Source organism: Natrix helvetica (genome assembly GCF_964273705.1).
Source record: "Natrix helvetica genome assembly, chromosome: 2".
In the NCBI taxonomy this organism is placed as follows: Eukaryota; Metazoa; Chordata; class Lepidosauria; order Squamata; family Natricidae; genus Natrix; species Natrix helvetica.
In genome coordinates, this window is record NC_138552.1 from 24,367,845 (window position 1) to 24,656,202 (window position 288,358).

General features: G+C 39.7%; 1 protein-coding gene across 1 annotated transcript; it reads right to left on the bottom strand.

Annotated features, from left to right (window-relative positions):
• Positions 1 to 7,404: 7,404 nt before the first annotated feature.
• Positions 7,405 to 195,371, bottom strand: HCN1 (hyperpolarization activated cyclic nucleotide gated potassium channel 1). The gene is made up of 8 exons (XM_081944075.1): positions 194,894 to 195,371; positions 149,066 to 149,489; positions 71,406 to 71,567; positions 54,480 to 54,698; positions 32,405 to 32,551; positions 22,876 to 23,116; positions 13,180 to 13,344; positions 7,405 to 11,164 (listed from the first exon to the last, which is right to left on the bottom strand). Exons 1-8 carry the CDS (start codon positions 195,274 to 195,276, stop codon positions 10,293 to 10,295), a joined length of 2,613 nt encoding a protein of 870 aa, XP_081800201.1. The 5' UTR covers positions 195,277 to 195,371; the 3' UTR covers positions 7,405 to 10,292.
• Between the last annotated feature and the right edge of the window lie 92,987 nt (positions 195,372 to 288,358).

Here is a 288,358-nt window from a genome sequence, read left to right on the forward strand (position 1 = left end):
ACCCCCAACAATCTGGGTCCTCATTTTGCCAACTTCGGATGGATGGAAGGCTGAGTCAACCTTGAGCCCGTGAAACTTGAGCTGTCAAACTGCCGGCAGCCAGCAGAATTAGCTGAAGTACTGCATTCTAACCACTACACCACTGCAGCTGTTACCTTCCCTTTGAAGTGGTACCTATTAATCTACTCACATTTGCGTGCTTTGGAACGTCTATGCTGGCAAAGAAACAGAAAAGGAACAGATGTTCAGCACGTTGCACAGTGCTTGGTCTCGAACACAGGCTGTCAAGCTTTGCAGCTGACAAGGTCAGCGTCTTTCACCCCTGAGCCATCACACCCCAAATACCTTACATGAATACAAGATAAAATATTGCCAGGTAGATCTGCTTCTTCAATGTCAGGCACCGGACATAGGGATTTCCTCTCAGGGAAATCTTCTCATATGTTATTTTTCAGAGAGAATGACAACTAGAGTTTCACGATAGGCAATGCTGGGAGGTAGACAAGCTGTCAGATTAGGTTAGCCCTGACCCTACCTGATCTTTTGGAGGCACCTCCCTGTTTTCCTAGGCAAGGATGTCAGGAGGTTATTTGAGTCCTTGAAGGGCTGGTTGATTGATTTCCTTGGTTGACATTTTATGCTTTTTTTTTTCTTTTTCTTTTTAATTAGTTCATTTGGTTTTTCTTTTGCATTGCTGTTTTAAACTCTGTTAGCCACCCAGTGCCATATTTTCAAGAAGGCAGACTTATAAAGCAGCTTAAATAAACAATAAACCTCTTTATTGCAAATTTCACTTTACCTCACAAATGATTGATAGCATCCTACAGCTTTAGCTGACTATTGCTGTAGTGATGTAAAACTTGTTTCGCTACTAAAATACCTGCACCAGGATAGTTGGATAAAGTGCTCACTAAAAAGGAAATGGTCAGACATAATTTGAGAGAAGTGCAACTGGGGTATCTGTACCTACAATCCAGGTAGTTCTTTTGACTATCAATCCTCATCTTTCAGAACCATAGAAGCTGTTACTAGGAGAAGCTTACCGTGATGCACAAGCCTGAATCAACCTGTGAAAATCCAATCCTAAAGACTGAAATCTATCAATATTGTATATTTTATTACACATAGATCAGTTTTTAAAATCTCTTTCACTCATATGTGTACCTAAAATTTCCTTTTCATTTATTTTCTGTATATTCCTAAACTGTGTTATTTGTCTCTGAAGATTAATATAATTAAAATTTCATATTCATACATTTCAGCACGCTTCACTTCTACTAAAAATAAAGATATAAAGAACTACCACTTCTTATATTCTTCTTTAAGGTGATATCATCTATATACATAACTAATCTTGGCCTGATTATGATTTTGCCACAGAGTTTAGAAATCAGCTTTGCTCAATAAAGTATCTAAAATGCAGAGAGTAATTGTAGGAAACAGAAAATTAGATAATTTTTCTGTAAGAAGATAGGAATAACCTATTTTTTTTCCAAGATGAACATTTACTTCAATATTAGAAATAACTTGCTTTTCCTAATAAATGAAATGCAGTATTTTAAAAATGTTTAAATGGAGATGGGGTGCAGTTATGTCTCAAAAGTCTAAAATGGAAATTTCTGCAAATGGGAAAATGTAGTCGATTTGAAAATATCCCTTCCAAATTTTGCTTGTTTTATATTTATATAGGTGGATTGTGATACCATCTTCATGGTAATACATATTGCTTTCTTAAGAGATTAGTCTAGTTTGTACATGATGGAAATAAAAAACAGAAGTTTATTATAACAGGCATAAAATGAAAATGTGTCTGACCAAAATGGAGAACAATATTTTTTTCAATACTTTTCATAGCTGAAATTGCTTTCTGGATTTACACAACCTATTGAATTATAAATTTAAAATCTCAATAGGCTGGCTTTACACGACACACATTGCCACAAAAAAATTAAATAAATAAATGTATCGAGCTTAAAAATAAGCAAGCTTAACATACTGTAAAAATATGTTAATTGACCTGGTTAAGTTTAGAGTGCAATCCAGGGGTGGGTTCCTGCCAGTTCTAACCACTTCTATAGAAGAGGTTCCACAACCTCTTCGTTTGGAACCGGTTCCAGTTCCCTCCCCCCACCTGTCCGCACAACGCTTGTCCTGCCCACTGCTCACTGATTGGCTGGCTCACCAATCGCCCCACCCACCTCTAAGAGTCTTATCTAAACCTTAAAGTCTTAAAGCTGTCAAGTTTGAACATCCCTGGGGTTTTTTTCTAAAGGGTTAGGGGTGCAGGGGTCTTGTTACTTGACAGCTTTAAGACTTGAGTGCTTCAAATGCCAGAGTTTCTGAGCCAACATTTTGGTTGCTAAGCAAGAGCATTATTAAGTGAGTTTCACCACATTTTACAAGTTGGCCACGCCCACCCAGGCACATGGCCAGCAAGCCACTCCCACTTGGTCACATGGCTGGCAAGTCACTCCCACCCGGTCACATGGCCGGCAAGCCACTCCCACAAAACAGGCCATACCTACAGAAGAGGTTCTAAAAAAATTTGAAACCCACCACTGGTGCAAACTCACCATTTGAAGCAACGTGAAGTTTGTGTCATAGAGACATTTTTAAAAATATTTCAAATGAATTAGGTTTGGTATTAATGCGTTTCAAATTATGAATTGAAGAACTAACCTCCTCTGAAAGAATTACACAAAAATATTGTATGTTCTCTATAATAATTAATCTAATAATTAAGTTTCATCAATAATTGACCTATAAATTTCTTTTAAAAGTTAGACATTTTCTCCTTATCACAATAGAGGAAACCTTTGTGAAATTTACATGGCATGAGTTAGGAAATGAAAATGGAAGTACATTTTGATGAATTGTGGTGTGCTGTGTTCTACCTTCTGTTTTGTAACAAAAGATCATCTGATTTCCAAAAATGCTGCTAACAGCTTAATGAGTTCACCAACTCACCAATAAGCCGGAGAATAAATGCCAACTGAGCAAAAGGAGAAAAAAAAGAAAGGCTATTTTCCCCCTTACTTATCTACCTATTTTGGGAGTTCTTTGATCCCCAGAGATCATGGGCTATTTCTGTTTCTAGCTTTGCAAGTGTGGCTTTTTGAAAAGCTCACCATTTATGTGATACATAGATCATCCAGGTTGTGGAGTCCCAAATGTGTCTTATTTTAAGTACTAAAATATATTTGCAGCATTGCAGTTTATTATTGCTGAGTGGCCTTAGAGCATCAAAGGCAAAAGTTCAATGAGACTTATTAAACTATTGTATAATTTAGTTCTGACATTGTTTTATTTCATTATTTTTTTAAAATTATGGTAATACTTAATGGGGAAATTCTGGGAGTCGGGAGTCCACATATTTTAAAGTTGCTGAGTCGCTGGTCTACAGCCCTTGTGGAGGGATCTGGATTGAGAGGAGAGAATCAATAACTTTTTTTCTTGTTTTCAGCTACTGAAACCTCTGATGGATCATAGTTTCATTTGGTTCCTCCTTTTCTGTGAAGCTAATCTTTGCTTTCTAAAAAGCTGTGCAAAACATTGGAAAGGACCTCATGTTCAGGCATGAGAGGAACATTGTCAAGGATAAACACATTTTGCCTACCCTTTTTCCCTTGTCGCGCGATGAAGGCTTTGAAATTCATAAAAAGGATATTCAAATATGTAAGCATACAATTCTCATATATATGTTATATTTTCCCCCTAAATAGTTTGTATATATTTTCAGTACGTCCTTAAACATACAGTAAAAAATCTGTCAACTTGTAAAACGTTGTCATGACTATTTTCAAGTTGGCATGAAAATGGGAGGGAGAATTCCATGCATACCTTCAACCAGAGTCGGATCTCATATTTCTACAGCCAGCGTGTGGGGTGCAAAGTTCACAGCTTGCTGCAGCACCTTGTTGGTGGATATGATTTATAACACAGACTGAGGGGAGGAAAGACACAGGGGTAAGATGTGGAGACCGTTGACCGGAAATCAGTTTCGGCTCCACAGAAGAACATGCCAAAATGTTGATCCTAATAAATGACTGGATTTCTTTTGAACTTTGGTTTGAGGCTCGTAAATTAATTAGGTCATCTTTTGGAAACTTCACACAATCCTTGGTTCATTTTCCCCACGTAGCTTGCAGTACAATGAGAGGTATTCAAAAGTAATTTTAAAAAGCTATTTGAAATATATACTTGGGTTAAACCTGTGCCTTTTCCCTACCAGGTATTAATGTTTGGGCATAAGGAGAAGCTGTTATTCTCTATATTTTCCACTTCGCTTGTTTAAACACAAGAATCAAAGCCTTATCCTTTTTAATGTGGGTTTTGTGGGTGCACATAACAAAGAGATGGGGCTTTGATGACATGGTCATGGTGACCATCTTGATTTTTTAAAATCCCTTGCAGATGTTCCTCAAATAATTCCTCTGTAAAGGTGATATCCTTACCTACATGCATAGGTTCCCATCAGTCTGTTTCCCTCTCAGGATAAATGCATGCTGTATCAGTGCAGAAAAGGAAATAGTAAGCAATATGAAATTAATGTCATAGAAAATACTGGATAGCAATACCATTCGATATTCTTCTCCATAACTTTGTACCTTTACAAAGCATGCATGATCCTATCACTAGTATACAGTATACATTACTGTATACAAAAGTATACATTAATGTTAGTTTTATAAATTTATCATATTTTCTTGATATTCTTATTCCTTGAATCTCTCTTTTATTTATTTTGCCTCAACCATAAAATAGACTTTTATTTTATAAGAATAAAAGGCTTTCAAAAAGAGACTGGAGAAACATTTATCTGAAATGGTATAGGGTCTCCTATTTGACCTTGACTAGAAGACCCCTAGGGTCCCTTTCAACTCTATTATTCTAAGTATTTCTTTAAATGAGGCGCCCACATTTGCATTAATTCCACAACATTCATTAGCAGCCATTCATTTTCTTCTTGTTTTATTGCTCATACTTCCTAAATAATTTATTTCCAATGACATTCTATGTACTTTGATGTTTCTTTTAACATATCCCACTTCCATATAATAAAGTGTACAGAAGCGCCTCTTAAACACAGCCATTTCCACTTTTTTTTCAGTAAACACTGATTCCTTATCAAAGGCCAGAAACTACCGTATTTTTCAGAGTATAAGATGCACTGGAGCATAAGAGGCACCAAGGTTTTGAAGAGGCAAATTAAAAAAAAGGTTTTTGCACTCTGCAAACCTCCCAAAAATGGCCTGTTTTTTTGTGAAAATGGGCCTGTTTTTTCCCCCAAAAAAGGCATGAATAGCCTTTAGGGGGCTTGCAGAGTGCTCCTTGGGGGGGGGGGGGCGGGGGCCCTGATCAAAAAGTGGCCCATTTTTTTGCAAAAATGGTCCTGTTTTTCATTAAAAAAGGAGGCATGGATAGCCTTTAGGAAGCTTATAGAGTGCTTCTGGGGGTTGTGGGGTAAAATTGAGCTCATTTCTGCCCTCCCCAGCCCCCAGGAGCTCTCTAAAAGCTTCCTACAAGCTAAGCACTGCCATTTTTGCAAAAATGCTGGCATTCAGTGTATAAGACGCACCCAGATTTTCAGCCTCTTTTTTGAGGGAAAAAGGTGCGTCTTATACTCCAAAAAATATGGGTATGTATTACACTATAATATTTTTTTTTTCTTTGGTAAGCATTCCATCCTGGATAACCAAGTCTCTCTACAAACATTCCATCAACTAGCTCAAGTTTTTTGCCCTTTATATATAACTTAAACTACGCTGTTCTAATAGTGGTCCCTGTGGATTGTGTACTTGGCTTATTTCAAAATTAAGAAGATGGCAGACAAAATATCATCATGACAATTCTGCCCCATTTGAATTTATGCATTAGGAAGCACATATTTAAGGCCAGTCAAAATTGGGTTGAACTAGCTTCCTACTTCTGAATTTTAAAAAGGATCATTATTGTGTTGAACTAGCTTCTAACTTAGCATCTATTTATTTATTTTATTTTATTTCTTGGATTTCTAAACCGCCCCCTCTCCCAAAAAGGGACTCGGGGCGGTGTACAGTCAAATGCAGATAAAAATACAATAATATAAAACAGTTAAATACATTTGGATGGAGGAGATAAGGCTGTACAAGAAATAAATATACTATAAAAACCCTAAAAACATCCCCAATTAAAATACCCAAACCCAATTAAGATATATCCCCGGGAGGTAAAACTAAGAGAGTGCCAGGCCAGCTGATTGAAATAGGTGAGTCTTTAATTTTTGATGGAAGGAACGGAGGTCGGTGGTAGTTCGAATATCAGGGGGGAGGTCATTCCAGAGGGTTGGGCCCATCACAGAGAAGGACCTACTCCTAGGTGTCGCCCGCTGGCATTGCCTAGCGGACGGCACCAGAAGGAGTCCCTCCCTGTGTGAGCGGATAGGTCGCAGGGACGTGTGTGGTAGGATGCGATCCTGCAGATAACTAGGTCCTATGCCATGGAGCGCTTTAAAGATGGTAATCATCTAAAAGAATTATGTTTTTTCTAATACCAGTTGAGCCACTATCCACATTTCGAATGCGCTGTCACATAAACCGGTTATTTAAAAAAACCTGGAGAGCCAAATTTGTAGCATATTATTCGTGGATTAAGGAGGTGTGCTTAATTCTGGCTTAATCAACCACATAATAAAATAAAATAACCTAAATTTCTAAATATTCCATTGAGAAACTGTGGAAGGACACTTCTACACAGCATAAAAATACTGGAAATCTATTGACACACAGTAGATGGTTTCAATAAAAACTGGAAGGTTGGTAAGAAGGACCAGAATACCTATCTCACAAAGTTCTTGTTTGTTCTTCTCAAAACAAACAATTTGTAACAAATTTATTGAATACTTATTTTGCCTGTCAAAGCTTATGGCATGTTTTTCAATACTTAAGACTTTCTTTGCTCAGAGATATCATTGTTTCAGAATGGAAATGCTAAATCCTCTGATTTCCACCTTGTTAGTCTCTCATAACAGTACCCTCTTTTTAATGAAGCTTATCTGAATAGATAATTATGAAATGTTAATGTTAATTACCACATCTTTGTGGTTTTTTTCATCTTTCTTGCATGTGGAGATGAGACAAGCATTTTTTTCCACTTATGCATACAAGCATGAGTTACATTTTAATCAAAGCTACCAATCTATTTCTTGGATGAAATTCAAGAAATGAACCTCGGTTTATCCGATTAAAATAATCAAATATCATGTACTTCCAATAGGAAAGGATGGATCAAGGCAGAACATTCAGTCACGTGGCATTTGGATCAGAAAATGTCCAGTTTCACAGGAAAATAATATGCTACATTGGGATAAAAACATTACAAATGAAATAAAATATTCACATTTTATTGTTTTATATTTTTGTTAAATTTACTAATAACCATATATATATTTATTTATATATATATTTATGGCTTTGAGCAAAGACAAAAGAAAAAAATAACTTATCCCTGATTGTGCAATTATTGTAAGAATCAGTTTGATGTATTGATTTTTTTTTTCAGCAGCAACATAATCCAACATTATTGTAAATACATTTCAACCTATACAGATGTAAGGTTCCATATTTCAGGGCTTATTTATATTCAGAGAAAAATAGGTCAATTCTCAAAATAGCAATGCATAGTCTTTATATTACAGAAATGAGTGGATTGTTTTGTATACATATATGTGTATATATATATGTATAAATACACACACACACACATTCTTATATACATAATTTCAGTTTTATACCCTGTAACATTTTAATTAACTTACAAATCTTAGATTTTGCCCATTCTATTAGAAAGTCATTAAAAGTTTTTTTTTTAATGGTATTACTGAAAGATTGTGTATGTTAAGTTTTTGTATAGTACATAAAATAAAATAAACATATGTATAAAAATAGTTCACTACCAACTCCATTATACTCCTATCAAATGTAAACCTTGAACAATTTTAAAGACCAGGATAAGATCATCATTGTTTGGATAAAATTTGTCATCAGTATTAATATATAGTCAGGGATTTGGTGTACTAAAAATAAATGGATTTGCTGTTTACCTAGAATACTTTAAATATTATATCCCTTACATGGGATTCATCACCATTCTATTTTAACTGTCGGCAGCATCATATTCATGGAATAAATGACCACATTTACTTAATTTGGGGTTGGGAAGTGGAATTCATTAAAATAATATGTACTTTTCACTAATAATCATGCCTAATTCACATCCCCTTTTACAATAACATTGGAGGGAAAAAATGTTAACAGGCAGCAGTTTGTTCTGGGTTTCAGCTGCAGGACAGAATCCAAAGTAGGGAAGAAGTGGCTTAAAAAAACAATGAACTACTGTATCATGAGATCCCACCTCAAAAGATACTCTATTGAAGACATTGCATATTAAAGTAGTGCTACATTGTGGATTAGAGAAAATCAGTACATTGCTAGAAAGGGTCTAGGATAATCTATGGTTTATATATTACCAATAGCTACATAACCATTCTCCTGCTTCAATAGCTGTTCCCATGAATGCCTTCAAATTGGCTTCAGTTGACTTGTATGTCTCTCTCAACCTTTGAGATTCCTTGGAAGTTACTAGTTCTGACTATGGGAAAGAGTAAATTTTGACTACAGGAGTGTCAAAAGGAAAAAAAACAACCAACCCAAATTACAATTTCAATCCAATGACTAAGGGAAAATGTCATATAGATATGTTCCATGATGACAACATGCCCTTAAGAGCACTGGCAACATAGTAGGCCATGAATGAATGACCCTAAATCAGTACATTAAGCATTTGAAAAATATTCCTTTAGGAGGTATCTGAAGTCATAAGATGACATGACAAAGCAATTGAAAGAAAAGATTTACAAAAAATCCATATTCAATTACGATCTCCCTTTCTTTTGTGTAGACATTAGAAGTCAAAAAGAAAGAAAGAAATATCATTTCTATTTTCAATGCTACCTGGTGTAATAGAGTATGTTATTGTCCAAATTATTACACTATACACTGGAATGTGTGCTTTCCTAACAAACAGGATGCTATAATATACTTCTTTAAAAAAAAGATTGCTACAATCAACTATAGAGTTACAGTGAGGACACAGTACACATATGAAAGACTAACTGAAGCATTGTTAAAACAATTCATTCAATCAATTGAAATAAAATACTTCTAATCTTTAACTCTAGATTCAAAATCAGCATAAAAGGAAATGAATTGTAAAAACCGTACATTCACATTTATCAATATTCCTTTTCTCCACTTCTTCTAATATTGCTAACTGAATCTTTTAGTTGCTTTGAGGGCACAGGGTATTTCTGGTTCATCTCTTGGTTATTTTTCTGTCTCCCGCTTTCCCCATCAATTATGTCCAAGCATGCATGGAATATTTCTTACAGTGTCCAGGACAAAGAAGAAAAATATAATAGCGTTGCTGAAATACACATAGCAGGATCAAACATACAAATCTGCATAAAAACACTGCATGTAAAAGTAGCATTTTAGAATGCAAGCCATTGCATTACAATTATATTGTATTTTATATCTTGTAAAAAATTTAAATGTTTACATTTTGGCATGAGTAGCTGAAACTAAATTTCTAAACAAATACTTTGCAATGATACAACACACAGGAGTTATTTTTTTTTTTGTTATTATTACTTGGGTCTAAAAAGTTATTTACAACAAGATGAGTGAGTCTTCACTATTTACTGTTCTTATTACTTTTTATAGACAGTAAAAATTTCATTGACCCTTCAATCTAAGCCTTAACATAAAAGCACCCAAAAAATAATCTGGATGTCTAAAATAGGAATTACAACTCAATTATAGTTGACTACGAAAGGTTAAAAATCACTGTTTTAGAGGCGCTATTCCAAGCTAGCATGTATTCTTAGAAAGCTGTTCTTATTTTCTGGCTTAGTTCCTGGAATTCATAATACTGTCATTTCTTTAAAAATATAGATTCAAATCAGGAAACTTTATATTTTTAACTAAGTTAAAAATAAATATTACAACTGTTTTTAGACTCTGAATTGTTTATAAGAAACAAAGACAAGAGACGCCATTTGGATTTCTCTCTCTCTTCTTCCCCTTCTGACTGTCTGTCTTTACATTGTACATTCAATTTTGTGGGTTAAGTTTGTCTACAATTTTCTTTTTCTTTTGTAGACCGCTGGGAACTATGCAAAATTAAGTTCTAACAAGTGTCCTCGAATAACTTCAGTCTGTTTCAATGCTTCTGCTTCATTCAGTCCACATGAATCATAGGTTTGAAGCAAACCGTGGTTTATCTCCCTCTAGTTCAGGATTTAAGACTGTGGAAGTATCTTTTTGTGGTCCAGCTGTAGATGGCATCGGTCCTCGTGTTGGTGGAATTGCTCCTGAAGACATCTGTCGGAAGAGGGACACTCTCTGGGGGACTGTGCCTTTACTGCCACCCTGGATTCCTGTGCTTTGAAGAGCAGACACTGGCTGTGGAATGGAAGCTAAAGATTCTCCCACTGTTGGATGTGGTCTTGTAATTATGGTAGAGACCTCATGGGGCAAAGAAGGCTGTGAGGCTGACAGGGGCCGTACTTCTCTTGTCAGGCTAGCATTGTGAAGAGTTTGTGTACTCTTATGGATGTCGCTCCTCTGTGACCCACCGGGCATTTGCTGTAGCTGCTGTGGTTGCTGCAGCTGCTGCAGTTGTTGCAGCTGCTGTGGTGGTTGCAGCTGCTGCTGTTGTAGCAGTGACAACTGTGAAGCAGTAGGAGTTGCATACTGAAAAGTTCGGCCAGCTAAAGGACTCTGTACTGAAGGACTACAGACCGCAGAAGGGTAGGAGCATGGTGAGAAAACTACACCCTGTTGAGGTGTTTGTGTGCTCGGTGTTGATGAATTCAAGCTTCCATGGGAGAGATTTGTCACAGCATAGACAGGTGTTGTCTGTGTCCTCATTTGCATTGATGAAGTGGTAGCTGAAGGGCTTGAATTCAAAGCAGGTGTCTGCGAATAATTTGCTGTCCCAACAGTCTGTACCATCTCTCGGTCATACTTCACGATCTGTTTCAAAATTTCACTCTCCTGATTGTTGAAAACGCCAGTATTGAGGTCTTTTTGGAATTTCTGGAGTAGAATTGAATTCTTCTTTCCTTTAGGGAAAGAGTGAGATTGACATAACACACCATGCAAGTTAGCAATTTAGCATAGGAATACATTTCTGCTTCTCTATCTCTAAAATGCATCTTTGCATCATGGTAATGATCATTTGTAATGGTTATAAGAACAAAAGAGAAGCAATAATTCAGTTCTAGCTCTATTCTCCATATAAAGTTAATAGCTTTCATTTTCAAGAACACATAATGAAAAGTCCTCCTGGCTTGAAAAAGGTTCACCCAGGATCCTGTTTCCCACACTGGCCACCAATGTAACTCAACAAAGCATAGCATCTAGCCATGTATGCTGTTCTACTTATGGATCCAACAGTGTTCAGTGACAAAAGAGTTTTTATTTAGCTATCAAGACTAGAAGCAAAATTTGTCCATCCCTTTGTCTTCTCTTTAGCTTCAATTAATTCAACTTGTTTGTTTTTTAAAATTTACTTAAATGTATTAGCCACCCAACTCCATGGATATTTTAAGGGGAAGAAGTCATAGCTGTGGGGAAAACATCACATCCATAAGAATATTTTAATTGTATCATGGAATGACCTTGCTCTAAGTCAGGGGTGTCCAAACTTGGGAACTTTAAGTTTGGACACCCCTGCTCTAAGTCATAAGAGCTACATACACATTTTTTTGTATGTGGACGATGTTGCTTTGTGTGCAATATGCAGAAAAATACTGCAAATACCCTCAGGGATAATTTGATTGCACTCAATGAACTTTAAGTAGACTCTTGCATAATTGACTAATAAAGACCAATGTGAAGAAATACTTGGAAATTTTGCATTTGTATTTTATTTATTTAGAAAATTTATATTGCTGCCTATTCACATATTGTGTGTGCATGCTTGCTTGTTTGTTAGTTAGTATCCAATATACTCTACAAGCCAATAATGGCATGTTACCAAAAGGCATATAAATGGAATAACTAGATTTTATAGGCTTTTTTTGTCAAGCTATCCTAATTTCTCAAATGCTGAACAGGTTAAGTAGGTTATGAATGTATGTGCCCATTCAACATGTTTCTTGAAAGCAGCTATTCAACACTGGTAATGAATGACCAACAGATTTAGAGGAGTAATCTGTCTAAATGTATGTGAATAATATGAAAATAGAACATATTATGTAACACCTAACTATAATTTTGCTAGTATTAAGTGTTAGAGGACTGTGTTATATATTTAATCCACTGCCCAAAAATAAATGTCCCACTTCAGTAATAACTGAATGGTTTCTTGAAACTAATATTTTCTGCAAAGCCGCAAGCATAACAATTGAATCTAATTTCATATACTTATATGAATTAGTGGCAATCCCTAACCTTGAAATAATTAAATAAGGACTACTGCTCTGTAATAGCACAGAGCTGGAAATATTTAGAAAGGATACATTTATGTAAACTTGGTCAACTGGTTTGATAAGGGATGATGAAATGAAGACTTGAAACTATGTACTAGTTCCTGCCTGTTTTGTTGGGATTCCATTTTGTATGGACATAGGAAAGTTTAACTTTATTAGGGATTGGAACAGGAATTTGTATATATGCTTCCTCATAAGGTAGATAAATATACATATTTCCTTATCTGAATTGGCCCTGAGTAATACTTGGATAAAAGACCATTAAGAATTCTAGAACCATAACTTAGACTGAGAAATCAGAAAAAGTGTCAAGACAACAATGGGAAATCTCTTCTCCTCTAGGATCAAGAAAATGGTATGAATGTCCTCATATAATCACCAGGAGTTGAGTTTCATTAATGGGCATCCTTACCTTTCTCTCCCCCATCCATACCTTAATCTACATAGACATGATGTCCAAAAGAACGCAACGACATTATGATGATGATGGTAGTGATGGTTATAATAATAATATTAATAATAATCATCTCAGATATAGTTATTTATACCCAATCATTCAAACAAATCAAAATGGAAAATTAAGGCCTATTAAGTTACTTGAACTTAAAGAGAAAAAAGAGCTTCATGAAAAATTGAATACTTACCTATCCTGTCTAATCTGTCAATGGCCACTGTTTCAAACGCTCGCCTCATCATTGGATATTCTTCCAAAACTTCATTGAAGTTGTCCACAGAGAGAGAATATAGGCGGCAATATGTGTCTGCTCTCACGCTAGCAGTGCGACGGCCCTTAGTCAAAAGGCAGATCTCTGCAAGAGGTAAAAAGGACATACAGGAAGGAAGGCAGAGGAAATATGTCAGAACAAATTCAAATCCAGTTTAAAAAAAATATTTTCCAGTGTACTCAGTGTCAGTCCAGGATTCCTGGGAGTGTTGGGATTAAAACTTGGACGATAGAAGGAAATGAGCAAACCTCTTCAACATTTTTTAAAGTTCCAGATAATGCATTCCAGAGCAAGAACTCAGGGATATTCTTGTGCCATAAGAATAAAAGAATTGTTCAATCTTTGAGAGAGAGAAAAATTCAGGCACTTTTAAAGAAATGTGCTTAGCTAATACCCAACAGTTTTTTCATCAAACCTTAATTTGAGATGTGATGTAAGAAAGGAAAATGATAAAGCATGTTTCTAGTAAGTGGAAAGATTGCAGAGATGTTCTGGAAACTGGATTACCAAAATTCAGAAATTGCATCACTCTCTTACTATAAAGTTTAGAGTCTCTCAAGGTTTTTTTTTTAAATTCTTACAGCAGAATATAGCTCTGTGATCCCTTTAAGAGAGTCAGCCTTTATAGAAGCCTATTTTAGGACCTTCAATAACCAGACATACAAACCAATAATAAGGGGATGAACATTGGCATGATTTTACTGTATAACTTCTTTCCCCCCCCTTGAAACTCAACTAAAAGATAAAAAGATATAGCTACATTCTGTTTATAATTATGCATCAATAGCATTCATATCTAGAGATTTCCATAATTACTTGGTCTTTCTGAAAAATTACTCCCTTTATGATGTTTTTAAAGGAAGGCTAATTATCGTTGTAATGAGAGCCACCAATCTAAAGTCACTCCAGAAATACTAAAACACTGTAAGCCAAGCTTCACAAAATAGACTTAGGAGATAAAGTTAAATAGAACAGGCTTGATTGGTGCCTCTCTTAAAATAGATGGAAATTATGAGATGTAGCATTTGGAAAGCAAATAATCATGTGCAGTCATTAAACTATTCATGTGTGAGAAGATTCAATAAGAAGGCTTACATATCTGCAGTCTTCTATAGTAATACACAAATGAAAATTTTCTGAAGTGAGAATCCAGGAAACATACAGGCTTTGTCCAAGTAAATTATTCAACACCCAGAAAAATTCAAATGCTAGAACACTTCACAGAATTGTATGATTTGATATGAACAATTTCTCACCATGCAAAATACTTACCTCCTCAACGGCTAACAGTACAAATTCCACTGCCCGAGAAGCAGCTTCAGTTAATCTAAAAGCTCTTCAGATACGAATGCTCAATACAAAATCTAGCAAAATTTTGGATACATCTTCTTTCAGTTAAAATAAGTTTTAAAAAAGTGCCCCAGGACCATCATCAGCATACAATCTGGTATGCAAAATTTTAACAGAATAGGGCATTTTGGACTTGGGGCCAGAGATCATGACTTAATTTGGAATATATTGGTCACTGTAATCCAGTACTATCTCCTCTGTCTGTTAAAATTTTTTTGAGTTAGTGAGCTTGATTTCAGATTATTCATCTGAAATAAATTTTTCAATAAAAATGGTTGATATGCAACTTTATTTTCTTTAACTTTCAATTAATACAACTGGATAGTGAACTGCAATTATTTTCCAAGCTCATGAAGAGAGAAAAGGATACCATATTTTACTTCACAGCTGTTTCCTAAAGATCAAGATGTTTGTGTGCTTTCCTGATGTAGGTAATTTAAGTGAAATGATGAAACCATCTCATATCAGATGAAAAATTAGATTCATTTATTTAAAATCATCTGTATTCGGTTTAAGCAGATTTCAAAATCCATGCTGCCACAAAATACATTCATACAGCTGAGGCCAGAAATAGACACTGTGGTTCCCAGAAATATCCCTTTAGTGTCCACCAGACTCAATGTTTTTTCGGAGTTCTTAAAATTTATAAACAGGAACCGAGCATGTTGCAAAGTTAAGAATTAGGTTTGGGTGTTCAATTTACAGGAATGAATATCATAGGCTTGCAAAAATCCCATCTGAATGGTAAAGAATCTTTTTGGATAGGTAGAGTTTTTTTGGTAAATAAGTATCTTTTGACTGGCCCTGCTCACGATGGCAATTATTTTTTGCAACTAACCAAAACTCACCTAGCAACCATTTTGTAAAATGCCCCCAACTTGCTCTCAGAATTCCAATGTATTCCTAGGAGGCAGTCTAGTCTGCAAATGAGTCAATGAAAAACTGTACAAAAGAGATGGTTTGCACCCATCCAAGAAAGGGACTGAGTTACTTGGCATTAAATTCACAGATTTTCTAGATAAACATTTAAACTGAACAGCGGGGACAGAGAATTAATTGATACAGAACATTTCTGTCCCCAGCAATCTAAAATTCATAGGGTTATCAGTGCATGTAACACAGACGTTTTATGGGTAAGATTATCACTCCCGCTCTCAAGCAAAACCAAGCATTTAATAGTGAGTGCCATACCATGTGCATGAATCATACAAGTGGCAAGAAAATAGGGGCAGTCAGGCATAACACAGGTTATGTAGACAGTAAACACAGGGTCAATCAAAATGGACTCAAATGTCTATACACCAATGCACAGAATATGAGGAATAAACAGGGCGAATTAGAAATTCAAGTAAAATTGGGCAGATACGATATTGTTGCCATTACCGAAACTTGGTGGAGTGAAACTGACAAATGGAACATACAGCTAGAAGGATTTAAATTATTTAAAAGAAATAGACCAAATAAAAGAGGAGGTGGAGTTGCACTATATATAAGAAATAATTACCTCTCTACAGAAATAGAGCACAACAATGATGAGAATTATCTTGAATGCATTTGGGTCAAGATTAAAGGTTGGGGGGGAAATGACATTGCCCTAGGTCTATACTACAGACCACCCAACCAAGCAGAGGAAGTAGATGAACTTTTTGCTAGTCAGCTAACTAAGATATGTAGGAAGCACACCACAATAGTAGTGGGGGATTTTAACTACCCTGACATCAACTGGGAAACAAACTCTGCACCAAGTGGAAGATCCAACAGGTTCCTAACAAACCTAGCAGACAACTTTGTTTCCCAAAAAGTAGAGAAGGGAACAAGGGGATCAGCCATATTAGACTTAATTCTCACTAACAGAGAGGAAATGATAGAAGGTGTTGAAGCCACAGGAACTCTGGGGGCAAGTGACCATGCAATATTGGAATTCAACATTATGCAAACACAAGTAGTAGGACAAAGTGAAACTAGAGTCTTGGACTTTAAGAGTGCTAATTTCAATAAACTTAGAGAGAGCTTGGGAAAAATTCCATGGATGAGAATCCTCAAGGGTAAAACAACTCAAGAAGCTTGGAAAATTTTGAAAAATGAGATTACAAAAGCCCAGTCTAGCACAATACCAATGAAGAAGAAAAATAACAGCTCCCAAAAGAAACCAGCATGGCTGCATAAAGAACTCTCTGACAAATTGAAAGACAAAAAATATAAGTACAAAAAGTGGAAAGGGGGGGGACATAACTAAGGCAGAATATCAGCAAATAGCCCGAGCATGTAAAGATGAAGTGAGGAAAGCTAAGGCTCACAATGAAGAAAAGCTTGCCACAAAAGTAAAAAATAACAAAAAAAAAACTTCTTCCAACATGTTAAAAACAAGAAAAGAGTTAAGGAAACAATTAGTCCATTGCTGGGAGAAAGTGGCAAGAATGTGACAAGCAACAGGGAGAAAGCAGAACTATTTAACTCATGTTTTGCATCTGTCTTTACACAAAGGGATAAAACAGTCCAACCTATCAAAAACAGCACCACAAAAATCAGATTAGGAACACAAGTTGAAATAGGGAAGAAAATGGTAAGTGAGCACCTGTCGACCCTAGACGAATGCAAATCACCAGGACCGGATGGATTACACCCCAGGGTTCTGAAGGAACTGGCAGACGAGATCTCAGAATCACTGAACTATATCTTTCAGAGATCCTGGAGCACTGGGGAACTACCAGAGGACTGGAAAAGACCTGATGTGGTTCCCATCTTCAAAAAAGGGGAAAAAAACAGATCCAGGAAACTACAGACCTATCAGCCTGACCTCAATACCAGGAAAGATTCTGGAAAATATAATCAAGCAATGAATTAGCGTACACCTAGAAGCAAACAAAGCAATAGCCAAAAGCCAACATGGGTTTGTCAAAAACAGATCATGCCAGACTAATCTTATTGCATTCTTTGACAAAGTGACAAAATAAGTGGACCAGAGGAATGCCATCGATATAGTTTACTTCAGTAAGGCATTTGATAAGGTAGGTCATAACCTACTACTAGATAAAGTAGAAGAATGTGAGTTGGACAACATCACCACCAGATGGATTTGTAACTGGCTAACCAACCGCACTCAACGTGTAGTCCTCAATGGAACTGCATCTACATGAAGGGAGGTATGCAGTGGAGTACCCCAAGTCTCTGTTTTAGGCCCAGTACTCTTCAACATCTTCATCAATGATTTGGACGAGGGAATAAATGGGGAACTCATCAAATTTGCAGATGACACCAAGCTGGCAGGAATAGCCAACACTCCAGAAGATAGGCTAAAGATACAGAAGGATCTTGACAAACTTGAACATTGGGCACTATCTAATAAAATGAAATTCAATGATGAAAAGAGTAAGGTTCTACATTTAGGCAACAAAAGCGAAATGCACAGGTACAGTATAGGTGGTACCTTGCTCAACAGTAGTAACTGTGAAAGGGATCTTGGAGTCCTAGTGGACATCCATTTAAATATGAGCCAGCAGTGTGCAGCAGCTGCCAAAAAAGCCAACACAGTTCTAGCCTGTATCAACAGAGGGATAGAATCAAGATCACGTGAAGTGTTAATACCACTTTATAATGCCTTGGTAAGGCCACACTTGGAATACTGCATTCAGTTCTGGTCGCCACGATGTAGAAAAGATGTGGGGACTCTAGAAAGAATGCAGAGAAGAGCAACAAAGAGGATTAGGGGACTGGAGACTAAAACATATGAAGAACGGTTACAGGAACTGGGTATGTCTAATTTAATAGAAAGAAGGAGTAGGGGAGACCTTATAGCAGTGTTCCAATATCTCAGGGGTTGCCACAAAGAAGAGGGAGTCAAACTATTCTCCAAGGCACCTGAGCAATGGGTGGAGGCACAAGGCACAAGAAGCAATGGGTGGAAGCTAGTCAAGGAGAGAAGCAACTTAGAACTGAGGAGAAACTTCCTGACAGAACAATTAATCAGTGGAACAGCTTGCCTCCAGAAGTTGTGAATGCCCCAACACTGGAAGTGTTTAAGAAGATGTTGGATAGCCATTTGTCTGAAATGGTATAGGGTTTCCTGCCTAGGCAGTGGGTTGAACTAGAAGACATCAAAGGTCCCTTCCAACTCTACTATTGTATTGTATTGTATAAAGCATCTAGATCAGGGGTGTCCAAACTTGGGAACTTTAAGACTTGTGGACTTCAACTCCCAGAATTCCCCAGCCAGCATGGCTGGCTGGGGAATTCTGGGAGTTGAAGTCCACAAGTCTTAAAGTTCCCAAGTTTGGACATCCCTGATCTAGTGCTTTTTCAACTGAGATAATGCTAAGGAAATCAAAGGAGAAAGGAGCTAAAAGAATAATTAGAGGGTAAGGCAGTGGTGGTATTCAGCAGGTTCTGACCAGCTCTGGAGAACCGGTAATGGAAATTTTGATTGGTTTGGAGAACCAGTAAATACCACTTCTGACTGGCCCCGCCCCCATCTATTTTCTGCCTCCCGAGTCCCAGCTGATCCGGAGGGAAGGGCGGATTTTGCAGTAACCTTCCCCTGGAGGGAAAGGAGATTTTACAGTATCCTTCCCCTGCCATGCCCACCAAGCTATGCCACGCTCACAAAGCCAGGCCCACAGAACTGGTAGTAAAAAATTTTGAATCCCACCACTGGTGTAAGGATAATGTAAGGAGCCATTACACTAAAAATTGCTTTACATTCTAAGGTGCCTATATCATTTTTAGATGAGATTGGAAATATCAGGGTCAGATTCTAAACAAATCCTAAATTTGTTATAATTTAATTGACTGTATCTTTAAGTTGAATACATCTTTGATATGATTATTCCCCATGAACTTAATAATTTCCCCTTTTGACGGATAAAAATCACAAGTTGTAGCATTTTTGCTGCTTATTGTGCTTCCGCAATATAAGGTAATAAAATGATAAGTTGTCCTTGGCACCAGAAGTCTTACCTGCTAAATAATTGCACATCATATCAACCCCAAAACTGTTTTGAGATTGGTTCCACTCTATGTAAGCATACTTAATTGAATTTGCTCCACAAAGTGGAGTAAAATTTCACATACTAATCTGATCCAGGTATGAGAATTCTTCCTTCATTCCCAATTCCTGTTGCTTTTCTAAGATGAAATTTAAAAAAATGTTCACTCTTGGAGCAACATAATGCCTAGCTGGCAATGCAACACTGATCCAATTGTTGCCAGATAATTGTCCACATAAAACTACACCTCACGATGTAATTAGTTATCATGCAATGTCACATCAATGTTTTGTTAAAAATGGAAAATAAATGCTCGGTGAAGAAACATGAAGTCAATTCAAGGCAATGATCTGCCAAACCTTCTGAGCCTTGGCACATTTGTATTTCCCTGATCTACTGATAACTGGCAGCAAGCCTCCAAAGTTATAAAATTTCATTTCTCCACTTTGAATGGGAAATGGAAGTTGAAATAATTTTAGGAACAAGTAGCAACATTCTAAGTGTACCCCTTTTGCCTCCAATTAAATGTTTAACTTTTCATTGCTTTAAAAGCCTAATCTCATATATTTTTAAAGTAAGATAGCTAGCTGGACTTGATTTCTCTTTAATTATGTTTCTAAAATAAATGGCAGGTAATCAGTACAAATTCTAAAGGAGTATTCTAAATTACAAACTAATAAGCCTTTAAAAATATTGAATAACTGCTTGACCATTGGATACATATCACATGTTTTTATTACAGTTCTGGACAAAAAATGTCTACTCTCCATCATTCCATTTTTGTAGAAAGTTAATGAAGCTAGATTGTAGCTTCTACAGGAAGCATCATACTTGGATACTTTTTCAGTCAGATTTCAGGTTCCATTTTTGAATGGAGATTACATTGATTGCAACTGATGACTTCTAGGAGACCTGGGATTGGAGTACTGTGAGTATCCTTGTTCCCCTTGATTTCTTGAAGTCTTTCTATACCAACAATCATGCTATTCTTTATTGCCTGATTGTAGAGATTGGGAATGGAGAATAGAGTATTCTGGTGGTTCTGTGGCTGGTTCCAGGCAGTTTTGACAGAAGGGAAGAGAATAAAACCAAATCCCCTGGTTAGTGAGTTGTCAAAGTGTTTAATCACTTTCCTTCTATCAACTTAAGAGTAGAAACTACTCAATCATCTAAACTTCCATGTGTAACATTTGTTATTTTAAAATATTAGAAAAAATCCTTGTGAAAAGTTAATAACATACTGTCACTTTACTGCTTTTTATTTTATTTACTTTTTTGATTAAGCACCTTATCAAATGAATTGTGGTTGTGATTAATATTTTTGATCATTACTTCTAATGACTTGTTGCCTAGGGTAACACATGAAATCAGACTGATTTCACATGCTATTATGCTTGTTTACTTACATTTTAATAGCCCAAAGTACTGCAGATTGAATCAGGTCTAACTGAGAAGTTTAGAGTAAATTGATTTGGAAGTTTGGACTGAGTCAAACGAATCTTCTGAACTGATTAAAATGTTGGAAACAAACTGGATCCATTTCTCAAATCAATCTGACTGCTCAAATTATGCATGATACATACATGCCCCCTTCAGCTATTCTCTTCTTGGTCGGAAAAAATACACAGATGTCTCTGTGTATGTGTGAGAGATAATGAACAGACAGAAAAACAGCTCTATTTCCTCTTTAAACCCCCATCCTTCAAGGATGTTTTCTGCTGTAAAAAATTGGCCAGGTGACTGCATGTCCTATACCTGTAAATGAAACAGCAGGACATGTCATAGAAGAATTGCAGGCTGTATTGGAAGCAGACTGTATTCTGTGTTTGTGAAAATAGAACCGATTGCTTGTTTGCCTATAAAAATATCTATATTATAGAGTCCCAAATTAACGTGCTTAAAATTACAGATCTTTTAGTTAATAAACACAAGAGGATACCCTCAAATGCAAATATCAGGAATTCAAACTAGCAGGAATTAACTAGCTCTGATAAAGTATAAACATGAGAGGAATCAATATGCGCTTCCATGGTGTTATTATCACCATTTTCCTTGTACAAGTCCCCATTACTGTAATCTACTCTATTCCTGAAGGTCCTATAACTTCTCAGAGATATTGAACATCTACGGGAGAAATGGAATTGCAGTTTCTTGTTTCACTAAGTGAAGCAATTGTTAGTGAAATGACTCACTTGAATTCTGTTTGACAAGCAAAAATATTGCATCATCCACTTTGAAAGATTCAGTGAGTTGCTGTTAAATTACTTTATAGTTGGAGGAGAAGTATGCTCAGTCTTGTATCATATCCAGGGTTAAATTAGGCAGTTGGATATAAGGAAATATGGCTGTGGAAGTACAGATTCCTCTGCAGTGCATAACATAATGTTGAAAACCATGAAGAAATATGTAGCCATTACGGGCTGAATTCAACAGAGGTAACCATGCCATTTTATATGGATATTCTCAGTCATCCAGTCATGGTTGTCCCAAAGTTTCTTTTTAAGAGGCAACTGGACTTTCTGGTTTTTCTTTGAAGACGTTTCGCTTCTCATTCACGAAGCTTCTTCAGCTCTGGCTGGATGGTGGGGAATGGAAGGATTTATACTCCTTGCAGACAGCCGGTCATTTGCATTCTCTAAGCAAGTCATTAAGGCCACCTGATAGATACAGATAAAACTCCAGGTGGCCTTAATGAATGCAAATGACCAGCTGTCTCCAAGGAGTATAAATCCTTCCATTCCCCACCATCCAGCCAGACCTGAAGAAGCTTCTTGGATAAGAAACAAAACGTCTTCAAAGAAAAAAACAGAAAGTCCAATTGCCTCTTGAAGAAGCATCTTTGGGACAACCATGTCAGCTAAAAAAATATTGTATACACATGTAGGTCTGCATCCATATGCTTTTTAATGGCATTAGTTATATGTTCAGCTATGAGTTTTCAACTGATGGGAAATCAAAGAATATACATGCTTAGATTACTGGCTCTAGGAAAGCAACTGAATAGGAGTCAAGACAACATGGGACATGAATGGGGGCTGGGTGACAGATTATGATATATTCCTGGTCATCAAAACAGTATATCAAAGACTCCCAGAAAAACTGCTTAGGATATTTTTTTAATTACTGTATGCTGCTATCACTGGGCTCTGTAGTAAAAGAAAAAGAAATAATGCCAAATAGACATCTCATAGCATCTTCATAGCCTTTGTAAAGCAATTCATATTCAATAAACCTACATTCAGTCTCTGCATCTTTACCAACCCAAAACTTCCATTGTACTCACCTCCAAAGTAGGAGCCATCAGTCAACTTCATCTCTTTACTGGATTTAGTGATAACACCAGCGACCCCATGTTGAATGAAATACATCTTCTTCCCCACAGCCCCTTCTCGGATAATGTAATCTCCAGGTTGAAACACTTCAAAGCGCAACTTGCTTAGCATGGCTGTTACAAAATTCGGGTCAGCATTGGCGAACAGAGGCATGGTGGCAACAAGTTTACGACAGTTAAAGTTGACAATCTCCTAAAATGGAAAAAAAAATATTTGGTCTGACAAAGGCTTCTTGGTAGAATCTAGGGAAGGTAGAAATGAAATATCACCCTACTCATGGATGTGGATGACCTTGGGGAAAATGGGGAAGACAATTGCCTTAGAAACTCTTAGCATTTTTATTTGGTAACAAGCAATATGTATTTAAGTTATAGATCAATGTTATTTATTTAATGGGAATATTTATTGAAATACTAATTCTAAATAGAAGTAAAAGAAATAGTACTTAAATATACTTGTCACGTGCCAAATTTTTACCTCAGTAACAGCTCCAAGATCATGATCACTCTCAGAAGACCTGTACTCAGATATGGGTTGCTAATTTTTTTTATTACCAATTTGGATGCACTCCGCACACACGCAATGCTTCTGCGCATGCACAGAAGTGTCTGGGCAAGTGGGCGGAGCCTCCCACCACTGCTACCACCAGTTTGGCCGATCTGGCCCGAACCAGCAGCAACCCATCTCTGCCTGTACTTACCACTGTTCTTAAAGCATTCTCTCCCCCCCCCCAAGCTATATATTCTGGTGGGAGGGGGACACATATAACATCAAGAGGCTTCAAAAAATATTCAGGTGAAGCATAAATGAATCTGGCTAATTTACATGCCAACAATTTTACGTGGATTTCATGGAGAATCACTTTTCTTCTTTAATTATTTGAATTTTTCTTTTAAAAAAGATGATTAAAAAATGATCTCCATGAGAAATAGACTCCAGAGTCATAGCCAAAAATGGTCTGAATTTTAAAGAAAAGTCTCAATCACTCCTGCAATGAATATATTTCACTCTTCTCGATTTGAAAGCCCTTAAGCAATTGAGAGCAACATACTGGGAATTTATCCCTTCAAGTGTGTGGCTCAGATAATAATATGAAGAAGAACTGAGCAAACATTGGACCTGGTAGGGAGGTTTATGGAGAACCTTAGGAAGTTGCTGTCCAAAGCACTGATACTATCTGAAGATTGTGTGCACTTAGCAGTTCTTGGTCAAACAGACAGATGTTCTATCCAAATCAAAGCACTGATACTACCTGAAGATTGTGTGGACTTTGCAGTTCATGGTCAAACAGACAGGTGTTCTATCCAAATAGACTCTTAAAAAACAACAATAGCCCAGTGGTTAGCAGACAATGTGCCTACTTAGAGGCATTAGACTAACTTCTCCAGCTTGTGCTGTGGATATCATGAATTTCAATTCTCAGAATTCCAAGCCAGCAGGGTGTTTAAGTTCTGAGAATTGAAAGTAAGAAAGCTGAAATATACACTTGTTAAAACAACCTGTTAAAATTGCACAACAGTAAGGGATTTGAGGGAAAAACTTCAATTCAATGGCTCCCAAACTTGTTTAGAAAAACTACATTTCAAAATTCCACCCCATTGATATGCTGTTGTATTGTAAGGGCCCACATAAAATGTTTGTCTTTTGTAGAAACCTCTTTTTTTTTTGCAAAGGTTTGAGAGCACAGTGGTTATATCCCAAATACCAATTATGTTCTCTGAAAATGAAGTGTCTCAATGTTCTATATTCTACAAGGAGACATGATCTGTATCTATTTTCAGCCAACCTCTTCTCACACTACTGTCTAAAAATAGATCAGTGCTGAACTTTAAATAATAGCTCGGAAAGGGTATTAACCTCTTTCTCAGAAGTTAGCTTTTACCGTAGTGCACAGTTCTCAGGGTTGCAATCTGCACTCTAGGTCTGCCTGCTGAATTCCGCTTTTAAATATTAACAGAATTATAATTTGCGTTGGATTGATCTAATTTGCATATGCAGTCTGGAGCAGGAAGTAAATGTCAACACAATGCACAGGTATCGTTTGCAATGCAAAATATTATGCTACATGTTAAACCTACCCAGGAAAATATTTTGCAGAGAATGTTAACACCTGTTTCCTGTTTCTCTCCAGGGCAGGATACTGAATTATGGGCTTATTTTGCATCAAGGCAAATTCTTTTTTTAACATTAAGAAAAAAATAACAAATACAAGTAGTGCAGATGCTTTGAGAGAAGACTAAATGAATAAGTTAGGCAAGTGATAGTCCTCTTCACTGAATATGAATGAAGTGCCGAGGTGGCACAGTGGTTAGAGTGCAGTACTACAGGCTATGTGAGCTGACTGCTAGCTGCAGTTTGGCAGTTCAAATCTCACTGACTCAAGACTGACTCATTCTTCCATCCTTCCAAGGTGGGTACAATGAGGACCCAGATTGTTGGGGGCAAGATGCTTACTCTGTAAACTGCTTAGAGCACTAAAAAGCACTATGAAGCGGTATATAAGTCTAAGTGCTATTGCTATATGTTGAGGTTCTGGTAAAATACCAGTTGCAGGGGAGGGCTACCCATCTCAGAGAGTAAAGACACATTCCAGCTTAGAGTCCATGTGTGGAAGGAAATGTCAGAGATCTAATTCTTAGGTCTCCATTTCCCAAAAGAAGACAGTTAGTCTGGGGGGATTCTTGTAAGATAGGCAATCAACAATAAAATATCTGTTTGGGCCTGTTCATGTGAGGCTCAGATTGCTTGTGCCTGACAAAGTATACCTTTGTTAGAGTGCTAAATCTAATTGATAGATGGACTCAAGTTCCCAAATCTTCGTTTCAGTGCTGTTTTTTTAAAGGCCCTGCTAGATCAAATGTAACCTTTTGCCTGTCCATGCCTTCATATCAGCATTACTCCATGCAGTTTTCCTGTCAAGAGCTTCAGAAGTGGTTTGATCTCACCCTCTTTACTAGGTTGGGGAGAGAATGAGTAGCCCTGGGTGTCTAAGGTGGGACTCGAATTCAGAGTCTTCTGGTTTCTAGCCTGGTACTTTAACCACTACACCAAACTGCCTCTTTCAGATGTAATTAGTCCAGTCCCATTTCTTAAACTAATTAGTCTGGATGTTACATGAAGACTAATTCCTTAGTCGACTGTTAAGAAAAAAAAATCAAAGGACCATAAGGAAGATGCAAAAGACATGCAAAGGACCCTAAGGAGGATTCATAGGTCAACAGCTTTGCCCAAAGAAACCTAAACTGAGGTAAACTACCTTTGAACATTGTTATTTGAAAACATGAATAATGTTTCCAACATTTCTAGTTAAAAATAGATAGCACAAAATGTTGTAACAAATATTCGGACAGGCTAATTGTAAATTTCATATTAAAATAATCCTGGGAGTCTTTCTACCTTATTTTCCTGGACAAAGCTTAAGCTTTTTTCTTTTAAAGGAGATAAAGCATAGCCTTTGTGTAAGTTTCAAGGGTGGGGATTGGCATTCCTTGAACAAGGAGAATTGCAGAATTGAGGCCATTCGTGTCTTCAAATCCAACATTCTGTTCAGTGCAAGAATCCAAATTGAAGTATTACTGAAAGATGGCTATCTAGCTTCCATTGGAACACTTACAATGAAGGGAAGACCACGACTTATCTGAGCATTTGATTCCACTGTCAACTTCTCTTATTATTAGGAAGTTTCTTCTAGCATTCAATTGGAATCTTATCTTCCTCTAGCTGAAATCTATTATTCCAAGACCTGCCCTCCAGGCTGAAATATCGGGTCTTGATATATATCTTTTACATGAGATCTTTCAGGCATTTGAAAAGCATCAGTTATCTTTTTAAAAAAAACCTAAACTTAACCAGTTGCTTCAAATTCTTTGGTTCATTTTTTAATCTCATCTTTATTATTTTTATAAAGAACTCAAGGCAGTGACCATACCTAATAATCCTTCCTCCTCCTATTTCCCTACAACAACAATCCTATGTGGTGAGTTGGGCTGAAGGTGTGTGACTGGCCCAAGGTCATCCATGCTTAAGGTGGTATTAGAACTTACAGTCTCCTGATTTCTAGCCTGGTGCCTAACCAACTGGCTCTCTTAATTAAACTGTGCTTAATTACTACTTCAATCCTTTCTTGTCCTTCGATTGTTGATTTAATTTTACAAAAGTCTTTGGTGTTATTGCATTTTTTTTCTTTTAAAGTTGTTTTAATGAATACCATCTACCACCCATCTACCACCTGATTAAGAAGCAGCTGTGCTCATGTTGTAATTTTTACCTGTTTTTATATCAGACAAATACTAGATTACATGTTTTATTCAGTTATCATTTCACACTTCACTGCAGCATGAAGCAAAACTGAGTAAAGTTTTGCGCTTAGATATTTTCAGAGATTTCACAAAGGAAAACAGCATTTATTTTTATTCTTTCTTAAATCTTGAACAATATCTAAGACATCTTCTTGTTTTTTTCAAAATCAACAACATTGTCCCTTTGCCCCTTTTAAATGTAATAATAGCCAATCTAACACCAAGACAGCTGAAAACAAGTGATTAACTGGACAATCGTCACAGGGTGCCTGAAACTCAAGCTGTGGAGGCCTTGCCCTTTCTAAAGCAGGTCCTTTTCAAAGAACTCTTTTGCAATAGCTCCGGAACTCAGATCAATATATTTCTGCTCCACACATGATTCTTTAAACATAGGAGAGGGAGGGGAGGGCATACAATGGTGAATAATGAAAAGGTCAATGTTTCTTACAAGACAATTTTTGCTAATGTGCAATTTAAGATTTGCATTGCGATGGCTCAGTGGTTGCTGAGCTTGTCAGCTGGAAATTTGACAGCCCGGGTTCAACACCTGAGTACTGTGCAATGGGGTAAGTTTCTACTACTTGCTCCTCTCTGCCCACCTAGCAGTTCAAAAGCACGCAAATGCGAGTAGGTAAATAGGTACCTTTTGAGTGGGAAGGTAACAGTGTTCCATGTGCCTCAGTGTATAGTCATGCTGTCCACATGACCATAGAGATGTCTTCCGACAATGCTGGCCCCCTCAGCTAAGAAACAGGTGAGCACCTACAGTCAGACATGACTGGACAAGGGAAATCTTTACCTTTCTTGGTCATGTTAGAAAGGAATGCTGGATTTCCCTTTTTAATTTGTCTGGAAGACCTCAGTAAAATGGGCTCAGAAATGGTACATCTGTGATTAAAACTACACTATACCACACACCAGCACAGGCTCTACTTTTGTTTGTATTCCCTTATCTGCATTTTAAGTCCTAACTGAATGAGTGGTGCAATTCAGCCGGTCCTATCCGGTTTGGGCGAACCGGTAGCAGTGGCGGTGGGAGACTCTGCAAACCTACCCGGAGGTCATCATGTCCCATTTTTGATGCTCTGTGCATTTCAAACTGGTAGCATCAATTGGTAAGTTGATTTCATCCCTGAACTGAATGGCATTTTTGTGTAAATTGCTTATAATTAGAATTGCTTAGATAATTAGATACTTGCTTAGATAATTGATAGCTGAGGAACATTTGAGAAATCATGCAGATTCATTTAAAAGATGTCCATCCCTGCAGAACTAGCTTTTTCCAGCAGTGTCTTAGCTAATAGGAGTTGTGATGGCAGAACAAAAGATCTGCTTGATTGAGTTGGTTTGTATGGTTCTGAGATCGCTAAGATATCTAATGTTTCATGTATATGATTGAAATAATTAATACAATAATGTATTGTGTGTTTAATAACTTCTGATACTTTACCATGTTTAAAATTTTATTTTTAATCTATTTTTTTGTTATGGCATTATTTTGTGTGGTTGAGGATTCTGCTCAAAGACCTCCTCCTCCTCCTCTTATATACCTCCTCTTTTGCATCTTGGCAGCCTGGTGGAGGGGAGGGGACAGGGCAGTGGTGGGTTTCAATTTTTTTTAGAAGCTCTTCTGTAGGTGTGGCCTGCTTTGTGGCAGTGGCTTGCTGGCCATGTGACTGGGTGGGAGTGGCTTGACAGCCATGTGACTGGGTGGGCGTGGCCAACTTGTAAAATGTGGTGAAACTCACTTAACAACGCTCTTGCTTAGCCACCAAAATGTTGGCTCAGAAACTCTGGCATTTGAAGCACGCAAGTCTTAAACCTGTCAAGTTACAAGACCCTTGCACCCCTAACCCTTTAGAAAAAAACCCCAGGGGTGTTCAAACTTGACAGATTTAAGACTTGTGGATTTCAATTCCCAGAATTCCTCCTCTCACTCTTCATCTTGATGATGTGCGGACGGGCAGGGGGAGGGAGCTGGAACCGGTTCTACACAGCACTGTAGATTTATGGAACCTCTTCTATAGAAGAGGTTAGAACTGGCAGGAACCCACCCTGGGTCAGGGGTACTGGCCACATGAGTGGCGGGCTAGTGTGTATGTGCATGTGCACACAGCTCAACTTGTGCAAGTTGTGCTGCTTGTGCAATGCATCAGGGGTGGGTTCTGGCTTCTTCTACTGCCGGTTCACCCAGGGGCACACTTGATGCAAACTGTGCGCACATGCGCAGTAGGTAAAAATGCTCCTGTGCATGGCCAAAAGCAAAAAACAAGATGGCACCACCAATAGAACCAGTTCGTGGGCGTGGCCAGCCGAGTTACTACCTACTCAGCTGAACCAAACCGGTAGGAACCCACCTCTGATGTGCATGCATGTCAGCCCACCTCTTCTCACGCAAATTGAGGTGTGCACATATGTGTGTACACCAGCCCGCCACTCATGCAACCTGGTTGGAAAAAGGCCATGGCCCGATACTAGGCCATAGGTCAGGGGCGGGGGATTCCTATACTATGCAACTCCCAGAAAATCTAAGGTGCTTCCTAGAGTATTAAGCAAGCAAATTCAACTATCAGTACTAGCTCCATCAAAAATATTTCCAATGGTTAGTTTTCTTTTTCTTTTCTCCCAATACTTTTTAATTTTACAAAAGACATAAATTGCAATGACATCTCCACTGAATGAAATATCTGATGAAGTCCAACTGAATGAATTTACTGAGTATACACATTTAGATCACTTGAAAACACTATTAACGAAAGAGTTGCAGTGACCAACTATAATTAATGGTGCATGATAATATCCACTCTTTTGCTAATATTTCCAGCTGCCCCCTTTTTGTGCAAAGCATTTCATCATTTTCATGTTTGTTTGTTTTTTAATGTTTTCTTCAGTGACTGTTAGCTCAGTGGCATTTTTCTAAGTGCAACTCTCATTAATTGAATTGCCCGCCCTCATCTGCAAGGGAAATAAAATTCATTATCTGATGAATAGAAAACAGAGTTTGAAAAGGTTAAAAACTGTGGAAGTTGTAACATTTGTCATACTTTTATTAGAACTTTAAAATTAATGAGCATGGCATTTCAATAATGCTAATAGAAAATTATTCTTGCGAACCAAAACGTAATTTCCTTAGCATTCAAGACAAGTGAGAAAAACTGAACTTGTCCAAGTTGCACAGTCCATCAGTTCTTAGATGAGTTAAGGTGGCCTAGTTTCACTTTATACTCTGTACTTAATGATTTCACAGGCTACTGCTTAGGTGACTGCGAGTCTAAATACAAAGGCAGAACCTCTTTTTATGAGAAGCACGCTTCCCATCCTATATTATGAAGCTGAGCCTTTAAGGTGCTTTCTACCATGTTACCTAGAAAGAAGATGACAAGGTTGAAATTGCCTGGATTGCTATAGATTTTCTTCTTGGACACTAGAGCTACACTAATGATTTTCCAATTCAGTGGCTTAACATATCATTTTATTGACCATAGCAATCTTCCTACAGAAGAAGCACCAAATTCATCTCACACTTGCCAGTTCACAGCTAGGCTAAGTAGGTGATGTTGCTGGATTTAATACCTGCTGAATATTTTAAAAAGGACGTGGTGGCTCAGTGGCTAAGATGCTGAACTTGTCGATCAGAAAGGTAGGCAGTTCGACGGTTTGAATCCTTAGTGCCTGTAACGGAGTGAGCTCCCATTACTTGTCCCAGCTTCTGCCAACCTAGCAGTTCGAAAGCATGTAAAAATGCAAGTAGAAAAAATAGGAACCACCTTTGGGGGGAAGGTAACAGCGTTCCTGTGCCTTTGGCGTTTAGTCATGCCAGCTGCATGACCACTGAGACGTCTTCGGAGAGCGCTGGCTCTTTGGCTTTGAAACAGAGATGAGCACCGTTTCCTAGATTCGGGAATGACTAGCACATATTTTAAAAGAACTATTTCTCCATTGATGGTGGTGGCCGATAGAAATATGCTCACTCCAGCAATTGATGTGGATGACTAACGTACGTTAAAATGATCAGGGCCAATAAAGTAGCTCCCGTAAATGGTTTATTCTGTCCTGCTGGCTTTTGCTTATGAAGGAACTGACAAAAAGTCTCTACCAACAATACCAGAACCATCCCAATGATGGTCTTCTTTACCGATCTCCAGCCAGGGCCAGATTTAGATGAAAAGAGGCCCTAGGCTATTCCACTTATGGGGCCCTTTCACCTCCCATTTTTAAGTTTGTAAATTACATGAGAGATAATAAAATACATCATTACTGTGATATATATCAATATATTAAATGAAACATGTTGTAATTGTTACTAACCTTTATAAAAAATGTGGCACGGATAATAAATAAAAATAAAAGGCCCCTCTTGATCTTGAGGCCCTAGGCTGAAGCCTAGTTAGCCTATAGGAAAATCCGGCCCTGTCTCCAGCAAATAATACTGGAGTGCAATTTGAATGGTACTCAGAGAGCTGTAATTTAAACACTTCTGTTATGGAGCTGCTTAAAATAAAATAAAACTAAGGCATAGAAGTGAGCTACTATGGTACTGTAATTAAGTCATCAGACTAGAAACCAAGCAACTATGATTCTGCTAGGTGGCCTTGGGCCAGTCACTCTTTCTCACTCCTAGCAAAACGACAGTGGCAAACTTTGTCCAGAAACTTTAGTAATTTGCCCAGGAAGTCATTGGGAGTCAAAAGCTGACTTGAAGACAAATGTGCATGCGTGTGCACACGCGCAAACACACACCCACGTATCATGGAGTTATCATCCCTGGTTATTTTAGAATCTGTTTAAATAAAAGGTCCAATTTTATCTGGAAATAAGAATTCATAGGAATGCAGTTCTAGCTCTATCTGCACACTCCAGGAGTCCAATATAAGATATTCCGCATGTCTTATATATCCACATCCAAGTTTATAAGTAGTTTGATAGAATAGTGGCACCAGGCTGTAAACCTAGGAGGATCCTTGAATTCTAGTTCTGCCTTAGGCACACAGCCAAGTGGATGGCATTAGAAAGAAGGCAGTGGTAATCTACTTCTAAAACTCTTGTCAAGAAACCTGCTCAAAGTCGCAAAACAAAAATAAAACAAAAACCTTAAGAAAAGATGAACTTTCTGAATTCTCTTAACAGTTCAAATTGAGAAAGAATGTTCTTTCCTATTACATCATCAGCACCATTTTCTTACCTCCCGAAGAGGGTCATTGAGTTCATTCAGAATGCTGTCTTCATCAAAGATCTTGCCTTGGTAACGGTGCTCATAATAATCATGGATTTTTTGACGCATATCTGCAGGTAGCTTGTGAAAGGACATGTACTGTTCGACTTGTTTGTACTAAAAGAAAAAAAATACAAATAATTACTGCAAATAGTATGAAGAACCATATATAATGCATTACTAATATTTTAAAATTATGGCTATTAAAAGAAAAATGAAAGCATAATAGCTTTAAAATTCAGAGTGCTTAGGGTTGTGAATGGAAATTATTTTTCCTAACACTCTGTGCCAGAAATATATTTATTTTGCTTTTATTACTTTCTAGTTTATGAAAGTTCAGCTCAATCATGACATTTTTCCAGCCATGGATTGAGGTTTATTTTTCTAATGAAAAATGTGATGATCGTTGTTTTCTTTATACATCAAACATATTTTTGATTGTCATGTTGATCCATGAGAAACAGCACTGTAATGTGGGGTTACTAAGCATATTTTTGAAAGGAGACATGTGGAAGACATGTAATAGCCTTAGTGGGTTAACTCAAGTTCCATGTTAATCTACCATTTTGTTTCTAATAGTGACTAACCAGATACCTCCAAGGTACTAGACAGTGGGAGATGTAGGCACAGTCTCCTCCACTTGTTGCAATTGGTGTTTGCAAGTCACACTGTTCCTACCATGGAGATGACATTCAATCAAGACATAATAAACTTGTCCTCCATGACTTTATCCAATCCTCTTTTAAAGCCATCCAATGGCTATCACTACCTCCTGTAGCAATGGATTGCATGTGTCAATTATGTGCTGTCTGAAGAAGGATGAATGGGATTCTTGCTGAATCAGAAGATCAGCTGAATGAAGAATGAATGCATTAAGTAGTTTCCTGCAGCTGCATTTTTTTGCAGCAGAAAATTGTTAGTGGAAAACAAGCTATCTAGAGGCATAGTAGCACCAGGACTTGAATTTCAGATGGCTGATTCATAGGAAGATAAGAATCCTTATCTTTCTTCTCAGACAATTTTTATTACATCTAATCAAATTTCATCTTGCAATAAATGGCTAAAAGCAACAGCAATCTTTTAATACTTTCCATAAAGGCTTGGGAAACTTATTTCATTCACTTGTTATACTATATAGCTGATTTTTTTCATATTTATAATTATTGACAATATCATTGTTAAATGACAACTACCACGAGGGAGCAACAATAAACATACTCCTGTGCTTCATCATGTTATTCTTGCCATAATCATATTATTCTTGCCAGACTGGATTAATTTCATTCCTCTCCTCAACTGAGCACCAAATTCCACCACATTTACAGAACTATTTACCAGCAATTTTTGGTTTAAGGTATCTTGCTAAGACAATTTTAAAGAACCTGGGAACATCTGGGATTTACTCCCCCCTGAACTCAGTGCCAGAGTCAAATGTAGCTTCACAAAGTTTGAACCAACCAGAATGAACAAAATTGCTTCCTGCAAAGGCTCACATCCATTTGCTCCTCTTTTATGTCTTATGGGAGGGGCCAATCATCTCCCAGCCTTACTCCTGAGTCGCCCTTTTTGTCTTAATTGTTATTGCCTTCTGGAAGCTCTGCGCATGTGCACAGTGGGAACAGGCTCACACGGTTCTTCTGCTTCACTGATGTGAAACTCTGGAGGCTCTGGAGGCAGCACATAACTACCAGATGGCCCTAGTGCCCTCTCTGCCTCCGATGCAGAGCCCTCATCTGAGCCTTCCCCAGATTCCAGGATTACCCCATGTTCCTCTCCAGCTTCCTCACTGTCTAACTCTGCTGCCAGCTCTGCCGGCCGCTAGCGGACCACAACAATATGGGTCATTAATATGTGTTGACTGGGGGGCAGAGGTCGACCCCGAGGCCACTCTCTTGTGGGGTGCCGCAGGGGTCGGTCCTCTCGCCCCTTTTGTTCAACGCATATGTGAAGCCGCTGGGTGAGATCATCCGTGGTTTTGGGGTTGAGTACCATCTGTACGCTGATGATACTCAGTTGTACATCTCAACCCCAAGCCACCCCAACGAGGCTGTCGAAGTGATGTCCCGGTGTTTGGAAGCCATCGGGGTCTGGATGGGGGACAACAGACTCAAACTCAACCCCTCCAAGACTGAGTGGCTGTGGCTACCGGCACCTCGGTTCAGCCAGCTGATTCCATCACTGGCCATAGGGGGCGAACAATTGCCCCCTGTGGAACGGGCGTGCAATTTGGGCGTCCTCCTAGATGCCTGGCTGTCAATGCATGACCATGTGGCAGCAGTGGCAAGGGGGGCGTTCCACCAGGTTCGCCTGGTGCGCCAATTGCGCCCCCTTCTGGACCGTGATGCCCTACGCACAGTCACTCATGCACTGGTGACGTCTCGCCTGGACTACTGTAACGCTCTCTACATGGGGCTTCCCTTGGGACACGCCCGAAGACTGCAGCTAGTCCAGAACGCAGCCACGCGGGTAGTCATGGGGAGTACTAGGTACTCCCACATAACACCTCTCCTGCGCGAGCTGCACTGGCTGCCTGTAGTCTTTCGGGTGCGTTTCAAGGTTCTGATCACCATCTTTAAAGCGCTCCATGGCATAGGGCCTAGTTACCTGCGGGATCGCATCCTCCCTCATACATCCCTGCGGCCAATTCGCTCTCACAGGGAGGGCCTTCTCCTGGTGCCGTCCACGAGGCAATGCCAACGGGCGACACCGAGGAGTAGGGCCTTCTCTGTGATGGGCCCAACCCTCTGGAATGACCTCCCCCCCGACATTAGAACCACTACTGACCTCCGCTCCTTCCGACAGAAACTGAAGACACACCTGTTCCGACTGGCTGGTCTGGCATAATTTATAACGTCTACCTCCTGGCATACACATTCTTACTGGTTTTTAGAGGGATAGTGTTTTAAATTCAACCTGATATGACATTGGGATTTTAAACTTTTGTATCGATTTATTTATTTAGCTGTACAGTTTGGCATATTTTATCCTCCTCTCATACACGTATTTATGTAGTTATTACTATGTTTTAATTTGTTGTATTTTGATACGGACTGTACACCGCCCCGAGTCCCTTTCGGGAGAGGGGGCGGTATATAAACGCTAATAATAAATAAATAAATAAATTAAGCAGGAAATAGAGAAAGTTTCAAGTAAGAAGAGGGGGTGATGCCACGCAAAGGGTGAAGTAGTTCCTTTGAGGTCTAGTGCAGGCTCTATGTCCATTGGGATAGTGGGTGCTCAGTGTAGTGTGAACTTAGAAAAGCTAGTGAATGAGGGCATGGGGTACATGTAACCATAGAAAGGCCTGTGTGTGTATGTGTGCAGTTGCAGAAATTGTGGAAAAGAGGGTACAGGGTATGTGTGATATGAGGGAGACCAGGGAAGAGAGCACAGAATGTGTCTGTGTATCTGATTGAAGGGAGGCCATAAAAAGAGGGTGTGGGGAGGAGTGAGTAAAGTGGAGGGGAAGAGGGAGGAGTTCAAGTGAATGAACAAAGGCTGTGGGACTGTGGGGATGGAGACATATTCCTGAAATTGTGATTTTCCGTGCCAATTTTCCATTGACTTTGCTTGGGGGTAGGGAAGTTGCAATTGGTGATTGTCTGATTGTGGAGAACAGCTACTGGCTGCATGTGTCAGCTGGTTGCTAGGCACCCAAATTTTGTTCATGTGACCGCAGGAGTGCTGCAAGAGCTGGAACTTTCCTTCACTTTGCACTGTCATAACTTCTACTGATCACTGAATTTGTAACTATACGAATGCAGAATACACATTCCACTTTCAAACTAAGATTTCCTGAACCTGATCAATCATTCAATCATTGACTCACTGAGTCACTGACTTACTCATTCATTCATTCATTTGTCCAGTCCACTTGGTAGGTCCCCTACTAATTTTACACGTGTATGTGTAGAATGTATGATACACACATTTATACCCATATACTCTTTTTTTTTAAAAAAAAAATCAGTCTGATACCACAAATTCCTCGTAAGGTTATGTCACTAAATAAGAACTGTCAGCCAGACGTATCCTAAGATTATCAATATACCTCTGTGATAATATTCTTTTCCTATGCAGACATTACACACACACACAAACACACACACACACACAACAATTTTGGAAACTTTCAATTTTTCCAATTAAGGAATTATTTCTAGAGATGTTTTTCCTTACAGTTAATACCCACCAAAATCAATGGTGCAGGTGACCTTGTCAACCAGTTATGTCAATCCTGCTCATACCTCTGGAAATGAAACAGTAATCAGAGGGAATTAAATATATCATCCCACTTTGGAAAATTAGGGATCAATCTTTAATGTCAAGCCAGCCTCACATCCCAGAAAAGTAAGTGGAAAAATGAAGACCTTATTTTTTAGAAGACCTTTTAAACGATTATTGTTTTTAAATTGGGGTAGACCCCATGCTGCGCTAGTTAAATACAATTTGGCTTGGAGTTATATAAGTTGGAGGCTGTTGAGTTACTTGTCTTAAGTCTTGATCTCTACCTTAAAAGAAGGATAGGCAGAGGAATATTTGAAAATAAATATTGCAGTGAAATCCTTTAAATTATGCAACGAAAAGTAGACAGGGGTTAATACCCTGCAAGGAATATATTATCCCTCCTAAAAAGATTCAAATTCTAAAAACCTTAATGCTTTCCAGTTCTAACCTGTGGGCAGGGTTTTCTAATTGACTCTAAAATCTCAAAGGGTCTTGAACTGAAGGATTTGCCCAGAAATCTCAGTCTGTAAAGTCAAATTGAATCATGCCAGTTCTGAATCTTGAATTTCCAATTCAAATTGATTCAGGGCTGATTAGCACAAGGCTACTTTTATGGTCCACCTATAGCTAACTGGATCATGAAAGCAGTGACTTTCTCTTTTTGTTGTCTCTGCAACTTATATGCACATTGGCTTTTTGTTGTATTACTTTCACTTTCTTTAATGTCATGTATGCTGCCCTGGGATCCTTTCTGGAGAAGAAGCTGCTAATACAATCTAAAATACATATATACAAACCTTATGTGGAAATTCCATTTAAGTATCGGTCACTGAGTTTATCCTTAAGTCACTGACGGTCAATGAAGAGTCAAATGTAGACCATGGCCTGGATGAGGTAGATTAATTAACTCTTCCCCATTCCCCAGCCCCACCCCCACCCAAAATGTTTGAGTTTGCTATCCACAATGGGGAAAAAAACACCCATTAGCTGGGGGAGGAGGCTTTCTTTGCACTGTAAATGGCAACTGTAAGTATTTTTATTGTGGCAAAATTAATTAATTTTGAGTGAATTTTCCACTCTGCAAAAGTTGGAATTGGAGGAGATAAAAGACATTAAAAACTTTGGCAAATTTTATTTCTACTTAGAAACCATTATTGGATCTTTTTGCAAGAAACTGAAAAAACAAAACAAAAAGAGGACTTATGGATTTGATGATTACTGTAGTATTATATGGCATTATCAATATAATGTAGACAAATAGAATAAAGTCTGAGCCTTCTTATATCCATATCAGTACCAAAGAAAGTTGGAAGTCATTTTTTTCTATTTTCTTTATGAATAGATAGAATAGAAAATTCCAATTTTCTCTTCTTTATCTTTTCTCCACTTTTACTTTCATTCCCTTCTGAGCCTTTTTAAAAAAATCTATTTGTTTATTTAGCTTTTACAATACAATACAATAATAATACAATACAATAGCAGAGTTGTAAGGGACCTTGGAGGTCTTCTAGTCCAACCCCCTGCCTAGGCAGGAAACCCTATACTGTTTCAGACAAATGGCTATCCCACATCTTCTTAAAGACTTCCAGTGTTGGGGCATTCACAACTTCTGGAGGCAAGCTGTTCCACTGATTAATTGTTCTAACTGTCAGGAAATTTCTCCTCAGTTCTAAGTTGCTTCTTTCCTTGATTAGTTTCCACCCATTGCTTCTTGTTCTACCCTCAGGTGCCTTGGAAAATAGTTTGACTCCCTCTTCTTTGGGGCAACCTCTGAGATATTGGAACACTGCTATCATGTCTACCCTAGTCCTTCTTTTCATTAAAATAGACATATCCAGTTCCTGTAACCGTTCTTCATATGTTTTAGCCTCCAGTCCCTTAATCATCTTTGTTGTTGTTCTCTGCACTCTTTCTAGATTCTCCACATCTTTTCTACATTGTGGTGACCAAAATTGGTTGGAGTATTCCAAGTGTGGCTTTACCAAGGCATTATAAAGTGGTATTAACACTTCACGTGATCTTGATTCTATCCCTCTGTTTATGCAGCCTAAAATAGTGTTGGCTTTTTTGGCAGCTGCTGCACACTACTGGCTAATTTAAATGGTTGTCCACTAGGACTCCGAGATCCCTTTCACAGTTACTACTGTTGAGCAAGGTACCACCTATACTGTACCTGTGCGTTTCATTTTTGTTGCCTAAATGTAGAACCTTACTCTTTTCATCATTGAATTTCATTTCATTAGATAGTGCCCAATGTTCAAGTTTGTCAAGATCCTTCTTTACCTAAAGCTATCTTCTAGGGTGTTGGATATAAATGTTTCCATAAGTACTACATATCTACAAAAAAATCTACCTTCCTTCTTCCCCTGCCATGGTTCTTAATGCATATTTGAAGCCAAACAAACTGGGAACACAACTCTTCAATGGTTACCAGGAAGATGGAAAAATGGGGAAACTGAATTGCCTCAGTGGTGCAATGGTTAGAGTGCAGTACTGTACTTTTGCTGCCTGCCAGCTGCCTGCAGTTTGGCAGTTCAAATCTCACCAGGCTCAAGGTTGACTCAGCCTTCCATCCTTCTGAGGTTGGTAAAATGAGGACCCAGATTATTGAGGGTAATATGCTGCCTCTGTAAACCTCTTAAAGAGAGCTTTAATGCACGGTAAAGCGGTATATAAGTCCTATATAAGTGCTATTGCTAAGCCTAAGTGCTAATTTTGCTATTGTTAAATTAACAAAAATAAAAACCCCATAGAAGCATCATTGGGTTATGAAGGAATGACAAATTTACCAAGAAATCTTTTTTTGTGCTGCCTGAAAAAAAAAATGAATTCCATAAACACGAGAGGGCCATCTGCTGAGTCATCATTAATAAGACTTATTTTTGAAAGGGATTATAGGTTGTTATGGGGGAAGGTCACTGTTTAGTCTTCAATACCAGATGTTATAAAAGAGATGGATTTACGGTGAGAGTATTGTGACTAATATTGCCCTAATAACTGGAGACAGAGCCGGCTGATCTTGATTTGTCCATAGGAGCCATGCTTGGAAAGACAGATTCAGAGAGCTAAGCCCAGTTGCTCTGCAGAATGCATTAGAGATATTACAAAGATTATGTAATGGATACTGACATAAGGGAAGTCATAAGACACCTAACAGCCAGTCTTTGCATCATAATGTTTCCATTACAAAAACACACATCTCTTGAAGAGCCCCCAGTCTATAGAAGTAGAGAACAAGATAGTAATTGATCTGTTTAAAACATGCAAAGATTTAGTAGCAGCAGATGGCTGGAGAGGTCTGGTAATTATTTTGGGTTAGAAAAACGTTAAAAACAACAACCCAAATCCACCTCAATATGGGTCAGAAAGAAAGGGAAAGGGAGTAAGATTGACAGCTCCTGAAACTGCAGCCTAGGATTAGTTAGATGAAATTTTACAGCTATTTTTCAAAAACAGCCATGCGTAGCCTAATCTCTATATAAAAGGTCCACCTTCTTGAGGTGGGGATAATAAAGCAATCAGTGTATCACAGACTTGATTTTCCCGAATGAATTCTAAGTATTTCTTGCAGTAAATCAACTTGGCAAACCCATCTATAAGCATTGTAGATGATTGAAATGTACAGAAATTAACCAATATTTTCAAAAAGTAAAATAATCTGGGATTTTAATTTAATTTAAAAAGTTTTAAAATTATGCTAAAATCTAGTCACAACCTACAATTCAGTTTAAATATTAAAACTACTACACATATTAGTCTAAGTATTCTATTATTCTAAATGACTTTCAACCTCATCCTGCATCTAAAAAACCCTCATCTGCATCTTGCAATATTCAATTTATGTGAAGTCAGCAATAAAATGAATATTGCTTGACATAATTTCTTGATTTAAAACTCATTCCTTCCCTCCCCCCCAAAAAATATAGATTTTCAGAATGAAATTACTCACATTTATAACTCTTTCCAGAAAAAAATGATAATGAGGTTTGATGTTGTTTTTGCAACTTCATTTGGCCTTTCTTAGCTCCTGTTACTCTATTTCTGGACTAACCTGGTAATTCTACTCAACCAGTATTGAATATGAGCACAATGCTCTGCAGCTGGAACTGAATACCTGAATGCATAACTGAGGACAAGCAAAGGCAATAAAACTATCATTTTCATCTAGAGAATAGGTGTAGACATCCAGATAAACAGAAACTTTATTTTGGCCACTGACCAGTAAAAGTACATTGAATCAGACGAATAACACCAAACCATCTCCTAGTAACAAGACCTATTGTCAGCGTTCCAAATATCATGCAGAATTAAATCAGAGTCCAAGGCAGAGCTATCCTTAAAGTTCCAATTTAATAAGACAGACATGTTGGCAACCAACTGTGGAATCCCAAATCTGAAAAACTTCCTGGGATTCCACCCAGTTGAAAGTTCATGATCTTATTCCCACACCCATAAATCCATCACATGGTCCAATCTTCTTCGGCCACGCTGGCATCTCTACCCAGCTGGTTGTGGTCAGGTGCAGAGGTGCAGAGACAAAAGATGACCTTGGGCTTCTAGAAAGGAATGACAACAACACATTCCACAACTCTACTCCTTTCTATTCCCCCCCCCCAACTACTACACTAATGAAACAGCACAGTGAAATAATAGAAAGTGTGGTAGGCCAAAAATCCTAAAAGGAACATAATTACAGGGCTGACACCTATTGGCAATCTTTTGTTGGTAAAGCTTACACATTCTATAACAAAATTTTGCTACTTTTAGAGAAATATATTCATCTCGATTATTTAGCAGGTAGTGCAAATAAAAATTATAGGGTGTTGAGAAAATTTGAATAATAGTGGGGTAATTAACTGATGGTGAATCACCCTACTGGCAATTCAGAAGAACATGAGTTGTTGATTCTATGGTACTCCTAGCATAGGGGGAAGGGGTTATTTTTTAACGTATGGCACCTGTTGGCCAGGGATAACTAAGGTGACTGTCTGCCTCTGTGAAAGGATTTTTTGGGGGGGAGATGTTATCTTTACTTGAATGCTGGTAGGCAATTGGGGGAGGCTCCTTTCTTGTCCCTACATGGTTTATTTGCTCACGGGAATTGAGCTGCTGACCTCAGTGGTACACAGGCTCAATGTCTTACCACATGAGCCATTTTCCTATGGGTTTTCCTAGGTTTCCCTTCCAGGATAACTTTCTGGAGAGTAGACAATGGTTCAGAAAAAAAGAGGCTTTGTTGGAGGGGGGAATCTCTCCTATTCCCTATTGTCTTTTTGATATTAACAGCTAAAACCCTTGTTGTCAGACTTGGAAGCCATCTTTTACCATTGGGACTTCAGGCTTGCCACATTTTCTACTGTGGGAAAATGGGAGGGGATTATACAGTGTGTGGGCGATATATAATCAAAATAACCTTCTTTCTCAGAAAGTCAAGGTCATCTGACCCCGCAGCTGTGATGAGATGAATGGGAGTCATCTCCTGTGTTGGATGGTGCCTGATTGGATCATGTGATGGACATGTGGATGCTGGGCAGGGACCTGAGCTTTCTTTTGCGTGGGGAAAACCTGGAAACTTTCAGATTCGGGTTTTCCCAGATGTGCCAATATGACATGGAACTAATAAAATGGAACTTTGAGGAAACTCAAGCCTCGGAGCCTTCATTTGTTAGGGGTGTTACTGGGAGCCCTGACACTTGTGGCTCTCAAAATTATCATCATTAATGTAAGGTGAGCCAATCTTTATTCCTTTGAAGTAAATGAAGTTACACTCCTTGAATAGAAGAAAAAAGATAATAAAGGGGAAAACAGCTTTATAGGAAGAGAGTAAGACTCTACATTTTCTTCAGAAGATTCACTCAGACATAATTGATTTCTCAGTCACTGAATTGTAAAGGAAAACTGTGAAAAACTTATGTATATTGATTATTGAAATGTAACTTTTCATTACCAAGCGTCAGTTAAATGACATTACGAAGAGTAATTAATGGGGAAGAAATAGACTAGACATGACAGGAAGAAGATCGTGTACAGACTTAAACATAATAATTGCATTTCTTTTCTAATGCAATGAAAGTAAGACGATCCAAGAATCTTCGACAAAAGGAAGCATTTATTATTAACTTGTCGCTTTCAAATGCACAACCTTTCTGATAGAGAAAAGACTAAGTGAAGTGAAAAAAAACAACCCAGCAACATGCTGCTCTGTGTAATTGGTTTACAAACCAGCCAGTTAAATTTCTGCCACAAAGAACTTTGAGCTGCTTCAAAACCTTTAGAATTAGTAAAAGCAAAGGTTTGCTCTGCTAGGGTCCAGTTAGAAAGGACTATAAAGTCTATCAAAGTCAGCTAATCATTTGAAGGCCATATAAATACCTGTAAAGTAAAGGTAAAAGTTTCCCTTGCACATATGTACTAGTCGTTCAGGGGGCGGTGCTCATCTCCATTTCAAAGCCAAAGAGCCAGCACTGTCCGAAGATGTCTCCATAGTCATGTGGCCAACATGACTAAATGCCAAAGGCACACAGAATGCTGTTACCTTCCCACCAAAGGTGATTCCTATTTTGCTACTTGCATTTTTACATGCTTTCGAACTGTTAGGTTGACAGGCGCTGGGACAAGTAACGGGAGCTCACTCTGTCATGTGGCGCTAGGGACTCAAACTGCCGAAGTACTGACCTTTCTGATCGACAAGCTCAGCATCTTAACCACTGAGCCATCATGTCCCTTAAATACACGTAAGGTGATTTATTTTATGTTTTGCCTTTGTTCTTTCTGTGAAACAGAAGGTTAGATGCTTTCATTTCTATGTTTGATTAAATACAGTTAATAATTATGAATTAGTCAATTCAGTGTCCAAATCTGTATATTTAATTCTGCGTTGGCTTATTTGTGAAATTTTGGTTCACAAAATCAGTTTATTTTATAACCCGTATTAAAATTAAATTAAGAAGACTGAAACATAAATGTGTTAAATACATGAATGGTAAATATTAAAGAAATTATGGCTTACTGGATTTGTTGAAACCAGTTTAGCCATCATTTTATTATCCCTTGACTGTACACTAAGAATACATGTCTGTTTATCTGTGTCTTTCTCTCCGTGCCTTCGTCCTTTCAAAGAAGATACTTTCTCTTCCAGAAGCTCTGACTCTCTTCTATAATCACACATGTGCACCATATTAAGTATTAAGTGCTCCTCTCATCTTGTCACTTTCTCCTACTTATTAATGAGGCACCCTCCTTACAATTGGATATTTTACATAGGAACTGCCTGCAGTAATTTATCAAAACTAAGCTGACACAAAGAACTCATTTGCCTTTCACTTTCTCACCTTCCTTGTGTTTTCTTCTTGCATCCCATGTAATTAGAAAGTATTGTGCAGAAGTCCCTAAATAATGGATTGCTTCCTACTATCTTTGCTACTGTATGTGGTAATGTCAGCTAGCTTTGCAAATCCCATCTGGGAGATTCCACTCAAAAGTTCTTCTGTCTTTTTCAGGGTTTTACATTTGTCCTAATTCTGAACTGCTAATCAGTTCTAGGTACATCCACTAAATAATTGCTTTTATGCAAAATTCAAACCAAAGCTCTCAGAAACAGAGTAGGGGTCTAACACTATTAAAGATGTGGGAGACATGATAGCAGTGTTCCAATATCTCAGGGGTTGCCACAAAGAAGAGGGAGTCAAACTATTTTCCAAGGCACCTGAGGGTAGAACAAGAAGCAATGGGTGGAAACTAATCAAGGAGAAAAGCAACTTAGAACTGTGGAGAAATTTCCTGACAGTTAGAACAATTAATCAGTGGAACAGCTTGCCTCCAGAAGTTGTGAATGCCCCAACACTGGAAGTCTTTAAGAAGTTGTTGGATAGCCATTTGTCTGGAATGGTATAGGGTTTCCTGCCTAGGCAGGGGGTTGAACTAGAAGACCTCCAGGGTCCCTTCCAACTCTGGTATTGTATTTTATTGTATTGTATTGTATTGTATTGTATTGTATTGTATTGTATTGTATTGTATTGTATTGTATTGTATTGTAAGGGAAAAGATATGAGACATTATCTGCCAATAAAATTAATGGGACTGAAAGCAGCTTAAAAATCCGCAACTTTTGCTGGACAGTGCTCAACCTGGGCATGGCAATATTCTAAACAGCTTACCTAACATAGTCTTATATTATAAGAGTCACTGCAGGGAATAGTGAGGTCTATTTAGGGAGGAGATCCAAAAGCAGTGACTAAATTTGGGGTGCTTTCATCTCTGTTTTTAACATGTGCCGTGGAGAAATAAAATTATTAGAAAAATATGTGAAATCATTAAAACTACTCAGAGGGAGGGTGGGAGAATGAGAGAGAATATAAAGGTGAATAACTAAAGCTGGCACTTTCTTAGAATTCACTTCAGTGAATTAAGTCATAGAAAGAAGCTTGTCAAGCAAGCTCACCCAAGAAGAGAGGAAAGCTGGACTCAATGTTGCCATGAAATTTGGCATCAGACCCCAGGGAGGATATGTCTTCATATGTCTTTCTTTTTCAAATCAACCTGTTGGAAATTCCCATGGCAATTTTGTTGTTTTCTTTTCTAATTGCTATTTCACTGTTGCCGGTCTCCTTCTATCTTGCCTGGAAAATCTTGCACTTTCAAATGTTGAATGTGAAAGAAGCGTTCCGTTTTGATTTTTTAAAAAGTGTTGTCTCTTTTCCTTACATTTTTAAGAGCCACACTTTGGAAACACTTGAGTAACATCTACAGATCTGGAAAAGCAGAAATAAACCAATCGGCCTCTCCCAGGAATAAGTTCCTGAAGAGCCAACCCCCACTTTTTAGGCGGGAAAAATACTTCAACTGAATAACCCCAAAATTTAAAAAAGCATTAGCATTAGCACATTTCCGTGTCCTATCAAGAGCTGTACTTGAGAGCAAATACAAACATATTATTTGTATTATTATATTATATTATATATTATATTATATATTATAATATAATATTATATAATATTATTATTTCACAAAGCTATGTCTTTGTGAAGCGACCACTGAATCCATAACCTGGTACATTGTGCCTTCTAATATGATTCATTCTTTCATTCTTTCATTCTTTCATTCTTTCGTTCTTTCGTTCTTTCGTTCTTTCGTTCTTTCTTATTTTATTTTATTTAGTTTGCCAAACATGTATGAGAAAGCAAGTATAAGTATGAATATAACTTATAAACATATAAGTATAAGCAGGTATAAGTATATACATAAGAAATGAGTAAAAATAAATGGGAGCAGTAGGATATTAATGGCATTAATTATTAATATAGGATTAATATTAATAGGATAATAGTGAATTTGGTGAAGCATCACAAACATTTTGCTCAATTTTTATATATGGTCACTTATTAGATCAGTATGATTTTATTTCTTCGAATGTAGCTACTTTTTGTTATACTGCCTGTAAAACACATCCTGACTTATTTTATATTTATTTATTTTGAAAAGTAACCTTTTAATTATTTTGTTAGCTCACATTGTTATGGACAGTGAGCATAATAAGGATTATTATAACTACATGGACCAAGCTCATCTTCACATTAATCAAGTTTAACAAACCTTGGATTTATAGTTTTGTTTTTTTAATTTTATGTTGAATTTGATTTTCACAAAATGAATGAAAGTTCTACTTAGGTGGAAAAAAAAAAGAACTGCGTTAGCATTTCAGATTTGATTTTCAAAAAAAAAATACTTTGGAATACATGGGTATGTGATAGTGATGGGTTTCGGGCCCAGCGTCGCCCACATGGACACGAGCGGCCCGCACATGCGTCGTATCTGCTTGCGATGCTTCCAGAAGCCTCCACGATGCTCCTGATGCTTAGCTGAGCATTGCGCAGGTGTTGTATGTGCCATGCGCGTGCGGGGAAGCACCAAAGGCTTAAAGGACAGGTAAAGAGCTCAGGCAGGCTCCCGTACACCCATACCACTGGTATGTGAATATAGCATTGGTCTACAGTCTTCAAAGCAGCTGCACATGACAATATTCAATATTTCACAGTATTATGAACACTGGTGCTATGTGAAATTTGCTTCACAATTTCTTCCAAAAAATTTCATTGACAAAAATTTTTATGCGATTGCCTTTCTGGCACCATGCTTGACAATTTCTTCCAATTTTTTGTTAATAGCATTTCAGAGTTTACATATTGTTAGAGGTAGCACTGCCAACTATGTTTTCCTAGTCTGGTGGAGAAAAAAAAGCATGGGGGGAATTCCTTCCTGATGCTTTGGGAACCCTGTGAAGCTCTGGAGCAAGGAAGGGTGTCAAACTCAAAGCATCACATTTTCATCCCATGATGTATCGCAACTTCCCCCCCCTTCGCTAAAATGGGGGTGGGCATAGTCAGCATGTGATGCATCCAACCCGTGGGCCATGAGTTTGACAGCCCTGCTCTAGAGTAGTGTTTCCCAACCATGGCAATTTTAGCTGTATGCGCATGTGCAGTACAATAAAAATTGTTCTGTGCATGTGCAGAAGCAAAAAAGCAAAATGGTGGTGCCTATGGCGCCGCCCAGAGAACCATTTTGGGGGCGGGGCAAGTCTGGTCATTGCCAGTTCCAGTGACCCAGGCCACCAAACCACTACTCCAAACTGGTAGGAACCCACCACTGGGCCGCACCCATGTCTAAGACACTTTCCTATTTTCCTCACAACCACCACCTTGTGAGTTGAGTTGGACTGAGAAAGAGTAAATGGCCCAGAGTTACTCAGCTGGCTTTTGTAGCTAAGCCAGGATTGGAACTCATGGACTCCAGCTTTCTGACTTTGGTGCCTTAACCATTAGACCAAACTTGCTCACTTTTATTATTATTATATATACTTTATTCATTAAACATGAAACTCAGCCAACTGAACATTCAAAAATGCATTACAAATACCAATGACTGGTGTTAATGGTTGATACGGGTTGCTGCCAGCGTCCTAGGTATCAACCAAGTACCTTCTTAAAATATAAGATGTCCCGAGTAGCCCAGTTTTTTGCAGTTCCGCTGATGTTATTGCAGGAAGCTGCAATTTGTTGATGTATCTTGTAAAATTCTTGGACATGGTGCCAAGTGCCCTGATGACAATGGGTATCACTGTTACATTATTATTATTATTATTATTATTATTATTATTATTATTATTATTATTATTATTATTATTATTATTATTATACAATACGATTGTATCACAGCGGCCAGTTGTTTCGACGGATTTGGCATTGATTACTAGTCGGGCCCCACCCAGGGGTCTAGGACGTCGTAACATATTTTCGTAATATATGTGCAGATCCAAGTAGTGCAGCTTTTTGCATTTGACTGATGGTGATTTTGTCAAGTTTTAACTGTTTTAAATGTAATTCCAGTGCTTTTGGAATAGCACCCAGTGTGCCAATTACCACTGGAATTACCACTGCTGGTTTGTGCCATAATCGTTGGATTTCGAATTATTATTATTATTATTATTATTATTATTATTATTATTATTATTATTATTATTACGACTACGACTACGACTACGACTACGACTACTACTACAACAACTTTATGAGTTTCATTTGGATTTCAGCTACCCAGATGCTAGAATTGAGCAAAATATACAGTATCTGTGGGCTTGTGTATAAGTGTGTGTGTATGTAAATAAAATAAATACAAAATAAAAATCTAAATAAATTATAGAAGGAAGTTCTCTTTCAATTGAAATTGACTGAGAAATGATGAAAACCAGTTTTTTTTTTTTTAAAAAAAGGTCTATTTAAATGCTTGCTAATTATTCCGTGCCCCGCTCAAATTAGATATTTATATCAGGAAGTAACAGTAGGAAAATTCAGCTGTTACTATTCCCCTGCTTTTACCTGAAATATAAATTAAAATGTTAGAATGTTAACTAGCATAATAAGGTATTGACATATGTGAAACATCAAACGTCAATTAGTTTTTGCATCTAGAATCTGTATAATGAGCCAGGATACCAGGAACCAGAAGATAAAATTTGTAGATTAAAATTTCCACAAAACATCTTACCTATTGATTTTATTTTGCTTTGAAAGTGTCCATGAGCTTACCATGCATTTTTCTGTAGAAAACTATGAGAAAATTAATTTATAATGTAAGCAGACAGGGTATTTGAGTCTAAGAAAGAACAGTTTGCTCAGGCCTCTATATTCATGGTACTAAAGATCAGATTCCAATAGGATTTAATTTAACTGAAAACCACAATTCAACATTGCACAAAGAGCCACATTGCTTTAGAGATTTTATATTAATTTGCAGAAAATTTCTATTCAGGAAAATGCTAATCTTTCTCTTTGCGTACCTAGAAATCCATATTACTATAGCTATCAACTGTGTTTGAGACTACAACTCCCATAATTCCCTTCCAGTGTAGGTGATGGGTCTGCTGGCCCTAAGAAAGGTAACAAGCTGAAGACTGTAAAAGTAAAAACAGCTTGCATAAAAGGGCATTTTGATAGTTGATAAAATATAGATTTTGCACTCAAATAATTCCAGACACAATACTGTTGTCTATTATAAAGATTAATAGCATCCATGCTTGACTAGTGTAATGCATTCTATGTATTACTTTCTGACTGATCTTGAATTTCAATTAGCACAGACATCAGCATTAGGTAGTCTAAGAAAGAACCAGAAAAGACCATATAGGCCTTCTCTTAGCTGCTGCTTTTTTCTCTGGATAAAGCACAAAGTATTGACTTTGAAGTCCTAAATGGTATGACTACAGGCTACTTCAAACTTTTTCTTCATGGCTACCCCTGCCCATCCTCCCAAGTCCAATCTCCAAGGTTCACTGAGGTCATCTAAGGAGGTTCAGCAGTAGGGGCTTGTCTCCGGTGAGATCTCGGGGGTCAAGCTTTCCCTGTAGCTGTCCCAATTTTTAAAAGGCAATCTTAGCTGAATTAAAAAGGCTGACCTCATTCTTGGTTTTTCCAAAAAGTCTTCAAAACGCATCTTTTGGAACTGTTCTTTTTAACTTGTGAAGATTTTAATTCTTTTAATATTCTTCATTTAATTTGGCTTAATGTTTTTTTTTTGTAAGATGGCTGTAAATGACTGATACAACAAAACACAAACAGTTCAAGTGAGTAAGCAACTAAATAAATAAGCAATGAAAAAGAACCCACAACTTCCATTACAGTAATAATTATTTCATTATTTCAACTATTTCAATCAATTTGTCATTCAGTTGGTAAGTTGTGCCTGATTCTTCGTGACCCTATAAATCACCGCAACCAGGTCCCCCTCTCTTCCCCTGTCTCCTGAAATTTGCCCCCCAAAACAGCAGTTTTCATTTGGAGTGGGAGCAGAGGTGGTATTCAGCTGGTTTGGACTGGTTCAGGTGAACCGGTAGGGAAAATTTTGAGTAGTTCAGAGAACTGGCAAATACCACCCTTGGTTGGCCCCACCCTACTGCCCCGTTATTTCCTGTCCATATTCCCTTGGTTTTTAGCTCAGCTGATTCACGTGGCAGAATGGATTGCCGTATCTCAGCTGAGCTAAAACAAACAACTCAGCTCACAAGTGCTGACCCCGAGGGTGGTCTTTGAGTGATGCGCGCGAACGCAAAGCATGCCCTCATAGAACCTGTAGGAAAACATCTGGAATCCCATCACTGAGTGGGAGCGAGTAATCTTATCTAGGACAGTGCTTTGGGGAAGTTCCTCTCCTTGAATGATGTGGTCCAATTTTGATTCTTTGCCGGGCTACTATTTAACAAACTACAAAGCAAAATAACACATTTTCAATTCAAATCTGCTTAAAGAAAGCAATGCTTTCTACAGCAGAAGTGTTTTTATGAATAATTACAGGAAATGTTTTTTTTTTTAAAAAATGGCACGATTATGAAAACTGTGAACAACAATATAAATAGTTGATGCCGATGCTATTTTCTGTCACACAAAATCTGTTTTTCTATAGTTGGCAAGGTATTCAAAAGATGTAAAATGATGTTCATTCATGGAATAGAGAAATAAATAAGTACCAATCTTGTTATTTAACTTATTTTTTTAAAATGACAATTGAACTGTGGATTAATACATTATTTCATGCTTCCTGATCTGCGAGTTCTCAAAATTGGCCATATTTCTCTTCTCGTTTTCTTTGCCTTTTCAATCTAGCTATTGTCTAGTTAAATAGACAGTTATTGGCTATTATTTTGTTAAGAATGCTCCTAGGCCTAGGTTGGCCACAGAAACATTATTGGAAATGTTGTGTTAGAGACAGATATTTTGCTTGTAGCCATGTTTCCATTTGTTAATTATTAACTAAAATAATCTTTGTAATGTTAAAGGCCAGTGGAGGAGCTCATGGCAGACACTGAGAGGAACAAGTTCTATTACAATCCCTGAGTACTCAATTTGTATGTTGAATTTATAAGCTGTTTCAATTGTTGCTAATTCTTAGGAGCATACATAATTGAAACAATGCATAAGAACAAATAAGAAAAGAATCAAATACTTACAACAACCGAAATAAATCATAACTATACTACACACCCATAACTAGTTATAATTTATTAGCTAAGGAACAATAACAGTCCATTAATGATAAACATATCACCACTTAAAGAAGAAACAACTTTATAAAATATCCACCTCCAGTGCCTTTTGGGATTGATGGGTTTAATAGTCCTTTGCCTATCTAGAGGGACCACATGGATCTTGGAGGAATACTATTCCAGAGAAAGGAAGTACAGGAAGCAAAGCAACTAAAAAAACTCATGGATATCATTGATGGAGTTCTCCTAACTCTTCAGATTTAAATATGCAATTAAACCTGAACACCTGTTGTATGGTAGAAAACCAAGTTTGGGAAAAAAAGAATTTGATATACAATACAATACAATACAATACAATACAATACAATACAATACAATACAATACAATACAATACAATAGCAGAGTCTAGAGTCTAGTCCAACACTCTACCTAGGCAGGAAACCCTATACCGTTTCAGGCAAATGGCTATCCAACATCTTCTTAAAGACTTCCAGTGTTGGGGCATTCACAACTTCTGGAGGCAAGCTGTTCCACTGATTAATTGTTCTAACTGTCAGGAAATTTCTCCTCAGTTCTAAGTTGCTTCTCTCCTTGATTAGTTTCCACCCATTGCTTCCTGTTCTACCCTCAGGTGCCTTGGAGAATAGCTTGACTCCCTATTCTTTGGGGCCACCCCTGAGATATTGCAACACTGCTATCATGTCTCCCATAGTCCTTCTTTTCATTAAACTAGACACACCCAGTTCCTGCAACCGTTCTTCATATGTTTTAGTCTCCAGTCCCCTAATCATCTTTGTTGCTTTTCTCTGCACTCTTTCTAGAATCTCCACATCTTTTCTACATCGTGGTGACTAAAACTGAATGCAGTATTCCAAGTGTGGCCTTACCAAGGCATTATAAAGTGGTATTAACACTTCATGTGATCTTGATTCCCTCTGTTGATGCAGGCTAGAACTGTGTTGGCTTTTTTGGCAGCTGCTGCACACTGCTGAATCATATTTAAATGGTTGTCTACTAGGACTCCAAGATCCCTCTCACAGATACTATTGTTAGCAAGGTAACACCTATACTGTACCTGTGCATTTCGTTTTTCTTGCCTAAATGTGGAACCTTACTCTTTTCACAAATGAATTTCATTTTATTAGATAGTGCCCAATGTTCAAGTTTGTCAAGATCCTTCTATATCTTAAGCCTATCTTCTGGAGTGTTGGATATAAATGTTTCCATAAGCACTACCTATCTACAAGAAAATCTACCTTCCTTCTTCTCCTGCCATGGTTCTTAATGCATATTTGAAGCCAAACAAACTGGCAACACAACTCTTCAATGGTTACCAGGAAGATGGAATATAGCTATTACAGGCTGGAGAAATAGATAACAAGAACCAATTTCTCCTCTTTCTTAATTTTCTTAGGCAGAAAAAGTACAGGCTCATATGATACGAGAGTTTGTGGTTCTTCTAACTGTAAAACTACTTTAAGCTGGAAAGAGATTGTAATTGGTATGCTTAACATGCATAGCTAATATCCTAGTATAATTTTTCCAAGTAGGAGCATACTTCAGAATCTCATAGCTCAAAACAGAGTAGAACATTATGTCTCTTAAATATGCAATTTTGAAGCGATATTTGGAATAACTGCTAGCACAGAAAGGTTGATTTCTTGGAAATGTGGTTCAAATTATAACATGGGTGAAAAATACAAGTTAATCTCCTGAATGGCTCCATAAGTCTATTAAGATAGCTTTTAAAAAAAAGATATTTTCCCCAAGCATATTGTTCAATGGAAAGTTTGCAACACAGCAGGAAAACATGATGAAATCCAGAATTTATTTTATTTATACTACTACTTTCATGCATAGGCTCAATAATTAAAGCTTTAACACACTGTGTGTGTGTGTGTGTGTGTGTGTGTGTGTGTGTGTGTAATAAAACTGTATAATGCTATTTGAGTTAGAACGTTTCATTTTAAAATTATTTCATTTAATGACATAATTCATTTCATATGCTATTCCTTTACTGAGGAACTTTGGGAGATGAAGAAGACACATTTCAAACATCATTAGAAGAAGACCAAGGCCTTTGTGAATGGTTTAGTGTATGGTGGGATTCAAATAATTTAACAACCGGTTCTCTGCCCTAGTGACCAGCTGGATAGGTGGGGCTCAGTGGTCATGTGACTGGGTGGGTGTGGCTAACTCAACATCACTCACGTGAATGGGCGTTTCGCCTTAGCTGTTACAATGTAATAATGATTAACCGAAGAGGCAGTTTCTGTAAGTAGGGCAATAAAGATTAGGCTAAAAACAACACCAGAATGTTTCCTTCCTGCCTTCCTTACAGGATTAGCCCTGTAAAGTGGAAAAACAAACAAACTGAGATTTCTTCCAACAACCTGTTCTCCAAACTGCTAATACTGAGAAAGCTAATAACCTGTTCTCCCGAATAGGTGTGAACTGGCTGAATCCCACCACTGATGTTAGTGGTGGGTTCACCATCTTGTTCTTTTCTTATCCTATTTATTTTTGTTGGTTTTATGTTTCCTGAACTATGTTGTATTTTTTTCTACTTGTCATGTTATGAACTACCTAGTGTCATTCTAAAGACATCTCCTAAATCAATTAAATTGAATTCATGTATTAACTTGTATATTTGTACAATATATTTAGAATATCCTTTCATTTACTGATTCTTCAAACACAGGAAAAGGTAGATTGAGTGCTTATGTTGGGCACTTATTAACTTTACCCAACAAATCTTGAGAAACTAATCTCAAGTGAATTTGGGGGAAATTTGAAATTGCCAGGAATTTTTGAAATGTGCAGGACTTGGTTTGCGAGTCCTTAAATAGATCAGTGGATTAGCTGAAGAACAATCTAACTCTTACATTCTAGAAATGATATCCTGCAGATAGTACACCAATTTGCTGATGCTAAAATATGGAGAGGGGAATGTTAGGAAATGGCATCTGTTGGGCACAACTATCATGTTGAAGTTTAATACAAAATTATTATGTCTTTCAGATTGCATTATTTCAAATTCAAAGTGAAGTTTAGTGCTCAGTTGAGGAAGGCAAAAAAAAAATCTGAAAAAGAATTCTTTTTTCCCCATTTTCAGTTGTATCATTTGATGGATGTCTGTATTTATCAGCAGTCTTCACTACTTCAAACAGCCACTTTTTAGTCAACTTGTCCCAACAGAATCCACGAGGCCAGTTCTCTTTTCAATGACAAGCACCGAAACTAACAAGATTTGAAACTAAAAGAGTACCATTGCTAAAAATTACCTTCTCTTGATACTGACGTCGGGATGAATCCAAAGACTGAATCAGGGCTGTGGCATGTCCAACAAACATTGCGTAACAGGTGGCCCCCACAATCATGCTCAGCATGGTTATCCAGAGATCTGACATGCTCACAGGGGCTCTGGCTCCATATCCAATGCAAAGCATATGGCTCATAGCTTTGAAGAGTGCATAGGAATACTGCTTCCCCCAGGAATTATTCTGTAAAAGAGGAAGGGAAGGGTGAACAGAGAGAAATGCTTGAGAACACAGAACGAAGGAAACTAGATTTAGGAGGAGAACAGCCTTCTTATCCAGAAAAAGCACCCCTGTATTACAACCTTCATAAATAAATAAAGATCTTGGAGAAGTAGGTTGAGATTCATAGAATCACAAATCAGGCATTTACACACCATGAACTTTCCTCTTTCAAAAGGATGGCAAGCAAGTATTCAAGGGTCTCAGAATTTATAATGCATTTTCATATACGAAAGATAAATGCTACATACAGTATGTATTACAAAAGTAGTATATGTTTATTTGCTCACACACAGAGACATGGGTGTATGTGCTATCCATGTATGTGTGTATGTTTATGTATGTATATGTATATATGTGTGTAAATACATAAACACAGAAATGCACATGCACACTAATGTATTAAACTTTTTAGATAGAGTTGACTATGCCATTAGAACAACTGCCTGTATCTTCCTCTCCTCCCGCCCCTTCAGGTAATATGTAGCAAATGTTGATAGCACAACACCTGTTTGGTACAGAACTCATAAAATTATAGGAATACATCCTGCTTTGGGATTCTAATTTGATGGACGCAATACAAGTTATTCTGAATTCTTTCACGGGACACAAATATCTATGAAGTAAAATTAGATAGCCTAACTTTATCGAATCCGAGATAATTTATCTACTTGAATTATCATAGTTTTCCTTGAAATGTTCACTTTGGTGAAGACAAGAAACATAAAATAAAATGCTTGAAAGGGAATCCTGAAATCTCAAATGCTCAGATAGTGCTCTCCTTCATGCATCTTTTTCTACCAGTTGTATTTCATATCCTTTAATTCCAATGTGGTTAATTCTTGGGGGGGACGGACCTCTATCCAGACTCTTCATTTAAATATGTCATATCACAAATGTATTTTGTTGGGGGAGGGTTGATGGGGGTGTGATAGGCAACTCTGTTTCATTCCCAACCTTGTGGCATTTTGAAGTCCGCCCTATACCTCTAAAATCCTCCATATCTTCTATGGATTGTTGCAGAGGCTAAACAACAGTTCAGCAATGGATATAGAAATCTATGCATTTAATTGAAATAGTTTGAAAGGTTTTTTTTCATACTGGGAGCAATGCAGTGGTGGATTCAGCCAGTTTGCACCTATTTGAGAGAACCGGTTGTTAACTTTCTAAGCAGTTCGGAGAACTAGTCATTGGAAGAAATCTTATTTTGTTTTTTTTCCACTTTGCAGGGCTAATCCCGTAAGGAAGGCAGGAAGGAAACATTCTGGTGTTGTTTCTAGCTTAATCTTTATTGCCTTGCTTACAGAAACTGCCTCTCCAGTTAACCCTTATTACATTGTAACAGTTAAGGTGAATCGCCCATTGACCTGAGTGACATTGAGTTGGCCACGCCCACCCAGTCACATGACCACCAAGCCACGCCTACCCAGCTGGTCATTAGGGCAGAGAATCAATTGTTAAATTATTTGAAGCCCACCAGTGGAGCAATGACATTGGTTGAATACATAGAAACAGATATTTTCTTGCTATTTTCCTTTCTTCTTAACCCCTCAGGATCAATCATGAGAATTTAAAGGCCCAGTATAATTGTTCATTCTAGTTACTGAAATCAGCAAAGTATAAACTAGAAATACATATTTCCAGTTGCTTAATGCCTCTTTCAATAATAGTTCACAAAGAAATAATTGGGTTTTTTTAAAATAGAAAATGAGATCATTATAACCAAATTTATTTTTGTTTGCATGGGTTCAAACATGAACATAAGACCTCAGCATGAAAAATATTCAGTATTGGGATGCATGCAATATATTATGTCTATTTTCATAACCAGGATTATAGGACATTTTTCTTAGTATTAATAACTTTTAAAGGCTTCTGAAACATTGATAAATTTAGAAAACACTTTCTGTTACTCAAAATCCTACTCTTTTCTCCTCAAAGGGAAAAAAAACAATACACTATAAATGCCATAAAGAAGGCATTTAATTTCTTACTTTACAGTTATCACTGCCTTCAGATTAGTAGCAATCCATTTTAACTGAATTAAACAGAGAAACATTAATTCAAGGAGGGAAATAAACTATTAAAGACAGTAATTGTGACAAATACCAGAGCTGTTTATCCGAGGATTGATTATATAATCAAGCCTGAGGGTACCAGAAAATCTTCACATTTGTAAAAAAGCAGTGATTACTGATTATTTGCAATTAATCTACCAAGTCTAAGCCTTAATTTAGAAGTCTTCTTCAGCAAACTCTATTTAAATACAGCTCTGTTCCATGTTTAAAGGTCTGTTGTACTCTTCTTAATCAGGAAGAGGTTTCCTTCTAAATATTGGCCTCATGCAGCTAAGGAATAACCAAGGAAACAATCCTACTTTTGCTGGGAAATCATCTGTGGAAACATAAGATGTCCACTGCTAGCAGAGAAAAGCATTATATCTTATTTCACAATAACTTATACTGATATTCATGAGAGTCTGTACTACTGTTGAAGTTCAGCAGTTGTAAACTCCAAAACTGAGCCCATTCGTTCTTCAAAAACTGGGCTGAAATAATGACAGCTGTGGGATCAGTACTGTTACTATTCTTCCTTTGAATCCAGTGGGAGAAAAAAGAATGATGGGATTGTGCCCAGTTTTTGCTAAGTCAGCGAGCCTGCAGGCCAAGAACACAACTCTTCCATTATCCTACAGACTCTGCCATCATCACTACAACATGCAGGTTTGAAAATAAGGTTTAGATTTATTTTTTATTTTTTTTAACAAAATTTTTTATTGGTTTTTCAACATTTATAGGGAAAAGGGTAAATGGACAGGTATATAAATTATGGCAGTTGCAAAGTGTGACAGGCGCCCCTCTCTCCATACTCATAGTATACATTTATATATAATGCATTGGTATATAATTGATTACAATCAGCATATTAGTTCTGTTACTAAATTCAATCAGATTAGACATTACAATATAAAATCCAGATATAATTCCATTATCACTTTCGGTCAGTTTATAATAATATGATTTTCTTGTTTATTTTTGTGATCTGAGTCTTCTTGCTATTGCCCCATCTCCCTCCACTGGCAGAGCTCTGGCCCCTCCCGTGTCCTGCGTGTCCGCTGTAGTGTCTCGTGTTTTTTCTAGGAGTGTTCTGTTTTTTTCCATAAAGGCCTGCGCCTCTATGGGTGAATTGATTCTAATTCTTGTCTCCTCCCAGAATATCAGCATACCTTCAGGCATCAACCATCTAAACCACACCCCTTTCTGGTATAATTTATTCGCTAATTGCAAATAATTCTTCCTTTTTTCTCTAATCTTCTTAGGGATCTGCTTCAGAATGGTTATCTCCATATCATGGTATGTCAATGCTTGCCCCCTTTGTACACCCAGAATTTCATCTCTTGTGCTTTTTCTAAGAAATTTAATGTGAACCTCCCTGGGTACATTGTGAGTTCTAGCATAAGCTGAGTTCACTCTATAAACCAGGTCTATATCCCACCCCATCTGTTGTTTTTCTTTATGTGTGTAATCAGCCAGGATGTTTATCATGATGTCCCTTATGTTTTCCCCATCTTCTTCTATAACATTTTGAAATCTAAGGTAATAGGACATTCTCTCAAATTCTATTTTCATCTGTTGGATGTCAAGATCTTTGTTCCCTTTCTGCGCAGCTTCTACCCCCCCCCCCTCACCTCCTCCACCCCCCCTTCCACAAGATTCAGTCTTTATGAGTTCTTATATATTTGGGCTTGATTTTCTTTAATTTCATCTTTCATTTCCCTTAGCTGTTTCTTGATTTCCTCCTGGCCCTGTAAAATTTGTTGAAGCATTTGTTGAAAGTCCATCTCTGTAGTCTTATGTTGCATCAGTTCTATTATCTTTGACTGTGTGGCTGGACTGGATGTTGCGGATGTTGGAGCAGAAGTGGCAAAGCCAGGTTTTCCAGGAGGGGGTCTTTTGGATGCCATCCTTTATAACGTTAGAAGTTCAGTCCAAATATGAAGTAAACAGTTAGAAAAGAAGGGTAGCCAGGTGAATCTGGGAGCAGAAGAACCAGGCAGAAGAGAGTCTCTCCAATAAGTCTGGAAATAGATAGAAAATTTCCCCTAGAAGGTTTAAAAAATACCAATCCACAAGAGATTCCTCTGGGAGACACGGAGACAAAGACCGGAAGCCTGAATTTTAAAGGTGGAGTCAGGTTTCAGAGTTCATAAAGACAACGGAAGTGTGCCATCTTGCCCTGCCAGTTTTGGGCACAGAGGCATAACAAAGTTTTAAAAAGTTCCAAAAGTCCTCAAATCATTGTAATATGTAGGATTAAATTGAAAAGAAAATCATCTCAGCCTGAGTGAGGCTTCATTTGTTGGCTCTCCCCCCTCCTCCTTCCCCGGGGGCTGAGAGCAAAATTGTTCCTCGCCGCTTGTCCAAGGGGGGGGGGGAAACCCCCTCCCTCCAGCCGCACCTCCAAAATGCTCCGAAAGTTATTTTAAAGTTTTAAAAGGCTGAGTAAATCTTCATGCAGAATAAGGGATGAAGGGAGAAGCAACCTCACCGCACTGCAGCTGCTTCCTTCAATTGTTGCATTCTCCAGTCGGCTTATAGCGAGGCGCGAGGCGTAGGAATGCGAAGCGCCCTCCGAGCTTGCTCCCCGGTGCCTTGGGCGCGCGCGAGACCTCCCGCCGGCTGCCGCCGCTGCAGGAGTCCTCCGCGATGCCGCCCCTCCGGCAGGACCCCTCTGCGGGGTGTCCTGTGCCCCCCAAGGAGTGGGGAAGCCCACCGGGGAGCCGGAGCGGGCAAAGAGCTGCCCGTCGCCGCAGCCAGCGGAACCGGAAACCTAGATTTATTTTTTTGTCTGCTATATCCTACTGGCTCTTCTGTCAGTTCACTTCAATAGATCTTACTATAACAAAGTTCGGTTAATTCGAGGCCTCAACAAATACACGAATCTTGATTCAGATATTGTTTTATATGCCTGGTTTAGAGAAGGTGTGGATAATCAGGATTAACCATGATCAAGTTAGTGTCAATCCTGGAGCCATCTTGGAACATCTTCAGGGTTGCCACAGTGAGGCTGTATAGAACTGTGGGAAAGGGAGGGGAGAGTAGAGATAGCTGGGAAAATATGTAGCCAAAATAATATTCTTTCTCCTGAGAGCCAAGGACGCTCTCATCAGCACGTGGCGGGGGTGTGGATGGGAGTCATCTGGGTCTGGGACTGGGACCTGATTGGGGCATATGATGGTTGTGTGTAGTGGGGGGGAAGAACTTTAGATTTTGATTTGGGTGGGGAAAACCCAGAGAGCTCCAGAGTCTGGTTTTCACCAGCTGTGGCAATATGACATGCCTAATAAATCTATACTTTGAGGAAACCTCTGGCCTTGGAGTTTTGATTTCATCCGGGCTGTTACTTGGAACCTTGAGAGTTAGATTCTTTCTTCTTAAAAAAAAAAGGGGGGGGGAATCTACACATGTACATGTACTGTGTAGTACATAAAAACATGATAACAGTATCTGTTATGTTGTTGTTGTTAGTTGCGAAATCATGACTGACCCATCATGACCCCATGGACAATGTTTCTCCAGGCCTTCCTGTCCTCTATACCATTCCCACAGTCCATTTAAGCTCATGCCGACTGCTTCGGTGATTCCATCCAGCCACCTCATTCTCTGTCGTTCCGTCCTTCTTTTGCCCTCAGTCTTTCCCAGCTTTAGGCTCTTCTCCAGTGAGTCCTTCCTTCTCATTAGGTGGCCAAAATATTTGACTTTCATCTTCAGGATCTGGCCTTCTAAAGAGCAGTCAGGGTTGATCTCCTCTAGGACTGACCAGTTTGATCGCCTTGCAGTCCAAGGGACTCACGGGAGTCTTCTCCAGCACCACAGTTCAAAGCCCTCGATTCTTTAGCACTCAGCCTTGTTGTTTTGTTATAAAACAGTGTTATAACTTGAGTTGGGTGGGGTTACTCCTAGGGAAGCCTCCTGTTGTTAAGCAGATCAGTTCTATTGCCACATGGTCGCTTTATTCATTACCACCATTCATCCATACTTTGACATTCAAAGGCAAATTGATTTTCAAGGTTGAAGGCTGTTGCCTAACTGAAGCTATCCTTTCTTTCCTTCCGCTCTTTGTTACAGCTGGATAGCTCCAGCTGCTACAATCTGGTAGCAAAGATCTGCAGAATTGCTATTGCTTCAAAGCAGATGCTTCTGCTAGGCTGAAAAGTGAAAGCAGATTTATAGCGGTTTCTTGGGATATTTTGAGCCTAAATACTTAATACTTAAACCTAATACTAAATACTGTTCATTTGTTGTACACTGGTATTTTCACTGGGAAACTCATGCTATTTGCAGCATTCATGAACAAAATGATCTTTTACAGGGTTAGCTCAAAACAACCAAAAACTAGCTGTAAGGGGATGGAAAGTTATTTGTGGCTCTGGTATTTCAAACACTACATAATTATTTACAGCGTCAAGCTGTAAAAATATCTATTTCTAATTATCATATTTAATTCATGTATTAAGTTATATGATCATAAACATAATTTTCCCCTGTTTTTCTCAAGAATTAAGTACGCACTTAAGCATAAAAACTTGCTTGGTCATTCTGAGCCAGTCATTCTCTTTCAACCCAACCTATTCACGTGGTTGTTATTGTGATGAAATTGGAGGGGAAAAGAGTATGTTTGCTGCCTTGAGCTATTTATAAAAATAATAAAGGCAATATAAAAATTAATTTGTTGATTAGTTAATTAATTAATACTGGCAAATAAAAAGCGGACACGTCAATATTCTGGATTTTTTTCTACTTTACAATCTAGACTACAATCCTGGTGATTTCCCATGTAAGTACTAATCAGGTTGGAGCCTTCGTAACTTTTTTATCATTTTTATTTTCATACTAACCCAAAGTTATTAGATATATCTACCTAGCTAGACATTAATTAAAACAAACAAAAAACCAAATAAATCAGCATAAAAACACAATGTAAGGAAAATAACATATTCTCAAAATGATTAAAAGGATGAACAACATCCTTTGCATAACATTAATTTTATAGAATGTAAAATTTAAATTTCAGACCCCTAAGAGTTTATTCCAATAAGATTTGAACTTTAAATATCAAAGTTTGAACTAGTGGATCAAATAATCATATTGATGTTGTCAAATAATTCTAATGAAGCTACTCAGAAAGACATAAATTAAACACAAGAGTAGGTACATTATACATGCTTTGATCTTATACTCATTTTACTGTTTAAGTGTTAAGGGAGAAGAGAGGAAAAGAAGATCAAGAGAAGAAGAAAAGGAAGAAACATCTATGCAGCTGGATTTGATCTAAAGATTGTCTGATTCAACAACCAATGTCATAAGGAAAATTAGATCCCAATGGGAAACTTGTGTGGAAGACATTAAGAGTATAAACCTCTCTTGCTATTATTATATTAATAAGTGTTCCACAATGAAATGGGAAATATATAATGTGAAGCTACCATGGCCAATAGCCACTGATAGAATATATTTTACTGATTTGTCTAATCCTCATCAAAAGATATTTGTGTGAATAAATATTTCTCATCCATCATCTTGTCTATTTACTTTCATTAGCTCTAGTAACATGAAAGGGGGGAGAGATAAGCTGCACATAACTGCATAAAAGCATTTTAATGCTCTTAGAAATATACTATGAAGAAAAGCAACAGTAAAAGGCCTAAATGTGTGGCTATGTATACAAAAACATATCCTCTTTTTCTTGAATTTATAGTCAAAAGAGATAATAACTATGATGATTAAAGTACCAGTAAAATAAAGGCACCAAAAAGAAACGGATCATTAATTAAATCTGCAGAACAGGTTTTACATTTCTGTTCATAGCTACATCAAAATAAGAGCCCAACTTAATTTAGTGGTGCTTTCTTCTCACTAAAGTCATTCAACTTATGACATAGTGATCAATCTTCTTCTTCTTCTTCTTCTTCTTCTTCTTCTTCTTCTTCTTCTTCTTCTTCTTCCTTCTCCTCCTCTCACTCTCCCTCCCTCCCTCCTATATATCTATCATCTATCTGTCTATCTGTCTGTCTGTCTGTCTGTCTGTCTGTCTGTCTATCTATCTATCTATCTATCTATCTATCTATCTATCTATCTATCTATCTATCTATCTATCATCTATCTATCTATCTATCATCATCTATCATCATCTATCTATCTATCTATCTATCTATCTATCTATCTATCACCTATCTATCTATCATCTATCCATCCATCCATCCATTGTCTGTCTGTCTGTCTGTCTGTCTGTCTATCTGTCTATCTGTCTATCTGTCTATCTGTCTATCTGTCTATCTGTCTATCTGTCTATCTGTCTATCTGTCTATCTGTCCATCTATCTATCAATCAATCAATCAATCAATCAATCTATGGCAGGATAACTCTGGACGATTGGAGCAATTTCAACCAAACTTGGTACATACATGACTTACTCTTGGAAACAAATACTGTGGGGGTAAGACATCCCTAACACCCTTTGGGATGTGTGTTCTGTTAAGATATAGCCTGTTGTGGCTTCTACCATACTGCCATAAAATGGCTTCTACTGTACAGCACAGTGGAGTTGCCATGGTAATGGCTTTACAGTACCTCACAAGGGATCTCCCTCTGGTAAGGGATAAAATTTAATATTAGAAATTACATTATTTTTGAGGATAGATGTATGGATTAGGATAAATAAATACCCGGGCAATGCTGGGTTATCAGACAGTGGAATATAAAACAAGAGCAAAGCCCACTCCCTACTAGCACTGATGTTACCTACTTTGGGTAATGAAACATTTCAAGAAAACAACCAAGCTCAGAGAATAGAAAGGACTCCTCATTTCAATCCCGAGTTACAAATATTCTCCTTTATCAGTAGTGACCTTCAACAAAAGATCTTTGTCAGCTGAAATGCATCTTTTCATTATAATTAGAAATGCACACTATCCTTACAAAAGTATTACCACTTTACCTGTTACTATGAGCTAGAACTTTCATTAAAAATAATCACAGTCTTCAGCCTCTCCTTGATATCTTGTCTTTTTCTCTGGCTTCCTCTATGCTGTTTTGTCTTGGGAATTCTGTTGCCTACAACAAACTCTATCGAAGTCACTGCCAAAATTAATTTTTAATGAAAAGAAACTGTATTCAGTCAGTTTAATTAATTCAGTTTTTGACATGACGTTATTCAAGTTTTGTCTTGTTCTTTTCCATTTTTAGAAGTATTGGCCCAGTGACATATCCATCAAAACCTTAGCTAGCTCCTCTCTAAAATTAGACTGTTTGGCTTAGTACTTTCCTTCTCTTACACCTTTCAATTCGACTCCTTACAATTCTGTTTTAGCACATGACATCAGGCTCAATTCCTATCACAGCCAATGGGTCAACACTTTGTCGATAAAAACAACAACAACCAGATACTATACTTGCAGTAAAACACTAGGAAGTAGGAGAAAAAAGAACAATGCAAATGTTAGGTGATGAAGTCTACTTTATGGAATCTTAGGATGTTGTTAGGACTTCCAGAAAACTCCAGTTCAGTTTTTACAACATGTGGAGAATCAATAAAAATTTCTTTGCTTAAGACCTGTCTGCCTTACTAGGTAGCCCAGACCAGAAACATGGCCAGATAAGCTAATTCTACTTTATTGTAAAGCTATCTTAAGAAAATCCTGCAAGTCTGAAAGCACAATTCTCATGCTGTCACCTTCACAGTGTTAATGGTTCAAGCCCCCACGCCCCTCCGCCATGGCAAACCCCTGCCGGGGTTTGACACACAGCTCAATAATGTAAGGAGTGTTCTTCCTGCGTCACTTGCTCTCCCCGCTATGCAGCTCTAGACTATGATCCCTCTTATCTGATTATTGGTTAGGAAGCATCTCTTCACCTTTTCTACCAAGGTTATTCCCACATACCACTACAGAATACAGATGCAACTAGCATGTCCAATCACCTTGCCAACAAAAGTGCGTATAGTCAAGGCTATACTTTTCCCAGTTGCAACGTATGGCTGTGAAAGTTGGACTATAAGAAAGGCCAAGCACCAAAGAATTGAGGCCTTTGAACTATGGTGCGGATAAGACTCCTGTGAGTCCCTTGGACTGCAAGGTGATCAAACTGGTCAGTCCTAGAGAAGATCAACCCTGACTGCTCTTTAGAAGGCCAGATCCTGAAGATGAAACTCAAACACTTTGGCCACCTAATGAGAAGGAAAGATACACTGGAGAAGAGCCTAATGCTGAGGAAGATTGAGGGTAAAAGAAGAACGGGATGACAGAGAATGAGGTGGCTGGATGGAGTCACCGAAGCAGTCAGCATGAGCTTAAATGTTCTCCAGAGGATGATAGAGGACAGGAAGGCCTGGAAGAACGCTGTCCATGGGGTCGCAATGGGTTGGACATGGCTGCAACTAACAACAAGAAGAATGTCCAAAACCTAAAGATGACTGGAGCTATTGTTCAATAATATCTGGACGGTTTGATTTTTCAGATTTCCTTACAAAAGAATGTTTTCCCTTCTGTTCAATTAGAGACTGTCTGGACAAGTCCCTGCAATTTCCTTGGCAAAGTTTTTCAGATGCAGTTTCCTCCTTCCTACAGCTTGCCTCCTTCCCACTGTCTGCTTCCTACAACGGAGAGACAGTGACTGGCTCAAGGTCCCCATTCTAGCTTTATGTCCAAGATAGAACTCACAGCCTCCCAATTTCACAAAAGAACTACTTCCATCAATATCATCAAAAGACTCAGTGTTAGAACATTTGGTAACTCCCACCCATATTGGAATATTGGTAACAACGGTAATTTTGTTTATTTCATTTTCCCATTCTTAAGGTAACTTTGAAAATTTTATCTATAGATGTTATTAATAGTTATTATTTTATCTATCAATGGTTTGTTTTTAAACTGCTTTCTTAGGACTAAGGTATTGTTAACAAAAGAAAAACAATTTTATGTGAATACAGAGAATATATAAAGCAATTCCCCAGTTATTGCATGCAGCCCAATGTGTTCTGAAATAGAACTGCAACTGATTTGATGAAAAGAATGAATTATTCAAAAGGACTAGTCCAAAATTATCAAGCTCAAATGCAGCTGCATTTTTTTAACATTTTCCTGATTCATTCTACTTTCATTTTATACCTTACTTTGGAAGAGAAAACAAGTTAACATCCACAAAGAGGGCACTCCACTCAGGCCAATTGTCAGCAGCATCAATCACCTACAACATTGCAAGACATTTAACCACTCTGGTCAGCAAGCAATACCATCCATCTCATCATTATTTTTCAAAAGGCAACAGGACTTTCTTAATTTTCTTCATGAAAACATTTTGCTTCTCATCCAAAAGCTTTCCCAATTCTGACTGAATGGTGGGGAGTAGAAGGATTTATTTATTCATTTTTTCAAGAAATAACCAAGAAAGTATAGATGCCTTTTGAAAGCATCTTTGGAACAACCCTGACCTTGGATGATTGAGAATTTTCATAGACAAAACAAGTTAAAGTTTCATAAATTTGAAACCTATTTTAGTATTTCAAATACAGTAGAAGAGAACTCTTACAAAACATGGGGCATCTTGTGTTGATGTGCTAAAGTGCAGTGTCATGGATCTATCTGACAGAAAATCCTCTTTGAACCCTTAGATCTCATAACTGGGTCAAATTTATATTAGATTTATAGAACTGACTATACATATCTATAAATGTATAGAGTCATGGTGGCACAGTGGTAAGAATGAAGTATTGCAGGTTAAGTCTGCTCACTGTCAGGAGTTGAGTTCTGACTCGCTCAAAGTTGACTCATCCTTCCATCCTTCCAAGGTCAGTAAAATGAGGACCCATATTATCTGGGACAATATGCTGACTGTAAACCCCTCAGAGAGAGATATGAAGCAGTATATAAGTCTAAGTGCTATTGCTCTTAGGTCTGCAGTTTATAAAGACAACTCTTCCAATTACTATGAATGGACAGAAACCTTAGAAAGGGGTAAGAAATGGAAATGTTGTCCTTTCTTTCTACTCTCCAGGACTCTGGTTAGTTTGGTTTTTCTTATGTCAGAGGATTATCGCAAATTGCTCTGCTATTATTGATCTTTTAAGAGCATTTAATGTTATGCTAGCAGTGAATATAATATTAGAAAAATACCACATTAAGATAAAAGTTCACTAATATTAAAAGAGGATTGGACAGTTGATGAGATTTAGTGACATATGCTCAATTCTACATATCCAAAGCTTTCAGAGTGAAGAGCTAATTGCAAATGATTGAAATAAACAAGCAAATAAATATAAAGTTCTCTTCTGGATCTTATATGTATATATGGGCCTCAGTGATGCAGTGGTTAGAGTGCAGTACTGCAGGCTACTTATGCTGCCTTCCGGCTTCCTGCAATTTGGCAGTTCAAATCTCACCAGGCTCAAGGTTGACTCAGCCTTCCATCCTTCTGAGGTTGGTAAAATGAAGACCCAGATTGTTGGGGGCAATAAGCTGACTCTGTAAACCGCTTAGAGAGGGTTGTAAAGCACTGTGAAGTGTTATATAAGTATAAGTGCTATTGCTACATATTTTTATGGAAGTAAAAATTATTTCAGTTCCTTCTATTTTGTCCTAATTACTAACAGTATTTTCATCTTAGGGGAATACTATGGCTTTCCTTAAAATATAGCTGCCAGATCTTTACACTATCTTTGAATACTTTTAACATTTTCTAAGGCAAACGCAAACCGTCATAGTCAAAATATTCATTCATTCAACAATGAGTTCAGTACAGCAGTGCAAAATACAGCAGTGCAAAATTGGTCATGGTTAAAACAAGCCAAGTCTTGAAAACTATTTCATCAAAATACAGAACTGTGAAACTGAAAAGAAATGTATGTCATTTTAATATGCCAGTTATAGAGAAGGACTGAAGAAATGCTAAATGGAATCACAAAGTCCCAGTGGAGATGTCTGTCTGCTTGCTTTTCTGACTTGCAGATTTTATGTGGAAATAAATCCCAGTAGTTTCTTTGGAACTCCCTCCTATACAACCACGCATAGAGTTACTCTATGTAACGTAGGCAACTAATTCTCCCTGAGTTTCAAAGGTGATTGCGCTGGGATTGCTTTTCGCTGTCTTTTATGAAACTCTCTACATGACACAATACAAAATCTTTCTTTCACTCTGGCTAGCTCATTTGGGAGTGCTTTTGTTCCTTTCATTCAACACCTGGCTTACAAAATTCTGTAGAAAATGTGCATTTTTAGTTTCCTGCATAAGTGCTGGGGAAGAGAGCTATAAAAAAGCTGAATGCCAAGAGTATGGGGATGATCAAGGCACACCACTCAGCAACTTGGTGACCTATTTTTTTTTTTATTAGGGTAATTACATTTTTGAAGTCACCATTTTGTTTGAAAAGCTATACTTGCAGGATGTCAGCAAATGGACAGCTGATCAGCTAAGAGGTTTCTGAATGTCTTCAAAAATTGGCAAAAACATGTAAGAGACTCTGACCACAGTAGTCAAAAATCAAAACTAAGAAAAAGAGAAAGGGGAGTGATACAAGTAAGTCAAAGAAAATATAGCTGGCTAGGAAGAGAATATTTACGTCAAATAAAAATAACTCAGAATTGATAAATAGAATAATGACATGGAAGAGCTGAAGCAATAATAACAATTATAGTGGTGCAGTAACAATAGTGATAATAACAGTAATAAGGAAAACAAAAGTAGTACCAAAAGCACCTTGGGACAAGTCACAAAGCAACTAGAGCACCACTTGAATACCATCGGCATTAACAAAATCACCATCAGTCAATTACAAAAGGCAGCTGTACTTAGGTCAGCTTACCTCCTCTGATGATACCTTTAACATCATCAAACATCCACAACTGCTTATCCCAGGACCTTGGGAAGGATACCATAGATGGACAAACATGCCAAATCCAGTGTGACATCATGGAATAAGTTAAAAGTTGTTAAATTTTTTGAAAGCAGTGTTTAATGTAACCCAAGAGTTCAGTGGGGTCCAGTTTTAGAGTCTATCAATTTCTGGGGTCATCAGTGGCAAAAAGTAGGTCAGTGGCTTAGGTGACTAGGCAACACAGCTTTAGATTCCTAACTAGAGCACATTCTGCAATTTTGGTTCAAGGCCATGCTTCGGTTCAGTTGTAAATGTGCTGTTGTGAACATAAAATGATATCATAATGTAACAATAATGATGAAAACTGCAATATTAATATGATTGCTTTAATTATATGGTAGAATCTCCAACTAGAGTTGGGGGAAGATGTATAGTGAGGGATGAACTTTCTGTACAGCAGAAAGCAGCACAAGCCTTATCTTCCCCAGAGCCCCTGAAGGCTTATCTGAAAATGAAGTCAGTCTGGCGAGAGTCTTGCAAATAGGCATTGTTTCAAAAAAGTAACTATGATTAACTCTGTGTATGGGCCAGCTTCTCCTTGCCTGACAATCAATTAGCTACTGTTTGGTAGAAGAGAAAGCTGTTCCAAACAGGAAGCGCATTCTTAAAATGTCAAACAACGCTTTGAATTATCTCCTTGAGTTTCTGTCTTGTTGTTTTGCTTAGTGTCCTGCAAGGTGGTGGTGGTGGGGAAATCTGAAGCAATTTTCTGGCAATTTATGCAAGAGAGTTTGCTTCTTAAATTTCTTTCAAAAATGGAGAGAATCTTTATGATTTTCTCACATGTGGATGGAGTATGGCGTTCTCGCACTTGCTTATGTTATGAATGAGAGAACAAGAGAGAATTTGAATGTTATGAATGAGAGAGAGAATGAACAGCCTGTCTTTTGTTGTCCAATCATCTTTCCAGTAATCTGCAACTTTGCTTCCCATGCCTCATTTCAAAGTAAGACACAATGAATATCTCTTATATAGTTTTTTTTTTTCAAATTGGGAAGTATGGCTGCTAGAAAAAGTTAAAAACGATGGAAAGACGCATAAACAAAAACAGTTGCAGTAATACTGTCCATCATTTCAACAATAAAATAAAAAATACCAAGGTTAAAAAAATCTAAAGCACTCTGAGAATGAGAGCCTCTTTCAGCTAAAAAAAAATACATGAATGTTTGTTTAAGATTTCAGCATACCTTTTGTTTTGCCTCAATATATTGACCTCTAATTCTTTGATCCCAATGCTTTTCCTTCATATTTCCTAGTTCTGCTTATCCCTTATCCCTAGTTATGAATTCCCTTTGGACTGATGAGGAATCTGGACTGATTACTGAAAATCATGGAATCATTACGCTTAATTTTCTAACTCCATGGAATACCATGTACAGCTGGTATCAAGTTTGTAATTGGAAAATAATTGGCTGCACAATCTATTCCAGAAGTACCATATTGATTCTTCATCTTAACTGCACAACATAGAAGAGACTACATGGAAAAGTAATAGTGGAAAAGCATCTCTGCATTTAGTTGCAGTGTTTCAACTTTTGTAGATATATTCCAAGAGTAATTGAAATAATCATATTGTATATCTATGGTATATTTAAAGCCATGGGCATTTCTTTAGAATGTCAAACAATGTCAGTGATTAAAAAGTTAAGAAGTTACTTTTGGGGGTGAGAATATGATTAAGAAACTACCTAAGTTATACTAAGCCAGTTAATTGCAAGTCTAGTTCTCCTTAATTTTAATTTTGTTGAATGTGTGCTGGTAGACAATATTCGGTTCTTTTCCAATCTTTTCCTTAACCTTTGATTTTTTTAAAATCCAACTGCCTATTTTATCCATCAGTTGCTTTTGACTGTGAAGAACCATTTCTTTCCAAAAAAATAAGTAGCAAATTACTCTGTTTATTTTTATACCTTTTTTTGTTTTTTAATACTTTTTAAAGTTATTACAAAATGACATTTTATATTGGAGAAAAAAATGGGTTTTAATGAAGAAAGTTGAAAGGTTTTCAACTATGGAAGAAGGGGCTTTTCATTTAAATGGGAAATTATGTTTTCTGTACTACGGTTCTTCTACAGTACTTTCCCCCTTTGCTCAATATGTTCAGTAGATAGTCTGACTTGTTCTTCAACAGTATGTTATTAGAATGAGTGTCATGTTGTTCTAAATGTGATGATGCTGGTAGCTTATAGAGACTATTAGGGAGTTATCTTCATAGTGTAAGAACAATAATCCTAACTAAATTGATGGTTAATTTTCCAGCAAGTTTTTAATGTTTACCATCTTCAGAAAATGAATGGTTTGGTACCACATCCAGCAAATACCCAATATTGTCTTTGAAGATCATATTTAATGAATATGAACATATTCATTATACACTGAATACACTGAACATATTCTAGCCATAGATGCACAAATGGTGGCATGCAATTCACTAGCATCTTTTTTATGGTTCCTAGAGCCTGACTTTACACTGTGAGAATTGAGACATATAGAGCAACATTTTTTCCTTCTACCTTGGAAATATCTAAAAACCCCTCCCTGAAATAAACAAATTCTTGAATCAATAAAATTATGTGTTCTTGTTCTAATCCTTCAATATATTTTCACATTCCACTCTGCGGCAGATTTGAAACTCAGCAATTGACAGTATTTCCACAGCTAAAGACAATAAGTTCTTAACTTCCTTCCTTTCACAAGCTTAAAAGAACGTCCTTAAAAACACAATGAAAAATGAACAATACTTACAACCATACCATTTAGGGACACCCAGCAATCTTCTGGGAAATCTTGAAGCAATGGGACCAGGAACTGAAGGCAACCGTCCCAATGGCAAAGAAGCAACATCATTCCAATGAGATTGAAGATTCTCACCACAGCACTGGCTAGATCATAAGTCATGTGGAAAATCTGCAGGTAAAATTACAGACAATATGAGATCATCAAAACCAAGATTTTACCATTGAGTTATGCCTCATTAAGGAAAATGAACAGTAAACTGAACTGTTCAAATCCTATAAAGTAATGCCATCAAGATTACGTTCTGGAAATAAAATCCTTAGAAACTGAGCAGAACTGAGAATAAAAGACAATCATTTTGTAAAGGCAATAGAGGACTGCGCAATTCATCCGTTTTGTTTTTATGAGTTTATCCTAGCATATAGCAGTCTGCAGCTACATTAAATTAACATATAACTTCAAACAAATGTCAGTAAATAACCATTAAACCATGATTGCTTTTCTTTTTTCTTCACTTGACTCACTTTTTAGTTTTACATTTTTAAAATTAAAGACAGGCTGATAATTTATAATATGGATTTCTTCATGATTTGTTGAATGATTACAATCCCATCACCCTGAAGTAGTTGAAGCGTGCCCTGGGTTACACTAAATACAAAAGTATTAGAAGGAAAACTCTAAATTCAAATAGTAACAATGTCTTTTATCACAATGAAATATAATGACTACAGCTCCTTTCCTAATTTATGAGGAATTTTTTTTTGCAGGCATTATTGATTACGAGAATGTTATTTTACCGGAATGATGTGATCAAGATTTGTTTGATCAGCATTATCAGAATGTATGTTTTCCCGGTGATGTCGCTGTGTGAAATGTAGATGGTCAAATAATGCTAGGTATATTGGATACAACAATGCTGTTGTATTCTATGATGGAATATCAAATCGATGTTAATGGTGTTTATTTAAAAGTGTTACTCAAATTATTCATTTCAAAGAACACTTTAACCAATATCACTGTAATATGGAGAGCTGAAAAGTTCACATCCCTTACCTATCCTTCAAACAAATGTAACCACCCATTTTAATAGCTAAGGGAAAAAAGCAAAGTTATTGGAGAACAATAATCTGTAATGTATAAAGTAATAATGTAGTTTCTCATTCAATGAGAGAAAAAATATGAGTCTTAAACATAGTAAGAAAGAAAAAGGAGAAGAAGAGAGAGTGATTGCCCCAAGTTGCTGTAAATTTAAAAATAGTGTGGAAGAGCCGTTTAGAAGGAACTTGGAGAATCAGTTATAACCCCTTAGGGTCAAAGCATAAGAAAGAAACTCAAGTATATGACTTTGTTAATATAAGGAGGTTCAGAGAGAGTCATGCTTTCAAGCTTTTGTTATAATACCTATTACAATAATAGGGTATACCATTCCTAGTTTTCCTGTAGACATAAGACATGAATGAATTGCTGCCTTTGCCACCCTCAATTTCATAAATTATTATTAGCATTCTAAGAATTCTACATTACCACTACAATTTTCATCAGTTTGAAAAAAAATTTAAATGACTTTCAAAGAAGGAGAATTTTAGTGAAATGATCATGTGTATTCTTAGACATAAAATGAGATAGCAATAGCACTTAGACTTATATACCGCTTTACAGTGCTTTATAGCCTTCTCTAAGCACAGTGCCAGCACACTGAGGAGTGGAAATTAGTGTCCTGTCTATTACTGAACACAGGTAATCCTTGCTTACCATGATTATTCAAGGTTATGATGGCACTGAAAAATGGCATTTACGACTGGTCCTTGAAGTTATGGTTGTGATTTCAATCTGGGTATCTGGCAACTGGCTCACACAACAGTTGAAGGGATCCATAGACATGTGATCATCTTTTGCAACCTTTCCTGCCAGCTTCCCACAAGCAAAGGCAATAGGGAAGCCATCTGAGAAGGTTGTACTTTGCTCTGCTAAGTGGCTTGCAACTGGCCCTACCTGGGCCTACTTTTCTGGGCCACGTGCCACACTAACCTGCCCAGCAACAGCCATCCTTGGTGCTTGCACCATGCCTTACCTGGCTGCCGGTCTACTTGTAAGCTACCTGGGATTCTTACTTACTGACTCGATGATCCTTACCAAACAATGGCAATAAAGAGTGCTAGAATTGCCGTTGCTAAGCAATCTGATTATGTGACAATGTACTTTATGATCACATTGTTTATGGAAATTCTGGTCCCAATAGCTGAAGACCTGTAATTTTCTCATTAGGTGACTGCAGCCTTCCTAACTTACAACATTTCAATGTAAAATGTAGCAAAATTCAAAAGAAATTACTAATCACCCTGACAATAATATAAAAATATAGATTTGTTGTAGGGGAAAATTTTGTCATAATTATAAACGATCACCTACAAACATTAATGCTATTCTTAAATGAAATATAATACAGTTTGAGCAAAACTGATCTTTTCAAAGTTTTGACATTTCTGACTATTCAGAATTTGACATTTCCAAAGTTTAGTTTAATTTTTTAAAAAGTAGCCTAGAGAAGTTAACAATGTACAACTGCTTTTATATTGCCTATAATTATTTAGGGGATTTGGAGAAAATGCAGTATTTAATGGTAAGGAGGAAGCAATCTAGCAGTCTTGAGAAAAATTAAACATTTATGTAGATTTTTCTTGATTACCTACTACTTTAACATACCATTAACTTAGCTGGAGTGACTACAGATATTCTAAACTGGCTGGGTAACTTTGATTATTCTCTCTTAGTCAAGCCCTCTCTTCTTGTTGTGGAGAAGAAAATAGAAGGAAGTAGTATTTGGCATGCTTATCATCTTGAGTTATCTATAAAATTACTAAAGGTGACATAAAAAATAAATTTGTTGATGTGACGGTTGAATGATAAAATGTATAAACCTGACTTAATAATTTGTTAAAAACTGAACCTTTTTAAAATTAAGCCTTTAAGAACTGAATCTGTCATCTATCTACAGACACATAGTTATTTTCTGGAATATGAAATATTTTTCCTTTAAAATTACAGAACTGATATATTTTTTTGCTTGGAAAACGGTACAAAATACAACAAAAAGGACTTTTTAAAAAAACTGTGCTTCATTCCCATGAGTAAATATGTAAAGTTGCAATTTATACTTCAACTTTGATGTTGATGATGATATGGATGGAAAACGTCACTAAATTATAAAACACTTTTGAAATTTGCAGAGTTGAAATGAGAAATTTGTTTTAGTGTGTTTGAAAGAATAAAATAACTTGTTGTGCTACTTGAACCCTTGAGATGTACAGTACATTATCCTGTCACCCCTGCAAATTCTGAATGGTGGCTCCTTAAAATATAGAGGGTACAGGTAGAAGAAGCTGTATGTATGTAACACTGATATAAGCTTTGAGATAATGTTAAATATAAATCTTACCTCAGTTTATAATCTCTGTCATAACCCTTTAAACTGAAACTTTAAAATAATTCTACAAATATTAGAAGCCGTAAAGCTGCCAATATGCTTCCGTGCACAGTTACCTCTTTTCCTAGCTGTTTGTCGCCTTAAGGGAAAATCAAGCCTTCGTAAATTTTCCTAGAGACTATTCTTATTCCTACAGGCGATGACTCATTCATGTACAAACCAACAAATTACTCCAACCAAGGAATCACATCCACATTTACGAGCAAATATGAGACACATGCTTGGGGTCACAAATTCCTTACAAAACCAAACTAGCTACACCATCTAAATTCTTTTTCTAAAGTTCACAAATCTTTTACTACCCAACAGCTATATGTTAATGAACGTTGTAAACTAATGTTAGGCCCCTGGGCTGATCCGACATTTCAGATGTGTAGGGTTTTTTTTCTCTCTTGGGGCCTTCAGAAGCTAGTAAGAGGTAGCCTTGTATGGCATTATCAATATCACAAGTTTTCAAATAAGGGTATCTCAAAAGCACCGCTGTTCTCAAAGAAATCTTGAGGAAAGAAAGATTCTGCTCACTGACAGTCCACTGACAGCAAAATGTGTATGATGTTCCCTGCCAATGGGTAAGATAAATGGATTTAATCCTAGTAAAAATGATGAAAACAATGTCAGGGATGAGAGGGATATTAACTCTTTCTGCATCCCAAATTTCTGTGGTTGAATTTGGTATTTGTATTTATTAGTTTGTCAAACGTGTACAAAATAGCAGATATAAATATAAACATGGATATAAATGAAAGAAATGAATGCAAATAGATGGGGACAGTAGGACAGGGACGGTAGGCACGCTGGTGCACTTATGCACACCCCCTTTATGGACCTCTTAAGAGTGGGGTAAGGTCCATGGTAGATAGTTTAAGGTTGAAGTTGTGGGGGTTAGAGGATGTAACAATAGGGTCAGTAGAGCATTCCAGGAGTTGACCACTCTGTTGCTGAAGTCATCGTTTCTGCAATCGAGTTTGGAGCGATTTACCTTGAGTTTATGTCAATTGTTTGCCCATGTATTATTGAGGTTGAAGCTGAAGAAGTTGTTGACAGGTAAGGTGTTGTAACAGACAATTTTGTGTACTACACTTAGATCATACCGCAAGGTACATACTTTGCTACAAAGTGAGTAGTTATCCTCTTGTCACTCTCCAAATAACTAGGTCCTGCTAATGTAAAACCTCTGCATTATGAACCTTTTTTAATGTGTATCTGATTTTTAAAAAATTGAATACTTCCAGCATTAGGGTACATCCCCCCCCTCCATAGACACATTACAAAAATAGGGCACATTTTGCTTTTATATTCACTTCTGTTACTTTCTAATGCATCCTATGACACATGGATATGAACTGGAGTAACAAATGCTGTAAAACACAGTGCAGATGTAACTGCATGCCCAGCTGTATTGAGCTTGTTTGTGCAGTTTTATGCATCATCTATCGTTGAATACTGAACTGAGTTTGGAACACCGATTGGAGATGTGGATAGCATGTGTCAATGCACAGATGTTTGTGGCAATATCAAGAAAAGGGACCCAAGGAGGAACAGAAACCAAAGAAACTGAAGCCAGCTGCAAATAATTACAGTACATCACCTATTCCAAATGTATTGCAAAAATTGTTTTTGTTGGGATTGGAATCCCGAGCAGGGTGAATTAGAGAATTGGCAAGGAGGAACAGAGAGAAACAACTCTAACTTCCAATAACTAAGGACCAAACTGAACATAATTAAATCCAAACATTTTAATGCCAATAGAAAGGATAGGTTAAGTTATGAATAGGAATAGAATTCATGTCACCAATACATCTTTTAAAATATTACTGTTACTTGGATGAGATTGTAGATGTCAAACTATTATTAAAAGCAAGACATATTGTACCTAAGATCTAAAAGGGTATTTTAAAGCAACTGATATAAGGCAATAAGAAACAAAAGAAGATGGAAAGAAATTGAATAAATAAAGCTGAGCATATGTGACAGCCTTCTCAGCAAAGGAAAAGGACAGCTGCCAGATTGTTATTCATTATTAAAGTAACCTATCAATGGAGACGTTGTGGCCAAAATTGCTGAAATCTACTCTCTATTTTTGGTAACTTAAGAGTAATATAACTGGTCCAATCATAAATCTGTCTCATACGCTGCATGTATTTAAAAATTGGGCCACATATTCAGACTTTATAAATTATTCTAGAATCAACTGTGATGAAGAGCTGTAAGGGAATGTTTCAAATAAATTGATTCAGCAACATGGATTAAGTGAGCTATAACTTCAGCTTGAATTAATGAGTTGTCATTCCTCAATACAGATTTGTCATCAGTACCCAAACACAGAGATACTCGAAGTATAAAATATGATTCTCTGGGGACTGAAGCAAAGTGGAGGTGTGAGATCCTTGCTTCCACTATGCATGAATAAAAGTGGCTTTCACTATGCTGTTGGTGCTGGACTAGACTGGACTGGATTGAACCAAGTCTCTTCTTCAGTAACCTCTGTGTTTAACCTGTAACAGCCCCAACCTGTTCTTGAGCACCATCCAAGATATCTCAAGGTACACTTCCCTAGTTTTGCTTTCTTCCTACTCCAAGGGTGGCTGTTCTTGAGCTTCTTTTTAGGAGGCATTAAGGCTTTTTGCTTTTTACTTCTTGCAGGAAGAGAATGTATCATACTGGAAAATCAGCAATGGTCTCCAGCTGGGAATCTTTTTGGAGCACATTCCATTCTTGTTGGCCTCTTTCAACTTGGTTGTTGTCAAAGTATAGAAGCATCCTTTCCTTGGCAACTGCATCTCAGTTAGGTGCATCCATCAATTTGCTTGCTTTCTCTAGGATAGACTGTGCCTATTTATAGAGAGGATCACACAATTCATTTATTTATGATGTGTGAGAGATATGCATTATGTGAAGAGGCCATAACATCACAAAGTTTGAGAATCTTTGCCCTAACATCTGGATTAAAATCATTCTCAATATCATGTTTAATAGTATTGATCATTACTAGAGAATGTATTTAGGAAAACTTATTAAATGTATCTCTTATGTAATTTATATATTGAATTAATGCAGTATCTAATTATGTACTTAATGCTTTACAATTAAGTTAATTTAGCAAGAACCAACATTTGTTAATTGTTAAGACAGTTTTAAGCATAGCCTTGGCATAGCAGATTTACTATTCACAATTAAGATAAGCAAATGTAGTGTTTCTATTTACCTATAAATGGAAGTGTGCTGATAATATACTTTCTTGTAGAAAATAGTGCTTCCTGGTATTGCAATCTTCCTCATTTCCACTTTAAAATGTAGAACCTTTTTACATCTTACTAGCTGGATACCCATGCTTCGCTACGAAACTATGTGATTGGGCTTGATAATCAATGAGTAGTTATGATCGGGCCGGATACATTGAAACGTAAAGCTTGAAAATTAATGTAGAATATGTAACTTCTTAGCATCAGAGCATAAATGAACCACATCAGCTCACCTCATTTGTTGTTGGTCCGTGTCCTATTATATTTCTTACATAACTTAATCAACTGACTTTTATATATGACTTTCAGCATATCGTCCTTTTTTCACTATGGCAGCCAAAGAAAGAATATATTTTTTTAAATAAATAAAATAATAAAGAAACCTAGAACTCAGCCTCAGCTCCTATGATTTTCTGGACAATGTTCATGTCATTTTCTTGGAGCAAAACAGAATGGTTTGCTCTTTCCTTAATTCATCTTCTTCTTTTTTTAAACCACCCAGTCAAAGCTACCATTCTGGAATTGTAATGGTTTGTGCGAATAACCTTGGAAGACCAGGCAAAGAATTGCTGTCCAAGGGAATGGTCAGATAAAAAGAAGCACAACCTACATATGCCACATAGTAGACAGAATAAGAATGGACACTCCCTAAATCATGGGGTGTAAAGATGACAGTAGAAAAATTGTACTTTCAGATTTGCAAGATTCTGATTATGTATCTTTCCAATAAAGTAGGATTAGCTCATTTGGCCATGTTTCGTGTCTGATCTATGGGATAAGTCTGACAGGAATTCTCAAGTGCTATCCAAGTCTGATCCTGCTTAGTTACTGGCCCAAACTAAATCACTTTCTTATGAAAAGAGTTAAAATTCGGCTAAAGGCAAAGACTAAAATATATCTAAAAGCTTATCTTATTTTTCAAAGTCCCTCCCCCACAAAAAAGTAAATATATCTCTGAAGGACTTTTCTTATACATAGCCTTAGAAAAACATGGCATAGACATCACTGTCACTCAGTTTTTCTCCTAAACTTTGTGGTTATAATGAGTCATTATGAGTCTTGGCTTTGTCTCCAAGATCCTGGTGAGAAGACAACAAAATACAGAATACCATCCATTTTTATAACTCTTGCAACCTATCCATTTCTTTCATTGCACTTGATGGGAAAATACAGATGGCTCAGGAATCATGGTTTTAATGACTCCTGCTCTGCTGGTGTCCTTCAAATGCAATGTTCTTTATCAATTTTTCTAAGTGAGAGAGCCAGATTGGATCAGAAACCTGAGATTTGGCTTCATTCCTTGTCTGTTTTTATGTAAGCTACAAACCCATCATAACAACAAAGAAAATATTTCCTCTGAAACTCAACAAATTTGCTTTTCTCAAATCTATACACTATTACAGCAAGGTAATTTCAGGCCAATTTTTGCACCCCAGTATGCTGATCAAATGTCTTCTTGAGATGACTAATTCTCAGAAGCATTATGTTTTCTCTCTCTCTCTCTCTCTCTCTCTCTCTCTCTCTCTCTCTCTCTCTCTCTCTCTCTCTCTCTCTCCCTCCCTCCCTCCCTCCCTCCCTCCCTCCCTCCCTCCCCTCCTCTCTTTCTCCCTTTCTTTCATTTCACCCCAGGGTGGCTTTGGGAATGGGAATGAAAATCTGAAACTCAGCGCTCTTTGCTCTTTGAGTAATTTTGGAGCATTTTCTTTAAAAAAAAAATTGCACCCCAAAATTATCCTTCTGTGATTCCCACCCTTCCTCTCCCAAGGAAGAAATAGGCTGAAAAACTAGACCCTAACCTTTCCGGGATGTCACCTAAAAACCTTTGGCTGTGGGTGCAAGCGTTGCAGCCCACAAGTCAAGAAAAGTTCTCCATTCCTGCTAAACACAAAAAGTGGAGAAGTCGTAGTCCTAAATGTCTGTAAGAGGAAAGTGAGTTGGAATAAATTTAAATTGCAAAAATGAAAGAACTAAAGAGTAAAAGAACTAAAGAGATTTGCTCAGCCCTAGGCGAGAGTGATTATTACATCTCATATAGTGCAAGTTGCGGCCCCATTTGCCAGAACACATAAAAAACTAATGAGGAAAGCTTTTGAGCGTTGCCAATCAATCCAGCTTCTATGATAGAGAGGCATAACTATTGTTGATAGTGGCACTCTCGGCAAAAAAAGATCAATATCAAACTGTTCGCTTGATTCAATGCCTGCGGAAAATAAATGGAGCTTTCTTATTGATGTCAGTATAGTTAAAGTATGTGGTCCCAATGCCCTACATAGTTTGTAACACTTAGTAGTGCTCAAAATGAAAGCTCTGTCTGAGACAGAACATGTGAAAAGGCTGCTGAGTGTAATTTTTTTTTTTGGTTACGCCTGGAAGGCAGCGTTACTTAATGAAGTCCTAGTGCATAGTTAATTCTCAGTGTATTTGAGGACAGTAATAGTTCAGCATAAAGTAAAAATAGATATGTATTTAGCTTTTAAAATGTGGGGCATTTTGTTATGCATATACAAAGCCTGAAATTCAAATAAACTAACCTAGGGTGGTGGCCAGGAAGCAGAAACACCAGTGATTTAATAGCATATTTAATATATTTTGACATGTTTAATTTATTATTAAAATTGATTTTGACACCTAGGAAGTCTGGTTCAAGTTTGGATATATCCTTCTTTCCACCCCTCTCTCTCTCTCTCCATCCATCCATCCATCCATCCATCCATCCATCCATCCATCCATCCATCCCTCTATCCAATTCTTAAATGACTTTCCAGAAAGATAGTTAATATGGATTTAATTAAAATGCAAAAGGTAAAGGTAAAGGTTCCCCTCACCTATATGTGCTGGTTGTTCTCGGTTCTAGGTGGCGGTGCTCATCTCCATTTCAAAGCCGAAGAGCCAGCACTGTCCAAAGACGTCTCCATGGTCATGTGGCCGGCATGACTAAATGCTGAAGGTGCACGGAACACTGTTACCTTCCCACCAAAGGTGGTCCCTATTTTTCTACTTGCATTTTTTTACATGATTTCGAACTGCTAGGTTGGCAAAAGCTGGGACAAGTAATGGAAGCTCACTCCGTTATATAGCGCTAGGGATTCGAACTGCTGAACTGCCGACCCTTCTGATCAACAAGCTCAGCATATTAGCCACTGAGCCACCACGTCCCTGCAAATGCAATAAGCAAGGACAAATCCTAAACTTCCTCAGGAAATTCTTCTCCATTTTCCTACCTTTGCTAATCACTAATTCAATAGTCCAAACTCACCTATTCATTAAAGGATTGCTTATATAAAAGCAGAGATGGCCTCAACTCTTTCAGCCTTTTGTAAGGCACGGAAGACCTGGCTGTCAAATTTTCAGTCCAGGAGTTAGATCTGCTGTTGTTGTGCTTTGTTTCTTCTATGGCTTGGATTATTTTTCATCCTTGGGCTCCAATAGGTTTTTTAAAGGTTTTTTGGGGGGGAGGTGGGGAAGAGGTTGTATATGTTTATAATCCTTCTACTGCATGCTTTCTAAAATTACTCATATACAATACAATTACAATAGCAGAGTTTGAAGGGACCTTGGAGGTCTTCTAGTCCAACCCCCTGCTTAGGCAGGAAACCCTATACCATTTCAGGCAAATGGCTATCCAACATCTTCTTAAAGACTTCCAGTGTTGGAGCATTCACAACTTCTGGAGGCAAGCTGTTCCACTGATTAATTGTTCTCACTGTCAGGAAATTTCTCCTCAGTTCTAAGTTGCTTCTCTCCTTGATTAGCTTCACCCATTGCTTCTTGTCCTGCCCTCAGGTGCCTTGGAGAATAGTTTGACTCCCTCTTCTTTGTGGCAACCCCTGAGGTATTGGAACACTGCTATCATGTCTCCCCTAATCCTTCTTTTCATTAAACTAGACATACCCAGTTCCCATTCATATGATATGAATAGCAATATAAATCATATAAACAAATGTTTGTGCAGTCATGTCAGTTTTTGTGGTATCTGTCTGTCTGTCCATAGAACAATAAAGCAGAGTTTTATTTCTTATGATGGAAATTTCAAGATTGGAAGCAGTCACCAAAAAGACTTTCTTGATTTATTAGCAAATAAAATTCTATTGGTAGAATCAAGAAAAGAACCTCTCATAGCAATTTGCAAACCAGGCAGCTTGTAGAGGAGAATATCATACCAAATATAATTTTCTAGCTCTTGAATTTCTCACAGAACTTGACTAGTTTCTTTATAAAAGTTTGAGATATAGAATATATAGTCTGCTGCAAAAACTAATTGGCAAAAGTGAGGTGAAAAGTGCTTAAAAAAAGAAGTTTACCTCAGCACATATACCCAATCTTTTGATTACAATTCTCAATCTATAATGTTACTTCCAGCCTCCTCAGCAAAATGTTTTGCTCTTCTCTTTCTTTAAAAGGAAGATGCAAGGCTCACATAAATTATCCATGAAAGGAGGAAGCAGATGGCTACACAAAAAAGCAATGTGTTTACCCAAATTATGTTGCTTTGGGGACTGGTGTTACTGCTGTTCTGCTTCTGTCCATCATGATTGGGTTTAGCCACTTTTTCTGATGGTCTCATTAACATAATCCAATGACTTTCTAAGTTTTCCCTTTCTTTCAAATACACTCCTGGATTTGTTCTGCAATTTGATCTTCATTCATTTTGTTTCTATAACCAAACTGCACTGGTTGATCATTTTTCTATTCGGTCTACATTCTTTCAGCACCCATCCATTCTTGACTTCATCTCTTTTTTAATATATGTTGTTCATAGGTCACTTATTTATAACTGCATATGACTTATTTTTGTGTTTCTCTTGATATACTCAAGCCTCAGTTCCCTAAAATGAAGTAAACAGATGCATGTTCTTATACATACTGATTTTATGCAACAGATCACATACTGCTCGCTAAAATTCCCCCATGATTTACATGTCTGAAGAATTTCTTGATCCATTTCTCTTCATTAACAGAAATTCTAATTAAGTATTTACTGTTCACATATATAAAACTTGCAGCTGTTCACTTTCCCAGTTTGACACAGAACTACGTTAGATTTTGGAATATTAATTTTCAGATGCATGCTCCCTGTTTCAATCATACAGTCCGTCATACAAGCTGTGCAGACTCACTTGTAGGGGAGATGAGCAGCATACACATTTAATAAATAAAATAAATAAAAATGAATCTAACATTGCTGAAAATAATTTCATCCAATAATAATAATAATAATAATAATAATAATAATAATAATAATAATAATAATAACAACAATAACAATAACAATAATAATAATAATAATATTTAATGCTTCTAGACCGCCCCCTCTCCCGCAAAGGACTCGGGGCGGTGTACAGTTCATACAAAATATAACAGGATACAATAAAATTAAATTAAATATGTACAGTTGACAATTGACATGGAGGAGGTTAAAATGTAGTTAAAAGAACTGTACAAAGCAGATATAAAATAAATTCAAACCCCTAAAAACAAATACAGTAAATTAAAAAGCCCCTAAAATAACCAGATATAATACATTTGCCAGGAGGGACAGTTGAATTATGCCAGGCCTGCTAATCGGAACAGGTGGGTCTTCAGTTTTTGCCGGAAGGAGCGGAGGTCAGAAGTGGTTCTAATGTCGGGGGGGAGGTCATTCCAGAGGGTTGGGCCCATCACAGAGAAGGCCCTACTCCTCGGTGTCGCCCGCTGGCATTGCCTAGTGGACGGCACCAGGAGAAGTCCCTCCCTGTGTGAGCGTATTGGCCGCAGGGATGTATGTGGGAGGATGCGATCCCGCAAGTAACTAGGTCCCGTGCCATGGAGCGCTTTAAAGATGGTAATCAGCACCTTGAAACGCACCCGGAAAACCACAGGCAGCCAGTGCAGCTCGCGCAGGAGAGGTGTTACGTGGGAGTACCTCGTACTCCCCATCACAGCCCGCGCGGCTGCGTTCTGAACTAACTGCAGTCTCCGGGCGCGTCCCAAGGGCAGCCCCATGTAGAGAGCGTTGCAGTAATCCAGGCGGGACGTCACCAGCACATGAGTGACCGTGCGTAGGGCATCCCGGTCCAGTAGGGGGCGCAATTGGCGCACCAGGCGAACCTGGTGGAACGCCCCCCTTGCCACGGCTGCCACATGGTCATCCATTGACAGCCGGGCATCAAGGAGGACGCCCAAATTGCACGCCCGTTCCACAGGGGGCAATTGTTCGCCCCCTATGGCCAGCGATGGGATCAGCTGGCTGAACCGAGGTGCCGGTAGCCACAGCCACTCAGTCTTGGAGGGGTTGAGTTTAAGTCTGTTGTCCCCCATCCAGACCCCGACGGCCTCCAAACACCGGGACATCACTTCGACAGCCTCGTTGGGGTGGTTTGGAGTTGAAATATACAGCTGAGTATCATCAGCGTAGAGGTGATACTCAACCCCAAAACCACGGATGATCTCACCCAGCGGCTTCACATATGTGTTGAACAGGAGAGGCGAGAGGACCGACCCCTGTGGCACTCCACAAGTGAGTGACCTCGGGGTCGACCTCTGTCCCCCTGTCAACACACATTGCCTCCGGTCGGAGAGGTAGGAGCCAAACCACCGCAAAACGGTACCTCCGACTCCTATCCCCTCCAACCGGCGCAATAGGATACCATGGTCGATGGTATCAAAAGCCGCCGAGAGGTCTAATAGGACCAGGATAGAGGAACAATCTCTATCTCTGGCCCTCCAGAGATCATCAACCAACGCGACCAAGGCTGTCTCTGTGCTGTGCCCGGGTCGGAAGCCGGACTGGCATGAGTCTAGATACTCGGATTCGTCAAGGTGTCGTGGAAACTGCTGCGCCACCACATTCTCTACAACCTTCGCTAGAAACGGAAGGTTGGAGACTGGACGATAATTAGCTAGCTCCATTGGGTCGAGTGAAGGCCTCTTAAGCAAGGGCCTCACCACCGCCTCTTTCAAGGCGGTTGGTAAGGATCCCTCACCCAATGAGGCATTCACCAGGCCCAGAAGCCAGCCTCGGGTCACCTCCCAAGATGCCAGTACCAACCAGGAGGGACACGGGTCCATTAAACATGTGGTGGGTTGCAGCCGTCCACGCAGCCTATCTAAATCCTCGGGGGCAACAGAATCAAACTCCTCCCAGGATGGTCTCACAAGGCTCGCTGTTGGTGGCCCGTCTGGTCCACTGAGTGGGGCCCATCCAATAAAACACCATTCTTTACACAGAAAATTATACATATATTTATAACAAAAACAAACACACTGTTAACATTACAAATCTTCTTTAAACATTTAGTAATTTTTTTAACTAATGTGGCATCACACATTATTGTTTTACTCCCAGCTCAGTATGGAATGCTTAAGTATTCTGTATTTTGTCAGTATGCCTTAATTTTTCATCTACCATTTTAATGCATAAACAATCAGCCTTCAGCTTTTGCTCACACATGAGTGAAACATCCCATAATTCAAGCTTTTTATACAATTTCTTAAGACCTATAGATGTAAAATGGTACATTTCTATTTTTTTCAATTCCTCAATGATCTGCTGAAGAGCAAAAATTTGACCTGCAAATTCCATGCCCATAATAAAGTTGCACTCCATTGCACTTCCCAAATTTTGCTCATTGTTACTTCAGTAACATTTCAGTTAAAGTTCTGGGGGGAAAAATGATCCCATGTATACTTAACAAACCAATTTCTCTATAGTGTTTGCATTCATTCTTGCTGCCCTTCCCTTTGCATATAGTAACATCAATAGCAATTCTTTCAGTCTTTATGCACAGAATCAGATATCACATGCACAATCTTTTTACACATTAAACAAGTTACACAAACATTTCATAAGCATAATCCATAATATAACCCCTTTCCAGTTATACATGCCTGCTATCAACAATGTTTATAGGAATTAGTGCAATGTTGATAGCATGTATGACTTCCATTTTATTCATTTATTTATGCACTAATTCTTATAAAAAATTGTTTTCATTGCATTATCCACATATTGCTATCATTCTCACAGAAATCTCTGAAATGTGTTTTCCTGAATGCCTTTCCTTAATTTCCATCCTATATTATTTCACCACTTTTATTCTTAATTCCATTCACCCTAGTGAAGTTCCTTGATGGACTCTTTATTCCATTAACTTTTTTAAAAGTTTCATCAAAATTGCTCAAAATTCTCTTTGACTTTTTCAATTTTCAAAATTCATTTCACAGTTTCCTCAGAATTCTGATTTTTCCTGGAGCATAACATACAACTACAACAGATGCTATGGTTTCTTTCTTTCATATGCATCAAAAGCTTTCTAGCTTCAGCCCAATCACAAGGAAACTATGAATTCTACTTCCACTTTAGGCATGAAAACTGGCTGGGTAACTTTGGGCCAGTCACCAGGAGACTGTGAATTCTAGTTCCTCCTTAGGCAAGAAAGCTAGCTGGGTGACTTCAGCCCAATCACAAGGAAACTATGAGTTCTAGTTCCACCTTAGGCGTGAAAACTGGCTGGGTAACTTTGGGCAGTCACCAGGAGATGGTGAGTTCTAGCTTAAATTCATATTTTTTCATGCAGTTTAGTTATCTCATTGAGCTTTTTCACTCCATGTATTCATTAAATTCACCTTACAAAATCAAGGTATTCACATTGCTCTCTATTATTCTTCTCTTTTCTCTATTTCACAGATGCACAACATGCCTATTTTTATTTTTTTCATTTCATTCATGCTCTTCACCATTTCTCTTATTATGACTCATATGCCCTATTTTTATTTTTATTTTTGCTATTACTGAATAAATTTGCCTAAAGAAACACTAAATAAAATCATTATTCATGTTAAAGAAGCCAAAAGAATATATGATAATGCCATCTCATTGGGAAAGTGTTATGGGTGTGATGGAAATATAACATAAACATGGGAAGACATTCAAGCTAGCATGCTGTTGTAATTAACCTCACATACTAGAAAGAGAGATCTGATTCATAAATTCACAATTTACATTATTTTTTAAAAGACAAATATTATTTTATTTGTATGTTTTATCTGCTGATTACATTAGCTAGATTTTTAATCTCCTTCTGTATACACATTCATAGCAAAGTAGATCTTCTGATGGTTCAATTGTATTTGCTCTTATTTTTAAAGAAATATATTTTCTCGAAGTACTTTCCCATTTAATACAGAATACTTATTTCTAAGAAAACAAACGTGGATTTTAGGATTTGTTGTTATTGTGGATCATAATTTGGTGGATTCTCTGTGCAAATCAGGTTTTGCTATCTAAAGGGGAGTATTAAGTATCAAGTCAAGATGGATGTCTAATCCATCGTCGCTTGGTTGAGTTGGGTGGCTATAGAAATTGAATAAATAAATAATCAGATTTGTTGGTAAAAGTCTGTAGAGATTCTCAGTCATCCAAGTCATGTTCTCCCAAAGGTTATTTTTTTTTCTGGAGGCAACTGGACTCTCTTGCTTTTCTTTGAAGATGTTTTGCTTCTCATCCAAGAAGCTTCTTCAGCTCTGACAGGATAGCAGGGAATAGAAAGACAGCTGCTCATTTGCATCATTTTAGAGAGTCTTTAAAAACTTGGAGGTTTATCTGTGTCCTTAGGGTCACATCAGGTCATGGTTGTACCAAAGGTGAAGCACTACTCAGGTGATCCTGAGGACACAAATAAACCTCCAAGTGGTTCAATGACCCTCTAAAAGGATGCAAATGACCAGCTGTCTGCAAGGAATATAAATCCTTCCATTCCCCACTATCCTGTCAGAGCTGAAGAAGCTTCTTGGATAAGAAGCGAAACATCTTCAAAAGAAAAAACAAGAAAATCCAGTTTCCTCCAGAAAAAAAGCATCTTTAAGACAGATTTGTTGGTACTTTTGAAAGTCTATCCTCCCTGGTAATAACTAAAAGCAAGAAAATCTGAATAGCATAGTAGTTCATCTGTTGTAATTAGACAAGCAAAAACCATGTTCAAGTTCCCCATTCAACCACTGGATGATTTTGTGCCAATCATTTTCTCTTGCCTTACTAGCTTACAAAATTATTAAGAAGAATCTCACAAATGCCACTTTGAGATTTAGCAAAAAAAGTGGAATATAAATGGAATAAATAACTAACCAATTTAGGAAAGGTTGCTTTGATTTTTTTTTTTTTTGTATGTGTGTGGTGACACATCCCTTTCTATAGATCCATAAATATTAAAAAAATATTAAAAATAAGAACAACTTTTGACTGACTATAACTAAGTAACAATATTAGATAGTTCAACCAATGTATTAAAAATTGACAGCACAGAGATGTGCACTGTCATATTTCATACATATGCACGGAATAATCAAATCTGGAATACTCTATACAATCTGCCTCATAAAAATATGTTTCATATCAGGGGATAATTTGTCAGTAAAACAAAATGGCAGTCCTTTTCAGTTTTTATCAGGTGAGCACAAAATAGTCCTCCAGACAATATACTGGATGAGATACCCTTAGTGTAAACCAGCAGAGATTTCATTTTCCTATGCAAGGTTTTTCCTAAGCTGTCACATGCCGTAACTTTTCATGGTGGAAAGGCCTGGAGAAATATTTCGAAGGTGACCTTAAGTGAAGGTACATTCACCTAGGAAGAGTCTATCTTCTAGTGATATATTGTACTTAAACAGTCCTATATCCTGCTCTTAAAAGAATTGTATTTTGATAGTTTTCATGTGAAAGGGAATTTATATGATTTTGCATTTTGAACTGACACACAGAAGAAACTCAGTTATTCTGTGAAATTTACAGTTTTTGTAAATATTTAGCTCCTTGATTAAAGTAACATAATCTTCACAAATGTACATATATTTGTGAAAACAATGTACAAGAAGATATTTGTTTATATTTTAATACTAAGAAAACCTGAATGCAGGAGGTAAATTTAGCAACAATTCTCTTTAAAAAAAGAGGTCTGGGGCAATATGAAGAAAAAATAAAGATTTGTAGAAATTTAAAAAGTGTACAGAATGCTATTCATGGAAAAAGATGAAGTATGAGAAAGCCATACTGATAAGACTTTTTTATTCTAATTTACAGGAATATAATCAGTAAATGCCCATTAATGATTCTTTTTCAGTCTCACATCCTTCACATGTATTGAACTATGATCCGCAGAACTATTATTTACATTTGTTTTGAATCCCGGGATTCAGCATCTTTGGTGCACCAATTTTCAGAAGTCAAAAGTAGATATTTGTCACTGATCATCCTCCATAGTCCTGTTTCAAAAGGTATACTCCGATAAGAAAGTCCAAATATCAAGGCCTGCAGGGTAATCTAATAAAAATACATTGTGAATGTAGAAACAGAAAAAAGAGGACGAACAATAAACTGTATGACAGTGAAGTTCAAGTCTAAGCTTGGCTCTTGTGTAAAGCATTGCCAAAGCCGAAGATGAAGGCATGGCTTGAGAGAAGTCTTGCCATTCTTGGTTAATTGCTAAGTCTGAATGATAGTATTGTGTAGTGGGCTTCAGCAGGCAAGAACCAGACCAGCATAGCTACAACAGCTTTTATTGACTCAAAAATGGAACTAAGGAACTGCAGGCAAATGCCCGTGATTTATACTCTATGATTAACCAATCATAGAACTAAAAAAAGCCCGCCCAAATATAAATGTTTTACATTTCCATCCAAAACAGTTGGGGTCATCTAAAGGTTAGTTTCACTTTAGCACAGTTAACAGTTAGGGTCATCTAAAGTTTATTTTCACTTCAAGACAGTTAACAGTTAGGGTCATCTAAAGGTTAGTTTCACTTTAGCACAGTTAACAGTTAGGGTCATCTAAAGGTTAGTTTCACTTCAGGACAGTTAACAGTTAGGGTCATCTAAAGGTTAGTTTCACTTCAGCACAGTTAACAGTTAGGGTTATCTAAAGGTTAGTTTCACTTTAGCACAATTAACACAACTATATGCATTCAATACATAACAGATAGCACTAAAATTACACCATTTCTTATACGTCTTAAAATGGCTCCAATTTAAAGCAATTATGTTTAAAGTTTAAAAAGAACATAGCGAACAAAAGAGAATTAGTGTTAGTTTATCTTTAAATCAGTTATTCATAAATAACCAATCTATTGTTTGTTTGTTTGTTTGTTTATCAAACTTGTAGAGTTGCTCATTTCACAAAAAAGTTATCCTGGGCTTTTATAAAAGTAGAACTGAATTATTGCCCCTGCGAATCAAAGCTAATTTGGGCTATTTTTATATTTTTGAATAGGTAACTTTAAGAAGGCTAAATAATACATTCAAAGTAATTCAAATCCGATCTGCTAATTTATATGATAAAACTGTGCACATAATTCTGTTGTCTTTAGGTTATTTTCCTTATTGAACTTTTTGTTCATTTTTATTCTGGTATAACAATACAAAAAAAACCGATACTAAAAAATTATTCATTTTTAGCACTTAATCCATTTGTATTACTTTGGGAGCTAATAACATACATTCTGTTTGGGTATATTTTTTGTCATCAGCTTAAGACACACTATTTAACAATATTAGCACTTTTTTTAAAAAAAGAAAATGGGTATAGAATCCTTTATTAAAGGCAAATTTGTTCATGGCATTATTTTATATTTCATTTTTCAAATAATGTTGGTAAAGCATTTTAGCTATCATAGCCAGCCATTTATTAAGAATCAAATCAGCTTTTAATATATTTTCCTTATGTGTAGATTGTTAATACTATATTTTTTTAAAATGCAGCTATTAATTTTAACATGCATTCACATTCAAACTGATGGGTCTTGCAAATAATACATACAGTATCTGGGTATCAGAAGAAGCTCCAACCAAATTTTCATAGAAGAATTGCTGTGAAAGCAATAGGTTGACAGCAGTGGGATTCAATTTTTTTTACCACTGGTTCTGGGGGTGTGGCTTGGTGGGCGTGGCAGGGGAAGGATACTGTAAAATCTCTATTCTCTCCCCACTCCAGGGGAAGGTTACTGCAAAATCCCCATTTCCTCCTGATCAGCTGGGACTCGGGAGGCAGAGAATAGATGGGGGCAGGGCCAGTCAGAGTGGTATTTACCGGTTCTCTGAACTACTCAAAATTTCTGCTACTGGTTCTCCAGAACTCGTTCCAACCTGCTGAATACCATCTCTGGTTGACAGCTATGGAAGAATTTAACAAAACTGGATTATTCATATTCAGACCCAGTCATGAGATGGAAACTGAACTGGTAGCTTCATTGGGGTCTGGATATAGAGAGTGCTTCCTCGCCCCCTGAATATTTTAGACTTACGAGCAGCTTTTGATACCATTAACCCAGTGGTAGGTTTCAAATTTTTTAGAACCTCTTCTGTAGGTGTGGCCTGCTTTGTGGGAGTGGCTTGCTGGCCGTGTGACTGGGTGGGAGTGGCTTGCCAGCCATGTGACTGAGTGGGAGTGGCTTGGCAGGCATGGCACTGGGTGGGCATGGCCAACTTGTAAAATGTGGTGAAACTCATTTAACAACGCTCTTGCTTAGCAACGAAAATGTTGGCTCAGAAACTCTGGCATTTGAAGCACTTAAGTCTTAAAGCTGTCAAGTTACAAGACTCTTGCACCCCTAACCCTTTAGAAAAAACCGAGGGATGTTCAAACTTGACAGCTTTAAGACTTTAAGGTTTAGATAGGACCCTTAGAGGCAGGTGGGGCGATTGGTGAGCCAGCCAATCAGTGAGCGGCAGGCGGGGCAAGCGTGGTGCGGACAGGCAGGGGAGGGAGCTGGAACCGGTTCTAAACGGCACGGTAGATTTGTGGAACCTCTTCTATAGAACAGGTTAGAACTGGCAGAAACCCATCCCTGTATTAACCATACTTCTGACACTGTATCAAAAGCAGAAGGACAGCTAAGATTATACTGGATTGATAACATTTGGGACCTGTTATCATTGATATCAAGCATAGGAATACATGTTATCTTCCATTTATATGGCAAGTATGAACCACAAGTTTAGCACTTTGTATAATATCATCTAACACATCTCTTACATAACACAGAAAAAGAGAAAGACCTGTGTTGTGTTCTATTTGGGAGTTCAAAGGTAGAAGCTTAGCAGAGATCCAAACTAGAAATAAGGAGGAAGCTATTAAATAGTGAAACAGCATGTCTTCTGAGACCATGCATGATTCTTTACCGGAGATCCAGGATACTATAAGGATTTTTGAAATGGACAATGGATTAGTTTAGATGACCTTCAAGGTCTGTTCCAAATCTATGAATCTAGTCCTTTTTTTAAAAAAAGGACAATGCCTTTTTTTGTGTTTGTCTCCACATTGTCTCTGTCTTTTTTAATAGTTTGGGTGACTATGTTTAAAAAGTATATCTGCCTTCGCTAACTGAGATGATAGGTAGGTAGGTAGGTAGGTAGGTAGGTAGGTAGGTAGGTAGGTAGGTAGGTAGGTAGATAGATAGATAGATAGATAGATAGATAGATAGATAGATAGATAGATAGATAGATAGATATGAGAGAGAGAGAGACAGACAGACAGACAGACAGACAGATGTAGATAGGGACAGGCAGGCAGGCAAGCAGGGAAGCAGAAGGTTGTACAGTTAAGGAGATACTATTGCATTTAAATACCTAAATACCTGTAATTTGTAATCTTAACCAAGAATCTGGTTTTGTGCCCAGGAGCATCCAATGTGTGTGGAGGGGTGTGGGTTAGAGTGCTGCAAGTAATATTGCAGGATTGAAATACAAGCATAGCCTTTTCTTTGTGCTTTGCAACTTTGTATACATGCCCCAAAGTAGTGGAATTTACCTAGACAATGCCTTAGTCATTCAAATGAAAGCTGTGAAAGCTGGTGGGCATCACTGAATGACTCTGTCGGTGTAGATTTACATGAGCCTAAATATTTTAACATTCCAGTGAAAACGGAGGTGGGAAATTCATTGTTAAGGGACAGCATCTCTCCAGGACTATATGTTTGTGAGCTTTAAGAGCATGTTGCTACTGAAAGCAGCAGAACTGGACTCGTCAGTCATCTCGTTTTAAAATGTTTTTTTAAAGAAAGATAAAACAAGTACCCAGCCTATTAGAGAGTTCTATTCCTTTTTAAAGTAAAAATAATAATAATGCATACAATTGGAATTTATGGGCTTCTGCTGAATTTCACTGATTTATTGATAGTGTTAAAATTCTCAATGACTCCACAGGGAACAAAATGGAGCTGGGATAAAAGAAAAAAAGCAGTAAGTTAAAGAAAAGGAAAAGTCATGGAACCTAATGCTTTATGTAACATATAATGCTATATTCCTATTTGTTTGTTGTACTTCATCTCCATTTACATGGCCAACTCCATAAGCCAGACAAAAATAATAACAAATTGCAATAATGAAGTAAAAAGAATATTAAAAATACAATACAAAATTATGATTCTAATTCACCAGGGAACATAGTAACATTATTAGACAAATAAACACCATATTATAAGAAGAAACATTACATTACCAAGGTCCTCAATTTTTTTAAAAACAGCTAGAATTTACAGTTTCTCCAAATGTCAATGGATTGGGACCATTCAAATTCTTGACTGAATTCTATTTCATACAGGGAACAGCAGTTGCAAATATCATCTCACATAAACTCTGTTGATGACATTCCTTGAGAAAAAAGATATGGAAGAAACCCAGCCTTCCAGATCCAGCTCGATAGGCAGAAACAATTAGGAGTAGGCTACCACAAAGATAGCCAATTCCTGAGCACCTCATTCAACAGCCAACTAGTAACTAGTGATGCTCTTGTAGTGAATAACATGAAAAAACTAAGATTTGCCTCTAAGTACTGGAGCCTCAACAGTCTGGATCAGATATAGCTTCCAAATAGTCTTCAAGGAAGCTCTGGGTAGAGTGCATTACAACGGTCCAAACAGGGGGTGATTAAGGGGACTGTGACCATGACTGTGAGGCAGTGAGGGTTCCAGATCCCATTGCAACCAGTATGGTGCAACAGGGCTGGGCGTCCACCACGTGCACGCACACAGCATGCACACAGGGCTCACATGCATACGTACCACCCACGATGTTCTGCAACAGCTGCATAATACTCCAGCTGCTCGGCGGAGTGTTGCGCTGGCACCGTACGCTCCGTGCGCATGCGCGTTAAGCTTCTATCAGCTCAAATACAGGTAAGGAGGGCAGGTGGGTGGGTGGGCCCTCCAGAGCACTGTACCAGAACGGTACCTGGTGCTCCCAGCAGGCACCGGTATGCCCATACCGGGGCGTACCGGTCATGTCCCACCACTGCTGTGAGGTGAACCCCCCATTCCAAGAGGAATCAGAACTGGTGCACCATGTTATGTCCCTTCAACCCAAACAGTAAGGTGCTCCTGCAGCAGGAATTGGAAGTTCAGGATAACTCCTAGATTATAAATCAGCACCATATGGGGAACTGAGACCCCATTCAGATCTAAGTATCAAATCTTCTTAGAATCAGAAGATTCTATCAGATCCTATACAGCAGAGGTGGTATTCAGCAGGTTCTGACCTGCTCTGGAGAACGGGTAGTGGAAATTTTGAGTAGTTCAGAGAACCGGTAAATATCACCTCTGACTGGCTCCACCCCCATCTATTCTCTGCCCCCCGACTCCCAGCTGATCGGGAGGGAATGGGGATTTTGCAGTAACCTTCTCCTGGAGTGAGGAGGGAATGGAGATTTTACAATATCCTTCCCCAGCCACGCCCACATCAAGCCATGGCCACCATGTCACACACACAGAACCAGTAGCAAAAAAATTTGAATCCCACCACTGATATACAGGAACCTACTTCTGGCTTTGAAAAGGGGTAGGAGAAGTGAAACAGTTGCTCAGCTCTGTGGGGAAAGTGGAGAGTGTGATAACTGAACTCTGAAGAGAGTTGTATATCTAGAAAGATGCTGTGAAGGGTTTGAATATTAAGAGTCTATTAACATATCCTAAAGCAATAAGGAGCAATTTCTGGACTACCCATGGTCTCTCTTTCCTAACCTTAAAACGCATCCTAATCCAAAGCACCCTCCATCTAAGCCTGTTGTGGTGATGACTAAGCTTATTCAGCAGCTTCATGTACATATTAAATAGTCAAGGAGAGACGGCTGAGTCCTGTGGCACTGTATGATAGTGAAGCCTCTGGCAGTCTCTCTTCCTCCCACCAATATTTATAGTATATCCAGTAGCATCAAATGTACTGCACAGTGCTTGAGTGTTATCCTGGTCATATTTTTTGCTCAGTACAAGAATATAACTCTATTTTTAGTCATAAAGAGATAAAAACTGAAATTATCAGGGATATTTTGGGATATATAATTGGTGCCACTGCAATTTCATTTTTTACCTAATTTTTATTTAAAAGGCTGTAGCTACATACATCAATCTTTCCCTCCACCATTAAGAGGGTTATTTCATAGCTATTTTTTGGCAGAAAATGGAACATGCCTGAGCTAAATAGTAAGATATTTTCTGAGTCTCTAATCTTCACAATAAGTGTAATATCAACCTTGATTTCACTGAATATTTATCAAAGCATTTGCATATTTGGGTTTGGAGGATTTTGGGGGTTGGGTTGTTTTTTTTTTTTTTTTTGGTAATTGTGAATTTAGACTAGCTACTTGCTTGGAAAAAGTTATTGTTCTTCTTTTCTCAAATGCTTGAGTTTCTCCAGTGGGTGGTGTTAGATCGGGTAATGGAAAGGCACACTCAGGCTAAAGGCAATAACAGCTATTTATTGTAACAGAACAAGTATATAAAATCCAGAAGGTTCAGTCTGAAAGCAGCCCTTTTATAGGGAGCTGTCAGACCCTTCGACCAATGAGATTAAACCTCTGTTCTCGCCAGAACAGAGGAGCTTTGTGGAAACCATTATAACAATTGCTAGTATCTAACAGGTGGTCTCCCAGCTACATAAGAGATATCAACACTAAAATCATTTTCTATAAAGCTGAGGAGAAAGAGCAACCAAGCTGTGATGGTGCAGTGGTTAGAATGCAATACTAACCAGCTAACACTGCCCACTGCTAGGAGTTCGATCTTAATTGGCTTGAGATTGATTCAGCCTTCCATCCTTCCAAGGTCAGTAAAATGAGGATCCAGATTGTTGGGAGCAATATGCTGACTCTTTTAAACTGCTAAGAGAGGGCAGTAAAGCACTATGAAGCTGTATATAAATCTAAGTGCTATTGCTAATGCTAATCTGCATTTTAATGACCTTACATAAGCAATAAGGCATTTGGCTTGCAAAACTCTGTCTCCCTTGGCAGATTTCTGTCACTGTTTCTGCCTCTTAAAAGAAGCTGATTTTTTTAAAATAATAATAATATTCCTCGTTCATTAAATGCAATATCAGACTTATTTTGATTGTCTAGAATTGCCACTTAACTTTTTGTCGATCTGCATGTAAAGTAGAGCACATCCAGACCCTTCAAATAAACATTAGACCTCTCGGCGGCTTTTGATACCATCGACCATGGTATCCTATTGCGCCGGTTGGAGGGGATAGGAGTCGGAGGTACCGTTCTGCGGTGGTTCGGCTCCTACCTCTCCGACCGGAAGCAATGTGTGTTGACAGGGGGACAGAGGTCGACCCCGAGGCCACTCACTTGTGGAGTGCCACAGGGGTCGGTCCTCTCGCCTCTCCTGTTCAACACATATGTGAAGCCGCTGGGTGAGATCATCCGTGGTTTTGGGGTTGAGTGTCACTTCTACGCTGATGATACCCAGCTGTATATTTCAACCCCAAACCACCCCAACGAGGCTGTCGAAGTGATGTCCCGGTGTTTGGAAGCCGTCGGGGTCTGGATGGGGGACAACAGACTTAAACTCAACCCCTCCAAGACTGAGTGGCTGTGGCTACCGGCACCTCGGTTCAGCCAGCTGATTCCATCGCTGGCCATAGGGGGCGAACAATTGCCCCCTGTGGAACGGGCGCGCAATTTGGGTGTCCTCCTTGATGCCCGGCTGTCAATGGATGACCATGTGGCAGCCGTGGCGAGGGGGGCGTTCCACCAGGTTCGCCTGGTGCGCCAATTGCGCCCCCTACTGGACCGGGATGCCCTACACACGGTCACTCACGCGTTGGTGACGTCCCGCCTGGATTACTGCAACGCTCTCTACATGGGGCTGCCCTTGGGACGCGCCCGGAGACTGCAGTTAGTTCAGAACGCAGCCGCGCGGGCTGTGATGGGGAGTACAAGGTACTCCCACGTAACACCTCTCCTGCGCGAGCTGCACTGGCTACCTGTGGTTTTTCGGGTGCGTTTCAAGGTGCTGATTACCATCTTTAAAGCGCTCCATGGCACGGGACCTAGTTACTTGCGGGATCGCATCCTCCCACATACATCCCTGCGGCCAATTCGCTCACACAGAGAGGGACTTCTCATGGTGCCGTCCACTAGGCAATGCCAACGGGCGACACCAAGGAGTAGGGCCTTCTCTGTGATGGGCCCAACCCTCTGGAATGACCTCCCCCCCGACATTAGAACCACTACTGACCTCCGCTCCTTCCGGCAAAAATTGAAGACTCACCTGTTCCGATTAGCAGGCCTGGCATAATTACAACTGTCCCTCCTGGCAAATGTATTAACTGGTTATTTTAGGGGTATTGTTTTTAACTTATTGTGTGTGTTTTAGGGGTTCAAAATCCTATATTTATATATATTGCTTTGTACAGTTCTTTTAATTCCATTTTTAACCTCCTCCATTCCAACTGTACATATTCAATTTTTACTGTATTTTGATATATTTTGCATGGACTGTACACCGCCCCGAGTCCCTTTTGGGAGAGGGGGCGGTCTAGAAGCATGAATAATAAATAAATAAATAAATTACGTTTGGAAGAGTTAGAAGATCTCTGACAGTGCTAGCTAATGTAGACTCCTTCCACACCCATTATAATATTTATGAGTGTAGCAATTCTTGCTTTTCTAAGTGCTGGAAAGTATAAAAGGTTGTAATGTTTGCATTAACAGTACTACTTCACCACTTTTCTCTCCATCCCCTCTTTCTTCAGTTATATTTGTATTGTTTTTCTTATTTTTATTTCGTACTTTTATTAAAGATTAATAGCTAACTAACAAAAACATTACCTTACTGGCATATAGTTTCCCATGCCCTTTAAACCTGATGAAAGAGACAGAGAGGAGAAGAAATAAACTGAAGGTCTGAAAACTGATATTAGAGGAACCAATATTTACAATTCACCAAGGATCCTTGCCCAATCCCTTGGTGATGTCTTCTCCATAACAGTAGAAATCTTACAACTTTACAGGGTTTTTTTGACAGATAACCACTGCATAGGAGGTCAGACATCATGCAACCCTAAAAGTTAATACTTTGCTTCCTAGTAATACTTTTCTTGACTTGCAGAAAGCGAAGCTGCCAGGGTCAAACAACATTTGTGGGTAAGCTTCCAAGAGCTGGCAGTTATATGAGCCAAAAGAGCTTTACAGGCTAGTGGATATAGTGGTCCAATTTTCAGTTTGAGGGAAAACAGTTGAGAGAGTTTCTGAGTAAAAGTTTACCAAAACCTCACAACATTGCCCTAGGGAAGGGTTTCACAGTTTTAAGATTGCATATAGTCTTAGAAGTGCAATCTACAGCCTTCAAAAGTTGTCATGAGATCGCAAATGTTGTTACAGAAGAAAATGGTTAAATCCATCGAGGGTTATTGATTGCAAATCTTGTCACAATCTACTTCTTGCTAAAATAGAAAAATGTGGGACAGACGGCATTGCCACTCGAAGGATTTGTAATTGCTGACCAACGGCATTCAGTATGAAGTTATCAATGGAAGTACATCTTCATGGAGGGAAGCATGCAGTGGGGCACTTCAAGCTTCTATCTTAAGCATTCAATATCTTCATAAATGATTTAGATGAGGAATAGAAGTGGAACTCATTAAATTTGCAGAGAACATCAAACTGGGGGGAATGGCCAACACTTTAGAAGATAGGCTCAAGATCCAGAAGTATCTAGACAGACTCTAACCAACAAAATGCAACACAATGATGAGAAAAGTAAGCTCTTACATTTAGGCAAGAAAAACCAAATGCACAGGTATAGAATAAGTAGTACCTTGCTCAACAGCAAAAACTGAGAGAAGTCCTAGTGAGCAAGCACTTAAATATGAGCCAACAGGGTGCAGCAACTGCCAAAAAAGCTGATGCAGTCCTAAGTTGCATCAACACAGTATCAATGATACATGAAGTGTTAGCGTCAGTTGAACTGCCTTGGTAAGATCATGCTTGGAATGCTTGGACCAAAACTGGAATGTATCCAATTTTGGTCACTATGATACAAAAAAAAATATTGAGACTATAGAATGGAGAGAAGGGCAACAAAGATGATTAGTGGGCTTGAGGTCAAAACAGATGATGAATGGATGCAGGAGCTGTATGTCCAGTCTAGTGAAGAAGGCTAGGGGTGACAAAATAGCAATCTTCCAATATTTGAGAGACTGTCACAGAGAAGAAGGCATCAACCTATTCTCCAAAGGACTTGAGGGTAGGTCAAGAATGAATGCATAGAAACTTATCAAAGAGAGATCCAACCTAGACCTAAGGAGTAATTTCCCTAAACTGAAAATGTTGCACTCTAACATTTTCACTTGATAGCTACTTTATCCTGAAATTCATATCCTGTGATTTTGGCATCCAATCCAGAAACCATTCAAAGGAGAAATGTTGGTCAAGTGGTTAAAATACCAGCAATGGTGGGTTCCGGATCCCATTCCAACTGGTATGGTTGGAACAGGCCCGGAGGCGTCCACAGGGATGTGCGCAGTGCATGCAGCGTGTGCATGCATCTTACTGTCCAGTGATGCCTACAACGAGCCTCCGTGATGCTCCAGCTGCTCAGTGAAGCATTGCGCAGGTGCTGTATGTGCCGTGCACATGCACGGAAACACCAAAGACTTTAAAGACAGGTAAGGAATGAGGGTGGGCGGGCGGGCCCTCTGGAGCACCGTACCGGAATGGTACCAGTGCTCCGAGCAGGCTCCGGTACTGGGGCGTACCGCCAGCAACCCACCACTGGATACCAGGCTAGAAACTAGGTAGCTGTAAATTCCAGTCCTGCTTTAAGCATGAGAGTCAGTTGAATAAATTGGGGCTAGCCGCACTTTCCTCCCAAATAACTTCACAGGGTTGTTGTGGTGTGGAAAATAGGAGGAAGAAAAAGTATTAGGAATATTCAGCACCTTGAGTAATTTAAAAAATAATAATGACAGTGTGGGAAGTGTACCCCAGGGGGACAGTGCCAGGACCGCATAGCACCAAAAGCTTCAGAAAACAGTGCCAAGAGACTCAAGCCAGCCCCTTTTAAGAAAACCAAGAAGCACCAGCTGGGAAAAAAACACAAAGCAGCCCTGCTAATAGAGGTAGCAAAAAAAAAACTTAAGTAGAACCATTAAAATAAGGGGAATCAGAATAAAAATAAGTCACCTGGAACTCCCCTTTTCCTCTTTCCTGGCAGAATTAACCCCCAGGATCGGAAAGACAAAGCCCAGGAACATGATTAAACCATAATGGGCAAGAAGACAGAATTCAGAGCAATCACCTTAACTAAAGGCACATACAAAATCTCATCAAATCACACCAACTTCAAAGGGAAGATGGGTATAATAATCCATACACTTATCAGGCCACCTTGCTTGCAACCCAGGAACACTTGAGCTGTGTCACTACTCTTCTTGCTTTCCTGAATTAAAGGATTCCTTTTCTGGCAGCTGCTTCCATGTCTATTTCTTCTAAGCATTGGTGACTGCTTCCCAGCTGGGAATGAACCAGGGAAATTTCTTCCAACAACAGGATAAAAAATAAATAAAAATCATAACATTTTAAAAAGTAGTATTTTATTTTATGACTTGTCTTTATATATCCAGCATGGTTGTATGGGATTCCATACCAATAGGTTTAATAGATGGCTAATGGAATTCCCTACAACCAATTTGTTTAATAGACACCTCTTTTTAAAAAACTTAAGATTTCTGAGATAGTATTAATTTTATACCATGAATAGCATAATGTGCAAAGCCTACTTCAATTAAGTATCTTTCTAAAAACAACAGGCTGACAGCAATTTTCTCATTTCACAGAAAATGTCAGCATTTACTGAAATGCCATGATTTGCATACTGCTTTGTTAAATGCCACATATATGCTTGGAGCTTGTAGGTCTCCCTTAGGTAGCCTATGTTCAAAATGTTTATTATCCTTGCAAGAAATGCTTTATCAAAAAGACAATATCGCAGGAGGCAGTTACATGCAGGAACATTTAAGAAACCATAAGTGAAATCTACACGAATGAAGGCAAATATACATGTCCCAGGATAATGTTGTAGGATCCAATCAAAGTCAGTCACTGGGATTGGAATTTTAGTTTTCCAAACTTTTGGACTTGTTCTGGAGCCCATCCTCTGGGAACTTTTTTCTCTCCAGAAATGTGGAAACGTTCGGGAGAGACAGAAGTTCCCTAAGAATGAGCTTTAGAATGAGTTCAAAAACATAGAAGACCCAAAACTCTGGTCCAGGTGATAGATTCAGATTGGATCCTGAAAATCTACATTATTACAAGCTATTACAAAGTCACTGCTTGGCTTCCTTGCGTAGGAAGTTAAAATTCATCCCACTACTAGAAAATGAAATATTTTATGAAATATGAAAAAGGCAGAATATTTCCCCTAAAAAGAGAAGTAGAAACTCTGCCCTCCACCTTTGTCAATGGGCCATTAAGGCCTGAGCCAGAGAAACATGTTTTTGGGCAGGAAACAGATTCACTCTTAATAGCTCCCCCCCCCAGCTTTGTCAATGGGCCATTAAGGCCTGAGCCAGCCTATTCTACATAACCAAGATCTACCCCATCTCACTGCACTTCAGTGCACCACCCACCAAGTTTCAACCAAACCTAGCACACAACCTACAAAGTTAGCTATAACCTCTGACAGCAACCAATCAGAATACATTTCTTACACAGGAACAGGAAATAGAGGTGGGGCCCTAGAGAGGGCATAAAACCAGGGACTCTCAGCATCTCTGCCTTTTTTCTGCTCAGGAACTCAGACCATGTTATTCTGCTCAGGAGCTCAAGCCATGTAATCATGTCCACCATTAAACCATCTTTCCAAGCAGCCTCCATGTTTCCAGTGTCTTTTTCCCCACTTGGAACTGAACCCAGAAGTACATTTCTTCCAACACTTGGTTGAAGACCATTCTTCATGTAGTAAATTACAACTTTCAGAATTCACAATGATGGAATTCTTACAGATTTATGAGTTCTACAAGTTATAACCCACTATATTGAATAGTGCCAGTTTTGAGAAGGCTAAAGCAGGTCAGTAAGTTATCTTTATTATCCTATGTCAAGTAAAATCTTACTTCAGGGCCACTATAAATCATTCAAGCATTCAATAGGATCATTTTTCTTTCAAAGTGAAATCTCCCAAGCCATCCTTTCCAAATTGTCTTTAGTTTCAAAAGCTCTAGTCAACACAGATATGGTGCAGTCTTAAAAATAAGTCGTATATAAAAAAATAATAATTTGGCTGAATGAAACTAATAACACACATTTATTTGCATTCTTCTAAATGCATGATTTCAGGGGGGAAATCAGCATGCAGTAAAATTAATATATTAGCTACTTGACTGAGAAGCGTATGATCTCTAGCTCTGTCAATATAAACTTGTGAAATAGAGTTGATTAATTTTCTGCACAAAAGAATATTTCTGTGACTTTCTAATATTAAGCAATGTGTATAATATCTTCATAGAATGTATTCAAAAACATTTCACGAATCTGATATGAAAAAAACAAAAACTGCCAACTAAATTCCTGCCTATCAAATGAGAAAAAGAAAAGGTAGAAATCAGAAGACGAGTCTCTACTTTGCAACAAGAAGACTCTTAATTAATCTCTGGAATCATCAAACAGGTTTTGGAAGCATTTTTCTGTGAAATCCTGGAGCATCGTATCCAGAATACTATTCAATCTAGATTAGCATGAGAAAACTCAGGTCTTTAAAATGTTTTAGCAGACAATGCCAAACAGCTTCAACATCTGAATCAAAACTTTGCTTTAGGGAGCATTTGGTAAAAAAAAATAAAAGCTCCACTAGATATTAAAACAAGAAAGAAATCCTATGGGCATTAAGAAATCAGTTTAGCAGTATTATTTATACTATGTGACACTGTTTTTTTCTCTGTATACTCCTTCCTGTTGAAGGAGTAAAAACAAATACGTGGATCAAGATCTTCAAAATATCAAGACCTCTGAACTCAAACTGGCTTCAGTAATAGCTTGCTTAGGCATTTGTAGATGCTGGCTCATGAGTTGCCTTAATCAGCACTTAGATTTTTAAATGGGAACTAGGAAGTAACAAACAACAAAAGATGTATCGGCTGTGCTAACCGTATTCTTACTATTAGCAGAAAATATAACCCATGTTATCAAAAATAAGATGATTGGCATTTGACATCATTACTTGTCAGCATTTATTATACAACTATGTAATGGTTGTTTGTAGCCTCCTTGAGTGGGCAGACTCTTGTATTCTATTCCCAGCCTTGTTCAGATAGATTTGGCTCAAACACATCATGCAGTCTCCACTTACAAATTGGGTCATGGATAATTTTCCCCTGCAAAGTACATTTCCAACCACAAAAAGGTTTGTAGACATCCCATTTTTATTTTCTCAAAGTGCTTAAAGTGAGACTGATGTACATTGAATGTGCATTTAATGCTCAATGATTTAGCCTGCAATCCTTATCAAAGTATTTTAAATATGAAAGCATAAACCAAGTAGAAAATGGTTGTATAGAATGCTAGCAAAAAAGGACATAAATGTCCCAAAATTTTGGGAAATGTCCCAAACAAGCACACCAGCTTTGGAGTTTTGCATGCTCCCTGAGCTTGGTTGTTGGTTAGAATAGAATAGAATAACAGAGTTGGGAGGGACCTTGGAGGTCTTCTAGTCTAACCCCCTTCTTAGGCAGGAAACCCTACACCACTACAGACAAATGGTTATCCAACATCTTCTTAAAAACTTCCAGTGTTGGAGTATTCACAACTTCTGGAAGCAAGTTGTTCCACTGATTAATTGTTCTGTCAGGAAATTTCTCCTTAGTTCTAAGTTGCTTTTCTCCCTGATTTGTTTCCACCCATTGCTTCCTGTCCTACCCTCAAGTGCTTTGGAAAATAGCTTGACTCCCTCTTCTTTGTGGAAGCCTCTGAGTTATTGGAACACTGCTATCATGTCTCCCCTAGTCCTTCTTTCATTAAACTAGACATACCCAGTTCCTGCAACCGTTCTTCATATGTTTTAGCCTCCAGGTCCCTAATCATCTTTGTTGCTCTTCTCTGTACTCTTTCTAGAGTCTCATCTTCTTTTTTACATTGTAGTGACCAAAACTGGATGCAGCATTCCAAGTGTGGCCTTACCAAGTGGTATTAACACTTCACATGATCTTGATTCTATCCCTCTGTTTACGCAGCCTAGAACTGTGTTGGCTTTTTTGGCACCTGTAGCACACTGCTGGTTCATATTTAAGTGATTGTCCACTAGGACTCTAAGATCACTCTCACTGTTACTACTACTGTGTAAGTTACCACCTATACTGTGGTATTATAACATCTATAATACCCCAGACCTAACAATTGTTGATAAGAAAAACAAAATAGTCTGAATAGTGAACATGGCAGAACCTGCAGACTTTTCATTCCTTCAAGTTTGCAAGTCAACAACCGAGCTCAAAGAGCATCAAGCAATCCACAGTTCAACCCTGAGCTACAGTTTGTATATTATTTTCTGTTGGTTCAGGAGCAACTTATCTCCATGAAAACTATTCAGGGAAAGCTGAATAAATAGTAAATATTATATTGATGGGTTCAACACCAAATTATGTTCTGTGCTGAAGGCAAAATTGTTTTGCTTTTACCTATCTTGCATTCTTTTTTTTTCCTAATTTAGTTTTATAAATGAACGGTGACAACATAGAAACCAAAGTAAAGGAGATTTAAATGGATTTTTCATCAATTATTAGAAAGGACATAATTCTTCATCTTCTCCCCACTATTCTCGGTCCTTCTGCCATGATGGTGCCTTAATAATTGCATAGGGCTTTTATGTATTTCTAGCATCGCAGAGTTTGATCCAATTTTGGAACCGAGTGAAAAGATGTTTTTTCTGACTTGGTTGACATTTTTAGCAGTGGCTTGCAGCATTAAACTTTAATAGGGTTTAAATGTTGGTCTACAGCTTTCTTTTTTAAAGCTTACATTCCATTTTTTCATTTGTGAACAGATGTTTGTGACCTAAATTAAAGTTCTGTTCCAACTTCCTCTTAATCTTTCACAATTTCCTTCTGTCAACAGCTTGGATGGATGCTTAACTTCAGTTGACCTAGAACTGCAGAATATTACAGCTTTACCAGTATATATATATATTTTACTAACACCATGTAAAGTACTGGAATTAGTTTAAAACAGAAGGCAACTGCATGGGCGAATCTCATATATTATTCTGCATTATTTGAAAGATATCACAGAATAGCTTGGCAGCCTAACTGAAGATCTTCTTCCTGTTAAGTTATATTCCACTTTTAGGTAATATTGTCCTCTGTGAAGTAAATGAAAATGTGACATATGTTAACAAGAGGAAAGGCGTGAGCCATTTTCTACATAGGTTTAAAGAGGTAATTAAACTGTGAGTTTTCAATTTTCAAATTTTCATATCACAAATGACTGCAGCAAAACAGAAAGAGGGAGGGAAACTTTATATCCATCTACCCATACTCTCAAATTTTCCAGTTCAGTTTTTCTGTTGATTATAGCAATTAAGGTGCTGTGATGGCCACTGTAATTGACAATACACTAGGGTTATATTTGTATGACGGTTATTTAAATTATAAAACAATTATGAAACAACTATATATTTGGTTTCAAATCTTTGTAAGCTCCAATTTGCAAAAATCAACTGTCCCAATTTTGCAACTTCTGCAGTGAAATATTATCAGCCTTACTGGATACATCAGACTCGACACATGACCAGATAAATTAATTCTACTTTTTAAAAAAGCAACATTAACAGCATCTTGCACGTCTGAACATACAATTCTCCCACCATCACCTTTATAGCCTGAGAACTTGGGGATGGTCCCTAGTAAGCTTTTTGTTTTACCTAGTATGCAGCTATGGTTCAACGTTGACTCAGCCTTCCATCCTTCCAAGATGGGTAAAATGAGGACCCAGATTGTTGGGGCAATATGCTGACTCTGTAAGCTGCTGAGAGAGGGCTGTAAAAGCACTATGAAGCGATCTATAAGTCTTAAGTGCTATTGCTATTGTTGTGTTGTCTTTTATCTTACCAGGCAGCATCTCTGCCTGACTCCCAAAATCTTTCCCAGGTACCATTACAAGGATTTACTAAATAGCAACAACATTGAAGGAAAAGGACAGATTCATAAACTACTGTAAATGTCTGCTTTGCATATTTTGCTATCATTCTTATTTCTCAGAATTACGTCCTTTCTCTTAGCTCAGGGTTGGGGACTTTCAGGTCCTCCAGAACTTACTGAAATGCAGTTTTCAACATTTCAACAAGAGTCACGGTGGGACAGGGGCTAGAATGCAGTATTGCAGGCAAAGCCTGCCCACAGCCAGCAGTTCAATCCTTACCAACTGAACATTGGCTCAGCCTTCTGAGGTGGGTAAAATGAGGACCCAGATTGTTGGGGACAATATGCTGACTCTGTAAGCCACTTAGAGGATTGCAAAGCACTAGGAAGCAATATTTAAAAGCACTATTGCTATTTGTTAAGGAAGACTCATAGAAATCAGAAGACCAAGCTAACTGCTACTTCCAAAGAGCATTATGGTCACTTTCACTTATACCAGGTATAAAGACTGCTTTCACCTATATGAATTGACCCTCTAATATATTACTTCCAGGAAAGGTTTTGGAATGTAGCTCATTTTCATGAGAAAAGGGAATGGAAGCCAGGACAAATTCACCCATTAGACTGATGGAATAACCTCCCTTTGTGATTCACCTGCATTATCTCTCTTTACATTCTGGAAACTGCAAAAACTCTTCTTTAGAACTTTTTGTGATTAGTTACTTTTACTCATTTTTAATTTTAAATTGTGTGCAGTTACATTGGAAAAGTGAGGGATAGGCAAATATTAACATGATGATTCTAAGTCAACAATTGTTACCTCAGTTGCAGGTAGCCATTCCAAACATCACTTGTCCTAAATTAATGTTTTCACATTAAACACCCATTTAGTGCTAATGTAGCCAGTGAACAAAATGCTTCATTCAACTCTTTGAAACTCAGCTTGTTTGTCAGCTACCATCATATTTCTGATCACAGACTCTATGTCACCTTAATTTAAGACTAGTAACATCAGTAAAGAAATATCAACTCTATTGCACCCAATAATTCAATAATTCAGAAGCTTTGTTCATATGACATAAATATGACATTTTATTTGCTGTATATTACACAAATCCTGTCCAAATGGTTAATTTATGAGTATTGTGCAAACCCCCAAATCGGCTTCAATGAGTAAACTGTGATTTACTTTAACACGAATAAATTGGTTGTATATAAACAGAAATGGTATTTGAGCATGGAAGAAATATAAATCAATAGAGTCCCCATGACAAAGGCAAAATAGGGCTGTGAATGTTCATTCTGGCTGCTTTAAAATAAAATAAAAATTGAGGTAGAGTTATGAAAACTATCGAAAAAGATTAGATCAGAGGAGGCCTCAAAGCTGTGATTTTATAAATTCATTTTATATGTCAGGCAAATCATGGACTCATAATTTTTGGGCTTCTCCCTTTTGGGATTTCCAAACTAGTTTACTGAAAAAGGCTGCACTGAGAGTCCGTGAGAAAAGAAACTGCACCCAATCTTCTGTACAGTATTGCTCAGAAAAGAGTTTTAGTGTTAACACTAGGAAGGCAAGGGGGTATAAAGAATAATGTATCTAGAATGTATCTGTATAATAATCTAGAATGAATCTATATAATAATCTAGAATGAATCTGGATTCTGTAAGGAAGAATAAAGTGTTTACATTCAAGAGGCTGCAGCTTCCTTGGATTCTTATCCTTCAAATTAGATGCCCAGTGAAAATATTGTGGGCTTTATCACTGGCCTTTTTCTGATTGGCAAAGAGTCAATAGCAGTATAGACCCTTTGGTATGATAGGACAATGTCTCATATAATATTATTATTATAGATAATAGAATAGAACAGTAGAAGCTGTAGCAAACACTTCCAATAATCAAAACCAGCATCAAGAGAAATATGAAAGAAATTCTTAATGACCCTGACACTCAGAGAAAAAAAGCACAATCTTCTCACCTAAGAAGAAACTTCTTTTTAAAAAATTAGGTACATTTGGTCACAGGACTATTGTCATCATTTGCAAAGAAGATTCCAATCTTGAAACGTTTGTTGCAAGCATACATCTTTGAGAAAAAGGGAAATCTGGGGCTTAGAATTTCACTGAAATATTGGAAGCATATAATCATATATGCTGACATATATGAAAAAAGCAATGGGTTATTAACCAAGCCCAACCTTTGCCCTCAGAAGTCCTTAGTATCTATGATAAAGCAAGGAGAATGAACCCCATCTGAGATCTTGGGAGATCTAACGGCAGTCAGTGTTGACAGTACTGGCTTTAATAGACCAGCCACTTGGCTCAGAGAAGGTAGCTTCCTACGTTTGTGTATCAGGCAATCCAATGACTTCACTTGGCTGAGCTGGGATTCAAGCCAGATGTGTCCAGGCGTATTAGCTGCAATATATCACTAGCACTCATTTTAGGATAGATAGGGAAGGATGAGGGACTTTCCACTACTACATATCCCAAGTTGAATAAAGCTGGGGCATTTAGGAAGCAGAATACATATCAAGATACAGTTACTGTAGAAACTTTAATGCATTTTCTTGATAGATGCTTTAAAAATCCATTTTAATGCCTTCCTATTATTCCAGTTGTTTGATGTGCAAATCTTACAGCACTACCGCTTAAGCACCTCAGAACTGAAGAAGTTTCTTGGATGAGAAACAAAATATCTTCAAGGAAAAACAAAGTCCAGTTGCCTTTTGAAAAAGGCCTTTTGTCTAAGAGATTGCTAATTTGAGTTTACTGCTTTTTGACTTTCTTTGTAGGTGTACATACACAAAACCCATGCTTGTTGACTGTTAGCTGATAAGATGCAGTTAGAAAGGCATTGCCTACCCTTTCAATTAGTCTCTTGTAAAGAGATCTCCTTTCTATTATAGTTACTTTATCTATCCTCTTCACTAATCCTAGCGATACCACTCTTAGGAATCCTCATATATACACAGAGCACTTCACTTTCCAAAACCAATGAGTTTAGAATCCAAGTAAAAATACGGTTTGAGAAGAAATGTAATACAAATTTCAGATGTGTCTCATAACTGCTGTGTAGCACAAATTAGGTACAGAATTCTACCTTTTTTAGGGTTCAGAAAAATGGTTGTCTCATGGGCTAGGAATGCAAAAAATACATCAAGAAAATGCATCCTAAAACACTCAAAGCTGCGGAGAACGTGCATTTTTGCAATGTACAAATGTATACAATAATGATTGCACAATTTGTTGTTGTAATGTAGAATTATATCATCAGAGCAAACTGTTTAAAATGCAAAACAATATAAAACACAATCTGTTGAATCAAACTGCTGTGTGTCATATGCATATTTGTTGGTTTTACTGTATTTTGTCTGCTTTGATGAACTCAAGACTATTAACAATAGAATAACATTTGAGCCTGCACAGAAAGTCATCAACACGACAACTGATTCAAGATCTGTGTTGCAAAAAAAGGACAGCACAGAAACTGCCCCTAGACACACCTAGACACATCATCTTATTTTAGAATATGCATTTCTCTAACCAATTATCCTGGAAGCAAATACAACAATATCTAATTGACAAATTAATCAGCCTTCCTCATCATAGCATCCTTTCAGGTATATTAACCTTACAGCTTACATCATCTGTGACCAGTAACACTTGAGATTCTGAAGTTCTGTTGTAAAACAACTGGATAATGACATTGAGTAATTTATTTATATCCGACTGTTCTAACTGGAGGGTCCCAAGAGGAATGTATTGTAATACAAAACTGAGAAATTTTAATACACTAAAAAGAAAACAAAATGTGATTGATATATTTTGGGATTCAGAAAGCAGAAATTAAATTCTGATTAAACAAAAAGGCTATTTTTGCATTCAATGCCTTATTAGGAATAAATAAACTTTAAAAATCCAGAAAGAAAGAAATATTTTGCATTGTTTTCTATCTTCTAGGCTGCCTTTGGAATTTTTCAGAGAGAGAAGGAGAAGGAGGAGAAGGAAAAGGAAAAAGGGAGAGAGAATTTTATTTTTAAAAAGTCATTTATTTAGTTATGGATAGCTAAGGCATGAATCTTCTCTATTACTGGTCTGCAGTCTCCCTGGCTTTTCACATTTCCAAAGGAAGGCCTCACAAGAGTATTCCTCACATTGAGCTTTTCCAGATCTCCTGCCCTTGAGCATTTGCTATGAGAATTCTCCTTTCTTTGAATAAATCATTCACCCTATGAATGATAGGGTCTCCCAACTAAAGAATTTCAAAATGGTACCATTTTTTCCCATCCCAGATCAAAACAACATTCTTATTTCTCGTAAGGAAAAAAAGCAAGACAATCTGAAAGCTCCTATGCTTTTGAATAAAACTCAAGCTAATCTGATAATTCTATTTAACATAAAAATGTTTGAAGGACTCTGGCATGTACATCAGTTGCAAAAATATGTATCTGTCAGGCCTGCAGAGGTTCCTTTATGAATCTTTGGCCTGCCACACTTTCTTATAATTTCCTATGTGTTTCATTAGTGTAGTAGTTGGGAGGGGGGATAGAAAGGAGTAGAATGTGGAATGTATTGTTTTGATTCTTCCTAGAAGCTCAAGGTCATCTTTTGTCTCCGCACCTCAACACTTGACCGGAAGCAGAGGGGTGTAGATGCCAACTGGAAGATGACGATTGGAACATGTGATGAATTATGGGGTGTGGGGATAGATATGAACTTTCAACTGGGTGAACCCACAGGATGTACATTAGAGTTGAAATTTCATAGCATAATGCCAACATGCCTGTATTATTAAATTGGAACTTTAAGGATGATTCTGTTCTGGACTCTGATTTACTTTTGCATGGTATTTGGAATGCTGACACTATCTTCATTGTGCTGCAATCTTCTCACTGTCTCTCACACTCACAACTAATAGATACAGAACCCTGCAAGGATCATCAAAGACCCAGTGCAATGTTGAGGTTTGTGGTCTTCAACTATATTTGCTTAATGTGTTATACTGACAAAGAGAAGATGATCCTTACATTGCAGGAAATTGAAGGATAGCCAGCAAGCAAAAGATGCCAGTTTACAAATCCTCAGATTTATATCAATTGATGATAATAGGATCAGAAAAGGGGGGGAGAGGGAGGGAAGGTGAAAGAAAAGAAGAGAAAGAACTACTGGCAGATCTTGCTGACAAAGGTACATGGTTCATGATTAATTGATGATTTATTTTAAATGTATGGCAGGGAGCTCTCACTCTTTTCTTTTTTAGTTATTTGTTTTATGCGTGTGAATGATCTGATTGCCACATTGCTTTAAGCTCAGTCATGCTTTGGTGGATTAAGCCACAACTGATTGCTTTTGCTCATCATGTTAAACTGTAAGCCATGTTTTGTAAAATACAATGAATAGATGGTTTCATAGGCTATATTAAATCTAAATCAAATTCAATGTATGGACTCATGACCTTTCAAGGTGATGGCCAGCACTGTGCAATTTTGTGCAATGGAGCTCCAAATTCAAGAGACAAGATGTGACTTAAAAGCCCATAACCTTTTCCTTGATTCACCTGTGGAGGGCAGTTGTTTAAACTCAGAAAGTTTCTGGCTTTTGGTTATGCTGAAACAAGGGGTACTGCTGCCTTGTGGTATTCCCCACATGGGCCACATATGTGCCACCTCAACCTCTGAGTCATGTTTCACTTTTCTGATCTAAATCTCCTGACAGCCCTAATATGTATGTATGGCACTTGGTATGCCTCAAATATGCGAGCATTTGGGGCATACCAGGTGCCTTGACAAAACATCTAATCATTCCCCTGGCTCAGCTGATAAGGGAGGAGAGCTTGTGACTTAGAGGTTATTATAACTGCCTAACATGTAAAATAGCCCAAGTTCAAATCCCAGTAAGGGTATGACTAGCTGATGAGAGCTAAATAGCTTGAAATAGATCTATACTAGTCTCTCTTCAATTATTTATCAACAAAAGACAGTTTATGTATATAACGTAAATGTCTAAAATTTGGTTGAATTGGCTATCTTTGAAAATGTTATGATGTAGCATAATGTAATAATATCCTAATGTCTTTTAAATTTGGGCACCACCTAATGGTGCGATTGATGCTATAGCACCATAATTTCCATATTCTTGACACCCAAATTAAAAACTCAAAACAGGCATGTATCTTCAGAACAAACGAAGCATTGTCTCAACAGCCATATTAGATTTGGCATGGCATAATTCCAAATAGGTAGGACCAAATTTCATTCCGCTAAATTATAGGATGATTGTGTCCCATCCAGGAGTTCTGCACATAACTTTCAGGTCACATTTTTGGCACTCAGGTTCTGAATAGAAATATTTTTACTCTGTATGTGTGTTTGTGTTTGTGCAAGAGAGAAACATCCGAAGTCCAAATATCCAGCTGTATAAATAGCTGTGCAAAATTATATGCTGGAAATCATTCAAATTTTTACAGAGAAACAAACACAAAAGGTTTAAGAGATATCACACTATCACAAGGGATTTTGTGTTTGCATGTTAGCCATGATATCCATGGAGTCTTCTTGGCAAGGTTTTTTGGAAGTGTTTGTTGCCTTGCGTCCTTCCTAGGGCTGAAAGTGTGACTGGGCCCCAGCTGGCTTCAAGCCTAAAACAAGAAAAGGTTCGCAATCTCCTGATTTCTAACTGGAGATTTTTTTAATCCCTACACCAAAATTCGCCTCACAAACAATCCTATCAGCTGCAAAATACAAATTACTCTGACTCCACTTCATTTGAAACTAATGACAACCAATCATATTTAGTAAAGTATCATTGTGTTCTCTGGTTTTTTTTAAAGTCATCTAATGATCGCTGACAATTTAGCAAACCTGAACACAAAGTCACGATAGGGACACTTGCTTGGACAGAGGAAGGAATTCTAAGGTGACTGCTTTGAAAATGCTAATGTTAAATTATTGAAGTTGGGCTTTTGTGTTTTTTTTTCCAAGATAGCATCTCAATTAGACATCTCAAATTGCTAATGTCTTTTTTGTTGCAGATAAAAATGAAACATGGAAGCCAGCCAGCGTCTGCAAGCATGAAAAGGTGGCCGTACCGGATATAGCTGACAATAAACATGGTTTGCTAAAGCATTCTGTTTGGCAAGTAAACTCTGTTCTTAATTAAACAGAGTGAAAGACACCATTAACGACAAAAATATTGTTGTTGTTGTTGTTGTTGGAAGGAAAATAGAATATTTAAATTGCTTTGTATATGCAGCAACTATTTTATATCACAGACATTAAGGAGGAACTGGCCACAGTGAGCAAGTAAATGTAAAACTACAGAAAGTTCTAATTAAGTGTCTCCTTACACAACAGCATCATGCAAACCGGTCTTGAAAACAGTATAGCCTTAATGCAGCTCTTTGATTGTAGGAGATGCAAAGTTCAAATCTCCAAATGAGGCTGGAGGAAAAATAAAAGTTTGCTATGATGCACAACCAATGCCCCTAAAGTTGCTTGTAACCCTTCAAAGGATTGATGGTGTTAGGGATGTAACCCTAGGCTTGGCTTGGCAATGTATATAAGCTATGATTACTTTACTGTTACTTTAAATGTTAGAGAGATGTAATTGGCTTGTTACCTCAAGCAGCCATAAGAGGCAGCCAGAATGGCTGTTAGCTCTCTCTGTGTTTTGTTAGATGCTGATGGTGGATACTGTGTGATACTGCTCGTGAGTTACTGAGTCTTGCTACTGTTAGTTACTTTGTGCGTTAGACTGACTATATTGATAACTGATTGACTGAACCGTGTATGACTTGGACTGTAAACTGAACTCTGAATACTTCTATATTTCTACATAGTAAACTACTATATTTTTATACTATTCAGTGTCTCTGTATGCTGGTTTGTGCGTGTTATTCCATATCACTCTCATTACGCTTCTCTGCATACTCGCTCTCCTAACGGGGAGCTTAATTACTTAATAGATGGAACCAGAGATGAGTTGTTCCTTGTTTGGCCCAGATCTGGCGAACTGATATTAGTGGCAACAGGAGGCTCCCATCTGCCCAGACACTTCTGTGCATACGCAGAAGTGTTGCACGTGCACACGCAGAAGTGTTGCACGTGCACACACAAGCAAGCCGGTAGTAAAAAAAATGGAAACCCACCACTGGATGGAACCTAGGAAACGCTTCAAAAATGAACACTGAACTGTCATTGTTCATTGTAAAAGGCTATTAAACAGAGCATGGGCAAACTAGTGCAAGGAAAAATAGTTATGGGTTCATAGCAAATTAAATTATTTATTTTCTTCCAATATACTCTTTTTTTTGTCATGATTACTGTAGTAGTGATGTCCTATTATAGCACACGAGCCCATGGCAAAGTAAAGCCCAGCACTAAGCGTTATGTACACCTGTATACAAAAAGGATATAGAATATCAGGGGCTTGCAAGATGATATCCCAATTCCCATAATCCCTGTCACTGGGCCATGCTAGACAAGAGAGATGGAACTGCAGTTCAAATTATCTGAGTCACCATAATGTAATGTTTCCAATGTTTCATTTGTTCTCCTACTAATCAATATGTCTATTGGTTCCAGCAAATCCGAGTCTCAAGTGACACTTTTCAGCACTCACTGACAATTAATTACCCAAGTGAGGCAGCAAATTTAACAGGATGACTAAGCTATAAAGACATCATTCTTCTCTCTTTCTCCGTCTCACTTCTTTTCTTACGGCATCATGAACTGAGATGCTCATGTGTTCTATAATTGAGAAAAATGGCAACTGACACATTCTAAAAAGCACAGCCAATGAAAGCTATCATCTTTTCCCACAATGCATTGCAACACCTCAATATCCAGGCAATTGGGAGAAAATATTGGATGTTCATTTGCAGCAGCTAAAACAGGTTCTGCTTTGGCTCTTATAAATAATAAGTATGAAAGCAGAATCAATAAGACAGTTGCCATACACCATTAAGTCTCCAATATTATGGCCTCACAACTATGCTACATCTTCTATTTTTCAGCAGAAAATTATGAAATAGTTTCCGTCCTCCTGCAGATATGGGGCCTACTCTCATGCCATTATGGAAGCAAAGGAGAATATTCTACTTCTGGAGGAACTTTGGGGTTTTACTAAATTAACCAAGTTTATAATTTGTAAAGTGTTTTTAAAAAAATCTATTTTAATGATTTCATTCTCATTTTTAATATGCAAATTTTATAACCTACCTAAACTCCGGCCCATTTAAGGCATCCAGATAAATTTTATATCAAGCAATTTCAAAGTTTCATCTCAGTTATAACTATTTTATTTACTTCAGTATTCACTTCAATGATAGAGATATTGCTAATAAAATATAAATCAAAGCATCTGAGATATAGATTTCAAGTTATACAATTCAAAGACTGAAATGTAAAGTTACATTCAGTTCTACAGTGAATATATCTTCTGCTCTGGCCAGGATTTTGTTGTTACTTATTTTTTAAGTAGCACGTAAGTTATTTTTAATCTCCAATGTATGTTGATTTAGGCTAATGAAGATTACCTAGAGAACCAAACGCAAAACTGTATAAACTGTTTTACATGCATTAAAAGTGAAATATTGTAGCCTATAGGTTTTTATAGGTTATTCTATCTTCAAATGTTGTAAGCATTGTCTGTTAGGGTATTTTTTAAAACAAATACCCTAACAGACAATGCTTACAACATAAATGATGTTTAAAAGACAAGCGACCAATTTAATGCTCAGAACATATTGACAGTTTGGACATAATGCAAGAAACACAGTTTTGAAGTAGCAATTTAATGTATAACCCCAATGCAGAAAGAGCTTTAAGTCCCATGAAATGCTGGACCTGAAAAATGTCCAATAAAAACCTATGAGATAAATCATTTTTACCCAGCAGCTGCTGATATTTTAATGCCACCCATCATTTAATGCAGTATGTTTAAATTTCTAAAGCTTCTCCTTCCTTGGAAGGTTAATTACTCTAATGTGCTTATCCAGTTATCTTAACCACATGGTTAATATTGCTTCAAAAATAGAGGAGATTAAACAAATCCCTTTACTTATCGTATAAAAATAGTGATAGTGCATTTTCATAAATATGTGTTTAATAGATTTTATACTGAAAACTAAAGGCAAAGTATTTGAAATAGGGAAGAAAATGGTAAGTGAGCACCTGTCTACCCTAGACGAGTTCAAATCACCAGGACCGGATGGATTACACCCCAGGGTTCTGAAGGAACTAGCAGATGAGATCTCAGAACCACTGAATTATATCTTTCAGAGATCCTGGAACACCGGGGAACTACCAGAGGACTGGAAAAGAGCTGATGTGGTTCCCATCTTCAAAAAAGGGAAAAAATTAGATCCAGGAAACTACAGACCTATCAGCCTAACCTCAATACCAGGAAAGATTCTGGAAAAAATAATCAAGCAACGAATTTGCGAACACCTAGAAGCAAACAAAGTAATAGCCAAAAGCCAACATGGATTTGTCAAAAACAGATCATGCCAGACTAATCTTATTGCATTCTTTGATAATGTGACAAAATTAGTGGACCAGAGGAATGCCGTTGATATAGTTTACTTGGACTTCAGTAAGGCTTTTGATAAGGTAGACCATAACCTACTACTAGATAAAGTAGAAGAATGTAGGTTAGACAGCATCACCACCAGATGGATTCGTAACTGACTGGCTGACCAACCGCACTCAACGTGTAGTTCTCAATGGAACTGCATCTACATGGAGGGAAGTATGCAGTGGAGTACCCCAAGGCTCTGTTTTAGGCCCAGTACTCTTCAACATCTTCATCAATGATTTGGATGAGGGAATAAATGGGGAACTCATCAAATTTGCAGATGATACCAAGCTGGCAGGAATAGCCAACACTCCAGAAGATAGGCTTAAGATACAGAAGGATCTTGACAAACTTGAACATTGGGCACTATCTAATAAAATGAAATTCAATGGTGAAAAGAGTAAGGTTCTACATTTAGGCAACAAAAATGGAATGCACAGGTACAGTATAGGTGATACCTTGCTCAGTAGTAGTAACTGTGAAAGGGATCTTGGAGTCCTAGTGGACAACCATTTAAATATGAGCCAGCAGTGTGCAGCAGCTGCCAAAAAAGCCAACACAGTTCTAGGCTGCATCAACAGAGGGATAGAATCAAGATCACGTGAAGTGTTAATACCACTTTATAATGCCTTGGTAAGGCCACACTTGGAATACTGCATTCAGTTCTGGTCACCACGATGTAAAAAAGATGTGGAGATTCTAGAAAGAGTGCAGAGAAGAGCAACAAAGATGATTAGGGGATTGGAGACTAAAACATATGAAGAACGGTTGCAGGAACTGGGTATGTTTAGCTTAAGAGAAAGAAGGACTAGGGGAGACATTATAGCATTGTTCCAATATCTCAGAGGTTGCCACAAAGAAGAGGGAGTCAAACTATTCTCCAAAGCACCTGAAGGTAGAACAAGAAGCAATGGGTGGAAACTAATCAAGGAGAGAAGCAACTTAGAACTGAGGAGAAATTTCCTGACAGTGAGAACAATTAATCAGTGGAACAGCTTGCCTCCAGAAGTTGTGAATGCCCCAACACTGGAAGTCTTTAAGAAGATGTTGGATAGCTATTTGTCTGAAACGGTATAGGGTTTCCTGCCTAGGCAGGGGGTTGGACTAGAAGACCTCCAAGGTCCCTTCCAACTCTACTATTGTATTGTATTATTGTATTATTATTTACAAATTGTTCTATTATACCACCAGAGGAATGTTCAGTGGAAAATTAAAAACATCTCCCTGGTTTGCAATTACAAATACTAACGTTTTCAATTCTGACAATAATACCAAAGAATTGCAAATGGATTCAAAGTTACCAAATGCTTCCTTGTCATTTATAGCATTTGTCATTACTAACAGACGAACTAGGGAGCATTTCCAAGAAGCTATAAAATCTTCATATATATATATATATATATATATATATATATATATATATATATATATATATCTATCTATCTATCTATCTATCTATCTATCTATATATATATATATATATATATATATATATATATATAATATATATATATATATAGTGCTCTCTCTCTCTCTCTCTCTCTCTCTCTCTCTCTCTCTCTCTCTCTCTCTCTCTCTCTCTCTCTCTCTCTCTCTCTCTGTGTATGTGTGTGTGTGTTCTAGCATAACTCTGGAGCAACCTGAGCAATTTCAACCAAACTTGGTACACAGATAACTTACTCTCTGGAAACAAATACTGTGGGGAGTAAGACACCCCAAATACCCATCGGGGTGTGTGTTCTGTTGTGTGTTCTGCTAAGATACAGTCTGTTGTGCCTTAAAATGGCTTCTACTGTACTGTTGTAAAATGGCTTCTACTGTACAGTGCAGTGGAGTTGCCATGGTAATGGCTTCACAATATTCCACAAGGGGGTTGCCTCTGGTAAGGGGAAAATCCAACATTAGAAATTATATTTGGTCTGGGATTATTTTTGAGGAAAAATATATGGATTAAGATAAATAAATATGCCAGGGAACCCCCCCCCCAAGGAGAACCCCCCAAAAAGAGGAAACCCCCCCCAAATTTGAAGTACTGAAGATACAGAAAATCAAATCCTAAGGTATTCCCTGGGAAACATATTACATAAACCTGGGAGTAGAAAAGGCTGTCTCCCACTTTCAGATAGTCAAATGTCTACCAATGGTGGCATTTTTAAAAGAGTCTCTTCTGATGATCAAAGTTCTTAGAGAGATTCAAAGTCGAGGAAGGTTTATACGTAAATATAAATATATAAACCATTCATATATAAACCATTTTAAGGCACAACAGGTTGTATCTTAACAGAACACACCCAAGGGGTGTTAGAGGCATCTTACCCCCACAGTATTTGTTTCTAGAGAGTGAGTCATCTGTGTACCAGGTTTGGTTGAAATTGTTCCAGAGTTATGCTGGAACATACACACACACACAGCACCATTTATTGATAGATGATAGATAGATAGATAGATAGATAGATAGATAGATAGATAGATAGATAGATAGATAGATTAATAGATAGATAGATAGATAGATAGATAGATAGATAGATAGATAGATAGATAGATAGATTAATAGATAGATAGATAGATAGATAGATAGATAGATAGATAGATAGATAGATTAATAGATAGCTAGATAGCTAGCTAGCTAGATAGATGATAGATAGATTAATAGATAGATTAATAGATAGATTAATAGCTAGCTAGCTAGCTAGCTAGATAGATAGATAGATAGATAGATAGATAGATAGATAGATAGATTAATAGATAGATTAATAGATAGATAGATGATAGATAGATAGATAGATAGATAGATAGATAGATAGATAGATAGATAGATAGATAGATGATAGATAGATAGATAAAATGTTATAAGGAAAAAATACATTCATAATCACAAATCCATCCACCCAATGATCGGTGCGAAAATGTTTCTTGAAAGAGAAACATATGCAAATAGACAAGACAGTTGGCTTCCATTCTTCTCCTCTCCCTACCTCTTTCAAATTATTTTGATTTGTAGCAAACAATAAAATGCAGGCTGGCAAGGTTTACTGGCAAGGCAATTTCAATCCTGGGATTTGTTTTGTTATAACAACTTGAACATATAAACCTTACGTATTATTGCATTGAGACATAATAAGACCGCTAAAGGAATATTTCAATAAATAGGAATTGTTAACTCTGACAAATTAGTGTCCCATTACAGTATTTCAGAGCATCTGTGACTTAGACTGGATGCAAATCTTGACTGATTTATAATAATATTGCAAACTGTCTAGAGTCACTTAGGTGAGGGTGGGCAGTATATATATATATATATTTGTTTTCGTAGATTTTCACGGGTGTAGGTATGCTGGTTTTGTTGTATTCGGGTCTTTTCCCGTGTAACAAAACCAGTATATATATATATACTGGTTTTGTTGTATTTGTATGTATGTATGTATATCTGCTGGTCTTGTTGTATTTGGGTCTTTTCCTGTGTAAGATTACATGGGTAAAGACCTGAAAACAACAAGACCAGCATACCTACACCTGTGAAAATCTACAAAAACATATATATATATATATATATATATATATATATATATATATATATATATATATATATATATATATATATATATATATATATATATATATATATATATATATATATATATATATATATATATATATATATATATATATATATGTTGAAGATGGCAGGTGAGATCCTGCCGAAACGTTGCAAAGACAATCTCAATCTTACACGGGAAAAGACCCGAATACACCAAAACCAGCATATCTACACCCGTGAAAATCTACGAAAACAAATATATAGATAGATAGATAGATAGATAGATAGATAGATAGATAGATAGATAGATAGATAGATCAATCTCCAAAACTGAACACTTCAACAAGAGAATAATTATGGAAGCTATCGAAATAGAGAAACACCCCTACAATATGAATAAACGTGATGATACCTCCCACCTACCAGACATCTGGAAGCCAGCCCTAGTCATCAAACGAGCCCCATCCACCACCCAGGCCGTTACAACACAAAACAATAACGGACCCACAGCCAGCACCAATCAGCACCAATCCACCAATCATGATACATCCACACAGACAATCAATCCACTTACTGAAACAAAGCCAGCACTCCACACATACACACCAAGATTTGTAGAAAGACGGCAGCTCCGACCACGCTTTAAGCCGAAAACATCAGCCTGAAGATGGCGAATGGGACCTCGCCGAAACATTGCCAAGACAATCTCAATCTTACACGGGAAAAGACCCGAATACAAGACCGGCGTATGTATGTATGTATGTATGTATGTATGTATGTATGTATGTATGTATGTATATGTATATGTATACGTATACGTTTGTGTGTGTGTGTATGTATACATATACATACATATATATATGTAATATATTTTTATTACAGTTATTTGTAAACTAGCTTTCTTGAAGTTGACACCCTCCTGATATCCTGGGATAGAAACTCTCAGTGTAACCACTCAATATAGCTTTGCTGATATAGTAGGAAAAATATCTGATGGGGGTTCTTTAAAACAGAAAACCTGGACATGTGAGGGCAGTATTTTTCAACCCGAATAATTTTAAGATGCTTGGATTTAATCTTCTGTCATGTTGGCTGGGATACTCTGGTTGTTGAAGACCACATATTTTCAAACTGCCCAGATTGAGAAGAACTGCATTAGAGCAAAGTATACATTGATTACTGAGAGGCTGGAAGGAAAGACAGTCCTCAAGAGGGAAGGCATTACATCTGTCTTTATAGACTCCTGTAAATTAGGATATAGAAGCAAGACTGGATATAACATCATGCACCAAGTGAGCCCTTTAGGGGATAACCATGAGCTAATGAACTCTCCCACTCCCAAAGAAATCTCCTTCACGTAAGATCTGTTGTTGTTGTTGTTAGTTGCAAAGTCATATCCGACTCATCATGACCCCATGGACAATGTTCCTCCAGGCCCTCCTTTCCTCTACCATCCTCTGGAGTCCATTTAAGCTCACGCCTATTGCTTCAGTGACTCCATCCATCCACCTCATTCTCTGTCATCCCTTCTTCTTTTGCCCTCAATCTTTCCCAGCATTAGGCTCTTCTCCAGTGAGTCCTTCCTTCTCATCAAGTGGCCAAAGTATTTGAGTTTCATCTTCAGAATCTGGCCTTCAAATTGGGTTAGGGAGGATTTTGGTACATCATACCAAATATTCTACTTTGAATTCAGATTTTGGATGTTCATTTGCCTAACATGGATAGTTTGGATATTTTCTTGAGATTTGCAATTTCTAATTGAAACTGCTTGTATGCTCTAAAACAGCGATGGCGAACGTTTTTTGGCTCGCATGCCATAAGTGGGGGGAGCGCAGGGCGGTAGTGTGTGGGTGTGCCAAACCCATAATGCAATGAGCGACCCCCCCAGTGTGCATGCGCGCACTACAAGCATGACCCCCCATTTTTTGCATGCTTTTTTTTGCCCTCCCCAGGCTCCAGAGGCTTTATAGGAGCCTGGGGAGGGCGAAAACAGCCTCCCTCCCCGGAAGCCCTCCAGAGGCTTGAGGGACCTTCAGGACATTTCCCTGAAGACTCCGGAGCAGTCAAAAAGAACCTCCGAGCAAACCGGAAGTGACTTCCGGTTTGCTTGGAGGGTCATTTTGAGCGCTCCGAAGGCTTGAGGGACCTTCAGGACACTTCCCTGAAGCCTCCAGAGCAGTCAAAACGACCCTCCGAGCAAACCAGAAGTCCGTTCCCAAACTTCCGGTTTGCCCGTAGGGGTGGTTTTTTGTGCTCTGGAGGCTTCAGGGAAGCTCATGAAGCCTCTGAAGGGCCTCCGGGGGGGGGGCTCTTTTCGCCTTCCCCAGGCTCCTATAAAGGCTCTGGAGCCTGGGGAGGGCGAAAAAAGGTTTTTAAAAAGGGTGAACTCAGCTGGCCAGCGCGCACATGCGTGCTGGCCAGCTGACAGGGCAGCGCCTTGCGTGCCCTGACAAATGGATCTGCGTGCCACCTGTGGCACACATGCCATAGGTTCGCCATCACTGCTCTAAAAGGTTAAGTGAGATAAATCAGACTATATATAGTAAGCTTCAAAAGAATGCTTTACTTCATGATGGACATAAAAAAACAGGCAGAGCTTTGATTGCACTATTATTGCTGCCATCTTAATGTTTTTGACTACTCCCCAGTTGAGATGCCAGCACAAATCAATTTGCACTTTCTATTTAACTCAAAGCAGCCTGTATCTCTATATTCAACAAAATCCTTTTGTTTACCTGCCTTATAGGTTACACAATTTGTTTAGTACTTCCTGGAGATATTTAGAGGGTTTTCAAGTGCTAAACTTCCCTGAATTTATGTGCTTTCAGAGGTCTTAGACAACAATATTTATCCAGATATAAACCATAAAAAAATGTGCTTTTCATTTTGGAATGTTGATGTGGCAATATTTTATTTCATAATTTTCCTTTGATATTTTCTTATGTTTGAAAGGTATTAAATGCATTATGATAATACCATATTCTCTGTCAAACTGTAAAAAAATATATGTCAAAATGCTATATAAACCCAGGAATTCCTGAGGTAAATTCACATAAGTAAATTATAGTTTAGAATATTTCTGCGGTGTCTTTTTTACAACATTCCTCTCATTTTCTAGAGGTTTGTCATCTAAGAATCAAACCCTCATTTCACAGTCCTTTCTGAACCAGTAATAAGGAACAAATATATTTTCTAAAATATTTATCTGTGTTTCATTCATTTTCATGACCAAATGTGTTTTTTCTGTATATTAGTTCCCTAATGTTTTGATCCAAATTAAACTGTGCAGATGGTGTTTATTTTGTCATAAAATGTGTAAAATATTTTTAATAATTGTGGAAACTAAACAGGGATTCAATAATACATTTTTAAACACAGAAATCTGAACAAAAATATGAATAGATAATCCTTTTTACATATGAATTATAACACTTTATCAAGGATTTCAAAATGTAATGATGGGGGAAAAAATAAAACAAAGACTCATCCTCTTCATTTACTGCCATCAATCTGGTATAAAACAAGGCTTTTGTTCTTCATTTTTCTTGTTACTATCATGATCCTGCTTGGTGTTTACAATTTTATTTCCCCACAGGCACATATTTCTGCCTGCTTGGGAAAACAGCCAGTATATCACTTCATATTTGTTGAAAAAGAAACGGGTTAGTTTGTTGTTGATTTCATTCTCAGGAAAAAGGGAGATGGCCAGTTAAGAAATATGAAATATAATAAATAAATAAATAAATAAATAAATAAATAAATAAATAAATAAATAAATAAATAAATAAATAAATGAATGAATGAATGAATGAATGAATAAATAAATAAATAAATAAATACAATAAATACAATAAATACAATAAATAAATAAGGAAGGAAGGAAGGAAGGAAGGAAGGAAGGAAGGAAGGAAGGAAGGAAGGTTAGTAGCAAAAGCAAAATTAGAAATTTTAAATGTATCCCTAGGCTAAAGGGAATGTATTTTAGTTTTGAAATAAGAGAGAGAGAGAGAGAGAGAGAGAGAGAGAGAGAGAGAGAGAGAGAGAGAGAGAGAGAGAGGAAGGAAGGAAGGAAGGAAGGAAGGAAGGAAGGAAGGAAGGAAGGAAGGTAGGTTAGTAGCAAAAGCAAAATTAGAAATTTTAAATGTATCCATAGGCTAAAGGGAATGTATTTTAGTTTTGAAATAAGAAAGAGAAAGAGAGAGAGAGAGAAAGAAGGAAGGAAGGAAGGAAGGAAGGAAGGAAGGAAGGAAGGAAGGAAGGAAGGAAGGAAGGTTAGTAGCAAAAGCAAAATTAGAAATTTTAAATGTATCCATAGGCTAAAGGGAATGTATTTTAGTTTTGAAATAAGAAAGAGAAAGAGAGAGAGAGAGAGAGAGAGAGAGAGAGGGAGGGAGGGAGGGAGGGAAGGAAGGAAGGAAGGAAGGAAGGAAGGAAGGAAGGAAGGAAGGAAGGAAGGAAGGAAGGAAGGTTAGTAGCAAAAGCAAAATTAGAAATTTTAAATGTATCCATAGGCTAAAGGGAATGTATTTTAGTTTTGAAATAAGAAAGAGAAAGAGAGAAAGAGAGAAAGAAAGAAAGAAAGAAGGAAGGAAGGAAGGAAGGAAGGAAGGAAGGAAGGAAAGAAAGAAAGAAAGAAAGAAAGAAAGAAAGAAAGAAAGAAAGAAAAAGAGTCCTTTGGAATAGATAAACATGCTAACAGGAAATGTCTTTTGTTCTGTGGTAGCCTCATTCCTCTTTACACACAAACTCTTCAATGGCTGGGACACCATCAGGACTAGAAAAGGCTCTGAAATCCATTTTTTCCAATCTTGGGTAGACACTATTGAGTCAATGAGTGAGTAGCTTACCAAGTTTCAGAGGCATGTAAAATCTAAAAGGCTTGAGATTAAGAATTCAAATAGGTGGCAATTTTATGTTTATTTTTCAGTGGATTTTTCATAAACAGTCACTTGCCAAGAACTGATATTGGTTCCTTTAATTATATGAGTCAGTGTGCAAATTCAAACATATTCTCTGTTATTTGTCTTTAATTAAATGTTATGGGAAGAAAAAGAATAAAAATAAATCAACCTTATTTTACTTTATTTTATATTCAGCTGTATCAGTTTCATAGGAAGTTAGTATACTAAAGATGAATAAACTAAAGATTGATATTTTTAATTAGTAAATTCCATGCTCATTATAATTGTATGACACCAGCTAGAAATTAACAGTGTAATGAAATATAGTAAGCATATTAGGAATATTATCCAATAGTATACTTTCAAATGTCTAAATCTAATTACCATCAATGATATCAACATTTGTTTTTTGATCAATCAAACAATATTTGTGACTTTTAAACATGCCCAATGGATGTACATGTATGAGTATATCAACAGCAGCCTATATTTTAAAAAGGAAGAAAAAAGAAAAAAAACAGCAGCAAAGATGTCAAATGGCAAGTATAAGGAAAGTACAAGAATATATTAATATGTAGATTTAAGAGAATTATGGAATAAATCAACAGACTATTCTCTGGACTATGAATGTCATTAAGTCAGATGATGACTTGCAAATTACAAATGGCATCTTTTGGAAAAGTAATTACATCTTTCCACAAGTCTGTGCACAGCATTAGATTAATATTTTCTTTCATCAACTCTTGATACTTGTTTGTAATTTTATATCAAAAGTAAAAATGGTGGAAAAAATTGTAGCCTGGAGACCAGGTTTCAGCTTTCCATTTCAGTGTCACTCTCTTAAAGGCCTATTTTTTTCAGAACAAGGAAGGGTCAAGGAACATGTGCATTTGCATAAACAAGAGAAGGTCTTTGTAAAAGTAATATTTACTTTTCTTTTTCACCCAGCAGATCAATACAGAATGATAGCCACAGCCTTTTTTTTAAAAAAAGATGATGTTCTGAATTCTATTTAAATGGTTTTAAAATCTGTTTTGTTTTAAATAGATTAACTGTTTCCTAAAATGTGCTAATAACTGACTTTGATTAGATATCAATTCTATTAGGACACATGATTTACAATGAATTATTTGCTTTTCCAAGTTTCTATCCTGGATATATGGCTTTTTCCATATACTTTTAGATAACAAATCTCAAAATAATCCATTGAAAAGTGACCTGTGTGATCAAAGACAAGGTAAGGACAGTGGAACAATGTTAATTTAAAGATTAAACCTACATTTTTACTACAGGCAACTCAGGAATATTTTCCATCTATAAATTATCCTTAAAACATATTCCTGAAAAGACAGTTACTACATGCTTTTTAAGACCTGAAAGCTCCTGGCCTAAATACCACTGTTAGATGGAGATTTAATTGGCTGAATGATCACATCTAGAGGATATTCATAAATTGCTCCACATCAGCTTAGAAAATAACATGGCGTAGAGTGCCATAGAATTTTGTCCTGGGCCCTTTGATATTCAGCTTTTTCACTAATAATCTGAATGTAAGGCCTCAGAGGAAGATTATGAGATGTACAGATGACACCGAATAAGAAGGAATAGCTAGAGAGGAGAGGATTCAGAAAGATCTACACAGACTTGAAAAGTGGGCCACAATGAACAACATGTAATTTGATGGTGTAAAACCTGGCACAAATGAGAGAGAGAGAGGGGGGGGGAGGGAGGGAGGGAGAGAGAGAGAGAGAGAGACAGAGAGAGAGAGACAGAGAGAGAGAGACAGAGACAGAGACAGAGACCTGGCTTGAGTGTATGCTTTGGGTTTTAGTACTGTAGATGATAAATTGAGTATAAGGCAAGTGTGATGCTGCTATTAGAAAGGCAAATGCTTTTTTTAAGTACTGGGCCAAGATAAAGATATGGTTGGAAAGGATGATAAAACAATGTATTGAGTTAAAACCAGAAAGGGATATTACCTGAAACCTATAATAAAGAAAACACATATTTAATTATTCACATATTAACTGCAGCTAGAATTGTATTTGCACAATATTGGAAATATGAAGAGATTCCTACTGAAGAGAAGGTGATTAGGAAAATATTAGAATGTGCAGAAATGAATAGACTAGCATTGGTAATTAAGGAGAAAGAGCAATCTGATTATTATATGATATGGGAAGTGTTTTATCAATGGTTAGAGAATAAAAAGGGAAATTGGAAATGTAAGAAGAAGATAAAAAGAAAAATAGAAAATGTATTAAGATAAGAATAAAATGATAATTGTTAGCATGAATATGATGAAAATAACCATAATCAATGTTATTATTGTATATATATTAAAAGATATTCTATAAAATATGTTAAGAAGAAAATGAGACTTACAAGATTTAATGCATTATAATTTATGGAAGAATGCTGCACAGATATTTGTGCCCAGATGACACACTGCTTAAGGAAAGATGGAATGTATGTATTTTAAAATTGAAAAAAATAAAAAAATAAAAAGCTTTTATAAAAAATGAAAAGAAAGGCAAATGCTTTTGGGGTACATTAGCAGAAGTGTATAATGCAGACCACAGAAATAATCTTCCTAATTGCTCTGCCCTATTGCGATCTCTTTTGGAACACCGTGTTCTGTTCTAGGCATAATCTTTCAAAAGAATAGTGACAAATGAGTGAGTTCAAAGTGAGTTGCTGAGAGAGTGAAAAAAAACTGGAAACCAAGTCCTATGGGAAATGATTAAAGGAACTAGGTATGGTTAGCCTACATTAGGAAAAAACTGGAGAGCTATTGTATCAGTCTTAAGATACAGTCTCTAATTGTTGTCATACAGGTGAAACTCGAAAAATTAGAATATCGTGCAAAAGTTCATTTATTTCAGTAATGCAACTTAAAAGGTGAAACTAATATATGAGCTAGACTCATTACATGCAAAGCAAGATAGTTCAAGCCGTGATTTGTCATAATTGTGATGATTATGGCTTACAGCTCATGAAAACCCCAAATCCACAATCTCAGAAAATTAGAATATTGTGAAAAGGTGCAATATTCTAGGCTCAAAGTGTCCCACTCTAATCAGCTAATTAAGCCATAGCACCTGCAAAGGGTTCCTGAGCCTTTAAATGGTCTCTCAGTCTGGTTCAGTAGGAATCACAATCATGGGAAAGACTGCTGACCTGACAGTTGTGCAGAAAACCATCATTGACATGCTCCATAAGGAGGGAAAGCCTCAAAAGGTAATTGCAAAAGAAGTTGGATGTTCCCAAAGTGCTGTATCAAAGCACATTAATAGAAAGTTATGTGGAAGGGAAAAGTGTGGAAGAAAAAGGTGCACAAGCAGCAGGGATGACCGCAGCCTGGAAAGGATTGTCAGGAAAAGGCCATTCAAAAGTGTTCGGGACTTTCACAAGGAGTGGACTGAGGCTGCAGTCAGTGCATCAAGAGCCACAACACAGAGACGGATCCTGGACAGGGGCTTCAAATGTCGTATTCCTCTTCTCAAGCCGCTCCTGAACAACAAACAACATCAGAAGTGTCTTACCTGGGCTAAAGAAAAACAGACCTGGTCTGTTGCTCAGTGGTCCAAAGTCCTCTTTTCTAATGAGAGCAATTTTTGCATGTCATTTGGAAACTAAGGACCCGGAGTATAGAGGAAGAATGGAGAGGCACACACTGCAAGATGCTTGAAGTCCAGTGTGAAGTTTCCACAGTCTGTGTTGATTTGGGGAGCCATGTCATCTGCTGGTGTTGGTCCACTGTGCTTCATTAAATCCAGGGTCAATCCAGCCGCCTACCAGGAGATTTTGGAGCACTTCATGCTTCCTTCCACAGACGAGCTTTATGGGGATGCTGACTTCATTTTCCAGCAGGACTTGGCACCTGCCCATACTGCCAAAAGCACCAAAACCTGGTTCAATGACCGTAGGATTACTGTGCTTGATTGGCCAGCAAACTCACCTGACCTAAACCCCATAGAGAATCTATGGGGCATTGCCAAGAGAAAGATGAGAGACATGAGACCGAATAATGCAGAAGAGCTGAAGGCCGCTATTGAAGCATCCTGGTCTTCCATAACACCTCAGCAGTGCCACAGGCTGATAGCTTCCATGCCACGCCGCATTGAGGCAGTAATTGCTGCAAAAGGGACCCAAGCCAAGTACTGAGTACATATGCATGCTTATACTTTTCAGAGGTCCAATATTGTTCTATGTACAATCCTTGTTTTATTGATTGCATGTAATATTCTAATTTTCTGAGATGGTGGATTTGGGGTTTTCATGAGTTGTAAGCCATAATCATCACAATTATGACAAATCACACTTGAACTATCTTGCTTTGCATGTAATGAGTCTATCTCATATATTAGTTTCACCTTTTAAGTTGCATTGCTGAAATAAATGAACTTTTGCACGATATTCTAATTTTTCGAGTTTCACCTGTATACAATAGCTTTCTCTTGCCCTAGAAAAGATTCTATGCATCCTAAAGTTCTGAGGTTGAGACACACTGGTTTCAACTATATAGAAAGAGTTTTCAGGTTACATATTAGGAGAAATTTCTGGCTGATGAGAGCTGTCAATTGGTTGTACAGACTGGCTCATGACATAGTACGTACCTTCTAAACCACGGGTGTCAAATTTGCGTCATCATGGCATCATCATGTGATGTATCCGAACTTTTTCCCCTTCACTAAACCCGGCGTGGGCATGGGCAGCATGTGACGCATCTGGCCCATGGGCCAGGAGTTTGACAACCCTGTTCTTAACCAAGGCCAGATAGCCATCCATGCAAAAGGCTTTATCATAACCTGCATTGAACAGGTGGTTAAACTAGATGAGTTCTACAGCATTTTCAGTTTTATAATTCTGGCAATATTAACTTGTGAAATTCATCCAAAGTAACATTTTTTTTAAAAATGTAACATCTACTTTTTCTTACTGTTCTGTTTTATTTTATAGTAGGTTCCCTCCATTTTCTAAAGAAACTATGGGGCAATGAATCAGATCAGTGGTGGGATTCAAAATTTTTTGCTACCAGTTCTGTGGGTGTGGCTTTTTGGGCGTGGCATGGCTTTGTGGGTGTGGCTTTGTGGGCATGGCAAGGGAAGGATACTGCAAAATCCCCCATTCCCTCCCCACCCCACTAACCTGCTTTCCAGCTCTGTTCTCCTGTTCAGAGCAACAAAAGAAAATCAGTTGGGAGACTGGGAGGCAGTGGCGGCGGGGCCAGCCTATTTGCCGGTTCTCCGAACTACTCAAAATTTACGCTACCGGTTCTCCAGAACCTGTCAGAACTGGCTGAATACCATCTCTGAATCAGATGCAGAGGGAGGGACTGGCCCAAGGTCATCCAGCTGGCTTTATTCCAAAGCTGGAACAGAAGTACCAGTTGCCTGGTTTCTACCCTGATACCTACACCAAACGGATTCTCTTATGGAACCACCATCAGCCTTTCCTCTTTCATTGCTGTTTCCCAAGACTCTTCTTCTCATTATGCCTATAATTAGTGATAATATCTGGTCAAGATCCAATTTCATGTAATGGTTAAGGCAACAGGCCAGAAGTCAGGAGACTATGAGTTCTAGTCCCTCCTTTGGCACAAAGCCAGCTGGATGACCTTGGGCCAGTCTCTCTCTCTCTCTGTGTCCTAAAAAAGAGGCAGTGGAAAATCATTTCTGAAACCTTAGCAAGAAAACTGCAAGGACCTGTCCAGGCAGTTTCCAAGACTGAAAGAGGCAAAAAAAAGTGCCATTTGGTTTTTGAAGTGAGAACACCATTAAGAATCACATGCAGGGACTACAACCTGAAAGCTCTAACAGCTTAATTATTCTTGAAATGCCTTATTACAGAGAGGCTGTGCTCACCAAATTTAGCATGTGCAGAACAAGTGATTCTTCAAGTTATTATTTGGGTTTTTTTCCCTACTTCAGATAAAAATCTGAGATGATTCAGCAAATTGTTTTAATAGCTGCAGGAAGAGTTATTAAAAACCAGTTATTAAAAATGCTCTCTGTCTACTCCAATCAATGTCAGTAGGAAATTGAATTTGTCTATTTAAATCAGTTTCGCAGGAAATTTCATTCAAAGACAAGAGAACAGTGTATGCTATGGCAGAATTATAAAATAGGTAAAAGTCTTAGGTAATCTTGTCTATCCTCTGTTTGATGTGGAAAATCCAGAATCTCTAAAAAGGTCTCAATATCCACTGAGGGATTGCCCATTGCCTGATGAGTTAAATGTTTCTACTCTTCCATAAATTTCCATCCCATGAGAATAGCCTGTGCATTTAGAGATACCTGCCTAATTTCATGCAGTGCTCATTTTATTCTCAGAAGCCCTTTGGGTACAAGGAGGTCAAACCTCTGCCTGAAATGTTATGTCTGTCCCCAATAGGAGCAAAGAACAGAACATATCAAGAAGAGATAAAAAGAGAAAGGAGATGCCAGGATAAGAAAAAAAGAAAAGGGTTTCCAGAAAAAAAAAAGAATGAGAGTCGCAGTTTCTTTCTCAGATGTAGTATGTCCACCATAGATATCAGTGTGTCCCAGAGATGGTATTTAGCAGGTTCTGACTGGTTCTGGAGAACTGGTAGCGGGAATTTTGAGTAGTTTGGAGAACCGGTAAATATCACCTCTGACTAGACCCGCCCCCATCTATTCTCTGCCTCCCAAGTCCCAGCTGATGGGGAGGGAATAGAGATTTTGCACTATCCTTCCCTTGCCAAGTTCACCAAGCCATGCCCACCAAGCCATACCACGCCTGCCAAGTCGCAGTCACAGAACCGGTAAGTAAAATTTTTTGAATCCAACCACTGGTGTGTCCTATAACTAAGTACTCTGGAAAAAAATTCTTTTCCCAGAGTTCTAATCCTAACTTTGAGCAATACTGCCATCCCTTGTCCTTTTGCTACTTTCAGCAAAATATTCCCATGTTGTGTGGCAAAAGAATTAATTAATTATAAATAATTAAAATGTCTCATTCTTGAATAGCCATTTCATCTCTATACTATAGTCACTTAAACAGTTATAAATGTAGTAGTATACTGTTTAAAAAAAGGTTGAATAAATGACTGTTTCCCTTATTCATGGCATGATATCTGCCAAAGCAGTTCTTTGGAAGGATTCTTTTTAAATGCTTGCCCTCGAATAAATTATCCTTTTCCTAATTTACAATCCATCATTTAGGAAACAAATGGGGGCAACCAGTTGTAAGAACAGAAGAAGTCTTATGTATTTCCTTAAGTGGAATTAAAGAGGATCTTTGGGTGTGAGGTTTTCAATCCCCAAATTTACTTAAAGCAGAGAAAATGAATGTTCTGCAAAAGAAAAAGAAAAACTCAGACACATTGCTTTTGCCCCCTTTCAATCAAAGCTCAGTTTGATAAGGAACATGATTTTGACTTTCCCCCCAAAAAAACAGGTGGGATCTTTCACTTCCATTATTTATGAGGTGTTTTGAGGGGCATAAATGAGCATCTTTCATTATATTATCATCTTTCTAAGCCTCCTTGACTTTTCATACTTTAATTAAACTGCAATGGTAAATATTTTTGGAACAACAAATTAGATTAAAAACTCCTTTGAGTTGGGCTGAATTCCAGATTATTTCATGAACATGAAGGTGAAGGTTCCCCTAGCACATGTGTGCTAGTCGTTCCCAACTCTAGCGGGTGGTGCTCATCTCCATTTCAAAACCGAAGAGCCATCGCTGTCAGTAGCTGGGACAAATAACGGGAGCTCACTCCGTTACACGGCACTAGGGATGAACATAGCCATGCATTTTTCCTGGAACTGACGAATAAGGAGTCTTTTTTCTGATAGTCCTTCCTTCCTTCCTTTCCATCCATCCATCACTCATTCACTCATTCTTTTTCTTTAAATGAAACCACTTGTAATTGAATTTTGATATTTAATTATCTGGCCAAAAGGGCAAAACAGAAAAGAACAAAATCCTCTCAGGTTTTTGATAGTACCGTAAGTTCTGTAGGTGATTCCGTACAAGTATTTCTTCTCAGATTCATTACTATATTCTATTTTATCAAATAAATTAAGGCAAAATTGTTGTTCCTAATGTTAAAAGGAGAAACTTCCTGACAGTTAGAACAATTAATCAGTGGAACGGCTTGCCTCCAGAAGTTGTGAATGCCCCAACACTGGAAGTCTTTAAGAAGATGTTGGATAGCCATTTGTCTGAAATGGTATAGGGTTTTCTGCCTAGGCAGGGGGTTGGACTAGAAGACCTCCAAGGTCCCTTCCAACTCTGCTATTATATTGTATTAAAATAAGACTTAATTCAAAATTAAAAAGAGGTCATAAATCATTTGTGTTTTTAATCCATGCATATATTTTATATCAGTTAAAATTAATCATTAAATGAAAGAACATTTTTGGCCTTGAATGCTAAAGGAGGCACACTGAACTTCAAATAGACATGAAAGACTTTTGCCTTGGAAAGCAACACTGGTCAGTGTTGACAATGCAGGCAGTTGGTTGATGCTATGATTTAACAGGCCGTCCTTTGGTCAATTGAAAAGTTCATCATAAACTGTGATAGCATCAATCTTCTAAATAATCTAACCAAGAATTTTGTTTTTGTTTGTGCAGCAACATATCATAGTTGCAAGGCCCTAGGCATTTAGGTAACTCCAGGACTGCATTCTCTATCCAGAATTGTTCTAACTGACAAGATAATTTCAAGACAAACACAATGCTGGAACTATAGCCAGGAGCCAGTGTTTTCTATTGCAGCAATGATCTCCTGAAACACTTGAAACTCCCCCCTTGACATCAGACTCACTCACTTCCCTGTCAACATTGAGGGATCCATTAAAATAGAGATTTTCCATAAGGCTTTTTCTAATGTATGAATATCATCCGAACATTTTTGTTGTTGTTTCAAACTTTGAAAAACATTTGAGTCTAAAATATACTGTAGAAATTTAAATGCAGAGTCTCAGCCCAGTTATTCTGGGTGGTATTTGTTCCTCATCCCTGAGTTATACAATATATATATTTGTTATAAACTGCAGTGATTTAGTTACTGAAATTAGTAGATGCAGGATAGGGCGACTGGCAAACCAACAGATTGATTTAAGGTAGCATTCAAGGCCATTCCACATTCAGCATTTGTGTTGAATCTGTTCACACAAAGTCATCCTCCTTAGGCAGCTAAGCTGATTATCTTTCAGCTTGGCTGCATGCAGTTTAATTTTAAACATTTGAAACACAAATTTGTGTCTTGCGATTTGTGCTGGTAAAGCCACATGGACCTTGGGGGCAGGTCTTTTTCCCATCGCAAGAACTTTTGCATCACCCAGATGAACTTTGAGGTCTCTAGTACGTTTAATAGCAAATGTGTTAGACATCTCAGCTAAATTGTTCTAATGAGCATTATAATCCCCATACAAAAACAACAAAAGCTAACAAACATGATTTCCCAATTTTTATATAGCATCCACTTACTTATTCCACTATGCAGCCTTTGGGCTCCAAACCATTGCTCTCTCTCTTTCTCCACAAACATATTCACAGTGACTACATATTGCAATCTATTACCATGATTGCCATTTCTGGAAAAAGTACCTATCTGGGGGTGGGGGTGGGGGGAAGGTTATGCCATCATTACAACTTTTATGGTGTCTTCACCATCAAAAAACATTTGCATCATGCAAACAACTGAATTTATTTTGTTGCAAAATATACAGAAACACTTAGCCAGCTTCAAAATAGTTTGGAGAGGCTGGAGAAATGAAACAATGTTGTGTAAAATGTCTTCACCATTAAGAAATAGTCATCTTTCTTGCTATTGGAGTCTTGTTCCTTGAAGACATTGCCCTATTTTATCAAGATGATTCAAATTCCTTCTTGGCTTGCCTCTACTAATAACCCTCTTAATGACTGTCCTCTTCTCAGTTAAACACACCAATAGCAATTGTCTTTGGGTGAACAAGAATGAAGGAAAACTTCTGCCTTGGCTGAAATGTGTAGCAAATGGAAGCAAATGAAGGTAACAAAATATTTTATTTTGAAGGTAACTAAATAATAATATAATATAATATAATATAATATAATATAATATAATATAATATAATATAATATAATATAATATAATATAATATAATATAATATAATATAATATAATATAATTAATATAATATAATATAATATAATATAATATAATATAATATAATATAATATAATATAATATAATATAATATAATATAATATAATATAATATAATATAATATAATTAACATAACATAACATAACATAACATAACAATGTAATATAATATAATATAATATAATATAATATAATATAATATAATATAATATAATATAATATAATATAATATAATATAATATAATATAATATAATATAATATAATATAATATAATATAATATAATATAATATAATATAATAATATGGAACCCAATGAAACAAAGTTTGCAAGCAATAACTTTATTTATTTTTGACCACTTTTGCCTTTCAGATTAAAGACTTTGTGCTGTTCAAAATACTTCTAATTACTGGGCCAAAGAGAAAAAGGTTGGAAAACTCCAAATTATATTCTGATTGTATAATTGGACTTTGTGCAAAACAGATGACTGGAGACTGGTGACTCAGTACACCCCATACAAAAATTAATTTTATTAACATATAAAAAGGGGAAGTTATATGATAGACACGTTTGATTTAGTCTCCCACAATTTTTGGTTTATTTATCTCACAGACTAACCTGCAAGTTTATGAATTACATGACAGAAATATATCTGAGGCCAATTATATAGTATTATAGAGTCTGCAAGATAAGAAAGAAACAATTGATAGGAGTGATGCTAAGCAGACCTTTCCCCAAATGGCTGCTAGCTCTATTTCTGTGTCATCCATCTTATTGGACATTGTAGCAACTGATCCTGAAGTCTCCTACACTAAATGCACATATAACTATTATAGTGTCAGTTAAGTCATTTAAATGTTTGAAGTTCAGCATACTTCTATTCAGAAAGCATTTAATACTGTATCTTTTCTGTATCTCATTCTAAGGAATCTCCAATTAGTGATGGACGGATATGGATCTAACTGACCTAACTGATATGGACCTAACTGAGGTTCAGAACAATTAGACCAGGTTGCATTCAAGTTTATCACTAGTTGGTTCCTGGATCCCGTTTGACTCTGAATGCCCATGTAAATGTTTCTGAAACTGAAGCTGATGCACCAAATATAAATGTTCCTGAAAAATGCTACTTTGGTCATACTAGTATATATTCCAATTACATGAAATGAATATACATTTTAATGACGAGTGTCTGGAAACTATAATGTTAGCAATGCTCCAATATCTCAGGGGCTGCCACAAAGAAGAGGGAGTCAAACTATTATCCAAAACACCTGAGGGTAGGACATGAAGCAATTAGTGGAAACTAATCAAGGAGAGAAGCAACGTAGATCTTAGGAGAAATTTCCTGACAGTTAGAACAATTAATCAAGTTTTTAAGAAGATAGCCATTTGTCTGAAGTGGTGAGGGGTTTCCTGCCTAAGCAGGGGGTTGGACTAGAAGATCTCCAAGGTCCCTTCCAACTCTATTCTATTCTATAATGAGTTCTAAGTGCATTGGACAGGGAAAAGCGGTGGACAGCATGTACTGTCTTGTTAATCTGTTTACATGGTAAGGGAAAATGGGGCTTTCTCCTGTCTGTCTTTTCAGAGTTCATGTGGCCAAGTTCTGAAGTGAGTCAACACTGACATGAATGTGCACTAGATCAGATTAAAAACTTTACTTGGATTCAAACAAATATACACATATTCTACCTGAATGTGTGGAGTCTAGAGAAAAGAATGCTGTGTGCATAGCCTACATTCTCAACTGTTTTAGCACTGACTATTTTAAGTGCCAATTTGAAACTGATTGTTTAAGAAGCTGCATTGGAGCCTAATGTGAAATTTGGTGTCTTGTTCATCACTATAAAGCCCTGAAATGCTTATAACCAGAATCTGAAGAACTTCTAACATACCCAATAGTGCATTGGCTAGGACGATGAAGGAAGGTCTTTTGTGGGGCTGGCTGAGCCCCCCCCCCCCCTTGTTCACCTTATTGGCCTTCCAGAACTTAGCAAAAAAAAGAAGAAGAAACATTTTTCAAAATGACTTGGATGGCTATTTTCATTTTTAAAAACACATACCTACTACTATTAATGTTTGTGATGATATATTGTGCTACATTTAAACAAGTGTTTCAACACTTCAAAGATTTCTAGAATTATTTCAAATGTTAATGCATAGTTTTATTATTACTGGCTTTCAGCTTAAACTTGTTTTATTTCCAGGAGACATAAGAACATAATAAATGAATTGAGTCACTTCTATGAATGGCAACTTGCAAAGCAGACTCAAAAAGGGCAATCTATAGCTTTTGAGCCACATACAATATTTTGGTTACAAAATGTACAGTCCATTTCCTGGCCAGCAAGAAATTGACTTAAATTACCATAGTTAAAGAATAACTTATTTTAAACATGTCCAAGTCTCATTTTTAAAGCATTGATCATGCATACCTTATTCACATATTTCTGGGGGAAAGGACAAGATTTCTGCATATTACATAAATGGAAAGAAAGGAACCTATCTTAAATCAGGAATAAACAATCAGGTGCATCTGTAAGCATCAACATTTCCACGGTCACCTCCCTAGGCAATTTTCAGGTTCTCTGTCCACCTAATTTTTTTAAAAAACACGTTTTTATTTTAAAAATTAAACAAGAAGCTTGCATATTGCAAAGCAGAGTCAGCAATCCACACATAGGTGTTCTGAGAAACAAAAAATGGAAATTCTATTGTTTACTAGCCTATATACTTGCTAAGACAACCAGCAACATAAGGAAAGATAGAGAACAGATGCTGACTGTTGTGTACCGAGCCGGTCCACCAGTAGGTGGCGCTGTGTAGACCTTATTCCATTGGCTCATACATCCGGCGGGAGAATCCTGGTTACCCTATTGGTTCCCCGACTGACGGCGTTTGTATAAATTGCTGTCAGCCGGGGATTGTGTATCTTGGTTTTAGTCAGTTACTGTTGCTTTTAAATAAAGATTAACGTCCAGCAGCCTTCTTGTATCTCTTTGCCTTGGAACACAAAACTGGCGACGAAGGTGAGCGAACCTGAACCTCAAACCACAAGAGCCATGGCTAATACAGCTTTCTTCGCTTCATTCCGCATTGAGGCCGAATCCTGGGAGGCGTTTATAGAACGGTTTGAATGTTTTCTTCAAGCCCATGACCTGCTGAATCTCTCGTCTGAACGTAAGAGGGGTATTTTTTTGAATTACTGTGGCCCAGAAATGTTTGCCATGGCAAGGGCACTATCTGCCCCCACCCCTGTTCATACCATGCCATGGGAGCTCCTCATGGTAAAACTTAAAACGCACTATGAGCCAGCGCCCTCACGTTTCGCCAGGCGCCAAGATTTCTGCCACTGCGTTCAACGAGATGGACAATCTATTAGTCAGTATGTAGCTGCGCTTAGAGCTGCCGCTATCACTTGTGAATTCGCCGACCTAGACGAAGCGCTCCTCGAGCAATTCATCTATGGTTTAAAGGATGTTAATCTCCACCGGCGCATTCTCTCCCGCTCGGACCTTACGTTGAACAATGCTGTTGATGAGGCTCGCGCTTACGAAATGGCAGGTCAATCCACCCCGGACCAGAGGCATCTTCCCCCAGCTACTTCCTCAGTCACCAACCAGCTTGTCGCCTCTAACTCCTTTCAAACTGACTTAGACTTGGCGATTGACCGCCTGCAATCTTTGAGCCATAAAGATGCACGGAATTGCCTCAGCTGCGGCAGCCGCCATTTGCGCTCAGCCTGCCGTTTCCGCACTGCTGTGTGCCGAAAGTGCGGTAAACGGGGCCACTTAGCAAATGTTTGCCGTTCTACCGTTCCTGATTTCCGTCCTGCTACGGTGCCTTCTACCTACCGGCCAGCCCCGCCGCCTCTCCCTGCCAGGTGCCAAAATTTTCTCTCCCTGGGTGACATCGACGACTCCTGTCCGGAATGGGTCGTCGACGCTTCCTCCTCCTCCCAGGGAGAATGTGGTAAGATCCATCTCTCGCTTCAGATCGAAGGCAGTCCGTGCTCCATGGAGCTGGACACTGGATCTGCCCATTCTATCATGTCCTGGACCTCTTCTCTTCTGCCCAACTTCCGAATACGTGACCTAACTCCTGCCTGCTGCCGTCTTCGAGACTACCAGGGCAACCCAATTCCGCTGCTGGGTTGTGCGACGCCTACTGTTACCTATGGTTCTTTCAATGGGCATCTGCCACTACTAATTGTAAAAAAAAACCTGGCTTCTCTACTAGGGATGGACTGGTTCCATGCTCTGGGTCTATTTGTTTCGGGGATTCACTCCACCCAGTGTTCTTCTTCCCCTGGGGATGACCTTTCTTTCCTTCTTTCTGAATTTTCTGATGTTTTCTCTCCTTCTCTGGGCTGCTATACGGGCTCTCCTATCTCCCTCAACCTTGATCCTACTGTTGCTCCTTTCCGTCTCAAAGCCCGACGTCTGCCCTTTGCCTTAAGGGCAAAGGTAGACGCTGAAATTGATAAGCTTCTCGCCCAGGGGGTGCTTCAACCTGTGGACTTCTCCTCTTGGGAGACTCCTATAGTAGTTCCCTTGAAGTCCGACGGATCCGTAAGGATCTGCACGGACTTTAAGTCGACTGTCAACAAGGCCCTTCAAACCCATCCCTATCCTGTTCCAGTTGTGCAACATGTCTTGCACACACTCGGCCAAGGCAAGATTTTTGCTAAATTGGACCTTGCGCAAGCGTATCAGCAGCTCCCTGTTGACGACGCCACGGCGCTTGCGCAAACAATCGTGACCCACCGCGGCGCTTTTAAATGCAAAAGGCTCCAGTTTGGTATTAGTGTCGCCCCTGGTATATTTCAAAGTCTCATGGAGCGATTGCTCCATGGCATCCCAGGCGTCACTCCCTACTTTGACGATGTCCTGATGGCTGCCCGAGATCGATCGGGACTCGCCAAAGTCCTTCACGTCGTACTGCAGCGTTTCCGTGAGGCTGGATTCCGCCTTAAGCCCTCTAAGTGCCAGCTGGCCGTTCCCTCCGTAGAATTTTTAGGTTTCCTCATTGATCGGCATGGCGTACGTCCCTCCCCCTCTAAAATAGAAGCCATTCTTTCCGCCCCCACTCCATCAAATAAGGTTGAGTTACAGGCCTTCCTTGGCCTCCTCAATTTATATTCCTCTTTTATCCCTCATAAAGCGTCTCTAGCAGAGCCTCTCCATAGGCTTTTAGACAGCTCTGCCGCCTGGACATGGACTAGCCGCGAAGCGCAGGCACTCGCGGCTGTTAAGGAGTCCCTCACGCGTCTACCTGTCCTGGCACAATACAATCAGTCTCTTCCTCTGCTTCTTGCTTGCGACGCCTCCCCCTTCGGCGTCGGGGCTGTCCTGAGCCACGTTTACTCTGATGGCTCGGAAGCCCCTATTGCCTTTTATTCCCGCACTTTGTCCAAGCCTGAGCGTAATTATAGCCAGCTGGACAAAGAGGCACTGGCTGCCGTTGCGGGGGTAAAACGTTTTCACCATTACCTCTATGGCCGTCCCTTTTCCCTCCTTACAGACCATAAGCCGCTGTTAGGCATCCTCGCTGGGGATCGCCCTACGCCACCCATCCTCTCCCCTCGCATGTTGCGCTGGGCGGAATTTCTGTCCGCTTACAATTACTCCCTCATCTATAAGCCCGGCCGTCACATGGGCCACGCGGACGCTCTTAGCCGCTGCCCGCTTCCTTTGCCTCTTTCCGACCCCGCTCCCATTGAGTCCATCTGCCTCCTGGACGACCTCCACTTGCCTATTACCGCCTCTGACATTGCCCTGTCTTCTCTCTCCGATTCTACCATCTCTGCTGTCCTTAACTACGTTCGCAGAGGATGGCCTCCCTCCTCTGTCGAAACTCGTTTTCTTCCCTTTTACCGACGCCGCACTGAGCTTTCTGCGCTCCAGGGTTGCCTCCTGTGGGGCCACCGTGTGGTCATCCCTGACCGGTTGTGCCGGTCTGTGCTTGCCCGTCTTCATGAAGGGCATCCAGGCATAGTCCGGATGAAGTCCCTGGGTAGGGGGTATGTCTGGTGGCCCTCCACGGACACGGACATTACGGCTTGGGTACAACGTTGCACCCCATGCCAACAGGTCCGTCCCGCCCCTCCCTCCACCCCCGCTCGCGAGTGGGAACATCCTAGGGCTTCGTGGAGCCGCCTCCATATAGATTTCATGGGCCCCCTCGCGGGCACCTCTTTCCTCCTTGTTATTGATGCCTGGTCTAAGTGGGTGGAACTTTTTCCTATGCCCTCTACTACATCTGCGGCCACTATTCGCATCCTTAATTCGCTGTTCAACACTCATGGATTGCCAGACATCATTGTCTCTGACAATGGCCCCCAGTTCTCTTCCCAGGAATTCCAGCAATTCCTTGCTGGTTTGGGCATTCGCCATGCCCCAGTCGCTCCCTTTCACCCTGCGGGGAATGGCCTGGCTGAACGCGCTGTGCATTCTGCCAAGGAATCGCTTGCCCGCATGGCTAATCTTCCTTTATCCTCCCGGATTACCACCTTCCTGCGATCCCAGCATTCCACCCCGTGCCCCTCACAGGCAAAAGTCCTGCTGAACTCCTCTTGGGCAGAAAAATCTGGACTACCCTGGACCGTCTACACCCCCTGTATTCCTCTTCCCCCCTTCCTACCTCTCCCCCTCCTAGGGCTTTTCTGGTGGGTGAGAGGGTTTTTGCATGGAACTTCGCGGGTGATCCGAAGTGGGTACCCAGAAGTATTGCGGACATAACAGGGCCCTGCTCTTACAGGGTCCTACTCGGCGATAGACGAATGTGGCGGTGCCACATAGATCAGCTGCGGCAGCGAACTGACGATGGGTCTCCGGATAGACCACCAACTCCGAGTAGACCAGGCCCTAGCAATGCCGCCTGCTTGTCCAACGATAACAACGCAGCTAGCTCCTAACCCGTTTCCCCCACCACGTTTAGATCCGTAGACTTATCTTGTAACGTTGGTGCACCTCCCAGGGTGGGGCCTCTGGAACAGCTCTGCCTGCCCTCCGGACCGAGCCATCCTTCTACGTCGACCACAGCCACTCCTTCCCTGCGAAGATCTCTGCGCGTGCGCCAGCGTCCCGGGTATTTACGGGACTACATCTGCGCAAACCAGGGGAAAGGGGTGTTGTGTACCGAGCCGGTCCACCAGTAGGTGGCGCTGCGTAGACCTTCTTCCATTGGCCCATACATCCGGCGGGAGAATCCTGGTTACCCTATTGGTTCCCCGACTGACGGCGTTTGTATAAATTGCTGTCAGCCGGGGATTGTGTATCTCGGTTTTAGTCAGTTACTGTTGCTTTTAAATAAAGATTAACGTCCAGCAGCCTTCTTGTATCTCTTTGCCTTGGAACACAAAACTGACATCCACAGAGAATGAGCATTTTATTTCCTAAAGACTATCACTTTGTGCTCCTAAATTTCTAACACCGAAAAAGGTTATCCATTCCTATACTAAAGCAATCCTGTGCTTACTAAACTGACCAGGTCAATTTGGGACACCTAACAGCTGTATCAGCAACATCTTGTGCCTTAGCCGTATTTGCTTTCTTGCTGTTCCCTTCTCTTTGTACATATTTGATACACAATAATTGGGACACAATTAGCAAAAGTACCTCCCATTCCATGCAATAAAGTTTATCTTTAAATGATATTGATTTATTAATCTAGAAATGTACTCATTTTGTATCCCTCCATTTTGCTTCCTGCCTAATGTAAATGGCCTCTGAAAGGAAATGCTGTGCTGAAATGAACTGATACATAAAAAATGGGGTCACCAAGGAAAGGACATTCAGTTGTGCTTACTGCACCATGCATTTCTTTATAGGGAAAACATTTAGGTTTATGAGCCACAGGAGATCATCTTTTCACCTTAATTTACCTCCCAGATCAATATGTGAATGTCTTGATTAAAGAGCAGATGGTTCACAGAAAAAAAATGCTGCTGTTTTAAAAGAAATATTCATGCCCCATGCATGACATTACTCTTTAACTCCCCTGGGCGTCAATAATTCATCTCCTCTGTTTATTTTACCTACATCAAATTCAAATCCACCATCAAAGATATTTGCATTCTTTCTGCTTACACAGCATCACAGTCAAATGAAAGAATGACTGTGCATTCTTTGTCTTATCCATTCCTGCTACATCTCAACAACTTTTCTTCTCTAAAGCATTCTCTAAATATATCTCGCAGTGTATGCCTTCAGCTGCCACCACAAAGGCCTTGTTTCCCCAGTGCAGGAAAATTCAGAATTGTTATAACTTTGGTATTCCATCTCTGTCTTGTCTTGACTTATAATGACATCCTTCAAGCTTTGAAGAGATCTCTTGATGGGACAAGGCATTTTTCCACCTGGGAAACTGGACCACCTGCAGATTCTTTCTCTTTCTGACTGCAAGGAAATCTACAATAGATAAAGTTACTGAGAACAAAGAGATGGCAGCCATATTCACTCCCAAGTTCTTAAGTATTGCTCCTATTGAAACAATTGCAGCTCAGTGACGAAATACACATTGCTATGAATTTAGCAATTTTTCAGTGGAGAAAAAAGACATATTTAGCTCTAACCAGCCAATCAGTTCATTGTATTAGATACAATGACAACAGTCTAGTCTAGAATACTTCCAAAAATGTTGATCTACTAATCAACATTTACTAATGTTGATTACAACAAATCTACTAATTTGGGATCCATTTTGTAACCCTATATATGCAATATACATTTTAAAAATCATTACTAGAATATTACTAGAGTTTCTTTTTAGCCAGCTTGTTTAACAAAACAAGGTCAAATTGTAGTTAATAAAATGTGAAATCCAGAAAATGCATATGTGACATTGTCAATTATCCCTCCTATAATACCGCTGTTTTCTTTAGGGATATATGATCCCTTAGCAGCAATCAGGACCAGAGGACAAAGAAGATTTTAGGATCAAACCAAAGAGAAGGTTACATAGGGACACTTGAGCAAAATTCTACTAAGATAGGATGCCCTCTTGTCACCTTTATGTCCGCCTACACTCCTTCTAGAATGCTAGAAGCTACAAAGAACATTGATTGGATGTTGTTGACATCATTTTCCTCATCGTATACGGATGTCTTATTTTCATTATTTGAAGCTCAAACATTTAGATCACTTTTGCCCACAAGGTGCATACTTTAAGCCAGCTGATGTTCCTCAGCATCACTCAATATTCAACAAAGGAAAACAGTGTGCTTATTTTGTGAACATAGAGTTAAACTTTAAAAGGAAGCCAGGTGTGCAACCTGCTTCAACAGAATCTCTGGAGGCAAGACTATGGCATTATCAAAGCATGCCACTACAAAATACCAAATGCTAAGAATGTCAGCTTTCCACATATATTACCCACAGGTGAGATATTCTGTTCCACCATCAAATAGATACTCTTAGAAAATATGCCAGGGTTGGGATAAAATATAGATGTGACATCAAGTCATTGAGAACAAATATCCCCAAACATATATTTTTGGAGTATAAGACGCACCTTTTTCCCTTAAAAAGAGGTTGAAAATCTGGGTGCATCTTATACACTGAATACAACATTTTGCTCAATTTTGCCCCCCCCCAGCCCCCACGAGCACTCTCTAAACCTCCTAAAGGCTGCTCCTTTTTTGACAAAAAAGGGGCCCGTTTTCACAAAAAATGGGCCTTTTTTGCTTGATTTTGGGGGCCCCCAGGAGCACTCTACAAGCCCCCAAAAGGCTATTCATGCCCTTTGGGGGGGGGAAACGGGCCAGTTTTTGTGAGAAAGGGGTTGTTTTTGGGAGGTCTGCAGAGTGCAAAAACTTTTTTTTAATTTTCCTCTTCAAAATCTTGGTGCGTCTTATACTCTGATGCCTCTTATACTCTGAAAAAAATGGTATATGCCATCCCTCTTGCACCGCAATTATTCTGGTTTTGAGAATATAGAATTTTTAAATTTATATTTGGTTTTATTTTGAAAATATAAGTAATCTTTGAGAATCTAGAGGATTTTTTCCCCTTAAACAGACAGAGAGGGAAGGAAGGAAAGAGGAGAGGAAGAACATCCACCTGTAACAATTTGGGATTTATATTTTGTTATAGCTCTTAGCTATAGTGTTAAAAATAAAATGCCATTTATTTCATTTATTTCAACAGCTCAGAGGAAGTAAAACCCTAACTTTAATCTATTTAGAATCCCTCTGGAACACTAATGTGATACTGTATCATTTTTTTTCTTATTTTTTATCTGTGTTTCATACTAAACAGGGTTATTTCTAAGACCTTGTTATCGTAAAACATAAAACAGTAATAATAAATACTGTTCAGTTGTAAAAGGGCAATACCATTTTACTGAATCAGAGCACTGATCTTTTACATTTTATAATCCTGTGGAGTTCCCTTCTGCTTTGTAATTCATTTCCAATTAATTCCAGGATTTTAGAAATAGAAAGACTTGCTATAATATGAAGCAGCATGGTCAGTGTCCTTCCAACATCTGGAAATGCTTCCAGAATAGAACCGGTGGTTTAGTAAAACAGGCAATTCTCTGAAGAGTTTGAAACAATTTAGCAGCACTTTGGCTTATAGATGAAGATTATTTTAAATATTTATTTTGTTTTATTTATTTTATTATTTGTTTTGTTTTGTTTATTATTTTATTTATTTTATTTTATTATTTATTGTATTTATTTATTTATTGTATTTATTTATTTATTGTATTTATTTATTTATTTTATCTATTTTATTTATTTTATTTTATTTATTGTATTTATTTATTTATTGTATTTATTTATTTATTTATTTATTTTATTTATTTTATCTATTTTATTTATTTTATTTATTTTATTTATTTTATTTATTTTATCTATTTTATCTATTTTATCTATTTATTTATTTTATTTATTTTATTTATTTTATTTTATTTATTTATTTTATTTATTTTATTTATTTTATTTATTTTATTTATTTTATTTATTTTATTTTATTTATTTTATTTATTTTATTTATTTTATTTATTTTATTTATTTTATTTATTTTATTTATTTTATTTATTTTATTTATTTTATTTATTTTATTTATTTTATTTAGTATTTTATTTTATTAGATTTTATCACCGCTTTCTGATATTAAAAAACTAAAAGTGACCAGACTTGAGTCGTTTAATATGCAAATTTACAATTTTTGCCATTGTGAAATGGCATCAGCAAGTACTGTGGTCCACTTGGCAAAAGAAAGCTCATGACTGTATTGATTGGAAACATGCAGAAGAGGCCTTCATCCTGCAATGGATATACAATGGCCAGAATGATGAATTTGCCATAGAAATTAAGAGGTTATGAAGTATTTGGATGTAAATAAAGGAAGCAGAACTGTACTTCCTGACTTTACCAAGACTTCTCATGAGCACTGTAATTCTTTTCTCCCATCATTTTATTCTGATGAGGGAGAAAAATCTCTGATGGGTATGTTTGGGTGGGGGAATTGTGGTGGATTAAAATGTGAGGGAGAATTTGTGTCACTTTAGGAGAGCTGTCTTGTGCAAAGGGGTACATTTCTGCTTATGCAAGGTAGCTTTGAAAATTAAATTTAAATAATGTATAGTTAATAACAGGATAAAAATCACTGAGACAGAATGCAGGCAGCCCCGGAGAAATGGAATAACCATATTAATTCTCATTCCCCACCCTCCATTCTGAAAATAAAATGTGGGTACTGAATTATTTAGGCTAGAGTTATGAAGGTGTGGGGGAATCAAGTCTAATTAATAGCCCTTTGGTTGTATGAGGGAGTTGAAGAGAGCACCTGCAGTCCTTTCTGCTCTTTTGCTCAACTGTTTCTCTTGGCATGTTTGTCAAGCTTTATTTATGTTCCATACAGCAAGACAATAAATTATCTTACACTTTGTATTCTTCCCAAAATGAGCTGTAGAAGTACTCCCAAGCAACTGTACAACAGCATCAAGGATCAAGTGCAGGGGTAGGCTGCTGTGGGTTCGCAGGGGTTCAGGAGACCCTCTAGCTAAGATTCTGTGCAGTTTGGAGAACCCCCAAATCCCATTCCTGGCTTCACCCCAACCTTCCCAGGAGTCCCCATTCAGCCCTTTTTGGATGCAGGTAGGTGCAGGGTGCGCGTGGAGGCTCGGGGAAGGCAAAAAGCAGGCCTACCAGAAGTTCCAGAAGGACGTGCAGAGCCTGGGGAGGCCATTTTTGTCATCCCGGAGGCCTGAGGGAAACCTCCGGAGCCCAGGGAGGGCAAAAAGGCCCCACCTGTCATAGTTCAGAGGCTGACTAGGCCATCCCCATTATGGCCGCGCCCACCCAGCAACCGGACAGAGAGCCCCTTGCTAAAAAATTTCAAGCCCACCCCTGGTCAAACGGAACCAGTAAGACAACAGTGCACTACTGTATTTCACATCTTTCCAAATCCTATTTCCTAATGTTAAAATGACACCATGACTCATCCCCTCATTGAATTTTTAAAAAAAAAAATATCAAGAAGATGAGTTTGAAAATAGCTGTTCGGCTGTATTTTCTACTGACTTTTGGTTGCTACTGCAATAAAAACAAGATAAAGTACAGTTCATTATTGATTATGAAAAAGTTGAAGCCATTATATACAAAACAGTAAGGACATTTAAAATTACTAGCATTACAAACAAGTCAGTACAAAAAATGGGATGATGCTATCATTACAAATAAGCTCTGAAGTACTATATTATTATAGAGCTGTATGAATGCACAGCTGGTCAAACTAATGAAGTTATTGTGTTGATTTATCCTCTGTAAGAGCTGGTTTCAAGATCCACACAGAAAGCTCATTTGCATGTCCCACTACTATGAAATCACTTTTGGGGGGAAAATACGACAGATTTGGGTGCTTCTAAAACTCCTTTTTGAGATCAGGCTAAGCCATCTTTTCATTGACAAGCAAGGATGTTTTTATTAATAGTTTCTGGTGTAGAAACTGACGTATGGATTTTAATCTTCTTAGTGCTTTTATTTATTTAATCTAGCAAATGCTGTTAGGCATTAAATTAATTTGAAATAGAACACGTTTAAACTTCAGTTATAATGTCTTCTAATTATATTGTTATTATTTTGCCTGTATTTTATTCTAAGGTTGCTTAAGGTTTTTTTTTTTTAAATGAGAAGGCAGGTGATAAATGTAGCAAGCATCTCATTGTTAATTTTTCTAAACATTTTTTCTCACAGCATCAATATTATTATGCTGAACCTCTAACAATTTTTACAGTTTTCTGTAAAATAGCTCATAAACCATAATAGAAAGAACTAAACAATTGATAGAATGAAAAAAATAATTAACAAGGTGCAGTTCATGCCTAATATACCAAGAATTCTCACTTGTCTTAATGTAGTACCACTACTATCATTTTAAAGCAATGGAAGGCTGAATGAATATCTAGAAGAGAAACTTACCTCTTCCCACTGATGGATATATCTTATTAATCTTGAAAGTCGTAGCAAACGTAGCAGACTGAGGATTTTTGTGAACCTCACAATGCGAAGTGCTCTAGCTGTCTTATAGACTTCTGAGTCCATTCCTTTTTCTACAATAAGAAAGATATAATCCACTGGTATGGATGAGATGAAGTCAACCACAAACCAGCTCTTTAAATAATTCATCTTGATTACTTTGGGGTCTAGTATTATTTCAGAGCTATCCTCATTAACCGTGCCAGTTCTAAAGTTCATAATCAAGTCCAACAGAAACACAGTATCCGATGCTACGTTGAAAATAATCCATGGTGTGGTTGTCTGTTCTGTGAAGAATGTGATACCAACAGGTATTATTACAAGATTTCCAACCATCATGATAAGCATGATTAAGTCCCAGTAAAACCTAAGAGAAATAGAGAATGCAGTTGTTAATCAAAGCAACATGTAAATGGCCACTTATTCTCTTCTGTGCATATAGGTTTTGCAGACAGAGCTTTAACAAGAAGAAACTAGATTGGACTCAATATTTATTTCATGAAATATACAAAACAGAAATTGAAACCATCCCTTCACAATTATTCATGTGCCTATGATTGCAGGTCATATCTGCAAAATATCTCCCCCCCCCCCCAGGGGTTTGATGGTACATTTTTCTGAGAGTCAATTTTCATTGGTATCTTCAATAGAAATATTTCCTGTTCACCAAGAACTAACTTGAATAACATAAATTTGCTTGGAGCTAACCCTTTAAAATATCTTTTCATTGTAGTTACATGGAAAGCATTGATAATTGCAAGAAAAGACATTTCCACAAAAAAAAATCTGAATGCCTAAACTTCAGAAGCAAAATAAAAGCTTCAGATAGCAATCAGGAACATTAGCATTAAGATAATAAGCTATGAGAGAACCATTGCATTTTTAAGGTTTACCATTTTAAAAAAAAAAAACTTCCAGAAAAAAATGCAATTTAAAAGAACAGAAGAATAATGAGGATCTGCTCAGCTTTTTTCACAAAAAATATATATACTATGAGTGTCAACAAATGATTCACCTGGTTAATCAATCTGGTCTTAGAATTGAGCTGATTTAGATTTGGAATTTCACCAGAATTATAGTCCAAATCAAAGAGTTGGAGAAAGTGTCAAACCACTTCCATGTTATTGTCAAGAAAGTTGGATGGACTACTATCCATGGATCACTTGTAGGCAAGCTTGGCTCAAAAGAATAACAGTGTTCCTTAGACTTATATACTGCACTCTCTAAGAAGTTTACAGAATCAGTATATTGTCCCCAACAATCTGGGTGCTCATTTTATTGACCTCGGAAGGATAGAAGACTGAGTCAACTTTGAGTCAGTCAGAATTGAATTCCTAGCAGTGGGCAGAATCAGCCTGCAATACTGCATTCTAACCACTTGCCACAACAGGAATAAATATTCTCCCATTCACAAATAGCATATATCAAAGCAATTAGAGTCATATTCTATTTTTAAAAATTCTGCTACATAAATATATTCATGTATCTGGCTAAAGTAACTAAAGTTACAATCCTTTTCCCACTTACCTAATCAGCTTCTCTGAACTGCATGAAATGTATTATTGAGTACATGCCCTGGAAAAGGAATAAAGTTCTCTTTGCACTTTCTCTGAAGTACTGCTTATTTTTTGACCTTATTTTTGTATTAGTGTATAACAGTAGCCCTCCATTTCAAAAGGCCATGGAATAAACTTCTCTGTTGTTGAATTTTATTTTACAGGTGGTTTCTGAGTAGTTATGATTGAGATCCCTTACATCTCTTATTGCTGCCATATTGTGCAATGTTTGCAAAGGATGTAATTTTCTTCCTCAAGGAAGTAATATTTTCAAACAATTGTATTAATATTACAATACAAAAAGTAAAAAACTTTTACCTTAAAAAAACTGAAAAATATAAAAGGAAAAATGAGAAGCAGAAGAAAAAAGCCATAAAGAAATAAAAATGAAAATGAAAAAAACAAATAAGGACTGACTTTCCCTTCATCACTAGTACAAACAGTTTTAGTAAATTATCACCATCTCTACAATCATTACACTCTTCTTCCCATAACTCACTCTTAACTAAACCCTAAGGACTTATCATTCATTCCTAGTCAGCAAACATCTATTAAGGGCTATGAGAAATCACTACATAACTATTTTAACCTCGATCAGATAAGGCAATTCTGGATTCCCTCCCCACACTTTTAAAAAGTTTTAATCCCTTAAAATAATGATCTTGGACTTGATTTATTTATTTTTCTCACAATGTGTGTTGGCAGGGGAGCAGAGGTCGACCCTGAGGCCGCTCACTTGTGGGGTGCCGCAGGGGTCGGTCCTCTCGCCCCTCCTGTTCAACACATACATGAAGCCGCTGGGTGAGATCATCCGTGGTTTTGGGGTTGGATACCACCTGTACGCTGATGACACACAGCTGTACATCTCCACCCCAAACCACCCCAACGAGGCCGTCGAAATGATGTCCCGGTGCATGGAAGCCGTTCGGGTCTGGATGGGGGACAACAGACTCAGACTCAACCCCTCCAAGACGGAGTGGCTGTGGCTACCGGCGGCCCGGTTCAACCAGTGGACTCCATCGCTGGCCATAGGGGGCAAACAACTGCCCCCTGTGGAGCGGGCGCGCAATTTGGGCGTCCTCCTCGATGCCCGGCTGTCGATGGATGACCAAGTGGCAGCCATGGCGAGGGGGGCATTCCACCAGGTTCGCCTGGTGCGCCAATTGCGCCCCCTATTGGACCGGGATGCCCTACGCACAGTCACTCATGCGCTGGTGACGTCTCGCCTGGACTACTGCAACGCTCTCTACATGGGGCTCCCCTTGAGATGCACCCGAAGACTACAGCTAGTTCAGAATGCGGCCGCGTGGGCTATCATGGGGAGGACCAGGTACTCCCATATAACACCACTCCTGCGCGAGCTGCACTGGCTGCCTGTGGTTTTTCGGGTGAGTTTCAAGGTATTGGTTACCATCTTCAAAGCGCTTCATGGCATGGGACCTAGTTACCTGCGGGATCGCATCTCACCTCATACATCCCTGCGACCAATCCGCTCCCACAGGGAGGGACTCCTCTGGGTGCCGTCCACTAAGCAGTGTCAACGGGCGGCGCCCAGGAGTAGAGCCTTCTCTGTGATGGGCCCAACCCTCTGGAATGACCTCCCCCCCCCGATATTAGAATTGCTACCGACCTCCGCTCCTTCCGACAGAAACTTAAGACCCACCTGTTCCAATTAGCTGGCCTGGCTGATTTATAGTCCCACCTTCAACCTCCTGGCAAACACCTTATTTCGGGGTAATTTTTAAGGGTAATTTTAATTTATATTTGAATTTTAATCTATTGTACAGTGTATAACCTACCTCCTCTGTCTATTTATGTATATCTACCTATATTTTTGTATTTACATTGTTTTAATATGTCTGTACACCGCCCCGAGTCCTGTTTAGGAAAGGGTGCGGTCTATAAATTAAAGTTTATTTATTTATTATTTACTCTCCTCCCAGCAAATCTGTTTACAGTTCTCTTTTATAAATTCAGTAAGAATTTACTAAATCACTCTTATGAATTAATACTTGCATGTCCTTTTCAAATATCAAGAGTTTAATTAGTTTCATTTTTATATCCAGTGTGTTTGTGAAATAAAGGTAGATTCTCTAGCCTGATAAAGATATAATATAAACCCACCTTGCTACTTTAAAGGAATTCAAATCTCCAGAAACAGTTGGATTACAGCTAAACATTAGAAGAACCATCTGACTACAGTGGTACAAGTACCGCTAATTGCAATCTTTGAAAACTCTTACAATATGACAGCCCTGGTGGACTTCTGATGAGAAGGTTGAGGAAATAGTGAAGACAGGAGCATATGCAGTAGTAACAATAGTTTTGCTATATGTGATTCCAGCAGTCATGAAGCCACTCCACTCTGATTGAAGCAGATCCAGACCCCAGTGCATCTTGCCTGCATCTACTGACAGTATCTTTGACTCTGAATTCCAGCCACCAAGACCTAATCAAAGGCATTGATAAGGATTCTGTCAATGTTCCAACTGATGAACTCACCCAAAGCAAGCAGAGCTGAGACGATTCAATCTTTTAATGCAAAAGTTTATTGAGTACACCATTTTGGCACAGATGAGGGCAAAACCAGATCTGGCTAATTCCCATGCAAACCCACATACTCAAAATATAGGTTCTCCCTCTCCCTATGAGACCAGATCACATTATCCAATTGAGTCTCATTGTATTGCTATGAGAAAGTCTTTGGCTCTGGCAAAGTGTCACTCTGCTGAAGTGTCTTTGGTTCTCAAGGCTGTCTTCTTGATGTGTGGAGCCTATATTCTGTCTCCTCCTTCCATCCTCTCTCGTTCGTTGGCAAGCTGAGAAGTGATAATGGTTGCAACAGCAAAAGTGCACTTCGAAATTTGACAGATTCCACAACAGACAGCAGAATTCTGTAGATGATTGCCAAGAAGCAATCCAACAAGAAAACCCCAAAGTTGAAGAGTAAATTGTCACAGTTGTGTATTAGGTAGAGACTTAGTGCAGCTGATTTATTGGCCCCAGTCTCTGAGAACAAATCCTGTGAACAACTTTTGCAGCCTCAACTTTGATGTGTATATCCTGTTGTGCTCTGGATTCCACCTCCACATGTGTCCTGTCTTTTCCTTTGAGTTTGTAATTTGCTGATTGGATTCAGGGTTTCAACCTGTGCCAAGTCTGTGATTATGTTTACAGCTGTTATCTGATTCTGCTGACAAAAGGGGCCCTTTTCCTGTAAAGGTTCTCCCTGAGCTTTGCTTATCACTAGGCTATGGCAGGTATTCAGCTTGCCATCTCATGGGCTGGTGTCAGCACCAAAAGTAGAAAACTGATGAGGTACCAGCAAATTGAATAATAGTGACATAGGTCTCCTCTTCATAGCCTTCATATTCAAGATGCAGAAGAAAGAAAACCTGGGAGATAGATAGATAGATAGATAGATAGATAGATGGATGGATGGATGGATGGATGGATGGATGGATGGATGGATGGATGGAGGGGAGGGAGGAATTGAATACACATGTGTACACATGAGGCTACTAGAATGCTAATTGTCAAGCAACAGGTCTGTGAAAACTTAGAAAGGAATACTACTATTTACGAGGAGTTACACTGGATTTGTCCAGAACAAATTATGTAAAACATTTTTTTTACAATCAGAGACTAGTTTAACAGACCAGAGGTGCTATAGAAGTAATGCATTTAAATTTGACCACAGCTGGGACCACATTTTCCATTCTAAGCAAGTCAGTTGTTAATGAGTTGTCTCATAAAAAGCTTTTTTGTTGCTATTGGTAAGTGAATCACTGCAGTTCTTAATTGCATCACGCAGTCTTTAAACAAATCCAGTTTCCTCCATTGACTTTGCTTGTCAGAAGCCAGCTGCGGAGGTCACAAATAGCAATCATACAATCCCAGGATTATAGTTGCCAAATGCCTGAATTTTGATCAAATGACTATGGGGATGCTGCGACAGTTGTAAGTGCAAGGAATGGTCGTAAATTACTTTTTTCATTGTTGTTAAACTTCAAACAATTGTTAGAGGAATGATTAAGATGACCACTACCTGTTATATATAGCAGATGGTACTGAAGTTCAATGAATTTGCAATTGGTTGAATAACTGCACTCTGGAACTGATTCTTTAAAAACCTGAAGAGATGTGCTTCACACAATTCAGCATTTTTTAGACTGTTATTGGGTGATTGTCTATTCTGTACAGTGTGTCTGACCATTACAATTTAAAAAGGCATGATAAAGCTAAAGCAGTATCAGATTGTAAGAGAATCTAGAAACCAAGATTTATGAAAAGTGGTTCAAAGAGATGGGCATACATAGCTTGCAAAAAATATCAGACAATGACCGCAATCTATAGAGAACCTAACATTTTTTCACATATTAGAGTTTGGGGATCTGTTGTGCACTGAAACTGACAACCACTAAAATATTGTATTTAAAAGAAGGAGATTCAACCTAAACAAGAGGAGTACTTTTCTCATGACAGGAAATGTTAAGCACTGCAGCCATTTTCTTAAACCTGTTCCTCAGCAGCAAAAGCTTTTCAAGAGAGGGCTGGATGGCCATTTTTTAGTGATAGGTTTGTGGAATACTATATGAGCAAGGACTTGCGGTCAGGGGAGGCAGGGGAGGCAGAGCCTCACCGCTCTCATCATGAAAAGAAAAAAAAGGGAAAAGGGAAAAGGCGCCGGTGGTCCAATTCCCCGCCTTACTGAGTCAACATGAAGGGGACCGCGGAGTGTGCTCCGCCGGCTTGGGCTCCGCTGTCCCCTTCATGTTGACTCAGGAAGGCGGAATGGGACCACGTGTGCTGGAGGCTGAGGCTGCCTCAGCCTCCTGCACACGTGGTCCCATTCTCCGCCTTCCTGATGACGTCACCAGCCTCACCAGCCATAAACCTCACTGCACGTCACTGGATATGAGGCAGCTTGAAGGACTAGATAATTAATGAAGTTCCTTTCAACTCATACATTCTTAGTCTTTAATTCACTCCTTATAGTGACAAATTTACGCAGATTAAAAGACACTCCGTATGTCGTCTTACGTACTTCTTGCAAAATTGTTGATTTTCCCAGCGGACATGCAAACAAACACTTGGTTACGTTGGTGAAAAGTTTTGTATTTTTTAAATTGATGAAGTTTCAGTAGTTTTTCTGATGTAGAATACATGCAGAGTTACACAAACATATTCAGGTTCTGTTCTTTCTTCCTATCAATGATTGGCATATGGAATGACTTTGTCATCGTGCCACAGAATTACCTTATTATCCCATGTCATATTTGAAGGGTTAGGTGGCATTTTTCTCAGGCTTCCTGTCATAAGCTATTAAGGTGTTGACATTAAAACAGAAATTCCTGCTGTTAACCATGGACTTTATGGTAGACAGAAACAATTCATTCTTGGACAACTTCAAATAAGTGCAAGTCTCAGATATGGTACAATATTTGAGGAAGAATGGACAATGTATATCACATATATTGCACAAATAGGGAAAGTTTCTTATTTTGCAGTCAGAAATCTATTTTGATAGGTAGCATTCCCCCCCCCCCAATATACGGATAAATTAGATCCAGTATTTACTATAAATGTGATATGCAAGTGATTGCAAACCTTTTTCTTATGGCGTGCCAAAACTGTGTGCCACATGCGTGCCTAGTCAATCTCCCCAGCCAACAACCCCTCCCCGCACATGTATGCACAACCCTCAGGCTCTGGGGGCTTTCCTGAAGCCTGGGGAGGATGAAAATGGCCTCCCCCAGCATCCCGAAGGCCCTCTGGAAGCTGGAAACATGTCATTTCTGAACTTCGAGTTGGCCCGTTGGGGCCATTTTTCATCCTCCCCAGCCTCCAGAAGCTTTCCTGAAGCCTGGGGAGGGCGAAGACACCTCTGGAAGGGTGAAAAATCAGCTGGCCAGCGTGCACATGGACACCAGACCTGACACATGGTGTGCCACCAAATATGGCTCCTGTACCACCTGTGGCACGTGCCATAGGTTCACCATCACGGTGATATGTGGACATTTAGTTTTCATTATATATTATAGTGTCATTATATTTGCATAATCATGATTTGGCAGTATATCAATATCAGAACTACTGGAGATGATTCTCATCCTTAGAAAGCAGTGACGTGCAGTCAGGTGAGGCAAGTGAGGAACAGCCTCATCGCTCTCATCATGAAAAAAAAATGTAAAAGGAAAAAGCTGAGCTAGTTTCTGCCTCACCGTGATGACTCTGCTTAACTGTTAAAAAAAGCCTCTAAAGAAGCGCCCTCTACTATGAGGCAGGACACCTGCATGCCTCCTCTAGTCTGACTTTAGGCATTTTATGATCACTCGAGCAGAGTTAAGCAAGGGTTAAAAGCCTAAAAATTCCTGACGTAGGTGAGGCATGCAATTCTCCTGCCTCATAGTAGAGGGCGCTTTTTAGAGGCTTTTTTTAACAGTTAAGCAGAGTCATCCACAGAAGCCAGGCAAAGAGCCATGCTGTAGCACACACACTTTCCCCCAGCCTCTTTCTTTTGGAAGGCTCGGATTGGCTCCCCTCTGGCTTCTCTGCCTCTCCTCTCACTCCAGCCTGCCAGCAGGAGGTGAGTGGGTGGGCTTTACTGCATTCCAGGCATTTCCCACCCAGACAGCAGGCTGCATTTGCAATGGTGGAGGTGTTTGGGGAAGGCAGCAGGGGAATGGGGGGATGGCAGAGGAGCTGGTTTCAAGCCACTGGAAAAGATATCCAATCCAATATTTGAAACCTACCACTGTGTCAATGCCTCACCAGCTATAAACCTCACCGCACATCACTGTTAGAAAGCACGATGTAGATATACTAGCATGGGGATATAACGATGATATGTAAATCTGAGGTCATTGGTGGCTTGAGGGAATTCCCTCCGTTTCTTTTAACTTTTTAACATCTTCATTTTAACCTTGTCTTAGTTCTACTTTTCTTCTGTTTTTAACTATGTATAAGTATAATTTTTATTGTCATTGTACTTAAATACAACGAAATTGGTTTCTTATGTGTGTCTTAATTGTAAACCAGATACACTAATGTGAGATGAACTGTGTAGAAATTTGATAAATAAATAAACAAATAAATCATGATGTAAGGCCATGTTATTTTAGTTTAAATATTTTGTCCTGTTTTGTGTATTAAGATAAGTAAGACAATTAAAATAATCAGACTCAACAAATAAAACAAATCTTATGAAAATTATACATAAAGCATCAGAGATGCCAAACTGGTAAAATATTTGATTGTGTAAGGCAACAAACAATGGGCAGAAACAATGAAGCTTCTGCAACAAAATAAAATCCTTAAAATTTTAGAAGAATATTTCAACCAAGTGTTTATAGATGTGGTGTTAATAACAACAGGGTACCCACCAAAACTTTTTGGAGTTTACCAGTCATCCTTGTCATTTTATTATTATTGTTCCTCACATCGCCAGATATTCAGACTGAATATGGCATTTTTGTCCACTTATCAAGTCCTTCCCAAGGACCTGGGACAGTCAAATGTTGATGTTAAAGGTATCATCAGATGTTGGATTGTTTCTATGTAAAGCTGCCTTTTGCAATTGACTAATGGTGATTTTGTCAATGCTGATGGTATTCGAGTGGTACTCTAGTTGTCTTGGGATTGAACCCAAGGTGCTTATTACTGTTGGTACTATTTTTGCTTTCTTTTACCTCATTCTATTTCTGTTTCCAGGTCTTGGCATTTTATTGTGTTTCTCTTCTATTCTTCATTTTGCTGTTGCTGCTGTTGTTTTAATTTTTAATTTTTAAGTGAACAGAAAGCTGCAGAAGTAAAGCATTAGCCGCAAGCATAACCTGTAATCTGTTTGGATTCCACATTGACCCTAAAGACTTTTTAGAACTTAAATATGGTAGCGGTTTGTAGTTGAGAAAATGCCTACTGCCCTGATAAAAGATAATAGATATAGGGAACAACCTGAGAGTAAAAAATGTAGTTTGAAGTGACTTAAAATATCTCTATTGCATTTCTTTTAACCCACAAGCACAAATGATGAAAGACATCTATTTAAAATAATTGAAAGACATTATAAATTCCAAAATTTTAAAAATCGGAATTAGTAGTAATAGTTGTTGTGCTAGAACAGCAACTTAAGCTATTTTTTGAGAAAAGTATCCAGTCTTGTTCCCATGACATTAGAATGCTGTTTTTAGAAATATATAGCACAATTCTGTGCCACAATTCAAGTTATCTGAGCACATCACTTATCTTTCCAAATAATGGGAAGTAACTGTTCTACTTTATTCTGCACTATTCAAAGTCCAATTCAAGGACTGGGGTACACACTGTTGGATTCAGAGAAACTGGAACACATTCAGAGAACAGCAAGAATCAAGGGACTGGACATGACCTTTATCTCTAAAAGGAGAGGGTCCTTTGAGGATATGATAGTAACTCTTTAAATGTTTGAAGATGGCCAAGTTCTCTTTCCCATTATGTCAGAGAGCAGAACATGACTTAATGGTTCTCTGTTATAGAGAGATTCTGATGGAATATTTTGTATCAAATTCTAAGGACAGTTATGGACCATAATCAATAAATGTTCAGGTGTCTAAACTTATCTGTATTCTCATAAGCAACACTAACTTTAGGTGCTGGAAAAAGAGTTCCTACTTTTAAAAAAAACATTCAAGGACTTTTCAACATCAAGTAATTAATGCTGTCAAGTTCCCTGCAGAGTGAAATGTTACACAATTCCAAGGAGCATTATATTAATTCAGAAAAATGCATATTGCTGAACGATATGAATGCTTATGTGTATTTAAAATGCCAGTAGCAAAGTTTTCAGAACAGTTTCCTACAATAACCTTTTCCATCCTACCCGTAGTTCTCTCCAGGAGATGGGCTGGATGGGTTCCAAGTCCCATACTTCCAGTAAGCCTATCACTTACTAAGTATTTCAGAACCTGGCATTACACACATTTGAAAGTGATCAGATTGGAGAATTCCATCCTATAGTTTCCTTCCTTGCCCTCATCACGACTTTACCTTTCAAATCTGAAATATATTAATAAATCAATGTTTCCTTACCACACAAAAGGGAATCACACACTCATAATAAGGAATACCTGAACAATAATGGTAAGATATCCTATGGCAGTGGTGGCAAAAAAAAAATTCTTTGGGTACCAAGAGTGCGCACACACACACCGACAACCATAATCTAATGCCTCCCTGCAGGCCCTGACCCTGCGCATGAATGTGCAACTCCCTGTGCTGCTCCCGTGCATGCCCACGCAACCCATTTCAGTACTAGCAGGCCTCCCTGAAGCCTCCTGGGACCAAAAACTGGGCGTGGGGGGCGCTATACCCCCCACCCCCAATTTTGAGGCTAGCAGGCCTCCCTGAAGCCTCTTGGGATCAAAAACAGTGTGTGTGTCACATCCCCCACCCCCGCACATGTAAGCGCGACCCCCACCCCCGCGTAGAGACCTGAAAATCAGCTGGCCAGTGGGAGGCACATGCACATGTGCAGTGGAGCTGACCTGGGCAAAAGCTCACGTGCCCTCCAGGTGCCATCTGTGGCATGCGTGCCATAGGTTCGCCAGCGTGCCATATGTTCGCCAGCACAGCCCTACGGTCTGTGATATAGGTTTTTAAAAGCTGCTTATTTACCTTATGTCAGTAATGTCTTTCCATTATTATCATCACCATTTCATAAGATTTCAAATGAGGTGGGCATTCCATGAGATGTTTTGTCATTTAAAAATTATTTTATTATATTGTTTTATTTTTGGAATCTGTATCTTCAAAGATAATAGTAGTTTCCCCACCCCATCCCCAAATATAAATTCACTGTTCTGTAAGTATAGTGATTTATTTTTACAAATACTGAATTTAGGATATTTGTATGGTGAGGGTTGTAATGAGTTGCTTGGCTCCAAAAATGAACAACAAAGTAATTATCTCATTCTTAGTTATATCTCTGGTATAACTAATGACTATCCTACATTCTACAGGGCTCTAAAGATGCCTAAGTTGTAAAACAACTGGTGACTTATCAAAATCCATAGGCACTTATCAAAAGCTTATGGTGAAGTTGAGCAGGTTCACTCTTTTGGAAATACTGCACACTTTCAATCGTTCCTAATCTACATTCAGAGATTCCTTGGAACCGAAATGGTTATAATGAAGTGCCATGAGATTAGGTCAAGGCCTGTCACAGGAAAGTAAAGATTTATGAGGTGGCTAATTAAAAGGAATGGGTGTGGAGGATATTTGCATAAAGCTGCAAGATGATCTTATGAGCTCAAAACTCATAGGCCATCAAAAGAATACACTGCTTTTTCCCCCAATTGCTTAATAACACAGATCAGCAGAAATTTTATTTCCACATATATATGTTATATTTTATGGCAAACTCTCCTGAGGCAATTCATAATATATTTAAGACATTAAAATAAATCAACCTTTGTATCATTAAATCCCCAAGAAATCTGAAATATTAACATGTTTAGAATATTGTTGTACAATAGATTTTAAAAAACATAAAATATTACAAAAAGTAAATCAGCAACAAAGCAGTTTTAGCGTTTCTTGCTGTGAACCTGTAACAAAACATTAATGGACTATAACTGCATTACAAATATTTACTGTTTTCTTTTCTCCAGATTGAAAGTTTAAGATAAACAACAGCAGTTCTCTGGGAATCTGTTGAGTCAGAATTTCAGTATCACTCCCTACTGATCAAATTCATATTTGAGTGCATATGGCCTAGAACAACAATTTGAAAACATAAAGTTTTCACTCTAGAATTCTGTATGTTGCATTTTCCCTTGGCTGACAATTGGTTGTCTATTTAAGGAGTTAGAATAATTCTCATTCTATATCCTGTCTATACTGTGTAAAGATAGATATTTACTTACATTGAAATGATAACATGAAAAAATAAACATTTGGTATATTTTTCCATGTGGCCAAACACAAATCTTTTTTTTTTCTCTTTTGTGTAAGTGAATCATTGTGGACAATTTCTTCAAATTGGTTTAGGGAAAAATTACTCCTTCTGAATTCAACCTATGGGCAGAAATTATTTCAGAAGACTAGCAACAATTGTTTTCTTTACTTCTTCTGTATCTCTAGCATAAACCATAATAGTTTCCAAAGCATCTACAGATAGTCCTCGAGTTATAAACACTTATTCAGCAACTATCCAAAGTTACAATAGCACTGAACTAGAGAAATTTACAAGTAGTCCATGAAATTGTGTCCCTCACAGCATTCCCTTGGTCATGTGATTGCAATCCGGTATGCAAGCTTGCAATTAATAATAATAATAATAATAAATTTGGATTTATTAGCCGCTCCCTTTCCAAGTAGGACTCGGGGCGGCGTACAATGGAGCATATAACATAAAAAATATATAACAACACCAAACGTACATACATACACAACACACATACATACACGGAGGAGGAAGCAAATTACATCAATAGACAGTTAAAAATCTGCTTTAAAATACCCCAATTGTAAAAACCCAATAAAATTAATATTTAAGAACAATTTACAAAACAGTTTGGAGGAATGGGAAAATTACGATTGCGATTGAGCCAGGCCGGATAGTTGAAAGAGGTGGGTCTTCAGCTGTACACGGAAGGAGCGGAGATCGGAAATAATCCTGATGTCACGGGGGAGGTCATTCCATAGGGCTGGGCCCATCACAGAGAAGGCTCTGCTCCTGGGTGTCGCCCCCCGGCACTGTTTGGCGGACGGCACCCGGAGAAGTCCCTCTCTGTGTGAGCGAATTGGTCGTAGGGATGTGTGGGGCAGGATGCGATCCTGCATATAACTAGGCCCTGTGCCATGGAGCGCTTTAAAGATCATAATCAAGACCTTGAAACGCACTCGGTAGACCACAGGCAGCCAGTGCAGCTCGCGCAGGAGAGGTGTTACAGGGGAGTATCTAGTCCTCCCCATAATCACCCGCGCGGCCGCGTTCTGGACCAACTGTAGTCTCCGAGTGCATCTCAAGGGAAGCCCCATGTAGAGAGCATTGCAGTAATCCAGGCGAGACGTCACTAGCGCATGGGTGACTGTGCGTAGGGCATCCCGGTCCAATAAGGGGCGCAATTGGCGCATCAGGCGGACCTGATGGAACGCCCCCCTTGCCACGGCTGTTACATGGTTATCCATGGACAGCCGGGTATCCAGGAGGACGCCCAAATTGCGCACCTGTTCCATGGGGGCTAGTTGGACGCCCCCGATGGCCAGAGATGGAAGCACCTGGTTGAACCGGGAGGCCGGAAGCCACAGCCACTCCGTCTTGGAAGGGTTGAGTTTTAGTCGGTTGCCATCCATCCAGACCCGTACGGCCTCCAAACACCGGGACATCATTTCGACGGCCTCATTGGGGTGGTTCGGAGTGGAAATGTATAGCTGAGTATCATCAGCATACAGATGGTATCCCACTCCAAAACCACGGATGATCTCGCCCAGCGGTTTCATATATGTGTTGAACAGGAGAGGCGAGAGCACCGATCCCTGTGGCACTCCACATGTGAGTGACCTCCGGGTCGAACTCTGCTCCCCTGTCAACACACGTTGCGTCCGACCAGAGAGGTAGGAGCCAAACCACCGTAAAACGGTGCCTCTGACTCCCAGCCCCTCCAGCCGGTGCAACAGGATACCATGGTCGATGGTATCGAACGCCGCCGAGAGATCTAATAGGACCAGGATAGAGGAACAACCCCTATCTCTGGCCCTCCAGAGATCATCGACCAATGCGACCAAGGCCGTCTCCGTGCTGTGCCCGGGTCAGAAGCCGGACTGGCGCGGGTCTAGATAATCATTTTCCTCCAGGTGACGTGGGAACTGCTGTGCTACCACACTCTCTACAACCTTCGCTAAAAAAGGAAGGTTGGAGACTGGACGATAATTGACTAGGTCCGTTGGGTCCAGGGAAGGCTTCTTGAGCAGGGGCCTCACCACCGCCTCTTTCAAGGCGGCCGGTAGAGACCCCTCACCCAACGAGGCGTTCACCAGGCCCAGGAGCCAGTCGCGCGTAACCTCCCAGGATGCCAGTACAAGCCAGGAGGGACACGGGTCCAATAAACATGTGGTGGGTCGCAGACGTCCACGCAACCTGTCCAAATCCTCGATGGCAACCGAGTCAAACTCCTCCCAAAGCGGTCCCTCAAGACTCGCAACGGGCGTCTCTACTGAACCACTGAAAGGGGTCCATCCCATCCGGATTTGAGCGACTTTGTCCTGTAGATAATTCCCAAACTCCTCTGCTCTGCCCTGTAGAGGGGCTTCCCGTGGTCTCTCAAACAAGAGGGAACGGGTCACCCGAAACAGGGCGGCAGGGCGGTTATCTGCAGACGCAATAAGAGCGGCGCAATGTTGACGTTTGGCCGCTCTTAATGCCACAAGGTACGTCTTCAAATAGGCTCGTGCCTGTGCTCAGTCAAATTCGGAGCGGGAGGATCTCCAACGACTCTCTAGGCGTCTCTTGTGGCGTTTCATCACCCTTAGCTCCTCGGTGAACCAAGGTGCCAGGGTGGTTCTTCGCCGCAGGAGAGGCCGCAAAGGCGCCACCCGGTCTAGGGCCCCGGTAGCCGCACTATTCCAAGCGACTACCAGGTCCTCTACTCGGGGGCGGGTCAGGTCCACAGGAGGTGGCCCAAGTTCCGTCTGGAACCTATCCGGTTCCATCAGGCGCTTGGGGCGGAACCATCTAATACCTTCCAGTTCCGCCTCCTCGCGGCGGGGGGTAGCACCAGGGAAGTCCAGCCGGAGAAGTGAGTGATCCGACCATGACAGGGGAATAGTGTCTAGATCCCCTATTCCCAGATCACTCGTCCACTGGCCAGAGACAAAAACAAGGTCCAGGGTGTGGCCTCCCTCGTGAGTAGGGCCCTGAATTATGATGTTAAAGCAAACCATAGTGACATCATCACAATTTTTGACATTCCTACTGACAAAATACATTGGCAGGAAGCCAGAAATCCCTCCCAATCCCACTGCTTTTTAACCTGCCTACCCACTGCACCTCCTCTGTACCCACCCACAATCCAAAACACCTGCCTGTAGAATCCCACCCACCCCCCAATGTACCTACCCACACTCTGGAATGCATGTTCACACCCCCTCTCAGCCCCCTTATGCCCAATGTTCCTTAGAAATTAATTTCAGATCTTTCTGTATTTATGAACTCACCAGTCAATTGTATTTATGGTAATCTTACCAGACGTTTATTGCCTGGAAAATCCATTTTTAAAATTTATTTTTCTCCGTTTTGGTTGCTTGATTACTTGCTTGCACAGGGAGCATAACACAGTGCCTTGTTCAGTTCTAACAATATCAAATATAAAGATGATCAAATATTTCTCAATAAATGCAAATATTTTTCTATGAACGATGGTAGTAGAATCTGATTTGCTAAATTATTAAGCAGCATTCATATGCAAAAGAGTACCTGCTCCATTTTTACATCTTATTAAAGTCACCGTTTGTAATGTGATTTTTTTTTTTTGCTAGTTGGTAAGGAAGAACTAAAGAAAAGAGAATACAAATAGATCCGGTGCTTGGGCAATCACCAGATTAGCTGCAGATTTCAAATGCCCTTGTAGATTAATCTTATCCATGCTTATTTGGCAGTTTGAGTTGACTTGTCTAAATGTAATAGGATTTAATTTTTTACATAAGCATGTGGCCACTCAGTAACATTTTATAAACTAAACACTTTCAAAATATTGGTGTGGTTAGAACAAGCTTCCAATTATGCCTTTTGGGAATGGCAAGGTGTTTGTGTCTTTCATAAGATTGAAAGCTCTAAAAGCCAAGAGTCACTAAATTACTGCTATCCTGCTGTTCTAAGCTCTCCAGCCTTCTGAAATAAAACATAGAAGTTCTATGAACATTAAGTTCTACAAGACACCCCAAAGAATTCCCAGTAGATCAGAAACTTTTGTGAGAGTTTTCAACCATCTCTTCGGCTTCCTCCTAAATTCTGGTGAGCCTTCTGGTTTTCTTTTTTCAACCGCAGCATCTCAGAGCACCCGAGATAAACCTGGGAGGAAGTTTAGGGCACTCAGAGAAACTCTGTGAGCTGAGGGTGGAAGGGAATACAAAGGGAAAGACCTAGTTGGGCATAATGAACTATCAGAGGAACATGGCTGAGGAAGAACTGCCATAAGTCCTTAATCTGTTCCTTGAGTCCATTTCATAGCCAAGTATATTGTCTTTAATGAGTTCCCAAGGCCCAATCCATAGCCTCTTCAGGACTTATTCATCAGGTGCTTAAGGTGTGCTTCACTTGGAGACCAAAGTTAGTTTTTGAGTGCAGAACTTGAGTTTTATCCATGAGGAACTAACAAGAAAAAAGCATTTTCAAATGCAGTAGTTTTGAATGCATACCCCAGTCATCCTATCTACTTCCTACCTTGACACTGTCTCTTTGCATCTCACTAGTTGTGTGTCTCTAATGTTTGTTATCCCTCAGTATTTGCAAGAGGTCCACAGAGGAGAAACTGGTTGCCTTACCCTAAGTCCCTTAAGACTCACATCTTGAGTCTTCCATCTTCTCTTGAATACACAAACAAAATCCAATTTCCTGCCTGCCCCCAAGCTCTGACAAACATTTCCCTAGCCATTAAACAATCAAAGTCTTCTAAAGGGCAGCTAAGGAAGCTAAAAGCAGAGACAATAGAAATCTGGCAGGAGGCAGGAGCTTCTAATTTGCTTAGTAGCACAGGAGCGATTCCCAGAAGTCCTTCCCTCCCTCTTCACTTTCCAATTATATGCATGCATGTATGAGTCGTGAAGAGATATGCCAAGTTAAGATGGCATTCTCTGCACACCTATTAGGAGTAAGTCCTCCACAGCTGTGTGGGAATTAAAGAAATGTAGCTTCATTACACATGACCACGGTGTGAATACATGTACATGAGAAGTTTGCAAAAGCAGGTGGGGGATAAGGAAATGGGAGCTTTGTAGGAATAGAGGAAAGGTTACGTAAAGACATGTGCAGCACATTGCCATGATCTCAGTCGCTGGTTACCTCTTAACCTATGAGCTCACCTAATTAACAACAACAGGCACTACCAGGAACTATTAAGTTATGTGAAGCCTCTGCCCTGGGTGGGATGTTCTTAGAGACTGACAAGGAGAATAAGCCAATTATAATACTGTTGCTATATGGTCATTGCTTTGCTTGTAAAAACTGTATAAAAAGAATAAACCCTCCAAAGGGAGGAGGCATTTTGGAATGAGCCCTGTGATGTCTGGATTCTGAATCTATCAGAACTTAAGTAGATTCCACCAGGCATTCAAAGTAGAAAAAATCCATGCCATTAATTTTCCATTCCTAAGTGGAATTCTAAGTGACAAAAAATAATAATTCTCATGCATACTTTTCAGTCACACAATATTGAACTGTTAACACCCGGCCTAGATATGTATCCTTCTGTATATTTCATGCTATTTTTAGTTTATTGTTTATTATTCCCTTTATTTATTATGTTTCATTTTATTGCTAACTTTCCGTCACTTAGAATTTTCTTCTTGAATAGAGTTTCCAGATTTTTTAAAACAGGTTCTATAGCCTAAAAAAGTTTGAAATTCCCCAATTTGCTGAACAAATCTGAATTTTATCCTGACATTCTAAAGCAGGGGTGTCCAAACTTGGGAACTTTAAGACTTGTGGACTTCAACTCCCAGAATTCCCCAGCCAGCATGGCTGGCTGGGGAATTCTGGGAGTTGAAGTCCACAAGTCTTAAAGTTCCCAAGTTTGGACACCCCTGTTCTAAAGCAAGCTTATTTTGTTGTGGATCATTAGAGCTACACAGGTCTATTATTGTGTTCTTACTGGAAAGTTTAAAAAAGAGGGGTGGAGTTTTGGTCATATAGACACTGCTGCTATCTTGACTAGACATCCCTACTCTGAAGCAATGTTTTTTGTATTGTAAAATTTTTATTGGTTTTTTACAAATATTTTAGAGAAAAAGGTAAATAGGTATAGAAAATTTTGACAGCTACATCATGCGGGAGGTAGAAATCCCCCCGAATCTCACAACTTTAACAAAAAAAAAGAAAGAAAAAAAATCAAAATTTGAATAAACATTGGCAGCTTTTTGTTTTTACATTCAACCATCAATATATTCAATCGTCTTTTGTATCACTTCCAAGAGTTACATTATAACAACAATTGCAATATGTTTCAACTCATTTTTGTGATCTGAGTCTTCTAAGTGTTGCATCCTCCCCCCCTGTCTGCTGGCAGAGCCGCGGCCCCTCCCTCCTTCACATCTTGTGTCTGCTCTGAAGCAATGTTATGAAGTCAACATACTTATTGTTCCACCTAGTACAGCAGCCAGTTGCGGATTAAGGTTCACTGGTCCCCTAAGCACTGACAAATCTTGATGCCCCCCCTCCTTTGTACATACTGTACAAATATTCATTGAGGTTTTTTTTCTTTCTCAACGTTGTGGTGCCTCCTTTAGGCCTGGTGCCCTAAGCACGTGCTTACTCTGCTTAATGGTTAATGCACCACTGACAGCAGCCCCTGTGACTGACATGCTTGCTTGTAGTAAGACAGATCAGCCAATCAAGACAATTTGATCCTGCCTTTGCAAATCACTGAAGCTAAAATGATGTGTATGTATGCCAATACATAGAATCAATTCTTTGAGGAAAAGCTTTTCTCAGGTGAATTTATTTCCCAAAATATTTTTAAAAGTATAACTGAAAAGATGTTGCAATCTATGGACTGAAATGTTATTTTTTGTGTGCTTTTTGTACTTTGTGTATCTACATGTGTGTTTGTGTGTTTTACAAGTTAATGAAAACTGAAGTGGACTACTTATGAGTGAATGTGTATAGAAAACCCAGTTATTATTTTATATAGTATGACCTGGGCCTTCCCATTTAGGTTTATGATTATTCTACACAGCACAAAAGCACAGCAACTGTATTTTCTTAAGACATCTGTAGGTTTTAGTGCAAGGCATAAACTCACCCTCCCTATACTGTATAAAGCAGTGTTGGCTAACCTTTTTGGTGCGGAGTGTCCAAAGCGCGCGGGTGAACCCCCAAAATGGAATGTGAGCATCCCCACACATATGCCTCGCTGCATGCATCCCCCGCATTCACCCCATCCTCACGCATGCGCAGCAGAGACGAGCTGGTGGCAGGAGGCGCACGCGCATTTGCAGTAAGGCTGGGCTGGGGTGATGGCTCTGTGTGCCATGTGTGGCCATGCGTGCCATATGTTCGCCATCACGGTATAGAGGAATATTAATCTGGGACAGAACAGCCTTTAAAATGAATATAAAAACCAACAAGAAATGGAACATGTGTGTCTCTAGTTGACAAGAGTTTCATAAATACTACACAACAAATGCAGATAGAATGGTTACGGGGGGTGGGGTTGATCACAGTGAGGAACAGTGTCGTCCATAGACACAAAGGGGGATTCATCATCATAACAAAAGTCCTGTTCCTCCGAAATTATTAATTGAATTTATATGCTGACTATATGTTACTATTTAGTAATGGAATTTTCTGTAAATGTATACTTTGAGTATGGAGGGAGGGGGCACCTACCACACATTGCAACCGCCAAAATTTGTACCTTTCCATTACCTTTTTCCCTGTAAAATTTTAAAAAAACCAATAAAACTTTGTTTTTTTAAAAAAAAGTCCTGTTCCTTTTGTACACTCATTTGTCATTTTGATGCAAACAGGAAGATTCTCCAGTTGTCCCTGAAGGTGTTATACCACCCAGCAAGTCAATCAAACCACTACAGATTGGAAACCTATTAGAAGAGGTTAAGTTAAGCCCTGTAGCTCCCCAAGTGAACTCGCTTGCCTTGGCTATGAACTCAAACTATTACAAAGCATGACCTGATAGAAAACCTGGAGCCCAGTTTTATAAAGATCTGCTAGCCGCAGGACTTATAGGTGACAAGAGGTTAGAGCAGCTTTGTGCTAAAGCTCCAAATAATGCTTTACCCAGGAGACGTTATGCCTGAATTTTAAGTGCAAAGACTTTGAAGGTCTTATTTATAGCTTTGTTGGTGATTACAAGGTATATAGAAAAGGAAGGCCTTATTTTTAAAATCAGCCAAGGTCAGGTCAAATCATGGTTAAGTATTATTTGATAGATATTTCAAGCTAATTACAAGGACAGAACTAAACTGCCCTATTTATCTCAAATTCTTTAGAAAAATCATCCATCATGGATTTATCTATGTTCAGTTGTTTATAGGACATCAGAAGGGGTTTTCTTCAATAAAGTTGCTAAGTGTCATATTGATTTTAAAATGTTTGTTCATATGCAAAGTTGGGCAGGTGGCTCCTGTGACCTTGTATGAAAGCCATAGCTTATAGAGAGGAAATAGTTTTGGTCACCACGATGTAGAAAAGATGTGGAGACTCTAGAAAGAGTGCACAGAAGAGCAACAAAGATGATTAGGGGACTGGAGACTAAAACATACGAGGAATGGTTGCAGGAACTGGGTATGTCTATTTTAAGAGAAAGAAGGACTAAGGGAGAAATGATAGCAGTGTTCCAATATCTCAGGGGTTGCCACAAAGAAGAGGGAGTCAAACTATTTTCCAAGGCACCTGAGGGTAGAACAAGAAGCAATGGGAGGAAACTAATCAAGGAGAGAAGCAGCTTAGAACTGAGGAGAAACTTCCTGACAGTTAGAACAATTAATCAGTGGAACAGCTTGCCTCCAGAAGTTGTGAATGCCCCAACAGTGGAAGTCTTTAAGAAGATGTTGGATAGCCATTTGTCTGAAACAGTATAGGGTTTCCTGCCTAGGCAGGGGGTTGGACTAGAAGACCTCCAAGGTCCCTTTCAACTCTACTATTGTATTGTATTGTATTGTATTGTATTGTATTGTATTGTATTGTATTGTAAATGAATGATATTGTGTAGCATGCCTTCCACTTGGAACAAATGTTCTCTCTGATTCTTGAATGCCACGTAGACCCAATTGTGCAATTATTTATTCAGCAGTTCCGTGGCTGTTTCTTTACTTCAATACATAGAACACAACCTAAGGTGACAGTGAAAAGTCCTTCCAGTTGAGCAAGTTGCTCATGATTAGTTGCTCTTAAAACAAGCACTTGAGAAATTTAGGTCATTTTAGTCCCACCACTGTTTTTTCTATTTATGTTTGTCAAAAAAAAAAATAACTTTATGCCTTTAAAAAAATCTCCTTTTGGTCTCTGAACTAAAGCTCACTGCATTTTTAAACCATCTTGATTAATAATTTAATTGGTTAAATAAAAAGAAAAGTTAATTGAAAAGAAAAATCATTTCAATTTTTCTTTCTAAACTGCCATGCTTATGGCCCAGAAAAAACCCAACAAGAGCTCATAATCTAATAGAAAACATTTTATAGATAGCAATAAAAAATCTTTATTAACACTGAAATTAACAGAAGACTTAATGGGAAATTGTGCAGATGGGAATACACTGAATGCATTTATAGTATTTACTTACCACTTAAAGCTTAAGTATTCCCAAAATGCAGTTTTTCAATTGATTTATATTCTACAGCATATTAAGAAGTATTTATTTTCAGAAATCTTGATGAGTTTAATGGGTTTATTCTCAGGTAAGTTAGTATAAAATAACATCTTTAATTCTTTATCTGAATTGGTTAAGTAAATTATTGGGCTTTATTTTCACATTGGATTTTTTAAAATAATTAAAATAATCAGGATTGGGAGAAATAGCTATAGCTGGATTGGAATATTTTTTCAAGAAATACTACTTCTAAGTAAAGATGCTACTTCAAACCTTTATTTTAAGTCTCTTTTTAAACATTTTTTTTCTTCCTAGCATTTTCACACAAGTGGAAGGCCAGGTCTGTTTTTTTCAGATCAACTGAGTATTTATCCATTGGTTGTAATAGAAAGTGACTGAGTGACTTTTCACCAGAGCCTGATATTGTGAATTGAGAGACACTGGCCCAGAGTTACCCAGCCAGCTTTTCATGCCTAAGGCAGAACATCATCTTGCAATCTACTGGTTTCTAGCCTGCTGTATACATTTTTCAGTAATTTGGGTCTCAGATTCAAGTGGAGAGCCTTGTATTTAGCTATTTTTGTCAAGTACAAAAATGTTCTGACCTCCTTTTCTACTTTTGGAATATCATAGATTATCTATACTTAAAGCACCAGAAACATATGGTAACTATACCTCAAAGGCTTCCTCCTTCCCTTCCCTTCCCTTTCCTTCCTTTCCCTTCCTTTCTCCTTTCCTGCCTTCCGTCCACAACAGTCTTCAGACATGCAATTAGGCCTCAACCTTCTTAAGGTTCAGAACCTCAAATATTACCACAATTTTTTTTAAGAGGCCTTTGAACATTAGAAATGACTACGCATGGAGATCACTTCCGGTTTCCGAAGGCGACGGATGTTGGTCCGCGATTCGCTTCTCCAGTGGGCTCCTTTTAGGAGCACAGGCGGTCTTGGAGGGACTACCTGCCATAGGGCGGCTTGCTGGAACCCCCTGGATAGGCGGCAGCCATGGGGGGGTTCCAGTTTCGCATCAGGAGCCGGGGAGCATAGGGGGTGCATAGCAGCACCTCCGCTGAATGGATTCCGGAAGGAAAGAGTTAACTACATGCAGCGGCTGAAGTGCTGGAGGTAAGAAGTTTGCCCCAATCTCCTTAACTGCTTTTAATTGATGAGCAGCAGCTTTTTTGTAAGTTGTGGGTTCAATCTGTTTGAAGATTGGAGGGGGGTTGCTTTTTTCTTCTACCCCTCTCAGGCAAAGCGGCATTTGGACTATCTCTCAATCTCGGAATGGAGAGAGAGAGAGCAAAAAGTTGAATTAGCCACTTGAACTAACTATGTGAAAAGATTTATATAATAACTGCAAGAGCTGATTGCTGAGTTGTTTTGAAAGCTTTATGGAAGTTTTTGATGTTCCGCTCCTAATTCCAAGGGGGAGCTAAGATGGCCTGCTTCCGTCTTCTTCTTCACACTTATAAATGAAGTCTGCCTTTTGAAACTACTTTTGAAGAAAGTCTGGCTTTATATTATCCCACCTGAAGGACTTTTGGAGCCCCTCCTGTTACGTGGTCTTTCTGGATTTGGATTATTTGATTTCTTTTCTTTTTTTGAGTGACTTCTTGGCTTGGAACTGTGACAGAGGGTTAATTTTCACTTTTGGATTTTCCTGTCTTCTCAGACTCGTTCGACTGCGCGCTTCACAGATGCCATTTCTTTTGCAAAAGATTTATAATCTTTCTGAACTTAGACAATGGGGCCCAGAAAACCACCTACAGGCAAAGCAGCCTCGGCACCGACTTCTTCTACATCCAGTCCAACGATTCAACAGACAAAAATTTCATCATTTTCACAAGAAAGGACTGGAGAGAGTTCAAAAGATTTATCTGTTACTCAAATGTTTCAGGCTCTTATGCAGAGACAAAATGAGTTGAAAAAGGAAGTAGCAGATTTTAGAGAAGAGCTTAAAAGTGTGCAGCAACAAATAACAGAAAATAAACAGAGAATTGGTGTGCTGGAGGAGGGCGTAGTTGGGCTGGGGGAGGAGGTTAAGGTAGTCCAGAAAGAGAATATAGAATTGGAAAATTTCATGGCAAAGATAGAACTTGAAAGAATGTCCTTCTCAGATTCCAGAACCTACCAGAGACAGAAGATGAAGATCTTAAGGATATTATGAGTACAATTTTAGCAGAATATATTAAAAGAGATAAAGAACAGTTGTGGTAGGATATGGATCTGGTTTATAGGATTAATTCAGCATATGCCAAAACACATAATGTTCCAAGGGAAGTACATGTTAAATTTCTTAGGAAGACCACGAGGGATGAGATTCTAGGGGCTCAAAGGGGGGGGGGACCACTAAAATATAAAGATAAAGAAATTGCCATTCTTAAGCAAATTCCGAAAAAAAATAAGAGATAAGAGGAGGAAGTATTCCTCCTTATCAAAGAAATTATATAATAAAGGAATTTGGTTTAGATGGTTATTGCCAGAAGGAATGCTGATCTTCTGGGAGGGAAACAGAATTAGAATTAACACAGTTGTGGAGGCAGAGGCCTTCATTAAAAAACATAGTGCCCTCCTAGAGGATGGAAATATAAGTCAGAATAGCATCTTGAATCCTTAGCAAAGTGATTAAAATTCCCTGATTGACAGCTAGTAATTCTGTCAATGACTTGATAAGCAAGGCACATTTTATTCTTATAAGCACGTATCTAGAAAATCAACCCTCCATAGATAATTATTCTTCTGCTTCATTTTAATAGGAACACCTAAATCTACATCCTGTTTGTTAAGTTTTATTTATTTTTATCCACCTTTATTATTTTTACAAATAATTCAAGGTAGAAAACAGATCCAACACACCAGTGGTGGGTTCCAGATCCCCGTGCAATTGGTATGGTGCAATGGGGCCTGGCGGCCACCACATAAACACATGCACATGTGCATGCATACTCCGCGATGCTCCAGCTGCTCGGTGAAGCATCGTGCAGGTGCCATATGCTCCGTGCGCGGAAGCCCCAAAGAGCTCAAATACCGGTAAGGGGCATGGGCGTGCAGGTGGGCCCTCCAGAGCACTGTACCGGTACCCAGTGCTCCCAGCAGGCACCGGTACACCCTTACTGGGGCATACTGGTCGTAACCCACCATTGCAACACACCTTTTGTCAGGCCTGGGAGTCATTTTTTAATAAATTAGAGTTTTGAGGAACCTCTTGCCTCAGATTCTTATGTTTGTGGAAGATGCTATTTGGAACCCACACACCTTAATCTTCCTATTTTCCCCACAACAACAAAAGTCCAAAAGTCACCCAGATGGCTTTCATGGCTTTGACAGGACCTGAATTCAATCTCCAGACTTCTGACCTGGTGCCTTAATTACTAGATCAGGGATCAGTAACCCATGGCTCTGGAGTAGTATGTTCCTCTTTCATCCCTCTGCTGCCACTCCCTGTGTCACAAGCACAATGGTGGGTTGCAGGCGGTACGCCCCGGTACAGGCGTACAGGAGCCAGCCCAGAGCACAGGATACCATTCCAGTACGGTGCTCCAGAGGGCCCACCCGCCCGCTCGAGCTCCTTACCTGTGTTTTAAAGCTTTTGCACTGCCACGCACGTGCATGATACATACAGCACCGGGAGCAGCTGGAGTGTCGTGGAACATCATGGAGGCGCTAAGATGCATGTGCGAGCTGCGCGTGTGCTCACCCGCGCTGCATGCATCCATGAGGATGCCGTCAGCCCCGTTCCAACCGTACTGGTTGGAACGGGATTTGAAACCCACCACTGCACAAGCACCAATGTGCGACACCCGTCAGCACATGATTTCTTGAGCTTTTCGACCCCCAGTAGGCCAACCATGGATAAAGTCAAGAAAAGTAAAGTTTCAGAAGAAAACAGAACCTTTAAATCAAATATATATATGCTAGTTTTGTGGGCACTCAGGAAATAGTCAGGCACGGGAAGGATTTTGTGGCTCCCAATGTTTTCTTTTCTGTGGGAAACAGGTCCAAATGGCTCTTTGAGTGTTTAAGGCTGGCGACTCCTGTACTAGACCAAATTGGCTCTCAGACAAAAGTGTACAGAGGAAACATTTGGTTTGAAAGAAACACTAGGTCTTAACAGCAAATGGGAGACAGATAATTTCCCCCCTCCACTTATATTGATGTAATTGCCAATTGCAGCACTGGTTAACCATGCTAAGGATTCAAGATCCAAGTCTGAGCTCCCTGGATTTGCAGAATCAGTCCTTCTTTGTATTTGATGGCAGAACACTGGTGAATTCCAGGGCTCTACACTAAAATAGAAATTAGCACAATGGCAAACCATTTTCATACCATTGGTAAGAAAGCTCTGTGGATATGTCTATAGAATTACCAGAAATCCAGCTGAGTTCAAGGGCATCTTTACCAGTCCAAGAAAGACTGAAATTGGAATACTGTGCTAAATAATTGCAGGGAAGGAATTACAGCATCAGAATGGGTGGCATTATGGGAGATAAACCTATAAATAACTGAACAGTTGTGGTTATATGGTAGGAAACAAGGCACTTCAGGACTTCTGAGACTATACCATGGGTCATTTCATGTAACAACTAGCATGGTAGACACTTTAAGAGCAAAACATTCATTTACCAGCAGGTAAACTGGTGAAGCTGTTCCTGTCATTTTATTTAGCCTCAAGGTACAGATTTCCTTTGTATTTTTGTGTGAGGCAGGTGGTTTTAAATAAAGCACTTGGCTTCAGCAGTACACCATTTTTATTTTCTGAAAAGGAACATAGGGCCCATTTGTGTCTCAGCAGCATTTCAAGAAATAATGCTGCAGGTAAAGTAATGCTTTGCAATTTCAGTCATGATAGATGACGTCTGTATTGATGATTGTAATTTCGTAATCGTCCGTATTTTAAAAAATTGTCTATTTGTTTACTTTGCAGAAAACACAAGTTTTGCATTCATATTTTGCTAACAAACGTTCTATTGCCATCCATTCTCCACTTTGGCAACACAACATGAACCAAGTAGGCACTTTGTCTAATTTAATTCAGCAGCATTTAACATGTACATTTGGGTCAATTATTGCATCACTTTGTCTACATCGGATGAGGAGAGCATATCCTTCTCCTTCTATCTTCGCCACTTTTTACAGAGGCATGATTGAGAGTGTTTTAACAAACTGCATTACTGTTTGGTTTGGTGGCAGCAGTGCCTCAGATAGAAAGACCATACAGAGAGTGGTAAGGACAGCCAAGAAGATTATAGGAAGCTTGCTTCCTTATTCAGGATACTGCCTATAAGCACTATGTGCTCAGAGCTCAAAGCATTGTTAGAGACCCCACACACCCACTTCACAGTCTGTTTCTGTTGCTCCCCTCTGGGAGGAGGTTTCAAAGTATTTATAACATGAGTACCAGATTCTGCAACAGCTTTGTTTCCTGTGGCATCTGTCTGGTAAATTCATAGGGTTTGTTTTTCTCACCATATACCTATATACATCTGAACTAGACTGTGTTGGTTCTATGTCATATAATATATGGTTTGCCACAAAGAAGAGGGAGTCAAACTATTCTCCAAGGCACCTGAGGGTAGAACAAGAAGCAATGGGGAGATACTAATCAAGGAGAGAAGCAACTTAGAACTGAGGAGAAATTTCCTGACAGTTAGAACAATTAATCAGTGGAACAGCTTGCCTCCAGAAGTTGTGAATGCCCCAACACTGGAAGTCTTTAAAAAGATGTTGGATAGCCATCTGTCTGAAACGGTATAGGGTTTCCTGCCTAGGCAGGGGGTTGGACTAGAAGACCTCCAAGATCCCTTCCAACTCTACTATTGTATTATTGTATATGTGGGTATGTGCATAATTTTGTATTTATTTATTTATTTATTTATTTATTTATTCATTCATTCATTCATTCATTCATTCATTCATTCATTCTTTCATTCGTGTATTCATTCTACCATGGTTATGTAGTGTATATTAGTGGTGGTGACCCATTGAGAGTTTGAGATATTTCATTTCATTTTAATGTATGCCAATTAGTGTACATTGCAAGTGACAAAGTTTTATAAAGTTAAAGTTAAAAAAGTTAAAAGTACTGTGAGATAGTTTATTGACTGGTTGAGGTTTATGATAATATGCCTAGTCAATAAGATATTGAATAGATATAAATAGAAATAAATGATGTTTCCATTTCTTCATAAATGTTTCTTCACTATTGATACAGATTTTCATAGAATTAGGCAAACATTCAATTCATGTAATGCAATATTTCTATCAATGTAATCCCTATGAATTTCTGAATGAAACCTAAGTTGTTCAGAATCATCTGTCATTGTGTCTTGAAACTTGAAAATTAAAGTGCTTGAATGTTCACATATCCTTTTAATTCAAAAATCAATATCAATCAATTTCATTTGAAACTCTGAATTAAATTAACGTAGATTTTCCAATTGATTCATAAATTTGAATGGAAACTAGACTTATTCATATACCCTTACCTTATGCAGCCTTACTTCATGGAATCTGAGGGTCTCTTAATGCATTGCATGACATTAGCTGAGATCACTTGGATGGATAGACCTGAGATCACAGGGGAGAAATCTACATGCTGATCGCTTGACTACATATCCAAGAATAATGCCACAATAGCTTGATTATCCTATCCAAGAATAATGCCAGGAAAAAGTGTGGCTTCCTTTCAGTAATCTTGATCCTGCAACATTAACGGGCAATATGAATCATAGCTAATCCATAGAAGCTCACATTCAACTATAAGGCAAAGGTTCCTCCACACATGCATGTTTCCGGCTCTAGGGGGCGGTGCTCATCTCTGTTTCAAAGCCAAAGAGCCAGCACTGTCCAAAGATGTCTCTGTGGTCATGTGGCTGCATGACTAAACACCAAAGGTGCATGCACTTCTGTTACCTTCCCACCAAGGTGATCCCTATTTTTCTACTTGCATTTTTACATGCTTTCGAACTGCTAGTTTGGCAGAAGCTGGGACAAGTAATGGGAGCTCACTCCATTAAGCGGCACTAGGTGTTCGAACTACTGAACTGCTGACCTTCTGATTGACAAGCTCAGCATCTTAGGCACTGAGTCACCGCATCCCTCATTCAACTGTGGAAGTATCTAGAGCCAGAAAGGAATCCTTCCCTTTTTTCCCCCTCAGAAATCTGTCTTGTGATGCTTTTCTTTAAAGGGGGCAAAGCCCCACTGGCATCAAGTCATAATTCTAATCTATATAAATAAAAATGTAATGTTTGTTTGTTCAAAATCTCAAATCTCCGAACGTTCTTCACCGATTGCTTTGAAAGTTTGACACAACATTGCATTCAAATACATGCATGTTTTTATATACGTATATTATATAGATGTCACACCTGTGACAGGTAAAAACATGCTTTTCTCCCCTCTCCTCCCACCAGGCCTTTGCTGTCTGAGGTGGAGTGGCGCCTGCACCATCCATCGGCCGCCTCCCCCTGTCCAGCCCAGCAGAGCTCCAGAGGAGGCGGAGGCGGAGCATCTCCTCAGCCCGGCTGGCAATGCGCGCTCTCCACCCCCCCCTTCACAGCGAGCCAGCTACTGCCTCGCCAAGGCAGCTCTGACGGGGGGCAGTGGCAGCAGTGGCAGCCTGAGGTGCATTGGGGCTGGGGCGCCCACTGGGTGCCCCATGAGGTGGTGGCTGCAGCGGTGGCAGCATCTCTGGATGGGGCCGCAGCTGGCAGGGGTTGCCTTGCGTCCTTCCTCCTCCTCCTCATCCTGCTCCTCAGGGGACACTGGCCACCTCCTCTCGCTGCCGCCACTGAGGAACGCTGTGTCAGGGGCGGCCACCACCTTCTCCTCCTCTCCTCCTCAGCCCGGCTGGGCCAGCACCTGAGGGAGGTGTCCTTATCATTGGTGGCGGCGTCGGGCGTTCTGCCGGCCCCAATGCAGCTGCAGCCACAGCAGCCTGACGCAGCAGCGGAGGCGCGGGAGAGGAAGAAGATGGCGCAGCCCACGATGCTGCCTCGGCGGGCCGGTAGCAGCAGCAGCAGCACCGGCTTGGAGGACTTCCCACCCAACCTGCTGGCCCAGCCAACGCCACCTCCCCCGGCCTCTGATGCCGCCTCCATCTTGGTCTCCTCCTGCCCTCCTGGGGCATCTTCGCCACAGAGCCCGGCACTGCTCTTGCAGGGAGGAGGAAGCATCTGGGATGTTGAAGAAGAAGAGCGGCTTCCAGATCACCAGTATGACCCTTGCGTAGATCTCGGCCAGCCTCAGCTCCAACAACAACATCGCCGAAGACACGGAGAGCTACGACGACCTGGACAAGTCGCACACCGAGGACTTCTCCTCCAAGATCCTGGATGTCTTGCTCTCCCGGGCCACTGACTTGGGGGAGCCTGAGCGCAGCTCCTCCAAGGAGATGCTCAACAACTTCCACGAGGCCGACAGCCCCGATGCTGTCTCCCCCAACCAGCCTCGCCCGGCTCAGCAGCCCCAAGGCCTGACCAACAGCAGCACCCACCCAAAGCCCCACTACACCTATGGGAGATACCCCCAGCCTCCCTCCCATGCTGGGGTCTGGAGGGGCCCTATCCAGCCCGTCCTTCTGGAGGCTGCCCATCGTGGGGCCCTTGGAGGGTTCCAGGCTGGGGCGTCCTCCGTGGCAACTCTTGCAAGGGCCACCATGGCTCACTTCCATGCCTCTGCCAGGGGAGCCATGGCTGGTGCAGCAAGTGGCAGGGCCCGCCAGATGGGCAAGACCCTCATGAACCTTGCCACTGCTGGTAACCGCATGGCCCTGCTCAGAGGGAACCACCCTGGGAATGTTTCTTTCTTCGCATGCTTTTGGTAAATGTGCCCGGTCCAACGTCTTTCCAGCAATTGAAAATTGTTTCTCACATGGACAATTATCTGTTGCGTGTTCTAGAGTAGGCAATCCAGACAATCTCTATATCTGCACAGACAATGGAACAACAAAAAATATTGTATACCCACAAGCCTTGTGAAATTAAACATATTAGAAACTTGCGCTTTCTCTTTTCTTTCTTTTCCATTTAACCAGACTGGGCCAAAGCAACGCGTGGCCGGGTACGGCTAGTACTAAATATTTATATTTTCTTTTTAGTATAGGTTTAATGTTTTTTGTAAAACATAAAGATAAAAAACAAAAACAAACAGTCAAAGAGAAAAAATGGAAAAGTAAGATAAGAGACAGAATTGGGAAAAATAAAAATTATAAACAGAAAGAAAAGCATAAAAGAAAAACATAATCTCTGATTTCCTTTAAAGAAGATATAGTAAAACATAAATTCAACCCTTCCTTTAACAATGAACTACAGCTTCCATTTTCTAGATAATCAATACATTTTATTAATCTTTGCAAAGGAAATTTATTATCAAAACTCTAAAAAGGAGAATGGAAAAAATACTCAATTTCCCTTTGACATATTTCTGCAACTTACTATTTGCAATTTAAAAACTGTATGCATTGGTTTGGCTCTAAAATATGTCACAATAGCATATAAACATTTATTTTAATTTGATATGAAAAACCTTTATTCAAGCATAAAAACTACAGGACCCAGTTGCTGATGGATCTATATCTTCATACGCAAAAAAATTATTTATTATCTCTACTTAAAATCATGCCCATTAACATATCTTTAAGAAAGCCTACTGATACTTTAGTGTCACCAATGACAATATGAATGTACATATTGAACGTGTTTTTGTGTGCCATTAACCTGATTTGATATGTCTAGAATACATCCTCTAGGAATTAGCACTTCATGGGCCATGAATTTCAAAATTGAAATACCATCTCTGGGAAAAATAGAATTAGAGAAATAGACTGCTGAAAAGCTTTTTGACAATTAGTAAGTTGTCTCCTTTACTCATTTTTTCTTTAAATCAAAAAGTAGGTTAAGCATTTATCTCAAAAATCTTAGCAATCAAATAGGTATGATTCAACAATGACTGGATAAGTCTTATTATTGAATTGCAACACTAATTAGTATTTTCTCATGGTCTTCAGTGGATTTTTATGAATTTTGATTCATTTATATGTAATATGGCAACTCAGAAATACTACTTGGAGAGAGAGAGAGAGAGAGAGAGAGAGAGAGAGAGAGAGAGAGAGAGAGAGAGAGAGAGAGAGAGAGAGAGAGAGAGAGAGAGAGAGAGAGAGAGAGAGAGAGAGAGAGAGAGAGAGAGAGAGAGAGAGAGAATCTGTAAAATCCATTTTAGCATATAAATTGAGAGATGAAGGGATGACTTTATGAAATGGCTGTAAGAAGATTGGAATAAAGTTGAGAACGTTACTATATTACATTACTAAGGTAGCTGCTGTGAATAACAAAGCCCAGGCTACATAGGAACCCCAAAACACCAATAATGGGAAACAGATTTGCATGTAGATGGAAAGGGAGTCAGACAGAATGACTACCAGATATCGTTCTAAAATTAATGTGAGAAACTGGTGTTACCTAAAATAGACAATGGAAAATTTGTTCTCGTAACAAAATTGCAATGCTCTGCTGACCTCTCAGTAGCTTTTTTTTTTTTTAAATTTTATTGGTTTTTTTAACATTTATAAGGGAAAAGGTAAATGGAAAGGTATACAAATTTTGGCAGTTGCAAAGTGTGGCAGGCGCCCCCTCCCTCCAAACTCATAGAGTACATCTGAGTATAAAACATTAATACATAATCATATATAATCAGCATGTTAATTCTATTACTATTTTCAATCAGTTTATACATTGTATCTCAGTAGCTTTTATTACTATCAATGTGGCATTATTCTGTACCACTTTGTCATATGGGATTTTAGGGTATTATTTGGCAGTAGTTTCTGAATTGTGTGTGGCAGAGAGTGCTAGGGGATTACTGTCCATCACCTACCTTGTTGGCCATCTTTTCTCCTATGCTTTTTAATATGTACATCAAATCATTGAAGGAAGTCATGTAGAACTTTGGAGTTGAGCCATGTCAATATATTGATTACATTCAGTCCTACTAATAACATAATAACTCCAAGAAAAAAAAATCAGATGAGAAATTAACTTAATAATGGACTGAATAAGAAACTAAATGGACTTTAACAAAGAAAAATCTGTATTCTGTGATAGAAATAAAGCTTAGTCTGGATTCCCCAGAAGAAGCACTTTCACAAATTGGTAGTAGGATCTCAGCTATTGCTGCTCTTGCGAACATTTGCACTATTACAGGTATACTCCATACCCTGATCGTATAACAACCTACTTTAGCTGTTAAGATGCATTGTACATGAGGATACTCTTGAAACAGTTCCAGGATCTGCAAGATTCATGACTTGAAACATCTGCATTGTTGTACAACTCTTAAAAACCATATTCTGAGCTCATTCTTATTTAAAATTGGGCATACATATCTTCTTGATATATAATGTTAATTTTGCCATTGTGCATATTGTCTAAGTATGGTTTCTCAGTCTGATATTGTCAGCAAAATACCTCTTTTCCCATTTTGGGACTAATTTGTCCTTATTTGTATATCAGGGTTTCAGAATATACTTTAGTAAATTGTGATATTTAAGAAATTATTTATTGTAGAAAGGTTCCTAATAGAAGGAAGTGAAGTTTCCATCCAAGCTTTGTTTTTACTTTTTCTGATCAATGCTTTTTGAATCTTCTTACATGACCACCACATATGATAAAATGTTCCTTCTTTATCACATTTCCAATTTTTACAGTGTTATTTTATGACTTGTTTAATTTTGAAATTATGGATGGAAGTACATACTACCTTAAAACATGTACCAGTTTTCAGCTTGGGGCAACTTGGACTTTAATTGTATTGGTTGTGTTTTGTTTCTTCTATCTGAGGAAGGAAGAAGGAAGGAAGGGTTTTCTGAAACACAGATATATATTACTTTGCAAATTCATTTCTCATAAATGAATAGGTTATTTTTGTGTAGCTCTTACATAGAAGACAGATGCTAATAGGTCCCATTCAAACCTGTTTGTGAATCCTGCAAATTGTTCCAACAGAAAGTTCTGATATGCCTATCCTTTCTTCTTACCTGGAGATCCTAGAATTAATTCTTGACATCCACATTTTTTAAAAAAGAACAAATAACAGATGACTAGAGTAGTCTCAGCCCAAGTTCTTGAGGAACCACATTAACCAATATAGAAATAAGAAAGTAAATTGGGACAGCAAATGAACAAGTAGTCTGAGCTAACACAAAGCAGATTTCTATGTTGCTAAAGATAAATACACTGGATATTTCTTCTTTTTTTCCCCCAACTGTAACCTTTATTTGTTCTGTCACTAGAATCACTAATTTTACAGATCAAAGCAATTTTACAATAGAAAAACTAGTCCACTATCAGTGTTGTATTTAAATTTGCAAAATGCCATGTTGGCATTTTGTTGTGTCATTAATGCCAGACAGAGGAGACTCATATTCTAATATACATAGTATGCAGGACCATTTATTCAGTCGTCAAATTCTTTATCTTCACTTTTAATCCATTCTTCATAAATACATAACATGATTGTCTTTCACAGATTTCAGACACTGTCAAATTAACTATGATAAATACCAGTCTGGAAAGCTTGCTAGGAACTTTTCTGCTTATCTAAGAAAATTTTTTTTGGCACATAAAAATTCAGCCTTGTTTTTAGTAGAATGTTCTTACTTTTCCACTGACTGCACTTACGTTTTGGTGTCATAATATTAGAAGAGATATAAGCTGTCAACAGAAGTTTCTTCTATTTCTAAATAATAAAGTGGCTAATAGGCTGCAGTCCTTAAGACAATTATTCTATTGTCCGTGTAATTCCCATTTAAGTTATTGAGACAGCTATATCTGTAAATTTTCAAGATTAAGTCAGGATCAAGTTAGTAGCCGAATACCAATCAATATATTCTACAAATCTTAATTGCAGGTGACTTCTTGAAAACAATTACTTCTTCAAAAATAAGGGCAGACAGATGGAAGAAGAGTTTTCTAAATTAAGTTGCAACATACAAAGGAAATTTTGCTCTTAAATCTTTTGCTTCCTAAATACTGCACTATATCAACCTTTCTCAACTTGCTGAAGTCTAAGTATTCCAGACATTTTATTTCCAGAATGCCCTGCTAATGGCATGTTGACTGAAAATTCTGGGCTAGTCAGATAGTTGATTTAACTGTGGCTCACTTTTGTTATTTGCTTCTCTCCTTCTTTTCCAACACAAATGAAAGGAGCTCTGAAGTTTTAATGTAGTAAAGAGATAATGCTCTCTTTATCATTGTCAGAGAGGAAAAGCCATATGTCTTTCCATTTCTTTCATGAAATGTTTATTCTATTTATACAATCACAAAGTGATTTGCCTTATGAACTGGCTTAAGGTTCTTTTGGGTTGCATAGCCTAAACTATAGAGTGCTCTACGCCTTGATTTAATGGAATTTTTCCCTAGAACGATTATCTGCCAGTATACTTAATTAATGCAAGATTTAGCAATTATGAATGGAAATGCCATCTTACAAATAATTATGTCACTCAGAGGTGACAAAAGCAGAATACTAAAAACGAGCATTAATTTAACAAGGTTATTATTAAATAACATATCTAAACTAGTATTAGAAATGGAAACTTCTAGAAAATAAACTGAAAGTTATGGATGAAAGAATTTTGTAAATTATTTTTTTTCTTCCAAGCCTGAGAAAATTGTACAAAAGAACTTGGAGAAGAAGAAAAAACAGAAAAAGTTATCAAGGGGGAAATGCTTTCTTTGACCCCTGAATTCTTCAATTTCGATTCCAAATGATCACATTGTTCCTTATCGTGTTTTTTGAAGTTTTCTGAAGTTTGCCTTTGAGTCAGCATTGCCTTCTGGCGACTATGTGGGCCAGTCCCTGCAGTTTTCTTGACAAGGTTTTTCAGAAGTAGTTTGCTATTGCTTGCTTCTTAGGGCTGACAGGAAATGACTGGCCCAAAGTCTGGTTTCATGCTTAAAATGGGATTGGAACTTGGGATCTCTGTTTCTATTGCTTGGTCTGAAAAGAAATAGCTTGGTGTGTATGTAATATATAATAGCTCTCACCTCTATTTTTAAAATAATACAAGGACACCTCCCTTCCTCGCCTTAATGGCCTAGGCTCTCCCTTCTCCCTCCCATGACATCGCAAACAATTGCTGCTCTAGGATGACGCTCTCACTCTCCTTAAAGGGCCAGGCGTTCCAGATTTATGCTGGCACACACACACACACACACACACACACACACACACACACACACCCCAGGGGTGTTTCTCCCCCTCCCCAGTATTTGTTTCCAGAAGATAAGTCATCTGTGTACCAGGTTTGGTTGAAATTGTTCAAGGCATTCCCGAGTTATGCTGGTACGTACGTACGTATGCACGCACACGCACACGCGCACACACACACACATTCAATAGAGAAGATAAATTGGTCACCAAGATTAAGGAATGCTTTTATATCCTGGATATGACACTGTGCCAAGACTAAAACATTTGTTTTGTTTTCTACAAGTTGAGAGTATAGACAGCTATTTGCCTAAGTGAATGGCCCTTCAGTATGGGAGCCCTACCCACATTTCACAGACAATACAAGACAAATCAGTTTGACTCCTCAACTTGCTACTCCATCTGAAACTAAAATACGTTTAGAGGTTACAAGGGCAACACGGCTGCTGTGGAGAAGGAACCTTCAGGTATATCGTATCAGTATCACAAGTGGATTATGAAGAAATAAAAGCTGTCAGGAAGAAATCTCAAGTGCATAGCCTGAATGTCACAACCGGGGCTGTAAAGGCAAAGGTTTATCATGTTGCTTACATAATGGTTTGCTAATTAGAGCTTAATTCCCATCAGAGTAGCCTATTCTCCTTGTCCTAATGACCACATACCATTATTAAAGAAAATATCTCCTCTCTATTCTGTGTGTTTTGTGTGTATTAAGTGCATCTTCAAGGCTTTTCAATTATACATCTATCCATTTAGAATTCAGAACCTTATGCATGAATTGCATAATCTTTGTATCACAATTTTTTTCTTTTTTCTTTTTTTAAATTTAAGTGCATACTACAATTAGCTAAATGTTGTTTTTGTACAATGGAACTTCCTAGTATGTTAAAGATAGTAATTAACAATATCGATAGTATAGAATAATGCATTGCTCAGGGGTTCTTTTAAAACTAATGAATATCTGACCATAGACTTTGGCTTTAGAAGGAGTTCTGCATGCTCAATAACTCTTGAAAAATCATCTTTGGCTATTTTCTTTTTCCCTCTCCCTCTCCCTCTCCCTCCCTCTCCCTCTCACCCTCTCTCCCTGTCTCTCTCCCTCTTTCTCCCTCTCTCCTTCTCTCTCATTTTGTTGTTGTTGCTTGTCTCTTAGAGCTATTTGCCAACATCACTGAATTCAGGCTGGCCTTGAAAGATTATTCCCTGTCTTCTATAAGCGAGTTGTCTATTAACTGCTGATGAAAGGTATTGTTAAATTTAATGCAGAATATATCTCTCAGCTGCCATCTAATGTCCAACCACACTTTTTCAACTCAGATCTGGTAGAACAATCCAATCTAGAAATGGTAGGTCCAATCTAGAAGCCAATTTGAAATTTTCTGCATGAAAAGCATGTATTCCGAACTATACCATCTCAGGAGTAAGAAGCTCAATAATATAACATAAAAGCAGGTATTAATGTCTTTTTAAACTTTATTTCCAGAGACAGACCAATTCTTATGTTCTTGCTTCTTCACTGCTTAGATGCACTATGATTTCTTCTGTCTTTCATTATTCCCTCTGTCTTCCTGCTACCTCCAATTGTTTTGGAATTTCACTCCAACGGCATCAGCTAGTGTGGCAAGTAATAGAAAATGTAGTCTAAAACATCCAGAAGATTTCAGGATGCATGCCTCCCTTAATCCTCTACCCTTCTCTGTTTTGGAGGTAAATTAGGTAATGGAAAACTAGTTAAGAGCCAGACAAAAATAATAAATGGGTCAGAACTACCGGTAGTTATACGGGATAATTAGAGCCAAATCGGTCTAGTGGTTAAGGCACCATGTTAGAAGGCCTTGAGTTCAGGTTCTGCCTAGCCATGAAAGCCAGCTGAGTAACTTTGAGACAATCACGCTCTGTCAGTCCAACACACCTTACAGGATTGTTGTGGGGAAATAGGAGGAGGAAGGTTGGCTATAAGTTATTTATAAAAATAATAAAGGTGGGATATAAATAAATATTATATGTATGTATGTATGTACGTACGTACGTACGTACGTACGTACGTATGTATGTGTGTTACAACCCCTGGTATGCCCAAATATGGGAGAAAGCTCACTACTCCCTCCTTCTGTCCTTCGGCTCATCACAGAAAACCATCCAGGCAGAAAACCATATTTTTATTTTTAATGTTGCCTTTTTATATTTGTGTTGTATTTGTGCTGATAAATAAATAAAGGGAGACTAGATAGCTCGAAATGGATCTATACTAGTCTCCCTTTATTTATTTATCAACACAAATACACACACACACACACACACACAGCACTTAATTCATATATATATGTTTGTGTGTGTATGTATGTGTGCATGTGTGTGTGTGTGTGTGTGTGTGTGTGTGTGTGTGTGTGTGTATGCTGGTCTTGTTGTATTCGGGTCTTTTCCCGTGTAAGACTCAGATTGTCTTGGCAACGTTTCGGCAAGGTCTCATCCTCAGGATAGCCAAAAACACCAGCCTGAGGATGGCGAGTGAGACCTCGCCAAAATGTTGCCAAGACAATCTGTGTGTGTGTGTGTGTGTGTTTGTGTGTGTGTGTGTGTATTTAATAATAATATTTTCCCTCAAATAATTACTTATTAATTTGAGAAATTGACATCTTATGTCTGCTGATAACAATCACTGTTGAAAACAAAAGAATTAATCTGAACTGCAAATGCATCTGAAAAGCTTTGGAAATTAATTTCTACTTGGATGGCAATGTTTACTTGAGAATTTAACTCTTTCGTTCAGAATGCTAAAAAGGCTTAACTTTCTTTTCTTATTATTCCTACTCCCATGGTCTCTTCTTCATCCCCATCCACCTTTTTTTCCCTTTTCTCTCCCTGTCCTTCTCAGTGCAGCAACCCTTTCCTCCTACCCCATCTCTATCGAGTATTTTTCTTCCTCTCTTCTGTTGCTTGTTCTGGAAGGAAAGAGTGGAAGGTGTTCATGTTTGCTTGTGTATTTTGTGTTTGTGACACTAATTTATATATTTGAGACATAATGGATGACCCATGCAAATAGAATATCACTGAATCTTGTAAAAAATATGTTATTTCATAGGATTCATTTTACTTAACAGGAATTAATTCAATTAGTGAAGGACTAAGAGAGATTGATGATAGGCGCACCATTTGTAGACTTGAAAGAGGCTAGGGACATATCGGAGAAAATTTATCTATGTGATCGCTAAGACTTGACAACAACTTGATGGTATATAATTGATCCATCAATCAATTTTACGCTCTGCTTCTGGTACACACACACACACACACACACACACACACACACACACACATAAATGCACACATGGATTTCTGAGTTGACTTCCCAAAAATTTTTTGGGAGCATTGCATCTAATATAACATTATTCCATGTATGTATCCAATAGTTTCCTAAATATTTGTATACACAGCAAAAATAAACAAATCTCAATCTCAGTGTGTATACTCATGGTGTATATGTATGTGTGTTTCTATGTATGCTTGGGTTTATTTTGTTGTTTATAACAGCAGAACAATACAGGTGAAACTCGAAAAATTAGAATATCATGCAAAAGTTCATTTATTTCAGTAATGCAACTTAAAAGGTGAAACTAATATATGAGATAAGACTCATTACATGCAAAGCAAGATAGTTCATGCCGTGATTTGTCATAATGGTGATGATTATGGCTTACAGCTCATGAAAACATCAAATCCACAATCTCAGAAAATTAGAATATTACATGCAATCAATAAAACAAGGATTGTACATAGAACAATATCGGACCTCTGAAAAGTATAAGCATGCATATGTACTCAGTACTGGGTTTGGGCCCCTTTTGCAGCAATTACTGCCTAAATGTGGTGTGGCATGGAAGCTATCTGTCTGTGGCACTGCTGAGGTGTTATGGAAGACCAGGCTGCTTCAATAGCAGCCTTCAGCTCTTCTGCATTGTTTGGTCTCATGTCTCTCATCTTTCTCTTGGCAGTGCCCCATAGAGATTATCTATGGGGTTCAAGTCAGGCGAGTTTGCTGGCCAATTAAGCACAGTAATCCCACGGTCATTGAACCAGGTTTTGGTGCTTTGGGCATGTAATGAGTCTTATCTCATATATTAGTTTCACCTTTTAAGTTGCATTACTGAAATAAATGAACTTTTGCACGATGTTCTAATTTTTCGAGTTTCACCTGTACATGCAAGTTCTGGTCTACATAATTTAATAAGGACATTATAAAGCTAGGAGTACCAAATTTGCAACCAAATTAAAGAGATGAAGTTCTTCTCTTTGTAGGAGAAACTACAGAACCAACAGAAGAGAATATTTGTAGTTCAGAACAGAACTGCGGGATTCTTGGTGCTCTATGAGCTTGGTGATTTTCTTGCAGTTGTTTCGCTACCAAACTAGTCAACATCATCTGATGATATTACCCAGTTTGGTAATGAAATGTTGCAAGAAAACCAACAAGACCAGAGGGTATCAAGGGTCCCACAGACCCTACAGTAATTGGAGCTCCCTTGTATGGAATTAATGAGGGCATTGGAAGGTGTGACAAAAAATATCAAAAATCAAGATAGATAATTTGAGTAGTGAGAATCATGTTTTCACAAAGTGACATGTAAGGTTGTTCAACAAATGCAAGGAGATTTGTGTAGAAAAAAAGACTAGACATGATATCTGGATTCAAGAGGAATATTTTTATGCGATGCATTACCTAAACTCATGTATAAATATAACCGAGCTAACAATCATTGATCAGAAAAAGTTTGGGGATGATTGCTGAATCCACATTTATTATAAGGGGAAGTGGATATTTTAATCTTCCATATTGTATTTAAAGTTAATTGACTTTGAGATGAAAAACGGTGTCATGTTTGACATTTACTAGCCTCTTTTTTTCAGATATTTTACTTTGAGGCAGTTCTCCAATGATGGCACAGCTCTTTGGAATATCAGATTCTACTAGCACCCAATGATAACAATCATCCATAAGATCCACTGTTTGTGTTTATGCTTGTGAATAAAGCTTTCTCTTGTATTTATTTAAAACATGAATTTCAAACATGCTTCTCCTTGTAGGGTCCTTGGTGTTCTCTGAGCTTGATTGTTTGCTTGCATAAATTTTATTTCTAAAATTAAAGAACTCCACAGTTCAACCCTCAGTTTCATATATTCTATTCTATTGAAAGTTTTTCCTTCAAACAGATAAAATTAATTTATATTGTATGAACTGACAGCACTGTCAAAGTCTACTAAAAGTTTGAAATAGCCAGCGAGAAATTATACAAATCTACATTTTATAATATCCACAAACAATCCAGGACTTACTACAAAATGTTTTAAATAAATTAAGTTCAAATTATTGTGCACCAATGCTATAATATTTTCTCCAAACGTATCTGCATTAAAGAGTCATTTTAGGATACTAAGATATATAATCTTTACCTCACATTTAGTGCTTATAATAATTAGCATCAATAAATAGAATTAGTGTTCTCTTTACATGGTTGAATAAAGTGACATTAATGAAAGATATAATGTTTATTCTGTAATTTGCTAAAATGCTACTTGGTCTATATAGCTTTTAAATAAATGTGGAAGATCCTGCTAATCTGTTAATGGTTGATCTCAGAAGGTCATCACTATTTAATTTTTTTCCCTTCTCTCTTCAATATGCCTGAGAGGAAAATTAATATATTATACACAGCAACAAATACAGTAGTTGAAAGGACAGGGCAGGCATTCCAAGGTTAAATATGGGATTTCCAAAAGCTCTATTATTCAACACCTTGGATAGCTCCCAGTTAAAGATTCTAATATTTCTCCCCTCTGACAGACCTCAATGAAAACTAATACTGTCTATCTTAAAAGATATTACTCTCTGGTTTGCAAGCAGCAGATAAATTAATAAGGACCAAATCCATTGTATCCAAAAAATATTATTCAAAATCCCAGTTGCTCTCAATCCATGCTCTTCGTCTTCCCTGCAAAATCCTAATTTTCTATCAAGATGATAATAGCCTGTATCCAAAGTATTGAGGAAGACAGCTAAACATGCATGTATTATCATACAAAAGCTATTTTATGCACAAACCAGCATAAGCTATTCAATGTGCATGATTCAACCAAGACTGTCTTTCCAAATTTCTCACAAAGCAGTGGGACTCAGGCATAGAGCTGATTTTTTTTTCAGAGTAAAAACAGCATTTCAGAGCAAAAACAGCATTTCTAAACTAACGAAAAATAAAATCTTAATCTGATTTCATGGGATATTTTTGGTTTCCTAATATTGATGCCTCATCTTGTTGTGTATCAGAAAAGAAGGTTCAAAGATTAGTGAAGAACTCAGAGATATGTTGTTTAAATATTACATTTATTAGAAACCATAGCCTCTTGATGTGGCTGATAACCACAATTCACTTAAACCCTGGATCCCCAGACAGATGCTTATAACCACTGACATTTTCTTCACTGCCCACTATTAATGCCAGCCAATTGATCTAACTTCTTTTAATTAAAAATAAGAAGCTGGCATATCAAAAAGCAAAATATTTTCCCCAAGAACAGCATCTTTTTGCCCCCAACAATACTTTAGAGTCTGAGAGGCATTCTTAAAAAATAATGTAGTTGATAGCTAGAGACCAAAATTTTGGAAGAGTGTTCACCTTTCCAGAAAACAGAGTATGCTAAGGAGCTATACAACATTTTGAAAAGAGATTATGATAAATTATCTTACCAGTTTTACCTCATTGTAATTTTTTTAAAAAATTGTTTATCTGTAGCATAACAGCCATTTTGTTACAGTGTCCCAAATATGTTCTGTGTCTACCAACTTATGCTGGTTAGAGATTCTTTCACACTGGCCTATATATGTGGAGCCTAATTGTATGTGTAAAATTGTACTCTATAAACCACAGAATACTGTATGTGCTTGCCTATATATGTTGAAGAAGATTGGATTATTTGTACAATCCTAACTGTTGCACTCTATCCCATTCTTGCTTTTTTTTTAAAGCAGTCCAGAGAACCTATGTTGATATAAAGAAATGAATGACTAAATACTGCATATAAAATAAGCAGTCAGTTAATGTCCGAGGTATTTACCCACGTAAAACATTTCTCAGATATTACGTTTAACATATATATTTAGGGTATACAGATCAACTCCAATCCAAACAAAGTCATTAATTTAATTCAAATAACCAATCTAATTATTTCAATCTATTCATAAAACTGAGTCAATTCCATTTGATTTTCTGAATTGATTAGGGCAGAAATGACTTAAATGGTTTTGAATCAATCTCTAATACAAACGTTAAATGCACCAAAGTGGCTTCTCCCCCAATTTTCTGTGCTCAGAAAAGAGCATTTTGCACAGGGCTGTAGTCAAGGTCAATCACATTGTTTCTAATTTTGGCATCACCCAAAGAGTTACATGCAAATACTTTTTTCCCCTCACCTTTCAGAAGAAAACAGTGTACATTTGTTTGTCCTCTTTGGTCAGCTGGAGGGGAAATTGTTACTTGCTACAACAATGAATGTACAGTTTTTAGACATTAGTGGTTCTTGGTTTGTTGAAAAACAGCATCTATCAACTTTCAACAGATTCCACACAATGTGCCAGCAACCACCGCCTTTTCACTTCAGAGAATGAATACTTTTCGCAGAAGATAAAGTAAGGAACAGTCCTATTATTGGAAAATGGGAATGGCAGTAAAGTCATATTTCACATTTCTTGCTTTTGCTGTGAAAGGTTTCATTTTTGTAATGCAAGGTCTAATATTAATATTGGATGAATGAATGGAATGGATTAAAAATATGTATAAAATATATTGTAAAAAATCAGTGAAATATTTTTACTTGTTAAGAAAAAAGAGAGATTTTTAAAATCCCAACCCGTCTATCCTTCAAAACTGAAGGTCATAAGAAATAATATTATACAATGGTTACATTAGCAGACTGAGACTAGTGCAACCTGGGATCAAATACTGTCTCAGGAATGAAACTCATATGATGACCTTGGACAAGTCGTCACCTGTCAGCATATTCAACTTTGTGGGCTTCTTATGAAAGTAAAATGGTGGGAAGCAATACATACTTTTGCTTCAATTCTTGAATAGAAGGCAAGATATACAATGAAATAAATATATGGGATTTTAAAAAAAGAGGCATTGGGTTTTTCCCCCCTTAAAGCAAGGCTAGGTGAATCAGGTTATCTGTTCAAGCAACATATTCTGAAGCTGATAGGAAGAAAAAAAATTAGCTTCTTGTCAGGTGTTTAAGAATAGTCTGTTCCATTGGGACTGAAAGCCATGAAAATGAGCCAGCTTGCCAGTTCAAATCCCAAAGGTTATGGTAGCATTCTGAGAGCCAGTGTCATCTCTGCTTAAGGGCTTGAATTGGAATCAGAGAAATCCAGGTTCAAGTCTCCATTCAACAAGGAATTCAGAGGTTATATTCCACGCCCCCCCCCCCAACTTGTTTAACCAAATCAGCTAACAATTCCATTTCCTGCTTTTACATGGTCTATGCTTGGTTAATGATAAAGTTGATTTTGAAATTTATTTATTTGTAGATTAGGGGCTACATGTGAACCTAACCTGTTCAGTTACATTCATGGATCAACGTATTACCATGTAAACCAAGGAATGAATTAAAAAAAATGAATAAACTTAGTTCCCGAGTTAAGCAATTTGTGTGTGGAAAAAGCCACTACTGTACGATTTGGGGCCAAGAAATGTTCAGTATCCTACATTAGATAATTACGGTGGACAGGAAATGACAGAGAACTTTCTTCATTTCCATCACCTTAATGTCTCAGAGGAAAGATGAGATATAATTTTAAAATAACAAAGTAAGTGTGCCCAGGAGCGTATTTAGATTTATGGACAAGACCGGGATGTGTTTTCCAAATGGAAATGGAATTTGATTCTTGTTTTTGCAGGAAGACAGAAGAAATGGGAAAAGGAGTAAGAAGCTCTGTAACTTCTAGTACAGAAACGTCCTCGCTTCTAGTTCCTTGGATGGTCTTTCTTGAGACAGGAATGACTTCTGGGTGAAGAAAACTTTGTCAGGGAGGAAATCTCTGTCTGAGATTTTCAAAAAAATAAAAAATAAAAATAGGATGTGCTTTTAGAAGAAATCCTGGCATTTCCCCCCCACAATTCTCATCAGCAGCTATATCAAATTATTGGAGTGGGCTGAAGAGAGAGACAGACAATGCTGACTAAGGCGACAGACAGAAACATTTCATCCTATCCCTCCTTCTCTCTCCCCGAGTTATCAACTCAAGAGTGCCACACACTTCTGTGTTTGACATCCAGATATTGTACAGGACCGAGCATCCGGCTGGCACCGCCAAAGGACCAAATCCGCCCCTTGCAGTCGGACTGGGGCTTGTTCAGAGTTGGCCCCACGCCTGCTCAAGCTCACCAGTTGCAAACCGGCTCTCTTTCTGCCGCCCAACCAAGCGCCCCTCACCTGAAGTCGCTGTAGGGATGGATGATCCAGAATCCTGCAGTTTTAACCCTTTCCTGCTCCTTCTCCACCGCTCTCTGGCTGCCGAACATGCGGAGGGAGAATTTGTTGACCCCGGGCTGCAGCATGGACGTTAACTGCCGCTGCATGAAGCCGTACTGGCGCCGCGCGCCGTCGGCATTGTCGAAGCCCCCCGCCGGTTCCTCGGCGCCGCCGTTGCCTTCCACTTTGAAACACACCGAATTGCCATGCTCCTTAAGGCTCCCGCCGGCGCCCGGGCTGCTCAGCGCCTTCTCCGCTGACGCCTTTGCCTGGGAGCAGGCGTTGGTGCTGGGACTGCCTTCGTCCCGGCTGCCGGGCGAGGCACCCGGCTTGTTGCCCTCCATGGCAAGGTCCAGCGACCAGGAGAGCGCTCCAGCCTGTCCGGCTCCACTCGAGCCGCCGGCGGAGGAAATGGGAGAGAGCCAGCTAGGCGAGCCGGCTCTCTCGGAACACTGAGAGGAGGAGGACTGGAGGAGGAGGAGGCGGTGGCGGCGCTGCTGGCAGGTCCTACCCGCCCTTCAGCAGCGCTTCACTGCCCTGTGCCGCTCCTGGCATTGGCCAAGCCGGCAAGAGCCGCTTCTCACTCTGGCACCGACCGAGAGGGGCGGGGAGAGACAGCGAGAAAGAAAAAGCCGGAGCCTACCGCTCCGCGCCCTCGGTTGGTTGAACGCTCCGCCCCGCCCCGCCCCTTCGGCCCCTTCCCTCGTCTCGACATTGAGCGACCCGGCGGAGCCCTTGAGAGACACTGAGAGAAAGAAAGAGAGAGAGAGAGAGAGAGAGAGAGAGAGAGAGAGAGAGAGAGAGAGGAGGGACGGGCCTTTTCCTTCAGCTTGGCTGAACCGGCGTTTTCTTTTCCAAAACCGCCTCCCCACTCGGTGAGGTGCGGGCGCTCCAAGCATGACCTGCCGGGTGGCTTGGATTTGGATCCTCATTTCTGAGTTCGGACACTCTGGTTTAAAGAGAAAGAGTTACGGATGGTCCACAGTACACGCAGGAAAACCAGCGGAAAGGTGCCCCCCTCACCTCCCGCTCCCTTGCCAAGCCGTCCCTCAGAACGGCAGGGACGCTGCGGGTTCTGTCAAAAGTGGGTGGTGGAGTCAGAAGGCGGCGTTAGGCTGCGCGCTGCAATGGGCAAGGCAGGTTGACTGATGCATAGGTGGTAGTTCGCACACGCACACACACACCCAACGCCGAGTTGTAACTGCTGGTGAGATTGAGCCCTTACAGAGGTGTGAAAACACTGTGGCTCTCGAGGGGGAACCTGGTTTCAGTTGCTGGTAATGCTTCTCAAGAATTGGCAATTTGAAGATGTTATGGACCACAACTCTTGAGAATTCCCCAGCTATCGCTGGACATCTTTAAGCCGCTAAGAAACACTGCCGGAAAGAGAAAGGACTAGAAATATCTGCTAATAGTAGCAATAGTACTTAGACTTATATAGTGCTTTTGCATCCCTCTCTAAGCGGTTTACAGAGTCAGCATGTTGCCCCAAAAATCTGGATCCTCATTTTACCCATCTCAGAAGGATGGAAGGCTGAGTCAACCTTGAGCCTGGTGAGATTTGAACTGCCGAACTGCAGCTAGCAGTCAGTAGAAGTAGTCTGTAGTACTGCACTCTAACCACCCTGCCACCTTGGCTCTTAAGAAAACCAATGTCAAGAAAAATTCATAAGGCTGAGACCTGTTGTATCTGAGACACATTGCCTGTGTACTTGGTGAGCTTTCCTTCATGGCCGATGTTGAAGGAATGTCTAGACACTGTCATACTTACAAAATTCCTGCATCAACAAGATGACCTCCAAGGTCCTTCACCAATTGTGCAATTTCATATCACTCTGGTCATCTCAGGTGCAGTGCTTCAAGGTCACAATAATTGAAAAATCTCCCCGAGGGTTTACAGGGGGTGTTCTTTCATTCTTTGTGATCTTGAGCATCACAGGTGGAAGAATAGGAAGCATGTTTAACATTGTGTATCCCTTTTAAAGTTCTGCTTCAGCTTATTGGTGAGATACCCAGAATCACTCAAATCCTATGACTGAATATGACTTTAAACCATCTGGCAGCAACTGCCAACAAATTAAGAAGAATCAGATATTGAAGTTAGAAAAATTTTAAGAGTGGGAAGATGAAAAAGCTTTCTGAAGAAAGTCAAAGAGAAACACTTATTATATTTTCCCCACCCACAAAATGTAGCTTTCAGAAGTCAAACTCAGTAGAGTCTTCACTATAATCTCCTATAATTTTAACCATCATGATGTATTTCGCACAACTTGGCATATAGGGTGGAAAAACTGGAGAGGGGTCAAGCCAGGTTTTGGTTTTAGAAGAAAAGGGGCCACACAGCTGCAAAAGATGTGTATGCTCAGGGTGTGATGAAGAAGAAAATCAAGATAGTGACTACTTCAGTGAGATCAAAGTTCCACAACACACATGATTTATGCAACACATAAATGATTTATGAAACACATACGAAAAGAAGACAAAAGCTTTGTTTGCAGTCTGGTGGTACCTATCATGATTTTTTATCATGCCCTCCTGTGGGCATCCCTGCTTTACAAAGTAACTTTGAAGTCATGTTTTTTTAAGCATTGTTTCAGAATTTTAAATAACTCTTATTTCTATTCTACCTTTCTTTTTGGCGAAGAAGGGCACTTTTTTTCTTTCTAAAAATCCTGTAAATTATATCCACAGAGATTTACCCAAAATCATCCTGGAAATTGTGTAATTTAGTGAGGATTTGAGCATAGCTTTGCCCAGTTCTGATCCTCTAATCCAACAAAATGATAGGCAAACAGAAAACCTGTGAGCAGCACTATTTTACAATAATCTGCCAGAACATTTTGTATCTCTCTCATTGCAATATTTTTTGCTATCCTATGAAGGAGCAAAATCAGGATGCTAACAAACTCTGCCAGGTTCCAAAACTCACAGTCATATTTCATTTTCTTCTTCATTTTCTTTTCAAGAATGAAATTACAATAATATACATAGAAAAGAAGATATAGCAAGAGTAGCAAAACACAACTCTATTGCATAATGCATATCCCATTCTGAAAAGTGTCATTTAAAAATAATTGCTAACATACGAACATTTTGTGTCCGAGTGCTATTGATCTTTAACAAAAGTTAACTTTGCAAACCGTTCCAATATTCAGAAATCATAGGCTTTCATGATTTGCTGTTTCCCATTGTCTGTGTTTAAAATGTCTGTTGCTTTAAATCTACAGGTTCCATAATGGGAGATTTTGCCCTTAGACTATTGATAAAAAGAAGAAAAGAGATGCTTCATGTATATCTGTACATGCTTTACAAGTATTGTCTGTGCTGTTCTGTTAAAAGGCCTAGACATGATATAATTTTGGAACACATCACTGAAATCTGTTTTAGAAGCCTGGTTACAAAACATTCTGTCTAAACAAGAGTTTGAAGTGATTGTCCTATTCCTTTTGTATGAGCCTAGGAATAACAGTGCTGAATCATTAGGATTATAGGGAGACACAGACAAACACATATTCCTAATTCCACATGTCACATGGAGATTCCTTCTTTGATACTAATCTGTGCTTGTGCCATTTAATGTTACTAATTGCTTTAGGGTGACTAAGGACAGCTGGAAAATGACAGTTGTTTCTTAAGCAGAGATCATCTACTTTAATGTTCAATGGAAAGGTTGAAATAATTGTAATTGCCACAATCCTGAAGCTATGCTGTACCCATGTAGGAATGTGCCTGGGAAAAATACATTAAGCTTCTCCAGAGTAGATTCTACCTACCTGCAAAGGAAAGGTATATTTTATATGTCTGAAAATATCTAGTTCATTCCGACCACAACTGATTTTAAAATGGCTGTGTGTGCTTTGAACATGATTCAGAAGAAATGTATCAAACTTATATAAGCAACAATAAAATGCCACTCATTCAAGTAGCTATGTCTTTTTTCAGGATTTTGTGTGAGTCTGGAAGAAGATGCAGTTGCATTTTAATAGTTGGGTCAGGCATTGCATTAAAAGAGATTTACAAACAAGCCTGAAAAAGGATGTAGCTGTTTTAAATAGTAGAGATCCTGCACTTGCAAACTTTCTGGAAAAATAATTCTTCTAAATAATAATAATAATAATAATAATAATAATAATAATAATAATAATAATAATAATAACAACAACAACAACAACAACAACAACAACTACTACTACTACTACTACTACTACTACAACTACTACTACTACTACTACTACTACTACTACTACTACTACTACTACTACTACTTTTGGCACCAAAAGTCAAAAACCAGAAAAGCAGGCCACAGTTGAATTCTGGAAAGAATTGTGGGAAAATGCAAAGGACTACAATAAGGAAGCAAAATGGATACATGACTTTAAGTATTAGAAATAACAACTGAGATGGTCAAAAATTGAGTAAAAAAAGTAAAGAATTGGACATCACCTGGAAAGGACCAATTACATGGTTTCTGGCTCAAATATCTGACCATGCAATATTGGCCAGGCAACTGAATGAGATTTTACAAAATGGCCAAATTGATGAATGGTTGACAACTGGAAAAACATACTTGATTCAGAAAGATGCAACTAAAGGAACAATACCTGAAAACTACAGACCAATAACATGCTTGCCAACAACCTTCAAATTACTCACAGGCATTATTGCAGATAACATTATGGATTATTTGGAAACAAACAACATCTTGCCAGTAGAGCAGAAAGGCAACAAAAGAAGGAGCAGGGGCACAAAAGATCAGCTCCTAATTGATAAAATGATATTAGAAAATTGTAAGAACAGAAAAACGAACTTGAATATGGTCTGGATTGATTACAAAAAGGCATTCGACTCATTGCCACATAGTTGGATCATAAAATGCTTAGAAACAACTGGCATTAGCAAAAATATTACATCCTTTACTGAAAAGGCGATGAAACAATGGAGAACTGAGTTGGTAGTAGGGAATGAGAACTACGGAATGGTTAATATCAAGCGAGGAATTTTCCAGGGTGATTCACTTTCACCTCTTCTCTTTATCATTGCGATGATCCCACTATCAGTAATCTTTAAAAAAATGAAATTAGGCTACCAAACAGCCAAAGAAGCCAAAAAAAAATCGCATTTATGGATGATTTGAAACTCTATGGAAAGTCAGAAATAGAAATCCAATCATTGACAAACACAGTCCGAATATTCAGCACCGATATTTCAATGCAGTTTGGCATGGAAAAGTGTGCCACTGTATCCATAAAAAGGGGCAAAATCACTACATATGAGGGGATTGAAATGCCCAATGGCCAACTAATTAAATGCAACAAAAATGAAGCCTACAAATAATTAGGCATTCTGCAGTTGGATAACATCAAGCATGGAGAAGTAAAAACTATTGTCAGGGGAGAGTACACCAACAGAGTTAGGAAAATTTTGAAATCTAAATTGAATGGTGGAAATACAATCAAGGCCATAAACACCTGGGCAATACCAGTTATAAGATACACAGCTGGTATAATTAACTGGACACAAGCTGATTTGGACATTTTGGACTGAAAAACCAGGAAACTAATGACAATGCACTACAGTTTACATCCACACGGTGACACTGATCGACTATACCTACCCCGAAAATCAGGTGGCAGAGGATTATTACAAGTGAAGCAAATAGTTGAAGAAGAAAAACATGCACTGGCTGATTATTTAAAAGAAAGTCAAGAACATCTATTAATCGAAGTAAAGAACAAAAATCTATTGAAGGCCCAACAGACGAAACAAGAATACAGAAAAGATGTGATAAAATTAAGAATGGAGAGTTGGCAGAACAAAGCATTGCATGGCCAATTTCTGGAAAACATAAAAGATAAAGTGGACAGTGAAAAAACTTGGTTATGGTTAACAACAGGTACATTAAAGAAAGAAACAGAGTCACTAATCCTGGCTGCGCAAGAACAAGCTATCCGCACAAATGCCATTAAGGCCAAAATCGAAAAATCCTAGACTTTGCAAAGAGGCTGATGAAACTGTTGACCACATACTCAGCTGCTGTAAAAGAATCGCGCAGACTGACTATAAAATGCGGCACAATTCAGTGGCACAAATGATCCACTGGAATTTGTGCAAAAATTATAATATTAAAACAACAAACTGGTGGGAACATAAGCCTGAAAAGGTCACCGAAAATCAGATGGTCAAGATCCTATGGGATTTTTGTATACAAACAGACAAAATACTGGCGCAGAACACACCAGACATCACACTGGTTGAGAAAAAGAAGGCTACAATCATAGACATCGCAATACCAGGTGATAGCAGGTTCAACGAGAAGGAACATGAAAAAATCGCGAAATACCAGGACTTAAAAATCAAAATCCAACGATTGTGGCACAAACCACCAGTGGTAATCGGCACACTGGGTGCTATTCCAAAAGCACTGGAATTACATTTAAAACAGTTAAAAATTGACAAAATCACCATCAGTCAAATGCAAAAGGCCGCACTGCTTGGATCCGCACACATATTACGAAAATACGTTACGACGTCCTAGGCCCCTGGGTGGGGCTCGACTAGTAATTAATGCCAAATCCGGCGAAACAACTGGCCACTGTGATGCAATTCTGTTGATGCAATAATAATAATAATAATAATAATAATAATAATAATAATAATAATAATAATAATAATAATAATAATAATAATAATAATAATAATAATTTAATATTCGTTATTTAATATTATACATTATATATAAATATAAATATTATACATTATATATAATTATTATTATTATTATTATTATTATTATTATTATTATTATTATTATTATTATTATTATTATTATTATTATTATTATTATTATTATTATTATTATTATTATTATTATTATTTTGCTGCAGCTACTGACCAAAATTCCATTTGCTTTTTATGGATATTATTTTATTTGGTTTAAATTTAATTTATTACTCTACTTTATTACTCTATTTATTTGTTGCTTACCGTCTTCATCATTTTAGAATTGTATTGTTTGCTTATACAACACAACACAACACAACACAATACAATACAGTACAATACAATAGTAGAGTTGGAAGGGTCTTTCTGAAACTAAGGATCCTGTATAATGATCTAAATATTTTGGAAATAGACAGATTTTGATTTTTGGCTGGGAAGAATATTCTTTCCCTCTCATGCCTCCTAATGCTAGGAGCAACTATTAACATCAAGCACTAGCTATAGATTCAGTCTATGAGTTACATATTGAAGCTCACTTTCTAGTCTTGATGGTGTTTCATAAAGAGTTTGGCAGCTATGGATTATGGATTAAAGTGCTAATTGAATCAACAAACTTGGTTGGATGTAGGGTCATAAAGAATGATGTGCAAATACTTTCTCAATGAAGCTCACTAGATGACATTGGATCAATCATTGTCTTTTAATTCAAGCTTCTGCATAAAGTTGTTCTGAAGAAAAATGGGAAGAAGTATTGTCTATACTATTTTTGAGTTCCTGGATGAAAAGTAAGATGTAACTATGAGAAACATACATACATACATAATACATACATACATACATGCATGCATGCATACACACACACACACACACACACATTGCATCTCGCAGCAGGAACTTTGACACAGAAAAGGTTTTGGGTTGGGTTTTTTATTTTTGAATATTTCTATTCGCCATAACAAATCTGAATTTTCATACTTTTAAAAATAAAAGGTTAGTTCTGCAACATAATATCCTATTAGTTACCTTGGTCCATTAAGTAAGATAGGAAGTGGTGAAGTTGACCAAGCATATGACTAATCTGTGATGATAGGGGCAGCAAAAAATCTACTCCCTGTTATCCTAAGGAGATAGATGGGGTCCTTACAGTTGTGAGTTTGGCCATTTGCCTTCCTGATTGGTCAAGGTCTCCCTGGATGTGGATGGATCCAAGCAGTGGTAAATGCCTTTTTTGTAGGAAGGGTAATATTGCTTGCTTTGAAGGGAGTTGATAGTGTGCTCCCTTTTCAAGACAGCATTCTTGAGCAAATGTTTTGGACAACTTCCATCAAGTCTCAGTAGGATGGTTGGTGTTCAATTACAGAGCACCCTGAGTGAAGCATATTAACTGGACCTTTTTCATCCTGGATTTAGGCCATGTTACAGTATTGAGACAGTATTGATTGCTCTTGCTGATAACATTTTGGGGTGGGAGAGCTCAGGATGGAGATGCTGTCCTGACTTTCTTAGACATCTTGGTATATTTCAATACCATTTACTGTGTTATCTTTCTGGACTGGTATACTGATGACATTCAATTACACATTCCCACCTTGGGTCAGGCAGTTGATGCTGGTTGTGGAGCTGGTCCAGTGTCTGGATGCTATGTGAATATGGATGGAGAGGAACTGACTCCAACTCAACTCTGGCAAGCTTTGGAGTTTGGTTCCCACAGACAGGTGATGTGTCATCTTTGACTCTAAATGGGGTGGCCTGAACTGGTGCACAATTTTGGAGACCTAGTATTGTGGTCCGCCAGCAGCCTGCAGAGCTGGTAGCAGAGTTGGACAGTGAGGTGGTTGGGGAGGAACATGGGCCAGTCTTGGAATCCAGGGAAGGTTCAGATGAGGGCTCTGTGTCGGAGGCAGAGAGGGGGCCAGGGGTATCTGGTAGTTACATCCTACCTCTGGAATTTAACATCAGCGAGGTAGAAGAACAGGTCTGAGCCTGTCTCTGCATACGCAGAGTTGCCAGAAGGCAAGAATAGTTAAGACAAAAAGGGTGACTCTGGAGTAAGGCTTGGAGATGATTGGCGCCTCCCATAAGACATAAAAGAGGAGCAAAGTCACATGAGCCATTTCAGGAAGCAATTAGTTCATCTAGCTGGTTCAAGTTCTGAGAAGTCCTGTTTGACTCTGTGCTACATTTGGCCTTGAAAAACTAAATGGCAATTAGATTTCTGGCAGCGTTTCAAGGGAGATAAATGTGGGTGCTTATCAACATTACCCTGAAAGACTGTGGCAACTTGAGCAGACATCTGTTGGACTCTTTACAAACTGTTTGTGAATCATTATGGGCTGTGAATGACCATAATTCACAGCCGTTTAAATAAAAGAGGGTTTTTGGGAGTAAGATTGTGATTTACGCTTTCTCAGGAATCCTAGGTCAGAACACCTAGACTCAAAACTGCAGCTCAAGGAGCAGGTGGCAGCAGTGTCTATTGTGGCTCTTACACAGATTCATCTGTTCAACAGTTTTGCCCTTTCATGGATGTGAAGGTTCTTCTTTATGCCTTGGTCACTTCCTGGTTGGATTTCAGCCTTGTGCTTTACATGGACAGGCTTTGAAGAACACTCAGAAGTTACAATTGGTTCACAATGCAGTGGTGTACATAGTGCTGGGTGCATCTAGGTTCACCCTTGTTACATCTCTGTTGTGTGAGCTGCATTGGCTTCTTCCAGGTGCAATTCAAGTTTAAAACCATTAAGGCCTTCGTGACATAGGACCAGGTTACTTTTTGCTGCCATTTAATCTAGGCTTTGCAGCCCAACTGGACCCTAGTACTTCCTGATTCTGAATTAGAGTATGAAAAATGATGACCGAAGATGACAGTCAATCAAAAAGTGCTATAATATCTACAGGAATCTAACCTGCCTGGTTCAATTTCAGGAAAGGTGTCTATGATTTGTATTTTATTGCAGCAGTAATTGTTTATGCCTTCTGACCTGATGGGAAATAGCAGACTTTAAGGTACTGAATTGTAGAAATTCCAGATGTGGCAGAGATGGTAATAAAATGCATTTAAACTTGGAAAGAAGCAGCATTTTTGTGAGATGAAATTAGAGAACTTCTCTGAGAGCAGCTCAGCAGGGAAAGCCATCTGGCTTGGACTATCCATTTGGTTTTTGAATATAATTTACAGTGCTGGTTTTGACCTATAAAGCCTTTTACGGTTTGGCCAGCTGCATGTATGCAGGTCCACCTGCTCCAACCTGAATTGGCAGAATAGACTAAATCATCTAAGAAGAAGCTTCTTGTAATTATGCACAAAGGTAGAGAGATTAAACATTATCCAGAATGGAGGAATGGATCATGAAGATGAACGATCAGATGGCCAAATTGCCATCTATGGTCAGAGAGAAGACGTGACCAAAGTTTATTGTTGACTCAAATCCGATTTTGGGCTTTTTATGTGAAACAGAAAAAAAGTATTTCTGATATATGGCAGAATTTTCCAACCTTGGCAACTTTAAGACTTTGGATTTTCTCAATGCTGGAAAACTTTGAAGTATGGTTTGATCATTAGAGTTGGGGGAGTAGATTATAGAAAAAAGAAAATTCCTGTTGTAACCATAGAGTAAGAGGCAAATTTATTCTCTGAAGAAAACCGGAAGTGATTTCTTTATTTTTTTCCTTCTCCTTTTCCCCCACACTTTCAGCTTTTCTTTTTGTCTTGCTTTTCTTCCTTTGTTATTCTAAATATTAGTTTGTGTTACTTTTATACATCTCTATTATTTATTTATATATATGAAAAGAAGGCAATAATTCAAAGTTACTTGTGAACTTGGAACCAGCGACAACCACTTAAGGATTATCGCTTAAGTTTTATCCTGGGCAAAGTTTTCTCTTCATAGAATTTCAGTCTAATAAAATTCCAAGAGAATGTGAGATTTTGAGGAGAATTTCAGCATTTAATTCTTCCAGACAATCCCAGGGCTTTAGTTCTTGTTTTGTCACTCTCCATTTATTTATGACATTTCAAAAGTTTACTATCTCCAGGAGTGCACACACAGAACATTACGATGTTCCACTACAATCAGAATGACTCTTGATGGTTTATACTGACTATAAAGTAAAACTAAAACATCCTTGGTCTCTTTTCAAACAGACAGAAATGAACAAATAACCACCATAAAATAAAACTTCACCCCCAAAAGAAAACTAAAAGCAACACAAGTAATCAAAAAGATGATTTCAGCAAAAGCTCAAGGGAGAGCCCACCAAAACAATTCCATGTTCAAAAATTTATGGCTCATCAGCAAGGAAGGGACTAGTCTACCTCCACAGGGAGGCTGGGAACATTATCTTCTCACTTTAGGTTCTAAACCATTTATAAAATGTGGGATTTGCAACAGTTTCTCACTGGTTCTCTAGCTAACTCAGACTGGTATTGTTAAAGTAGATGTCCTCCAATATAACTGAGTGTATATATTGCCCAATTTCAAGCAAAGGTGATCTACTGTATCCTTCTTTCAGCTTTCTTAAAGAAGAAATAACATGGAGTATTATAATACACAAAAGTTGCCCTATTGCTTGCTGTCACCTATATAACTTTGCTCTTAGTATCCACGTATGTCATCCATGTATGTAATGCTATATATTCTGATATCGTAAACCATGTTGTAGAACAAGCACGATATTGGTACATTCAATTTCAAGCTGTTCATTTGTACTTCACATTGTCAGGTTCCGATGTAATAGTGAGAAAAAACAAAAACAAAATCACACTTCTGAATTGAGTATTTTTTATATCCCTCACAACCACTGGCACGAACTGGCATCCATTAGCAGGCAATTCAAAGTCAGAACTAACCGTCCAGTAACTGTCCCACCTTTTTAAACTGTTCCCTAGCTCCACCCACCCTCTATTCTTCCCTAAGCCGAGTCAATAGCCATTTAGCAGGGAAGCCAACAGAATTCCTCCATCAGCCACACTCAGTTCGCATGCCCGCAATCTTCCATTTTGGTTTCAGCTGCTTGGCCACCCATCAGCTGTATGGTGTTGATGTCAGCAGTGGCAACAGGTCTTGTGGGCTCTGCGGTTCAGTGGATTTAGTGTCATGGTGGCCATATCCCTATGTAAAAGGCAATCTCTGCTTCTCGGTTCTCCACCGAAATGGCAGGGCTGACACACATCTCCATTCACCGTATGGTATAAATTCATCAGGAAGGTAAGTTTTATGTTATATTCAAACCATAGAATTACAATGTGACCAAATACTGATATTCTACGCCTATTTTGAATTTTGAAGGAAGCAGAGTTCTTCAGCAGCAGCTGTCTTATCTTAAAAATTAGATTCTGTCAGAGCAAACAATAAGATTAAAAATACAAAATGTGAACAGCAGAAAATCTCAGCTTACATTTATTAAAGATAGTGCAATCGCTAGTTATAGCTCAGCCACTCCAAAGCGCAGCCTATAGATTTAAATTACATTTTCAAAATCTTCAGCGGGAGTATTATTGTTTATTTCTATACCACTGTTCACTTCTGGAGGAAAAAGTGATTCCATGCCCTTCCTCTAATTAAGAGAAAATTAGCAGGAACAGCTGCAAATGATGCATTTAATAGACAATAGGTTTAACCTCTCTTTTGGGAGCTGTATATTGCTCAGTGCGCTATAGCTGGCGTGAGGAATTAGCGTTTATATTCTAGAGCAGCAATATGCAATTTTCATTGGCTCAAGGGCTGTACCAAACTTTGAGTGGCAAGTTGAAGTCAAAATGTGAACAGTGTGTGGGTCCAAAGACTTTTCTGGGATGTTGATTCAGAACTTTATATCTTTAGAGAGGGCTGTAAAAGTACTGTGAGTCTAAGTGCTATTGCTATTGCTAGTTAAGCATCAGGAAGGATTAACCGTAGTTGATTGCAATTTTCCTTTTAAGGGAAGGAAGAGGGTTGGGTAGTTCTACACACACACACACACACACACACACAAACAAACACACACATTTATACAGTATATACATATGTGTTGTGGCCCAGCAGGAGCCGTTGGAGCTGCCACCAGACTCTGAGAGCGAGGGTCCCTATGAGTCGGCTCTGGAGGACCCTGGGCAGGGTTCTAACTCTGAGCAGGGATCAGAGAGTCTGGTCGGCCACCAGGAGGCGCCTGAGGCATGGAGCAGTGGTGAGAGCCAAAGGAGGGGGGCTCCAGATGCCATGCCTTAGAGCAGTGGGGAGGAGTCACGGGACAGTGACTCAGACATAAGCAGGGAGTTCTTAGATGCCCGTTATCACCGCGCCTACAGGCGCAAGGAGCAAGGGCACAGTTACCGGCGGTAATTGCTCTCAGCTGCTGATAAGTAGACTCCCCTTCAGTCTATAAAAGGATTGATTGAGCATACGCCCTTTGCAGAAGTCAACAAAGGAACTATTCGGAAAGTTCTGTCTTGGAAGCTTAGCATGCTGGACAGCTGCTATCGTGTCTCTGTGTCGGAGGGTTCTGAGAGTCTTGTTGTGGTGGATTGCTGCCAAGGATCTGTCTGTCTGTCTGTGCAATAAATCCTGTTGAAGTAGTTTTGGTCCGGAGTATGTTCTGTGTTGGCGAGGGAAGAAGGAGGGGGGGGGGGTCTGAACATGTATGTGTGTGTGTTTGTGTATCAGTATGTATATAACTGTATATGTTTAAATGTCTATGGAGATTCTTAGTCATCCAAGTCCAAAAGGCACTTTTTCAAAAGGCAAGTGAACTTTGTTTTTTTTTTATTTGAAGACATTTCCTTTCTCACCCAAGAAGCTTCTTCAGTTCTGAATAATGGTGGAGAATGGAAAGATTTATATTCCCTGCAGTCGTCTGGTCATTAGTATTCTTTCTGAGAGTCATTGAGGCCATCCAGAGATTTATCTGTGCCCTCCAAGGTCACCTGAATGGTGCAAATGGGTGTGGAATATATATGTTTCATCATAATTTGATGAAAGCTGTTGTTTGTCCATATCTCGGTGTCATGGTATATGTTTAAGATTTCAGGCTGGCCTTTGGGACAATTAATTTAGTCACGGAGGATGTAAAACCTTTGAAAAGTTTACATGATGAACATCTATTGTTCTGCTGTCTGTTTAGAACTGTCTCTGCTTGTGTCCATCTGTGCCTATTTTGGTGGCTCTGCTTGTGTCTTTGGCTCAAAATCTATATCACTGTGTTCACCTCAATGAGCCACTGGGTTCTGCAGAAGCAACAAAAATTGCATTGTGGAGAATAACAACGAAACCTGCTACTTCGTGTCACTTCTGGGACCTTCTTCAGGATATCCAGCAGGAAGGTTTATGCACATGCATAGTTGCTAAAGAAGGCAGTCAAAAGTGTACAAAGTAAAGAAACAAGGCAATCTCACTTTGTAGAAGTACAAGGATTTGTTATTCTTACAAGCAGTTTCAAACTGACAGCTGCCTTCAAAACTTTGTAGGGCTGTCCTTTTTAAATAGATTACTCTGTTAGGAGCACAGCACCCGGAAAAGGAATTAAGAATAGTGATGAGTGAGCCTTCAGCAAAGGGGAGTCAATAATGAAAAAGCAATATTTGGGAATTCATGGAGAAAGATGGAATTCTGAATGGAGAAAAGGATTAAATAGGGAAGAGAGTTAGAAATATTTAAAAGTCATAGTCAATCACAATTCCATATTTTATGTATCTCTCCAATGTTGACTGACACAAATATGTCCCACTTTCATTCTTGGCCTGTATGTATTGTTTCACCATTATTCTATACTCATACCTACAGAATCTTTTTTTAAAAAAAATTGATATTTGGCACACTAGAAACTATTTTGTTAATAAGAGCAATATTTTTGTTAACAAGAGCAATATTTTATTGCTCTTAAAATAACAGAAAAAGAAAAAAACACAAGTGGAACAAAATACAAAGATACATACAGGTACATTTTCCAAAACAATATGTAAGTAGTTAAAATAAGTAAAGAAAAATACAACAACAAATTAGAATACAGAGAATATGTTACTATAACAGTAAAGAATGACAATTTTATATATAATCATTTAATGCAAAGGGTGTACAAATATACACACAGACACATATAGTCTCTAAATCATTTATATAACTATCATGCATATTTTAATCTACTGTATTTTATACGAATCGAGGGACGTGGTGGTTCAGCAGCTAAGACACTGAGCTTGTCGATCAGAAAGGTCAGCGGTTCGAATCCCTAGCACCACATAAAGGAGTGAGCTCCCATTACATGCCCCAGCTTCTGCCAAAGTAGCAGTTTGAATGCATATAAAAATGCAAGTAGAAAAATAGGGACCACCTTTGGTGGGAAGGTAACAGTGTTCCGTGCCCCTTCAGCATTTAGTCATACTGGCCACATGACCACGGAGACGTCTTCAGACAGCGCTGGCTCTTTGGCTTTGAAACGGAGATGAGCACTGCTGCCTGGAGTTGTTAACAACTAGCACATATATGCAAGGGGAACCTTTACCTTTTACCTTATTTTGTATAAATCAGCCCCATATTTTATTATACAAAGTCTTTATTATTCTTTATGATGATTCATAGAGTCAATGTAAAGGTTTTTTTAAAAGAGCAAGCCAAGAAGGTATCAATCAGTTTGACAAAATATTATTTTGCCGCATGGTAGCCAAATTTTGTGAAGGTGATTTTTTCATAGTATAGAATGGCTTTGTTAAAAAGTCATTTTTGCTGCTACGTAGGCAGGTCTATTAAATGTCAGGATACTATGAGACATAACTGTATGACAAGGTGGACAACTATGGCCCCTTTTCAAACTATGGACTTTAACTCCCACAATTGGCTGGCTCAGGAATTCTGGGAATTGAAGTTCACAGGTCATAAATGTGCCATAGTTGTCCACTCCGATTGCACGATATTTGGAAGTTATGCTATAGCAATTTGAGGAATTTTGTTGGGGCATATTATCTGGCAAATGGGTGGGAGAGTTTTATAAATGTCATGAGCTGAGGACATCATGTGACAAGAATGTCAGCTGCTTTCATAATATGAACACAATATGAAAGCATGTGGCTTCTAAGGGAAACATGACCAAGTCTCCAACTGTAGCTTCATCTACAGTGGTCAGAATTAAGGATATGTGGGAACTCCTGCAGTTCTGAAGATCAGTTGCTAGGAATCTGATTCAGCTTTCACATTTCATGTGCTCCAAAGTATTTGCAAGCATCCATCTGTTTTGCACATTGGTTAATGTCCATATGACGATCATACAACATTTTAAAATGTATTTTTTTTAATTAAAAAAGCTTCTGGACAGAAAGCCGCATGGCCCCTGCAACCAAACTTTCTGCAGCAGACAGAAAAACACAATAAATCTTCAAGGAGTCTCTGCTCTCTCCCTTACTGTAAAGCTGTCCAGCTGTTGTGAAGCTTCAGCCCAGCTGTTTTGTAGAAGTACATTATTATAGAGATCGCACTGGAAACAAATACACATTGATGAGATTCCCTTGAAAAATCATGTGCAAGGAAACAATAGAAGCCACTAAATACAATAAAGGTGAATGAAATGAAATATTCCTCCTTTTATTATGGGAACAACTTTATTACAGACAGCCTCCACTACTGTGGCATTAGAAAGGGCTTCTTCAACTGAAACAGCTAAAAAATAAAAGGAGTAAATACAGCCAGATACAGCATTTTTTGTCTCTGTTATCAATATAGCTATTATCCTCTGTCCATCTTCTAGTTTTATAAAAAAAATTCTTTCTTTGTGTAAAAGAAGTCTATCATATTCCACATCTTTAAATTTTAATTCAAGGTCTTTTGATAGTATTTATGAGCTTATTTTATTCTTACATAGTACAGGGCCGGGATGGCGAACCTATGGCATTTGTCATGTCCTGCGAGGCGTTGCCCTGTCAGCTGGCCAATGCGCATGTGCGCACTGGCAAGTTGAGTTCAGCCTTTTTTGAAAGCCATTTTTCACCCTCCACAGGCTCCAGAGGCTTTATAGGAGCCTGGGGAGGGCAAAAAGAGCCTCCCTGCACCCTCCGGGGGCTTCAGGAGCTTCCCTGAAGCCTCCGGAGAGCAAAAAATTACCCTACAAGCAAACCGGACTTCCGGTTTGCTCGTAGGGGCATTTTTAGTCCTCCGGAGGCTTCAGGGAAGCCTCCTTATGTTCCCTGAAGACTCCGGAGGGCTAAAATTGGCCCTGCAAGCAACCCGGAAGTGACTTCTGCTTTGCTCGTAGGGTCATTTTTTGCCCTCCGGAGGCTTCAGGGAAACTCCTGAAGACTCTGGAGGGCCTCCGGGGGAGGCTGTTTTGGCCCTCCCCAGGCTCCTATAAAGCCTCTGGAGCCTGAGGAGGGCAAAAAAAGCATGCAAAAATGGGGGGAGCACCTGTTATGCATGCATGTGCGCTGGGGGTCACACATTGCATTATGGGTGTGGCATGCCCACACATGACCTCCTTGCTTCCCCCAGCTTATGCCACGTGAGCAAAAAAAGGTTTGCCATCGCTGGTACAGGGTGCTATGGCTTCTTCTTCTTCTTCTCCTTCGTCTCCTCCTCCTTCTCTTCCTTCTCCTTCTCTTTTTCTTTCTCTTTCTCATCATTCTCCAACATTCCTAGCAGCCCTCAGTTTGCAATATGGGAAATCTTTCTTTGGAACTAAAGGAAAGCATGAAAGCCAAGGAGTCCTGAGACCACTAGAAAAAAAGGTTGTAAAACACAAGATACCCAACCTTTTGCCACTTTATAGCTAGCAATAAATCAGGCAAAACCTTCCATTCAAACTGACTAAAACTGATACACTAAAATAGAAATTTCTTAAATACCTCAGTTTCAGTATCATTTCATCTGTCCAGAGTGCAGAAAAGGTCAACAAAGGTAATTAGAGGGCTGGAAGCTAAAATACATGAAGAACAGTTTCAGGAATTGGGTATGTCTACTCTAGTGAAAAAAGGACTAGTGGGGACGTGATGGGGGGGGTGTCACCCTATTCTCCAAAGCACCAGAAGGCAAGACAAAAAACAATGGATGGAAACTAATGAAGCAGAGAAGCAACCTAGAACTAAGGAGAAATTTCCTAACAGCAAGAATAATTAACCATGTGGAATGGCTTACCTTCAGAAGTTGTCTATCACTGGAGGCTTTTAAAAAGAGACTGGACATCCACTCGTCTGCAATAGTATAGGATAGTGATGGCGAACCTTTTAGACACTGGGTGCCCAAACTGTGCGTGCACATACCCAAACTGAAAGGCGCGTGCCGGACATGCATGGAGACATGCGCACATACGCAGCAGAGACCAGCTGGCCGGTGGGGGACACTGGCACGAAGTAGGACCATTTTCTTTCGTGAACTTCTGTTTCGTCGTTTTCAGGGAAACAGAAGCTCAGGAAAGAAACGCCATGGAGAGCTGACCTGGGGCAAGGGCGCGCATGCCAGCAGAGAGGACTCTGCATGCCACCTCTGGCACACGTGCCATAGGTTCACCATCACAGGCATAGGGTCTCCTGTTTGAGAAGTGGAAGGGACTAGAAGACCTCCAAGTTTCTTTCCAACTCTGTTATTCTGTTCTATTTAAAGTTTTCCACTTAAGCCGAATTAACCAACCACTGGCTTCAGCAAGACAAAAAAAATGTACAGAAAAAAAAATCAATAAGCCAAGGATGCAGTGAGAAGAAAGATGAGAGTTCATTCTGTCTCCTAGTCCTCAGATATTCATTTATATTAAGCTACAGTGTAGGTTGTTTAACCCATTTGTTGACAATGCCATGGTTGGTTTGTGTCTGTGTGTGTGTGTGTGTGTGTGTGTGTGTGTGTGTGTATGACACTCCCTTTCTTCTGCTATCCATATCAGAATTCTCTTCCAGTTCTGTTTGCCAGTAAGTCATCATCCAGCTTTTTTTGTTGCTGATTCACAGTGGTATCTTCTTAATATTTCCAGGTCCTGCAGCCCTTCATTATTTTCTCCATCTCACTGGTAAGCTTCCTCAGCCATCTGTGTAGCTCCATTTAGCATTCAAGAGTGGTTTGTGAGCTGTTCATGTGACAAGATCTTTGATTAGCTACATTTTCTTCCTTGCTCTAATTTACGAAGACATGAGTTGAAGGATAATCATTCTCGCTGATACCACTACATGAAGGAGAAAAATACAGTGTGGGGGAAATTAAGCAATGCCTTTTTATTTATAAAACGCAGCATGCATGCCTGCTGTAAGTCGGGAAAGCAGGAAGAGAATGATTTCTTGACTTTTTTTCCAACCCTTAGCAACAGTGACCATAGGAAGCACCTGTACTTTCTTCTGTGTAATTAAGTAATATACGGTGACTCTGTGGGAAAATGTCTGCTTTCTCCTGCTATTATTGTAACTGTGTGTGGTGTTTGCCTGTGTATTAGGATGTGCATGGAGGAAGCAAGTATCATGGTTTGGGATTAGGAGGGAAACTTAGAATGGAGTTTTCTAGGGACAGCAATGGTGGACTGAACACAGCTCTGCTTTTTGCAAAGCAGACAATCATGGTGGAAATGGATCAGCATCAACGTCAGAATGGATCAGAATTTATATCTGGATCAAGGAGAGGACAAGGATTGCCCACAGGTTTGCCCTACATAGAGATTGTAAAATAGCAGATCCCAGCAGGTTTGAATGCTCTGGGAACTGGGGGGGGGAGGGGAGGGAGGGAATCATCCTATCTAAGTTGGTGTTTGGCATCTTTCAAAGAGACATTTGGTTCACCTTTGTTTCTTAACTACTTTAAGGTAAAGGTAAAGGTTCCCCTCGCACATATGTGCTAGTTGTTCCCGACTCTAGGGGGCAGTGCTCATCTCCGTTTCAAAGCCAAAGAGCCAGCGCTGTCCCCAGAGGTCTCCTGTGGTCCTGTGGCTGGCATGACTAAACCCTGAAGACACACGGAGCACTGTTACTTTCCCACCAGAAGTGGTTCCTATTTTTCTACTTGCATGTTTACATGCTTTTGAACTGCTAGGTTGGCAGAAGCTGGGACAAGTTATGGGAGATCACTCCGTTACACGGCACTAGGGATTTGAACCGCCGAACTGCCGACCTTTCTGATCGACAAGCTCAGCATCTGAACGGCTGAGCCACCACATCTCCTTAACTATTTGAGGAAGCTGCTTATTATCTATGGGGATTCTCAGTCATCCAGATCATGCTTGTCCCAAGAAGCTTTTAATTTAATTTAATTTTATTAAATTTATAGACCGCCCCCTCTCCCCAAAGGGACTCGGGGCGGTGTACAGACCACAAATAAAACAATATACAAAACTTAGATAATTATAAATACTCATTAAAACAAATTAAATGATAGGCTGTACAGTATAGTTAAAAATTAAAACAACCTAAAAAATCTATCCCTAAAAATTTAAAATTTAAAATACAGGCTAGAGGGACACAAAAACTACAGTTAGGCCAGGCCAGCTAAGTTAAACAGGTGGGTCTTAAGTTTCTTACGGAAAGAGCGGAGATCGGTCGTTATTCTAATGTCGGGGGGAGGTCATTCCAGAGGGTCGGGCCCATCACAGAGAAGGCCCTACTCCTGGGTGTTGCCCACTGGCACTGCCTAGTGGACGGCACCCGGAGGAGTCCCTCCCTGTGAGAGCGAATCGGCCGCAGGGATGTATGGGGCAGGATGCGATCCCGCAGGTAGCTAGGTCCTGTGCCATGGAGCGCTTTAAAGATGATAGTCAACACCTTGAAACGCACCCGAAAAGCCACAGGTAGCCAGTGCAGCCCGCGCAGGAGAGGTGTTACATGGGAGTATCTGGTACCTCCCATAATTGCCTGCGCGGCCGCGTTCTGGACCAACTGCAGCCTTCGGGTGCATCTCAAGGGAAGCCCCATGTAGAGAGCATTGCAATAGTCCAGTCGGGACGTCACCAGTGCATGGGTGACTGTGTGCAGGGCTCCCCGGTCCAATAGGGGGCGCAATTGGCGCACCAAGCGAACCTGGTGGAACGCCCCCCTTGCCACGGCCGTCACATGGTCATCCATTGACAGCCGGGCATCCATGTGGATGCCCAAATTGCGCGCCCGCTCCACGGGGGCCAGCTGTTCGCCCCCGATGGCCAGTGATGGAACCCACTGGTTGAAAAGGTAACTGAAATTTGGATGAAAGAAGCTCTGAGGTAAATTTAAGGATTAAAAAAAATTAAGACTTTGCTCTTCACTTTTAGACAAACAGCAAAAGTGAAATTATAATGGAAAGTTAAGGAGCCAGATGAAAGAATACATCAGTGTAGGAGAGAGATATGGAAAAAGATGCCAAAATGAATTTATAAATGGAATTTTCTGAGGTGTTAATAATTAAGGCAACATACTTCCCTGGCGCTACCCCCCACCGCGAGGAGGCGGAGCCAGTTCGTCCAAGCTGGTACCGCCCCAAGCACCAGATAGGTTCCAGATGGAGCTTGGGCCATTACCTGTAGCCCTGACCCGCGCTCGGTCGGAGGACCTAGTGGCCGCCTGGAATAGGGCGACGGCTGGGGCCTTGGACCGGGTTGCGCCTTTGCGACCTCTCCTACGGCAGCGACTCACCCGGGCACCTTGGTATACCGAGGAGCTCAGGGTGATGAAGCGCCATAGAAGACGTCTAGAGAGCAGGTGGAGGTCCTCACGCTCCGAGTCTGACAGGTAAGAGCCTATTTACGGACCTACCTTGTGGCACTGAGAGCGGCCAAACGTAGACATTGCGCCGCTCTTATTGCATCTGCGGATAACCGCCCTGCTGCCCTGTTTAGGGTGACCCACTCCCTCTTGGTTCAGGAGACACGGGGGGCACCCTTACAGGGAAGAGCAGAGGAGTTTGGAGAATATCTACAGAACAAAGTCGCTCAGATCCGAAGCAGATGGGCCCCCTCCAGTGGTCTGGACGGGCCGTCAACAGCGAGTCTTGTGAATCCACTCTGGGAGGAGTTTGACTCTGTTGCCCCCGAGGATTTGGACAGGTTGCGTGGACGGCTGCGACCCACCACATGTTCATTGGACCCGTGTCCCTCCTGGTTGGTACTGGCATCCTGGGAGGTGACACGAGGCTGGCTTCTGGGCCTGGTGAATGCCTCGTTGGGGGAGGGATCCTTACCATCTGCCTTGAAAGAGGCGGTGGTGAGGCCCTTACTCAAGAGGCCTTCGCTTGACCCAATGGAGCTAGCTAATTATTGTTCAGTCTCCAACCTTCCCTTTCTGGCGAAGGTTGTTGAGAATGTGGTGGCGCAGCAATTTCCACGTCACCTTGATGAATCCGACTATCTAGACCCACGCCAGTCCGGCTTCCGACCCGGACACAGCACAGAGACAGCCTTGGTCGCGTTGGTCGATGATCTCTGGAGGGCCAGAGATAGAGGTTATTCCTCTATCCTGGTCCTATTAGACCTCTCAGCGGCTTTTGATACCATCGACCATGGTATCCTACTGCGCCGGCTGGAGGGGATGGGAGTCGGAGGCACCGTTTTGCGGTGGTTCTGCTCCTACCTCTCCGGCCGGATGCAATATGTGTTGACGGGGGGGCAGAGATCGACCCTGAGGCCACTCTCTTGTGGAGTGCTGCAGGGGTCGGTCCTCTCGCCCCTTCTGTTCAATACATATGTGAAGCCACTGGGCGAGATCATCCGTGGTTTCGGGGTTGAATACCATCTGTACGCTGACGACACTCAGCTGTACATTTCAACCCCGAGCCACCCCAACGAGGCTGTTGAAGTGATGTCCCGGTGTTTGGAAGCCGTCGGGGTCTGGATGGGGGACAACAGACTCAAACTCAACCCCTCCAAGACTGAGTGGCTGTGGCTACCGGCGCCTCGGTTCAGCCAGCTGACCCCATTGCTGGCCATAGGGGGCGAGCAATTGCCCCCTGTGGAACGGGCACGCAATTTGGGCGTCCTCCTAGATGCCCGGCTGTCAATGGATGACCATGTGGCAGCCGTGGCAAGGGGGGCGTTCCACCAGGTTCGCCTGGTGCGCCAATTGCAGCCCCTTCTGGATCGGGATGCCCTACGCACAGTCACTCATGCGCTGGTGACGTCTCGCCTAGACTACTGTAACGCTCTCTACATGGGGCTTCCCTTGGGACGCGCCCGGAGACTGCAGCTAGTCCAGAACGTGGCCGCGCGGGTTGTCATGGGGAGCTCTAGATACTCCCATGTAACACCACTCCTGCGCGAGCTGCACTGGCTACCTGTAGTTTTTCGGGTGCGTTTCAAGGTCCTGATTGCCATCTTTAAAGCGCTCCATGGCACAGGACCTAGTTACTTGCGGGATCGCATCCTCCCACATACATCCCTGCGGCCAATCCGCTCTCACAGGGAGGGGCTTCTCCAGGTGCCGTCCACTAGGCAATGCCAGCGGGCGGCGCCAAGGAGTAGGGCCTTCTCTGTGATGGGCCCAACCCTCTGGAATGACCTCCCCCCCGATATCAGAACCATCACAGACTTCCGCTCCTTCCGACAAAAACTGAAGACTCACCAGTTTCGATTAGCTGGCCTGGCATAATTATAATTGTGACAACTGTTACCTCCTGGAAACATATTCTTACCTAGTTATTTATAGGGTACGGTTTTAAATTTAACTGATTTTAGAGTTTTTAGAACCATATTTATATTCTTCCGTACAGTTCTTTTAAATTTTTAACCTCCTCCTTATGTGTATTTATATCTGTATTTATATTTGTATTTGATACTTGTTGTTTGTTATGTGGACTGTACACCGCCCCGAGTCCTTTTCGGGAGAGGGGGCGGTCTAGAAATTCGAAGAAAATAAAAAATAAATAAATAAAATACAAATAATCAGAAGAGTGGCTTGGAAAGCCTTCTTATCTTGGATTTACAAAAAGAACATGTGAAACCAAGAAAACTGTTACTGAGAGGAGACAGAGATTTACTGAAGCTGTTCCTGAAAGGAGAAAATGATAAGAAATCAACTTGGAGAACATTAATAGAATAACAGAGTTGGAAGAGACCTTGGAGGTCTTCTAGTCCAACCCTCTGCTTAGGCAGGAAACCTTAGACCATTTCAGACAAATGGATATCCAACATCTTAAAAACTTCCAGTATTGGAGCATTCACAACTTCTGGAAGCAAGTTGTTCCATTGATTAATTGTTCTGTCAGGAAATTTTTTCCTTAGTTCTAAGTTGCTTCTGTCCTTCATTGGTTTCCACCCATTGCTTCTTGTCCTGCCCTTAAGTGCTTGACTCTCTCTTCTTTGTGGCAGCCCCTGAGATATTGGAACTGCTATCATGTCTCCCCTAGTCCTTCTTTTCATTAAAGTAGACATATCCAGTTCCAGAAACCATTCTTCATATGTTTTAGCCTTCAGTCCCCTAATCATCTTTGTTGCTCTTCTCTGCACTCTTTCTAGAGTCTCCACATCTTTTTTACATCACGGCGACCAAAACTGGATGCAGTATTCCAAGTATGGCCTTACCAAGGCATTATAGAGTGGAATTAATCAAATTAATCATTTGCTGGGACTTAAGATCAAGCTTTTCAGAAAGTAAACTGAAAGTCTACCAAGTGAATCTATAGTATATGATCAAGGTTAAAATATACACATTATGGTTTGTGGTAGCTATTAATTTCTTTTTGACTAGGACTGAATGAAATACTTTAATGTGTTTATAAGTGGGGAAAGAATTATTTTGGTTCATTTCTTAGAAAAAATATAAAATTGGATTACAAAATGGATTTTTATTAATTTTATATTACAACTTTATAAATCATAACATAATTTTTATATGTTAATATATAGCTCTTAATAGACTTTTTGTTCTTTTTCTTTTTTCTATCTCTGCACTTTTTTTCTTTCCTTTTTATATTTTCTTTAGTAATTCATCTTTACATTGTTAAATTCTAATAAAATTATTGTAAAAAAAAGTGAGGGAGGCAAATAATGGTAAAGTTGGCAGCATTTTGATCTGTTCATCTGCTCAAATAGAGATGAGTTGGGGAAATTGGAAGAGACATTTTCTTCTACATCTGTCCTGGGTTTTTTTGGTAACTGATCAGATTTAGTTTGAACTTGAACCTTCTTTAGTTGATTTGCTTCAACGTACCAAATTTGGTCCAGCTGTGTTTGGTTGTTGGAGAATTATCCTGCTGGTAGGCAGATAGTCAAACATCTGATCCTATTTCTGTACCTTCTTTCTAGTGTTCAACTAAATTGCAGAGAATAAATGGGCTTGGTTAAAATTTCATATTTGGTATTTATATAGTCACTAGAGAAGAGCCTAATGCTGGGAAAGATTGAGGGCAAAAGAAGAAGGGGGCGACAGAGAATGAGGTGGATGGATGGAGTCACTGAAGCAGTAGGCGTGTGCTTAAATGGACTCCAGAGGATGGTAGAGGACAGGAAGGCCTAGAGCAGTGGTTCTCAACCTGTGGGTTGAGACCCCTTTGGGGGTCAAATGACCCTTTCACAGGGGTCACCTAAGAGCATCGAAAACACTTATTTTCAATGGTTTTAGGAACCGAGACACCAATTTTATGGTTGGGGGGGGGTCACCACAACATGAGGAACTGTATTAAAGGGTTGTGGCATTGGGAAGGTTGAGAACCACTGGCCTAGAGGAACATTGTGAATGGGGTCACAATGGGTTGAACATGACTTCGCAACTAACAACAACAACATTTATATACTGCATTGTCTATTGTTATGTGGGTAGTTCTTTGATGGATTGTTTTTATGCAGTCCCACTGCTTGGGTTGGGTGGCCTTAAAGATATAATCAATCAATAAATTAATCAATGTTAAGGTATGGACATTGTGTGGCCTAGTTCAGAACTTATTTCACTTTTACTCCTTCTCTGAATTAATAGGACAATCTTAAGGGATCATTCCTTTTTTGTGGTTTTTTTTAGAATTCAATATCCAAGCTTGCTCCAAAGGGAATCAAAACTATTTCCCAATCTGATTGAAATGTAGCACTAGCAATAGCACTTACACTTATATACTGCTTTACAATGTTTTTCAACCCTCTCTAAGCAGTTTACAGAGTCGGCATATTGCCCCTAATAATCTGAGTCATTTTACCGACCTCAGAAAGATGCAAGGCTGAGTCAATCTTGAGGCTGGTGAGATTCGATCTGCCAAATTACAGTCAGCAGTCAGTGAGCAAAAGTAGCCTGCAGTACTGCACTCTAAACACTCTGCCACCGCATCTGTGTAATGTAACCAATCAAAGCATTCCTGGATTTGTTGCTTGTACCATGAATGAATGAATGCTTATATCTTAGTTGATGAAACTGTACTATAGAAACAGTTTATGTTCTCCAGTGATGCGTCAACATATTGCACGATGGAAAGGAAGAGAATATTTTCGCATTTCCAAAAAAGAAACGTACAAATGCATTTGAAACATACTCCTTTACAAATGTCACAGTGCATTTTTAAGTTTTAAACATGTACTAGTTGAAATGTAATGTAAAGTGTTCCTGTTACAGAGGTGGGTTGCTCCCGGTTCGGCTGAACCGGTAGTGGAATTCAGGCCAGGGTCACAGAACTGGCAGCGACCCAGGCCTGCCATGCCCCTGAACTGGTTCCCTCACCGCCGCTGGGCTGCTGCCATTTTGGTTTTGAATGACTGTTTACAAAGAACAATTGACATTTAATAGCACACGCACAGTGACTCAAAACCAAAATGGTGGCTGCCCAGCGGCGGCGAGGGAACCGGTTCGGGGGCGTGGCAGGCCTGGGTTACTGCCGGTTCTGCAAACTGTAGTAAAACCAGCAACAACCCACCACTGTCCTCTTATTATTGATGGGTTTAACCAGTAATACTTTACTGTATTACCATGGGCTATATGTGTTATAATTCTTACAGACTTACTTGAATTAGTTCTTTTCTAGAAGCTTCAGTATAGCAAGCAGCTGAAAAACTTACTCTTGAGCCTGAAATCATCAATAGAAAAGTCATGGCAGTGGTGAATGGGATAGAATTGCTTAAAAAGGCTCTTGAACCTCACTTTATCTCTAGACGGGGGGGTAAAGGATGGTACAACAAACAAACAAAGAAAAGAATAACATTAAATTGATGAGTAAAGAGAAAACATCACAGTAGGGTAGGTAGTTATATTGGGAAGATTAGCCTGCTTGATAGTGTCACAGTAGATTGGACATTATATATTGAAGAACTTGAACAGAAGATGTGGGTTTTACTGAATGCTATGGGAGGCATGGTGCTCAGATATATCAATATGTTTTATCCTCACAATTTATATTTATTGGTTTTTTTTTAAAAAAAGTGCTGTATGACACCTAGTCATTCTCTTGTGAGACAGAGGGCCATACAAACATGATAAATAAATTGAAAAATAATGCTGGAATGTTTGGGATTAAAACCATTATTATTTGGTTTCATAAAGCAAACAGAAAAAGGAAGAATATATTGTAGCACATGCAGCTAAACTCAAAAAGCATCTGAATGTTGCAAATTTACCGGAGGGCTAAAGCTAAACGGTGCATTGAGAGATCTGACTGGACTGTCAAATTCTGAAAGCAAGAGATTCATAACAGATAGGTTTAACATTTAAGAATGCATTTGAAATTGCTCTTCCCATGAAAACTACTGCAAAATATGTAATAAAGCTCCAATCAGGAATAAAAAAACAAGTGAAAACAAACTTGCAATAGCATACTGTGAGTAACAATTCAAAATTCACACTCATGCAGATTTAAAAGAGAAACATGTACAAACTGCAATAAAATGAGAGATATTTACAGAGCCTGTTCCTGAGGGAAAAGCAAACCATTTCCTAAAACTAAGAACACAGTACTACTTTAAAAAGAGCACAATTCTAGAATTGAAGTGTTTGATAATGAAAATGAAATAGAAATAGCTAACAAGGAAATCTATAGCATAACCCTGCTCAGATGAGCATTTCAAAATGGAATGGGTGACATATAAATTGAAGGAAGGAAGGAAGGAAGGAAGGAAGGAAGGAAGGAAGGAAGGAAGGAAGGAAGGAAGGAAGGAAGGAAGGAAGGAGGGAGGGAGGGAGGGAGGGAGGGAGGGAGGGAGGGAGGGAGGGAGGGAGGGAAGGAAGGAAGGAAGGAAGGAAGGAAGGAAGGAAGGAAGGAAGGAAGGAAGGAAGGAGGCTAGCAATATGGTTCAGATCCAGAGTGAAATAGCCAAACCACACCAATGTGATGCAGCTTTCTTCAAAAATAACATCGGCACCCCCAAGTCCCTAAAGGTAAAACATAATGCTGGGAAATGCCAACCTTTGTTTCATAAGGCAATCTCAGTTCTGTATGCTCTATAAAAACGAATAGAAGGTGAATTAGGTGAGACAGAATCAAACAGCTTTCTTTCAAATATTGGTTGGAGGTCATGGGCTTTATAACAGAATAACACAGACCTTGGAAATCTTCTACTCCAACCCCCAGCTCAGGCAGGAGACCCTACACCATTTCACACAAATGGTTATCCAATGTCTTCTTAAAAACCTCCAGTGTTGGAGTATACAAAACTTCAGGAGGCAAGTCATTCCACTAGTTAATTGTTCTATCCAGTAGCTAAAAGAAGAAAACTATCAGAATCTGGAATAATTCTAAAGTTACCATTAATCTACTAAAACGAACAATTCTCTGTGGCTGGAACCGAAGACATTTTACCATCTCACCAGTGGTGGGAAGATAATATATTAGCAAATACAAACAGAGGCTTTTTTTACAAATAGAAATCAAGGCCTTTTGCATGCTATTTCACATCATAATGCACTCCAAAGGTTATATCATTGTAACAGGATTGTCTAGTAATATCAGCACTAGTGTCTGGGCAGAAAGCCATGGCCCAAATATTACAAGGCTGTTCAGAAACCCATTGCTATTCAGATGACATCACTGTCACCAGAGAAAATGGTGGCTGCATCTGCAAAACCTCAAGATAGTACCGCAGAGACTGGTGGACAATGACCTCAGAATACTCTAGGGCAAGTGTGAGCTATTTAAAGCTAGTATTGCATATTAGGTTTGTGTAGAAGTACAAGGCAAGTGTACAGGGAAAATTGTAACCGTTGTGAATACCCAGGCCACAAGATGTATCAGAGTTACAATCTTTTTTAGGATTAATTAATTCTAACAGATTGTGTCCATGTTCGTTCCCTTCGACACTTTTTTAGCAGGAGGGAGGAGGATGAAGTGGACAAAATACATATATTAACCCATCCTGACCTGAAATTGGCGTATTATGTCTCAGAATATGGTGTTGGCACAGTTAGCTCAGATATCATGAAAGATAGAGAAGTGAACAATCAGTACTTTTCCCATTCCATTCCCTCAAAGTTGCACAGGAAAATTATACAGAAATAGTAAAAGACTGCTGAATTTTATTTGAGGAGTTAATCCTTTCAACCAGTCCTCGCACAAAAGCTAGTTACTCTCAGGGGTGGGCTTCAAAAATTGCACCAATGGTTTCGCTGTCCCGTTGTTGGGTGGGCGTGGCCATGGTGGGTGGCCAGCCTCCTGAACCATGGGTGGGTGGTGGCATTTTTTTCCTTCCCTAGGCTCTGGAGGCTTTCCTTGAGCCTCTGGGAGGGCGAAAACTACTTCCCCCGGACTCCAGAGGCCCTCCGGAAGCCAGAAACAGGACTATTTCTGGACTTCCAGAACCTCTGGTATGTCTGTTTTCCCCCCTTCCTGAGCTTCCACGCACACTCTGCACTTACCTGGCATGATGAATGGACCATGAGGAGATTCCTGGGAGGGGCGGGGTGGGCGTGGCCAGCCAGTGGTGTCATTTGGGGATTTGCTGAACTGGGCAGAATCCGGATCGCCCGAACCCATGCAAACCCACAGCAGCCCACCCCTTTTTACTCTCCTCATTAATTATGAGCTACTATGTTCAATGTTTGATCCAAGAGGAGGAATTCCACTAACAGCAGCTTCTTGAATGGAGTATTGGGAGGGTGTTTTCCACATAAAGGACATAGACGCAAAATAGAATTCACAATTCTATAAACAAGTATTTTCTTATCATCTCATTCATCTTATCCAAACTGGGAGCTCAAGGATTGAAATAGTGTTGGACATCCTCGAGTAGTAAAAACAAAGACACTACTTTGCAGTTTGGTGGCAGGGAATGCATCAACAAATTTAACAGCCTGCAGTTAATTGACCAGGATGCCAATGTATCCAAAAGATGCCAAAAATATCCTGTGGAAATGGCCTGCCTTGCTAGAATTCATACAAACTTTGCAGGAAAATTTATAAGCACATTTTTAAAATTGTGGTGAATCCATGTTCAGAGTGCCAAGAATATTTCCATTGACTTCAGCAATAACTATACAAATGATTTGAGAAAATTCTCTGGGGAAGCAACTAATTCCAGAACAATTAGTGAGTGACAATGGACAATTTGTAACAAAATTCAGGCATTCCTGAAAAAGAAGGGAATTAGATGTGTGATATTTATATCCCTCTGCTTCAGATGGATTGGCTGAAAAATTTACTCAAACTCCCAAGAATGCTTTGTGAGCAACATCTGAGAAAACATTCATCAAAAGCGTCCAAATTTTCTATTTATATATTGTAATGTAATGCACTTAGTTACAAGTGAACCATTGGACCACTTCAAATCAAAACTGACAAATGTTTGGACAAACAAATAAAACAAGTTGGTCATCTTCTCATACTGAAACGTGGAAATCCTCCATTGGACAATTTCCACAAACGAGATCATAGAGAAGAGTGTACAGTATGTGGACTTACTGGAAATATTTTTTTAAAAAATTGCAGCTAGTCATAGTCGCCAACAAAACACCAATGCGAGAGATTAGAAGATTTGACTATCTCTTAACATTCTCCTTTGTTCATTCTCTCTCTCTCTCTCTCTCTATCCCTCTCCCTTCCTCCCCCCCCCTCTCTCTCTGACATATCTACTGTATATCTCAAGATAGATAGCTGGTAGAAGGTAGATAGATGATAGATAGATTATAGGTAGGTAGATAGATAGGTAGATAGACAGACAGACAGACAGATGATAGATAGATAGATAGATAGATAGATAGATAGATAGATAGATAGATGATAGATAGATAGATAGATAGATAGATAGATAGATAGATAGATAGATAGATAGATAGATGATAGATAGATAGATAGATAGATATTGTGCCTTAGATTCATTGTTGGCTTCTGGAAACTGTGAGGAATAAGCCCTATATTTTTTTTTAAAAAGTCAACCTCTTTCTTAAACTGTAGACATTATTCCTGATAACATTCAGAGATGACAAATTCACCACCTAAAGAGAACAATGCATATTATTTAGGTTGACTGTTTCTCAGATTTGGGATTTTAACAAGAAACCCTCTTTTCTTTAAATAATTCATGTAATCTGATGCAATCAGTTATAATACTAAAGTTAGTATGAGTTTCATGTTGTTTTTAATAATTATTATAAGCTTCCTGGCAGAGTCCTGTTATTGGACAGCATACAAATGCCATTATGAAAGAAGAAAGTGTATGTGCATTCGTTTAAAAGAAAACGCAAACAAAACAATGGATGTTTTTTCTCTGCTGTGCCTTCATCTACTCTTATTTCTATCAGACCTGAATTCTTGATGAATTGGCAAGAAATCTAATTGATTCTAGGGACCATGCATATAAATGAGGCCTCTGTACATAAGAAAATTACATACTAATAATTAATGCAAGAGAGAGTAATGCTAAACAAGTTTCCCTGCTGCAGACAAGTGGATCAGCTCAACTAATAAATGAGGTGAGTGTAATTACTTAGAATATCCAAAACACAGAGATGTTTTTATTGGATTTCAAATAGGAGTTTCAGCTTGGAAAAACTGAAATTGCTTCTTGGCAAAGTAAAAGAACAGGTGCTGAATGGGCAGGTTTCCTCTTACAGAGGTTTCAAATGATTTGTTTCTCAGCCAGGAGCTCACCTTTTGTCAACACTGTTCAGGGAGTCTCTCTGAGACACAATCCATTTTCTGAGCTTCCTGTCCAGGGGAGGAGAGTCATTCAGAGACACAGCTGTAGAAACATAGTTTGAGTTAGCTTAAAGGTTTTCCAAAAAGCCCGCACCACTTCCTGGCTTTGAGTTTGCTTAATGTTTAATAAATATTATTAAATTTTAATTTTAATAAATATTAAGAAATATTAACATAATGACCCCTAAAAACAAAATGAGGTAATCATAGTAAAAGAGAAACTATTATATTTGACTATTTCCAGGTCTTCTTTTGATTAGCAGAGCATCATCATCATCATCTTTGAATAACCCCATAATCCCTTGCGGGGTGGAATCTGGGCAACTAAATGGAGTATTAATGGCCAGATGCCCTTCCTGTCACCAATGCGGAGTTATATTCAGCAGATATATTCCCATTGTGCCCAGAGAGAGAACTATCTACCTAGGACCGAACTCTCTGCCTCCTGATTGTGAGGTGAGAGCTCCACCTCTAGACCACCTCATCACTCCTCTTTTGATTAGCAGAGCATGGGGTGCAAAAAATCTGGACAATCATTGGATGGCAGTAAAGAGATACAGAAAGTTCTTTGCGGTCATCTATGACTGCTAAGGATTTCTTGTAGCCAAATTATGGTAGCTTTGAGAAGGACTTACTCTATGATGATTAGCCTTTAGCTGTTGCAATTGCCAATTCCAAGCTACCCTCTTTGGGGAATTACTGTGACCCACACCCTGAAAAGTGGGGGAAGCTGAAACCACTTCTGTTTGTCACTAGAAATGGAAAACTGCTCAAGGAAGAACATCTCACCCAGAAAGAGGCTAAGATGTGCTCCTATAATGGTCATCTCTTTCAAAGTCTATACTGTCTAGGTTCACCATACACCTAATTTGTCTAGGAATGTCCTGGTTTTGTGATCCAGGCTGGTTGTTCCTGCCAATTTACAAAAAAAGCTAAGAAAGCAGGGCAATACAGATTCACATAAGGGGAAGGTGGATTTAGCCAGCTGTTACAGTTCAGCACTCAATTGCTTGTACAAGTTAGATGACTTGAGAAGGGAAAGGAAGGGATTTAATTTGCAAGATCTGAGCTCTCTCTCTCTCTGTAGTGGAGCGAGTGAGAGTTTAGCCATCTGAGAAAAGGCACTCCTCATCTGGAAGATGCTTTGAAAGACCACTAAAGCCCAAATTAATTAGTATTGCCTGATCAGTCATGGAGCATGAAGTTTGTCCCAAGTTAACTGGTCAAAATTATGGCAAACTTACAATTGCTAGAGAACTGGCAGATGAAAAATCTGAAGTGCACTCTCTTTTTTTACTCGGTTTTTTTTTTCTCAGTTACAATATATGTGAAGCTGCCTTTCTCAAGGCCTTTAGTTAGTTAGGATATAGATTTTATCTGTCTAGTAATGAAAAATAAAGTCTATGGACTGTGGTGGACATATATTTATTTTTCATTCCACATTGTATTTGGCACGTGAAAGAGTAACTTCATGAATAGCTTATGAGTTTACATACGCCTTTCATTCAATTAGCCATTTAGAGAACTTATTCTTCTGCTTATGAGGGGGAAAATGGCTTTCAGAGGGAGCATGTACAGTTCATAGCAAAGCTTCTGTTTTTTTCATGACTTCGCTCAACAGCTGGTGCAGGAAAGAACTATGATTTCTGTCCCAGAATCTAAGTCCTACATAGCTAAGGGTCTCTGTGGAATAGAAAGAAAACTCTAGTTGTGTAGAACTTTACAGAGCAAAGTCTTTGGAATGGATCAGTTTATGTGAGCCACAGTGGTGCAGTGGTTAGAATGCAGTACTGCAGGCTTCTTCTGCTGACTGCCAACTGCCTGTAATTTGGAAATTCGAATCTCACCAGCCTTAAGGTTGACTCAGCCTTCCATTCTTCCGAGGTTGGTAAACTGAGGACACGGATTGTTGAGGGCAATACGCTGACTCTATAAACTGCTTAGAGAGGACTATAAAGCATTGTGAAGCAATACGTAAGTTTTATTGCTATTGCTATATTTGCAGGAAAGTAAGAGGAAGGAGTAGTGTTATGGCCATTCAACATTCAGCAAGAGAAGAGCTAATGATTTCTTCCTCTGCAGAAAAAAAAGTCAGTTGTTCTGTGTTGTGTCTGTGGAGATTCTCAGTCATCCAAGTCATAGTTGTCTGAAAGGTACTTTCTTGTTTCTTCAAAAGGCAACTGGACTGTTTTTTTTGCTTGAAGAAGAAGAAAATGTTTTGCTTCTCATCCAAGAAGCTTCATCACTTCTGATGGAGGGAGGTGAAAGGATTGGCATTGATAGTTGAGACTGGATGCTGGGAGGATGAAAGGATAGGTTCTGATAGGATGTTGGGAATAGGATGGGAGGATTGTATTTATTTGCAGTCATCTGGTTGTTAACATTCTCTGGGAGCTGTTGAGGCCACATGGAAGTTTATCTGGGCACTCAGGGTCACCACAATCAGGATGCAATTGGTTGTGGAATCTTCTTGGATCTTACTTTGCAGGCACTTGAATAGGATAATTTGTTTTATGTTTGTTTGGAATTTTCCTTTGTGTTTGTTTGCTTGTTTAGCTTATATAGTAAGCTATATAGCTTATAATAATAATAATAATAATATATTTATTTCTTAGCCGCACCCTCTCCCGAAGGACTCGGGGCGGCGTACAACGAAACATACGAAATAAATATGTAAACAAAACAAACATATAACAAAGACATACACTGAAACATACACAAGGAGGAGGTCGATTAATAAAACAATTAAAATACAGTATTTAAAACCCCTAGAAATTAAATATAATTAAAATACCCAGTTAAAAACCCGTCAGGAGCGATATGGTTAGATCAGAGTTGAGCCAGGCCAGCTGCTTGAAATAGGTGGGTCTTCAGCTTAATACGGAAGGAGCGGAGGTCAGAGGTATTCCTAATATCCGGAGGGAGGTCATTCCACAGTGCTGGGCCCGCCACAGAGAAGGCTCTACTCCTAGGCGCCGCCCCACGACATTGTCTAGCGGACGGCACCTGGAGGAGCCCCTCTCTGTGCGAGCGAATTGGTCGCAGGGATGTATGGGGCAGAATACGATCCCGCAAGTAACTAGGTCCTAAGCCATGGAGCGCTTTAAAGATAGTTATCAAAACCTTGAAACGCACCCGATAGACCACAGGAAGCCAGTGCAGCTCGCGCAGGAACGGTGTCACATGGGAGTACCTAGTACTCCCCATAATCACCTGCGCGGCTGCGTTCTGGACCAACTGCAGCCTCCGGGTGCATTTCAAGGGAAGCCCCATGTAGAGAGCATTACAGTAGTCCAAGCGAGACGTCACCAGCGCATGAGTGACTGTGCGCAAGGCATCCCGGTCCAGTAGGGGGCGCAATTGGCGCACCAGGCGAACCTGGTGGAACGCCCCCCTTGCCACGGCTGTCACATGGTCATCCATGGACAGCCGGGCATCCAGGAGGACGCCCAAATTGCGCGCCTGCTCCACGGGGGCAAGATGAATGCCCCCAATGGCCAATGATGGGATTAATTGGCTGAACCGAGGGGCTGGTACCCACAGCCACTCCGTCTTGGAAGGGTTGAGCTTGAGTCGGTTGTCATCCATCCAGATCCATACGGCTTCCACACACCGGGACATCACTTCGATGGCCTCGTTGGGGTGGTTCGGGGTGGAAAAGTACAGCTGAGTATCATCAGCGTACAGATGGTATCCCACCCCGAAACCACGGATGATCTCACCCAGCGGCTTCATATATGTGTTGAACAGGAGTGGCGAGAGGACCGACCCCTGTGGCACCCCACAAGTAAGGGGGTGTAGGGTCGACCTCTCCTCCCCTGCCAACACACGCTGCGTCCGGCCAGAAAGGTAGGAGCCGAACCACCGCAAAACGGTGCCCCGGACCCCCAACCCCTCCAGCCGGCGCAGCAGGATACCATGGTCGATGGTATCAAAAGCCGCTGAGAGGTCTAATAGGACCAGGATAGAGGAACAACCTCTGTCTCTGGCCCTCCAGAGATCATCCACCAACGCGACCAAGGCCGTCTCCGTGCTGTGACCGGGGCGGAAGCCGGACTGGCGCGGGTCTAGATAATCATTTTCCTCCAGATGCCATGGAAACTGGTAGGCCACCACACTCTCTACAACCTTCGCCAAAAAGTGGTAAAGTAAGTGGTAAAGGTGGTCCTGTTGTTGTTGTTTTCTGTTACATATCCTTTTATTACTCTGAAGCTTCCCTGACCGACCAAATTTCTCAGTCTAAACAAACACGCTGGCAGTGTTTTGCTTCATGATATCTTCTCTTTGGCAATGAACTTTGACACTAGAGGGACACTAAATATTACAATTAAAGGAGAAGAACTCATAAACTCAATTTTCAATTACAGAATGAATCAAAATATTGTAACATTTTGCATTAACGTTAAAGCAGTTTTCCCTGAGAAGATTGCAAGTGGATTTACAAATCACAGGCTACATGAATGACATGGAAAAGATGTTAAGCTGGGCATAAAAGAGCAAAAAAAATGGACAACGTTTTAATAAATAAATGAATATACAAACTGCAAACCAAGCAAGTGAAGTGAATAATTTTCCTACATTGGATTTGCAAAAAAGACTTGCTAAAGTTTGGAAGCATCTTAAGAGAAGTGACAAAGAAAGAAAGAAAAAGAAAAGAAATAAGCTTCTAAGACCTTATATCAATGGACTAAATATTAAGATTGTTAGAACTAAAAAGAAGGAATATAAAATTGGTTTATTTGATCAAGGTTAATATAGATGTGTTATTATTTTTCACAATACTTAATGGACTTTTGCTAATACCAGGACTAAAATGACAATGCTTTATGGATCTGTTTATGGACAGAAATGAGATATGGGAAGAAGCAAGAAGTTGTATTTTAAGAGGAGATGATAAATTGCTAAAAGTTTTTCTTTATTATGATGAAGGCAGGAAGTCACATCTTTATGTAGTTTTTCCTTTTTCTTTAATATATTCTTATTTTTATTTCTTTTCCATTTCCATTTTTTCCTTTTTTTGCACTTTCTATTAGAAGAAATTCTTCTCCCTTTTTTAGTTTATTAGTTTTTACTATTGTAATTATAATAATGTAATACAATATAATCAATAACATTATTACATAAAAACCAGCATACTCTACCCTGCAAAACAGAATGATTGGAGATTTCAGTCAGATACCAATAACTCCTTAATACAGCATTTTGTTAAACATTAAAATTGACAGCTGGAAGGTACAGCAATGACAACTAACTTGAATGGTTTTAAAGAGGAGTAGACAAGTGTATGGAGGATTCATTGAACTTTCAATAACTCTTCATAGTTATTCTTCTACGTACTATATATTATCTCCAATACCAAGCATGGTAATATTACTTTTACCTATCTTTGGCAGATTCCAACAAGCTAGTTATTCTGAGTTCCAGATTGCAGCTGAATGGCTCCCTGATCTGATCTAGAACATCTTCCTGTGTTTGTACATTCATGAGCATTAAATTTACAGTGCATGTAAGATCATTAATTTTCTTTTACTTATTGTTCGCATAGTATTATCTGGCAGTGGTTCACATGCCCAGGCATTTCTTTTTGAGTTACTCTAAGGAAACAAAGCTTCTATTTCTTACATTTAAAAATAACAAACATGCAGTAACTCTTTAAGAAGTTTAAGTTAACCCTACTTCAAAAATATCTGCAGATGAATTGAAGATGGGACAGCCCTGTGCCATCATAAGCCAAGCATTTCCACTTTCTTCATTCTTGTATACAAAGTTGCATGCACCAATGAAAGGAGTAAAACCCCTTTGATCAATTGGACAGCAGCAGTAGATCCTGCTGACATTTCTGTCCTGATAGGTTGCCTTGAGCAAGCATTGACCCACACAATGGGTCATTAGGAGTCAGGGGGGGAAATCTCCTTGAGTTAAAATCTTCTTAACTCTTAGTGGAATAGGAGCAGAGATGGCAAGAAAGGGGTGGCTTTTTTTCTTTCTCTTATTGTGTTTTATGACTGTTATTGCTTAAAAACATTTATAATTGGGTAGCTAAAGCTTATTTAATTCAAAAAGTATGTCACAAGTTGGCTCTGGTATACTGAACAGAATTTATGAGAGAGATTCATACAATGCTCAGGGTAAAACTTTTTTTGTAAATCACATGAAATATGGTAAGGGGCTGTGGGATCAGAATCCCATCCAGTGGTGGGATTTAATTTTTTTTTACTACTGGTTTGGTGGGTGTGGCTTTGTGGGCGTGGCAGGGGAAGGAAAATCTCCATTCCCTCCCCACTCCATGGGAAGGTTACTGAAAAATCCCCATTCCCTCCTGATCAGCTGGGACTCAGGAGACAGAGAATAGATGGGGGCGGGGCCAGTCAGAGGTGAACTACTCAAAATTTCTGCTACCAGTTCTCAAGAACTGGTCACAACCCGCTGAATACCACATCTGATCCCATCCCTTTAAAATGTATGCATATTAAAATAGGTGCAGTGTCGAACATGCAATCACAGCTACCATCTTCCTTTTTTTCCCCCATTCCCTTCCAGAAAATGCCTCTTTCATTTTACCTGTTGTCTTTTATCTTGGCAGATGGCTATTTACCCATATACTGAGTTTTGGGACAGAGGATTATTTCCAAATGAAGTGCTTTAAGAAACAGAAGGGGTCTCTGACCTGTATTGTGGCCTAAATGAAGCCATAGGGAAGCTTGGGTAGAAAGTTGATATTAGTGGATGATACTTTGCTTTTCAATTAGTCAGTTTCTCATTGGGAAAGGAAGTCAGGAGGTCAGACTGTTGGTTGAATGTCAAAGAAGATGCCACAGTGTCATATTCCTGACATTGTATAATATCATTTGTGTGCTGTATTGCATTGCATTGCATTGTCTTGCCTGGCATCACATCGCATATTGACTTGACCTTTTTATATTATTTAGAGAGACAGTTTGGTCCAGTGGTTGTGGCACTGGACTAGAAACTAGAAGACTGTAAATTCTAGTGCTGCCTTAACCATGAAAACCAGGTGGGTGATTTTGGGACAGTCACTCTTTTTCAACCCAACCCACCTCACAGGGTTGTTGCTGAGGGAAAATAGGAAGAGGAAGGAATATTATGTATGATCATCATTCTGACTTCCTTATTAAGTAATAAATGCATGATTTTTTAAATACATATATAATAAATAAATAAAAAGTCAGCCAAAGTCCTGCAGAGAATCAGGGCGCCTGGTTACTAGAGCCATAAGTTGCACAGTAATGTTATTATGCCAGTCAAACACAGAGGTGAGGCAATCAGCACATTCTTGGAACAGCAACGAACAGAAATAGAAGCGAAGTATTTAACACACTCATTAGAGGAAGAGATGGGTATGAATGCCAATTGTCAGACATCTGAATCTGGACTTCCATCGTGGAAAGTGGATCTGAATGGTCTGCTCTGAGACAAATGAATAATTTTCCAGCCTTTAGAGTTGGCAGTCACTTGCATGTGAATGATTTAAAGGAACCATCTGTCAAATATTCCTCTCACCGAAATGCTGATGAAATAATCCAGCATGGAAAAGCATCTGCTCTTTTAAAACAAAAACAGAACAAAAAACCATGGACAGAAATCAATGTTGTCGATCAACCCTTGACCATTCACTCTTGGTCTTCATTTCGAATCATGGAAACACTGGTGAGGATTGGACAGATTCCTTGATAAATACTGTAATTGTGTTGTCAATGGTTACGTAGGGCATATTTGTTTGTTTGAAAAACATTGTAATTTTTTTAAAATTACATATAAAAGTAATAAATACACATAAATACACATTCTACCCTTTAAAAGTAAGGGGTCTCAGGTACCTTCCATAGAATGAGATACAGGCTAAAACAGCCACATATGAAGCTATATCAAATAGTTTAAATATCACCTGGGCATATGATTGTTATTAGATATAATGTGTTTAAATGTTTAAGATAAACTTGGAATACTTTTTTTCTTTTCTATAAAGCATTGCTAGCCAAGCAAAGTCTATATTGTTTCATATTTGTTGTTGAACTAATGTCTCCGATTCTAAAATGGCTATTTCTCCGTTTCAGGGATGACATGTAATCTGTAATGTGGATATCAGGTAGGAATCACTTAGCAAGAGTATCCTCAGCAAAGCAGAAGTTAAATGCTTGGGTTGAAGTTAAGTAAGGTGCCATTGCCAAATCATGAAAGGGGAGCAGAGGTGGGTTCCAGCAGTCACTACTGCCGGTTTGCTCGTGGGTGCTTTGCACGCAGAGCGTGATTGATGCATGTGCATGCGCAGAATAATAATAATAATAATAATAATAATAATAATAATAATAATAATAATAATAATAATAATAATAATAAAATATTTATTTCTTAGCCGCACCCTCTCCCGAAGGACTCGGGGCGGCGTACAATAAAACATATGAAATAAATATATAGACAAGACATACATATTACAAAAGAGGAGGAGGAGCTTCCGGAGGGAATGGAGGGCTGCCCCTGAGCTCCGCTTAATGCGGAGGGCTCTGACGGGCAGGGATGCTGCCGACCCTCATTTCCAACTCGAGGGTCGGGATTTTTGGCGCCGAACATACTGGCCCCTGCCCGGGTCCAGGCTGGCCCGCCAGGTCGGTCAGGCAGCCGGGCAGGAGGAGGATAGTGCGCCGGTTGGCGCGGCATGGTGGCTGGCGTTTTTGAGCAGGAGCGGTGGAGCGGCGGAGCGGTGACACGGTAGAGGCCTGAGCGGAGGGGGCGGAGGAGGCTGGAGGAGGCTGGAGGACGGCGGTGGTGGTCTGATTGTTTGAAAGTACTATAGAGGGATGGTGGCGACCCAAGAAAGCTGAGCGGCCCGAATAGCGATCCAGGGGACGCTGAGCTCCAAACTGGCCAGTGATTGTGAGCCTAGACCGGCGAGAGGGCCGCGGGAAGGAGAGCAAGGCCCAAGGGAGGCCCGAGGCGCCGGAGGGAAGAAGGGAAGGAGAGTGAGGCCTGAGGCGCCGGAGGAAGTGGAAAGATCGGCAGGAAGGCTGCAGGGAGGCCGCAGGGAGGCCGGTGCAGCCCCCCCGCCCCCCCCTGGGCCCAATAACAACGATTATGGGTGGCCAAATGGACGGAGGACTATTTATAATAAAGGCAGGCCATGGAACGGAGGCGTTGGAACACCAGAGGCCCATGCAGAAGGTTTGATTCTGTACTCTGCTGCGCTCACTACAACCCGCCCCCCCCACACTCATTTACTACTTACTTATTATGGGCTACCCGCCCCTACCGCCCATTACGAACTATCCCTTAGCTGCAGCCTTGTATTCACCAGCTGGCTATCTTATTTCCATCAGCCCATCATTTCCATCTAAGATGTGGACTATTTCCATCTGCCTATCCCCTTGCCAGGACTATCTCCTTAGTGGGAATTGAGGCTACTAACGCATATTAACATCGACAGCTCCCACTTGACGAACTTTGGCCCTGTTTAATATGTTATATACGAGGCTAGACCTGCTACTGCTACGAGAGTCCCCCCTCTCGCAGTTATGGCCTCCTGCCCTTTCAAGGGCCCACCTTGAGGACGGGTTTATTAACCCAGAGAGGTGGAAGAAGCGTACACTGAGCGGCTTTTTAATTAATTGTTTTTTAAAAATTGTAAGGGGTTCCAGGGATGGGGGGGGGACCAGGTCAGGAGTGATGGTAGAGCCAGGCGTCTAGGTGTGGTCGAAAGAGGAGGGAGCGGAGTGGGGGAGGAGAGGGAAGACAGCATTCCACTACAGGGCTCTTTGATACCAACGGTCGTGGGGAGGGGAAGGTGCGAGGACAGATCAAGAACGCGTAGTCGGTTGGGAGACCGGGGTTTTTGGTCATACCTGGTCGTTTGCACCAACCCCTGCATACTAGGTGGTCAGGATCTACAGACCCAAGGCCTGAGACTGTTGTTATGCAATGCGAGGTCCGTTGTTAATAAGGCCCCCCTCATCTACGATCTAATTTTGGAGGGGGAGCCGGACCTCGCAGGAATAACTGAGACCTGGTTGGGCCACGAGGGAGGCTTACCCCTCGTGGAAATGTGCTCGCCAGGCTATTGAGCATTTCACCAGCCTCGGGCCCAGGGAAGGGGCGGTGGGGTAGCAGTGATTATCCGGGAAGACCTAGAGCCGAGAGAGTTCACTGTGCCGCAGACATCCGGGTGTGAGTCCCTTGTCGTGAGATGGGGCCCAGGGAGGCAGTTGGGCCTGCTGATAGTATACCTGGCTCCTCGCTATACATCAGTGGCCCTGCCTGAACTCCTCGAGCTGATCGCATTGGTGGCGGTTGAGACCCCCAAACTTTTAGTGATGGGGAATTTCAACATGCCGTCGATGGGAGAAGCGTCTGAGGGGGTTCGGGAGTTCATGGCTTCCATGACAGCCATGGACCTGACCCAATTAATTCAGGGCCCTACCCACGAAGGGGGCCACACGCTGGACCTTCTCTTTGTCTCTGGCCAGTGGACGAGTGATCTGGGAATAGGGGATTCAACTATTATTCCCCTGTCATGGTCAGATCACTCACTTCTCTGACTTGACTTCCCTGGTGCTACCCCCCGCTGCGGGGAGGCGGAACCGGAAGGTATTAGATGGTTCCGCCCCAAGTGCCTGATGGAACCAGATAAGTTCCAGATGGAGCTTGGGCCACCTCCTGTAGACCTGACCCGCCCCCGGGTGGAGGACCTGGTAGACGCATGGAATAGTGCGACTGCCGGGGCCCTAGACCGAGTGGCGCCTTTGCGGCCTCTCCTGCGGCGACGAACCACCCTGGCCCCTTGGTTTACCGAGGAGCTAAGGGTGATGAAACGCCACAAGAGACGCCTAGAGAGTCATTGGAGATCCTCCTGTTCCGAATTTGACCGAGCACAGGCACGAGCCTATTTGAGGACGTACCTTGTGGCATTAAGAGCGGCCAAACGTCAACATTGTGCTGCTCTTATTGCGTCCGCAGATAACCGCCCTGCTGCCCTGTTTCGGGTGACACGCTCCCTCTTGTTTGAGAGGCCGCGGGAAGCCCCTTTACAGGGCAGAGCAGAGGAGTTTGGGAAATATCTACAGGACAAAGTCGCTCAAATCCGGATGGGATGGGCCCCTTTCAGTGGTCCAGTGGAGGCACCCGAGGCGAGTCTTGAGGGACCATTCTGGGAGGAGTTTGACTCGGTTGCCATCGAGGATTTGGACAGGTTGCGTGGACGCCTGCGACCTACCACATGTTTATTGGACCCGTGTCCCTCCTGGCTTGTACTGGCATCCTGGGAGGTTACACACGACTGGCTCCTGGGCCTAGTGAACGCTTCGTTGGGCGAGGGGTCTCTGCCGGCCACCTTGAAAGAGGCGGTTGTGAGGCCCCTGCTCAAGAAGCCTTCCCTGGACCCAACGGAGCTAGTTAATTATCGTCCAGTCTCCAACCTTCCCTTTTTAGCGAAGGTTGTAGAGAGTGTGGTGGCACAACAGTTTCCACGTCACCTGGAGGAGAATGTTTATCTAGACCCGCACCAGTCCAGCTTCCGACCCGGGCACAGCACGGAGACGGCCTTGGTTGCGTTGGTTGATGATCTCTGGAGGGCCAGAGATAGGGGTTGTTCCTCTATCCTGGTCCTATTAGATCTCTCGGCGGCGTTCGATACCATCGACCATGGTATCCTGTTGCACCGGCTAGAGGGGCTGGGAGTCAGGGGCACCGTTTTATGGTGGTTTGGCTCCTACCTCTCTGGCTGGATGCAACGTGTGTTGGCAGGGGAGCAGAGATCGACCCTGAGCCCCCTCACATGTGGGGTGCCACAGGGGTCGGTGCTCTCGCCACTCCTGTTCAACATATACATGAAACCGCTGGGCGAGATCATCCGTGGCTTTGGGGTGGGATATCATCTGTATGCTGATGATACTCAGCTGTACATTTCCACCCCGAACCACCCCAACGAGGTCGTCGAAATGATGTCCCGGTGTTTGGAGGCCGTACGGGTCTGGATGGATGGCAACCGACTAAAACTCAACCCCTCCAAGATGGAGTGGCTGTGGCTTCCGGCCCCCCGGTTCAACCAGTTGCTTCCATCTCTGGCCATCGGGGGCGAGCAACTGGCCCCCGTGGAATGGGCGCGCAATTTGGGCGTCCTCCTGGATGCCCGGCTGTCCATGGATGACCATGTAACAGCCGTGGCAAGGGGGGCGTTCCATCAGGTTCGCCTGATGCGCCAATTGCGCCCCTTATTGGACCGGGATGCCTTACGCACAGTCACCCATGCGCTGGTGATGTCTCGCCTGAACTACTGCAATGCTCTCTACATGGGGCTTCCCTTGAGATGCACTCGGAGACTGCAGTTGGTCCAGAATGTGGCCGCGCAGGTGATTATGGGGAGGACCAGATACTCCCCTGCAACACCACTCCTGCGCGAGCTGCACTGGCTTCCTGTAGTCTATCGAGTGCGTTTCAAGGTTTTGATTATGATCTTTAAAGCGCTTCATGGCACAGGACCTAGTTACATGCGGGATCGCATCCTGCCCCATACATCCCTACGACCAATCCGCTCACACAGAGAGGGACTTCTCCGGGTGCCGTCCACTAAACAGTGTCGGGGGGCGACACCCAGGAGCAGAGCCTTCTCTGTGATGGGCCCAGCCCTGTGGAATGACCTCCCCCGTGACATCAGGATTACTTCCGATCTCCGCTCCTTCCGTGTAAAGCTTAAGACCCACCTTTTTCAATTATCTGGCCTGGCTCAACCGTAGTTTTTCTTATTCCTCCTGACAGTCCTTTTAAATTTTAAATTGTGTTATTATTAAGGGGTATTTTAATGGCTGATTTTTAAATATTCTTAATGTGATGTAATTGTTACCTCCTCCGTGCATGTATGTCTCTGTATATGTGTGTATTTGGATGTTTATGTGTTTGCACATATGTTTTTATGTTTTTATATGTTTTATTGTACGCCGCCCCGAGTCCTTTTTGGAGAGGGAGCGGCTAACAAATTAAAATTATTATTATTATTAAAAACATATACCAAGACATGTACAAGGAGGAGGTTGGCTAATGAATAAAAACAATAAAATACAATGTTTAGAAACCCCTAAGTAATTGAATGCAATTAAAATACCCAAATAAAAACCCGTCAGGAGCGAGATAGTTAGATCAAAGTTGAGCCAGGCCAGCTACTTGGAATAGGTGGGTCTTGAGCTTTATACGGAAGGAGCGGAGGTCAGAGGTATTCCTAATATCCGGAGGGAGGTTATTCCACAGGGCTGGGCCCGCCACAGAGAAGGCTCTACTCCTAGGCGCCGCCCTTTGACACTGTCTGGTGGACGGCACCTGGAGGAGGCCCTCTCTGTGCGAGCGGATTGGTCGCAGGGATGTATGGGGCAGAATACGATCCCGCAAGTAACTAGGTCCTGAGCCATGGAGCGCTTTAAAGATTGTTATCAAAACCTTGAAACGCACCCGATAGACCACAGGAAGCCAGTGCAGCTCGCGCAGGAGAGGTGTTACATGGGAGTACCTAGTACTCCCCATAATTACCCGCGCGGCTGCGTTCTGGACCAACTGTAGCCTCCGAGTGCATTTCAAGGGAAGCCCCATGTAGAGAGCGTTACAGTAGTCCAAGCGAGACGTCACCAGCTCATGAGTGACTGTGCGTAAGGCGTCCCGGTCCATTAGGGGGCGCAATTGGCGCACCAGGCGAACCTGGTGGAATGCCCCCCTTGCCACGGCTGTCACATGGTCGTCCATGGACAGCCGGGCATCCAGGAGGACGCCCAAATTGCGCGCCCGCTCCACGGGGGCAAGTTGAATGCCCCCGATGGCCAATGATGGAATTAATTGGCTGAACCGGGGAGCCGGTACCCACAGCCACTCCGTCTTGGAGGGGTTGAGTTTGAGTCGGTTGTCATCCATCCAGATCCGTACGGCTTCCACACACCGGGACATCACTTCGATGGCCTCGTTGGGGTGGTTCGGGGTGGAAAAGTACAGCTGAATATCATTAGCGTACAGATGGTATCCCACCCCGAAACCACGGATGATCTCACCCAGCGGCTTCATATATGTGTTGAACAGGAGTGGCAAGAGGACCGACCCCTGTGGTACCCCACAAGTAAGGGGGCGTAGGGTCGACCTCTCCTCCCCTGCCAACACACGCTGCGTCCGGCCAGAAAGGTAGGAGCCAAACCACCGCAAAACGGTGCCCCGGACCCCCAACCCCTCCATCCGGCGCAGCAGGATACCATGGTCGATGGTATCAAAAGCCACCGAGAGGTCTAATAGGACCAGGATAGAGGAACAACCTCTATCTCTGGCCCTCCAGAGATCATCCACCAACGCGACCAAGGCCGTCTCCGGGCTGTGACCGGGGTGGAAGCCGGACTGGCGCGGGTCTAGATAATCATTTTCCTCCAGATGCCGTGGAAACTGGTAGGCCACCACACTCTCTACAACCTTCGCCAAAAAGGGAAGGTTGGAGACAGGACGATAATTGGCCAGCTCCAAAGGATCCAGGGAAGGCTTCTTGAGCAAGGGTCTCACCACCGCCTCTTTCAAGGTGGCCGGGAGAGACCCCTCGCTCAGCGAAGCGTTCACTAGGTCCAGGAGCCAGTCTCGTGTAACCTCCCAGGATGCCAGTACCAACCAGGAGGGGCACGGGTCCAATAAACATGTGGTGGGTCGCAGTCGTCCACGTATTCTGTCCAAATCCTCGATGGCAACCAAGTCAAACCCCTCCCAGGTCGATTCCTCAAGACTCGCCACGGACGTTTCCATTGGACCACTAACAGGGACCCAATCCTTCCGGATTTGAGCGATTTTATCCTGCAGATATTTCCCAAATTCCTCTGCTCTGCCCTGTAGAGGGGCCTCCCGCGGCCTCTGAAACAAGAGGGAGCGGGACACAAGCAAAAACCAAGATGAGAGAGAACCAGGAGAACCGGTTTGGGGGCATGGCAGGCCTGGGTTGTTGCTGGTTCCAACAACCCAGCCCGCCAAACTATTATTGGTTTGGCTGAACCGATCTGAACCGTAGGAACCCACCGCTGGAGGGGAAGGTGAAAACAGATCCTATAATTGAAATTACACTATATACAAGAAACATGGGGTTTTTTTTGTTTCATAACCTTTCATAGCCTTTCATTGGGAGAACCTGTTGTTAAAAAATATAAAGTTGTCCCTCTGACTGCAATCCTAGTTATATTCGGCCTACCTCTGCACATGAATCTATTGTATACAATATAATATAGTGCAATATTCTATTGTGACTGGGTAAAGCAAAAACAGTACCTTTATAGCTTATATTTGTTAACTAAACTTGGATCTGTGGGGGACATCTCATAATTGGGAAAACAATTCTTATCTATATACTATTAAAACTCTCACTATTATGGCCATTAAGTGGACAAAAAGTACATCCTAGGGCAACAGTTTTTGAAACAAGGTACCTTTAACTTACAAAATGGATCCAAAATTTAGAACCCATGACTCCTGAAGGAATACATTTTGAGTGATGTTGTTACTGCTTCAATGCTACTGTTGTTCTTCTGGGCTGCTACTGCAATTGGGCAATCTTAATTTTCAACATTCCCTGACAGTTTCCCAGCCAGTCTCACAATCCCTCACTCTCTCCCTCACCCAGCAGTACCCACTTACCTGCTGGCAGGGGAGGGGAGGGGAGGGAATAGAACGGAAAAGAGATTTCCAATGCTCCCTGTTAGATTCCTACAAAGAAACCCAATGGGGAAGCCAGTAGGAAGTTGGAAGTTATTCCCGCCCTTGACTTTTTTACCTACCCTTTGTCATTCTGTTTCTTTTCTCCTGTGGCCATTTCCAAAAATGACCCCCACTTCTGAGATGACACAAGGCAGCTTCTATATAGGAAGGCTGTGTGGTGCATTGGCTATTCTCTTTTGGTGCATTTGCTAATTCTGTTTGGATGAGGTAAGTAGAACAATGCATGACAGGGAGGAGGCCTGTGGAGACCTAGACGGGCCCAAAGCTGGGTGGGAAGTAGGTCCAAGAAAGAAGGATAGATAGATAGAGGCACTTGCAGCATCCCTGCGATCACTTGTAAGGACGGGAGTATTGTCAAGCCTCTGTAACTTTGGGTACAGATCATAAATCCATTCATTAAGCAACATCATAATTTTGAACAACTGCTGAATGAAAGGTCATAATTAGGATTAAGATTAGGAAAAAGGTCAGGATTATTTATATGCAAATTTAGTATCCTTTCACAAGCGCCAACTGCAATTTGAGAAAGATTACTTATTTCATTGTGAGGGATAGCTGTCTTGAGCACCTGTTGTTAATCTCAAGAGCTTTCTTTATCCAAAGAAGTTTGAAGATCCAATCTACTCACACCTCTTCATTCTTTGCCATAGTTGTTGGCTTCACTTTTTCCAAAGCCATTATTGGTCCACCATTTCTTTCTCTGGAAGCAGTTCTGGATTATACTAATAGGAGAGTTTTTGTCTCATTTATGCTCAGCTTAAATATGAACTGACTGTTATTCATAAAATAGATATAACAACCCAAATAAAAGTTGTTTGAATGGTGGCACAGCATCTTCAAAACAAGCAAAAATCAGTTCTGCCTTGTCCCTGGTTTTATCACTTCTCTGGGAATGGGGAGCAAGGGGTAACAAGATTTTGATATCAAGCTTGTTTTGTTACAATGCTTTATCAGCATGTAGGGTTAATGAGAAGTATTAGAGAAGAGATGTTAATTAATCGAATAGGTTTCCACCAAACTATATACCACTGAGTTCTTCTACAACACATTTTATGGCTCCTATTAAAACTGGAATTCAGGAAGAAGGGAAATCAAGTAGAGCACATTAAAGGACAAAATTGGATTTACTTATCCCTAGGGGTATTCATTGCTTGAGATTAACTAATTCAACATTTGGAGGCATGAGATAGAGATCAATTGTGGGATGCATTATTAAGGTGGCCTATAGTCTACACAATGTGCAGGAAACCAACCAACAAACAAAAATGCCCATTTTGCTAAACAGATGGCTTTTCAGTTGCTTCCGGCTAAGAACATGTGGATGCCTACAAACTTCTTTTTGCTTCAATGTGCAGCTGTATCTAATAGAGAGCACCCAAAACTTGGCAGAATTCAGTGTAGCTTTCTCTCACTTGTTCTTCCACTCTGATGTGCCAAAGATAGCAAGTGCATTTTTGGTGGAAGCATTTTCAGTCTGTTCTCCATGGAGAAACAACAGCTTCATTCAGTTATTCAAAAGGAACAGAGGGCTGATTTTGTCCCTGTTTTCTTTATATGCAGTGACTCCGCTTCTGCTCCTACCAGCTTCTAAAATGATGACTGATTGAAGACTTTTTCTTACTCCTTATACACACTCCCAAATCTATCAAATATTGGGAAAGTAATGCATATTATTAGATTAGTCTAGGCCAGTGGTTCTCAACCTTCCCAATGCCGCGACCCTTTAATACAGTTCCTCATGTTGTGGTGACCCCAAGCATAAAATTGGTGTCTCGGTTCCTAAGACCATTGAAAATATGTGTTTTCCGACGGTCTTAGGCGACCCCTGTGAAAGGGTCGTTCGACCACCAAAGGGGTCCTGACCCACAGGTTGAGAACCACTGGTCTAGGCTGTCTATGAATTTTTTTGTGGGGAAATCCATTCATACCAAAATTCAAAACAGTAATGAATGAAAAATGGCTGTTTACTCAGGCAATGTGCAGCAGCCTCTTCCTTCTCCACATTTGAAGGAATTCTGGGAGTTGAAGTCCATTCATCTTAATGTGGTGAAGTTGGCAAGCATTGTATTAGACAGCCAAAGGACATATCCCAGCTTCCTAAACAAATAGCAAGGGAATTAATAATAGCTTCAAATGCAAGCATGTACACATGTCAAAATGTTCATTGGCTAATTCACATAGAAGAGAGAGAGATGGGGAGGGAGGACGGGAAGGAGAAAAGGAAAGGGAAAGGGAGGATGCGAAGGAGATGGGGAGGGAGGGAATGGGAGAGAGAGGGAGGAGGTGGAAGATGCAGAAGGGAGGGAGAAGGGTAGAGGGGGTAGCGGGAGGGACGGAGGGAGGAGGGGGAGATAGAAAGGGAGGGAGGGAGAGAAGCCTCCAAGCACCAAAGAAGGTGGAAGCAAAAATTTGCTTGTACATACCCATCAGATATTCCCCAACCCAAATCTTTGCACCAAAAGAAAGCAATTAGAATACTTGGGAGATGTAAAAGGGAATCGACCGACCAGGAGGGGAAAATGAGGTAGAAGGTCTAGAAGAGAGAGAAAGTGAAATTGCATAAAAATGTACACAAAAATGAAGAATAGAAACACAATTTCTAGCAAAAGAGAGAACTAAGCAATGTCGAAGGGTTAGGAGCAATGCTGAACTCCTCTGGGACTGGAGGTGAGATAAGAGTGTAACACAAAGCCAAGAAAACATTCAGGAAACAGGCAATAAGACCAATCAGCTTTAGGCAGGACAGAGACTGTAGGTGGGCAGAGTTGACAGTAAGGGCAGGGTTGATTGTAAAGGGAGAGGTAAGAGCTTCCTGTCTGAAAGCAGAAAGAGTTTAAGGAAGGAGCTGAACCGTGTGCAGGAAATCTCTTGAGAGTCAATGGAAGTTAAAAGGAAGTGTTCCTAAAGCTTCAATAGAAATTTGTGGTTTGCAAGAATTAATCAGGATCAGTGAACTGGATCAGAAATGATTCCTCTAGGAGGTAAAATAAATGTTCTAGCCAGAGTCAGATTCTTTGGGTTCAGGTATGCTGGTTGAGCAACATTCTCAGGGAATCCTAGGCAAAAACAACAAGGAAATAAATAAAATGCTTTCTTCTCTCTCTATTAATAAACATCCTTATTTATTATGTTAAAAATTACAGTGAGAATTTATGGGGATCTAGAGACATACAGCATGCAGTAGTATACCATTTCATTTTCCCTTTTCCCATTTTGGGTTGGAAACAAATTTTAAAATCTTCAGTATGACCATTTAATTGGAAATAAGAAAAGATTTACAACACCCTTGGTTGTCCCTTAAAGGTCCTTTATATCTGGTGCTGACTAACTGCTGCAGTAGTAGTCCCCAAGAGACATCTTAAGGCCTATATTAGAGTGATCAATAAGATCTTCTTAAATGGATGAGATCTTTCTAATTCACTTCATCTCTTAGAAACTGTGGAGGTAAGCTAAGAGATCTGCTCCCTTATTCTATGATGAACAATACGGTTTTATCTTCATCATCATAGTATTTTTTTTCTACCTGAGCTTCCAGCTTTCAGAACAGAATACATATTTTAGGTATATCAGTTACATCTAAAAATGTTCTCTATCTAATCTAATCTATTATCTATCTATCATCTATTTCTATCTATGAAAAAAACAATAACAGGGCTCATTACAGTTTGTAGGTAATATCCTGTGAGATTATTCTGGTTTTTCTTTAACTCAATATCACATTTCTTTCCAATCTGAATCAGGAAAGACAAATAGTTGAGTCAAAGAACAAAATTGAACTCATTTATCCCTCAATATTATTTTTATCCTTCCATTCCACTTCATCTTCTTCCATTTAATTTCTTGGCACTTATTTTTCTATACACTATACTATTATATGAGGATGCAATGACTCAGCAGTTAAAACACTGGGCTTGTCTGCTGGAAAGTTGGCAGCCCAGGTTCAAGAGTCAAGTGCTGCACAATGGGGTAAGCTCCCATTGCTTGCCCCAACTTCTGCACACCTAGCAGTTCAAAAGCATGTAAATGAGAGTGGATAAATAGGTACCACTTCAGTGGAAAGTAACAGTATTCCATGCACCTCATCATATAGTCAGGCCATGACCATAGAAGTATCTTCGGACAATGCTAGTTCCCTCAACTAAGAAATGAGATGAGCCTAGAGTCAGACCTGATTGGATAGAGGAAACATTTACTTTACTTTTATATTAGTATATGCTACTATGCATTGTTTATTTAATCATTTATTCATTTATTTATCAAATTTCTACACTGCTCATCTCACTGAAGCAACTCTAAACAGTTTACAATAAAATAGTATGGTAATATGAAAAACATAGTTAGAAAATAATTATTAAGTAACAAGATTAAGAGCTGTGGTGGCACAGTGGTTAAAATGTAGTACTGCAGGCTACTTCTGCTGACTGCCAGCTGCTTGCAATTTGGTGGATCGAATCTCACTGGCTCAAAGTTGACTCAGCCTTACAGCCTTCCGAGGTGGGTAAAATGAGGACCCAGATTGTCGGGATCAATACGTTGACTCTCTAAATCACTTAGAGAGGGCTATAAAGCACTGTGAAGCTGTTGCTATTAAAATTAAGGTGTTTAAAAAGTTAAGCAGACAGAAGGAGTCTCTTCATTACAATCTATAGTAAATAAATCCAATAATAGAGGAGACAACTTTTGTTGCTATGGTCCCAGACAATATAGAAAGAAAACTGAACAAAGAACAATGCATGCATCCATAAGTCTCTATACCTTAAAAGGTAAAGGTAAAGGCTTCCCTTGCACATATGTGCTAGTAGTTCCCGAATCTAGGTGGTGGTGCTCAGCATCTTAGCCACTGAGCCACCGTGTCCTTATCTATACATTATATTTCTGTAAACTTCAGAAGCTTTCCTCTATTGATGTTTTGAGCAAAGCAGCCTTTTAAAGTTGTTTCATGAAGCAATATGTTTACCTGCTTCTAAATAATACTTTTCTTAATTATAAAATCTCTTGTGTTTGTTAGCTGCAGTAACTTTACAATGTGTGCCATGCTGGCTGAAGAATTCTGGGAGTTGAAGTCTACATATCTTAAATTTGTCTAGATTGAGAATACTGTTCTAGTGTGTCAGAGAACAGGCAAAGAAGTATTTTCTGGCTTGAGGACATGCCAGCAGCTAAGTGGTGGTATGCCTTCAGAAGATGAATATATCACTTCCATGGTACAAAGCAGAGGTGGTATTCAGCAGGTTCTGATCAGTTCTGGAGAACCGGTAGTGGAAATTTTGAGTAGTTTGGCGAACCGGTAAACACTATCTCTGACTGGCTCCGTCCCCTCTATTCTCTACTTCCTGAGTCCCAGCTGATCTGGAGGAAATGAGGATTTTGCAGTAACCTTCCCCTGGAGTGAGGTGGGAATGGAGATTTTACAGTATCCTTCCCCTGCCACGCCTACCAAGCCACACCTACAGAACTGGTAGTAAAAAAAAATTGAATCCCACCACTGGTACAAAGCACATTGTCAATGCTGCTTTGCTCAACCTCATATACTTTATGACTTCCAGAGCTGCTTTTACACAGCTGTTTTGTAATTCCAGATATAGTCCTTCTAAATGTAGCAGGAAGAATGTATAATCTCAAAAGTATTACTATTAGGCAAGATGTGGATCACAAATTCCAATTAAAATAATCAATTCTACAAGGAAAATCAGTTTGATTCAATGCTTCCAAAAGATTTGATTCTCATGAGAAAATAATTCAATCTAATAGGATTTCTCATTGATTCAAGAAAAGCAATTTCCATGTCCAAACCAATTTAGAGATCCCCATTTGTCTAACAAGTCAAGATTCTGAGTTGAATTCCCAAATCACACAGCATTAGCTATTAGCATGTACCTTAGTATACTTCATTGGGTTGTTGTTCAGAATAAATAGAGATGGGATTATCTTTTGTATCATTTCTTCCATGCAGAAATTGAAGAAACAATCACATGTATGCTCTCGTTTTAATAAGCAGAAATGCTTTTTAAGTGTTTGGAATTCAAGAATGCATGGGAATTAAAGGCAATACAAAGAATGTACGTATTAGAAGTCCCTATGATACATTGGAATATGACAGACAATAAATAAGCATAAAATACAGGGCAAAAATCCAACATGTCATTTTCAATCACATTTATACTCACAGCAAAATCTCAGTTTACAGACAAAATATTTCACCACCTGACTTTTTTGTAAGCATTTTGGAACAAAAAAATATATCAACCTTTTTGAGCTTCCTGTTTTTGGATTAGCAGAGAGAAAAATGTTATGTGATATTTGGTTTACATTTCAGTCATTTGCGTATGAAAAGGAAATATGTTTCCAAAGGATTTTTGGCAAGGGCATCTTAAAAAACAATTGAAATTGATTTTAAAGAGGAGTGGATAAATTCATGACGGGCTAGGCTTTTAAATAGTCAAAATCTATTGGAGTTGGATAGCTATAATAAATTCAAATAAATATATAATTAAATAAGATTCTTTGGCTATTTAAAATGTAAAGTCTCTTTTGAGTCACGCTTAATTCTTGTTGCCTATAAGGATAGGTCAGTGGTAAGAATCAAAAGGCCATTTCTTCTTTCTTTGAGATTTTTTTTAAATATTCTCACACATTATGGTTGAGAGAAGGGCTCCAGCACAAATCCAAAAGCTTGTAAAATGAAATCTCTGGTCTCGGTGACTGACCCAGATTGGACCCTGCAACATTATTCTGGGACATGTATATTTGCCTTTATTCCAGAGGTGGCATTCAGCCAGTTCTGACAGGTTCTGGAGAATCGGTAGCGGAAATGATGAGTAGTTCGGAGAACCAGCAAATAGGCTGGCCCCGCCCCTGCTGCCTCCCAGCCTCCCAGCTGATCTTCTTTTGTTGCGCTGAACAGGAGAATGGAGCTGGAAAGCAGATTAGCAGGGTGGGAAGGGAATGGGGATTTTGCAGTATCCTTCCCATGCCACACCCATAAAGCCACACCATACCCACAAAGCCACGACCACAGAACCGGTAGTAAAAAAAAATGAATCCCACCACTACTTCATTCATATATTTTTTAAACCTCTCAGTTTAGCCTGAGAAGAGACTATTTCTCTTTTTTTTTAAATAAACACAAACAGACAAAACAGAAAACACAAAACCATCTTCCATTACAAATTGTAGAAAGTGTGACGGTTGGTTACAAAAACTTCCGTGCGTCCCTTCCACAGTCATCACCTATAATTCACATCAAATCACATATTTTTAAATCAAGTATACAGTATTTATATACATTGCTATCATCATACCTCAACCTTCATTTTGACTGTAATTGTTTTTATATCCTTTTATATAGAATATTCCAATTTAAAGCAAAACCACATAATGGCATTCCATTAACTCCTCCCAAAATTATACAATAAGATTATGTTTTTATAACATGTTCTAAGTAAGAACTGGTTATATTTAATTTCTAAACTTCCTCTCATAGTCTCCATTTGCAATTTATATAGAATTTTCTCTTATCAAACCAATAAATACTGTATATATGCATTATTATCATTATCAATCATTTATTTAACTATAACCATTATCACTTCATTTTATACATAATACTCCAAATTTGACTAAATTTAACTTAATTTTTATTATAAGGTTTCATTACACCAACCTGTATCTTTCCAGTAATGGTGCAGTCTTATGTCTCTTGCCATTTGTAGCATTAGCATTCTGATTAATTTTTTATGAACTTCTCTTTGCAAGTTGTTGTTCATTACTTTTCTTATGTAAACTCCAAACCCTCCATCTGCTCCTTCAATCAGCTTATCTTTGGTTATCACTAGTGTTTCTGACAAAGTTTATCTTCTTACTTCCTTCAATTTTTCTCTCTTTCCTTCTTCTGTGCTTTGAAGTCTGGGATAGAGTTCCAGTCCATCTATCTCCCCTTTCCATATTCCACTCTTTCCATTTCCAGCCAGGCTCAGTTTACTGTCAGTATCAACAGTTTTCTTGTTTCTTTGCTTATTTTTCCTTCAATTTTTAGAACTCTGTCCTCCACTTTTTCCATTTGATAAACATCCTCAATTTTCCATCAAATTTTACTGTGCTGCATACTATATTCTCCAATCTCTTCTCAATTTTCTATGTTACTGCTAAAAAAATTTGGATTTCAAACATAATCATTTGCAATGTTAAATTTTCTTTTTCTTGTTGCGCCATTCTTTCAACGTGTAAACACTACCACTATAGCATTCAAAGCTTTTTGTTAGATTTGAAGCAAGTTCATTTATAATCTTTCAAGTCAAGGCCCTCTTCTCTCTCCATTCCAGCTGCTGAAAGAGCTCCCAAAGAGTACCTGTGTAAACAACCCGTGCTCTTCCCACTATCACTCCCAGTAAACAAGCTGAGGAACCTTGAAGTGTAAATCAAATGATCAAAGGGAAGAAAAAAACAGTGTTTTCAAGCCTCCAGTCTCCAAGTGGCAGTATTACATCCTTTCCTTCCATTATTACAGCCCTCTTTGTATTCCTTTTAATATCTTCTTTATAATCCAAGCTTAAACAGAAAGAAAAACTTCTTGAATGGAGAAAAAGACCATCCAGTCCAGCATTGTAAAAATAAAGGATTTTTTAAAATCTATTACTATATAAAAAGAAATAAAAATAGAAGAAGAAAAACTAATCCATTCAATTTAAAAAATAGGAAACATTTGCAAAAGTTCCATCCATGAAAAAAAGATTATAAAACAGGGATGACACACTGTCTAACGTAACTTAATTTCGCCGCTTACTTTCTTCTGTTTTCAAATTTAATTTAGCTTTGATTTTTTTGGGTAGTTTCTTGTCTAATAATAAAATTTCCTCAACAAACGGCACACTTTCTCTTTCCACTTTCCTCCCATTCCGGAGCTGTCTCAACTTCAGCAGCTTCAATGGTTGTGCTTCTATCACCAGTGGTTCTCCTGGATCGATCAGGGACTTTGCGATGTCCCTGAGATCAGCAGGACATATTTTCCATGTCACCATCTCTACGGGACAGTTTATGTCCAAGATGACTGTCCAGTGACAGATATATCGACTGCGATCCTGGAGCTCCAAGATCACACATCGTGTCGTCGCGACATTAGCTCCTCATCCCAGAAGAGACTATTTTTCAATGCCATTTTTCAATAGTTTCTCATCTAATTACTACCCAGGTCTCAAATAGCATACCTTATGAGAGCTTCCAAAAGTCATCTAGAAACAGTGAGTCGCCTCCTGTTTACAAACAGCATATGACCTACATACCCACAATTGGGGGGAAAAAGTGAAGTTTTGTCCATATTTAAAATTTCTCAAATCATTGGATTTGCCACAAGGTAACAGAATGCAAGACCAGATGGACTTTCAGTCTAATAATATAGCTGGAATTCTTCTATTTCTAAAATCAAATCTGTGTTTCATTTTACATACTTGGACAAAGGTTCAAATATTGAAATTCATGCATACATTTTCAGCTATCAGGCATCATTATGCAAAATCTATAAATAGAAGAATAAAATACTTCAGCTAAAGTAATTTCAAATAATGAAATTATGGGTCGAGGTTAAAAAAGCAAAGGAAATAAAGCTAAATCTAGTTCACATCCACATCTTTCACTACATTTCTGTATACCTTTTAGTTCTTGCAAACCATTTATGATGCTACCATGTCCATATATTGCTTCATGAATTAGCTTTTGTTCTTTAAATTTCTTACCATCCATCAGTTCCAACCAATCCCACTTTCTTAATCCCCTCTTCCTCTTGACTCATTCAGTCTCACTTCATATATTTCTCTTGTGTTTCAGTCTTCTCTCTGTCTCTCTCTGTCTCTGTCTCTGTCTCTCTCCCTCTTCCTCTCTCCCTCTCCCTCTTCCTCTCCCCCCCCTCTCTCTCTGTGAATCTATCTATCTCTCCAAGGTATCTCAACATATTTTTGTACTTCACTATTTTATTCAATCAGCATTCATTTGGCATGCATTTGCTATGCAATAGGTGGCAAATAAATTCAATAAATAAATAAAAATAAAATCCACCATTCATTCTTGATTCCATCTTTATTTTTGTACACTGAGTTTTAAGTAATCCATTTCCCACTGACTCCAACTGACCTCTCTTTCTTGCCTCTCACTTCCATATAATAAAATGAGAAAAAGTATGCTCCAATTGGGGTGGTAAAAGATATGCCCTGATAAAACACATGACTTGCATTCACTACCAAACCTAAGAGATGCCCCTTCATACATGTGAAATTCTTAGAACAATCCTTGTGAGAAAACATTCACAGCAAGCAAAACTGACCCTGAGTGGCAACAGGAGGACTCAAATAGAAACGAAAGGCTTAGTAACCCAAATTTTTATACTTACTCATCATATCTCAAAGAGAGTATAGCTAGCATGCTGTTCTAGTAGGAAGCAATAAGGTCACCAGATGAGTTTACCCAAAATATAACAATGCCATGCTCTAATTTAGTCTAAAATCAGCAATTAACTTTCTTTCTCACTGTAAGTTACTGAAGAGGACGTATCTGGTTGACAACGTATCCTGCCCAGCATAATGCTGCACTGAATTTTCCAAATTTTGCTATAATCACTTTTTGTACCTTTTCAGTAAAAATTCTAGAATACTTTATATACAGGTACCTATAACTTGTTAAGTTCTCCTTTAGCCTGTATAATTATTTGCTGTTTGACTACATCTTTTTCTTTAGATGCACATTATGCAATCATTTTCCTGAATGTGTTTTTCTAATTCACAGCTTCTTTCACTTCATCTGTTGCGGCAGACTGGGGCAGGAAACCTCAGTCAGCCAGAAATGGAACGTGAGACCACAAGGATGCGAGAGAAAACAGGTTTAATGATGCATCAGAGTTCAGAGTGTTAACACAGCAAAGTCTGAACTGCCCTGGCTAGGCCAGGACAGAGCTTTAATACCCCCTCGGAATTTAGGAGGTTACACAGGCGTGTTCTTCCAAGGAAAAGGAGGTACGGGGGGAGGTACATTTTGGATTCATCATCATCATTACAACTTTTACAGTAAGATGTTACAAATATTCTTCTTGGCATATTACAGAAACAGAAGTAAATTGTTGGTTACAAAGAAAGAGAAGTAAAAATGTTAGCATTGGCAATCTCTTCATAAAGTTTATTAAAATGCTAAATGCCACTTCCTTATTCCTTATCTTACAACATCTGTTTTTCTGTGCCCTACCATGAAGCGTTTTGCAATTTATGTGTCACTAAGATGTGTAATATTTTCTATGCAAGCTACAGAAATCCTTTTAATATGCAGACTTTACTTAATGCTTTTATCAAGGAGTTTATCCAGGAGTCTGGGGGCTCCTATACCCTTCAGGTGATGGGGTTATTTACCTGCTGCCTCACATCCTTTTCATGTTTCCCAATTCACTTAATTTTAGATACTTCTATGGCACTCACTGCCCTGTGCCAATTCTCTTCCTTCATCTGGCATTCTATCCCACTGAAGAAGAATCTATGATGATTGTTACATACTGACAGCCACTTTGGTAGGTTCAGGTCCTCCTGAATGATGATTGGCTGAGCTTTTTGACAGCTCCCTATAAAAGGACTACTGTCAAACAGAGCGGCACTGGATTGTACATAGTTCATTCTAATAAACAGCTGTTGTTTGCTGCTATGTCTGAGTCTTCCTCATCATTCACCCGATCTAACAATGATGATGATATTTATTTAATAGTATCTGATTCACAATGATTCCATGGACCAGCAATCTCCACATTTTCTGGCCTTGTATGGCTTCCTTCAGTTGTTTTATGCTCTGGCTGGTGTTGAATGGTTTCTAACCATCATGATTTTGGCACCCTCATTTCCTTTTACTGCTACCCATTCCAAGCATATCTGCCTTTTCCAGTGAATTTAATTGCATGACATGGCCAGAATAAGTAAGACAGAATTTTGCGAGTTTGCCTTCCAGCGAAATGTCTAGTTTTATATGCTCCACTACTTGATTGTTTGTCAACTTTGCTGTCCAAAGAATACTTGGGAGACCTCTGTAACACCACAGCTCAAGTGAGTTCATTCCCCACCCCCCTGTCTATTTTTTCATGGTTCAACTTTCACAACTATCTACATAATAGTGTAGATTAATCTACATTGAGTAGCCAAGCTAATGTCCATACTTGATTCAGGTTCATTATTCCAGTGTAACACCATGCAATTCAATGCTCTGGGTCTGGACTGCATTCATTATTTTCATCAATCTGCAATCCTATGAAATTATCCTATACATTATCCTATACTCTGATATGTTATATATTTTAGTCTGGGTTTTGTATGTTGTACTGAATCAGTCATTTTGATTTATAAACCATGTTTTATGCCTGAATCTATATATAAAAACATGGCTGTGTGTGTTTGTTCCAACATAACTCTGGAACGCCTCGAGCAATTTCAACCAAAGTTGGTACACAGATGATTTATTCTCTGGAAAAAAAATACTGTGGGGATAAAACATCCCTAACACCCCTCGGAATGTGTGTTCTGTTAAGATACATCCTGTTGTGCCTTAAAATGGCTTTTACTGTGAAATTGATTCTACTGTACAGCGCAGTGGTGTTGCCATGGTAATGGCTTTACAGTACTCCACAAGGGAGCTCCCTCTGGTAAGGGGGAAAATCCAATTTTAGAAATTACATTTGGTCTGGACATTTTTTCCCCTATAAATAAATGCCCAGGCAACATTGGGTTGACAGCTAGTGTGGCATAAAGACAATTGTGTATGGTTCAATAGACCACAGTTAATAAACCTGGTTTAATACAATTTAATGGAATGAGTTAATAGAATGAGAATCCAACAGATTCTTCCATGGAGGGGAAATTGTCTCCTTTCTTCCTTTGGACATTTTCTTCTTTCTGACAGAGTCACTCCATCAGCAAAAGAAAATGGTTGTATTGTATACCAGCCTAATTTCTAAACAGGCAGCTATGAAAGAATCTTAGCTGGTCATGGGGCCTGGCCTTTATCATTTCATTGTTATCTGGTAGCAGAAACATAACTTGATATTTATTCTAAAGAATTTTAATTTGCAGTAAGCCTGGGTGGATTGGTTTGCCCTAATTCTCTAAATGGATTCAAATATAATAGTAGAGTGATTTAAATTGAACTGTTTAATTAGATGAAAGTTATTCAGTTCAAATCACTGATTCAAAAAATAAGGGCCAAACCAGTTTGAAAGGGTCAGGTTGAAATTCTGATTTAGACAGAAATATCTTCACCCTAGTAGAAGTCTTGTTGCATTTTAATCCATTTAACACACCAGATTGTGAAAACATCATTGTACTGAGCTTATAGAACTGAGATCAGTGCTCCATAATAGATATTTCAACCCAGTTGAACATAATAACATACACTATTATGGTTTACTCATAAAAAGTGAAAATATGGGGTGTTTGGGTTTTGTGTAGCTTTTGTGTGATCCTATTTTGGCTTGTAAATCATGCAATTTCCTTATTGCCTATTGCCTCTTTCTAAAAAATTTATAAGCTAGAGATAAACTAATGATAGTATAAAATTCTAGGTAAATGCAGGAAATCCTTTATAGAACTGTAGTTACCCAATTATTCATTTGTTTTGTCTACCGTCAATTTTGTACAAAGACAATATTCTCTGTGTATCACAATTAGGTTCTTTTTGTCTGGGGAGTAAGAATTAAATATTTATCACTGACATAAACACGTGAAAACCTAATCTGCTTTAAATTTGTCCTTGTATTTGAGATAGCTGAAACAATCCTTAATCTTTTGGGGTGTGTGTGTGTGTGTGTCTGTGTGTGTGTGTGTGTGTTAGATGGTAACTTGAACTGACCCTTCTGTACCAAAAACAAGTCATAATATTTTAACACCAGTTGTGACTCAGTGTTGGAATGCAGCACAAGGAAGCTGCTGAGTTTCATCGAAGTGCAGATGTTACTGATTTGCTATAGGCTAAATATAGGACATCTTTTTACTGATGATAGAAAATCCATACTTCTTTTGATATACATAGCCTCTAGATTTCAAAACACTGAAAAGAATTCATCAACTGTACTGAAAAAAACGATTCTGACTTGAGTTATTCAATGAGTGAGTGTATGTATTTTTGCATGCATGTATGTATTACTCCTCCCTTCTACCAATCTGGATCAATGGTGAGTTCTGAGCAGTACGACCCGGTATGGCTGTACCGGTAGTAGCTGGGAGCAGCAGCCACCCTACTGGTACGGTGGCTCATTTGGCCCGCCTGGCTGCCTGCCTTCCGTAGCTGATTATAACACGACCAGCCAATTGTGCACACGTGCACAGTGTGCGGTGCCTGTGCGACGTCTGCCGAGTAGCTGGGTGCCGCAAGGCAGTGACGTGTGCATAAATGCGCAGTGCGCATGCCCGGCTAAGATGCCCAGCCCCATGTGCAGCGTACCGGTTGGGATGGGATCCGGAATGCAGCACTGATCTGGATGGTTTTATAGTTGTGACAAACATATGCTGAATAGACAACTTGTGTATCCTGTGGACAAGCACAACACAATTGGTTCCTGGTCTTTCCTGCATTGATAAAAGCAAAGTGTGTAGAAGGTAAAATGGATCTAGTGCCTCTGAGCCCTCCCCCTATATTTTTCTCAATTGGGGAAATTAAAACTAAACTAAACTTTGGCAAGTTGGAATGTTCCTTGCTTCTTATGAAGGAAGGGATGTGAGAAGGAAAGGAGGCTTACTCTGTATGGTTGGCACAGAGTGATATTACGAATGTTTTGAAACGTTCACTGGAGTCACTTCAATCAAAATTACATTTAATAAACAGAAGTTCCCTTTTTTGAACCACTAAATGCTTTCTAAAACATTTGAATGTCTCCATCTTGTTTTATATAGAAGACACAGTCAGCATCCCAAATGGTATAGCACTATATTTTCCATAAATAACTACATATTCATCAAAGGAAAAATGATACCTTCAGCAAGAGATAAAGCATTTCGAAAACAGCACTTCAGTTGCAATATTATTACAAGTTCAGCTGATCAAATTTATCTTTGCCACCATGAGAAAGTACTCAGTGAAAATTGTATCAGAGATCATTCTGCTTATGTAATTTAATTTTTGTCATTGTAATCTTCCCTGTAAGGTTTTGGATGGTTTTTCTTTGTGTGGAAAGCTGGTAGTTATCTAAAAATCTAAGAACAATTATGAATAATTAAGCAACTGAAAAGCTCCAATATCAAAGGGGAAGGATCAGCTTGGCAAGAACTTTGTTTCATGGCTCAATTACAGCATTGACTCATCATTACATGACGATGGTGAGTTTTTAGCAGTGTATTCAACAGTTGCTCTACAATATTTTCTCTTCTCTTTGACACCAGTGTTGTCTTGAAAGAGACCTTCAGCAAATCCCCTCGGTCAGTAGCAGGGACGTGCGGTCAGGGGAGGCAGGGGAGGCAGAGCCTCACCTCTCTTCATGAAATAATAGTATATAATATTATATACTATATATATATATATAATATTATAATATTATATACATCTGTCCGGCCACGCCAGGGAGCTGCGGAGGCAGAAATGTTGTCGGCGCTCCCGGATGACGAAGCCACGAAAGCAACTGGGGGAAGGTTCTCGTCGTTCCCTAGTCGCTTTCGAGGACTGCGGAGCGTGAGCCGGCAGAGCATGCTCAGGAAGGCGGGGAATGGGATCACGTGTGCTGGAGGCTGAGGCAGCCTCAGCCTCCAGCACACGTGGTCCCATTCCCCGCCTTCCTGATGACGTCACCAGCCTCACCAGCCTTAAACCTCACCGCACGTCACTGGTCAGTAGCAAAGGTTATATTTGGCATGCAATCAAGTCCCAGATTCAGTGCTGAATTTTTCAGATCCACAATGTTTTTCTGGAGAATTTTGATTTAGAAGAGAAGCATGTTTGGGAAACGAAAAGCTTGGGAAACTGGTTATTTAGCAGTATACAGCATTAGGTTTGGAAATCTCACTTCCTTCAGCACTCATGTATAGAAACATCCCTCTATAAAATGAAGGAAGAAATAGTCAAAGAAATGATGATTGCCTAGGCAAAGAATTTCAGATACAATATAGAATTAGACAAATGATTAAAAATTTGGGAGAGAAACTACAAACTGACAATGGCCTATAAAGAAAACCTCTACAAAATGTTTTATAGATGGCATTTGCTGCCTACAAGATTGGCCAAAATGTATAAGAACTCCTCCGTCAAATGCTGGAAATGTAACCAGATTCCAGGAACATGCGGTAGATATGTAAGAAAGCAAGGGATTAGTGGGAGAAAATTCATAATTGGTTAGAAATGATAACTGAGAAACATATTGAGTTCAAACCAGAAACATGCCTTTTAGGCATACTGTCAGAAAGTTATGACAAAGCAACCATATATTTAGATTACATATATTGTCGGCAGCAATAATTATATATGCTTAATATTGGAAAAATGTGAACACCCCATCAGATGATGATATAATTAGGAAAATTTGATATTGTGCTGAAATGGATAGATTAACCTTAAAAATTAAAAATAAAGAAGACTCAAAATATTGGAATAAATTTTATGAATGGATAGAGACAAGAGGTAGGAATGAGAGGGAAGCATGGAAAATAGAGATGTATAAAACTATGGATATAATATGGAAAAATTGTAAATAGGCTAATGTAAGTAGAAATTTAGATAAAGCTCTTTTTCTTTTCTTTTTTTAGTCGTATTAGTATAATTACCGTTAATATGTTACTGTAATAATTATTAGCTCGTAGGTTAAGATTTACTGTTGATTTTTCTTTGGCTTTGTTTTATTTGTAATTATTATCCGGACTTAGCACTGTCTTTTCAATAAAATCAGATGTGGTATTCAGCCAGTTCTTTCTGATTCGGGTGAACAGGTAGTGGTGGCTGTGGGAGGCTCTGTCCACCACCACCCCACCTAATGTGTGAGCACTGCGCACGCGCAGAAAGTGCGCACTCACATTTGCGAACTGGTAGGGAAGGTAAGTGAGTCCCACCGCTGCCTCCCATGCACTGATAAAATGAGTGTTCCCATGCTCAGAATTTCAAATCTCAATTGTCTCAGGAAGAGAAAACAAGCATTAATTCTTCTTGAAATTTTTACCCAGCTTCTCATCCAGTCAATAGCTGAAGAGAACAGACACTTTTCATCTATTTGCTCCTAGAATTAGAACCAATGGAATTACTCCAATCTACAACACACCATTGGTAGATTTTTTTAGCTCAGGAAGATGTAGCACTTGATAATTTATACTTACACGCCTGCTCAAATTGTCAGAAGAAAAAAAGATGCTGTCTGTTCCTATCTCAGTTCTGCAGTCAACAATTTGATATCAATTTGATAGAGACATTGACGTTGCTTTGCATTTGTGCTAAACTGTGCTAAGCATTTGTGGGAAATCCTCCACTCCTAGAAGAATGAAATATTTTTAGAAATTTTTTTTTTAAAAAAAGGCAGATTATTATATTTTCCAAAGGGACAAATGGAGAAACATGTTTTTAAGAGGCAGAAAGCAACCCCCACTTTCCTTACTAGCCCACACCAGATCTCAGCACTTAAGAGATAAAGACCTTATTGAAAGAAGACAAGTATCTAGATAGCTCTATTCATAAGCAAATACTGTCACCCAAGAGCCAAAATAGAACAAAAGCCATTAAGCCACAATAGGAGTTACCAACACCATTTCAGAACACAAGCCCTTTCATTGCATCATCTTCAGAGCAGTCCAAATGTCAACCAAATCTGGGAGCTCAAACACCTAGGATTTGTACTTTGCCTATAGAGCCTGCTATGACCTCTACATAACCCCTATATGGTCCCATGGGAGTCTGACAACAGCCAACAGAATACATGTTCTTGCACAGGAACAGGAAGCTCAAGTGCAAAGCCCAAGAGAAGGTATAAAAAAACCCACTCTCAACTCCATTTTGGTCAGTTGCACCAGAACCACAAACCCTAGTGGTTCTGCTTCATCAATAAATCATCTTTTCAATCAGCCCCCAGTGTATTTCTTCCAGCTTAAAACTGAACCAGATGGACCAGTGTTGGGATTCAATTTTTTTTATTGGTTCTGTGGGTGTGGCTTGGTGTGCATGGCAAGGGAAGGATACTGCAAAATCCCCATTCCCTCCCCACTCCTGAGGAAGGTTACTACAAGATCCCCATTCCTTCCCCATCCCACTAACCTGCTTTCCAGCTCCGTTCTCCTTTTCAGGGCAACAAAAGAATATCAACTGGGAGACTGGGAAGCAGCAGGGGCACGGTTCTCAGAACTACTCAAAATTTCCACTACCGGTTCTCCAGAACCTGTCAGAACTAGCTGAATATCATCTCTGGGATGAATATTTCTTCCAATACATTCTTTGTACCTGCCTGCAACGCCTCCACAAGCCTCCGTGACGCTGCAGCTATTCGGCGATGTGTCGTATAGGTGCCGTACACGCCATGCATGTGCACAGAAGTGCCAAAGGCTTAAAGGACAGGTAAGGAGCTCGGGTGGGCAGGTGGGCCCTCTGGAGCACCATACCGGAACGGTACCCAGTGCTCCGGGCAGGCTCCGATACACCAGTACTGGGGCGTACCGCCTGCAAACCACTACTGGTTTACCCCCCAAGAACACCCATCTGATGTCCTAATTAAATTCAAATAATTGTAAATGTTACTCAAGAACTTAATTCAAATCTCGGGGTGGTTTTTTTTAAAAAAACAAAATAGATTTATGTCAAGCTCAAAGTTTCATAGGTCTGTTCTTTCTGTTGTTGTTCCCCAACAATCCTGTGAAATTTGAATGTCTATTGGCTTTCAGTGGAATTTTTTATTTTCCAATTTGACAGGCTTGGATGAAAATGGTAATAAAACCCTGACATATTATGACTCTATTATGAGTTACAGTTCTAAAATTTAAAACAGAGTTACAGAAGTGTTTTGCCAAGCTACTGTTGGAAGAAATGTCCTTCTGGGTTCAGTTCCAAGTGGGGAAAAAGACACTGGATTCATGGAAGTTGCTTGGAAAGAAGGTTTATTGATGATGGACAGGACCACGTGGTTTGAGGTCCTGTGGGGGGGGGGAGAGAAGAGATGATGAGAGTGCCTTGGTTTTATGCCCTCTCTGGGCTTTTGAATTTGAGCTGATTGGTTGTCAGACTCTCATGGGGCCATGCAGGGGAAACTCTGTAGCCTGTCCTGAGTCCCAGGCTTGGTTGAGCTTTGCTGGATGATGTAATCTTTCCAGGTGCCATGTGGTGAGTTTCTGTTGCTAGTTGGGTCCTATTATGTCCTGGAGGTCATGTCTTTTGTGTTGCAGATGAGCTGGCTCAGGCCTTAATGGACGATTAGATTGGGATTGGGTGTGTGTGTGAAAGCAATCATCTCCTAATAACAAAATTCTTTAATAACAAAATTCTTGTTAAAATGGCAAAGAAGTGGTTCTTTGATAGTCCATTCAAAAATGTGAAAAGGAGGACTCCTACTTGCAGAGCGTTATTCTTCTAAACTGTGTCTATAGTATTACTAAGCAACTAACAGTAACTACTTGGCTATTTCCATTGAATCTGGCCTTCTAGTACAGAATGGGGAGAGGTAATGTTGGAGATATAGCAGAGGTCAGAGATGCATGCATAATTTTGATACTATTTTTTAAAATACCTCAAGGCAGAGCACATACATATTCCTTCCTCCTATTTTTCCCTATAAAATGAACTCTTTGGGGTGAGTTGAGCTGAGACCGATTAAACCAAGGTCATCCAGTGTAAGTGAGACTAGACTAGACTAGGAACTCAAATGACATGTTGGAAGAACACCATAGAACTGTATATATGAAATAACACTTAGACTTCACTGTGCTTCATAGCCCTCTCTAAGCGGTTTACAGAGTCAGCTTATTTACCCACCTCGGAAGGATAGAAGGCTGAATCAACCTTGAGCCTGGTGGGATTCAATCTGCCAAACTGCAGCTGAAGTAGCCTGCAGTATTGCACTCTAACCACTGTGCCACCTCAGCTCTTAACGTTCCAATCCTAAGGACGTGAGTATGACTCAAAGAAGACACTACCTTTTCATGACCAATGTGATTATTTCTTTATTTATTTGTATCCCACCTTTATTGTTTTTACCAATAACTCAAGACAGCCAACATATCCAATACATCTTCCTTCTCTTATTTTCCCCACAAGAGCAACCCTGTGAGATGGGCAGGGCTGCGAGAGAATGACTGGCCCCAAATCCATTTTCTCAAGAACCAACATTTCCAAACAGCTCATTCATGTAAAACTAAGCAGTCCTCTTCATTTATTAACTGGGGCAAGGATTATGTCACTTCTTTTTAAAAAAATCAGCATCCACTTGCAAATTGAACATAAAGTCACATGATGGAGGTGCTGTAGTAGGAAAGGATCGGTGTAGGATTTCTCCCCATTCCATGTTTAGAATGTACAGTAAATATATTGTTTCTTTCAAGGTAATAATAATTGCAATTTGCTTTGTATTGTTTCACCTTGTTCCATCTTTTTTTCTCTCTCAGGACAAATGGACCATAAACCAAAAGGCCACTTTAAGGTCACCTATATAAAGTGTCTGAAATTGCTTTGTTGTTTACCTCTTCTATTTCCCTTTAATGCTACATTTCTAAATCATTACTGTCATTTTTTTCTCAGATAGCACTTTAGTATTGTAGAAGAAGCAGAACTAAAATCAATTGGGGAATTATTGCAACTTAAATCTCATTCATTTCAGCATTTTTGAGATTACATTTAAGATTACATTTGATTTTCTCCCTTTTTTTCTTTTATTTAGAAAGGTGAAGTGAAATGTGCCTCTGGGGCTCTGGACAGCACAGAAAATTATTTAGTTGAAATTAATACAATACAATACAATACAATAGTAGAGTTGGAAGGGACCTTGGAGGTCTTCTAGTCCAACCCCCTGCCTAGGCAGGAAACCCTATACCGTTTCAGACAAATAGCTATCCAACATCTTCTTAAAGACTTCCAGTGTTGGGGCATTCACAACTTCTGGAGGCAAGCTGTTCCACTGATTAATTGTTCTCACTGTCAGGAAATTCCTCCTCAGTTCTAAATTGCTTCTCTCCTTGATTAGTTTCCACCCATTGCTTCTTGTTCTACCCTCAGGTGCTTTGGAGAATAGTTTGACTCCCTCTTCTTTGTGGCAACCTCTGAGATATTGGAATAATGCTATCATGTCTCCCCTAGTCCTTCTTTCTCTTAAGCTAAACATACCCAGTTCCTGCAACCGTTCTTCGTATGTTTTAGTCTCCAGTCCCCTAATCATCTTTGTTGCTCTTCTCTGCACTCTTTCTAGAGTCTCCACATCTTTTTTACATCGTGGCGACCAGAACTGAATGCAGTATTCCAAGTGTGGCCTTACCAAGGCATTATAAATATTAGGAATAGTATGCATAATGCACACTAGTATGCCTTTCAGAGAAAACTGCATGTCAAAAATTAATGTACAGTATATATTCCCTGTTTTATTTTCATTTTAAAATATTAGCAAATAAATTGGGTGGCGTTGCATAGAACTGATTTATAACTGCATGCATTTATCATTGACATATATTTGGAATATGTTTATTCATAAAAGATGGAGATATCAAAGGAGACCATAGAAATCATGTCAAGTTAGTTACTGTGGCCATATAGACCAATGTTCTCAGCTAGAGATAAATCTTGCAAGCTTAACTTTACTCTCTATGATGTTAGTGGAGTGCTACATTGTGTGTTGGTCCTGCCACATAAGTGGTGAAGCAAGTGGCAGCATTAAATAAATAGCACATCAGTAATGCATTCCAGAACTTGTTGAATGATAAGCCTGCTTTAGTTCTGCCCATTTTTACCCTGATGAGATAATTAATCTCAAATTTAATTACCAAGTCATCTTTGCCAAATGAATAATCAACATATGCAGCTGGCTTAATATCATCTTTTAGAAAATGGCACACAAATGAGACAATCTTGTTGTTTCATACAGTGTGTCTCAGTGGAGTGATCCATTTTTTTTTACTACTGGTTCTGTGGGCGTGGCTTGGTAGGCGTGGTGTGGCTTGGTGAGTGTGGCTTGGTGGGCATGTCAGGGGAAAGTTACTGTAAAATCTCCATTCCCTCCCGATCAACTGGGACTCGGGAGGCAGAGAATAGATGGGGACGGGGCCAGTCAGAGGTGGTATTTACCAGTTCTCCAAATTATTCAAAATTTCCTCTATAGGTTTTCCAGAACTGGTCAGAACCTGCTGAATACCACCTCTGGGGTGGCTAGATCTGATTTGTTGGTATTGAAAGATATACTTTTTGTTCCTGGTCCTTGAAAGTTGAGGTAGCCTTGTCCAAAGACAGAGCCCTCTTAAATAGGAGATACTTTTGGATATTTTTTAAACATTTGGGCCAAAACATCTTGGACAAAATTCTTTCTCAAGTGTTCTTTTTTCTTCAGAAGAAGAAAACATTTCTATCAATTACTTCTCTGCCTTGAGATCAGGCAAGTCTTCTGCAAGTTAGCAGGACTTTATGTTTATACCTTTACAATGTATTTAACAATTTTCCCACTCTGTTGTATTCAAATGTTCAATTTGGAAACAATTTAAGATGATATTGGTGACACTCAAGACTTTGCATATGCAACCTTGGAACTTGAGGTTCTACACTTCTAGAATATACATAAAAAGCTGTGTTTTTATATATCCGAATGTTACTCTACCATTTCAAAATGAAATACTCCTGAACTATGTGAACTAAACTGAATTGAATTATATCTGTGGATTGACTGTACTTCAAAACACTATTTGTAGATCCTGGAGCATTCTAAGCTCACAGCATTGATTACTTGATGTTCTGACCTAGGCTTCCCCAGCAGCACGAAGTCATGTCCTCATCTTTTATAAATCCCAAGTTCCTTAGCTGTTCCCTTTGTCTGGCAACTCTGTGCATGCACACATTGGGAACAGGATCCAGCTGTTCATCTGCCTCACTGATGTCTGACTCCTAAGGCAGCTGATAACTGTCAGATGGCCCTGGCCCCATCTCTGCCTCCAACACAGAGCACTCGTCAGAGCCTTCTTCAGACTCCAGGACTGGCCCATGTTCTTCCCCAATCTCCTCACTGTCCGAATCTGCTGCCAGCTCTGCTGGCTGCCACAACACATGGGACAAAGTGGCCAAATTTCAAATGAGAAAATAAGGCTAAGAGTGAGAGGACGAGACTTCTGAGGTGTGAAATGATGTTTCTCCCATCAAAAAAAACCTATCCCTATAAATTATGGAAAATTAGGCCAAGAAACTCTTAAAGAGATATCAATATATTTCAGAAGACCTGAAACATAAGCAGCAGCCTCTGGACCACAGAATGTTTCCATCCCAAATTTCAATGAAAAATTTACTTGGCAATTAAAGCTTAAATTAATTTTAATGTCTTTAGAAACCCAACGGACTCCGTGGCTCAACACAGAGTCCTATGCCGAAATATTTTCTTTCTATTGCTCAAGGAATAAGGTAGCTTTCAAAATGAGAGCACAAATCAATAATTATTCAGGGAGCTTTAAAAAATCTGAGAAATATTGCAAGGTCCCCTATTCTGATGGGTGGATTGATTATGTGTCAAGTCGATATCAATTCCTAGCAACAGCACAGATACATAGATTTTCTCTCCAACACCTATTCTGACACAGCTAAGCCTGTGATAGATAATGATGTGTAGCTAAATTTGCTAAAGCAGTGGGAAGAAATGGAAACTCTTCTATTGAGGCTATGAGACCTAGATTCCCAGAAGAGTTTTCTTTCTAAGAGAACTATTTCTATCTTGATGGTCTTTGCAAGCAAATATGCAGTATGTTTCTGTATTAACCTCTCTTTAGGATAAGAAGTTATATATATTATAGACCAGAGGTGCCAAACTCAAGGCTTGGGGGCCAGTTCTGGCCTGTGGGGTACTTAGATCTGGCCTATGGGTCCACCCTGGAAACACTGAAGGACCATCACCTATTGCTTTTGCCAGCAAAAACAGGCTCCCAAGCTCCATTTTTGGCTGCTATGGCCTCCTGCAACCATCTGCCAGTGAAAAACAGAGGGTTACAGGAGGCCGTGGCAGCCGAAAATAGAGTTCGCTGGCAGAGTGATGTTGATTTGGCCACACCCATCATAGCCAGGCTCACCCCAACCCCCAAAGGTCAAACACAACCCTGATGTGGCCCTCAATGAAATCGAGTTTGATACTGCTGGTATAGACCCTCAGAATTAAAATAATTTTGTGTGAGCTCTCTTTATGCATGCACACACACACACACACACACACACACACACACACACAAACAAACAAACATACTGTATGTATCGCAAGCACACAATAATATTTTTTGTCTGCTTAAAGCATGTAATAGGCACCCACTATACCAACAATATTCTTAGGTAGAAAATACAAAGCAATATCTAATAGAGTCACTTAGGTGAGATGGGAGGTGTAGAAATATAATAAATAAAACAAAATATGAAAGCCCTTACAGTCTGTTGTTGCAGGTAAGTAATGTTTACAATATAACAAGGCATTTAAAATCTTAAGTTCCTTGAAGTTGACGGCTCTATTATCTAGCATTGAAAAAATGGCAAAGTTCTCCAATTTTCCACCATACTGTGTATTTGAGAAGTTGAAGATCAAAAAAGGAAGGTTCGAGCTTTTTAGCCAGCGTTAGTATTGGAATGGGAGATGCTATGGGCAGAAAATGGATTTAGGTTGCAATCCAATATCCATTTATGTATGAGTTCATTGACTTCTCCTAGGCGCTGCTTGGAGTGTCCAAGCACCGGTTAACTTCAGCTTGCTGCCCAAGGACTGAGTTCAAATTCTTGTAGCTCCGCCTCTTGCTCCCCTCAGAGGCTCAGTTTTAAAAAACTCAGTCGCCCTACAGGATGCAATTTGGGGAGACCCAGTCCTTGAGCAGCAGGCTGGACCCTCTAGTTAGCGTAGTATTGCTCCTCATAATTATTTTACCAGTTTAGTTAGCTCCTAGTTAGAATTTTTTTGTTTTCTGTAGTTTTCCATTTCAGCGTTGAAGAGTACGCGCGCGAGGGCTACCGCACCATGGGGGTTCATTTGGCGGCTGCCGATGAACAGCTGGGGGTCAGGTAGGAGTTTTAGGACCCCAGCGCCAGCGTTAGGCTGCAGTTTGTTGCCCCAGTGCCGCTCCAGGCGCAAGCGCGTGAACGGCCGCCATTTTTGTTTTAAAAATTGGCACGCTTTTCTCCCGGGCTTTTTAGCCTTGCTGTGCAGCCTGTGCTCCTTGCAGATCGCTGCAGAAGGGATTGAAGCGGGCCTAGCTCCGGGTCTCCTGACAGGCTCCCTTCCTTCCGGACTGACCACGCGGCCGCAGGTCACCACCAGACCATTCACCCTTGCCTAATTTCCAGCGCGGATCTGCAGGCTTCCAGCTTACCTCAGCCAGAGCCATTTCCAGCCACCACTTGCCAGCAGCTACAAAGTCTCCAGCGAAGCAGGCCTCAGTCTCCTCCTCCACTCAGCCATCAGAGTGATTCCTTCCAATATGGAGAAGCAAGTGGATCAACAGGCTGGCCCATCAGCCACTAAACGCAGCAGGCCCAACCCTGCTGCTAAAGGTGATGGGGTGGGACGCCCAGCTAAGGGGAAGGCTCCTAAAGCCAAGAAGCCTTCTAAGGCCGAGGAGAGATTGGCTGAGAGGCGGCAGAAGGCCCTTGAAAGGCAATTTCAGAAGGCCCAGTCTGCCCAGCAGGGCCACCCCTTAGTACCTCCACCTGGGGAGAAAGAGGTTCCTTCTCCAGCTATTTCCCAGCAAGGGGTGTCCGCCTCCATACCAGAGGAAAGGGAGGATTTTGGTTTTCCCCCCAATCCTTCCAGGGCTTCAATGGGTTCCCCCAGCCATTCCCTGGCTGTAGATTCCCTTGATAAGGAAGATTCCCTGGCAGAGGAAGGTTCCTTGATCCATTCAGTGACCGGGCCAGATCCACCTCAGGTGCATGAGTCACCTTTGTCTAAAAGCATGCAGGATGTGGTGGCACGTGCCATCTCTCGTGACATTTCTGATGGGATGATGCAGTTGGCCTCTAAGTTGCCCTTTGCCTCTGCAAATCCCAGTAAGGGCAAACTGGCTAGGACACAGGAGCCTCCAATTAGGGAGGCCTCCCCTGCTCCCACGGGCATCAGTGAGGTCTCTGATTCAGAGGAAGTGGAGCAGGATGCTCCGGATCTCTCTGAGGACGAGAATCCCGCACCAGAGACACCCACTGCATTGGGTCTCTTCAAGCCCTCCATGTTTCGGGCTATTCTAACCAAAGCCCGGGCTGCAGGCCCCCAGATGGGTCTCCCAGCTCCAGCAGCAAAACCTGCCTCTGATCAGGCTTCAAAGGAGACCATCGGTCCCCAGGACCCGGGTGCAGGTCTTTTTAATGAGGTCGCCCCTCCCCTAGACCTAGTTCCAGCTCCACAGCTGTTCTTAGACATCATTCAGCGCCAATGAGCCCAGCCAGGCTCCATGGCGAACCCCAGTGGGAATGACAAACAATTGTATACCATGGAGGGCCCTCTGGAGGAACTCTTAAAGCTCCCCCAGGTAGATGACCCCATTGTGTCCCTCACCTCCAATTCTGCCCTTCCAGCTGACCTACTGGAGGGCCTTAAGGCAGAGGACAAAAGGGGTGAGTCATCTTCCCACAAGACTCATATGGCCACCGCTTGGGCCATGAGAGCTTCTTCCGCCTCTTCTTATTTCGGCAGGGCAGCTCTCTTTTGGCTCCGCAAACTGTTGTCCGGCCTACCGGCTGGGGACACTAGAATGAGGCAGGACGTTAACAAGATTATAGCGGCCATCGAATATTCTGCGGATGCCTCCCTTAGTGCCACTAAGTTCTCCTCCAGGGCACTAGCCGCTAATGTGCTCCGCCACTGGCAGGCCAACGTCAAGGCAAAATGGAAGCTGGCTTCCGCTCTCTTAAGGGTGGAAAATTATTTGGGGAGGCCTTGGATTCCTATCTAATCGAATCCAAAGATAAACGGAAAGTATTACCGGCTATGACTAAGAAACCAGAACGTAAGGGCCAGTCCTTTCGTAGGGGTTCCTTTCGGGGCTCAGAGCCTTCCACCTCCTCAGGTGGTACAGGCCGACCTTACTCCCAGACCCAGGACCGTCCCCAGGACAGACCCTCCTACAGGGATAGGAATAAGCAGCAGAACTACCGTAAGCCTTTCCGAGGGGGGTATTCCAACCGCCCCTTCCGGAAGTCCAAGTGACCGTCACAGGGACCCTCCCATAGGCAGCCATCTCCAACTCTATGCCGCCCAGTGGGAGGAGACCACGACAGACACCTGGATTCTCAACACGGTCTGACCCTGGACTTCCTGTCCCTCCCTCCGAGATCCCTTGTCCGTTGCCCCATCCCCAGGTCACCTCACAAGTTCCAGCTCATGAGGGCGGAGATAGACCACCTATTAGAAATAGCGGCCATAGAAAGGGTGCCCGAGGGTCAGGAAGGCACAGGCTTCTACTCCATCCTGTTCCTAGTCCCCAAGTCATCGGGAGGAGTGAGGGCAATACTGGACCTCAAGAGGCTCAACAAGCATCTAGAGTACAAACGCTTCAAGATGCAGTCCCTTCAGACCATCCTGGGCTGCATCAGACAGAGAGACCTCTTGACTTCGATAGACCTGAAGGAAGCGTACCTGCACGTACCAATTCACCCGGCGCATCGCAGTTTCCTGAGGTTCCAGTTTGCCAATCAACACTTCCAGTACAGAGCCCTTCCCTTCGGACTCTCGTCGGCCCCACACACCTTCACCAAGCTGCTGGCCGCCATCGCAGCTCACCTGCGCTCACTTCCGGTGAGGCTGGAATGTTACCTGGACGACATCCTCATCCACTCGTCGTCCAGGGAGCAGGCCCAGAAGGACCTCAACACCACCATTCGAGTCCTGAAACATCATGGGTTCTCGGTCAACTTGGCCAAGAGCCATCTCAACCCGACCCGCAGGATCCAGCACCTCGGCACGGTGATCGACTCGGAGTCATGCAAGGTCTTCCTCACACAAGAGAGAGTGGACAGTATCAGGTCTCTCGTGCGGAGGATTCGCTCAACAGGATCGGCATCGGTCGTCTCCCTATCCCAACTCCTAGGGAAACTGGTGTCCTGCATCTCGGTGGTCCCGTGGGCACGTCTGCACACACTGGATCTCCAGTGGTTCCTGCTGCCGCTCCAGAGACGCAAGGCCAGCAACTCCAAGAGGGTGGTGCGCCTACCTCCCAAGGTACTTCGCTCCCTCCGGTGGTGGCAGTCGGACGCTCTCCTGAAGGGCTCCTACTTCAAGGAGCCAGAGCGCCTGGTCATAACAACAGATGCCAGCCTCTTCGGGTGGGGTGCCCACCTTCAGAACCAGGTGATCCAGGGCAGATGGTCGCCAGCGGAGCTCGCCCACAACATAAATTGGCTAGAGCCCTGGGCTGCCAGATTGGCCCTGCGACACTTCCTCCGGCTGGTCAGGGACAGAGACGTGCTGATACTGACCGACAACATCGCCACAAAGGCGTACATCAATCATCAGGGCGGCACAAGATCCATCTGCTACATCTGCCACCGTTCCCCAGGTCCTGGACTTTTTGCAGGACGGCCTTGACGAGGGCCTGGCACCCAATACCCTCAAGCGCCAGACTGCCGCCTTAGCCACCATCTTGTCAACGGGATCACACCTGCCTCTTAGCAAACACCCGCAGGTGCGTAATTTCCTTAAAGGAGCCACCAATCTGTCTCCTCCCACCATTCACAGGTATCCAACCTGGGACTTGTCCGTGGTGTTGCATTCTCTATCCGAACCACCATTTGAACCTCTTCGGACAGTTGGACTATGCCACCTGACTCTCAAAACGACCTTCCTTATTGCCATCACTTCAGCGCGTAGGATCTCTGAACTGGCCACCCTATCAGTCAGAGATGATCTTTGTGTCATCCATTCCGACAGAGTGGTTCTGTGGCTGGACCCAGCATTTGTGCCAAAAGTCAACAGCGTCTTCCACCGTTCGCAGGAGGTGGTCCTCCCGGATTTTTGTCCGCACCCCAGACATCCCAGGGAACGCGGGTGACATAAGCTGGACGTCCGTCGCGCCCTGCGGATCTACATGAAAAGGACAGGAACTTTTCGCAAGACTGAGGCACTCTTTGTGTCATTTCAACCTGCTACCATGGGCAGGAAGGTTACCTCTTCCACCATAGGGCGCTGGATAAGGGCGTGTATCCAGCTGGCCTACGAACATCAAGGCAGACCGGCCCCTCCTCGTGTCACCGCCCATTCAATGAGGAGTGCCGCAACCTCGGCTGCATGGGCCACCCAAGCATCCATCGAAGACATCTGTCGGGCCGCTACGTGGTCGAGCCTGTCGCCCTTTGTCAAAAATTATAGACTGGACACTTTCGCCTCAGCTGAGGCAGCCTTTGGGAGGAGAGTTCTACAGAGAGTTGTCGCGAGCCCCGTGGCTGTGGGCAATTCTTCCCTCCCTGGGGGATCATAGCTTTGGCATGTCCCATGCTTGGACACTCCAAGCAGCGCCTAGGAGAATGACCGTTGGCTTACCTGAATGGTCTTTCTCTAGGCGCTGCGGGAGTGTCCAACCCCACCCTGTATAAGGGTTGCGGGGTACCTTCCATTGGACATTTGGTCTATCGCCATTGACAGTTCCTTTGGACTACTCTTTTTGTTTTTTAAAACTGAGCCTCTGAAGGGAGCAAGAGACGGAGCTACAAGAATTCGAACTCAGTCCTTGGGCAGCAAGCTGAAGTTAACCCGTGCTTGGACACTCCCACAGCGCCTAGAGAATGACCATTCAGGTAAGCCAACAATCATTCTATAGGACTCACTTCTGAGGAGCCATGCATAAGATTGTGCTTTTTTTTACTATGAGGATGACTTCCTTCCTAAACATCTTCTTCTTAAACAATACAATACAATACAATACAATACAATACAATACAATACAATAGCAGAGTTGGAAGGGACCTTGGAGGTCTTCTAGTCCAACCCCCTGCCTAGGCAGGAAACTCTATACCGTTTCAGACAAATGGCTATCCAACATTTTCTTAAAGACTTCCAGTGTTGGGGCATTCACAACTTCTGGAGGCAAGCTGTTCCACTGATTAATTGTTGTAACTGTCAGGAAATTTCTCCTCAGTTCTAAGTTGCTTCTCTCCTTGACTAGCTTCCACCCATTGCTTCTTGTGCCTTGTGCCTCCACCCATTGCTTAGGTGCCTTGGAGAATAGTTTGACTCCCTCTTCTTTGTGGCAACCCCTGAGATATTGGAACACTGCTATAAGGTCTCCCCTACTCCTTCTTTCTATTAAATTAGACATACCCAGTTCCTGCAACCGTTCTTCATATGTTTTAGTCTCCAGTCCCCTAATCCTCTTTGTTGCTCTTCTCTGCACTCTTTCTAGAGTCCCCACATGTTTTCTACATCGTGGTGACCAAAACTGAATGCAGTATTTCAAGTGTGGCCTTACCAAGGCATTATAATGTTTTAGTCTCCAGTCCCCTAATCCTCTTTGTTGCTCTTCTCTGCACTCTTTCTAGAGTCCCCACACGTTTTCTACATTGTGGTGACCAAAACTGAATGCAGTATTTCAAGTGTGGCCTTACCAAGGCATTATAAAGTGGTATTAACACTTCACGTGATCTTGATTCTATCCCTCTGTTTATGCAGCCTAGAACTATGTTGGCTTTTTTGGCAGCTACTGCACACTGCTGGCTCATATTTAAATGGTTGTCCACTAGGACTCCAAGATCCCTTTCACCATTACTACTGTTGAGCAAGGTACCACCTATACTGTACCTGTGCATTTCATTTTTGTTGCCTAAATGTAGAACCTTACTCTTTTCACCATTGAATTTCATTTTATTAGATAGTGCCCAATGTTCAAGTTTGTCAAGATCCTTCTGTATCTTAAGCCTATCTTCTGGAGTGTTGGCTATTCCTGCCAGCTTGGTGTCATCTGCAAATTTGATGAGTTCCCCATTTATTCCCTCATCCAAATCATTGATGAAGATGTTGAAGAGTATTGGGCCTAAAACAGAGCCTTGGGGTACTCCACTGCATACTTCCCTCCACGAAGATGCAGTTCCATTGAGAACTACACGTTGAGTGTGTGACTTTATCTAGTAGTAGGTTATGGTCTACCTTATCAAATGCCTTACTGAAGTCCAAGTAAACTATATTGACGGCATTCCTCTGGTCCACTAATTTTGTCACATTATCAAAGAATGCAATAAGATTAATCTGGCATGATCTGTTTTTGACAAACCCATGTTGGCTTTTGGCTATTACTTTCTTTGCTTCTAGGTGTTCGCTAATTCGTTGCTTGATTATCTTTTCCAGAATCTTCCCTGGTATTGAGGTCAGGCTGATGGGTCTGTAGTTTCCTGGGTCTGGGAACCACATCAGCTCTTTTCCAGTCCTCTGGTAGTTCCCCGTTGCTCCAGGATCTCTGAAAGATATAGTTTAGTGGTTCTGAGATCTCGTCTGCCAGTTCCTTCAGAATCCTGGGGTGTAATCCATCAGGTCCTGGTGATTTGAACTCATCTAGGGAAGACAGGTGCTCACTTACCATTTTCTTCCCTATTTCAACTTGTGTTCCTAATCTGATTTTTGTGGTGCTGTTTTTGATAGGTTGGACTGTTTTATCCCTCTGTGTAAAGACAGATGCAAAACATGAGTTAAATCGTTCTGCTTTCTCCCTGTTGCTTGTCACATTCTTGCCACTTTCTCCCAGCAATGGACCAATTGTTTCTTTAACCTTTTTCTTGTTTTTAACATGTTGGAAGAAGCTTTTTTGTTATTTTTTACTTTTGTGGCAAGCCTTTCTTCATTGTGAGCCTTAGCTTTCCTCACTTCATGTGTACATGCTCGAGCTATTTGCTGATATTCTGCCTTACTTATGCCCCCTCCACTTTTTGTACTTATCTTTTTTGTCTTTCAATTTGTCAGAGAGTTCTTTATGCAGCCATGCTGGTTTCTTTTGGGAGCTATTATTTTTCTTCTTCATTGGTATTGTGCTAGACTGGGCTTTTATAATCTCATTTTTCAAAATTTCCCAAGCTTCTTGAGTTGTTTTCCCCTTGAGGATTCTCATCCATGGATTTTTTCCCAAGCTCTCTCTAAGTTTATTGAAATTAGCTTTCTTAAAGTCCAAGACTCTAGTTTCACTTTGTTCTACTACTTGTGTTTGCATAATGTTGAATTCCAATAGTGCATATACTTCCCTGCGACCAATTCGCTCTCACAGGGAGGGACTCCTCCGGGTGCCGTCCGCTAAGCAATGCCAACGTGCGGCACCTAGGAGTAGAGCCTTCTCTGTGATGGGCCCAACCCTCTGGAATGACCTCCCCCCCGACATCAGAACCACCACCGACTTCCGCTCCTTCCGACAAAAACTGAAGACTCACCTGTTCCGTTTAGCCGGCTTGGCCCATTCATAGTCTTATTCTACCTCCTGGCAGATATTTTTAATTGGGTATTTTTAGGGGTTATTTTAAATATTGTTTTTAACTGCTTTGCTTTATGTACAGTTTCTTATAGCCTCCTCCTTTAGGTACTGAGTATGTAATTATGTTTGTACTTTCTATTTATTTATGCGTTTTATCTGACTGTACACCGCCCCGAGTCCCTTTGGGGAGAGGGGGCGGTATAAAAGTCCAAATAAAGTAAAGTAAAGTAAAGCATGGTCACTTGCCCCCAGGATTCCTGTGGCTTCAACACCTTCTATCATTTCCTCTCTGTTAGTGAGAATTAAGTCCAATATGGCTGATCCCCTTGTTCCCTTCTCTACTGTTTGGGATACAAAGTTGTCTGCTAGGTTTGTTAGGAACCTGTTGGATTTTCCACTTAGTGCAGAGTTTGTTTCCCAGTTGATGTCAGGGTAGTTAAAATTCCCCACTACTATTGTGGTGTGCTTCCTACATACCTTAGTTAGCTGACTAGCAAAAAGTTCATCTACTTCCTCTGCTTGGTTGGGTGGACTGTAGTATAGACCTATGGCAATGTCATTTCCCCCCAACCTTTAATATTGACCCAAATGCATTCAAGATAGTTCTCATCATTGTTGTGCTCTATTTCTGTAGAGATGTAGTTATTTCTTATATATAGTGCAACTCCACCTCCTCTTTTATTTGGTCTATTTCTTTTAAATAATTTAAATCCTTCTAGCTGTATGTTCCATTTGTCGGTTTCATCTCAGGAAAGGAAAGTTCAAATGAAATGGAGTTAAAGGGCCACTACCTGCTCCTCTTTGTCTCTCTGATTCCCCTCTTCTAGCCAGCAGCTCCAATCACCAGCCACAGGAAAAAACAATGTTCCTAATTTCCTAAACAATGTTGTTTGTTCATATAGATCGAGAAGTTGCTGTTAATATTCACTGATACATATGCTAGAGATATGTGTTGTTGTTATGGGTTATAGGATAAGAACTTCATTCAGTTTATGCTCTAAAGTCAGAAAACCTGGGAACAGCTATCTATCACCCTGTAGGGAGGAAGAAAGATCACAGAGAGAGGGGGGAGAGAGATGAGGCATGTCAACAAGGAGCACAGAAACAGTCCATCTTTACTATCTTTAAGAGAAATTTATTTCATATAGTTGCTGGGAGGATAAAGCTGGAAGGAGATGGTGTGTGTGTGTGTGTGTGTGTGTGTGTGTGTGTGTGTGTGTGTGTGTGTGTGTGTGTTCCAGCATAACTCTGGAATGCCTCAAGCAATTTCAACCAAACTTGGTACACAGATGACTCAACCTCTGGAGAAAAATACTATGGGGTAAGACACCCCTTACACCTCTCGGAGGGGGCTGTTCTGTTAAGATACAGCCTGTTGTGCTGTACTACTGTACTGGCTTCTACTGTACAGCACAGTAGAGTTGCCATGGTAACAGCTTCACAGTACTCCACTAGGGGGCTCCCCCTGTGGTAAGGGGGAAAATCCAACATTAGAAATTACGTTTGGTCTGGACATTTTCCTTCTATAAATAAATACCTGGGCCTGCCACACTCTATCTTATTTAATTCTGCATGATATTTGGAATGCTGACAGCCAGGTTATCAACTAGTCAGTTAATGAATAAATCTATATCCTTGTCCACTTTTAATTCTGTATAAAATGTACACATTCACAAAATGGGAGAGGCTTCAATACTCTGGTTGGATCCACCATTTTGAAGTCAGTAACCATAGCTGAGGATGCTTCTAGAAATAGTTGTATCTACTCCCTGCTTGCTTAACCCCCACCTTCTTTTTGTGTAACCCCCAATTGATATTGCTTACAATGTCTACTCCTAAGAGAATGCAGTACAACAACAAAAATCCTCTGGCAGTAATATGTGTGTGGGCCTCAGCGGGATACAAATAGGCATCCTACACAGGTCCAATAATTTCCCTATGATAGAATCTCTGTATATCACCCATCATAATGCTAGACAATTTGCTATTTAGGTGTAATCACTGAGACCACCAGGCTGCAGAAGCAGATAGACGAAATGTCATTTTTCAAAATCTGTTTCCAGCACTGAAAGCTTTTGAATTGGCAGGTGAGAGAAATCCTACTTACTTCTTAGAATCTTGAATGTATTCATAATGTAGCTCCAAAATTCTAGGTTTGCTACAGTGGATGCTGTACTTAAATAAATCCAATAAATAAATAACTCTTCACACAATAGCTTCTGCATTTCCTTTCTGCAAGACACTGCTTAGCATTGGTCTCGTCTAGTCTTGCACTTAATGCATTTGCTTCTCAGTACAAGTTGCAAATCTAAATTACTTTGTGCAAATCATTTGAAGAGAGTGAACGGCAGTAGTCTGTAATCAAAGCTGAAATGTGAAAAGAAATTATTCTAGGAAATAAAACAAACTCTGGGAAGGGGAGAATTAGATTTGAAAATCATGAAAGTGAGGACCAACTCCAGCTGAGAATAAAATAATGCTTTGCATTATAAGGGAGAAACAGATTATTTTTGTCAAAGATAGTTAAGCAATAAACGCTATATATTGTGGAAAGCTGCATTTATCAGCAAGGATAAATAGATATGGACAGCAAATATAGGTCTTTATCATTGAAAACCACTGTCAAAGAATAGACTTTAATCAACCTCTTCTGTGTTTTAGAACAGAAATTTCTTTACAGTATGTGTCATAGAGCCCTCCCCCTCTCTCTCTTTCTTTCTCTTTCTCCCTTTTTCTCTGTCTCCCTTTTTCTCTCTCTCTAGCTCCCTCCCTCACTCTCTCTTTCCCTCTATTTCTCCCCCCCTCTCGCTTCCTCTCTATCTACCTCTGTGTGTGTGTGTGTGTGTGTGTGTGTGTGTCAGTGGTGGGTTGCAGGCGGTACACTCCGGTACAGGCGTACCGGAACCTGTCCGGAGCACTGGATACCGTTCCAGTATAGTGCTCCGGAGGGCCCACCCGCCTGCCCGAGCTCCTTACCGGTCTTTTAAGTCTTCGGCGTTTCTGCGCACATGCATGGCACGTACAGCGCCTGTGCGACACACCACTGAGCAGCTGGAGCATTGTGGAGGCTCCCAGAGGCGCTAAGATGCATGCGCATGCTGCACACATCCATGTGGACGCCCTGAGACCATTCCAACTGTACTGGTTGGAACGGGATCTGGAACCCACCATTGGTGTATCTGCATATATTTGTAATCTCCCAATGCCAGAGGTGGTATTCAGCCAATTCTGACAGGTTAGGCAGAACCGGTAATGGAAATTTTGAGTACTTCAGAGAACAGGCAAATAGGCTGGCCCCGCCCCTTCTGCCTCCCAGCTGATCTTCTTTTGTTGCCCTGAAAAGGAGAATTGAGCTGGAAAACAGGTTAGTGGGGTGGGGAGGGAATGGGGATTTTGCAGTAACCTTCCCCCAGGAGTGGAGAGAAAATGGGGAATTGTTCAGTATCCTTCCCCTGCCACGCCCCACAAAGCCATGCCCACAAAGCCACACCACGCCCACAAAGCCACTCCCACAAAATCAGTAGTAAAAATTTTTGAATCCCACCACTGCCCAATGCGCTTCCATGTGTTTTGATTACTATGGCACCAAAGACTCATTGACTTGATAGGTGGGATATTTAGGATCGATTGACCAAAGACAGCACCCAAGACTGTTGTGAACCATTTCAATTGTTTTCTCCTTATTTGTAACATACCTAATATAGAAATTCTTTTGTTCGTCTCAGAGATTGATTCTTTCAGATAACAATACGAACCACATTTAAGTACAGCATATAAAGACTTTTGCAGAAAGACATTCAAATGTAGCAAATTGCATTACACCTTTATTTATTTAGTGAATTTATTTGCCATCCATCTTTCAACAAAATCTCTCCGGGCAACTTTTGGCATAACATTAAAATTCTAATTGCTTTACCATTTTAAGTTTGCTTGTCTCCATGATAGCAACAATGATACTTTGGTTACTCCTAAAGTGTTGCTATCTATGCAGCTATTGGTAACTTCCCCATACAGTTAATCAAGAATATTGGTTAGAACTTAGTTGTCAAATCTCATGACTACTCTAACCATAATCTTCTTGACTATTTTTGTCCTCGTCATCTGGAAATCTGAACATATCATTTTTAATGTTTTAATATTTTCTATAGATTCCACAGAATTTGCATGGAATTATAAGAAAATGAAAATGGGGAGGAGGGATTTAGTTCAGTGCTTTGTCTGGGAAGAAAGAGGCAAAGATAAACTAGTATTTGAAAGTGAGTGCCCGGGAAAGGGGGATGGGCATGGAAAATTTCATCCATCTGCCTTTGGATAAATTGGGACCTGCCACATCCAAGCAGCAGTCATTTACTTTGAATACCCATGATATATTGCCAAATAATCCTTGGCGCAAAAGATTTAATCTACCACCAGAGATGTCCCAATATTCATCAAATGAAGGGGAAAGTATTGACAAAATGTATTTATTTGTTTAGTTATTCATTTAGTCATTTATTTTTAGTCTGAATAAATTTCAACCACTTTAACCTATTCTTAATCTGATACCCAGTGTTGGTTTATTAGGTGGAATCGACTCATAATTAAAACCTTGATTCATGGCCTTTCGTGCAGTAATTTTCTGGGATAAATTTGTGCTTTGTAATTCCTGAGAACACATTTCAGAGTTGCTCCAAAGTGAAGTCTGTAAGACCACATGTGTGTGAGAGAGAGGGGGGGGAGATTGCTTGCACAAGGCCAGAGACTGAGCTCATAGCTAACCTGAGATTTGAACCAGGAATTGATATCGCCAGAAGGTCAAATAATGAATGCTTTTAAAAGCATTCCAAAGTCATCTTATCTAACTGAGAGGGTGAGATATGATCTGGTATACACAATTCATTTCTGAATCACCTAGAAGCAACACTCTGGCGGGCTGGAAATGCATCTTATTATGTAACTCAATTCTTAAATAATAAATAGATTAAAAAATAAGGTTTTAAAAACTGTGTTGACGTATAGTCCGAGTACATTTAGCACTAACCACAACATATTATACTACATCACAGCATATTATCTGTGATTTACCATATTATCTTTTGAAGTGACAGGTTGCATTGATTAACCATTAAGCATTGGCATTACAATGTTCATTTTATCTTGTAGTCAAGCAACCAATGGAATATTTATAGTGCTGTATTTGGCAACTAAGAATGCTAGTTTTCCTCTCTTTTCAGTTTCTTGAGAATATTGTATGTTCATTAATAATTTGTTTTCAAACTAAGTTAGATATCAAGGGAATTGTCACTAGTTTCAATCCTGTGTCCTATCCTCTTCAACATGTTTGAGAACAATGAAAGACGGGATGGAGGACATGCTTCACAAATGTCCAAGTGACAAAACGTAGTAGAATAGCTAATAACTTAGTACACAAATGCAACACTCAAAACAATCTTTACAGCTTAGTAAAATCAGGTGAATAGGCAGAATGATACTTAACAGAGACAAAAGCAGAATTTGTCACCTAGAAAGCAGAAATTAACTTCACAGATATACAATAAGGAATTAACTTAGCAGTAGTACTTGTGAAAAAGATCTTGGGGAAAAAAAGTAATTGTTTGCTAGCTGAATATGAGTCATCGGTCTGATGTAGCTGTAAAGAAAGCAAATCAGAGAAGGGTTCCTACCGGTTAGGACCAGTTCAGCCAAGTAGGTAGTAACTCAACTTGCCACATCCTAAACGAACCGGTTCTATCGGTGGTGCCGTCGGTGGCGGCATCTTGTTTTTTTTACTACTGTGCATGCATGTGTAGCACGCATCAAGCACGTGCGCCCGAAGCGCATCCCTGTGCAAACCGGCAGTAGCAGAAGCCGTAACACACCCCTGAGGCAAATAGCATTTTCGACTGTGCCAACAAAACTATTATTTCCGAATCACAGAAAGCTGGGACATCTTCAGTGACGGTCACCAGCTTAAACTGGCAAGCATGACTGGTGACCCTTTTTACATATATGCAATGCACGCAATGTATACATTTTAAAAATGGGAGGGGCTCCAATAATCTGGTTGGGTCTGCCATATTGAAGTTAGTACCCATAGCTGAGGATGCTTCTACACATAGTTCTATTTTATTCTGCTTTGAACAAACCTTGCTACTGGGTCTAGTTCTAGGTTTAAAAAGAATTATGAAAAACTAGAAGAGGTTCACAGAAAGACAACAGATAATATATACATCTAGTAAGGTACTAAAACGGATGCAACCTCAAAACCCATAGAACTTCTTCCTCACCACATGTGTTCAAACAAAGCCTGGAATCTTTCTGGAATAATTCAAGTTGGATCTCGTGGAACCAAGATGGCAATCAGACAACAGCAACCTACAAAATCTTCTATCCTGGGACTATTTTTCATTCCCTTTGGTCCCTGGTGCAACTTAAATATACCATCCAAAGGCAAGAGAAGAAGCTGGACTAGCCACAGCACTGGACCTCAAAAATGCAATAAGATTGGGAACAGAGGATAATTGATTCCCATTTTCTCCTACAGAAATACCATCAGTGGTGAGTTCCCTATCCAGGAAGAAGATTAGTGTCATGGCTCTCGGTTTTTCCTCTTGCCAAAGAAAACTACAATTCAGATGCTAGCAATAAAATAGGTCACTCCCTTGTCAATTAAAAGCCCCAGCTCAGAGCAAACTAATAGTATAGACTTTATTGTCATTATACATCATGTATACAATGAAATTGGTTGTAAATTTTGAAACTAAACACAGATATAACCCTTCAACAAGCCCCATGTATCCCCATAATTCAACATTTAATGACGGCTACCAATACCAGCAAAAAACTTGATTGTAGTAAAGTCTTACAATGAATAGGACACTTTGCAGCTAAGGTGGGTAGCTTCAAACAGGCATTTAATTCAATGACTGGCTGATTCACTGATTTTACATGATTTACTTACAAAGCCAGCCACATCAACCAGAACAGAGCTGGAATGGACCTTCAAGTCTTCTAGTCCAATCCCCTACTCAAGCAGGAGACCTTATACTATGTCAGACAAGTGACTGTCCAGTCTCTTCTTAAAAATCTCCAGTGATGAGGCACTTAACAATTTCTGAAGGCAAGCTGTTCCACTGGTTAATTGTTTTCACTATTAGGAAGTTTCTCCTTAATTCCAGGTTACTTCTCTTCTTGATTAGTTTCCATCCTTTGTTTCTTGTCTTGCCTTCTGGTGCTTTGGAAAGTAAGTTGACACCCTCCTTTTTGTGGCAACCTCTCAAATACTGGAATCCTACTATCATGTGTGTGTGTATTCCCCAGTCCTTTTCTCTAGACTAGCCAAACCCAAATCCTGAAACCGTTCTTCATATGTTTCGACTCCAGGCCTTTAATCATCTTATTTGCTCTTTTTTGCACTCAACATGCAACACGCAACTCACATGAAAATGCCTCTCTTCCAAGCCACCCAGGGAATTAAAATTAAAGAATAAATTGTTCACATTAAGCTTTTGACAGTCTAGCTTCTTGCATCTGTCTTTACCATTAGACACACAATGTCAATTGGTCAACCAGAAATGGTCAGTCAGGCAATTACTGCAGTGTGCTACAGAAAAAAACACAGCTCTTTCTAGAAATCAAAGAGAATGCTCCCAAGTGAAGTAGTTATAAGATGACCCTGGCCTCTTCTTCACTTCCCTATCAACTTAACTGAATTGGTAGACTTCTATTATTTACCCAGCTTAAGAGATGTTAAGTTCATACGTTAAGTGCAATACTTACACACATGGCCAGACTCTTATGGAAGACCTGAGTGTCATAATGGTCAGTGTCTTCAAAGGTGGCAGTCTGTGAGCTTTTCACTGGGAGAGTGATTAATGGCCTGAGCACAACCTTGCAGATAAGAGCTGTCAAACCTTGTGCTCTAACTGCAATAAACCTGAAAGCCAAGCCAAGTTAGAAGAGTTTAAAACCCAAAGAAGCTAAATCCTATAAATCTGTAAACACCATCTTTGGTGTTTGACAAAGAAATTAGCAATGGTTTTAAAAAACCAGGGATGCAGTGGCTCAGTGGCTAAGAAGCTGCACTTGTCGATCAGAAAGGTTGGCAGTTCAGCGGTTCGAATCCCTAGTGCCGTGTAATGGAGTGAGCTCCCGTTACTTGTCCCAGCTTCTGCCAAACTAGCAGTTTGAAAGCATGTCAAAAATGCAAGTAGAAAAATAGGAACCAACTTTGGTGGGAAGGTAACAGTGTTCCATGCACCTTCGGCATTGAGTCATGCCAGCCACATGACCACAGTGACGTCTTTGGACAGCGTTGGCTCTTTGGCCTTGAAACGGAGATGAGCACCGCCCCCTAGAGTCAGGAACAACTAGCACATATGTCCGAGGGGAACCTTTACCCTTTTCTAAAAAAAATATCCCTGTCATCCCACTCCAGTGGTGGGTTCCTGATCCTGTTGCAACCGGTATGGTGCAACGGGGCCGGGCATCTACCACATGCATGCACGCAGCACGCACGCAGCACACGCATGCATACTTACTGCTCGCGACACTCCAGCTGCTTGGCGGAACGTGCACAGGCGCTGTATGTTCTGTACACGTAAGCCCCAATCTCTCAAATACAGGTAAGGAGGGAGGGCGGGTGGGCTCTCCAGAGCAACATACTGGTACTCCCAGCAGGCACTGGTACACCCGTACTGGGGTGTACCGGTCGTATCCCACCACTGTCCCACTCAGACTTCCCAGAAATGGAAGTGAGATGAATGTTCAGTATCCCCTTGTTATAACTTGTTTCGGGTATGCCCCATCATCACTTTCCCTTTGTCTGTCCTCTTTTTCTGATTTTCTGTGAAATTCAGGTCAGAACCCAATTCAGAGACTGATTGATAGTAAAAGCAACACCGGCAACTTTGTAGGCTCCATTCTGGCAGCCTGTGAGAAATCTACACAGGTGCCAGAAAAATAAACCCTTTGAAGCCAAGGGAATCCCAGGCAAGCACCATAGCAACCCAGTTAGGAAATGCGGCATGCCTGCTACGTCCCCAGGGCTTGAGGAAACCTACTTCACAAGATGATTTTCCCGTTAGCTCTTTTTCCATTTTTATTAATTCCCGAAGAGGATCCTTCCTTTATTAACTCATTAGTGTGATCCCTTTTTTGATACCTACATGGCACTGATTTCTCTAGGCCTCCTGGGAAACAGGCACTCCTGATGCAGTCAATATCTGTCCTAAGAAAGGCTTGAGACTGTAGACCCTAGCAGACAGGAATTTGCTGGCATCTCACTTTCTTCCCTACATTGTAACCTCAACCACCCCATTTTGTATTGTATTTTGTATTTATTAGTTTGTCAAACATGTACAAGATAGCAGGTATAAATATAAACATGGTTATAAATGAAAGAAATGAATACAAATAGATGGGGGCAGTAGGACAGGGACGTTAGGCATGCTGGTGTGCTTATACACGCTCTCTTTATGGACCTCTTAGGAATGGGGTGAGACCCACAATAGACAGTTTAAGGTTAAAGCTGTGAGGGTTTGAGGATATAACAATGGAGTCAGGTAGAGCATTCCAGGCATTGACCACTCTGTTTCTGAAATCATATTGTCTGCAATTGAGTTTGACTTGTAAGCTAAGGTTGTCAATTCTGAATCTGACCTGGCCGAAGCCATCATGGAGCTTTAGTGTTGCCACACTGGAGTGAGGGATAGGGAGTGGGGGTTAGAGATAGCTGGAGATGTGTAGTCAAAATAGAATGCCTGGCCAGAGGAAGGAGGAGTGATGTCACCAGACCAGCGGATGCTGCATTGATTGGACCATGTGACTGGGATTTGGGGAAAAACTCTTACTTTTAACTAGGTGAAAACCAAGTGTATTGATTGGACCATGTGATGGACTTCTGGGTGCAGGAGAAAGGACTTGGACTTTCTTTTGGGTGGGGAAAATCTGGAAGCTCCAGATTTGGGTTTTCCCAGATGTGCCAATATGACATCTCTAATAAAATGGAATTTTGAGGAACTTCTAGCCTCGGAGTCTCCTTTCGTTGGGGGCGTTACTGGGAACCCTGACAAAGGTGACACTGGTGCCTCCATGAAGATTGCCTGCCCAGCCTCCCCACAGGTAGTCTTCAACTTACAACCATTCACTTTGTGACAATTGAAGTTATAATGGCACTACAAAAAGTGACTTATGATCAGTCCTCGTGCTTACAACTGAGATAGAATCCCCAAAGTCACATGATCAATATTTGGGCACTTGCCAATCAGTATCTATTTACAACATGCAGGCTTTGACCTTCCCCGCCAGCCTTGGTTAACTCTGAACAGGTGTCCTCCCATCCAGATCCGGCCAGGTGCAGAGACAAAAATGACCTTGGCTTTCTAAGAAGAATGTTATTATGGCTACATATCACCCAAGTCCATATAATCTCCTCTCCCATTTACCCATAGTAGAAAGTGTGGCAGGCCTGAAATCCAAAAAGAAAAGATGGCTTGCAGGTCTGACAACAATATCCGTACCCAACATGGTGTCTTCCAGGACTCATTGTTTAAGTGGAGTCTTGTCTCCACCCCTCAGTATGACTGTGGTGCTCCTTGACAAAATATCCACCACATTGTGTCCGAATGTCCATCAAGAGCTTACATCAGCTTAATGTCAGATTTTTTTTTCAACATAGACCACCCTGTCCTTGAATGGCTGGGTAGACTGAACATTAACATTTCAACTACAATAATTCCATGTATTTGCCATACGCTAAATAAAATAAACAACATGCGATTGGCATTTGCAACCTTGCAAATTTGCTTAATGATCACATGATTCATTTAACAACTGCAGTGATTCGCTTACTAGCCATGGCAAAAAAAAGAGTATAAAATTAGGCACGAGTTTTTCTCTTACACGTAAGCTACTCTTCTGCAAAGAGCCATATATCTGACTAAAATTGCTTTAGTTTAAGTAAACTAATTTACATAGACAGTTTATTTTCTCGAGAGAGCGTTTGCATCGTAATACTTGCCCATATATCAAATTCATCCTAGCAACATTTGCTTTTTCTTTTCTTTTAGCAATTGTTCCAAGAACCCACTCTACCCCCCGAACAATTAGGAAGATCTAAACAGCATTAGATGAAATTTTCAGCAAACACACTCTAAGCTGTCAACACCAGAATGCCGATTTCATTTTGATCAAGCATTATAGCCGAATATGTAGTTCAGTTGCTCAAAAACACCTTTTATCCACTTGATTGCCATCTGCAGCAAGCAGCGTTTCAAATCAATCACACATTCCTTTACATTCTCCCTACTGAAAAAGAACCACTCTTTATTAATTTTACATTATACCAGTACAATCACAAAGGGAAGCAATTTTGATGGGCACCCTGTGACATTAAATTCCCCTTTGTGGCATTTAAAAGCAAAATGTTGCTTTCGGTAAAAAGAACGCAAAGCAGGTTAATGCCTTTATAGATACTCCTGACTCTGTGCAAAATCAGATGTAGCTACCTTCTCCTGTCTCAGTCTGGATGAAGGAACCCCTTCCCCCCTCCCCATATCTACAGATCCCTCACATCCTGGAAATAAATTGTTTCAACTTCTACTCTCAAAACCAGAACAACTAGACACATTTTTCCCGAATGCCATCACTCTGCTAAACAACTAATTCCCACAACTCTGTCATATTACCTACTAAGACTGTATTACTGTTATTCTTCTCATCCTTCCTATCACCTATCTCCTCCCACATATGACTATAACTTTGGTGCTTGTATCTTTACAATTTATAGTTTTATTTATTTCCTAGTACAATTTGACTGCTTGTTAGTAACCCATGACTATCACTAAGTGTTGTATCTTAGGATTCTTGATGAATATATTTTATTTTTCTTTATGGACACTGAGAGCTTATGCACCAAAGACAAATTCCTTGTGTGTTCAATCGCACTTCGCCAATAAAGAATTCTATTCTATTCTATTCTATTCTATTCTATTCTATTCTATTCTATTCTATTCAGAACCTAGTAATAAAATAGGTCGCTCCCTTGCCATTTAAAAGCCCCAGCCCAGAAAAAACTAATAGTATAGCCTTTATTGTCATTGTACATTATGTATACAATGAAATTGGTTGTAAATTATGAAACTAAACACAGAGACAACCCTTTAACAAGCCTCATGTATCCCCATAACTCAACATTTAATGAGGACTACCAATACCAGCAAAAACCTTGATTGTAGTAAAGTCCTAAAATGAATAGGACACCTTGCAGCTAAGGTGGGTAGCTTCAAACAAGCACTTAATTCAATGACTGACTGATTGACAAATTTCTTGTGCATCCATTCACACTTAGCCAATAAATTATTCTATTCTATTCTATTCTATTCTATTCTATTCTATTCTATTCCATTCCATTCCATTCTATTGCAATAAAGGGGACAGCTCTTTGCAACAGGGTTTGTAGGCAGGGGTGGAGGGTGGGGACCAGAGGTGGGTTTCTGCCAGTTTGCCCCAGATCAGGTGACCCAGTAGTGGCGGCGGCAGGAGGCTCCACCCACCTGCCTGGACGCTTCTGCACCCCAGCACACAAGCAAACCGGTAGTAAAATAAATTGAAACCCACCACTGATGGGGACATTAACAAAATCCAACGTTTGATTCCAACTGCTTGAAATTTTAGTCTATTTGTGGTCTATTGAAGCTAGTAGCTAAGGGTGGGTGGGTAGAATTGCAATAGAACTTCCCCCCTCCCTATTGAGATGATGAATGCTCCCACCTCAGTGTATTTATGCAGGTTCAGTTCTACACTACCCAGACTGGAAATCTTCCACTTCTTTTACAGCTCTTGGTTTATTTATTTAGACACACTGTGTTTCATTATCTTGAAGATTATGTGAGCTGCTAGATATTGCTCCCGGAGAAGAACTCCTGATAAAATGGGAAACAATGTGCTCTCTGACAATTGATTTTTCCTTTCCTTTCTTTTTTTTTTTACATCTATGCCTCCCCCATCCATAAATCTGTCTTTTGAAAGCAAAATTAATCACATTTTATATTGTCTAATAGGATGCAGTTTTAGAAGCTGTGCACTGATTTTAGAGATTGGTTAATTTTATAAAAGTGCACCTGGGTTCAGAGAGAAGAAGGACAAATTAGAACAGAGAGGAAAAAGGGAAGGGAAGAAGAGAGGGGAAGGGGAGGAGAAAGAAAGAAAGAAAGAAAGAAAGAAAGAAAGAAAGAAAGAAAGAAAGAAAGAAAGAAAGAAAGAAAGAAAGAGGAAGGGAGGGAGGAAAGGAGAGGGGAGGGGAGGGGAGGTGAAGAGAGGAGAGGGAGAATATCAGCCAATATCAACATGAATATTTATCTTCTTCCACTATTTGGACTTTCATGATTGGAGTTCCTATGCTGGCTCTTATTTCAGGTGATCTTATCTGTGTTCTATACAATCAGATAGAATTTAAGGTTAAACTAAACAAGCCAAAATAGTGTTGGCAGATTTTTTTCTACTTCTCCAGCAAACCTAGAATGTTATATTCTTTCACAGTCTATATAGCT

What these genes read in the sequence shown, in the direction of transcription:
- HCN1 (XM_081944075.1), bottom strand. Translation starts at nt 195,276, where the DNA reads ATGGAGGGCAACAAGCCGGGTGCCTCGCCCGGCAGCCGGGACGAAGGC. An exon ending in TCAATGACCCTCTTCGGGAG is followed by an intron (nt 23,117 to 32,404) that starts GTAAGAAAATGG and finishes TTTCCATTTTAG; the next exon opens with GAGATTGTCAACTTTAACTG. An exon ending in TGATGGCTCCTACTTTGGAG is followed by an intron (nt 13,345 to 22,875) that starts GTGAGTACAATG and finishes TACCTCTTGCAG; the next exon opens with AGATCTGCCTTTTGACTAAG.